Source organism: Heterocephalus glaber, unplaced genomic scaffold (assembly GCF_053883595.1).
Source record: "Heterocephalus glaber isolate CG9 unplaced genomic scaffold, H.glaber_assembly_v1.0 deba00001447, whole genome shotgun sequence".
NCBI lineage: Eukaryota > Metazoa > Chordata > Mammalia > Rodentia > Bathyergidae > Heterocephalus > Heterocephalus glaber.
Genome location: NW_028258299.1, coordinates 2,936 through 269,598, shown reverse-complemented (window position 1 = coordinate 269,598; position 266,663 = coordinate 2,936). Strand labels below are relative to the sequence as shown.

General features: G+C 53.5%; 9 protein-coding genes, 2 long non-coding RNA genes and 2 pseudogenes across 67 annotated transcripts; 6 read left to right on the top strand and 7 right to left on the bottom strand.

Moving 5' to 3' along the window:
* The first annotated feature begins 44,565 nt into the window (after nt 1-44,565).
* CUNH1orf159 (chromosome unknown C1orf159 homolog) lies at nt 44,566-63,254 on the top strand. 19 transcript variants are annotated; one of them, XM_087214526.1, is made up of 11 exons: nt 44,623-45,411; nt 52,956-53,063; nt 53,559-53,795; nt 54,078-54,175; nt 56,350-56,425; nt 58,030-58,125; nt 58,443-58,508; nt 59,838-59,972; nt 60,628-60,653; nt 60,732-60,762; nt 62,223-63,254. In XM_087214526.1, the coding sequence occupies exons 4-11, from the start codon at nt 54,104-54,106 to the stop codon at nt 62,306-62,308; spliced, it is 588 nt and encodes a 195-aa protein (XP_087070652.1). In that variant the 5' UTR covers nt 44,623-45,411; nt 52,956-53,063; nt 53,559-53,795; nt 54,078-54,103; the 3' UTR covers nt 62,309-63,254. The 19 variants fall into 19 exon arrangements, 18 of the variants coding, with proteins under 18 accessions (XP_021099170.1, XP_087070651.1, XP_021099169.1 ...); XM_021243508.2 differs by lacking the exon at nt 58,443-58,508 and adding an exon at nt 60,099-60,198 and having other exon boundaries at nt 44,575-45,411; nt 52,956-53,795; XM_021243505.2 differs by lacking the exon at nt 58,443-58,508 and adding an exon at nt 60,099-60,198 and having other exon boundaries at nt 44,577-45,411; nt 60,628-60,762.
* A 172-nt stretch (nt 63,255-63,426) lies between these two features.
* On the top strand, nt 63,427-68,809 carry Rnf223 (ring finger protein 223). 4 transcript variants are annotated; one of them, XM_013065169.2, is made up of 2 exons: nt 63,427-66,480; nt 67,590-68,809. In XM_013065169.2, the coding sequence occupies exon 2, from the start codon at nt 67,599-67,601 to the stop codon at nt 68,373-68,375; it is 777 nt and encodes a 258-aa protein (XP_012920623.1). In that variant the 5' UTR covers nt 63,427-66,480; nt 67,590-67,598; the 3' UTR covers nt 68,376-68,809. The 4 variants fall into 4 exon arrangements, with proteins under 4 accessions (XP_012920623.1, XP_087070642.1, XP_087070641.1 ...); XM_087214516.1 differs by having other exon boundaries at nt 67,222-68,809; XM_087214515.1 differs by having other exon boundaries at nt 67,027-68,809.
* An 8,410-nt stretch (nt 68,810-77,219) lies between these two features.
* Nucleotides 77,220-110,659, bottom strand: Agrn (agrin). Of its 11 annotated transcripts, none has more exons than XM_087214499.1 (38): nt 110,349-110,659; nt 108,171-108,492; nt 96,851-96,898; nt 92,944-93,093; nt 92,548-92,772; nt 92,238-92,462; nt 91,887-92,093; nt 90,323-90,517; nt 90,036-90,236; nt 89,805-89,953; nt 89,620-89,725; nt 86,868-86,984; nt 86,621-86,785; nt 86,377-86,520; nt 86,169-86,293; nt 85,991-86,096; nt 85,584-85,916; nt 85,251-85,388; nt 84,708-84,835; nt 84,489-84,603; nt 84,283-84,402; nt 83,861-84,202; nt 83,565-83,757; nt 83,119-83,334; nt 82,521-82,750; nt 82,294-82,428; nt 81,988-82,087; nt 81,748-81,912; nt 81,514-81,625; nt 81,322-81,333; nt 81,004-81,120; nt 80,694-80,886; nt 80,529-80,616; nt 80,309-80,332; nt 79,575-79,607; nt 79,100-79,324; nt 78,705-78,808; nt 77,220-78,484 (listed from the first exon to the last, which is right to left on the bottom strand). In XM_087214499.1, exons 1-38 carry the CDS (start codon nt 110,550-110,552, stop codon nt 78,327-78,329), a joined length of 5,970 nt encoding a protein of 1,989 aa, XP_087070625.1. In that variant the 5' UTR covers nt 110,553-110,659; the 3' UTR covers nt 77,220-78,326. The 11 variants fall into 11 exon arrangements, with proteins under 11 accessions (XP_087070625.1, XP_087070620.1, XP_012920570.2 ...); XM_087214494.1 differs by having other exon boundaries at nt 92,878-93,093; nt 110,349-110,657; XM_013065116.3 differs by having other exon boundaries at nt 92,878-93,093; nt 108,231-108,492; nt 110,349-110,654.
* Nucleotides 110,660-112,390: 1,731 nt separating this feature from the next.
* Nucleotides 112,391-128,134, bottom strand: Isg15 (ISG15 ubiquitin like modifier). 2 transcript variants are annotated; one of them, XM_087214528.1, is made up of 4 exons: nt 127,369-128,134; nt 120,830-121,312; nt 113,262-113,463; nt 112,391-112,936 (listed from the first exon to the last, which is right to left on the bottom strand). In XM_087214528.1, exons 3-4 carry the CDS (start codon nt 113,262-113,264, stop codon nt 112,454-112,456), a joined length of 486 nt encoding a protein of 161 aa, XP_087070654.1. In that variant the 5' UTR covers nt 113,265-113,463; nt 120,830-121,312; nt 127,369-128,134; the 3' UTR covers nt 112,391-112,453. The 2 variants fall into 2 exon arrangements, with proteins under 2 accessions (XP_087070654.1, XP_004863953.1); XM_004863896.4 differs by lacking the exons at nt 120,830-121,312; nt 127,369-128,134 and having other exon boundaries at nt 113,262-113,472.
* LOC147827351 (U2 spliceosomal RNA) lies at nt 116,906-116,975 on the bottom strand (annotated as a pseudogene).
* On the bottom strand, nt 121,319-126,310 carry LOC110345595 (low molecular weight phosphotyrosine protein phosphatase pseudogene; annotated as a pseudogene).
* A 5,424-nt stretch (nt 128,135-133,558) lies between the features above and the next one.
* Nucleotides 133,559-138,804, top strand: Perm1 (PPARGC1 and ESRR induced regulator, muscle 1). Of its 2 annotated transcripts, XM_004863899.4 has the most exons (4): nt 133,559-133,685; nt 134,613-136,715; nt 137,279-137,404; nt 137,660-138,804. In XM_004863899.4, exons 2-4 carry the CDS (start codon nt 134,759-134,761, stop codon nt 137,776-137,778), a joined length of 2,202 nt encoding a protein of 733 aa, XP_004863956.2. In that variant the 5' UTR covers nt 133,559-133,685; nt 134,613-134,758; the 3' UTR covers nt 137,779-138,804. The 2 variants fall into 2 exon arrangements, with proteins under 2 accessions (XP_004863956.2, XP_087070628.1); XM_087214502.1 differs by having other exon boundaries at nt 137,279-138,804.
* Plekhn1 (pleckstrin homology domain containing N1) lies at nt 138,779-146,822 on the bottom strand. 8 transcript variants are annotated; one of them, XM_087214513.1, is made up of 15 exons: nt 146,326-146,591; nt 146,141-146,240; nt 143,450-143,596; nt 143,267-143,347; nt 143,111-143,183; nt 142,868-142,995; nt 142,660-142,794; nt 142,116-142,196; nt 141,430-141,505; nt 141,162-141,310; nt 140,603-140,749; nt 140,224-140,364; nt 139,846-140,073; nt 139,555-139,603; nt 138,779-139,467 (listed from the first exon to the last, which is right to left on the bottom strand). In XM_087214513.1, the coding sequence occupies exons 1-15, from the start codon at nt 146,406-146,408 to the stop codon at nt 139,364-139,366; spliced, it is 1,722 nt and encodes a 573-aa protein (XP_087070639.1). In that variant the 5' UTR covers nt 146,409-146,591; the 3' UTR covers nt 138,779-139,363. The 8 variants fall into 8 exon arrangements, with proteins under 8 accessions (XP_087070639.1, XP_012920650.1, XP_021099241.1 ...); XM_013065196.3 differs by lacking the exon at nt 139,555-139,603 and having other exon boundaries at nt 146,326-146,822; XM_021243582.2 differs by lacking the exon at nt 139,555-139,603 and having other exon boundaries at nt 142,660-142,755.
* A 474-nt stretch (nt 146,823-147,296) lies between these two features.
* Nucleotides 147,297-152,582, bottom strand: Klhl17 (kelch like family member 17). 3 transcript variants are annotated; one of them, XM_021243580.2, is made up of 12 exons: nt 152,235-152,582; nt 151,473-151,732; nt 151,268-151,389; nt 150,909-151,130; nt 150,382-150,567; nt 149,935-150,148; nt 149,523-149,667; nt 149,272-149,439; nt 148,768-148,856; nt 148,600-148,673; nt 148,285-148,466; nt 147,297-148,100 (listed from the first exon to the last, which is right to left on the bottom strand). In XM_021243580.2, exons 1-12 carry the CDS (start codon nt 152,336-152,338, stop codon nt 147,872-147,874), a joined length of 1,995 nt encoding a protein of 664 aa, XP_021099239.2. In that variant the 5' UTR covers nt 152,339-152,582; the 3' UTR covers nt 147,297-147,871. The 3 variants fall into 3 exon arrangements, 2 of the variants coding, with proteins under 2 accessions (XP_021099239.2, XP_012920669.2); XM_013065215.3 differs by having other exon boundaries at nt 150,382-150,498; XR_015452505.1 differs by lacking the exons at nt 147,297-148,100; nt 148,285-148,466 and adding an exon at nt 148,984-149,169.
* Nucleotides 152,583-152,623: 41 nt separating this feature from the next.
* Nucleotides 152,624-165,516, top strand: Noc2l (NOC2 like nucleolar associated transcriptional repressor). Of its 9 annotated transcripts, none has more exons than XM_087214510.1 (19): nt 152,624-152,808; nt 153,347-153,505; nt 154,371-154,542; nt 154,624-154,749; nt 155,900-156,020; nt 156,101-156,191; nt 157,296-157,374; nt 157,516-157,626; nt 158,027-158,140; nt 158,785-158,973; nt 159,077-159,216; nt 159,976-160,087; nt 161,679-161,792; nt 162,064-162,165; nt 163,189-163,332; nt 163,462-163,575; nt 164,332-164,470; nt 164,821-164,913; nt 165,159-165,516. In XM_087214510.1, exons 4-19 carry the CDS (start codon nt 154,720-154,722, stop codon nt 165,263-165,265), a joined length of 1,800 nt encoding a protein of 599 aa, XP_087070636.1. In that variant the 5' UTR covers nt 152,624-152,808; nt 153,347-153,505; nt 154,371-154,542; nt 154,624-154,719; the 3' UTR covers nt 165,266-165,516. The 9 variants fall into 9 exon arrangements, with proteins under 9 accessions (XP_087070636.1, XP_087070635.1, XP_087070632.1 ...); XM_087214509.1 differs by having other exon boundaries at nt 154,368-154,542; XM_087214506.1 differs by lacking the exon at nt 152,624-152,808 and adding an exon at nt 153,080-153,219 and having other exon boundaries at nt 163,237-163,332.
* Nucleotides 162,992-182,817, bottom strand: Samd11 (sterile alpha motif domain containing 11). Of its 3 annotated transcripts, none has more exons than XM_004863904.4 (14): nt 181,979-182,817; nt 180,921-181,012; nt 177,257-177,438; nt 176,803-176,853; nt 173,281-173,372; nt 170,107-170,196; nt 169,804-169,938; nt 168,237-168,399; nt 167,383-167,498; nt 167,168-167,246; nt 166,582-167,093; nt 166,274-166,395; nt 165,966-166,076; nt 162,992-165,854 (listed from the first exon to the last, which is right to left on the bottom strand). In XM_004863904.4, the coding sequence occupies exons 1-14, from the start codon at nt 182,466-182,468 to the stop codon at nt 165,615-165,617; spliced, it is 2,475 nt and encodes an 824-aa protein (XP_004863961.2). In that variant the 5' UTR covers nt 182,469-182,817; the 3' UTR covers nt 162,992-165,614. The 3 variants fall into 3 exon arrangements, with proteins under 3 accessions (XP_004863961.2, XP_004863960.2, XP_021099226.1); XM_004863903.4 differs by having other exon boundaries at nt 173,281-173,405; nt 181,979-182,816; XM_021243567.2 differs by lacking the exon at nt 167,383-167,498 and having other exon boundaries at nt 166,582-167,246; nt 173,281-173,405.
* Nucleotides 182,818-203,181: 20,364 nt separating this feature from the next.
* Nucleotides 203,182-214,137, top strand: LOC110345611 (uncharacterized). The gene is made up of 3 exons (XR_002389045.2): nt 203,182-203,373; nt 211,061-211,711; nt 212,424-214,137. It is a non-coding gene; the product is annotated as an uncharacterized LOC110345611 (long non-coding RNA).
* A 12,853-nt stretch (nt 214,138-226,990) lies between these two features.
* On the top strand, nt 226,991-245,719 carry LOC147827350 (uncharacterized). 5 transcript variants are annotated; one of them, XR_015452500.1, is made up of 9 exons: nt 226,991-227,089; nt 235,159-235,259; nt 236,367-236,442; nt 236,659-236,753; nt 237,960-238,022; nt 240,674-240,833; nt 241,140-241,199; nt 241,643-241,696; nt 241,880-242,500. It is a non-coding gene; the product is annotated as an uncharacterized LOC147827350 (long non-coding RNA). The 5 variants fall into 5 exon arrangements; XR_015452501.1 differs by lacking the exons at nt 226,991-227,089; nt 241,880-242,500 and adding an exon at nt 242,512-245,719 and having other exon boundaries at nt 235,098-235,259; XR_015452502.1 differs by lacking the exon at nt 226,991-227,089 and having other exon boundaries at nt 235,098-235,259; nt 242,265-242,500.
* The last annotated feature ends 20,944 nt before the right edge of the window (nt 245,720-266,663 follow it).

The window sequence follows — 266,663 nt, the reverse complement described above, 5'->3', positions numbered from 1 at the left end:
TCAGACCCTGCTCTGCTCCTTTCTCTCCTACCTCATGGCAGCCTGGGCTTGGAGAGGGGCTGGGTAGGGTCCAAGCATCTTCCTCCTGCAGTGTCTACTAAGGGGTGCAGGCTGCGCTGATTCCACCAGCTGCCAGCCGACCACAGGAAGGGCCAGGGCGGCCTGGTCTTTCCCCACTCCCCACGGCCAGCATTTTGCACACCTGCCCTTGCCTGGCTCAGCCCGGCAGGTGTGGCCGGACATATTTCAGGCACATGGACCTCCACAGGCTGTCCTGGCTCAGAGTCCCTGCCACCCCTGGGTCCCTGCCCTGTAGCCCTGTACCCGCAGACACCACAGGATGTGCCCCCTTCCTTCCAAGTTACACACCTGTCCCTCTGACCCTGTCAAATCTGTGCTTTGAGGTTGCAATTTCACTTGTTTTCTGAGCTAAGGCTTCCCTTTCAGAGCTGAGTGAAATTTCAGCTCCTCTGCCTGGTGGCCAGGCCACAGGGGAGGCTGCAGGGCTGAGTGGGGCGTGGGCAGAGCCCAGCATCCAACCCTCCAGGCTGGGTCAAGCACATTCCCCAGCATGCTTGGCCGACAGGCCACCTCCCACCGCTCGGGGGGGCCTAGTGTCTCCAATGCCCTTGGCCACTCAGGAGCAGGACGTCTTGGGGAGCCCTGAGGGCTGGGGGACCCTATAGGGCCCAAAGCTGGTCTGGCTACAGCCAAGGGACAGGCCAGGGTGATGCACTGCCCACTGGGCAGTCAGGAGCCTCGCCTGGGCGGTAGGCTGAGAGAAGTATAGATGAGCACAGGCCTGGCGCAGAGGGCAGGAGTGTCAGTCCTCCACACTCCAAGGCAGGGATGGGAGATGCATCTCTGCCCAGAGCACAGCTCAGCAGGGGACCCTGGCTTCTCCTGGCACGGGGGCAGGGGAGGGATGACAACAGTGTGAGCCTCAGCCACAGTGGGGAAATGAAAACTGAAAACAGGCTCCTCTCTGGAGCAGCAGGCTCCTCTCCTGGGCGAGGCACCTCTGGTCCCCAACGGCCTGTCTTCCCCAATGGTGCTGGTTAATCATCACCTTCCACCAGGCTCGCTTGGGAAAATCGAGGAAAGGCTCGAAGCGGCCCAGAGGCCCCAGGCTGCCCAGTAGAGCAAACACCCCCCAGGGCGCCTAGCTCAGCCCCGTCTGGGAGGAGGTTGGGGGCCTGGCCAGGAATGCAATCCCGGTGCGAAAAAGTGGGTGGCTGGTTAACCTGCCCAACGGGCCTTAATCAATGGCCAGGCCGCCCAGAGAACAAAGCGCTGAAACCCAACCTTTCCTGCCTGCTCGGATCAGCCAGACCCAGACGCCAGAGGCCGCAGGGGGCGGGGGGTGGTGGTGGCGGCAGGCTTGGCTCGGTGCTCAAGCCTCTTAGCTTCCGCTGCAGCTACGTGTCTTCGAGGCACAGCCGCCATTTCGCCCAAGGGCCACAGCGTCCCTCCTTGGCCGTGCGCAGGGCACAGCCCAGGTCCACCCGCCTGATGGAGGGGCCAGGAGCCTCCTCAGAACGGCTCACCCAGCCCTGAGGACTCTAAAGCTCCCGAAAAACCAATTTTGCAAATAAGGTACTTGCAAATTATGAAAATGTCTGAAAATTAACAGTGGACTGTGTCCATGTTTTATGGTTGAGTTTCATTTTCATAAATGCAAAACTTACTTTGCCTAATTCAGGAAGCTGCCAACTGTGCTAACATTTTATCTGAGTTACTGGAAAAACAAAACAGAACAAAACCTATTTATTTTTCCAGATGCTCATCCTGAAAAAAAGCCTGTAATGCTCACAGTGGATTACTCAAAATACTGTATTCTTACATCTTAAAAGTTTTGTTCATCAGGAATAAGGGAAACAATGAACTTTATATACTGCCTCAAAGAAAATGAAGCTGGCTGCCACCACCAGTATCAGCTCCTGAACTTGAAACTGTCCAAGCAAGCCAGGTGCAGGCTGAGGCCGGGTGTGCCTGGCCCAGAGTGTAGGCCAAACGTGACCAGACTGGGTTGTCTGTGTGGCTGGACATTGCCACCCTGCTGCTCGGCATTTAAGAACCCTTCAGAATCAACTTTGGGCCTCACCCCAAGTACCAGCGCCCCCCAGCTCCAAGGTGGCGCCCCAGAAATGGGCAGCTGAGAAATAGCTCACTTTCCTGCTCCTGCCACACACTGACTGTCACCAGCCTGCGGGCTTTGGGCAATCTCTGACCACAGGGTCGATCCAGGCCACAGCTGCTGACAAAACCAAGCCCTTCCATGAGCAAACTAGAAATCCTTGAGCAGAGACAGAGGCAGCCCCACTCTGGGTTTTCCACACCTACCTCTGAGACCACAGCTCCCATCTTGGAACAAAGTAGGGCAGGAATGTCAGTTCCCCTTTGAGAAAGAACTTTCTAGAAGGTCCTTTTGCCAGGTGGACAACGGATGGGACCCCTCTGGGAGCCTGAATCTGCCTGGCTTGAAGATGCAGCCTGTGGACCCGGCAGCTCCCAGGCCAGGCCCAAGATGGCTCCGCGCTGAGACCCAGCCACGTCGTGGCCGAGGGACCCACCTTCTCCTAGGAAAGGAAGGCCTGCACACTCTGCACCTGCCAACACCAGACCTCACTGGACGCAGGCTGTGCTGGCTGCTGAGTGGCTGGTTGGTCATTGCGGCCCCCGCTGCTCCAGCTTCAGCCAAGCTGAGCTTCCCTGTACAGCGGCCTCCCTCCCGCCCGCCCGCCCTTACCTGCCCCGACAGGTTCCTGACAGGTTCCTCGGCAGCTGAGGAGCAGGGTGGAAGCTGCTCCCGCCCCCAGCCCTGCAGCCAGCACTGTCCCTGGCCCACAACCCCGGGGGTGTGGGCCAGGCCTCAGGGCAACATGGCGAAGCCTGGGCACCAGCACCCATACCTGCCAGGCTGTGATCGGCAGCCTGGTGCCCACGTTCGCTCTGGCCCAACCTTGCCCCACCCCAGATCCAGGCCTTAGCATGGAGCCAGCAGGCCTGACTGTCCCCCTTCGCTGAGGCTCAGACACAAAGAGAAAGACAGGCTGAGCGTGGACAGGTGGACAGCTCAGGGACAATGACGAGGTCGGCACAGCGGGTGGCTGGGAGAGGGAAGAGCCGGCGTGGCTGGGCTCTCCTTACATGTAGCTGCTCACTCCGCCCCACGCAGGTGCCTGCTCTTAGCCGGCCAATCTCTGCTCCTAACCGCCGACAGGTGTGTCCCCTGGGCTCCCATAGGGCGGGAGGGAGGCAGCGCCTGTGACGCAGCAGGGGGCGGGCGGCAGGCCCCGCACATTCTGTCCCCCACCTGGCCCCACCAACCTGAGGTTGAACAAAAACCCAGGCATGGAGGCTTCTGTGGGACCTGGGCAGACGAGGTGTGCGGGCAGTGGCTCACCCAGGTTCCAGGCTCCAGGGTGGCTGCCTGGGAACCCAAGGCTGAACCTGCCCTCAGCCCCATGGCTGAGCCATGGGGCAGTGGGAGGGGGTCTTGGAACCATTCCCAAGCCCCTAGCCCTGCTGGGGAGGAGGCCCTGAGCCCACAGACCCACACTAGGAGTGGGTGGGGGCCTGGTACCGAGGCTGACTTCCTTCTGGGGTTTACTGTGGATCCCCTGATGGGGGTGCAAGAGCCCTTGTTGGGAACTTGGCAGGGTCTGGGTAGGGGGGCTTGGACCAGTCTGGGGAGAGACCCCAGCCCCTTTCCCAGAGACCCTCTGCTTCCCCAGGTGTGTTTGTTTCTTGGGCTCCCACTGGAAAGCCCTTAACGAAGGACAGACGATCATCTGTGCAATTAGCCTGAGCGGCAGAGGGATCCCCGAGGGCCCACTGTTTCCCATAACAAGCTCAGTGGCATTGGTGGAAACTCCTGGTTGCCAAGGGGCCTGTCTCCCAGCTGGTGCCGAGGAGGGCAGCGTCGTGAGGCCCAGTGTTCTGTCTGCCCGGGCCTTCGGGTCCCAGACTGTCCTCTGGGGACAGACCTGGCCAGAGGGCCGAGCCGACCAGGACAGCAATCGGCACCACCAATGGCTCAGCCTGGGTGCCATCCGCACACCACCCAGGCCTCTGTAGCCACCGGGAGTTCTCAGCCCGCCGCCTACCGAGACATCCCATACTGGTCCACTGCTTCACTGAGCGCAGCCTGGCCTCCCCAAGGGGCCGAGCTGAGGTGGGGGTGCTTGGGGGTGGCATGGCTCCCTGCCCCCAGGAGCTGGCCTGGTCCTTGGTCCTAGCTCGGGCCCAGTGACCTCTGGCCCCTGACCCTGCTCCCACAGGCATTCAGGGCCTGGCCGCCATCAACATCACCAGGACACCACTCTCCGTGGTACCCACAGAGTGTCTGTTTCGAGGTGGTTGTGGGGGGATCAGCACACGAGAGACTGAGGCACTGCCCACTGACCGGACACTCGGGCGGATACCACAGGCATCAGAGCAGGAGGCTGCTCACCACTGACCTCTTTATGTGGGGGCACCTTGGCCAGAAACTGGCCACTGTGGGGCCAGGGACAGACACAGAGCCCCTAGGGATGACGAGGGGCAGCCCGTAGAGCCATGCCCAGGACATGGGGGAGCCCACACAGGGCCCAAGAAGGATCAGAGAGCTGGGGCCAGGGGAGGGCACCGCTCAAGAGTGCAGGCTGGGGGTGGATCGAGGGCCCTGATCCTCCTCCCTGTTGGCCAGGGCAGACTGTGGGGGCTGGCACAATGGTGCCAGGAAGGATGGCTATGCAAGGTAGCCAGAGGACACTGGCCACTGGCTGCAGGTGTCCTGAGGTGCAGAGGGCCAGACTCATGTGCTAGAGAGGTCTCAGGATTGGGGTGGAGGACAGAGAATGTGCAGGGTGGGGCTTGAGGCTGTCTGGCCAGGCTGAGGCAGGGCTTTCCCGTGGCATCGGCACAGGTCCTGTCTCTCCAGGCAGGTGAACCTGAGGGCCCAGACACTTCCTGGGAGGTGGGACACCTGAGTAGGAGCTTGTACCCAGCAAGGGGCCAGCTTCCTTTCCATCTGCGATACACACCCGTGTCTGTTCGTCCATCTGCCTGCACACACTGCCACATATGATGCATGAAGGAAAGCACACAGTGGCCCTGAGCCTGGCCTAAGACAGCAGGCCTGGCTCTGAAGGCTCCGATGCCCAGCCCGCAGCTCCCACCCACTGCTAAAAGGCACCCTGGCCGAGCCCAGAACACGGGCAGCCTGTGCCGTGCCCCTGCCCTGCTTTGCTCCTGGCCTCAGGCCTGCGCAGTAGCAGGTGCCCGTTGTGCTGTGGAGGCGGGGCTGGTGGGCTGGAGCAGGTAGCCCTGTGCGCTGGGGCAGCGTGGCTGTCTGCGGCATGCGGAGGAAGCTGCTCGAGAGTCTCCGAGTTTAGACCGCACCAGAGGCGGACAGCTCCCGAGCTGTGGACTTGGCTGTGGTGCAGCCATGGCAGCCATGTGTGAGTGCATCTCATGTGGAGACCCAGAAACTTGGCTCCTCGTCCACCCTCTTTTTTTTGTTTGTTGTGTTTTATTTCAGTTTTGTTTTTTGAGTTTTGAGACAAGGCCTCACTGTGTAGTTCAGGCTGGCCTTGAACTCACTATGTATTCCAGACTGGCCTCAAACTCACGATGACCCTCCTGCCTCAGCCTCTCAAGTGCTGGGATTACAGGCACGTGCCACCGCACCCAGCTCCACCCTCTTGACCTCAAAGTTAAGAGACCATCCAGTTTTCCAAGGGAGGTTTAATAAAGAAGGCCTAACTGGGTGCAAAGCCCCTGTCATCCTGTTACTGGGAGGCTAAGGCAGGAAGATCACAAGTTTGACACTGTCCCAGTGACTTAGCAAGACTCTGTCTCAAAATGCTTCAAAGAGAGGGGCAGTAGCTCAGTGATAGATCTTTTGCCTAGCATGCATGAGGCCCTCCGTTCAATCTGCAGCACCAAAAATCACAAAGAGAAATAAATAATAAAGTGGCTCCCAGGGAGCTTTCAAAGTAAGGAGAGGAGCTCAAGACACAACCCCAGACAAGGACCCTCCATGAGCTCCTCCACCCCAAGGGGAAGGGCCCAGACAGAGCCGAGTTTTGCTCCTCAGAGTCCCAGGCCTTCCACACAACTCCGCAGGTCTCCCCGGACCCTCTGCTCTTGAGGAAGACTGCTCTGTCTGTGCTGGCTCGTGGGTGCAGGGACCACTGCTCTGCCTGGTTCTAGTCCAGAGAAGACAGGGTTCCCATGCTTGTCTTCACTTGGTTGAGAGCAAAACAGTCACACTGCCGCTTCCCTCCCTGGCAAATCAGCCCAAGTCTGCACCGGGTTCTGCCAGCCCCAGCCTGGTCCCCGGCATCAACCCCACACTCCCTCCGTTGCTGTGCTGGTCCCTACCTGGGCCTGGAGACCCTCAACTCCAAGCCCTCGAGGGCCAGCAGGTACCAGGAGAGAGGCCCGGGACCCTTGCTGGCACAGGTCTCTCAGGGCAGCCTCGAGCCTCAGGAGGCCCCTTCCTGCACCCCTGCTGGTCAGGAGTGTGCATGCACGTAGGCGAGATGGGTGGGCCAAGGCGAGAGCACCGTGGCTTAGGGGTCAGCTATCCCCTCAACACACCAGGTCAACCAGCCTAGTGGGAGCAGCTACACTGGGTGCCTGATGCTCTGGGAAACCAGGGGTGGCCAGGCAGACGTGCAGCCTGGCCCGCCTGCCGGGTGCAACACGGCTACGACAGCAAGAAGGGTCAGGGAGGCCTGCTGCCTCCTGGTGTGGTCTCCCTCAGGACGGTCTGGTCTGGAAGCACAGCCTCAGTCTGCAGCAGGCTGGTGGCAGGACTGGCCTGAGGGGACCCAGCCCCCAGCCCTGGCCAGGCCCAAGGGCTCCCTGGGTGGGGCAGACAGGACAAAGGGCCATTGTGCTAGCAGCCAGGCTACTTCCTGCATGGCTGGCAGCCACAGCTTGCCCCCAAAATGGACCGTGAGGGTCCCCTTCTTCAAGACAGTTGGAGAAAGAGGAGGATCCTAGAGAGAGACCCCCAGCCTCAACTCAAGGCTAGGCTTCTCTCGGGGCAGGGCCAGCTCCACCTCCCTCAGCTCCTTTCCCAGCTTCTCTTCCTCAGCATTAGGAATCTCCCTGCAGGTCCGGGTCCGCTGACTCCCCACACCTGGTCCGGCAGGCGGGGTGGACATGGGAGCCAGCACCCAGCACTAGGGGCCCCGATTCTAGCGATTTCAACACAGTCACCCACCATTCCTAGGATTCTGCTGAGTCCCCTAGTTTGGGTTCCTTCACCTCTGCAAGCTCTAGTCCGAACTCCTCTGGGCATAGGCAGATTTCTTTCGAGAAACCTGGGAGAAAACCCCAGGCTCAGACTGGGGCCCCCGGGCCCACAGAAGTGACCTGGTGTCAGGGTTCAGGCAGGATCAGAGGCTGTGCCTAGGGACAGGGCCCAGCCTCCCCGCCCCAGCGGAGTTGCCTGCAGCAGGACCTGCCCCGTCTGGCAGGAAGGCATGGCTGGGGCCCTGGACCTGCTTCCTGCCCTTGTCCCTCGCAGGTGCCTCTTGCCAGGCCTCGCCCTCCCACAGAGCTGCCGGGTGAGCCCCGCCTGTCAGAGAGGGCAGACTGTCACAGGTAGACAACACTTTGAAACCCATTCCCCAACTCCTGCCCCGACCCAGGGGCCCAGGGACCCTCTGGTTGTGGCAAGCTCAGAATGGGAGGGGTCAGGGCAGGAAGCTCAGCCTGCTGACCTGAGGTTCCTCCACAGCCCTGCCGGGTAGTCCAGTGCCCGAATATCCTGTGGCACCTCAGACCCGTCACATAGAGAAGCCACCGAGCAGACCAGCCCAGGGTCCAATTCCAATTCCACCCACTCACCCTTCCCACATCTCTGGGGTCTGCCTGAGTGTCCAGCCAGGGCCTAGGGGCACCCATAGGCTTTGCCAATGTTCACCAGTTCTTGCAACCCTCCACCTGAGCCCCCTAGGAGTGTGACACCCAGCTCTGGCATCTTCCCAATCCTCAGGAGAAGGCAAGAAGCGAACTGCCGGAGACCCCCAGTCAGGTTCCAGTCCCCTGCCCAGCGTACAACTCAGGCATGAGGAAAAAAACTACACTAAGAGACAGAACTAAGAGAAAGTAGGCCCAGGACGACCGATGCCGGTACAACCGACAAAGGCCCTGGCCGGTCCCAGGCGCGGACTTTTATTGACAATCAATTGGGTTAAAGGCGAGCTAGGAATGGTTTCTATGGAAATTAATGTAAACAAGGCTCCTAAAGGATAAGATAAAGCATTATTGAATTAGGTACAGAATAGACAAAATATATGGTTGTAATTAGAACACTGTCCTTCTAGTCTGAAGGTTGAGTTGTGGGAACAGATTTTGGGTGTGAGTTACTCTGACCTCGGCAAGTAGGCTTTGGCCAGACTCACTTCTCAAAGCAAGCCGATTGTGGGGTTACCAGCCTGCCTGGGCATAATCAGTATTATGGTCCTCTGCAGTGAACACAGTCTTAACTCTGAAAACCCACGTCTGCTGTCTTAGCCTTCTGCCAGGTGGCTGTTTGCCAGTGCCTTGGCTGTCCACATATTCCCAGTTTCTCATCGAGTTCTACCCTGCTCCTCCACTGCCGGCCCTGAGATCCCCAGACACTCCAGGTGCCCTGTGGCCTCCTCAGCCCAGCCTGCTCTGCTCAGCCCTGATCCTCCGCTCTGGGGACCAGTGAGCTGGGGAGCTGTTGCCATAGGAAGCTGAGGGTCCAAGGATGGAGCCCTGGGCACCTCAACACCTGGGATCTGGGGAGAACCAGAATGCTCTTCCCTGGCACGTGGAGGTCTCCGCACAGACTTCCTGCAGGTGCTCAGGTGGTAGGGGGAGTGTGGGGCTCCACCTGGGGATTCTCGGGTGGCGGTGGGCAGGAGGCATGTTTGAAGTCCCTTGCTGGCAGTGGGAACCGAGGCCACAGTTGGGGTCTACTGTGCGTGAGGGATCTCACCATTCCCAGGTGGGAAGCCTGTGGTGGTTCCACAGTGGAGACAGAGGACAGCGTGGGGTTCAGAAACCCAAAGGAACAGAGGGCTCTTAGGAGGGGACTATGGCAGGGACCACTGATTTCCAGGGACCCTGGGGAGATTCTCAGATTGACCCACTCACTGATAACAGCCAAAATGTTCAACCACCAGTGAAAGCTTGGACATGCCAAGGAGCAGATAGGAACTAATAGGGAGGCAAAGAAGCACCTGGCCACTTCCCTAGGGGTCAGCAGACACGGACTTTTGTTCACATGCCCTTGAGAGCTGGGAAGAGAGATCAAAACTCAGGGCTCCAGCTGCATGTGAAGGAAACAGAGGCCCCACTCACAGTGGGCGTGAAGTGAAAGTGGGCCTACTCTTCAGGCCCCAGAAACCTGGTGGTTTCAGGAGTCTGGCAGAGAAAAACTCGATGGGGGTGGTACCTTCACCCACAGCATCACCGTACTCCTGCAAGGAGTTGTTCAAGTGTGGCTGGTGGACAAAGCTCACCAGCCACACAAGGATGTAAGACCTCACAACACGATCCAGCAGAAAACAGGCATCAGAAAGCCTAACACAGTCATAGGTATTGGGATTATCCAACAGGCCAAAAACCAATTGAAGGTACTATGTTAAAACAAACCTAATTTGTTCAATATTAGTTTTGAAAATCTTTCTAAAACAAATCACATCTTCTGATGTCTTGTTAATGCTTGAGATTTTTTAAAAAATTATATGGAAAGGGGCCGGGGATTTAGCTCAGTGGTTCCACCGCCCGCCTTGCAAGCCAAGGACCTGAGTTCGATGCCCGGTACCAAAAAAAAAAAATTATATGGAAAAATGTTTAAGTACTTTTCAGTTTTGCTTTGGTTGAGTTCTATTATATTCAAATATTATTATAGTTCTTTTCCCTTGCATTGCTGTTCTTTGAATAATTTTAAGTTTTGTATATGTGTGTGTTTAGTGAATGATAATAAAGTTACACATTATTTAAAAAAAAAAAAACCTAAGGAGGCAAGTTTAATATTTGCAGGGAGCCAGATAGAGTTTATGACATTATGTAGTAGATTTCAAAAAGACAGAATGAAATTTCCAAAATGAAAACATAGTAACCACCATTTAAAACTCAACATATAGATTTTAATGTGGCGCGCGCACACACACACACACACACACACACCTGTTATCCCAGCACCCTGGAAGGCTGAGGCAGGAGGATCACAAGTTTCAGCCCAGCCTGAGCAATTTAGGGAGACCCTGTCTCAAAAAATAAAGGCGTGAGAGAGGATGGAGCCCAGTGCAAAGGCCCTAAATTCAATCCCATTACTGCAAACAAAAAGAAAAACAAAACAAAACAAACAAACACAAAATGTTCAGAAATTAGAAGATAGATAAGAATAAATTGTCCAGAATAGAAGTTAAAAAAAGATAATAAGGCGGGGATTTAGCTCAGTGGTTCTGGTGCCTGCCTCACAAGCGCAAGGTCCTGAGTTTGATCCCTGGTGCAAAAAAAAAAAAAAAGATAATAAGATAATAAAAGGAGAGTAAAATACACGTATAAAACAGAGAGAATTGGACAAAATGAGAATGGGGAGAATAATTTTTTAGAAAGGAATCTTTCTGTGTTGTCCAGGCTGGCTTCAAACTCCCAGGTCCAAGTGCTTTTCCTGCCTCAGCCTCCCCAGTGGTAGGGTGACAGGTGCATGACACCATTCCTGCCTGAGAGGTTGATATTTGAAGAGATACTTATCTGATAACTTTCCAGAGCTGCTGGAAGAATCCAAACACAGACTCAGGAAGCCCAGGCATCTGAAACAGGATAAAATCAGAATAAATAAGAGAAATCCACACTCTGCCATCAGGGTGGTGGGAGGCTGAGGGTGGAGCCGTGGTCTCTGGATTATCTTGGAAACTACTCGGTAGAGCTAAAGCTATAGAAAGAGGAAGCTTATCTGAGTATTAAATATATGTATGTATTTTTGGTGGTACTGGAAATTGAACTCAGAAACACTCTACTATTGAGCTGCAACTCCAGCCCTTTTAATTTTGTTTTGAGACAAGATCTCACTAAATTGCCTAGGCTGCCCTTGAACTTGTGATCCTCCTGCCTTAGCCTCCCGAGAAGCTGGGATTGCAGGTGTGCGCCACTGTGCCCAGCTGCTTACATATATATATTTATTTATATATATTTAGGGTTAGGGTTAGGGTTAGGGGTATATATATATATATATATATATACACTGGGGATCGAACTCGGATCCTTGTGCTTGCAAGGAAGGCAGTGGAACCACTGAGGTAAATTCCAGCCCACTTACATATATATATATATATATATATATATATGGTTTTTTTGTTTTTTGGTACCGGGGATCATACTCAGGTCCTAGTGCCTGCGCAGCAGGCTGCGAAACCACTGAGCTAAATCCCCGGCCCACCTGGCCCTATTTTTAAAAGTCCCCCCAGGGACCTTTGAAGTCCTGGCAGTGGTAGAGGAACCAGAGCAGCTGAGGAACAGGAGTATAGACTGCTGACCTGGTCTTGGGTGGAAATAGGGAAGGGCTCTGTGTCCTAAGCCACTCAGACTCCAGAAGAAACTGAGGCACAAAACAGAGCTGGCTGCCCTCCCATGCTCTGCACCTGATACGCCAGCCTGAGCTCGGTGCTCGGAACTCAGGCATCCCTGAGGCACTGGCCAGGTTTACCTGGAAGTTGCTGGGAACCCGACCAGCTCCGCCACTGTGACCTCTGGCGTGGTCTTTGGGGGCTTTGTCTTTGACAGCTGGAAGGAGTGCGGGCTGCATGGGGAAGGGCAGCTGCCTCTCCTGCCCCTGACAGCCTGAGTCCTGGGGACACTGCCTTGGGCAGCAGAGCCACCGTGCAGGCAGCACCGTGCTGCAGGCAGACACCTAATGTCAGCCCGGCCCTGGGCTTCTCAGGCTTCCTTGGTAGAGGCGTGGCTCAGATGGGGTCTGAATGTGGACCACGTCCCCTGACCCATGGCGTGGACGATCACTCTCAAACACCGGACCAGGAACGCACCTGGATCACAGCCCCTTCAAAGGTGTTCCAGGGACTCTGGGGTCCTGGGCTGCTCTGACCTGAGGCTGTTGCCAGAAACAGACCTCAAGGGCTTTGGGCTCTGTGCAGGGCAGTGGTGGGGAAACCTCAGGGAGGGTGAAGCTGCTGTGGAAACGCCTCAGCAAACCCCAGGGCGCGATCCCCGAGGCTCCAGACGCGGCCCCTGTTCCTGGCCTCACCCATCCTGGCCTGCTCTCACCCTCCCTCGGCCTCCTCCAGGCCCCCACAGGGACCACGGCCCCGGGCCCCAGGCTGCACCAACCTCCCCCGAGTTGGACATCTAGAGGAGCAACACTTGCTGTCACACCTGCAGGGACCCAGGCAGGCACCAGCTCCACAGGTCCATCCCCTTGCCCAGTCCTGGCCAGGGTGGGCCCCTCAGAGGTGGCCACCTGCTTTGTCCCCCAGGGATGTCCCACAGGGCTGGAACAGCAGGGTGACCAGGCAGTTGAACCTGGGGCTCAGGGGCCCTGGGCCCACTTGGGGACCCTAAATCCACAGAGGAAGATGGGCCATCCCCCCCAGTGGCTACAAGGTACGGAGCCCAGCAGGAATTCTGCTGCTGCCTGAGGTCATGTGGTGGGGTCGCCGGTGCACCAGGGCCCCAGGCCATGTCCAGAAGCTGCGGGGCTCAGAGGGCCCCAAGTAGAGTTGTTGGTGCTTGAGCGGGTAACATCAGGGCCTGAGGGCAGGAGGGAGTGGACCGGTCAGGTCCTGGTTTCTCCCTGAACAGGGCCCTGGGAAGATGTGGTGACCACAGGGTCAGCCCGCTCTGCTGGGCTGCACCACACTCCTGCCTGAAGGACTGAGAACTGTTGGGTCTGAGCACTGGGGACAGGTGGGCCCCTGCCCTGCTGGAAGGCCCTGCCGAGCCCGGTGGGGACAGGGCCAATGACTCACAGGAAGAAACACAAAGGGCAGCCAGTGAGGCCCTACTGCAGGTGCCATGGAGAACCTGCAGCCTCCGTGGCATCTGCATTTACCCTGCAAACAGAGCAGCCAGGAGCCCGGGGTCACACAGCTGCGTGGGGCATACGAAGCCGCCCAGCCACACACACCGTGAGGTTCAGCCCCAAACCCAGCACTAGCTCAGAGTGAGCCCCACAGCATGGCCGACCTCAGCTCACTCCTCTACCTGCATAGTCAGTTCCCCCGCTGAGCATCCCCCGGGGCCCACGTGGCCCTGCTTCTCCTTCAGGGAGGCCTGACCACCTGGGAAGCTCAGAGCCGGGCCTCCCATCCACTCCTGGCGTCTCATCCTGATGTAAGCTCAGCTTAGCGGTCAGTCCTGTGCGCTGTGGGGCTTTGTGCTAGGCGAGGCTGAGAAGAGTCCAGGCTGAGGCACAGGGTGGGCGCTGGGGCACCTGTGAGTGAATGACCCCTGGGTTGCAACATGGGGCTCCCCACAAGCAGCCCCTATCCTGCTTCCCTGGTGCCTGAGGGTCAGCTGTGTGACAGGTTTGTCCAGGTAGAGGTGGAAAATCCAAACACTCAAGGTCAACTTTTAAAGGGCTCTGGTTTTATTTAAAAGTGGCCCTGTCACCTGGGCTGCTCGGGAGGCTGAGGCAGGAGGGTCCTTTGAACCCAGGAGTTCAAGACCAGCCTGGGCCACATGCAAGACCCTGTTTCAGAAAATGAAAATGCTGAGCCCTCCTCTGAGGGGTGGAGCCTGCCCAGGCTCCAGCCAGAGCCCAAGCAGGAGGCCTGGCCTCAGCCCAGCACCCCTGTGGGTGAGTCTAGACAGAGGTCAGCGTACCAGAAAGCTGATCTGTGTGCCTACAGGCAGTGCTGGACGTGGTGTCCTCTCCTGGTGCCCACACCCCGGGCACCACCTGGCTGGGTGATGCAGGAGCCTGAGCCTGGCCACAGACCCTGCCCTGGCTCACTCGGCAGGCAGACCTGGCTCTGGTTCTGCCCAGACCCTGCTGCAATGATGCAGCGTCAGCACAGGTGGCAGATTTGCTTCCCAAAGCAGCAGATGGAGGTGATATTAGCATCTAATTTGAGTGAACATGTTCAGATTGGTGGGGGCTCCAGCCAAGGCCAGGCACAAAGGAGGCAGAGAACCCCCAGGGACAGGACAGATCCCATCCCACCCCAGATGGAACCAAGAGGCGCCCCTCCAACCTTGCTGCTCCAAGGGGGTCCTGTGGGTGGGCAGGGCCCCCGTGGTCCCCAGAACTTCCAGCCTCCATGCTAGTCCTTGTCTGGCTTCCTGCAGCTGCACCCTGCCTTTGACCTCTGCCCCTCTCTTCCACATGCTGCTCCTTTCTGGATGTTCCTGCCTCCTCAATCCCTGGTTACCCCCACCCCCTCTCTGTTACCCTGGGGTGCCCCACCCCTCTGTATACTGCCTGGAACAACCACTGTCTGACACCTTGCAGGCTTTGGGTAGAGAGAGCAATCAGAACACATTCCCAAGGACCAAGGCAGCTGGGGGTCAGCCATGAAGTCAGCGGGTCATGGAAGAGGTCACTGGGTTGTGCTGGCCACCTTGTCTTCCTGCAGTGGGGCAGATGCCTTCATTCTTAGGCTGCCTGGCTATTTCCTCTCTCTCTGCAAGGCCCAAATTAGGGGCAACTGTGACAGTGGCTGGGGAGGTCCAGATGCAAGCAGCCAGGGGCAGGGGCCTAGAGGGCTGCAGGTCAGGATGGTGCTGACCTCTGAGGAAGAGGAAGGCCTAGATGTGTTGTGGTGCGGCCTCCCTCACCCCAGGCCCTGGGGTCAGGAGTCAGGAGGGGTCCTGGGGTGAAGGAGCTTGGGGCCCAGTCCTCCCCGTGAGAGCAGTAGGCAGGCGGGGTGGGTGGACTTGGCTCCTGCCTCAGCAGCCTGGGAAGCCGGAGAGCGGCTGCTCCAGAACCAGTAGCTGGGCTGGGGCGGGCATCTGCTCCATCTGCACTATGGAGAGAGGCGGCCAGGCAGGGACCCCACAGGAGCAGGGCTGCTTGGAACCCAGGTGGCACCCTGTTTTCTATGTTTCTTCCAGGCCCCAGGTGCTGCAGCTGGGCCCCTGGGCAGCATCTGATGCAACCAGGTGCAGGCGAGCGGTCACTGTGGATGGTGGCCACAGCAGAGGAACGGTCTGCATTGCAGCACTGGCACTGGCACCCACCAGGGCCTCAGCTCCTCGAAAAGCCTGATTCAGGCAGCCAGGACGGCCCCTCGGCCCCTGGGTGAGAGCTGCCTGCTGCCCGGGCTGCACCTTGCTCGCCAGCCTTCGCTGTTCCCCTCCCCCCAGCAAAATTTAATGAGGCCTCTGGGCTTCTACCTTGGTAATTGGTCTCCAGAGGCAGGAACATGTAACCAAGACTCAGGGACCTCCGGGACAGGGAGGGAGAAAAATCACTCCCTTTTCCACTGGCTGCATCTAATTGAGCTCAGCCCACTCCCCCAGCACCGAGCAGGCTTGTTATTCTGCAGCTCTGGAGGGAGGGGAAGGCCCAGCTGCTGGGCCCGGTGCTCACACAGTCCTGAGCCTAGGCCTAGGCCCATTGGGTGATGGATGGGGGCTGAGGGGGCTGAGGGGGCTGGGGTCCAGGGTCCCAGCCACTGAGCCAGCAGGGGCCACCAGGGCAGGGTCCCGAGGCAGGTGTGCTGTGCTCCCAGGAGGTTGGCAGCCAGCACCAGCACCTGGGTCCCGGCCTTCAGGGAGGGGGTGGGGCAGCTGGGTGTTTTCCAGTGAAGTTTGTTTTTGTTTTGCTTTGCTTTGTTTTTTTTGGTACGGGGGATGGAACTCAGGACCTTGTGCTTGCAAGGCAGGTGCCGGAACCACTGAGCTAAATCCCTGGCCCCTGGAATTTGTTTTTTAATTGAGGTGACATTCACATAACATTCATATAAATTTAACTGTTTTAAAGGGAACAATCTGGGGTGCTTCCTACAATCACAATGCCATGCAGCCACCTCCGCATCCGGGCCCAGACTGCATTCTCCGCCCTAGGCAACCCGCAGCCCATGACCCTACCATGCTCTGCCTCCAGCCTGTTCCTGCACTTCCTAGAAATGAGCACAAGGTGCACACATTGGTGACCTTTTGTGATCAGCGTGGGGACCCCAAGAACATCCCTCTCCTCCCTGCCGAGAGTGCTGGTGGCTCTGCCTCACCATCTGTTCAGACATGTACCTGCTTGTGGTCCAAGCCTTGGGCCGGGTCAGCGGCACCAGGAACACGTATGCTACCGGCAAGACTGGTCCCCAAGCAGAGGATGATGGCGGGAATCTGGGAGTTGGTTCTCTTTGGGTTTTTGCAGTGCTGGGACGGAGCCCAGGACCTCCCACATGCTAGGCCACTGCTCTCCCACTGAGTGTATCCCAGCCCTTGGGAGTCCATATTCTACTTTGACATCAGGTGTCTGGTGGCGAGGACTTTGCTGAACGCCCACTGTGTGCAGGGTCAGGGGCTGGGCAGCTGGGGCTGTGCCAGCCCTGCCTCTGGGCCGAACAGGGCTTCTGTCCCACTGTGGGGGACCCCAACTGCCCCCTGTCTAGGCAGCTGTGTTCCTGTAGGAGAAGGAGCCATGGGGTGGAGCCTGGGCCTGAGGCCTTCAGAGCAGGGTGGGAAGAGATGGACAAGTGGGGAGCCAGGGGTCCTGGCCGTCTGTGAGGGGCTGAGGGAGGCAGGCTGGTGGGAGAAGGGCCCAGCCTGGAGGCCGTTGTGACCTTGCCAGGTGACTGAGGTGCCGCAGGAGGAGGGGAGGAGAGGCAGCCCTGGGGGCAGAAACAGGCAGTGGCTAGAGGTCAGTGGGGGCGGCCCACCCCAGGGATGGGAGGGAAGACCAGCAAGGAGGGCCACCTGGATGTCCTCTGTGGGAGAAGGCCACCGGCTAGTGTTTCCTCCTGCTGTGGTCAGTGGTGGGAGCAGAGGGTCAGTGAGGGAAAAAGCAGCCAGGACAATGATGCTCCCCACTGAGGAGCATGGCTGGGACAGGCCACGGGGTACAGGCTGCCCCAAGGCTGTGATCGGAGCAGCCTTCTTCCCAGACCTTTACCTCCTTCCTACTTGAGCCTGATCAGGACCCTCCATCCATGTGAGCTTACAGCAGCGATGGAGCCCTTATGGGTCCCCCACCACACACTGCCAAGACAAGGCCAAGCTCTCCTGCCTCCTGGCTCAGGAGGGCTGGAGCTAAACTAACGCTGTAGTGGGCGACGTTGCTGGGAACAGTGGGGTGGGCAGCCTATGCCAGGGTCTGTGGACTTGGGAACTGGGGACACTCGGTTTCTGGAAGCGTCTACACCCATCAGACGCAGACATCAGGCCTGGGATACATGTGAAGTCAGTTTCAGTCAACAGAGGGACAGGAGGGGTTGCAGGAACATAGGGTGGGGGAGTGGTGCCACCCCAGGCGAACACTGTCCCCTCGGGGTGACACATGTTTCTGCTGCTAATAACACCAGGGAGAAGCCCACTGAAACCCTGCCCTCTGTTGCCTTCTGCTGGACTGAGAGCCCACAGTGGGAACCAAGTAGCCTCGGAGGACAGGATTCGGCTCTGGCCTGTGGGTTGTCCCCTGGGCTTCAGGTATCTTAGGAAGACGTCCAAGCGAGAGAGCAACAGCGGTGGGATGCCATATCCACCAGAAAGGCAGCAGAGAGGAGCACACCCTGGCTGAGCCCCACGGCCCACACCCATGTGGTCACTTGGGAGGAGTCACAGTGGCCAGTGGCCGTGCCCACTGCCCCTTCATACCTCGGCTGCCCCAGGGCAGTTACCTGAGCCTGGAGTCACTCTGACTCCACACAAGGTCTCACTGGCTCCTGGGACCCTCAGATAAATTTTGGCTCCACCATGCTGGATATTACCACTGGGCATTGTCTCTGGGGGTCCTCACCCTCATGGTGTGCAAGGCCAAGCCACAGGCTGGGTCAGGAAGCTGTAGAGGGCCTCCGAGTCTGTGCAATGGGCCCATCCTAGAGTTCATTGGTCATGCACCCCAGCCCCAGAACTTTGCATCCCTGCTCTGGACCCTTCCAGGGGCTCCTCCTCAAATTCCCACCCTGAAGGTCCAGGCCTCCTCCAGGGCAGCCCACAGAGCCCTGGGCCTGGGCTCCCCACAGTCAGGGAGACGAGGGGACCTCGCCCCAGTCACTCCAACAGCAGTGCAAAGCAGGAGTGTGGAGGCTGCACCTGGGGTGTGGAGCAAGGCAGGCAGACGGTGTGGGGCTGGTCCACCATGCGCTGTGTACACACGGGCACACACCTGAGGTCAGCAGCACCCTCCGCCCCTCTGCAGTGCCAAGGAAAAGCCGGCTTTGGAAGGTGGGAGAGGTGGGTCCACAAGCCAGAGCCTCCAGGGTTCATTACATGTGCACAGTGGCACTTTCCGTCTCCTTGAGGGCTCTGGAGGGAAGCGAACCTCAGATCCAGAATCAGGGGGATCTGTCTGTCACCCGAGAGCAAGGCCGCTGCTGGGGGTGGTGACAGGACTGTGGGAGACCAGGGGCACAGGGTTGGAAGGATCCACTCTGAGGTAAGAGGGGCCCCGGGGAGCAAGGCATGGGGTTAGCGCCCCGCCCCGGCAGGCCGTGGGCAGGGGCCTGTGCTGGAGGATGGGTGCTCTCCGAAGCTGAGCCCCCCGGCTCCTCCCCAGCAGCTGCACTGCAGCACCACAGAGAAGGGAGGCCTGAGGCCCTGCTGGGACACAGGGAGGGACACGGCCTGCCCAGCGGCACTGCAAGGCCGGAGATGGGCTGCGCTGAGAAGACAGCGTGGACCTAAACGGGGCCACTGCTGTGGGGTTTCTGGGGGCAAAGAGGGGGCACCATGGCATGAGGCAGGCCACACATGCATTCAGGACAAAACAGGAAGAGGGGAGCAAGGCCTGGGCCACCCACCATCAAGGCCTCAGCGCACAGGGGAGGAACAGGGCACAGAGCCCGAGAGCTGCATGGCACCCAGCACGGTGGCCACGCTGGCCAACCCAGCCACCAGAGGCTGAGGTAGAGGGATCGAAAGTTCCAGACCAGCTTGGGTGACTCAGTGAGGCCTCTTCTCAAAATAAAATTTAAAGGAGAGATGTGGGTATAGCTCAGTGGTAGTGTTCTTGACTAATATGTGAGAGGCCCTGGTTTTAGTCCCCAGTACTGGAAAAACAAAAACATAAAAAACCCCACATGGTATATTTATACCTCAAGGTCAAAAAGACTTCTTGAAACCCAAACAAAAATGCACAAAGAGAAAAAACTGGAAATTGACAACATCCTTCCAACACATTTTACGAGGAAAGATACTGTAGGCACAATTAAATTCAAGTAACAGGGGTTTTTTTGGTACTGGGGATCGAACTCGGGTCCTTGAGCTTGTGTAGCAGGAGGCGAAACCACTGAGCTAAATCCCCAGCCCTCAAGTAACAGTTTGATAGATAAGAGCCAAAACAGCTTTGGGGTTCAGGATTAACATCCAGGTACATGGGTGCGTCCCCAGGCAACTCTGCACTGCCCTTCTCCTTAGGCCCTGACCTAGGGGGCTGACACCACGTTGAGGCAGGCAGGGCACGCACACCTCAACCCTGGAGACAAGGATGTGTAGTTTACGCCGAGGACCTGGAAGCCTCCGGTCAGGGGAGGTGGACCCCTTGCCCTTCCCAGACTCTCCTGACCAAGCCTCAGTTCCCCCTTTGTACCACACGGATAGCCCGCAGCAAGGAAGCGCCCCTCCTCCTCCTCCCTGCCTTTGTCTTTCCTGAGACAAATCCCCAGGTAAGGGGGGAGCAGGAAGCCAAAGCAGCCCAACCAGGTCGAACGCCCTTCAGCAGCTTCTCGGTGTGGCTTTGGTGAATCTTGTTTCACTTCTGAGAGATGGCTCAGGCCAAAGGTGTTCTCTGACTGCACTAGGTGGGGACAGAAATGGCGCACACCTCACACAAAGCATCTGGTTTCTAAGAGGTGATACCTGCTGTCTTACATCCATTCCCTTCTCCAGGGCACCACCCTCAGACCTGGCCCGACCACAGCCAGTGGCCCCTGCATTGGGCACAGGGACCTGGGGTGCAGGAGCCACCCCAGGTCCAAGGTGCCCTCTCCACAAGCACGCCCCTCAGCGGCCACCCTACTCAGGACAGCTCTTTCAAAGCCAGAGAGACACGGGCAATGGGTGGGTCTCCTGCCCTGCCCCACACAGGCTGCCCTTTGTCCCTTCAGGGTCCTGAAGGTCACACATCACACCCAAGCAGTCTCAGCCTCTGTCTGTCCCTGTGTCAATACACACCTATAGGGCTAGGGGTTTAGCTCAGTGGGCTCTGCTGCCTGCTCCACAAGTGGAAAGACCAGAGTTGGATCCCCAGTACAAAAAAAAAAAAAAAAAAAAGGATAAAATTTACACGCCTGTGATCCTGGCACTCAGGAGGCTGAGGCAGGATAGTCATGAGTTCAAGGCCAGCCTGGGCTACACAGTGAGTTCAAAAACAGCGTAAACTACATAGCAAGACCCTGTCTGAAAAACAAAACAAAAGAATAAATAAACAAACAAACAAATAAATAAATAAAATGTAAAAGGCTGAGGAAGCAACTCAGTGATAGAGCTCTTGCCTAGCATGTGTAAGACACTGGGCTCAATCCTCAGTGCTGCAAACAAAACAAAACCAAAAACCTCTGGGTTTGATCCCCGCTACTGAGAAAAATAAAACAAAAATCCACCAAGACCTGGGTAAGCCACCATTCCTGGACTTTTGGAGATTAGCATGTATTTATTTGTCAAAAAGTGCATTAAGAATGCAGAGCCGGGGATTTAGCTCAGTGGTTCCACCGCCTGCCTCACAAGCAGAAGTATCTGAGTTCGATCCCTGGTACCAAAAAAAAAGAATGCCACCATCTGCTAACAGAGGCCAGGGTAAGTGCTCTAGAGCTGACCCGAGCTTTTGGCAATGACAACTTAACACTGCAGCTGGGAGATGCTCTCAGGATCAGAGATACTTCCTTTAGACTGCTTCAGCTGAGACCCAGGTTCTGGACGATTTATCAAATTCCGGAGCCCTGAAAGCCTTAGCCTGCCCAGTGCGACCCCCCAGGAGCAGGTGGGGCGGGGGCTCTCTGGCTGGGCCAGGCCATCCTGCCTGCTGTCCCTAACCTGCCCTGCCTCTGCGTTGCACCTGCCAAGCTGCCCTCTAACAAGGCCGCTGGGACACAGGACATCTGGGAGTGGAGGGGTCTCCCAGCCCCCTGGAGAAGGCAGGGCCTGTGCCGATGGCCCCAGCCCCGGCCCTGGCTCTGGCTGGAGGAGGTCAAGAACCCCCCAAACCCTCTGGGACCTGGGAAATGCGAGTTCCTGAGTCTTTGCCACTGTGACTGTCCTGCTTTCCCTGGCCTTGTGGACTTTGTCCCAGGCCAGCAGGAGGCTGGAAGCCCACGGAGATAGACACAGCAGGCCAGGCCAGGAGACAGGACAGAACGAGGTGACGAGGTGGCACAGGGCTCTCGCTTGGCCCGGTCCACCTGTGTGTGCATGTGGCTGTGCTGGAGGAACGCGGGGCGTGCAGGGTGTCAGTGTCTGAGCGTGCACAAGCCCGTGTGTGCATGCGTGCGTGTGTAGCCACGTGTGAGCTGAGCACTGCGTGAGGAGCTGGAGGAGGAAGAAGAGGAGGAGGAGGACGTGCAGAGCCCCAGGAGGGGCTGGGGAACCCCCCGATGAGGAGGGCGAGGCTCCTGGCCCTCGGCTGGGCCACGCACCAACCCCTCCTTTCCACAGGTGGCAGCTACCGGACGACTCCACTGTCCCCAGGGCCCTGACTCTCGGCCCATGAACCTCCCCAGGGGAACCCGGACTGTGCCACCCTTGTTCCCAGCGGTGGGGGGTTTTCTCCCACAGCCTAGGGGTCCCCATCGCAGGTGGCTGCCACCCCAGAAGGGCCCACAGGCAGCCGAGTGACAAACCCACGGCTATGGGGAAGGAGGGGATGCTCCCACCCGCCGAACCTCCTTGAAACTGCTGGGGCGCACACAGTGACCTCAGGAGCCGCAGCCTGTGCGCTCAGGAGGGACCCGCGGCAAGGGCGCCCCAAGCTCCCTGCTGCAGAGCTGGGCCCACCCCTGCGGGACCCGCCCCGCCCCGCCCCGCCCCGCCCCGCCCCGCCCCGCCCCGCCCCCAAAGGCTCGGCCGAGCCACGCGGTGCCGCCTTTGTCTCGCGCACCTGGCGGGGCTCTGGTTTCCTCCCGCCCGGCCCGCGCCCCAACCTCGGAGGAGCAGAAAGCCCGCGCGGCGGCGGCGGGAAAGCAGGGGCGGGCCGGAGCGGGGCGGGGTGGCGCACACACGCGGCCGCCTCGCGTGTTCTCCCGAGGGGCACAGCGGCAGGGGTCCCCGCCGCACCTCACTGGGCCGGCGGCCGCGTCCTCCCGGATCTGCCCGGTCCAGACCGACCGCCTTTGTTTGCCTTGTACCTGAGGGCAGTGTGGGGACAGGGAGCGGATCCCGGGAGCCCCAGGGCCTCGGGCCTCCTACTGCTCTGCCTGTCCACCCTCTTCCCCGAAGGTTTTCGAGAGCGTCACCCAGGGCATAGACCTCTGTTCCCAGGCCGCCTGGAGAGGGACAGGACGGGCTGAATTGGACCACTTGACTGCTCCGGGGCTCAGAGGCTGGAGGGCTGACCGTCAGGCCCAGCCTCGGCCCCAGGCACCCACCCCAAGGCCCTCTGGCTTCCCATCCCCTCTGACCTCGCCTTCTGCCCACCACTGACCAGCCCCGCCCAGCCCCCCAGAGTGGACCTGAGCCCCCTCCCTAGGGAAGGGCGCCTGCTCAGCCCTCATCCTGCAGCGCCGACCCTGTGTCTCAGCTCTGTCCACCCCGAACCTAACCCTAGCGCCACCTCGCCCACAGCACAGGCCCCCCTGTCCCTCAGGGTGCCCAGAGACCACCGGACCACTGACTCCTTCCAGCCTTGCTGTCCCTGCCTGCACCCCACCGGCCCCCTCTGTGGATGGGGGCACTCTCTGCCCAGGCCCAGCCACAGCCGAGAACCCTGCTTCTTGGCCTGGGCTTTGGCTCCGGACAGAGGGACCCTTTCTGATTTTAAAATCCAGAAGCCCTACTTCCGGAAGTCCGGCTGTGAGTGGCAGGTCCCTGTGAGCGTGTGTTGTGCTCCCTACAGTTCGGGCGGGAGAGCTCCAGAAGCCCCAGGCCCACAGGAGGCCCGGAAGTGCCCTCTCTCCTGGCTCCCAGATCACTGACTACAGCGTGGCAGCTTTAGAGGAATCTGGCAGAACCCCCTACAGCCCAGAAATAGGGCAAATGCCGCTGATCCCCTCCCTGGGGAGGGCAATGGGAGACCCGGAGTCCCCTGGCAGCTTGCAGCCTGGCGGCAGAGTGGTCAGAGGCTGAGTTGGGACCCTGGTCTTGGGTTGTCACCCTTGGAGCCTGTGGTGGGACCTTGGAGATGAAAGCCCTTGGAAGCCATGGGTGAGGCCTGCAGGGCACCCATTGGGGGAGGGAAGTCAGTGGCCAGGAGTGGCTCCAGGAAGCCCATCTCCCAGGGTGTCCTCTCATGCGCGAGCTGTAGTCTCCCATGCTGCCAGGATGGACAGATTCACAGGGAGGTGAGGGCAGGCCAGGGTTCTGCCAGGGCAGGAGGGAACACAGAGGTCGCCCAAGCCCAGGGGAAGTAAAGACCTGGCCAGCCCAGAGCCCTAAACACAAGCAGCATAGACAGGCCTGGGGTCCCTGACTGGTGGCAAGGGTGCCCAGGAGGGCTCGCCATGGCAGGGAGGGGAGGTCTGGGCTTCACAGGCTGGGGCTGAGGTGCACAGAAGCAGGCCGTGGGCCCAGCGGGGAGAGCAGCCCTGGCTCCCAGCCTCCAGTCTGCCTCCTTTCAGGCCGCCGTGGTTAGCAGACCTTCTCCTGGCCTCCCTCAGCAGGGCCAGTGCTCCCTGGAGCTCCACCGCTGCACCAAGCTCCCACCCACCTAAAAGGGCCCTTCCTCAGGGCCAGCTCTGCCAGGACAAGCCTGAACACCTTGGCCCAGCTCTGGGCCCCTGCAGCGGGCTCTCCTGGACCACTTCAGAGCGAGGGGCTGCTATGCCCAGAGCTCACTGGCTGGTGACCATCTGAACATCCTGCTGGTGGGGGCTGGCACGTGTCACAAGAGGAGAAGCAAGGAGTGGTCACGGGAGTGCAGCCGAGGTCAGTTTAGAGGTGCAGGTAGGACGGGGCCGATGCAAGGAGCAGTTTCGGCAGGGACCCCAGCTCCTACAGCCAAGTTTTGATCCCACCGTTCACACCGAGCCACTGTTTCTCGGGAGAAAACTTACTTCACCTACCCAGTAAGGAAGACAACTTAATCACACCATTTTTTTCAAGAAACTATAACAGACTCTGCCTCAAGGCAGCTCCCTCCGCCATCTTGGGAGCAAACCCAGAACACTGCCGCTTCCAGGCTGCCCAGAGCGCGGGTGCCGCCTGTGTGGAGGACATTTGTCAAGGCTTGCTGAACGTTCTCAGCACGTCAGAACCTCAGGCTCCCTTCTTGGGAGGCAGTGGGGGCTCAAGGCCGCCGCTGGGGTCAGTCACACAGGGGAGCAAGTGAACCAGTCGCAGGCACAGTGGCGCTGGCTGCCTTTCCACGCTGCACCCAGGGGCCCAAGCTGGCTGAGGCCAGGGGCACCGTGTGCTGCTCAGCTGGCAGCTGCACATCGAGGCAGGTGATGCCCATCCCTGTGAGTGCCCACGGGGAAGGACACACCAGGAATGCCAGGCTGGCTGGCCCTGCCTGAGCTCCAAGATGGCAGGATGCAGGAGAATTTGGAGAGGCGACCGACTCGGCGAGGGCTCACAGTGACTCCTGTCCAGTCTGACTGGTGTCTTAGAAGAGGACACCCAGAGACGCAGCAGGGCTGGGCACAGAGGAAAAGGACACGCGCGGGCTAGGTTCAGTCTCCCTGCCAAGAAGAGGCGCCTGAGAAACATCTCTGCCACGCTGCACCTTGACCTCGCCTTTCCCCAGGACTGTGAGGACATGAACTGCTACTGTTTAAGTCCCCAGGCTGGGTATTTTGTTATGGCAGCGTGAGCTGGACACACCCTGGACTTGCCCAGATCAGGCACTTCGAATCTTTGCTGCTGCAACTAACGTCAGCCCCTCCAGCAACAGCTGCAGTTGCTTCCCCTTTTTAGCTATCAGACACCTCTCGGGGGACCTCAGCTGCACCCACCTATCCCCTAACCCTAACCCTGACACTCAGGACTTAGCTCTGGCCTTGCCAGCTGCTTCCCTCTTGCCCGAGACCCCACAGGACCCCGTCTGTGGCCCTGCCCCCAGGAGCTGCTTCCCTGCTGGCCGGAGAGCCTGGCCCACATCAAGCCCTGACTCTGTAGCAGGCTCACTGGATCCTGACCAGGTCTCACCTGTTTCCCCCAGTTTTCAAGCTTTCTTGATAACTTGTAAGCACTCTGAGCACAGTATTGATTTTAACCATGTGTCAATGCCATTACAAGATTTTCTCACATCTGTGGAATGTTTTGCTCTGTCCAAGTTTATCTTGGGTACAGTAATGTGGTTTTGGAGAGATGTGTGTGTGTGTGTGTGTGTGTGTGTGTGTGTGTGTGTGTGTGTGTTTTATATATATATAGCAGAGTCTGTGCAAACAAGAAGAAAACTAAAAACAAAACATTTAAAACCCACAAACTAGCTAGGGATAGTGGTAAATGCCTATGGTCCCAGCTACTTGGTAAACTGAGGTAGGAGGACCACAAGTTCAACCCCAGCCTAGGCGATTTAGTGACTCAGCAAGACCTTGTCTCAAATTTTTAAAAAAGGGCTGGGGTTGTAGCTCAGTGTGAAGGCCCTGGGTTCAATTCTCAATACTGAAAAATAAACAGGCCCAGAAACTTTTGGCAAAAAAACAAGTCCCAGTTGTTACCCCAAGGAGCAGAAATTAAAATTTGTCACAGGGGCCTGCAGCAGTGCTAGAGGACACTGGTAGGCCAGTCAGCTTCAGAGGAAGTAGAGCGAATGCCAGGGTCCTGTTCTCAACCCCACTGCCAGCCCAGTGTGAGCATGCAACAGCACATTTTGAAGCCAACTTCCCCATTTGCCTTTCTCAAGGCGCTCCCAAAAGACACACTCCACCAGGACACCAAGCAACCCAAGAGAGGAAGCGTGAGACTCAAGGACGTCTGGCCTGGGACATCACACCAGGCACTGCTGCCCAGGACCCAGGAGGAACTGGCCAGGGAGTCTCCTCAGAAAGCCCAGCGGGGGTCTGGGGGTGAATTGGTAATGAGTCCAGGACAAACTAAGCAAGCTAGGAAGAAGAAGGCAATGATTAACTCCACAGAAAGCAGCACAATCCTTTGGGTTAGAACACCAGCCACGTGCTATGCTGTGGGCCCTGCATGAGTACAGGGCTCATCAGCAAGCAGGGTGGGGATGGGTAAAGGTGGGAGGAGGATCCACACCTGCTTAGGGATCCGGTGGGTGGATAATCTCTACACCCGGACTACCAGGATGCCATCTTCCTCTGTCACCAAGTGGGAGTAAGTCCCACGGAAGCTGGGCAGTCGGGAAGCCCTGGGCTTGGGGCTGGCCTGGTGGGTGACAGGAGGCTGTGTCTGTCCAGGTCATGATGGAAATGTTCATCTCCTAATATGAGAGTACACCTCTGAGGGAAAGTGGAATTAAAGGTTCAGTCAATGCATTCTCTTGGAGGCCTGGCAGTTGCTGTGATTGCAGAGACCTGTAATTTTTTTTTTTTGGTACTGGGGATCGAACTCAGGACCTTGCGCTTTCGAGGCAGGCGCCGGAACCACTGAGCTAAATCCCCAGCCTGAGACCTGTAATTAAAGGGGAGCTGAGACTTGGCATGAAGACCTCTGGCCTCTGTTCTCCTTCCCCTTCCCCAGCACTGGTGCTGCAGAAGTCCCCACGTCCTCCACTGCTTGTCTCGGCTCTGTCGGCAGGGTTTTCCCATTATAGGGTCTCATGCTTCCTCTCACCAGGAGGTCTCTGCTGCCTTCTGTCCATGGCTGAATGCCGGGGAGCCTCTCTGTGTCTGAGCCCTGGCACCCTGGCTGCAGGGAATCCCCATGGGGCCTGAATTTTGGCTCTTTTAACAGGGGATCAAACACAGGGCCTCGTGCATGCTAGGCAAGTGCTCTACCACTTACCTACATTCTCAGTCCTTTTTATTTTTAGCCAACATCTCACTAAGTTCCTCGGGCTGGTTTCAAACTTGCGATTCTCCCACCTCAGCCTCCCCAGTAGCTGGGATTACCAGCATGCACCACCCTGCCCTGGCCTGCATTTCAGCTTTAATAAAGCTAGCTGGGGAGGTCTGACCCTACTCCTGATTCCAGGGGTGACTCCCGCACACACACTCGCTGGATGGAATAGGTGTGGCTCCTCAGTATTCCCTGGGCACTGGCTGGACAGGCTTGTCATAAGCAGGCCCAGGGACAGTGTAGGACTTTCACCACCATCTTCTGCACAGAAAGCTTAAGACACCCATAAAATGTCCCAGAAGTCTGGGACCCCAGCTTCTTCTGAGCAGCCATGTGGGTTGCCCATAGCCTTTCTGCAGTTCCCCAGCGGCCACAGCCCCAGGCTCAACTCTCCAGGCTACTTTTCAACACGGCAGCCCACCACGCGGCTCCCGCTGCACCCCCGACACACAAAGACTGAGCACGAGACCCTGCCGCCTCCCCGAAGGGCTGGGCCTGACTGTTGGGAACACCTTGTGGGAGGCTGCAGAGCCAGGAAGAAAAGCGCTCCAGGGTGGGGGCTTTAGGACCGTTCAGAAGTAAAGTGGTCACCCCAGCCCTCACACAGCTTCTGGCACTTCCCGTGGGACCCCTGAAGACAGTCCTACCTGGTCCCCGAGGGCAGGCGGCTGCTGAGCGGGGCCCCCAGTCTTATCACAGCCTGGCTAGGCGGAATGCGGTGGAAACCTTTGCCTGGTACAACTGGCTGCTGCTTTACAGCCCAGGAATTTTGTGTTGAATAATTTTTAACTTCTCCTCTGAGAAAAAACCAGGGTCTGTGTATAGTGTCCATCTACATAGGAATGCTGAATGGGTTTTCACTTTAAATAAAAGACCTCATAATGGCGAGGAAAACAGAAGGAAAAGAATGACAAAAAGAAGAAAAAGAAAGTCCTAAGGCTTACAGCCCTGCCGCCTCCGCCTTAAGGATGACACCTCTGCTGTGTGTGTGTGTGTGTGTGTGTGTGTGTGTGTGTGTGCCTGTGTGTGTGCCTGTGCGTCTGTGCCTGTGTGTGCCTTGTGTGCCTGTGTGTGCCTGTGTCTGTCTGTGTGTGCCTTGTGTGCCTGTGCCTGTGTGTGCCTGTGTGTGTGCCTGTGTGTGCCTTGTGTGCCTGTGCCTGTGTGTGCCTGTGTCTGTCTGTGTGTATGCCTGTGTGTGTGTGCCTGTGTGTGTGCCTGTGCGTCTGTGCCTGTGTGTGCCTTGTGTGCCTGTGTGTGCCTGTGTCTGTCTGTGTGTGCCTTGTGTGCCTGTGCCTGTGTGTGCCTGTGTGTGTGCCTGTGTGTGCCTTGTGTGCCTGTGCCTGTGTGTGCCTGTGTCTGTCTGTGTGTATGCCTGTGTGTGTGTGCCTGTGTGTGTGTCTGTGTGTGTGTGCCTGTGTGTGCCTTGTGTGCCTGTGCCTGTGTGTGCCTGTGTGCACCTGTGTGTGTGTGCCTGTGTGTGTGCGCCTGTGTGTGCACCTGTGTGTGTGCCTGTGTGTGCCTGTGTGTGTGCCTGTTTGTGTGTGTGCCTGTGTATGCCTGTGTGCGCCTGTGTGTGTGTGCCTGTGTGTGCCTGTGTGTGTGTGCCTGTTTGTGTGTGCGCCTGTGTGCGCCTGTGTGTGTGCCTGTGTGCACCTGTGTGTGTGTGTGCCTGTGTGTGCCTGTGTGTGTGTGCCTGTGTGCCCACCCTACCCGTCCTCTGCCTCCCTGCAACTTCTCAGGAGCCTTGATCCTCAGAAACTGCAGCCAGCTTTCACAGCCAGTGTCCAAGGGCCCACCCTGGGCTTCACTGCAGGCAGAGGCCGCCCAGGGCTCCATGGCCTTGTGGCCACCAGGATGGGGTGACCATCTGATTAGCCCTGTGCCCAAGAAACCAGGACGTGGCCTAAAACTAGACTTTTCCTCCAGAGAGAGCCCCGCCTTGTGGCAGGTGGGACCAGGGACTTCCTGGGGCACCTGCCCTTCAGGTCACCAGAGCCCCCCACAAGGGCTGTAGGGGTGGATGGTGGAGCTGGCTCTGACAGCCACACAGGCCATGGCTCAGCCTGTCTGTGTGTTGGAGGGCAGGAGGCAGAAGGTCATGACAGCGCTGCTTGGAGGACCCTTCACTAGCATCAAGACTCCAGAGTCTACATAGCCCCAGGCCCACTCGCCCTGTGCTGACCTGACATTGCTGCCACTCTAGGCCCGCCCAGGGAATAGGCCATCGTGCACCTGCCGGGGAGGAGCCGGCAGCTGATGGTGGGTGAGGGCTGAGCAGGCTGCAGATTAGGGGGAAGTGGGGGCCCCACTTCCTGTGGACTGGGGGTGAGGGTTGTTGGGACGGAGTCTGTCAGCCCCACACCACACCCTGGTTTCTGCCATCTGTTCTCATTTGCCCATGCTCGTGCCAGGATGGGACACTGCCCCCACCTGGCTCACCTGACCTGCTGCAGACTCCCTGGTCCACACACCCCCAGGCCTGGCAGCCTCAGAGCACCACAGCTTGGCTGTAAGTCCCTGCCTCCTCCCACTGATAACAGCTGGATGGGTCTTGGCCTGAAGCCTCCAGCCATCCACATCCCCTGCTGGCTTCTCAGTCTCCGGTGGGATCACAGAGCCTCTGGGTTCCAGAAGGCGTCCCTGTTCCTGTTTCCACATCCTCTTTATTCAGCACCGCTGGCCTGAAAGTCTGGACTTTGACAACCGAACGTACCTGTGTTTTTCTGTGGTTTGTGGATGTGGAGCTTGGGTGCAGCCCCTTTCCCGCCCACCCCAAGCTGTGTGGCCCTCCCTGCCACTCTGCAGATGTCACAGAAGATCCAGGCTCACTGGTTCCAGGTCACGAGCCCAGTTCTGACTTGATCTGGTGCAGTTTCGGGGCTCTGACTCTCTCGAGGGCCTCTCCAGACTTGGTTCCTCGGCCCAGATGCTGTTTGTGTCCATTGCTTTGGTTTGGGCCCCTGACATCTGCAGAGGAAGCTCCCTTCTTTTCTCTCTTAAGGTTCAGTCAGTTGTGCCTTTTTGTTCCGTAAAACTTAGGACAAATCTATCTGGTTCTTGAAAACAAAATCCAGCTGTGATTGTGCCTAGGGTTGGGTGGAGGTTAAGGTGGGTTGGGAAGAGCAGATAACGTGACTGACAGGATAAGGTGACCTCCCAGCCACCCGGACCAAGGATGCTGCGGCGCGGTTCATGTGCCTTGGGTCCTACGCTCCTCGCCTGTTGATTCCTAGACACTTTACTGCTTTTCTTGATATTGTGAATTCAATTTTCTTCCTAATTGGTTGCTGCTGGTATAGAGCAATACTCTCAATCTTGTTTGTTTTGTTCTGTTTTTTGAGATAGGGTCTCAGTCTGTAATTCAGGTTGCCCTTAAACTCATGGCAATCTTTCCCACCTCAGCCTCCTATCAAAAAAATTTTTTTTCATTAAAAAAATTGAGGTGAAATTCACATAACATACACCTAACCATTATGGTTTTTTGGGGGGTATTTTTGGTATGGGGATCTGGACCTTGCGCTTGCACAGCAGGCACCGGAACCACTGAGTAAATCCCCGGCCCTAACTAACCATTATGAAGTACACGTTCCAGTGGCAGTCCTAGGATTCACAATACTGCACTATCACCAGTCCCCTGAGACCCCACCGCCCAGCCCTGGCACACCAGTCTGTAGTCTTGCCGGCTCTGCAGTTTCTGTGAATGGAATCACTCACTCTGTGACCTCTCATATCTGGCTTCTTTAATACTATTGCTTTTGTATTGCGGTAATGTAAATGTAACAAAATTCACCATCCAAACCATGTTGATGTAGTTCTGTGGCTTCAGGGCATCCACAGTCCTTTGTAGCTTCATTGAACATGGACACCTCTAGCCCTTGGCACTGCCCCACCTGTCTCTGTAAACTCGAGAGTTCTAGGGACCACACACCAGAGGTCTGAACAGGATGTGCCCTTCTGTACTGACTCATTTCCCTGAGCACGATGCCTTCAAGGTAATACTATTGATGTTTGGAGAGTGGTCTTTTATCCAGCAACGTTGCTGGACCCTTTTCTTTTCTTTTTTTGGTACCGGGGATTGAACTCAGGACTTTGTGCTTGTGAGGCAGGCACTGGACTCTTTTCTAATAGTCTTTCTATTCTATTAGACACACACACACACACACATACACACACACACACGCAAAATACCTGACATATACAACTTAAAGGAGCAGAGGTTTAATCTGGGTGTGGTAGGGCATGCTTGTAATCCCAGTACTCTGGGAGGCTGAGGCAGGAGGACTACAAATTCAAGCTTAGCCTGGGGAATTTAGTGACTTGCTGAAACCCTGTGTCAAAAGAAAAGAAAGAAAAGAATAGGGCTGGGGATGTAGCTCAGTGTGCAGGCCTGGGTTAAGTTCCTAGTATTGCTAATAGAAAGAGAGAAAGAAAGGAAGGAAGGAGGGGGGGGGAGATTTAATTTGGCTCACAATTGCTGAGAACTGGGTCCGCGGTCGACTGGCTCCAGTGCAGAAACGGCATGGTGGAAGGGGATGGCAGAGGAAAGCCGCCCACCTCATGGCAGCTGGAAGCAGAGCAGAAAGACAGTGCCAGAGAGGGAGGGCAGGGGCCAGACAGAGACCCCAGGTCGAGGCTCTGTGACCTGCCCAGACGCAGCCAGCAGTGTGCTGCATTAATCCCCCGCCACTATTAAGCCAGTCTGACATCCAGTTTATTCATTTTTAAAATGTTTATCTTATCCATTCCCCCTTCCCTCTCTGGCATCCAGTTTAACTGTCACATCCAGATCCCTCAGGCTCTCTGGGTCGAGGGCCACACCCTGCGCTTTCACCTGGGCTGGTGCTCCCACACCTCCTGCACTCACCGGTCCTGGGGGCAGATTTTAGGGTTATGTTGAACAGCAGCTATGGCTGGGAGCAGCTGGGCCTCACCCAGACCTTCAGGAGAATACACTGGCTGGGGTTGCAGCTCAGGAAAAGGCCCTGAATTTAATCCCCAGTACCCCGACACACACACACACACACACACACACACACACACACACTATTTAATCTCAGAGCAGCGGCACACACCTATAATCCTAGCTACTGAGGAGGCTGAGGCAAGAGGGTTGCAACTGTGAACCCAGCCTAGGCAATTTAGTGAGACCCTGGAACAAAATAAAAATAAAAAGGACTAAGATGTAGATCAGTGGTAGAGCACTTGCCTAGCATGCACGAGGCCCTGGTTCAATCCCCACTCCTGCAAAATAAAACAAAATGAAACAAGACAACACTTCTTAGCAAACTAGGGGTAGAAAGAGTATGAGCTAACATGACAAAGTTTACAAGCCACAACCTCATAGCAAGCTCTGAGTGGGGACTTCTGGGATGGGTGACCAAGGCTCAGACAGTCCTGGGCTTCGGTGGATGTAGCTCGCCCCAGAGTGTGGTTATCTGCAGTGCGGGGAAGCTGGGTTGACCAAAGGTCCTGATGCAGACTTCCAAGTCCAGCCTCTGGGGTCCCTCTCCAGCAGGCGCAGAGCAACAGCTGACTCAGGATGGAAAAAGCTCCCCAGCCCGCAGTGGACCCCAAATATCTGTGCCTTGGAAGACTGCTGGGCACATATGAAAGTCACTTTTCTTTCTGCCTAAAATGGAAGGGTCTCTGTTTTTGGTGCTGGGGTTTATTCCCCCCACCCTTTTTTTTTTGGTGTGGTACTAGGGATCAAACTCAAGACCTTATGCTTTTGAGGTGGGTGTCGGCACCACTGAGCTAAATCCCCGGCCCTATTTTTCCCTTTAAGACAGAGTCTAAGTTGTCCATGCTGGCCTCAAACTTGCGATCCTCTTGGCTCAGCATCCTGAATTCTGAGATTATGGGTGTGTGCCACTGTACTCAGCTTTCTCGCAGACTTTTTCTATGCACTGATTAAAGAAAAAAGCCTCAGCGCTAAACAATGTGCTGTAGCCCTGCACTGGAGGCCATGTGGGGAGGAGAATGCTTTGTTACATGCTCACCCGATGGCCTCACTGCGTGGTGGCTTTATGTGGCCAGCATGGGGCCTGCCTACACTGCCTTCTAGGGCAAGGATGGGGAGCACCCTGTCCCAGTTCTACTTTAGAAATCCAGGCACCAGGGGATGGCCACTGTGACCAGATGTTGCTCTGTGGCCACACTGCCTCGAACAGGTGTCTGCGCTTGACCCATGTCCAGCCAGGGGCAGGTCCTGAGGCCCAGCCGCCAGTCCTGGGGTCCCAGCCAGAGGGCGATGCAGACCACTTGCCACTGCTCCCTTGTAACACAGGGCCCTGAAGGGCTGGACCAGCCAGAGCCACACACATTCCAGTCTGGCCCGGTCACCCCCCAGCTTCCTACCCACTTCCTGTCTTCCCATGCGCCCTGAACTGCCAGTGGGTGTCTCAGGGCCTCCTGTGCTTGGAGAGGGTCTAAGTGTGTGCCTGTGCCCCCGCCTAGCTGAATGCCACCAGGTGCTTCTGGTTCGTGTGGTGAACTTGGTGGACTCAGGGACCTGCTCCAGCGGGGAGGTCCTGGCCTGGAGATCACTCCTGGTGTCTGTGCTGCTCTACTTGGCTCTGGGAAGAATGTGGGAGGAACACGTTGCTGGGTCTTCCCAACTAAGGTGCCTCCCCACAGGCTGGGTTGTCTCTTCACAGAGATGGCTCTGCCCATATCCAGTACAGGTCTGTGCCAGTGCTACCCAGCCCCGTGGCCCTAAGGGCCTCCATCCTGCACAGTGAGACCCTGCTCCACCACCAGCCACCTACCACTGAAGTCAGGAATGGGGACTTCACCAGCCTCAGAGTCCAGGGCTGCATCCCTGCAGTCCCTCACTTGTGGATTGAGGCATGAGGGGTACCGGGGGGCTCTGAGGGGACAGGGTCGGGGCACACTGGTAACCAGGTTGTTTGCCCAACCTGCAGGAGGCCTCACTGTTTGCCACCCTAGTCTCGAGATCTGAAGTTGCTCGGGGCCTAAGCTCCTTAACAGCAGCACCTCCCTTATCACCTTGTCAGAACACAGAGACCCAAGACCTGGTGGGTTGGCAGCAGGGACATCAGGTTCCTCCTGTGCTGGCATGGGCCATTGCATGGCTCCAGGCAGCTGGTATTCCCCATGCCCCTCTGCCTAGGGGCCTCTTGCTAAGCAGATATCCCTGCTGCTCGGCAGTGGCCCAGCAGCTGGGGGCCTTGGGTACCTATGACACATGGCCATCTCCTTCCCCCTTGTCTACAACCTTCCTAGGGCATCCACTGCAGCTACTTGCTCCTGTGCCGCCCACGGTGAGAAGCCTTCCATGGCCTTCATCCTGGCAAGCCCTTATTTGCCAAATAAATATTTGCCCAGGGTGGGGTTGGTGCTCAGTGCTAACTAAGCACTAAATGGCCCTAAAGCTGGATCTATGGCAGTGCCACAGGGGCCCAGGCTGCCGAGCAAGGGCTGAGGAGAGGCAGACCTGAGTTTCCCCAGTGAGGTGCACCTGTGACCTACATGGGGCAGGAAATTCGACATCAGGGTCAAAGACCCCAGAAAGCAGAGCCAACCTGCTCTGGGCCTCAGCCAGAACATGCAGACTATGAACTCCTGGGGAGCACCAGGCGGAGGGATGCACAGGGAGACAGCACACCAGGAAGCAGAAGCCAGGATGAGGCTCTGCACAGTGGCCACTTGGTCACCCTACCCTGAACTAGCACCCTGACAAGCACGCCCACACCTAGTGGTGGGCAACAGACTTTTGCTGTCTCTGTGCCTGGCTCAGGAACCCAGAGTGGCCAGTGTAGCCAGAGGCCCAATGTGGACAGGTCCACTGCAACCCTAGGGCTTGGCACATGTATGGCAGGGGCTCTGGGCTGGGTTCCTGGGAGCTGTCTGGAGAGACCACCCAAGACAAGCCCACAGGCCTCCTGATCCCTCTGTGGGCAGGACCTGCCCATTCTGCTCTGCTCCACTTTCCTCCTGGAAGCTGCTAACCCACATGTGGATGGTTCCAGTTTTGCTGAAGGACTGTGGAGCTGCCTGCAGTTCAGTACTCATCCAGTCTGTTCCAAGGGCTCCACGTGATTTCCATGAAAATGCCTCAACTCCTCATCTGCCTGTGGCTCATATGATTAAATCTATCCTTAGCACCTGAGCTCAAGATGCTGCTGATTTTCCAGGGTCCCCGAAGCAGGCCCAGGCACTTCAGAGCAAATGATGACCTTCGGGTATACACAGTGGCCCCGAGTGGGGGTCTGGGTGCGATCACAGGAGATGGGAGAGCCACTATGGATGTTGGGGGCTCCTGCGGGGGGCGTCCCGTATTAAGGGAATGAGTCCTATTGGCCTAGTGTGTTGTCCACCTTAGAAAGAGCCCTGGACACAAGGCCGCCTGTGCAGCAGAGTAGAAGCCTGGGTATTGGGAGGAGTCACAGGGCCAGCACTCTGGGTGCTGTTGAGGCTTTGGGGTCCCCAGGAAGCTGTGGCCTGCGGCTGGAGGAGCTGGGGTTGTAGGTTTACCTTGGGTGGGGCTTTCAGGTGGGGCTGATGGCAGGTTCAAGGTGGGGTCCCCTTCTCCACCTCCCAGAGCCCAGCGTGGCCAAGCTTGGCATGATGCATTGGCAGTGACCTCAGGGCCCTGGCTCAAAGGCAGGCTTCCTCCTTTGGCCCATTTCTCGCCTGCTCCTGCTGGAGAAGGGCGCCACCTACAGGCTCAACTAGGAAGTCCTCATAAGGCACTGAGCACTGCTGTCCCGTCCAGCCCCCACCTCACAAGCCCCCCTTGGGCCTGAGGCCCACAAAGAGGAGGGCAGGCCCTGCCACAGCCACTGGTGAGGAAGGAGGCAGCTGGGCCGCATCTGTCCTCCCCGGCGGGGTGGCTGAGCCCCAGAGCAGGGGGAGGGGTCCCCTCAGCCCACTGTGGGGTGGGCATCTGCTGTCTTTCAGGCTCACTGGCAACAGGCCCACCTTGTGCCCCACACGGCCTCCTCCTCACAAGCCAGGAGCCTGAGCGGAACACCCGCCATCCCTGGCAGCCCGCAGCTCCGGAGCCCAAGTCCCTCTCGCAGACCAGTGCCATGGGGGCTGGCCTCACACCAGGGCCGCTGGAGGGCACCACAGGACTTGTGGTGTTGTAGCCCACCTCCTTCAGAGGACAGAGACTGGCCTGCTCCACACAGGATGCTGGACTGCAGCTGAGAGGTGGGAAGTGGGCCTGGTTGGAGAGGAGGCGAAGTGAACACAACCATTAAGGCCTCCTCCTAATTACCAGTTAATTGTGCTGGTGATTGAGCCTGTTTGGGAGGTGCTGACAACTTTCACCTGCTCCTGGGGTGGGTGGAAGCCACTGGGCCCTTCTGGTGAAGGGCAGACAGGTGGGCGACTCACACCTGGGTGGCACAAGGAGCAAGGGTGAAGGGTGACCAGGGCTCCTGCACCCTGGGGGACTCCCAGAGCTGCCTGAGCCTCCCACCCAGCTGGCTGACCCTGAGGCCCCTTCCAGGAAGCTTCGGAGCCCTGGTCTGGGAGACAAGGGAGCTGGGGAGGCCTGGAAGACTGACCCTCTGGGAGCAAACTGCAGATAATTGCGTCCCTGGAGGCCGGGAAACCAGTGTGCCTGGGCTCGCCTGCCCCAGGGACCCAGCTTCCTGAGGTGACGCAATGGAATCAGCTCTACAGCTGTCCCCAGGGGCCTTCAGAGGGACTGGCTGCAATGCTGGCCACTGGTAGGAGCTCTGCCTCTTTTTTTCTTTTGGTACCGGGGATCTAAGTCCGGTCCTTGCGCTTTCGAGGCAGGCATCAGAACCACTGAGATAAATCCCCGGCCCTGTTTCTTCTCTTTGATGCAACAGATCTTCCAGGGGCTGTAAATTCTGTTCAAACATTGTTACTGCAGGGAAAGGACAGAAGTCTAAACTGAAGGCCTAGCAGTCTAGGGGAACTGGTGGAGCCTGTGGGCCCCGCTCCCCCACGCAGCATGGTGTGTGTCAGGGTCCCGTCACTGTGTCCCTCCTGTCCCCGCTCCACACAACCCTCCTGTCCCCCTGACCTGCGGTCTCCTCCCTCTGCATTGTCTGCGGCTCCACAGGAGTCAGATGCATGGAGTCACCCAGGCTGTGACACTCCTTTTCTTTTTTTCCCCCATTAACTTTATTGGTCCATTTTAGGTATACAATAGTTACATTCATCATTGGGATCTTGTACCGTTACAAGAGTCTCTTGGTTATTTTCTTCCCCTTCACCCCCTCCACCCTTCCCTATTTGCAAAGACCTTGTTTCCATTTTTTTCCTCTTCTCATATTTTTTCCTTTCCCTTTTTTCCCTTCCCCTACCCCTCCCACTTCCCCTGCTCTTTTAGACCTTTTCTTCCTGTTACACAATATCAGTTATACATTTTTAAAATTCCAATGTTAAGATCTAGGAGACATTACCACAGATTTTACAGAATTTAAAAGGATATAGAAAGCATATTACAAAAATCTTTTTTGAAATAAATTTGACAACTTCTAAGAAGTAACTTAGAAGACAAATTAATGAAACTAACTCTGGAGGAAATATAAAATTTGAATAGCACCTATTAAAGAAAGTGTATTCCTAGCCTGAAAACCTACGTATATGACAAAAGCAGCCTCATAAACATTTTAACTGATAAATTATATCAAACAATTAAAGCAGAAAAAAGAAGGAACACTTCTCCCTTCATTTTAGGAAATCAACATTGTGCTAATCCTAAAATTGGATAAAGATAATAGAAGAAAAAAGTATGAACATAGATAGAAATTTGTTTAACAAAACAAACTATTAGAAGTCAGATCTGGCAGGATGTAGAAAGTGGTTTTGTTATAGGGATGGCAGTGTTGGTTCAGCATTGGAAGATCCACCCCTAAAAGTCATCGTTTTAACAGAGGAAAGGAAAAAGCCATAAGATCCTGTCACTAGTTGGAGAAAGAGTACTGGACTCAATTCTACAACTGTTCATGGTAAAAGCTATCAGGAGACTAGAAGTAGAACAGAAACTTCTCAACAGATTAAAGACATGTACTCCATACTTCCAGTGAGAACACCTTATATAAATGGAGAAGATACAATGCTTTCTTCTTAAGGTGGGGAACAAGGGCAGATATGCTTACTCTTTATCTGTCCATTAAACTTTGAAACCTAGGCCCCACCAAAATAGTCTGGCAAAAAAATGACACAACTAGGATAGGATTGGCACAGCAGAAGCAAAATCTTTATATGTAGATGAAATGATCATCTACAGAGAAAATACTAAGAAATCTCTAGGAGCCCCTAGAACTTGTACTTGAATTTAGCAGGATTAGAAAACACAAGGTATATACAAAAATTCAGGTCTGTGTATACTTGCTATAAATGAAGGACTGGATATTGAAATTTAAAAGTTATGTAGGAGTACAAAGGACCTAGAGAAGTTAAAAACAAAAACAGTGTTGGAAGACGTTTAGTACCTAATTTTAAGACTTCTTCTAAAGCCGCAGTAAACAAGGCAGTGTTGGTGTAAGGAAAGACATATAGATCACTGGAATAAAACAGAGAATCTAGAAATAGAACCACTCATATATGGTCCACTGAGTTTTGAAAGATTATTTAACATTAGCATTTTTTAGAATATAAACTCGATTCAAGAGTGTGGCACTCCCTTTCATGCTGTGCACTGGTCCCAAGGTGGCTGCACCCACTGAAAGAAACTGCCTGCCTCTGGTTTGGGGCTGTTACCAACAAAGCTGCCGTGCGGGGTGTCACCCCTGTGGGGCAAGCGCCCAGGAGCGAGGCCCCTAGTGAGCACATTCCCGGAAGGACTGCTGGGAAGAACTGCTGCGGATAGCGAGAGCGGCCCTGAGAGGTCAGACCCCACCCACCAGGACGGACGGTCGGTCGACTGCTCCTCGCCTCTGCCAGCAGATGCAGCCGTCCCTGTGCAATGTCGCCCACTCGCACGGGTGTGATGACGTCACTCTGCTCCACGCCCCAATGGCCGCTGAGGCCGAGTACTTTTCACGAGCTTATTCGCCTTATTTGTCTTTTTCAGGGAAGGGTCCTTACGCCATTTGGCCATTTCCAAATATTTCCAACTATTACCCGTATTTACAAATGTTCTAATCCCTTTTCACATATTTTGAATTAACAAAATCTTCCCAACGAGGCCAGGGATTTAGCTCAGTGGCTCCGCTGCCTGCCTCGCAATTGCAAGGACCCGAGTTTGATCCCCAGTACCAAAAAAACAAAACAAAACAAAAAACCCCACCAAAATCTTCCCAACTAAATGACTAACATACACCTAATTAAATACATACATAGCTTATTGCTAAATTTCCTTCAGTTTTCCAGCAGTGTGCATAATTTAGTTAACATTCCACTTTAAAATACCAAATCTAAGCAACATCCTCATTTGAACAATTATTCAGGGGCAAATCTAGCCCTCTCATGGGATGAGTTCCCTTAAGTGAGTACAATTCCATTTTAACACAAAACATCAGTGGAGGATATTCTAATTCCCTTAGCTTGCCACACACTGAATTCGAGATCCCCCTGGGTGGAAAGTGCCCACCCTTTGAGACCTGAACACGGGCTGCCCTGGAGACGTCTACGGGTCCCTGGTGAGACTCACTGGTCCCAGCCCACCACCTACATGGCTCCCCCTGGCATCAGACCTAGCATCCTCACCTAGGCTCTGCATTTCCACGACCCTTAAGGCAGTAAACACATCTTCTCTTTTAATGTAGAGATTTTTCTTTCACTCAGTAAGACCCTAAGAGAAGTCCTTGTTTGTTACCTAAACTGTGGAGTCAGCTGTCATATTCTGGACCCGTGGGGTCCCTCAGAACACTAGTCTGACAGGCCTCTGTCCAACTCTAATTTTCCCTGACAGTGACAGCAGCTGCTCAGGGCTCATCTATACCCCAGCCCCCATCACACAGAGAAGGGTGCTCAGCCAGCCAAGTATACAGCACCAGCCTGGGCCTGAGGGCCAGAGGCTTAGTGATGGAGGGTGTGTGTGGGGACCCCAATCCGGCCTCTCACCTCCCACAGACCCATCCAGGGGCTCTGGGCCTGGGGTCCTTCACCAACCAGCTGGAGATGAGCCAGGAGCTGGCCCTGTATACCTGTGAGTCCATGTACCTCCCCGTGGCAGCCCAGTGCCAGGTGGCACTGCCCACTCCACCTGCTGGCCAGGATTTACCCTGCACACTCACCATCACCCCCTTGGATGTGGGGGGCATGATCCTAAGGATTCATGAGTGGCCATGACACTGCTGGGCCAGACACAAAGCTCCCAAACCCGTCCCTCACAGCCATCAGCAGGAGTGGTGGCCAGGAGGAGCAGGCTGCTCATTCAGCAATGCTCATAGGATCACAGGTCACACAAATCATGCAACTCAAAAACAGAGTTACAGCCATTTTCATTCTTAATGAAAATTTATCGGTGTCCTGCCTTATTCCAGAAAGAGCAAAGTGACTTGCCAAATACATGGAATACAGGAAGACAAAATAAAAGATAAAAAAAATTAAGGCATGATATTGGGCATGGTGCCACACAGCTGTAATCTCAGTTCTCAAGAGACTAGAGCAGGAGGGTCACTGGGCAACTTTGAGACTCTGTTTCAAAATAAAGTAAAAAGGGCTGCGATGTAGCTCAGTGGTAGAGCACTTGCCTAGTGTGCTGGAGGCCTTGGCTTCAATCCTCAGTACAACTCCTACTCCCAAAAAAACCAAATGGGAGTGTATAAGTATACTTCCACTTGGGTCCCCAAAGCATTCCACTGGGATTCCAGAGTCCCCCCCAGGGACATTCAGACTGTGGCTTTGAGCCTGGGTCCTGCCCTATTCCTGGACCAGCCACTTGGCCCTCTGGTCTGCAGGTGGTTCTTCTGCTCAGTGACATTGCCTCAGCCCTGACTGAGGATACATAGACAGGGTAGGGGTGTGCCACACTCACTGAAGGCAAAGGGACTCAGACTCCAAGAATGCTGAACACTGAGCATGATCATCAGAAGACAAAGGAAAAGAGTCAGAAAAGTCCTAGATAACAGAAGACGCCCAACATCTGAGCTGCAGCAAGAGGGGAAGAATTGATGGGAGGAAACCCACAGGCCCAGAGCAGCAGCTCACATGTTCCCCAAACAGAGAAACAGAAAACAGGCCCAAACCAAGTGCATGGCCAGAGAACTCAGACGGGAGGGCAATCCTACAGGCTGGGCTAGGGGTGCAGCTCAGTGGCAGAGCCCTTGCCTGGCACGCAGGAGGCACTGAGTTCAATCTCCAGTACTGAAAAAAGAAAGAAGGAAAGGAAAAGAAAAAAGAGATCTTGAAGGCCCCAGGAGGGAAGCAGGAGCCGTGGACAGGCCGGGTGAGGGTAGAACTGGAGCGTTGACAGCTGTGCTGGGTCTGGAGCTGGATGTCTGTCTGCCTGCCGCCTTAGGAGGGGGTGCAAGCAGACTCTTCCAAAACGCAGCACCCTAGGTCAGCCCATGCATCCCTTTCTCAAGATGCTCCTGGGAGCTGCACTCCCTCCAGACAAGGGAGTAAAACATGAGGCCTCAGGCTCAGGGGATACTCCCGGTACCCCCAGGGAGAAGTGTGAAGATGCATGGTGCAGAGACGCGCGCGCACACACACACAAAGGACAACACAGCACATGAAGGTGTGTGTGTGTGTGGCACTGGGGACAGAACCCAGGGCTTCATGCTTGCTAGGCAGGTGCTCTACCCTGCCCCCTTTTGGTGTTTTGAGACAAGGTTTCACTAAGCAGCCTAGGTTGGCCTTGAATTCAAGATCCTCTTTTCACTTCCACCTCCTGAGTAGGTGAGATCATAGGTGTGTGCCACCGAACCTGGCCAGCACATTGAGTAGAAACACAGCAAATCCCCCTTAGTACCATGACATCTCACCCTCCTGATAACATGCATCTGGTACTGATGACCCAAAGACTGGGGTGTCCTAGTACAGGGAGGAGGCTGGAAACAAGCAGTAAACTACAGCATTGTGGTTTACACAGCAGTAAACCATTATTTATTAATTAAAATTGGAGGTTTTTAAAAAGCCAGTATAAAAAACAGCATGGTACTGGCAAAAAAACCAGACCCAAGGATCAGTGGAATAGATTAGAATATGCAGGGCAGGGGATTTAGCTCAGTGGTTCCGCCGCCTGCTTTGCAAGGGCAAGATCCCAAGTTCGATCCCTGGTACCAAAAAAAAAAAAAAAAAAAATAGAAGAAGAAGATGAACAAACAAGTCCAGACATACTCAGCCACCTCATCTTTGACAAAGGAGCCAACCACCCTCACCAGAGGAAAGATAGACTATTTAATAAATGGTGTTGGAAAAACTGGATTTCAACCTGGCAAAGATTAAAACTAGACCCATACCTATCACCATGCACTAAACTAAGATTGAAGTGGATTAAAGATCTAAATATTAAGACAGAAACACTGATCTTGCTGGTAGATAAGTTAGATAGAACTCTTGAAGACATTGACATAGGAAAAGACTTTATAAACAAAACCTCAGGACCACGGGAACTTGCACAAAGAATCAACAACTGGGATCTCATCTTATTAAAAAGCTTCTGCAGGCTGGGGATTTAGTTCAGTGGTTTTGCCTGCTGCCTGCTGCGCAAGTTCAAGGACCAGAGTTCAATCCCCAGTACCAAAAATAAAGCTTCTGCACTGCAAGAGAAACCACCAGCAGAGCTAAGAGACAACCTACAATGTGGGAAAAAACGTTTAGCAGCTGTTCCTCAGACAAAGGACTACTACCTAGAATATATAAAGAATTGAAGGGCCTGGGATTTAGCTCAGTGGTTTCGCTGCCTGCTGCCCAAGCACAAGGACCTGAGTTGGATCCCCAGTACCAAAAAAACCAAAAAACAAAAAAAAGAATTGAAAAAAATCAGACCCTCCAAATTTAAAGACCCAATTCAAAAATGGGCATCTGAAATGAACAGACATTTCTCAGATAAAGAAGTAAAAGCAGCAAATAAACATATGAAAAAATGTTCAACATCACTGGTCATTCGAGAGATGCAGATGAAAACAACACTGAGATTCCATCTCACCCCAGAAAGAATGGCTGCTATCAAGAAATCAGCCAATAACAAATGCTGGCAGGGGTGTGGGGAGAAAGGAACCCTTCTCCATTGCTGGTGGGAGTGCAGACTCATGCAACCACTGTGGAAGTCAGTGTGGAGATACCTCAAACAACTAGGATTGGAAGTCCCATTTGACCCAGCTATTCCCCTGCTGGGTATCTTCCCAAAAGAATTAAAAGAATCATACCACAGTGATATATGTACACCCATGTTTATAGCGACACAGTTTGTAATAGCTAAAGCTTGGAAGCAGCCCAAATGCCCATCAACTGGAGACTGGATAAAGATGTGGTTTTTCTATAAAATGGAGTACTACTCAGCCATAAACAATGAGAAACTAGAGACATTTATAGCTAAGTGGATGCATATTGAGGCCATCCTCTTAAGTGAAATAAATAGGACACACGTGTATATACTGAATAGTTTCTCTAGTGTAAGAAACTGAAAGTGTAAATAAGGATCAAAATGATTAAAATGAATAATTGATAATTTGAAATAGGTTGAAAGGGGAAGGGGAAGTGGGAGCAGAAGGGGAAAGGAAAGAAGGTAAGGAAAAATTATGAGAAAAGGAAAAAATGGAAACAAAGTCTTTATAAATAGGGAAGGGCACACAGGTAATGGGGAAAAAAGAACCAAGATACATCATGTTCAGGTACAAGCACCTGATGATAAATGTAAACGTAGTGTATACCTAAAATGTACCAATAAAAGAATTTAATAAATAAATAAATAAAAATTAAAAAGCCAGTATAATTTTTAGAGGCAATCACTACTCACATTTGAAGGGTTTTTTTCCCCCTCTGGGAAGCTGGAATTGGGTGTTGGAAGGGTGAGGTGAGAGAAGTTTCTAGCCTGTGAAGATGGAGCAGCTAGAGGAAAGTGTGGCAGTGAGGCCCTGGAGAACTTGTGGCCCGGAGATCGGTACGTGCCTGTGCAAACTCCACCGGACTAAGAGTGGGAAAGAATTACAGGGAATGAGTGGGAGTTGGGCTCACATCTGGATGGGAGTAACCTGTCCCCTAGGCAGACAGGAAAACCCCAAATTCATGGGAACTGGTAGAGAACTCAGAAGGGCTTTGCCAGGCAGCAGGGAATAATTAGCCCTAGAAAGACTGATGTTTCGTGACTCTTAACAAAGCTAAAGGGGCAAAGGCTGGGCAACCCTGACGGGTTGGTCATTGAGGCTGGAGCACCCACAGACCCTCCCCATCCCGAGTCCTAGGAAGAGTGACTAAAGGCTCTGAGACTCCGAACCCATCGGGCCGGCTCTACCGGCTCAGAGCCGAGATCTTGGCTGCTGTTCAGCTACTCCTGCTGCTGGAAGTGCACCCCGGTGGCTAGGCCCTGCAGGGTCTTGCGCCGCCGCCCTTCTTGGGTCACCGACCCCACTGGCCGGGACTCTGCTTGAAGCAGCTCCAAGCCAAGGTGGAGCCTTGTTCTGCTCCTCCTCGGGCACCCTGGGGGGTCCGGTCTATCCCAGGGTTGCCCTGGTCCGCAGCGGGCTGTAACTTGCGAGTGACGAGGGCCACCGCGGCCTGGAGGCCCACGCCGCTCTCCATTCCACCCAGAGCCAGCGAGGTCCCCAGGGATGTCAGGACTTCGGCAGGCCTGACTCACGGCCTTAATTTTCCAGGGGGCGTCTGCTCCGCTAAAGGCTTGAAACCCGAAGATGCCTGGGACCTGGGCGCGGGACCCCAGGCCATGCCCTGGGAATCTGGACCGAGTCCTGCAGCCCGGACCCTGCACCCCACACCGGAGGCCCACACTTTTCTCGGAGCCCCATCCGCAACAGCTTACGTCTCCTAGCAACGGCCAAGACAAACTCCGCGCACGGTATCCTGGGGAACGTAGTCTTCATTGTTCCCCGGCCTGAACCAAGTAGCTAAAGCGCAGCTATACTTCTAGCGTGCTCCATACGTGCCTTCCTTAGCTCGCGACCACTCGAGGACCGGATGCACCTGGCGGGCCCTCGCGAGGGACGCCGTGAGTTGTAGTTTCTGGCCAGAGGCCGCTCCCACCGGCGCCTCCCGGGGGCGGAGCAGAGACTACAAGTCCCAGGGGTCGTAGCGCGGCCGCTGGCAGGGCGGGGGGTACGAAAGAGGAACCTTCCGGGCAGGGGTTGAGTGGTGAGTGAGCGGCCTGGCAGGGTGGGGCCCTGCGGGCGGGGCGGGGGCAACCGGCGGGACAAAGGTCGCTGGGCGGAGGTCGCCCGGCTCGCGGGTGCACCCGAAGCCGGGCGGGATGGCCGCCCGCCTCAGCCTTTTCATCGCGTTCTCACCCGGGACGCGCGGCGGCGGGCGGGGCGGGGAGCGCAGTGCCCACGGACGGAGAAGGGACAGGGATGGAGGGACAGAGGGTTGGAGGGCGGCGCCAGGTGCCCGGAGCCGGGGTGCTCTGTGAGGGGTGGGACTTTCTTTGGTCCGTTCTTGCCGCTGAGCGATGCAGCCAGCATGATGTTCCACGGCACCTGAGTGGGTGTTCGGTCTGCAGTTCTTGCCGCGTTTTGGCAAATGGGAAGCATCACTCAAAGTCTTTTGTGACTGAATTTTTAACTGCCCAGTCCTATGAGATTTGAAGGTGTCAGAGTTGTTCCCCTCCCAGTTGCCGTTTTTCTTAGTGGTACTGTAGTGTACACAGAAGGCTAAACCGAGGCCCCTTCTTTCTCCAGGGTTTGTTTTTTTTGTTTTTTTTTTTTGCAATGCTAGTGATCAAATCCAGCTTCTCATGCATTCTAAGCACCCACTCTACCACGCAGCTGCACTCCGAGTTCCGTCGCTTCTCCACAGCGTTAACCTGCAAACAATGCTGTTGGTCAAGGCTGTAGAGGGAGTTTAATAGTCCACCTGATTATTCTGGTTCCTACTCCTAGTTAGGAGCCACTGAACAGTAGTTTATATTCAACCCAAATCATTAATAAGCACTTTATTTTTAGAAGCGCATAGAAGAAAATAAAACCGGACTTTGCAGTTTCTTTTTCTGACACACATCTTGCTGCCAATATTTTCCCGAAAGTGTACAGAACAGGCAGATGTTGTGACACCCAAGTCACCTGAGCCGTTTGGTTCATAGGTAGCATCCGAGGGACCCCAAGACACCCCCTAAGCCCCTCCATGCATTGCCTTGGTTCTCCAGGTTAACTCTGGTTTGCTAGGTAACTGACTTAAAGAAAACCTCTGGTTGCCGGAGATTTAGCTCATTGGTCCCTCGAAAGCTCAAGGTCCCAAGTTCGATACCCGGTACCAAAAAAGAAAACCTCTGATCTCTACTGCACTGAGGATTCCACATCCTCCAGGTGGGGTCAGCTGGGTAGGCTCCAGGTGGTCTGGTCCCACTTGGGTAGCACTGAGCCCAGATTTATCTTGGCATCTCCCAGGCACCTCTACAGACTGGAATGTTATCTTTATATCCAGTCAAATAGTTTTCAGCAAAAGTGAGAATTTAGATTGAAAGGTATGGGTTCATAAGTCCTGGGCAGTTCTTTTACACCACTGACTCCTTTGCTTGCTGTGAAGATGACTGCAGTGCCTGGGGTGCTTCACCAAGACTGGCCACCACCTCCTGTCTCTCCTTTCCTACAGCTGTTCAGGAGCTGCAGTTACTCAGTGTTGTGTGGGTGGTTGCAGTAGTAGGGTTGTCCTGCCAGCACCCAACCCCCCTGTGACTGACTGAGGCTAATTTGTTACTTAACATTACAGCATCCTGAATGCCTTATATCTTCACTGAAACCAGTTTTTCTGGGTTTTTTTGGTACCGGGGATTGAATTTAGGCAGCGGAACCAGTGAGCTAAATCCCCAGCCCTGAAACCAGTTTTTCTAAGGAAAAAGAAAAATTGTGAAACAGCATGTAGGACAGCTTAAATTGTCACCGAATTTTTCATTACACTGTAGAATTTATTTTATCCTATTATTTGGCTTTTTGGCTCCAATAAAATTTTCAGAATAGAAAATGATTTGCAACCAAAATATATCATGCACAGGTACACATTCCCAATGATGAATGTGATCATAGTGTATACCTAAAATATACCGATAAACTTAATGAATTAGAAAAAACTGAATTGCATGTCCAGGGAGATACACCGATCTTGGGATGTTGGTTCTGATGAACCCATTCATTCACCCATGCCACCCACACTCCTATGAGATGTCCCTTTGTCCCTCGGGGTTGCTCATAAACCTTTCCAGTCCCTTTCCCAGCAAGAGGCAAGCCCTGCAGTGTCCTGGCCACCACCCACAAGTGTAGTGGTGCCACCCCACGATATGCCTCTGTCCTGCTCTCTGCCTTCTGTGCTTGAGGTGCCAAAGTAGGCTTCCCTCTGGTGGGTTTCCAGTGTTTATGACTAAAGATGATATGCCCACTTTTGGACATGTCTTTTGTAAGCATATGCTTTGATTTCTCCTGGGAAAATACCTGGAGAGAAACGGCCACAGCCAGGTAGTCCTGCTGTGGTGAGCCCCCACCATGAAGAGGGAGGGCAGTGACCTGGAGCGAACAGTGCTTAGTTCGCCTCCTTTGTGTTATCTGTTCAGATGTCTGTTCTGGTGTCTGATCAAGTCTTTGATCCATTTTTTTAGTTGCTTGGTTGTAAAAGTCCCTTATATACTCTGAATACAGGGGTTTTTTTTGTTTTTTTTTGTACTGGGGATCAAAATCGGGACCTTGCGCTTGTGAAGCAGGCAGCGGCACCACTGAGCTAAATCCCTGATGAATACAGGTTTTTGTCAGGCACCACTGAGCTACAGCCCCAGCCCCTACTTCCATTCTTTGAATGCCTATTCATGTCATTAATGGTGTGTTTAATTTTTTTTTAACTTTGGAATACTTTTACATTAACAGAAATGTTACCTACTTTTTCTGGTAGCGGTACTGTACCCAGCCTCATATACTCATCAGCTAAGGCACAGCTGGGCAGCCACTGTAGGCAAGCCCCAGGTTTTGATTCCTCCTGCAGGACCTCACACTACATTTGGTTGCCACGTCTCCTCAGGCTCCCTTGGGATGTGGCAGCATCTCAGACTTCCTTCCCTGTTCCAAGGAAGACTGGTCAGGTTTTGTAGGATGTCCCTCAGTTTGATATGTCTGGTGTGTTTTCTCATGGTTGTATTGGGCTTTGGGTTCCTGGAAGAGCTACCACAGGTGATTTTGTCAGGTGCCAACCCATTACATCCCATCAGGGCATCCCTGGTGGCCATGCAATACCCCAGGCCCCTGATCACACCCTGGGGATGGTGACTGGACACCTAGCTAAGGTGATGTCTGCACGTGTGCACTCCACAGTTGTTCCTTTCCCTTGTCCCTACTCTCTGGAGGCAAGTCACTGTCCAGCCCACCCTGGGGCCAGATGTGTACCTGTGCTATCTGGGATTCTTTGGTAAGGCGTGTTTCTCCTCCTCATGTACCTGCCTTTTGGCCACTTACCAATGTCACTGTGGACACTGGCTGTGTGCTGCGCTGTGATTCAGAGCTATGCTGTGTATTCTGTTTCTTTTTTTTTTTTTTTTTGGTACCGGGGATTGAACTCAGGACCTTGTGCTTGTGTGGCAGGAGCCGGAACCACTGAGCTAAATCCCCAGCCCCTCCCCGTGTTCCTTTCTCTCTCTCTCTCTCTTTCTTTCTTTCTTCTTTCTTTCCTTCCTTCCTTCTTTCTCTCTCTCTCTCTCTCTCTCTGTCTTTCTTTCTTCCTTCCTTCCTTCCTTCTTTTTTTCCAGTATTTCTTTGACCTGCCTCCATCCCTTTGTTTTTTGAGGCTTTCCTTTCTTCCTAGCATCATCATTTTCTGCCCCAGCCCTGGGCTCAGCCACTTCTCCAAGAAGCCCTAATTCCTATGATTGACTGAAGGATGACCTTGGAAACCAGGATCTGGACCTGAGTGTTCTTGTTGCCATGGGAGTGTTATTCCTTCTAGGACCTCTCAGTGGACAGAGCTTGCCGATGTGCCTATCTGGTTGTGTGTGTGTGGTCTGTCATCCGAATGTGCTTATCTGGACCTTTCACTGTGGTGGTGAGAACCTGCTCCCACCATCTGCTGTTCACCTGTGTGTTAGGCCCAGTGCACATGGAACACAGTTTCAGAAGCAGATTTGCCAACTAGAATACAGAGTCCCTCCCTCTCTCCCTCCCTCCCTCTCACTGAGGATTGAACTCAGAGCCTCATGCATGCTGGGCAAGCATTCTAACCCTGAGCTACATTGCCAGGCCTTTCATCTTGAGACAGGATCTCAGTAAATGGCCCAGGTTGGCCTCAAAATTGTGATCCTCCTGTTTCAGCTGGGATTCCCAGTAGGTGGGATTCCAAGCATGTGTCACCATGCCCAGCTGAGCAGATTTTTAAAATTTAAATGAATGTAAGTTTATCAATTGTTTCTCTTCCTCCAATGGGCTTTTTGTGTCCTGTCCAAGAATCTTTGTCCAGATGGGCATGGTGGTGCACTCCTATGATCCCAGCACTGGGGAGGCAGAGGCAGGAGGATTGTCAGGAGTTCAAGGCCAGCCTGGGCTTCATAGTGAGTTCAAAGCCAGCTTTCACTACAAAGTGAGAACCTGTCTCAACAAAACAACAACAACAACAAAAGTTTTTGTCCAACTCAAAGTCGTGAAAATATTCTCCTATGTTTCCTTTTACAAACTTTCTAGATTTGGTGTTTCCATTTAGCCACATGATCTAGCTTATTTAATTTTTCCTGCAATGTGAGGTGAGAGTGTCTAGTTGTTCCAAAGGCTTTCTCTCCCCACTGAGTCCCTTGAGCATCTTGTTGAAAACCACTCAGCTGGTTATGCGAAGGTCTCTTTCTGGTTCTCTGTTTTGTCCCACTGACCTGTTGCTTATCTCTTCATCTGTCTAGACTGAATTGTAACCTTGAAGTCAGGGAGTGTGTCCTCTGTCTTTTAAAAAACCACCTCTATTTGAGGTTCTTTGCATTTTTGTGTAACTTTTAGAATTAGTTCCTGCCGGGGATTTAGCTCAGTGGTTCTGCCGCCTGCCTTGCAAGCTCAAGGACCCAAGTTCGATCCCCGGTACCCCCCCCAAAAAAAAATAGAATTGGTTCCTTAAGAAGAAAAGTCTGCTGAAACTTTCACTGGGATTAATTTGAGGGGAATTTGTACCTTAACAATATTGAATACTCCATTAATATGGTATGGTTTTACATTATTTGAATATTTCATTTCTCTCAAAAATATTTTTTATATACATATATATATATTTTGGTACCGGGATGGCTCGGGACCTTGCATTTGCGAGGCAGGCAGTGGAAACACTGGAGCTAAACCCCCGGCCCTGGTTTATAATTTAAATGAGCAGGTCTTGCACACGTTTTATGGAATTTATCTGTAACTATTGCTTGCTTGCTTGCTTGCTTGATTGAGATGGGGTCTTTTGGCCTTGAACTCACCATGAAGCACAGGTTGGCCTCTAACATGGGTGATCTTCCTGCCTCTGCCTCCCCAGTGCTGGGGTTACAGACCTGTGCTGCCGCACCTGGTTAAAAATACGATTTCTTATACTGACTTTATTCTTGAAACATTGCCAGCTTTGCTTATAAGGTATTTTGGGGATTTCTTGTTTGTTTGTTATTTTGTTTTTGGTAGATTTCCTAGGATTTACCATGAAAATAATCATATCATCTGCATGGAGACTGTTTGACTTCTTCGTTTCTTATTTCTTTTTTTTGGTACCTGGGATTGAACTGGGGTCCTTACGCTTTTGAGGCAGGCAGTGGAATCACTGAGCTAAATCCCTGGCCCTTCCTTTCTTATTTTTAGGGCTTTTCTTTTCGTTATTGCACTGGCTAGAATCTATGACAGTGGTAATTGCCACATTAATAAAGGAGAAAATCCATATGATCATTCCAATATATGTAGAAAAGGAAGAAAAGGCATTTGAGAACATTTAAAATCCTTTTATGATTAAAAAACTCTCTGGCAAAGTAGGAATAGAAGGAAACTGTGAACCTGATAAAAAGTATCTGTGAAAAACCTATGCCATAGGGCTGGGGATATAGCTCAGTGGCGCTGCGCCTGCCTGGCAGGTGCAAGGTCCTGAGTTCAATTCCCAGTATGGGATGTGGGGGAACCCAAGCCATACTTTGTGCTCAGTGGTAAAGCTTGAGCACTTTATCCCTGAAGTGAAGAATGGGGAGGACAGCTGCTTTTAGCACTTCTACTCAAGTGTGCTGCTGAGTGCTCACACTGCCAAAGGAGAGAAGCAGATTACATCATAAAGATTGGGGAAGAAAAAGTAAAACTGCACTTATTTGCAGATGGCAAGATTATGTAGAAGATCCTAAGAAATCTGAAAAAAAGAAAAAAAAATCTGGAGCTATTAAGAGACTTTAGCAAGAAATTAATCTGTAAAAACTAACTTTTGTTACTTATAGCAGCAAGCTACTGGAAAATGAAATCAGAAATTACTTTTTGTTTACAATGATACCCAAAAATTAATTAGTTTAACAAAAGATATACCAGTGGCTAATGACTGGGAAATGCAGATAACAAGAACAAAGAGATACCACTGCACACCCACGGACTAACACCAAGCCTTAGAAGGGATGCAAACAGCTGACGTCTCCTGCCGGGCCAGTGGGAGGGTGAAGTGGACCACCACTGCGGAACAGTTCGCAACATCAGAAAGCTAAACATACATACCACTCCTAGATTCCAGCCATTCCACTCCTGGGTATCTGCCTAAGAGAAATGAAAACATATCCACACAAATAAGTGTGCAAGGGTGTCTGCGGCGCCTTTATTCATAGTCACCAAAACCAGAATCAGCCCAGGTATCTGTCAACAGGTGATGAGCAGAGAAGATCAAGTATATCCACACAGTGGAGTGCCGTTTAGTTGGAAAAGAGAGTGCAGATAAACTACACAGTGCATCCAAAGATTGTGAGGCTGATGGAAGGAGCCAGACACAAAGGTGTGCAAAGTGTATGATCACTTAGATGAAATTCTGCAAGGCGGAGATTTGCGGTGATATGGTCAGCTCAGTGGATGCTTGGGCCAGGGGCTGAGGGTTGAGCGACCACAGAGGGCTGTTTGGTTTTGGTGGCTGGCGGCTTCACAGATGAGTCATTTGCCAGAACTTCCCGAGTTATGTACTGTAAATGGATGTGGTTTATGGTGTGTAACTCTTGCCTCAGTAAAGTTGACCAAGTAGCAGACTGAAGCGTTGACTGAAATCTTGGAGTTCAGATTCTTTTTGTGACTTGACCTGGCCCTGGGATGCCCCTTCCTAGAAAGTGAGCAGGACATCAGGTGTTTTCTCCAGGCAGGGGAAAGTATCTGTGCTAAGCAAATAACAAATAGACAGAAAGAAGGAATTTGCGCATATCCTGTGGGTGAGGAGTGTGTCCCTGCATGGGGCAAGGGGGAGCATGCATTTTTCGTGGCTGGATAGCTGAAACTCCTCCAGAAAGGCCCGTTCCCTTCAGGGCAGATTTCCTGCAGGCCTGGGAGGCACCTCCCAGTTCTGGGTGTTGTCACTACCCACAGCCCTGGGCTGAGTCTCCGTAAGGCGAATGACAGGATGGTCCCCATCACTCCCTGCTGAGGGGCAAGATCCCAAGTCCCCCAAACCTTCACCTCAGAGCATGTGGATCTCACGTCCTCTCCAAGAGCCTAGTTCCTGTTCCCCACCCCAGCCTGAAACATCTCTGTTCTTCCTGAGACCAGCCTGGAGCAGGCAGGACGCTGCGGCTGAAGTCTGTGCTCAGAGCTGAGACACTTGGCACAACTGCTTCCGCCCTGCAGCCGCCTTCGCCCAGGAAAAGTCACTTAGAGGTAATTTTTACATTGAAGTATTGACCCAGCTGTGTTGGGACAGACAACGAGTTCTGCCTTGTGAGTTAGCAGTTGTTAAAAGTTGTGCAAATGATACTACTTCAAGCCTGTGTGGTGGGTGCAGGCTTATCCTCCATTGTGTTAGAAATGTGGCAGGCATGAAGCCCTATGGGCTTCGAGCACGAAGTGTCTGAGCCTTAAGAAGTCTGCTCTCCGTGTGTATTCCAGTCGCCCCGCCCTCTGGATCTTCTTCCTATGATTAGAAGTTTTTAAGCTCTGTATCACTGGGGCCATGGTTCTCGATATTTAACTCTTGTGGCCCAGAGCTATGAAGGCAGAACACTAGCACTGAAAGTCCTTGTCCACCCTGAGGCCCTGGCCACCCAACGGGAGACTGACTCTGGGAGACCATGCTCAAGATGTGAGCAGAGTCTGACCAGAACACATCAGCATCTGCGAACTGGAGATCAGGGGAACAAATGGGCTTGCTTCCAGGACCTGACCTGTTGGAGTTGTTGGAGGGCGCTCCAGGCTGTCCTTTGCTGGGCTCTGGACCCTCCCTGCCAGGAAGTTGTTCTCCCAGTGATTCACAGGCTCAGTCACTCGGCTGGCCTACTGGGCACAAGGGTCAGGTCCATGAGCTCCGTGTGACCCAGCAGCCCCAGCTGTGCTGACCAGTGACTGCCCTGGTAGCCCGAGCCGATGTCTGCAGCTCTCATCCTGGAGGGGCAGGTAAGAGCGCCTCAGACTGACCTGCACCCACTGCTCCACGAGTCCTGGGCGGCAGCTGACCTGCAAACCCACCCTGCCCTCTACCCGATAGGCTCTGCCTTCTCCCTGCTTCACTGCCACCCTCCTGAGCAACCCCATTCCTAATAAAGCCCCACCCTTTTCATGCTGAGGCTGCATCCCTCCATTGCAGGCCCCCCATGAGGCCCCTTCTAGACTGCGCCCTCCCACTTTGCCCCCTCCCACTCCACCCTTTGCTGCCCTCTCCCCTCCTTTCTCGAACAGACCCTGCTGTCCTTTAGCTCCCTGGCATGGCCCTGCAGTGCCTCGCGCTCCTGGCTGGCCTTCTGGTGGGAGTCGCCAGCAAGTCCACAGAAAGCAAGGTTGGTGTCCCTGTTGCATAAGCATATGGCCAGCAGCGGGAAGTTAAACTGGAGTTTCACCCTTGGCCCAGGAGGCCCCTGATGCTCATCCCCAGGGGTCCAGATGAAGCTACTGAGTGGAGGGGCTGTGCCTCACTCTGCACCTGTTCTGCTCTGCCTCCCAGAAGTTTCTCTGTCAAGCTCTCTGTTGATGTAGCTGACTGAAGGTTCCTGCAGAACCACCCTGTGGGAGCTGTTTGCTGCTTGAAGGACAGCAGTGCTGGCTAGTGGTGTCCTCACAGCAGGGCCTCCTGGCTCCCCCGGGAGTGATACTGCAGTGTGCTGTGGTGTCTGGAAGGGCTGATGCCAGCAGCTCTGGACCTGGAGCCAGGATCAGGTGGGGGCCACACAGACTGGGGTGGCTGGAGGGTTAGGGTGCCCCTCCCTGAGTTGGCCACAGCTAGTTTGAGGGGTTGCCATGCAATGGGTATAGCCCCTCTTGTGGTGATGTGGGCCCTCCCCACATCCCTCGGTCTCCCTTTACATGCCCCTCACTAGCCACCAAGCCCATGTCACAGGAAACAGAACCCCATAAGCGCAAGGACCTGAGTTCGATCCCCGGTACCAAAAAACCCCCACAAAACCCCACCTGTGTTGACTCCACAGCCAGAGTCACTCTGGGGACATCCCGCCCCACCAAGCCTATGCAGCCCTCCCGTGGTTGGTGAACAGCCCTTCATATTTGCAAATGCTGTGTAGCACTTGGCACATGTGCACTGTGTGAGGAGGTGGGGCAGGGCTGTAACTCCACCTCCCTGAGACTCTGGCCTGGCCCAGGAACTTCTTTGGGGCCAAGCTGCAAGCCCTGCACACTTGCCGAGAACCATAGGGAAGCCTCCAGCACCTGTGGGTATTTTAGGGGGCACTGAACTTTTGGCAAGAATGCAGGGAAGGAAGGACCCAGGGATTTGATTTAGCTCAGTGGTTCTGCCGCCTGCCTCGCAAGTGCAAGGTCCCAAGTTCAATCCCCGGTACCAAAAAAAATGCAAGGAAGGTGCCAGGTCCCCTCTTGCCAATGTGTTTGCCTTTCTACAAAAGTGTGTGTCCTTTGCCCATGAAGGAGTTTCTAGAGTTGATCCTGCAGTGGAGCTAAACAGCAAAATGTGTTAGTAGGTGACTAATAAAATGATTTCACTGATTGATAATTTCACCAACTAGAATGCTCCACCCTGTCATTGCCTGTGGCCCAGAGAGGCAGAGGCTGGAGAGCTCTACGCAGAACAGGGAGACTATGTAGAGAGAGACCTCAGCTGCTGCCACCTCCCCATCAAGGCCTTGAGGGGCAAAGAGAGGAGACCCTGCCAACCACAGGATACCTATAGCCCAGGAGCGCTTGACAGTCCCCTCGCCCCACGAGGGCAAGGAGAAATCTGTTTTCTTTTCTTTTTTTTTTTTTTTTTGGTAATGGGGATTGAACTCAGGACCTTGAGCTTACCAGGCAGATGCTGTGCTGCTGAGCTAAATCCATGGCCCTAAGAAATTGTTTTCTCCAGCTACCACAAGGTTCATGGCTGAGGCTTCTAAAGTAAGAGGCCGATTAATAAGAGAAAAGCACATTTATGTGACATGGGAGCCTCCATATCGAATGGAGATCCATAGAAATGGACCTGTGTGATGGCCAGGCTTGAGGAAGAGGGATGGTCCTGGCCATGAAAGGGGCCCTGGCCAGTGGTTAGTTGAGGCGCTTTCCTGTGTTCCTGTCTTCTGCAACAGGGCCTTCGTGTCCTCAGGCTGGGGAAGCCGTGTCTTCCACGAGAGCCTTATGGCTGGTTGAGAGCTGAGGATATGAGTTGAGAGAGACCTGCTTCTGTGTTCTCAAGTGCCGAAGTGGTATATTTTGGGGTCCTGTGTTCAGAGCCCCATTTCCTCCCAACAGCCTGAGGCCCAGGCTGTAGTTTAGAGTCCTGTGGCTGTTTCTGAATGTACCAGCCAGGTCCTGGCTGCACACCATTCCTCCAGCATTGGTTCTTTCTGTCCAGGGCTGAGCTTTTGCCTGGAATGCCACACAGGGGACCGTCAGGGCCCAGAGGTCACCTGGTGCTGACTCTGGGGGAGGTGGGCCACAGGTATTGAGTCGTATGCAGGGAGCCACCTTGCCATGGCTGTCCTCAGTCTCACCACTGTCTCCTCTCCAGGCCCAGCAGCCAGAGTGTTGTGTGGATGTGGTGGACATCAATGCTACCTGCCCTGGAACAAACCTGTGCGGCCCAGGTAAGCCACTGTGCCATGGGCAGACAGCAGACCAGCGACCAAGCCACCAGTGCCTACAGGTGGCACGTGTGACCCTGCCTGCCTGCCCCTGCTTGGTGAGCAGCACAGAAACCGCTGGGCAAAGCAGCCCGGCTGAACCTCCTTCCTGCAGGCAGCCTGGAGAAGCCAACTAGGGCAGTGTGGGGAAGGGAGGGCCCAAAGGAAATGGCGCCAGGGCCATCTCCTCTCTCTGCTGCCCAGTGATGGGAAGTCCCTGCTGGGGGCAAGGCCATCCACTGGGGAGGGGATGGCTCTGGGCTGTGGTGGACTCGGGCTAGAATGGCTCAGCACTGTCATCTCAGCAAGGGAGGACGGGGCACTCCCACCCTGGGCTCCATCTCCCCCTCAGGAAAGCGGCATGAACTCAGAGCGGTTGCTCGGGCAGCTGTGCCCCGAGGACGCTGGCCGGCGTGTGACTAAGACCTGGAGGCCATGGCGGGGCCTGCACAGGGAGAGGCTGGGTCCAGAGGGCCAGGGCTGGGCATCTGGCCCTTGGTTGGCAGGAAGGCGGCAGCGAGGACTGAGAGGAGCAGGAGTCCTGGGAGGGTGTGAGGTCGAGCAGCTCTGGGCACGGGGATTGGATGAAAGACACAGGACCCCCACGGGCTGCGGGGCCACTGCCAGCTCTCTGGCCTACCTTCTCCCTGCCGACAACCCAGTGGCTTTTCAGCACAGGAGCAGTGGGGGCCAAGGGAGGGTACACGTGCTCATGGCAGCGGTGTGCACACCCTGGAGGTAGTGGTCTTGGGGAGAGGTAGCGGCTGAGGCAGAGGTAAAGGCCAGGCCTCCAGTCTCCCACCACGAGGCCACGACACAGCCCTGTAGCTGGACGCCCGTCACCGGTCTCTCTGAATCGCCTCCTGCAGTGACCAGGAGGGCATGGGCTCCTCCAAAGCAGGAGCCTGGGTGAAGGCAACATGCACCTCTGTTGAGCTTTCTTTTTGGAATCTGAGCCAGTTCTACCCAGACTTCCAACATATTGGTATTTTTTTCTTTTTTCTTGAATTCTTTTACCGGTCCGTTTTAGGTGGACAGTACGTTTACCTTTATCATCGGGTGCTTGCGCCTGAACATGATGCATCTTGGTTCTTATTTTTCCCCCTCCCCTGCCCTCCCTTTATCCCCTCCACCCTTCCCTGTTTCCAAAGACTTTGTTTCCATTTTTTCCTTCTCTCGTAATCTTTCCTTTCCCCTATCCCTCCCACTTCCCCTTCCCCTTTCAACTTTTTCTTCCTATTTCAAATTATCAATTATTCATTTTAATCCTTATTTACACTTTCAGTTTCTCACACCAGAGAAACTATTTGGTATTTACACACATGTGTCCTATTTATTTCACTTAAGAGTACGGCCTCACATATTGGGTTTTTTTTTTTTTTGTACTGGGGATCGAACTTGGGACCTTGCACTTGCAAGGCAGGCGCCGGAACCACCGAGCTACATCCCCGGCCCTGCATATTGGTATTCTTGAAGGAAGGCCGTATGACAAACTGAGGTACTGAAAAACTGGGACACTGAGCTGGCCTGGATTGCTTTCCTGAGAGACACTGTCCCCCCCCCCGCAGGCTGCTACAGGCATGGGAACACAGATGGGAGCATCACCTGTGTGTGGTGCCAGAATGAGACCTTCCCGGCCTACAACGCCTCCGCGTGCAGAACCCGTAGGTCTCCATCCTGATGCCCTACTGCCCCTCCCTCTTCTCCTGCTTCTCACAGGGGCCCATACCTCCAGTTTGGGGAGACCGGGGCCCCACTGTCCTTGTCCCCCAGCAGTGGGGCCCACCTTGCCCAGGAGCACTGTCCATTGGTGGACAGCCCCTGGGACTCCTTCCTGAGTCCTGCATCCACTGGGGCAGCTGTGGGCTGAGGGCTGCTCCGCCCATGGGCACCTTGGTCATGCTTCCAGACCAAGTTTCCCCTTAGGTGAGGTTGGGTGGTCCATGCAGGGTCCACCTCCCCTCAGCTCTGCTCTCCACAGTCACTGGCCAGGGTGCACAGTTTCCCATGAACAGGAGCACAGGGACTTCTGGCCGGCCACATTTTGGTGAGTCTCAATGTCCCAGACCTGAGCCAGGCCTCTGCCTGGTTCCTGGGGGGTGGAGGGGAATGTCAGAGCTCTTGCCTGGGCAGGTCTAGGTCAGCCTCAGGCCCATCTGTGAGCTGTGTGGCAGGAACCCTGGTCACAATGTGGCCAGCAGAGTCCTGCAATCCAGGGCTGGAGTCCGGTGGCTTAGGTAGGGGCCCTTGTTGGGGATGGCATTGATGGAGAGGTGCCACACCCCTCTGACAGCCTCAGAGGCTGCAGCTTGTGATTCACTGTTGCATGTTCACACTTGCCCCTTGCCTCAATCCTAGTTGGCTCCAGCTCCCAGAAGGTCTTCGGGGAGTGGAGGCCACCCTGAGTGCCCCACTGCCCCAAGTGGCTCTTCTAAGATGTAGGCCTCAGGGAGATGTGCACCTTGCAGAAATATCCACCACACTGCCTGCCCTGCCTGGAGGGAGATGAGTTTCCTGGCCTTACAGTCCTACCAGAGATGAAGGCTGAGCAGGCAGGAAGGAGGGCATGGCCTGATAAAGATGTGGCTGGAGGGCGTGCTCTGGGAGGCAGGGTGCAGCCTGGTGGGTGGATGAGGCTGGGCCAGGAGTGCAAGTGGCAGAGGAGGCTGGCACTGGGACTGGGATTGGTGCTAGGAGAGGGCTGGGCTCCCAGGCAGAGGGGCATTACAGTCTGGGAGCAGCACCCAGGTCCAATGCAAAGCTGCTTCCTCTGCAGAGGTGACTCAGTTGCAATAGGAGACCCTTACCCTCCAGCACAGTACTGAACTGGATCCTGGGCTTGGCATTCTGATCTGAGGGGCTCAGCCTGCCCCTCACTTCACCAGAAGGTACACTTGAGCTCCAAGAGGGCACCAGGCCTAGTACTGACCAGGCCTGAAGCCTGCTACACGCGGCAGAGGCTGTTCCCTGGGCCCCCGGCACAGTGCCAGCCAGATGGAGCAAGGCACAAGTCTGCTGGGTGCACCTGTGTCTCAGAGTAGAAAAGCACCTCCCCAGCTGGCAGTGACCAGCGGTGCTCCAGCCTGTCCTGGCTCTATGCAAGTAAAGATCGGGGGTGTGGCTGAGAGGTGCGGGTGCCAAGGGCCATGGAGAGCCTAGGACTGGGTGTGCCTGGAGTTAGCAAAGGGGCTCCTTTCCCCCAGCCTCCTACCTCCTCAAGAAGTCTGGGCCAGGAGGGCAGGGCAGCATCCCCAGGCCCTGTGGTCAGGTGTGCTGGGCCTTCAGAGGTGACCAAAAGGGAACAGCAGCTCCCAGGATGTTAGCAGGGGTCCTGGATTCCCCAGACTCCTCACGGCTGGCTGTTGGTTTGCCACAGAGGCTCCTCGAGTGGCAGTCTCCCTCTTCCTGGGGACATTCTTCATCAGCACGGGCCTCATCCTCTCTGTGGCGGGGTTCTTTTACCTCAAGCGCTCCAGTAAGCTCCCCAGGATCTTCTACAGGAGTGATAAAGGTACTGCCCAGCCATCTGGCCAGCAGTGTGGCCAGCAGTGTGGGTGTGGGTGTGGGGTGGAGGACACTAGGGCGGGGCACAGATCAGGTGCAGATGCCCCTCTCTGTCCACCCCCGCCTGCACTAGGTGCCTTACGGTCCTGAGAACCTGAGGTGGCCTTGGGCCAGTGCCAGTCAAGACAAGTACTTCAGGAACAGCTCTGGGGGACTCTGCACAGCTGGCCGTGGCAAGTCCCGCACCTGTGCCCACCCAGCATCTCTGCCTCCCCAGTAACCTTGCAGCAGGGCAGGCACTGGGTGTGGCTGGCCCTGGTAGTGACAGGACAGAGGGAAATGAGATGGCTCAGAGCACCCCAGTGAACCCCCAGGGCAGGCACTCCAAGGGCCTTGGGTGCCACCTGGGGCAAAGACCACCGGAGGGGATTCCCTCCTTAGGGTCCTGTTGAGGCAGCTAGAGGAGTGACCTTCCCTGCTCATCCGCCCTGCTGGGGAGCAGGAGGAGGGGTCTGGGGCAAGTGGCTGTCCCTGGGGCACTGGGAGCTGCATTGAGCAGCAGCCAGGCTGCTGGAGCAGGGCCAGGTGGGTCTGCTGGGGCCCAGGCCTGGAAGAGCCACTGCCCACCCTGGCCAGGACTGACAAGCGTTTCCTTCCCACAGCCCCAGCCCTGCAGCCCAGCGAAGCCGTAAGTCCCCCACTGCCTGGGGAGCATCCTGGGCCACACGCTGCCTGCCCCTCACACTGCCTTTCTCTCCTTTTCAAGGCTGCGATGATCCCTGCACCCCAGTCCTCAGGTAAATACAGCACCGCACCAATATCCACCTGCCAGACACGGTCACTTCAGGGGTTTGGACCTCTGGGCTTGCAGCTGCCCCCGTGGGTCCCTAGGAATCTGCATCCAACACAGGAACAGGGACAAATGCTCATCGGGCACCCTACCACCTGCCACCTGGCCCCGTGGCTTGCATGCTGTCTACACTTGTCCTTGGGCTGGGCCAGAGAAAAGGGAATCCAGCACGGGCCAGACCCTCCCGGCCACCCTCTAGCCCCATTCAGGACAAACTCCGCCTGCCAGGTGCAGAGTGTAGGTCAGCCCCTGGACCTTGTCCCACCAGGTACCCTTGCGAGGGTGTGACCCACTGTGGAAGAGGCCATGCATGCAGATTAGGTGATTGGCCTGTTGCCACAGGACCGTAAGCCCCAGAGTTGAATTGCCAGCCCCCTTCCCCACTGTGGTCTTCCCACCGTACAGAGGCCTGGCATGGGGACCAGGGCAGGGGATAGTGTCCCTCTCCACTGGGGCCAGAGCAATTCCTTGATCAAGACTAGACCTGTAGGGCTGGGGATGTAGCTCAGTGGTTCCGCCATTTGCCTCACAAGTGCAAGGACCCGAGTTCGATCCCTGGTACCAAAAATTTTTTTAAAAACCCCAAAAAACCAAAGACTAGACCTGCCCTTGGGCCAGAGATGTAGCTCAATGGCACCGCGCCTGCCTGGCAAGTGCAAGGTCCTGAGTTTGATCCCCAGTACCAGAAAAACCAAAAAACCTAAGACTAGACCTGCCCTGTTCCAAACAGCACTTGTCCGAGTTCTCTGACCCTCAGCCCCAGGCGCCTCTGATGGCACAGAGGGCCACCACAGCCTGAGGCCAGGTGGCTAGACAGGCAGATGTCACAAGTTGATTCTCTGACATTTCTGAGCCCAGGGGTTAGAAATCAAGGTGCTGAGGGGAACCTGGCTCTGAGTCTCTGGGGTCCCTCCCCTCCCTCCAGCTTCTGCTCCTCATCGTGGTCTTTCTGCTCTCTCTTCCTTCTGCCCCTCCCTGAGGATACTGGCCACTGGATTTAGGGTGATCTTTCTTATCTGACAGCCTGACTTAGTCACAACTTTCTTCTAAATGAGGCCACATTCATAGGCTCTAGGGCTCGAGACATGGCCATATCTTTAGTGGGAGCCTCCGCCCAGCCCCTGCTGTGCACTTGATGTGGCTGTGCCTCTGTCTTAAGGGACAGCAGGGCCGACCCAGGCCTAGGTCATTGTGTGCAGAGCCCGCGTGTGTGGGAGGAGCCTTCCTGAGCACAGGTGGGGGCGGTGGGAACTCTAGCGGGGGCTCCCACTTCTCCCTGGTTGGAGGAAACAGACACATGCCAACCCTGCACCTGCAGTGGCCTTCCCTCCTCCCCAGAGCCCTGGAGCTGACCCAGCCCTGGGTTGTTCCTGGTGGTGACCCAACTTGTTTTTGACCCTGTTCCAGTGCGGAAGCCTAGATACGTGAGGCGCGAGAGGCCCCCAGACACCTCTGCCTTCCCTGCAGTGGATGCCCGCATCAGCAATGTCTGACTTGGAGGCCAGCTGAGACCCCACCACCCTGGACCCTGGACCCTGGGGCTGCCTGGATGAGCTAGCAGAGGACCACGTCACCTAGGGCCTGGGACAGGCCAGGCGTGGCTCCCAGTGACAAGCTGAGCAGGAGCCCTTTCGTCCCCTCCCTTGTGTCCCTCCCGTGCTGCTCAGTTAACGAACCAGGCTCTTGGAAGCAAAGGAGTAGGGTACAAGCCCTCAGGAGAGAGCCAAAATTCAGGACCAGCTTGGCCTGCAGGTGCCTCAGGCTGCTTGGCCCCTCAGAAGGGTGGGGAGGCCCCACCCTTGAGCCTCTGTCAGGCAGGACCCTTGCACCCCCATCCAAGGGGCCTCCCACACCCCTCTAAGGGGAGTGAAGCCAAGGCTCAGCATCAGGGAAGACACGGCCCCCTGGGCTGAGGCCCCTCAGAGAGAACTGAAAGCCACAGCTGCTCGGCTCCAGGCGTCCCTGGCTTCCTGTTGGCATCTCGGTGCTAAACAGAGGAGGGCCCAAGGTGCTGCTGAATGCGGAGCCCCAGTCCTCAGCCCAGGCTGAGTCGACCCTCGTTCCCAAGGGAAGGTCACCGCCAGTGGACACTCACGGCGGGCAGCCACAGTGACATGTCCACCTAGGCCACCCCTGAAGCTGTCGGTCACTGGGCTCACTGGGCTGCCAAGGGCATGCCAGCCAGTGGCCCTGGGTGTGGGTTGGTGTGCAGGACGCTCCTTGGTGGCCACCTCCTGTGTGCTGGGCCCAGGACTTGAGGTATCCAGTGCCGACTCCTTCAGGGTCTGGCTCACGCTGGAGGGGCCTGACCCCTGGCTCCATGATGCACATTTGCAGTGTGCTTTTCATCGACACAGACAGGAGCTGACAGCTTCTTCTGCAGTGGGGTGAGGGCCACCATGTCAAGTCAGATCAGATAAACTCTGGAGCTCTCTTGGACCTGTTCTTGGTCCTCTTACCGTCTCGAGGGTCATCCGTTCTCTTCATGTGAGAGGTGCCACCCTATCCAGGCCCAGGCCACCCTCACGCCACCCTGTGCAGGGGACCAGGGACAGGGAGGGTGGGAAAACCCTCTGCAGGGTGTGGGACAACCCCCGCACGCACACACACACCCCGTGCCTGGCCAGGGCCTGGAAGCAGAAAGCTCAGCCCAACCTCTAGTGCATGCTGTGCTGTGACCTGTTCCCCAGGGACAGCCCCTCACCTTTCAGGATGTCCCTGAGTGAGGGGCTTACCTTGCTGCTCTTGCAGGCTGAGCCCAGCCCACAGTGAAAGAAGGGAAGAATGTGGTTGCCTCCTCCAGGCTCCTCCGACCGCTCAGACCTGGTGGGGTGCAGACAGGACTGCAGGGCACCTCACACCCCAGAGCCCCCGGGAGGAGGCTGTGAGTGGGCAGTGTGTGGGCTGCAGTCGCCCTTGGAAGAGCAGGGCCACCGTCCTGGCCGCCCAAGCCTAACAGCACGTCCATCCTGTGGGAGGATGGCTCTTTGGAGGGGCCTGGGGGCATGAGCACATCTGCCTGAGGAGGGCAGAGCCTGGGATGCTGAGTCCTGTCCCTGTTTGTCACTGCTCTGGGCCTCTGTCCCAGTACCTCCGACTCCTACTACTATCTGACTTGTGCTTCTAGCCCTGGCCTAGGCTCCAGAGAAGCACTGGGGAGCAGGACCCCTGCCAGAGCATGGGGCGAAGCTTCAGACCTGGTCCTTCTATCCTGGGGACTGAGGACACTGCCCTGGAGACAACACGAGAGGCAGCGTGGGCCTGGGAAGGCGTCAGCCCCGTGTGCCTCTTTGCACTTAGGTCGCCCTTGGCCCGCACCATCCTGAGCCATCTTGGCTGTTCTGGCCAGGCCAGATGAAGAATCTTGAGGTGGGGCAGGGGTCCCCAGACATTTCTGATAGGGTGGAGGCAGAAAAGGCAGCATGGGGCCAGCCGGTCGGCCTTGGGGCGTGGCCAGGGGCTCCTCCTCCTTCTCCCTGAGAGGCCGCCCCGCACAGGCCCTTCTGCCCATGCTTTGCTGTGCTGGGGCCTCTCCCCTTCTACCCTGTGGCTTAAACTGGAGACCAGGGTTCCCTCTAGCCCCTCCAGGTCCCTCCACAGCGGCTTTACTGGCATTGGCAGAGGCACCTAGAGCTGACAGGGTAGGGGCAGCAAGGAAGGACCTGCAGCAGCACTCAGTGGTCTCGGTGGCCTCGGGCAACTGCCACAGGGCAGGCCCAGCAGCTGGGTTAGGGCCTGTGGCGACCTCATGCTCACTGCTGGGTGCAAGAGGGACTCAAAGGGTAGAAGTCAGGCCAGGGCCAGCCCCATGGGCATCTTCAACCCCAGAGGTCTGCAGGGGGGAACCCCAGGCCCAAGCCATGGGGTGAGATGCACCTTCCATGTCGACAACTGGAACGCAGCGTGTCCAGCACAGAGCTGATGGGGTTGGGCCTTGGAGAGCCTGGCTCTGGGGGGCCTCACTGCCTGGCTGTACCCAGGCAGGGCATCACCAGGGACTTTACAAGGTCCTGGTGCCAGGAGGGTTATGCCCAGGGTAGGCTCGGGTGAGAGCTGATCCCTCCTGGGTTCTGCTGCCCAGGACAGCTCAGTGTCCAGGCCATGTTGGGTGCACATCTGTTCGGGCTTTGTCCAGGGCGCCCCATGCCTGGGGTGGTAGGGCCCTGTGCACACGCTGGCACCCACTCGCCTCCCACGGGCACACTGCTCACTGCCACACTAGGGGGGGTCATGCACACAGTGTCACTCACCTGCTGCTGCTTCTCTGCCCCGTTGGCCAGGGTGGGGACCAGGTGGGCCCAGCTACTGCCCTAGACACCTGTGCCGCTGCCCTGAGCTTCCCAGGGCCGGCCCCACCTCTTCAGGGAGGCCCCACATTCTCAGGGCTTGCTGTCACTGCCTCCGGGCACTACCTGTCCTCTGAGGAGCCCCAGTGACCTCAGAGACTCAGGGCGGGTCCTGGGCAGCATGTGACAGTCATGAACCCCACAGACTCACTCCTGCGGATGTCCTCACAGCAAGTCTCCAGATCCCCTGTGCCCTCAGCAATCCTGGACCCCCTCCCTCCCTGGACTCCTCCCCGGGCTTCCTCTGTCATGGAGTAGCTGGGGAGCCTTCCCTTCTGAGCTCAGGCCCGCTCTGACGGGACCTTCATCCTCTCAGCCCCCACACCTAGCCCTCTGGGGCTTGGCCTTGGGCACCAGGATGCAGAGCACCTTGCTGTGGGGGCTTCTGGGGCCCAGACCACTGCGGTGACAGTGGCCCAGATGGGTGGACGATGACAGCTGGGGTCCAGGGCACCAGGTCCTGCTCACTGCTCTGCTGAGGTCCACTGTGCTGGGCCAGAGTAAAGCAGCCCAACCCTAACTGGGCCCGAGCCCTGCCGGAAAAGTGTCCCTGCAGCCCAGGGACCTCGCCCTGACCTCACCCTTGAGGCCACTGCTTAGGCCCGGCCCTGACCTCACACCCACTTCCTGGACCCCAGAGCAGGAAGTTCCACAAAGGCTGTGGAACTGGAGCACGCGTGTGAGCATGTGGGAGGTAGGAGAGGAGGTGCAGGATGGGCTGCTGGGAAGGACATGGGTGGTACAAGTGGACAGGGCAGCCAGCTGGGCTAGGACCCGCTCCAGAGTCAGGGGCGCGGGATCCGGCATGGGGCCAGATCCTCTTCCCAGGGACAGGGGCTTTGATCATCCACTGTCCACCCTCCAAACTCCATGCTGCAGGGGCCTGTCATGCCCCAGGCCACCCCAGTTCTGACCCTCACCTGCTCCCCTCCCACCCATGCCTAGCCTGCCAGGGAGGACAGGAGGCCAGCCAATCCCTGCGCCCTGGCCACACCCTGGACTGGCATGACCTAGAGGGTATAAATATACCTTCCTGGAGCTGACAGCCAGAGAACCCGCAGCAGCCTGCAACAGAGCTCGGGACTGGACCTAGTACATCCCCACACCCCACCCCACTGGGGGCGTGCCTGCCAGGCCGGCAACACAAGACAGCTGCTGGACACTGGCCTGTGGAGGGACACCCGCCAGGTGAAGAGGACAGGCTGGGCTGGGAGGACAGGGAAAGGACGCTGCTGGAGCCGCGGAGCCCAGAGGCTCAGAGCCCTGCCGTGGCCGGCAGAGAAGACCATGCCCAGGAGCTACTGACCCTCAGCTGCCAGGTAAGCCCAGCCCAGCATGTCTTACCTTTCACCTGCATGGCTCAGGGTGGGGCACCTCAAGAGGGTGAGGCCTGATGCCAGGGAACCAGTTCTGAGAGGGGCGGGTAGGAGAGGACAATCCTGAGGTTCCCCCAACCCTGCTAAGGCCACTGCTGCCCCAAGAGGTGGTGACATCACGCACCAGGAACCTGAGACCCCATGACATCACCGTGATGTCACATGACTCACTGGTCACAGGGACGGTTTAGTAACCTGAGCCATTTCAGCCACCCGCTTGGGACCAACCAGCAGGTGAGGATCAGGCCAGGCACAGCCCAGGTCATGGATGCTGGGGCCTGGGCTCCAGGGGGCCCTGTGGCCAGGACCTCTGAGGTGAAGGATGAGGCAGGATGTCTGTGGCTCCTGGGGTAGAGACCTGGCCCAGAGAGGAGCAGCAGACAAGTCCAGGTGGGCCCTGGTCAGCAGGGTCTTCCAGGACGGTCAGGGGCATGGAGCAGACTCTGGAAGAGGAAGGCCCTGGAGCCAGACATCCCCTTTCCTTCTCAGTGGCCAGCTGTGTGATCTCAACACTCAGGGACCAGGACGAGTGGCTGAAGCCTGCACCCCACTTTTCTGGCTATGGCTGGGGGTCATTTCCAATCCCTGCCAGACCAGGAGTCCACTGGTATCCAAGTTCAAGTCTCCCTAACTTGGCTGAAAGACCCTAGCTACCCCTCCCTCAGAGCTGCCTTCTCCACACAGGGCTATGGGTCAACCACACAGCCCAAGGGAAGCAAGGACTGTCATGGGCACTGTCGACCGAGGCATCCACTGAGCCATTGGCAAGAGCCCTAGGCCCATGGCTTTCATTCCTACAGCCCTGCTGGGCTGTCCAGTCTGGGTCACCAGGGTGCTCGGTCCTGTGGCACGCAAGGGAAGGTGGGTTACAGGTGGGCAGAAGACCTCAGCACAGGCAGAGGGAAGTCTGGAGGTGTCCATAGAGGGATGGTGTCTTCCCTGATCTGTGGGGCTGATGCTGGGAAAAAGAGCGGAAGAAAGACAGCTACAGGGTGACTTCACGGGAAAGGGGCTCCTAGAGTCGCTCATGGTAACCTCCACTTGTCCTGCAGCTCAGACCCATGTCATCAGGCCAGGAAATATGGCACACAGCTGTGCCGCCCCCCCGCCGGAGCAGCTCCACAGCCTCCTCAGTGCCTGGGTCCTCCAGCTCGGCCAGCAGCCCCAGGTCCCCCTGCACCCCGAGCTCGGAGCGGGTAGCCTCACCGTTGGAGTGCTCCATCTGCTTCTCAGGCTATGACAACATCTTCAAGACACCCAAGGAGCTCTCCTGCACCCACGTCTTCTGCCTAGAATGCCTAGCTCGGCTGGCAGCTGCCCAGCCCACAGGCCGCCCTGGCGCAGAAGCTGTGCCCTGTCCATTCTGCCGGCAGCCCACGGCTGTACCAGCTGCTGGGGCCCCTGGCCTTCGCACCAGCCGCCAGTTGCAGGCCAAGCTGCCAGTGCACCTGCGGCGGGAAGAGCTGGTGTGGCTGGAGGGCACTAAACTGTGCTGCCGCCCACTGCCCACCACGCCTGGCCAGGAGGCACCCGGCTCCGTGTGTGTGGACGTAGGCCTAAGCAAGCCCGCCGAGCCCACGCCTCCAGTGCCCATCCTGGACCCTGCCCCACGCCGGGGCCGCCTGGCCTGCCTGGCCCGCTGCTGGGAGCGATGTGCAGATTGGCGGCGCCTGGCGCTGGTCTCAGTGCTGCTACTGGTGCTGTTCTGCGTGGTTCTGTGGCCCGTGCAGTGTGCCCTCAAGACTGGGAATCTGCGCTGCCTGCCGCAGCAGCATGTAGCCACTGCCACCACTGCTGCCACCGCCCTCTCCCTCCAGCCTCTAGCTCACAGCAACTAGGATCACCAGCCAGTGGCCAGGCCTACACTCCCACCCCATCCCTTGGAGCTCAAGGCCGTGGACACCACGGGATGTCAGCCCAGGACGCCAATGAGGACTGGATTCTGGTAGGGTAGACAAAAGGTCCCCCAGAGGGTCCCAGAACCACAGGCTCCTGCAGGCCAGAGACATCCCTGACCCTAGCAAGCTGTTGGGGAAGGGGTCCAGGAGACACCTGGCCCTCCCCAGACACACTGTGAATTGCTCAGAAAAGGGGCCAGCTGTCCCCTCCCTCCATGCTGACATTTCACCAGGGTCTTCCCTGGACCCTCTCTGGACAAGGCTGGCCCCTTCCATTGGCTGGGGACGCCGAGCTGGTCCTCTGGCCCAGGGTCACACTGAGCTAAATCCCCAGCCCCTGAAGAACATTTTTAAATAAACTATTTTGTACCCATGTTTGGTGGATGTCCTCACCCTGCACGCTCCCTTCCCTGGGGGCCTCAGTCCCTCCCTTCCAAAGCCACCCCCAGCCTCTTTCCAAGGTACCCCACTGGATCACTGCAGGGACAGAGGGTCTGGGGGGCCACCCCACCCGGTGGCTCTGGACAGGCAGGGCACTTCTGGGCTCGGCTGGCAGCCAGCACAGTGACGCTCCCCCAGGAGGCAGACAAGCCTCAGCCCGGAGTCAGGGCAGAGAGGACAAAGGTGGAGCCCGAGACGGGGCCAGAGCCCAGTGCCTCTGACAGGCCCCTCTCTTCCTCCTTCTACCATGGCCATCCTGGACACACCCCCAAGAAATCATTGCCCCACGACCCACCAGGACCTGGTTACAGAGCCACAAACTCGTGAGCGCCATGAGAACTGCGGCCTGAGGGTTCTCAAGGCAGGGGTGGCAAGACCAGGGCCTCCGTCCCCTGGGCCAGCCTGATGCTGCAGTGGCACGGCAGCGTCACAAGGTCACGAGGGCTGGGTACCTCGCCCACACACTTCGCCCCACCCCGGTGTGCATCAGCCCCAGGAATCCTGCACCACCAGGCAGGCGTGGCCAAGAGGGCCGGGCTGTTCCAGCTCAGGCAGGTCCTGGCCTCCTCACCTCTGACTCCAGGGTTCTTCCTGTTCCAACCAGGGGGGCCTCTGGCAGGCAGGGAGGCAGCTCAGGGAAACACTGGCACGGTGGGGTCCCCCTGTGGGGACAGGGACCCTGGACCCTGGCCCAGGCCACAGTGAAGACAGAACTGAGAACACAGCCCTTTCCTGGAGATGTCACCTGTGATGGGCACAGGCTAATGACATCATACCCTGTCACCAGTCACGCACACATGAGCTGCATCCTTGTCACCGGGAGGGCCAGGCCTAGGGTCACACAGGCCTGCCCTAGCACACACCCTTATTCCGCAGCCCTGTCCACATGACGGTGACAGGGCCCTCACAGCCTGGGGACCTCAGGCCACACGGCCGGTCAGGTCAGGTGCTGAGCCTGTGATGTCACACACAAGCCCGCTCGGGGCAGCTGGGTCTGTGGCACACAGGTTCACCGGTGTCCCCCGCCAGCTCTCAGACCTCGGGGTGGAGGCCTAGACCCCGAGAGTGGGCCTGCTCGGGAGTCTGAGGGGTGCCCGGAGGCCCACAAACCACCTGCTACCGCCGAGTCCTAAAGCTGTGTCTGCGCCTGTCTGCCCTACGCCTGGAGCACCAGCTCAGCCGGGGGTTCAAATACACAGGCTCCTGGCGGGGAAGCCCGCGTTGGGGAAAGGGCCGGAGGTCACCACGGTGCCTCCTGCTCACGCAGGCGGGCTGAATTGGTACCGCGCCTCGTCCGCACCTTCCTGAAGGACAGCCTCCGGACGTGGATGTCCTCGTCTAGCCCCTAGGGACTGGAAGCTCAGGGCTGCCATGGGCAGGGGCGGGGCCAAGGGCGGAGCCAGACCGGGCGGGGCTAGGCAGGGGGCGTGGCTGGCCGGGAGGCCCGGAGGGTGGGGTTGGTGGGCGAGGACAAGCGTGGGCGTGGTCTCCGGGCCGGGCCGGAGCGGTCACCCGGCCTGCCGCTGAGATCCAGGCGAATCGCGGATGGCCACACTGAGAGGTCAAACCCGGTGGACCGCTGGCGAGTTCACCGGTGAGACCCAGGCCCTGCCCTTACCCGGTCCGGAGGTCCCGCCTCGGCTTGTGTCCCTCCCTCCCGTGCCTAGCCTGCACGTGCAATGAGCCACCGAGGGCCTGCAGGTCGGGCAGCTCCCTGGAGGGTTAAAGGGCGCTGCTGCCCCCGCCCTGGGAGAAGCTAGGAGGATTGCCCAGGTCATAAGGAGGTGGGGACGAAGGGAAGAGGGAGCTGGGGATCGGGCTCTATCGGGGCAGAGCGGCCCTGAAGGGTTCGAGGTGCCCACAGAATCCTCCCACGCACAGAGGCCGACAGGTGGGGAGGGGGAGATCCGCCCGAGACAGAAATAGGCACCCCTGGCATACAGAGGAGATCAGGCTGCTGCCCTGGACCAGGGAGATGTGTGGGACACGCCCTGCAGAGCAGGCAGTCTGAGGCCGCCCTGGGGCTGCCATGGCCTAGGGGCTGGGTGTTGGCTTGAGAACCTGGCTGGCCTCCACGAACACTGCCCAGAGGCCAGGCTTGCACTTTGTCCCCTGGATTAAGGGACACGGAAGCCACCAAAGGCTGGAGAAGCCAGGTTTGGGGGTTTCTGCTCAGGGCCCCACACTGGGGACTCTGATCACACGGACCCTTTGCCCACAACTCTCCCGTGCACAGTAGGACTGTGCCTGTGCTCAGCTGCTTTGCTGTCCTACAGCTCTGGCCAGGTCCATGAACACTTGTTCTGGGGGTCAGTGGTTTTTGTCAGCCCGTCTGGCAGACCAGCAACACCCTTGCCCTGTGCTCCTCAGGGACACACAGCTTCTGTCCCAGTCGGGAAAGGCTGTTTTCAGCTGGGCCAGCTGCAGCACAGGGGACTCAGAGGGCTCCAGTCCAGCGTCTCTCCACCTCTCTGGTGCTTGTGACCATAAATGTGCTCCACCCAGAAGGTGGCCACTGTGGTCTGCAGACGTGGTGGGAATGGACACTTTGCCTACTCCACAGCCTGGCTTCTCCTCTGGGCCGCTCTGAAAGAGGCGAGCCTTGACCACCTGCTGTGTACAGGACTAAAGGTCCAGAGGACAGGCCTGTGTGAAGTGGCATGGTGACTGGTGGCTCCCACACAGTTCCTGGAGGCTGGGGAGGGGCTCACGACCAGTGCTCAGGCAGGTCACTTCGGGGACCCCTCAGCACCACTGCTACCTCAGCAGCCTTCAGTCCTGCCAAGGTCCACACTTCCTTGCATCCCTTAGGACCTACTGGTGGAGCTCCGGGCTCTTATTAGGGGCACAAGGTGTCCTGTGTGATCCAGGCCAGCCACACGGGGTATGTGCCACGCACGCCTGCCTCCCTGACACACCAACCCCCTCCTGTGCTTGGCTTCATGCACGCTGTCTTCCATGCTGTGCAGTCTCGAGTCTCAAAAGAGGCAGGAGGCTCAAGGGCCACCCTCCCTCCTTGCCCCTAACCCTGCAGTGAGCAGAGGTGGGGGAAGGCCTGAGGAGCCTGGGCATCTGAGAGGGATCTCATCACACCTCTAGTGGCAGGTGCACTCCCTGCTCTGCCCAGAACCCCTGCGGGATGGCATGTGAGGGAGCCCTGAGCCTTGCTTCCCAGGGGAGGCTATTCTTACAGCTATCCTTTTTTTTTTTTGGTACCGGGGATCGAACTCGGGTCCTTGAGCTTGCAAGGCAGGCGGCGAAACCACTGATCTTGTAGCTATTCTTGAGCTTGTTCTCCAGCTGTTATGCCTCTTGGGGGTGGGTACAGGAACTGGCATTCCTGGGGAAACAGTTTTGACAGGGGCACTGCTCCTCTCCAGAGTTCTCAATGCCCAGCTCTCTTCCCCTGACCCAGCCCAGAGGACAAGCCTGGGTGATGACCAGGGCATCCCTCAAACCCTCCCTGGAGGCCTGCTTAACCTCCCTGCTGGTACCTGTGGCCAGGAGAGCTCCGACACGCAGCTCTCCGTGCTGGAGGCCTCATGGCCATGAGGGACTGGCAGGAACAGCCCACAGCTCAGGGTGGCTGCCTCGCCCTCTTCCACTCAGGCTTTTGCTCTAAACCCGGTGCCCTCGCCTCTGGCCATCCAGCTCCCCTCTCCCAGAGGGACTGTGCAGCACCCTCATGAACTCCTGTGGGGAGAAGCTGCTTGGGACTCGCTTGGGACCTGCTGGGAGGGGACAGGGTCCCAGACCCCTGCACCCTGGGACTCTTCCAGAGTGACTCTGCCCCACCTCCCACATCTTACTTCCTGTCTGGCTGTGGGGTGGCAGTGGGGCCTGGCTTGGCAGCCTGCCCTTCCCAGAGTCACAGCCCGCCCATGCCACCTCTTGGATGGCAGAGATCATGAAGTGTCTGTGCCTTGGGCTCCTGGGTTAACGCTGGGAGAACAGAACCCCAGGGCTGCTTGCTCTCTCCACACCAGAAAGCTGTTGAGTTGCCCTGTTCAGCTTGTTTTCCAGACCTGGCCTGACACACAGAAAGTGGACAAAGACCCACAGCAAGCAGACACCTGACGAACACACACAGACCTTGGCAGGGGCCAAGTCCCTCCCCCTGGCCACCCAAGGAACCTGCGGGAGTGGGACAGGCACTTTGTGTGTGGCCCACAGTGGCCACCAGGTGGCAGCATGATTCTCAGCAAGGAGGAGCAGAGCGGCCTCCCAGACTAGGATGCCCCCTTCCCAGGCAGACGCAGCTCCCTGGAGTAGGGAAACCGACGTTGGAGGAGCCAGCTCAGCTCAGGTCACCGGCAAGGAGGGCAGAGGTGGAACCAGGGCAGGACCTGCCTTTTGCACTCTCAGCCCCTGCCAGTGGGGCTTCAGGCCTGGAGGGAACAAGGCGAGGGTCAGGGGAGGGAGCTGCAGACATCCCTGAGCTAGGGACAGTGGTTTGCCTAGGTTTTGCCCTGCAGACACCACGCTTGTCCTCAGAGACAGACAGACAGACACACGCACACACGTGTGCACATACACACATAAGCCCACCCCAGGTTCCAACATAGGATCCCAGAAACCCAGAGAGGGTGCTGGAGCTGCCTGGCCCACCGCGGTGGGTCTCAGAGCAGCCTGTGTAATGCTGTGCTGTTCCTCAGCACAGGTGGTGGTGGACACTGGTGCCCTGGGTCTCATGGCACCTGGAAAGGCAGGGGTGCCAGCTGCCTCTCGGGGTACCGGGCTCCATGGTCTCCCTTCACGTGGCATCTTCAGCTTCCAGAACATTCTGGGTTTTTCCTGTGCAGCGGGCCCGGGCCTGCCCTTTCCCTGTCAGGAAGCCTGGGGACTAGGCCAAGCCCTTCCCAGACCAGGACGGGCCTTGGGAGCACAGGCCAACTCTCCCTGATTCTGCCTCCCCCAGACCCCTGTCCAGCAATCCACTCCCAGGGTCAGGCCTGGCCCACCCACCGGTGTGCCCTAAGACAGCATGGCTGGATAGTTCTGGGAAGGAACTTTGGTCTTTCCAGGACAAGGGGTGTCCATCCCATGCGCAGCCTTAGCCCTGCCTGCCACCGTGGGCTCAGGAGATGACCAGGCAGATCAGATCTAGGCCCTGCTGGAGCCTTTTCCTGGCTGCCCTGGTGCTTACAGATTACCTTCCATGTCCAGGGCAGACATGGGGTCACTGTCCACTCTACTGGTTTCCTCTCCCTTTCTTGCCACATCCTCCCTTCCAAGGGCTCCAGCCAGACCCCCAGTGGACAGCATCCCCAGGAGCTGAGGCACACTGCCCCTCCACCAGGTCCCTCAGGGCAGGTGGTGGGTCCATAGCTGCCCTCATCCTGCTGAGCCCTCCCCAAGGCCTCATGAGTTGTTCCCAGGGGCCACTGCGCCCCCCACAGGACCAGGTCCTCTGGCACCCAGTCCTCCACCGGGGCTTCCCACACAGGCTGCCACCTGCCACCCCTGGGGAGCCTGAAGACCCCCAGACAGATGTTGGGTTGAGGTCACCAGGAAGGACAGCCCTGCCCCGCACCCACCTTGCCCCTGTGGTAGCAGCAATGACCAGGACTCTGAGCCCATGGGAAGGAGGCAGGGGCTGTGCAGTCCTGGGCAGGGGGTGGCCCTAGTACACCCACCGAAGCTACAAAGAGTGTCCCCTGCAAGGTGCCAGCTTTTCACTTCAGGCCCAGACACTGCCTGGTGCCAGCCAGCCCGGTGCAGACCCTACTCAGAACAAGTGTGCAGCCCCCCAACCCGACCTCAGCCTCAGCTTCCACCTTTGTGGGAATAAGCATTCTTCCAGTGGTCCTGGTAGTTCATTAGACTGGCCTGCTGACCAAAGCAGGGCCTGGCTTGTCACCACCTTTTTCCGGGGTATTTATCTCCTCATTGACATATACTTCACTTATCAGTTTTCTACCTCCCACACCCCAGGATATAAGCTTCTTGACAGCAGAGACTGTTCTGTGTGCTGCTGTATCCCAGGGCCAAAAACAGTGCCTGGGGAACAATAAATAAATATATTTAAAGGTTTGGCTCTGTGGTGCCCACACCTGCCTTGAAAGCACAAAGTCCTGAGTTCTACCCCCAGTACCAAAAAAAAAAATAATATAATTAATAAATGTGTTTGAATTCATTAATTCAGTTTGAATTAGTGAATAACGAGGGCGGGGCATACCTGTAATCCTAGCTACTCAGGAGTCTGAGACAAGATGATTACAAATTTGAGGCCAGCCCAGCCAACTTAGCAAGACCCTGTCTCAAAATAGAAAATCAAAAGGGGATGCAGCTCAGTGGTAGGGCCTGCTGGTAGTGGTAGGGCACTCCTCAGTGTTACAGCAGTCTCTAGTACTGTTAAAAAAGTGAATGGTTCAGGAGTGGATGTGGGTGACTGGTGGATGGGTATAGGCAGGCAGATCGCTGCTTTGCTGATGGCAGGTGAGGGAGGCGAGCTGCGCCCACAGGCCTCCCCTAGCCTATCCCCCTGGGACAGACCTATCTGCACCTGCCCAGGACAAAGCCCAGGCTCCCAGGAGGGACCAGGCTGCACAACAGCCCACCTCTGAGCTCCTACCTGCTCTTTAAGTGACTTTGTCCCAGCCTGTTTTCCCTTCAGGGTGGGGATTTCTGGGCTCAAGAATTAATTGCAGTCATGTGGCTGACCCAGAGCCTCTGTGAATGTCGGCAAAAAGAGCAGCACCAAGCCAGGTGTGGAGGCACATGCCTATAATTCCAGAAAGCCGAGGCAGGAGGCTCTCAAATTTGAGTCCAGTCTGGGCAACTTAGTAAGACCAAGGGCTGGGGATGTAGCTTAGCACAAAGGCCCCGGGGTGGGTCCTAGTACTGGAGAAGGACAGGGAGGAGAGAAGGAGGGAAGAGGGAGACAGAACGGAGGGAAGGAAGGCAAGGCGGCGTAGGGAAGAGCAGGCAGGACGGCGGAAGGGCTGAGCAGTGGGTGCCCTCCCAACCCTTCAGCAGTGACGCCAGTGCCGATGGCCTGACCGCCCTGCCACAGCAACTCCGTCCTCGCGGGAGGCTCTGACGTCTTGTCTTGAGTCGCCTCCCACAGGCAGCATGAGCAGTTGTGCCCAGGCCCCATAGAGGAGTAAACAGGGCACTAATGCTGAGGCCCGCGGGAGGGCTGCGGGCCATCCAGGTGGGTTCTGTCCCGGCCCAGGTGGACTCCTCAGTCGGAGCCCCCAGCCCCTCCCCAGGGAAGCTGCTGAAGTTTCTCTGGAAGGGAAATCAGGTCATCCTGTTAAAGAGCTCATGGCTTCTGGAGCCAGACCCCCGCCTGCACCCTGCCAGGCCCGCTGCTCCCCCTGGGCCAGACCCCTCCAAGGACCCACACCAGCACCTAGGCTGAGCTGTCAAGTGCAAATGAGCGCAAAAGTAATAAAAACAACACGTCAGGGCCTTCACTGTCCACTGAGCAGCTGGGTGAGGCGAGGGTGACACAGGGCAGGTGCGGACACCTTGGCACAGACCTCTGGCTGCGCTGTGCTGCCCCAGCTCTGCTGAAACCCACAGCCCCTACCGTGGTCTGGCCTGGGGCCTGGGGCTGCACCCTGCCCCGGCACCTCCTGTGCTGGCCCTGGCACACGTGGCTCCTGGTGGAGGGTCCTTACACCCACTGTGCCCGCACGGGCTGCCATCTCCAGCTGGTTAGCTGCTTCCAGCCTTTCCTGAAGCCAAGGGTACTCTGGCCTCTGCCTGAGTTCCAAGTTCCTGCCCTGAGGGACTCAACTGTGTGCAGCCTTATGGGCCTCTCATCCCATCCCAAGTTCCACCCCCTGCCTGAGCAGGCGCCCAGCACCTGCAGGAGCAAGGAAACAAAGAAGGAATAATACAGTGAATGCCACAGCAGCACATGGTCTCTGGGTCCGGGATTTCAAGGTTTTCTTTGGAGAGGATTCTTTCATTAACATCAAGTCAAAACAACACACCTTTTGTCTTTAGCTCCATAAGGCTCTTTCTTTCCCAGCGCCTCCTGAGATGCTTGGCCTGCGCCAGGGGTCACCCATAATCCCACCAGGGCTCCCTGGTCAGCTCTCCCGGAAGCGCCAATGGCTGGCCTCTCTCGCCCAATGTCCCTAGCTTGTCCCCATGCTGTGCTCAGACACAGGGGGCTGCTCCATGGCAAACACCCACCACAGCCTTGCTGTCCCCAACGAGGGCCCTTGGAGTAAACTGTGCACCCTACCACAGCCCCTTGGTGCAGGCCATGTCCTCTAACCAGAGCCTCTAGGGAATCTTGAGGCCCGTGTCCCCACTATGAAGCTGGGCAGAAAGCCCCCAAGCTCAGAGCTGGCAGGTGGTGAGCAAGGACACACATAGCCCCTCTTTGTTTACAGTCTTTATTTCACGGTGTTTGATGGACTTATACTGGAGTTAGTAACAAGACCCCAGACGCTCCCTCCTGCCTCCCCCTCCCCTGCAGGGGGGCCAGGCTGCCACCCTAGCAGCCTTGGATGGCCCTTGAACAGTTTGCACAGAGGGCGGGGAGTGGTGAGGATGGACGCTATGGTTTAAGGCGTTTCCAGCTCCACTGCCATCTCTGCCACACCGGCCCCTGGCCTTCGGCTTTGGTCAGGCACCAGGCTGTCCGCTCTCAGATGAGCACAGCCTCCCTCATGTGGACCTGGTCTGCAACCTGTACTGCTCTGGGGTCAGGGCAGGACAAAAGGTGTGACCTTCGGGCATCAAACGAGACCAATGTTTGAAAACGCGGTGGGTGTCAGGCCCGGACACCCACCCCTGAGGGAAGGAGCCCACGCCACACAGCGGACCCCTCCTTGAGGAGCTCCTCACTGGGCCTGAGTGTAGGAAGGGGGCTACATCCAGGGTGGGTGGGCCAGGCCGAGTGAGGGTGCCCTAGGGGAGCCTGGCCATGGACTCTGTTCCCCGGCACCCTGGGGCTAGCAGACACACTGGGGGCGTGGGGCCTGGGCCCAAAAGGAACATTGTTTCTAAGTCACAGTACTGGCACGGAGGGCCCCGGGCTCCAGGCTAGCCCAGATGAGGCTCTCCCACAGGACACACAGGCAAGAGCAGTGTAAGTGGGAACCAGAAGGCCCCAGGGGCTTGCTCGGAGGAAGGCCCCATCCAATCCAGCTGCTCCCCTGCTCTGGGACATGGACCTCATCTGACAAAACATGGTAACATGGGGAGTGGAGTCTGCCAACGGGGTCAGGAATGCCAGGGACCGACAGGTGAACACGCTGGGGACACAGTGCACAGGGCTGTGGCAGAGGGGCAAGTCCTGAGGCTGCCATACAGCACTGTGGGGCCTGGACACCAGGCCTCTGCAGCACAGCTGCCTGGACAGAAAAGAGGCCAGGTCAGCAGTCCCTCTGGCCAACACACAGGCAAGAAAATCATATTGAAAAGCAACAAGTTTACAAAAATAAAAAATAATTACAGCAGGGTGGGCTGGGGCTTGGGTGCCGGTCAGGGGGTGGGGCAGGGCCGCAGCTCCGGCCTGGCGACTGCATCTTCCAGCAGGTGCAGCGGGCGCCCACTCACCACCACGTCCCGCAGGCAGCCCACGAAGCCTGTGCTATAGGCCTTGGGTAGGGCCTGGCCCACGGGCAGCTTCCGAAGCCCCCCTGCAGGACAGACAGAGGGAAATCACTCAGCTGCTGTGATGGGCAGAGGGCCATCGGCGCCTGGGAACAGCGCCCAGCTGCTGTGTCCACGCACGCACTCCTCCTCCTGGCCCTGAGGCTGCAGGCCTGTCGCGGCTGCCCACTGCTGCCCCAGGACAGGAGCTGTCTCAGACATTCTGACAGCGCCGATGTCCTCCCTGGCCTCCCCCGAAAAACTCACCGAGCCACAAGGCTCCATCTGTGTCCAGCTGTGTGGCGCCCAGCGGGGAGGAGCCAGTCACAGGGGCTTCGTTGCCCACCTGCAGGGACCCTTCCCGCTGCTCCCTGAGGGTGCGGGTGGGCAAGATGATCAGTGCCCTGTCTGCCCGACACTGAGCCCCGTATCCCTGTCCCATACCACACAGGTGCCATACCCTGGAGGCCACCCCAGGAGTCGTGCCTGGGGCCAGGATGGCAGCAACAAGTCCCTGGCCACGAGGGCTTCCCTCACTCCTTCTTGTTCCCCTCCCTCCCTCCCTTTCACAGCTAGTAAGCCTGTCAGGCATCTGGTGACCTCCAGAGCCCAGATATGAGCTGGCTGGGTGTTGCCCACTGTATTCATGGGGAGCCACTGACCTGTGAGCCCTGACCCGCAGCCAGCGATTGGTGTTGACCTTCACAGTGGAGCGCAGCACCACAGGCTGGGAGCCCAAGTCATAGCTCAGCTGCAGGCACCCATCCACAATGGCCAGAGCCACATAGTCAGTGCGCTCTGTGGCTTTGCCACTCCACAGCACCAGCCCCTGAGTGGCCTCAGTGCGCAAGCTCAGTTCAAAGTGGTTGCTCTGCAGCGCCTTCTCGCTGTGGGGGAAGGGCAGGGCAGGTCAGGCCTTCGGGAAGGCAGCAGGGCACGGGGTGGGGAGGCAGGAGGGCTGGAGCTGGTGATGCGACCCAGGGCAGCTGCACAGGCAAGGGCAGCAATAGCAGGGTCGGGGAGAGGCAGACAGATGGAGGGACGGAGCGGCAGAGAAACAAAGAGAGACCGAGACAGTGGGCAGGCACACAGCAGGGCAGGGCCCGGCCAGGGTCTCAGGCACTGCCATGTGCTCACCTGTGAAGGGCCCCGGAATCTGCAGTTTCCGGGCTTAGAAGCAGGGAGAGAGGGAAGCAGTGAGGGGGGGCAGATAGGCTGAAGTCCCCTTTTCCACACTGGCAATCATCCACTAAGGCATGCACAACCCCAGTTCTACCGGCCCAGCCCCTAGAGAGCCTTGGCAGGGATATGTGTGCCACATGTGTGTGCAGACACAGCGGGGCATCGCCCGGCAGGGTGCAGAGGAGATGGGGTGAGGCAGAGAGCTCACCTGCCAGGGGGTGGCAACCGTCCTGTACCAGTACGTGTGCGCGCACACACACACAAGAACACACACGCGCACGCACACAGGCTCATTCTTCATCTCACACACACCTATGTTTCACATGAACACGGGAACACGTGGGCTGTGCACACGCGTGCACATATATTCACAGCAGATATGCACACTGCATGTGTACACATGGAAACCTGCACATAAATACATGGCCCGTGTGCACACTCGCCCTGCTGCTGTGTATGGGGTGATCATGGGGGGTGATGCAGCCAGCCCTCGGCATGGGTCCTGGGAGGGAGAGATCCCCACTTCTAAGGTTGGGGTTGAGCCTTGTGTAGCGCAAATGAGCCCTGACACCCATCCTCCACCCAGGATGGGAAGCTCTGCTCTCAGTGGGGCTAGGACTGTGCTGCCAGGCAGGGGGCACATGATGGACATAACAGCATGGGGTAGATGGAGACCAGAGGCTACTTACACTGGGATCTCATTGGCCAGTTCGCTTGGAAACAAAGAGACAGACACAGTGAGAAGGAAGGAGGGCAGTGGTGGGGCAGACACTGGCCCTGCCCCCCTCCTGGTACAGAGCCAGTGGGCTTGTGGGGTTCTGGTGTCCTGCTCTGCTCTGCTGGCATGCACAGACAGGAACAGACAGACAGTGGTGGCGGGGGGGTGCCTGGCTCCTGGAGGCACATTACCTCTCCCTCACAGCGTTGAGGTACTCGATGTAGGTCTGCCCGTCAAAAGCCAGCGTCTCCAGGTCCCTCGCTGACTTTTCAACCAACCCTGAGAGACAGGCCATCACACGGGCCCCAGGCAACCCGAGCCTCACCCAGCCCTAGCCATGTGCTGCCAGAGCTCACCTTTCTCACAGTGCAGCCCTGAGAAGCCCGGAGGACACAGGCACTCGTAGGCGGCCTCCCGTGGGAGACACGAGGCTCCGTTGAGACAGGGGTGGCCCTGGGCTTGGGTGCAAGGGTGGTCAGCAAAGGGCGAGACGCCCACTGCCTGCAGGACATGCTCCTGGGCCAGCAGCTGGCGGCCTCCCAGGGAGATCTGCAGGGCACAGGGGCAAGGCCCTTAGTCCCCTAGTAAGTAGCCTCACCAAAGGTCTTTCCTGTACCCGATCCCCACACACAGCCCTGGAGGTGGGCTCCACCCTATCCCTCGTACCAGCTGGATGGCACCGTCAAAGCCGGAGGACACCGCAGCTGCCCGGGCCAGCTTGCTGAAGTCAGGGGCACCCCCCACATACAGCGGCTCCTTCAGGTTGAGCACGGTGTGTGGCACCTGCAGGAGGCACCGGGTGAGGGGCTCCGCGGGGCCCAGCAGGGAGGGAAAGGCCAAGTGCACCCAAGTGCCCTGAGCTCGGCGCCGCTCCCTAGGAGGCAGCGTCAGCCAGAGAAACAGAGACGCAGGGGTTAGTGGGAAGGGGCTACTCTAGGCGGGCCGGAGGTGATGGTGATGGCAAGGCTAAGAGGCGGACAGTACCTTGTGGGATTTCTGACATCCGGAGAGCGGGTGGGGGTGCAGAGCAAGAGCCAGAGAGCAGTGAGGGCAGAGAGGACAGACGAAAGGAAACAGTCCTGTGAGAGCCAGCCAGGGGCTGCCCAGGCCCTGGGCGCGGAAGGGGTGGGAGGCAGGGCGGGTGGAGGCCGCGGCCCCTCTCCTCCCAGCACTCACCGGGGACTCCCCCAGCACCCGAGGCCCATCGCCCACGCGCAGCACACCCTTGCGGCCATTTCGCTCCAGGGAGACTCTTGTCCAGACGCCCGGGGCCACAGGCTCCTTGCTCCTGTGGGTACAGCACTGTGAGCAGGCTCCGAGGCCTGCTGGGCAGGACGGCGACCCACCATGCCCCAGGCACATCTCCACCAGGGACGGCTCAGCACCGGCCGCCCACCCTCACTTGCCCACCTGATGACCGCAGCCCCCTTGCCCAGGTCATAGCGGAATTCTAGGTGCCAGTCACGCAGGGCCAGGGACACAAAGTCGCCCCTGCCATCCGTCTTCTGCCCATTGTAGAGTAGCAAGCCACTGGGACCACGGGTGAAGAACACAAGCTCCAGCGCCATCTTCTCCCTGGGGTCACACAGCGTTGTGGGGGGGCCCACAGTTCCCTCCCCACCAGCTGTCCCAGCCCCCGGTCCTGCTGACCCCAGGTCTCGTTCAAAGGTGTGCAAGCCTCTCAGTTCCAGGTAGGAGAAGCCGCTGAAATCAGCCAGGAAGGGCTGGGAGCCAGGGTCCTTCTCTGAGACTGTGGAGAACCAGATGGGGGGGGTCTCTCAGGGCTGCAGGTGCTGACCCCTGGGGTCTCCTGCACCCCCACTGCCTCAAAACCCTGTGCCCGATTCAAGCCTGGCACCTGTCCAAGTCCTAAGCCCCATGGGACTGAAAAGCTGCACCACAACTCAACCCTGACACTTGAGTATAACACCTCCCACTGCCCACCGTGGCCCCTACCTGTCTGGCACAGAGTGCCCTCACGCCCAAGGGGGCATCTGCACTTGGCAGCCCCCTCAGGCAGCACGTGGCACGGGGCTGCTCCATGGCAGGGGTTTGGCTGGCAGGGGTTCTTCTTGGTGGCACAGGTCAGACCTGAAGGGACAATGATGGCGGTCCCAAGAGACAAAGACCCTGCCTGAGACGCCGGGTTTCACCCTCCGCACCTGGCCCGAGCCCACGCTCACCAAAGTGGCCTGGTGGGCACTGACAGCGGAACAGGCCAGCCTCAAGCGCTCGGCACGGCGCTCCGCCGCTGCAGGGGTTTGGCTGGCAGGGGTCATCCCCACACTCGCCCACACCAGAGCTCTGGGCTGCAGCTCCCTGCCAGCTGCCCAGCTCCAGTCGCTGGTTGTTAATGTCCAGCAGGCGGATGCAGCCCTTCAGGCCAACCCCAACGGAGGTCCGCTCGAGCACCCTGGCATTAGGACAGGGTCAGGGGTCAGAGGCAGAGGCAAGAGGTGTTCTCTCTCACAGCCCACTGTAACCCCCGGTACCCCACAAGATGGGGTCAGGGCCTCCCCCATTTCCAGATGCCCGCAAGGTGGCCAGTCCCATAAACCACAAAGTCAGAAGGTAGGGTTGAGGGTTAAACATCAAGACTGAAGGTCAGGGCCAACAGAACCAGGGTGGCATCACAAAGAGGCCAGGGGCAGGACAGGTCACGGGCTGGGGTCGAGGCTAGATCCACAGCCACCCCACCCTGTTAGCATGCACAGGAATCTCGGCCCAGAGTCAGCGCTGGGGCCTGAGCCCTCAGAGACACTCCAACCTACTCCTACTCACACAGCAGCTTGGTCCTCTGGGATGCCACCCACGAAAAGGTCCGTGTCCAGGTTAAGGCCATCCGTGCCGCTGGGGCTCTGGCCCACAACAGGGCTCTCACCATCCACAGAGAGTGTGCCCTGGCGCCAGTGCCTTGAGAGTTCTAGGCGATGCCACCGGCCCAGTTCCACAGGCACGGAGCTCGTCAGCACTGCTGGCCCAGAACCCGTGTCAAACCTGGGACAGGAGAAGGGACTCAGGGAAATGACCCGGCTCAGGCTACCAGTGTCCCCCAGCTTGGCCCCACCCACCCAGGCTGCAGGTGACAGGGCTCCAACCACACTCTGGCCCCGCCCCTGCAAGCCCCAGAAGACCCCGCCCATTCCACCAGCCCACACGCATCCCTTTGAGCGGCCAGGCCCCGCGCCTGCCATCACCCCGCCCCCACCCCACCCCACCCCGCCCACCTGAGCTGCACCCGGCTGCTCTGCAGAGCCAGTGCCAGGAAGTCTTTGCCGCGGTTGTTCCCATTGTACAGCAGCAGCCCCTGCGGCTCCAGAGTCCGGAATTCCAGTGCCAGGCGCAGGGTATGGTAGGCGCGGAGGGTGGGGAAAGCCAGGAAGGAGTGGCCCCAGAAGGCAGGCACAGGGGGGCGCAGCGCTGCAGGGAGCAGGGAGGCTGGCTACAGGAGGGCACCCCTGTGGCTGCACAGCCCGGTGCCGCCGCCGAGCCTGGACGCTTGTCGCCCGCGCTGCCCACTCACCCTCCTCGCAGACGGTGCCGCCCCGGCCCACTGGGCAGCTGCAGCTGAAGCCTTGGCCAGAGTCTTGGTCTTGGCAGGTGCCCCCGTGGAGGCAGGGCTGGGAGGCACAGGGCCTCGGGGGCTGCTGGAGGCCGGGGGGCAGGGGCCGGTGTCCTGCCGTGCGGCTGGGGGCTGTGGTAGGCGGCCGGTGCGTGGTGGGAGGTGCTGTGGTCCTGCCAGTAGGTCGGCTGGTGTGACTAGGGTGGGCCCGAGGGGTCACAGCAGACAAGGGCAGCTGGCCCGTGGTGGTGGCTCTGGCCGTGGCTTCAGTGGTGGCTCCTGTGAAGGAGGCTGGAAACCAGTCTGTGGGGCAGGCTGCTGTCAGGCCCTGCAGGGGCAGGGCACAGGGGAAGGGGACCCAGACTTGCTCACAGAGTGCTTACCAAAGTCCATGAATTGCACATGTTCCTGTAGAGGCCTCCGCACCATCAAAGCCTGACGCCGGGATGCCTGGATCTGCCGGAGGAGTGCCCGGCCCACGTCCGGAGCCCTGAAGGCTGTGGCTGAGGAGGAGGAAACACTGAGCATGGCCTAGCCCTCTGCAGCTCAGCCATCGTCTCCTGGGAGGGACCTGGGCTGGGGAACTCACTGGGCTCAAAGTGCACATCCACAATCGCTCGCAGCAATCTGCCAGGCCCGAGGTCCCTCAGGTGGACACTCCGGAAGTCCTTTTTGACATCCGAGTTTCGGAACAGGTCATCCAGCTGCCAGTAGGGAAAGGGTGAGAACATGGGGTGCCGGCCACACCAGCTGCAAGTGGTCCTGGGCATCAGGGCCTGGGCTGGCACTCAGGCTGCATCCCACTCACTGAACTCTCGATGCTCCGGGCAGTCTCCCCAAACAGCTCTGACTTGGGGTCAGCCATCTCGGGCGTGTAGAACAGCTCCTGTCCCTCGACTCCCTCCAGCTCAAGCACTCCCTGGAAGGCCTTGGTGTCTGTGGGGGAAGGGTGGTGAGGCTCTGCCTGGCACCTCCCTGGCCTCCTGGGCCGGCCATGGGCACCGGCACCCACGGTGAGCTGCGTGGGGCACAGGGGCAGGTGGGTGTTAGTCAGATGGTCATGAGGTTAGTGAGGACCCCGGGCAGGGCTGGCGTCAGTTACCAGGTGGACTCCTCGGAGCAGGTGCCCCAGGTTGGCTTGCAAGGAGAGAGACGGTTAGGCAAGGGTCTCGGCATGCACGTGTGTTTGGGGGCTTAGACCACACGTGTGCTTGTGTGCTGAATCCTCACACGCATGTGCTAATGCCACCAGACCACAAACCCAGTACCGACCTGCTGCAGAGGGTGGGCACAGCACCGGGTGTGTCCAGGCTGCTCTCCAAGCTTCATCCTACTCCCACCACCCACTTACCAGGGCAGTTGGAGCCCTCGGTGTCCAGCGAGGGTGTCTTGCCATCTGAACAGCAGCCCAAAGGGGAGTTGTAGCAGGAAGCCCTCTCAATGGGTGGCCCAGGGGTCACCATGCTGATCCCCGTGGGGAGTTCAAGTCCTGAGGAGGTATCATCTGAATTCAGCCCCAGGGGGCAGCTTCTTCGGACTCTGCCCCCATGTTCCTGAACTCAGCCCTGCTCACCCCTGCCCTGTCCCTGCAACCCCAAACTCCTGCCCACTCCAGACCTGCGCCCAGGACCCCGAACTCCTGCCCACTCTGAACCTGCTGACAGGCTCCTGAGCCCCTGCTTACCCCCAGAGCCTCCCCCACTGGCCTCCTGGTCTCCACTGAGCTCCTCGTCACCGCTCCCAGCAGTGCTGCCAGATTCGCCGGAGGCCGGCAGGGCAAGGCTGGTGCCAGTGGAGGCTGCGGTGAGGGCCGTGGTTGGCACAGGCCATACGGTGGGCCTGGGCATGCTGGCTGTGGTCCGAGGTCGTGATGTGGGTGAAGGGGTGGGCTGGCTGCTGGGGATGCCGCTGGGTACCAGGGGCGGTGCGCTGGGGGTGGGCAGCAGCGCCTCACTCCGGACAGGCTCCAGGGTGGTCGCAGATGCAGACGTGGGGTGTGTGCCAAGAGCATCGGCATCTGCAAGGAGAGAGCTTTCAGTCAGGGCAGGCAGAGGCTCCCGGTCATTCTGGGCAGAGGCTCCCAGGCTGTACCTTGGCACGGGCCGAAACTCTGCGTAGAGATGTCCAAGCCCTGGCGGCAGGCAATGGTCTTCAGCTGGCACTCGTTGCCGTATGTGATGCCATCGGACCCACAGACCTGGGTCACAGGACGGGAATGCTCAGGCAAGTCCTCCCCACCCAACTGCCCTCCACATGCTCTTACCCTCACCTTGGTGGCATTGGCCTCTGGGCACGTGAGGGCTGGGCAGACACAGTGGGCAGAACCAGCTTCCTCCACACAGGAGGCTCCAAACTCACAGTGCACCTCCGCGCAGGTCCTGGGCACCGAGGAGCCTGAGGCAGACCCGGGACAGCCCCGGCTCAGGCGATCTCTCCCGCACGGGGAGCCCCACATCCCCACCGGTCCTCGCCCTCACCTGCGCCACAGCCAGCAGGGCCCAGGGCTTGGCCATCTGGACACTGTCCACACTTGGGCCCGGCCACGCCTGGCCTACAGGAGCACAGTCCAGTCATCTGCTCACAGTCATCCCGCATGGCACCCCGGGGGTCACAGCTGCAGGCTGGGGGAGAGGGAGAAGCCTGATGTCTGCACCTGTGCGGGCCTCCCACCTGCTTCAGAGCCCTGCTGGGTAGAGGCCAGGCCGGCAGGGCGCCACTCACGAGTGCAGCCACTCAGGTTGTCGGTGACAATACCACGGAAGTTCCAGAAGCCAGGCTCACAGCGGGCGCACTTGAGGCCCCCCACGCCAGGCCGGCAGGAGCACTGGCCTGTGACGGGGTCACAGGTGCCGCCGTAGGAGCCGTGCGGGTTGCACTGGCAGAGGCCTGTGGCAGAGGAGAGGGAGCAGAGGTCACAGTGGCTGCAGAGCTCCGCCAGGCCAGGGCTCAGGGCTGGCTCGGTACTCACCGGGGCAGCCAGCCAGGCCCACACCCCGGGCAGCGGTCACATTGTCCTGGCAGCAACCATAGGGGGTCTGGGCACAGTGCGGGAGAACCACGGGTGGCAGCGGGACCAACGTGGGAGCTGTGGGAAGGCACAAGGTTGAGACTTCATGCCGTGCTGGACACACATGCTTGGCGGCCACTCTGCCTCCCCCTCCCCATACCAGCACCACTGAGCCCTCTTGGCCCCAACCCCACTGGGGCCTGAGGGTCTGAGCTGGGTTTACTACATCAAACACAAGGACACATTTGTGAGTGCAGGACCCAGAACACACAAAAAACAGGGGCCATTTACACACAGAATACTCCAAAATCACAGCCCCACAGCCCCACACATACACAGCTAAAGCCACACACACACAGATAAGTGTGTCTCTGCAAACTGGCACACGTATACATGGAGATGTGCATAAGAGGTGTGACAGAAAAATAAGCTGAATGTTTTATAAAAAACTTATTACGAAAAACACACTGCTGTTAATTTCCCTCCAAATACTCTCCCTCACTTAGAATAATCTTATCCCACTGTTCTTGCCACTTTCTGAAGCAGTTGTAGTCTTCTTCTGTAAATTATCTTTAGCAGTGTTGTCCTGGCTGCCTTGATGTCATGAATTGATTCAAAACCTTTCATAGTCATTTGACTTTGGGGAAGAGCCAGAAGTCACATGGTGCCAGATCTAAGGTGAATAAGGTGGATGAGGATGCACTGTCATGTTTTTACAAGCCTGGCTTTCCAGTAGACAGCACTTAGTAGAAGAGGTCATTGTATTTTTTTTTTTTTTTTTGGTACCGGGGATTGAACTTGGGTCCTTGCGCTTGCAGGGCAGGCAGCAGAACCACTGAGCTAAATCCCTGGCCCTGGTCATTGTATTTTTAATCAGACCTTATAAAGTCTGTTCACAAAAGAAGATTTCCAAAACTGCTTCAAAAAGTGCCAAAAACATGAGATAAGTGTGTTCCAAGCAAAGGGGAGTATCTTGAGGGGAATTCATGGCAATGTGTCTTCTACTGTAATAAATTTTTTTTTTTTTGGTACCTGGGATTGAACTCGGGACCTTGTGCTTGCAAGACAGGCGCCGGAACCATTGAGCTAAATCCCCGGCCCTGTAATACATTCATTCATTCTTTCTTTTTCTTTCTCTCTCTCTCTCTCTCTCTCTCATTTATTTATTTATTTATTTATTTATTTATTTATTTATTTTGGTACCGGGGATTGAACTTGGGTCCTTGCACTTGTGCAGCAGGCAGCGAAACCACTGAGCTAAATCCCCGGCCCTGTAATACAGTCATTCATTCTTTCTTTTTTTTCTCTCTCTCTCTCTCTCTCTCTCTCTCATTTATTTATTTATTTATTTATTTATTTATTTTGGTACCGGGGATTGAACTTGGGTCCTTGCACTTGTGCAGCAGGCAGCGAAACCACTGAGCTAAATCCCCGGCCCATACATTTTTTAAATGTAAGTATTTACTATATACTTTGACCACATATTATACATGCGCATTTTTTTTCCTGGTACGGGGGATCGAACTCAGGACCTTGCGCTCATGAGGCAGGCGTGATGCCACCGAGCTAAATCCCAGGCCCCATATGTGCTTTTTTGAGACAGTCTCACTCTGTAATTCAGGCTGGCCTTGAACTCACTATGTAGCCCAGGCTGGCCTCAAACTCTTGGCGATCTTTCTGCCTCAGTCTCCCTAGTGCTGGGATTACAGGCCTGTGCCACCATGCCTGGCTGTAAATGCACATTAATGCCCGGAACTGCCGGGAGCACTGTGCTGTAGATCACTATGGCCAGGCCTAGCTTGCCTCTTCCCAAGGATGAGGCAGGGCCCTGAGTGAAACAAAAAACACATCTTGTTCGCTTCTTCCCATGGATAAGGCAGGGCCCTGTGGGAGGAGAACAGGTGACAAGAGGGCCTGGTAGAGCAAGGCCTGGCCAAAAAGATGTGTCAGCGGGCCAGGATGTAGCTCAGTGGCACCACGCCTGCCTGGCAAGTGCCAAGGTCCTGAGTTCGATCTCCAGTACTGCAAAAAAAAATAAAAGGCACCATCTACCAAGAAGTGCCTTCCTCCCCGCCCATTTGCCATAAAACCTTCAAAGCATGATACTCTGCAGACCTTAGCTGCTCTCCCGATTCTGATTCCGGTTACAGACCAGCCCCTTCACCTCCTCCCGCATTCCCTTATCTCTACCACTATGAATAAATGGCTGCAGTTACCAGGCAGCCCTTTTCTCCCATCAGGAGGGAGGCTCCACCTGGCCTCAGCTTTGGCCTCAGTATCTCTGTCTGTGTTTTCTTCATCCCCCACTGTTCTCCCTCTGTGGACCCTTCAGGCATGCAGGCCGTAGCAAAACTCCTAAACCATACACATTTCCATACACCTGTGCAAGCATGCATCCGTGTGTGTGCACAAGCTTGTGACAGATGTGACACCTACACTTGATCACTGTCATTCTCCGCCCACAAGTGCCTGAAGGTACTCCACCTGCCCATGTTCCTGGTTGCCTCCACTGAGGGCTGTCCCAGCTGGCGGAACACTTCCTCCACACTTGCTAACAGACACACTCCAACTGCACAGCAGTGCATACCTACCGTAACATTGGTACACAAGCCCAGGAGAGCACACACGCGTACTCACGCACACACAGGCACTCCAAAAAGGTACAAGCTCGTGTCCCCACGTGCCCAGGCCCTCCCTGCACAGGCCCACTCACTGCGGCAGGCTCCCGGCGCCGCGACGTACAGCCCTCTCTGTGACTCGCACCTGGCCTTCTTCAGGTCACACTCGGTGTCATAGGTCACCCCATCTGAGCCGCACACCTGCAGGGGTGCGGGTCAGTGTGGCAGCCTCAGCCCTTTACTCACTGCCCACTTGGAGTGCGGGTGCGGAAGTGCTTACTGGGCTCCTCAGGACACTCTGGCAGCTGAAGTCACAGACACACAGCCCATCCTCTGAGTCCTCGTCCCAGAGGCCACCGCGCTGCTGGCACAGGTCCCGCTCACACTCGCCATCCTCCCCAGAGCCAGAGCCTCCTGAGCCGCATTCGGCTACAGAAAGAGAACCGAGTCACCCGGGGGCACCTTCTGGAGGCGGGTGCCCAGCAGCTAACACCAGCGGCCCCAAGCCGACCTTGCTCGCAGGGCCCGGCCCGGGCCTCCTCAATCTGCACCTGCTGCTGGCAGGCAGCTTCCCGCAGGTCACACGCACTGGGGTAGGTGACTCCGTTGCTGCCACAGACAGGGCCGGGCGGGGGGTCCTCACACCGAGGACATACACACTGCCCTGCCGAGCACACGGCCCCAAAGGCACACACTGCATCCCCACACGTCTCTACAGGAGACAGAGCCGGGCAGGGGTCAGCAGAGCTTGGCCAGAGTCTGGGGACCCTGGCCCACCTGGCCTGTCGCCCCACTCACGGCAGGGTCCGGCCGAGACCACGTGCAGGCTGATCTGCTGTGTACAGGCGTGGACGTGCAGCTCACACTCACTGGCATAGGTGTGCCCGTCAGAACCACACACAGGCTGGGCTGAGGCCACGCACTCAGAGGGGCATATGCAGCGCCCAGTCTCAGCCTCACACAGAGCTCCAAAACGGCACTGGCCACACTGGTCTGGGGAAGGAGCTCAATCACCATGCCGGCCAGAAGGGCTATCCTACCCACCAGACCCACTGCCCACCACCGACCACAGGACCCTCGGCAGGCCACCCAGATCTCCTGCCCCAGGGCACAGCCAGGGCCCGCAGCTCGCACACGCTGCCGTACATATGTGGCACCGTGACTGCCGCACACAGGGACGCAGGTGCCTGTGCACACCTGCTGGCATGCACATGCAGCCTCCCCAGTTTTTACTGCACACGCCCCCCCCCCCCGAATGCACACTGAACTTCACAGCACGGGGATGGGGCCTGGGCTGGGGAGGACACAGCACCCAGCCCACCTCAGCCTCCTCACTTGCTGTGGGCAAAGCCCCCAGCCCCACGCAGCATCCCCCTCCCAGGGTGGGGATGGCAGAGGACGAGCCAGATGTGCAGGACACAGCAGGGAAAGGGACAGACACACCACAGAGGCAGATGGGGACAGAAGCCTCCTAACTGCCCACAGCAGAGCACTGACCGACCCCTGACCACCAGCAGACCCAGGCCACCCATGGACACGAGGGATTCTCTCGCCACGGGTGGAAGGAGTCTGCACCCGAGTCACCCCCAGGGCTGCATGGGGGAGGAGGTGTCTGTCCACTTGCTCTGAGGACCACAAGGCCAGGCAGCAGCGAGCCACCCCCCCAGCCATGCCGGGGGCAGACCTCGGGCTGTGGGCTCCTGGCGGGCAGGCGCGGCACCTCATCCTGCCAGCAGGTCAGGCTGGAAGACACAAGAGGCGGAGCCGAGAGGGAAGGACCGGAGGAGACAGACGCAGAAAAAGAGACCAGGAGGGCCGGGGATTTAGCTCAGTGGTTCCGGCGCCTGCCTCGAAAGCGCAAGGTCCCGAGTTCGATCCCCAGTACCAAAAAAAAAAAAAGTGAAAGAGAGACCAGAAAGATGGACAGTGCACTGACAGAGTCGGACAGAGGCAGGCAGGGCTACAGCAGCCCTGGCCCCCATGGGACACACCTACCACTGCCCGGCTGCCTCCACCCTCCCCTGGCCCCTTGGATCCCAATGGAGATGCTGCCTAAGGAGGCTGGTGGCCATGTCCCAGGAGTGTGGGAAGCCTGGTGTCATGTCCACTCCTGCCAACCCAGGCTGTCTGTGCCCTCCTGCAGGACAAGACTGATGGAGAGGTGGGGCAGAGGGCTGGCAGTGACCAGCGTGGGCAAGGGTGGGCCTGCGTCTGTCCCACTCGCCAGAGGTCCCGGACACCCACGCCAGAGCCTCCCATCACCCGGAGCGACTCCCCTGGCCCAGAGTCCAGGAGGTGTAAGATGAGCGATGAAGATGGCATGTGAAGTCAGACAAGGACCGACGCGGGAGCAGGGGCTCACCACACAGGCCCTGGTGCTTGGTGGGTATGGCACGCTGCTGCCGACACTCTGCCTGCTGGCGCCAACAGTCATTGTCATATGTGCGGCCATCCTGGGCACACACGGGCCTGTAGGCCCCGTCACAGGTGACGCGGTCACAGGAGCAGTGGGGACGGCCACGGCGAGACAGGCACACAGCATTGAACTGGCAAGGCTCAGGGCACTGGTCTGCGGGCAGGCAAGGAGATTGGAGAGGCCAGAGCATCAGTCCCACGCCCGCACCAGCAGGAACCTGTAGGCTCACAGGTAGTGGCGGCGACATGGTGTGCCAGGGATGGCAGTCACATGGGAGAGGAACTGGGAGCCACGCACCTCGAGGCTGGCACTGGCCAGAACGCACTTTCTGGAGGAGCAGGCCCCGGAGCACCCCAGTGCGGCCCATGATGCAGTCGTTTTCATAAGTGACCCCGTTGTCCCCGCACACAGGTGAGTGCCGGGGAGGGCAGCTGCCCGGCCGCAGAAGCATCTCCGGGCGCCGTGTGCGGGGGTTCACACGACAGATGCGGCTCCGGTCAGCGAGGGCTCCCTGGCAGGGGTCTGCAATGGGAGGCCAAGTCAGGCTGGTCGTCGCATTCATGCATGGCCGGGGCAGCACATGCAGGGGGCAGCGGGCTGCACTCACCACAGGGGCCGTCGAACTTCTTAGAGATGTTTTCCTGGCGTGCACAGGCGTGGCGCAGCAGCTGGCACTCACTAGGGTAGTCGGTACCGTCAGTGCCACACACCGTGCCCTCTGGGGCCCCGTGGCAGGTCACCGGGCACAGGCACGTGGCAGTCTGCCCATCAGCCAGGAGTGCACACGTGCTGCCAAAGCTGCAGGTCACGTTGGCGCAGGGGTCCCTGGACCCTGTGGGCAACAGCATGGGGTCGCATGCCACCCTCCTGCCCCATGCAAGACCACATACACATGCAGGAGCACACATGCACGTATGACAAGCATGCACACACTCACCACAGGGCCCGCGGCGGAGCAAGCGGATGCGCCGTTGCAGGACACACTGTGCACGCTGCAACTCACACTCGTTGCTGTAGGTGGAAGCGTCCGAACCGCACACGGGTGCCACCACAGCTGGGCAGGGGCTCTTCTTGCACACGCAGGAGGCCCGGCCCGGATCTTCTGTGCTGGGCTCGCACACGGCACCAAAGCCACACAGCATTCCCTTGCATACTGGAGTGGGCCAGCAGAAGAGGTGCTCAGAGCAGGGCCTGAGTGAATTCCCAAACCCCGAGGACACAGCCCCCGAATGGCTTGCATGCACGCTCACAGGGCCCCCTGCCGGATCCATGGCCTTTCCTCTAGGAGTCCATGATCCCATCACCCACCTCATACCCAACAGCTGCAGACAGGGCGTCTGTGTCCTCACAACAGGGTAGGCTCCTCAGAGGATGCCCAATACAGCAAGAGAGAGCTGTCCTGCTCAGGAGTGCTCTCTTGTATCAGCGTCAGGGCCCTCATCTGACTGGCACCCTCCACCCCAAGCCCACGTCACCGGCTTCCGGGGTCCCTGCTCAGAAGCTACTGGGTCCAACACACCTGTCCCCGACACCTCTGCTGAGGACCAGCTCCGTCGCCTTCTGAAGCCAGGCTGCACCTCTGCCCTCTCACCCTGAGCCTAACCCTCCTCCATCCTCTGCCAGGTTTGCCAGCCCCCACAGGGGCCCAGTTCCTCCTGAATTGCTCCCTTTCCCCCTTGCCCTTGTGGATGGGTCAGGCTGGCTCTTCAGGCCCTCCCCAGGTTGATTTGCACCCCTGGGTCAGGTAACGGCTGTCTGGATCTAATGAATGTTTAATGGATCCGATTATCATTAATCAGGCACGAGGGGCAGGCTCCCCATCACCTGCCAGCAAGTTCAGGAAATGAAGCAGAAGGAAGAGCCCTTTCTGTCCCCTAGAAGACTGGGGGTGCACTGGAGGCTGGAGCCAGCTACTGCCATGACAGCAGCCCACCCCAGGCTCCTGCTTGCCTGGCTGGGCATCCTGGCCTCCACCCCAGAAGGCTGAGAGAGGAGGGACCTGGCCTGCCTTTTCTAGCCAACCTTGCTCCTATCCCCCGCTATTGTGCCCCCTCAGACCCTGTGGCTATGCTGTCCTTCACTGTGCCCTGGCATCGCCTTCTGTGAATGGAGGCAACAGAACTGGCTCCTGGGGCTGTGGGGTTAAATGGTAAAGCGTAGGGAACCCGGCCCAAGCACCACGTGGAGTGTGTGCTACAACACACACAGTGGCAGAACTGCCACCACCATGGGCCTCTGCTCTGCTCTTGGCTCAAACCAAACCCAGACCATGTCTGCCCGTCTTTGTGCCTGGCCGTCACCTCCCTCCCACCTCCCCTCTCTCCTAGGGAACCCCTCTTTGACTCAGCCCTCTCCCCCAGGCCAAATCCTCTGGGCACTTGTCGATGCTCTTGGGCTTCAAGAAGTCTCCCCCAGATCCAAGCCCAGGGTCACGGACTCAGTTACCCGCCTGCACTCAGACTCCTCTGCCTGCTGTTACGCCTGGGCTCTAGGCTCAGCCTTTCAACCCATCTGGTCACCTCGGTCCAGCAAGACCTCTCCCACGGTCCTGACCCTGAACCCAAGGACAGCTGCTCCTGAGTGGGCATTGTTAACCACCCCAAGGGCCTCTCTCTCCTTCCCACGCTCATGTCATTAGGCTGGGTGGGGGGCTGTTCCATGCACCTGACATCTTCACCATGGCTGGGAACTGCCTCCCTTCCCATAGTACTAGGCGGTCACAGAAGCTCAAGATAAGTTTCTCAGTTGAACATAAGGGCAGGCACAGGCAGAAACCACCTGCAGGCTGGTGCACACGGGAACGGCACACAGGCAGGACAGGGCCTGTGACGGCAACCACACCCTGCATGAGTCCTTATAATGCCTTCCTCATGGGTACTTGGCAGAACAGGAAGGTGAGGCATAGGAAGGCCTCCTGACAACCACACTGCTAGTAAACAGCAGGGCTCCCATTAGGTCCCCCATGCTCTGGTCTTGGCCCACACCCCATCTCTCATAAATGCAAGTGGTACAAGAGGCACCCATGAGCCCCGGCCTCCAGTGGGTTGCCTCTGGGGGCCCTCCCATGCCTGCCTGCTCAGCTCTGCTTGACAGCTTCTGCTGGGCCTGAGGACTCTTTAGCATTGGAGGCGGCATCAGCTTTTTATAGCCACCGTTTTCGGTGGGTATATTTAACTTCCCTCCTGGTCTCGGGAGGTTGGGAGATGGAGCAGATGCCCCAAGTCCTACTCGTGTCCAGGTGTAAGGGGCTCTGTGTGCACTGATGGCCATGGCCAATGTCCACGAGCACTCAAGAGACAGCCAGGGTGTGGGCAAGGGAGCCATGTGAAGCGGGGGGGCAGTGTATGTCAGGGACAGGGAGTACTTGTCAGCCTTCTGGGCTCCAGAGAGAGAGGCTGAGGATGGGGGTGGGGGTTGTCCTCCCACCTGAGCCAAAGTGACACCATGCACTTTGCCCATGGGCTATGGACACTCAGTACCCAGCCCCAGGCCTTAGCCAAGGCCTGGTCCAGCACAGACTGGCCTCCTCCTCACAGTCCATACCACTGAGAGGGCTTGGGCCCCTTCCTGTAAGATGTGAGGACTGCCGAGTATGGTGGCCCAAGCCTGTAATCCTAGCACTTGGGAGGCTGAGGCCAGAGGATAGCTGCAAATTCAGGGCCAGCCTGGATTGCATAGTGAGCTCGAGCACAGCCTGCACTACATAGTGTGACCCTGTGTCAAAAAAAAAAAGTGAGGGCTGTTCCAGGCCACACCCTCCTGGGCCCAAGTCCAGAAGAGAGACAGCACTCTAAGGCAGGCTGGCTGCTCACCTAGTCACATACTCTGCTAGGCACCGGTTCCTGGAGGTCTTGCAAATTCCTGAAGTCACACACCACACGGTGGAGACATGCTCCCCTGACACAAAGGGCTCTGGGTCTCACAGGCTCCCCTCCCTACACTGCAGGTGGGGGTTAGCATGCTGAGGCCTCACAGTCTCATGGGAGCAGCCTGAAGAGAGGCCAGGCCACATCCTCTAGCCACCCCGCCACATGCTGCTAAGAACCCAAGAAGTGACCCAGGCTACGCAAGCTGGGAGTGCATTCTGGGAGAACCCAGAGCCCTACCCCCAGAGGGAGACCCACAGCCCCTCCCAGGATTCTTTCAAGTTGTTCTCCTCACCTATGTCTTGGTCAGGACAAAGCCACAGCCCTACCCTACATGTAGACAGCTCTGGACTTGTGGTGTCTGTGGATGTGGACAGTAGCCTCCCTGCAGAGGACCCAGGGATGGGGTGGGAACTGAGAATGAACCTGGAGCTCCTGCCCCTGCTGAAGGCCAGGCTGGGTGAGAGGCTGCAGAGCATCCCTTGTCCTCAGAGCCTGCACCAGCTTCCTCTCCCTGGCATGAACGTAATTAGAGGCCCACACACCAGCAGCCCCCTGGGAGGCCCAGTCAGAAAGGTCAGCCCGCCCTCCATCACTTGCACCCTCCCTAGTGGAGCCTGCACAGACCCAGGCCCCCTAGGGCCCTCCTCAGACAGCTGTCCTGGTCCATCTGAGCCCTGCCCTGCCCCCACCAGTCTTCTCTCTGTGCTTCTGTTTCTAGCTGCTGTCCAGCCCCACTCCTTCCTGAACCAAGAAAAGGGGGACACGAGAGACGAAGCCCCACTATGGCCAAACTCTGACCTCACTTCCCAGCACCCCATGGCTGCTGTCTGACATCACCTCACCACGACGGGCTTCAGGACTTCTCCCCGTGTTGAGGCTGTGGCCCACAGAAGTTAGCGCCCTGCTCATGTGTACCGGCCAGCAGCCGAGACAGAGCTCCTGGCACTGCCCACCCTGTGGACTCTCCAGACACCCCTAGAGTACCACACTGTAGCACAGCCCCAATCCCGAGGGGCCCTCCCACCAGGCACCCCTACTCACGGTTAGGAGGCATCAGAGGGGCTGATGTGAAGTGGGTCCCAAGTTTGTCTGCAAAAGATAAATCTCGAAGTTAGACCGTTTGCAGCCTCCTCATTCTACCCTTCCCTCAGAGATCCAGGCCAGGAAGCTGAGGGACCCAGCCCTGAGCCCCACAGGCTAGCTGAGGCTTTGGAGGAAGAAGATAGAAGCCCCTGCCTGTCTCTGCCCCACCAGTGGCATGGCCCTGGCCTGGCATCTGTCTGGGTACAGCAAGAATCAAACAGCCACCTGCTTCCCCAGAGGAATCCAGCCCCAAGCCCTGTCCCTGCACCACCCCATTTCCCATGCAGACACCCCTGCCCAACACTGCAAAGTTGTTTCTGCCCCACAGGATGAGGCTGAGCCCTGCAAGGGGCCCAAGAAGCCCCCAAAGGCACAGATGGCCCATTCTATACAAGCCACGTCATGACCCCTGGCTTCGCTGTGACTCTGCCTGCCTTGGAACCCTTGGGAGCTGAGAAGCAGGCTTGGTTGGCAAATCCAGGGCCCTTGCGCCAAACCCGCGCAGCCACACCCAGCGGCCACGTACAGTTGCTGAGGAAGAGCAGCACAGCAAAGCCCAGCGTGGAGGTGGCCAGCAGGATGAGGCAGGCATTGCAGGGGACCATGAAGTACCGCACCAGCAGGGAGACACCGGGCTGCAGCCCGGGACGGCGCTCCAGTGGCAGGGGTGGCATGGCTCCGCTCCGCCCGCTCTGCTGTGCGCTGGGTTCTCATGGAGCACCCTTAGGCCTCTCAGGGGCTGCTCCACCCATCCTGGGGCCCCAGAGGGGCACACAGCAGCACCACTCTCAAACTTCCGCCCCAGCCCCAGCGTGGGGGGCTCCAGGCCCCTTCCAGCCCTCCAGACGCATCCGAGGAGGTGCTCAGAATTGTCCGCGAGTAGAAATCCCCAAGGATTTTCAAGCTCGGAGACAGCCGGAGGACCGGCCCACCCCTGCCAGCCGCCACCAGCCGGCTCTGTCCTCCGTCCCCGGACAGAGCTCAGCACGCTGGAGCAGCAACGACAAGAGCCCGACGAGAGCCGGGCGCAGGGCCTGGCCGCGCGCGCCTGGCAAGCGCGAGCGCGGTGGAGCGCGGGAGGCGCGGCGCGCAGAGAAGAAAGAGCAGCGGCGGTGGAACCCCCGCCCCGCAGCGGCTCTCTCGGCCTTCCAGGCCTGCGGTGAGTGAGCGTCCGGGGCGCGGAGGCAGCGCAGGGAGCACAGACAAAGGAAGGCGCCTCGGGGGACCCCGGCGCCCGCTGGGAGTGGAGTTCAGAGCGCAAAGGATGGGCGGGAGAGGGAGAGACCCGGGCCGAGGCCCAGTGACACAAAAGGGACAGCGCTAGGAGGGGCGAGGGCCGCGTAGGTACTGGAGTCTGGGTCTAGAGCCACGCTGGGCTGGAGGGCGGCAGGTACTGGCTGGTGGTGAGGCTGCCCACGGTCCGGGCCGGGGCCAGGGGTCCTCAACTCGTCCTCCAGCTGGGCTAGCACTGGGCGGCCTGAGGCTTCTGTGTCACCAGGGGTGCTTGGGCTTGCCTGAAGGACCGGGTTTTGGGGTCCTGGGTTGGGCCTGAACGTCTGCCATTTGTCATCGTGTGGGGCCGTCAGTTATTTCTGCTGCTGCTGGCTCCACCCTGGTGTCTGGGATCCCCAGGTGGGGTCCGAGGGCCCAGGTGCAGTACAGGCTCCCGAGTGGAGGCGAGCTGATGGGTTCAGAAATCTCACCCACTTTCCCCAACACTCGAAACAACCCGTGCCCCCTCTACTGCCTTCCAGAGGAGAGAAAACAAGCAGAGAGGCGCGAGCAAATAAGCCGTATGCAAATATCCGCCGGAACTCCCCGCGAGTCCTGGGGCTGGCGCGCCCCCCGGAGGCCACCTGGGAACTCAGCCCGGATCCCGCTCCGTGCAACCTTGGCGATTCTGTTCCACCTCCACTGTCCCCAGTCACGACCTCCGAGGCCGGCCGGGGTCACCCCCGTGGTTATCTCTACATCCAACATCTCCAGCCCCCCACCCCGTACTGATGACTGACCCTAGGGCTTTCACACTGACCTACCTCCTCAAATCCCCAACCCATCTAATTTGAGACAGGGTCTAGCTAAATCACTAAGCTGCACAGGCTGGCCTGGACCTTGCGATCCTCCTGCCTCAGCCTCTCAGAGTGCTGGGATTACAGGATTGTGCCACCACCACACCTCCCACGGGCCTGCTCACACCCTACTCCGTGCCTCTCCTACCCAGGAACGGCATGTCTGCCCTCCGCACGGGTTCTCTCCTCTAGGGGCAGCCAAACCCTTCCGGGACTCCTCCCGACAGCAGTCCTTACCCCAGCTGAAGTCAAGCTCACAGCCCCCACAGCAGGTACATTCATTCCACAGTCACTCTCTGGCCTCCTCCCAGTCTGTGTTCTTGTTTTTTTTTTTGTTTTTTTTTTTTGGTATCGGGGATCAAACTCAGGACCTTGTGCTTGCCCGGCAGGTGCAGTGCCACTGAGCTATGTCCCTGGCCCTTCTCAGTCCGTTTTGGGAAGGAAGCACTGGCCACATCCCTGACCCATAATCACTAGCTAAGTCTGTGGGGCTCCAGGACTCTACGCATTGGCCACAGGTACCCTCCGTGGCCACCAGCTGGCCCTCCCAAGGTTCCGCTGTCCCACCTCACCCAGGCAACTCCTCCAGCTCACCTGCCCCTAAACCTCACCAGTCCCACCTCAGCCAGGAAAGCCGGGCAAGGTGTGCTACTCCCACACGGGAGTCGGCCCTGTCCCACCACAGGCCAAGGGCAGAAATCCCCAAGGCGGGCTCACATTACTGGGTTAGGGGTCTTCCCCTCTCTTGTGGCCCCCAAACCCACTGTTGGTACACTTTTTTTTTGGTACCGGGGATTGAACTCGGGTCCTTGAGCTTGTGCAGCAGGTGGCGAAACCACTGAGCTAAATCCCCGGCCCCTAAAACCCACTGTTTTAGTGAAACCTTGCAGGAAAATCCAAACCGATTTTGAGCCCCCCACTAGCCACTTGGAGACCTCAACCCAGGCTGGCCTCACCCTCTCAGGGAGCCCCTGTCCCCCAACCAACCCCAGTGGACCTTGGCACTGCCTGCAGCACATTGATAGAGTCCTGGCATGTGGTACCCAGGGCAGGGTCTGAGTTTTTATCTCTCAGGGCGGAGGTCAGCCTAGAGTGGAGAAAGGAAGGACCTGGTATGTGAAGCCCAGCACAGCACAAGCACATTTTTCCATCTGTCTCCGACTGCCGGATAAAGTGCCAGGGACCAGGCCCAGGCAATGCCCAGCAGCCCACACACCCACACAATGCTATGTACTGCTGCCACATGCAGCCCTGGGCGTCCTGGGTGAGCTCCATAGGAGTCCAGGAAACAGTGTGGGAGAGCTGAGTTTGAGTGGCAGTGGGAGCCCTTGGGAAAGGCTGATGGGCAGAGAAGGCATGGGGGGGTACTGGACGCTGCCTGGGATATTTGGCCCCCTAAGCAGAGACTCTGAGATCTGCCACTGAAGGGGTCCCAACAGAGCCTTCTGGATGTTCACATGTGGGTGTGAGCCTGGCCCAGACTAACACTGGAAATGGGCTCTGGGCAGGGTGGGGGGTAACCAGACAGGCAGCCTGACCCTAGCAGGCCTCTGCTGTGGCGGGATGCCTTCCACAGACAAAGAGCCATTGAAGCCCTGGCCCAGTGGGGAGGGGAGCTCAGGCTACTGCAGCTATTTTAGGATCTTCAGGCAGAATCATTCGGCCTTGACCAGCCCACGCATGCTTATGCCCCAGAACGAACGGGATACTCCAGGCCAGGAGCCAGCCCCTTGGACTCAGGGCTCACACCCCAGCAACATGCGATGGCTAACTGCCATACACTGGGCATCCCAGCTCTAAGTGTGCACATAGGCACACTTGCTGAATGTCTATGCCACTGGGTGTCACACGCACCCTAACCCAATCCCACCTCCAGGCGCACAGCGAGGTGTGTGTGACCCCATCCATCCCTCAGTGTGAACATCCGGCTGTGCGCGGGAACCTGGGGGTGGGCCCGGAGGGAAGGGAGAGTCTAGCCCACTGGAGGCCAGTCCCTCATTCACATGTAGATTACTCCTCCCTCCACTCGCTCTCTAGAAAGGAGGGTGTGGTGATGATGTGTAGGCACCGCCCTCCAAGGCAGGGGCCTTGCCCGACCATCACTTGCAGACAGGCAGTGACATCTGACCTGTGGTGACCCCTCTGTCCACAGAGATCTTGGGGTGTGCTGCTCAGCAGGGAAAGGTGCTGCCCTGGCATCAAGCAAGCACGCACAAGGCCCTGTCCTGGCCCAGTGCGCAGGTGTGCAGCTGCCCCTGTGGAGACGTGACAGTGGCCTCCATCCTATGGCCTCTTGGGGTTGGGCCTCAGCCTGTACCCTCCCCTCCCCTTCAGTCTTGGCAGACAATGAGCGTTTCAGGACAGGACGTCACTGCTGGGTGGCAGCCAGCCACTGGGAAAGAGGCCACACTGGGTGGCTCACTAACCAGTCTCAGCTGTGGGGCCTCAGATCACCCTCCTGCCTCAGGTGGAGCCTGAGGTGCTTAGGTCAGACCTGTACCCACCAACAACCTGGCCCCTGTCTATGACAGCCTGCCATTAAATGGAAATCTGGGGCAGGGGCACAGCAGGGCTGACTGAGCCTTCCAACGCAGACTCCTCTTCATCACCAACCAGCCTGTCTGCACCTCCCTGGGCAGGGCTCAGTGTCCCCAGTAGGCCCTGGGAAGGATACACTGTGGCATTTCAAATGAAGTCCAGCCAGGTTGGCAGGAGGCAGGTGGTGTGGCCTCCTGAGGTGACACTGGCATACAGACCAGTGAGGATGGGGGCTTGCACAGATCAGGAGGCAACTACCAAAACCAAGCTGGGAACAAGCTCAGAAAGCTTCCAGTAAGCAGCAGGCCAGCACAGAGATCTGGGGGGAATGGAACAAGAGGGCCACAGCCTGCAGCGCAGATTCTCAGGCGTTAGGGTCTGCAGCCCCACCTTGGCCTGGCCATCTGCCATGACCACCAGGGGGTGCAGGGATAGCAGCATGGAGCCACCCATACCCTCTGTCCCTGCCCTCTCGGCTCAGCCAGGAGAACCCATCTCCAGGAAAAAAGGCAATGCTGGTGGAGCCAGGGCAGTGCCAGGTTATGTCAATGCCTGGTGAATCAGGACAGCCCAGTGTCCCTGCTGAGAGTCCAGCTATGCTGGGCAAAGGGAGCACCAGACATGGGAGAGGGATGGCCACAACACAGCCCCCCAGCATCAAAAGGCTGAGCTAGGGCCGGGGATTTAGCCCAGTGGTTTCGCCGCCTGCTGCGCAAGTGCAAGGACCCGAGTTCGATCCCTGGTACCAAAAAAAAGCGCTGAGCTCTAGGGGGCGCTTTATAGAGGTGCTGGCCAGGTAAGTGCCAGGATGAACAGGAAGGGCAGAGAGGAAAGAAGGACCAGAGGTGCAAGAAAGAAGGGCGGAGGCAAAGCCTCAGGGGAGTCAGGATGCTGGGGAGCTGGGCTCAAAGGAGACCCAGGGGCTCCCTCCCATGCCCACAGCACCTGGGAAGCCTCCTGAGTCCAGCAGGGCTCTCTAGTTGAGGTGGCAAGAATGCCTCACACCTGGGGCCAGGGATTTAGCTCAGTGGCACCATGCCTGCCTTGCAAGCGCAAGGTCCTGATTCAATCCCTGGTACTGGAAAAAAAAAAATTCCACACACCTGTGCCTCACTGCCCTGCCAATGGCACACATCTCCTCCCCTCCCCAGCCCAGTGTATGCTCACTCCCTGCCTGGTACCTAGCTACCCTGTCTGCCTCTGCACAGGGCAGAGGCATCTGCACCAGCTTTAGGTCTGAATGGCATGTAAGGGATAAGAGACCTGACTAGGCTGGGCGTGGTGGCACACACCTGTAATCCCAGCACTCAGGAGGCTGAGGCAGGAGACTGCCAGGAGTTCAAGGCCAGCCCAGACTACCTAGTGAGACCCTGTCTCAAAAAAAAGGACCCGACTCCATTGCTGGTGGGAGTGCAGACTGGTGCAACCACTGTGGAAGTCAGTATGGAAATACCTCAAAGAACTAGGACTGGAGGTCCCATTTGACTCAGCTATTCCCCTGCTGGGTACCTTCCCCAAAGAATTAAAAGAATCATACCACAGCGATATGTGTGCACCCATGTTTATAGCGGCACAGTTTGTAATAGCTAAAGCTTGGAAGCAACCCAAGTGCCCATCAACTGGAGACTGGATGAAGAAGACGTGGTTTTTTATAAAATGGAGTACTACTCAGCCATAAAGAGCGAGAAACTAGAGACATTTATAGCTAAGTGGATGCACATTGAGGCCAAACTCTTAAGTGAAATAAACAGGACACACATGTGTAAATACCAATAGTTTCTCTAGTGTGAGAAACTGAAAGTGTAAATAAGGATCAAAATGATTAAAACGAATAATTGATAATTTGAAATAGGAAGAAAAGGTCCAAAGAGGTAGGGGTGGTGGGAGGGGAAGGGGGAAGGAAAGAAGGGAAAGGAAAAATTATGAGAAAAGAAAAAAAATGGAAACGAAATCTATGTAAATAGGGAGGGGTGGAGGGGGTGAAGGGCGCACAGGTAATGGGGAAAAAATAAGAACCAAGGTTCATCATGTACAGGTACAAGCACCTGATGACAAATGTAAACGTACTGGGCCGGGGATTTAGCTCAGTGGTTCCGGCGCCTGCCTCAAAACTGGAAGGTCTCGAGTTCGATCCCCGGTACCAAAAAAAAGAAAAGCATACCCTGTAAACATACTGTTCACCTAAAATGGACCAGTAAAAGAATTTAAGGAAAAAAACTCAAAAAACCCGAGGGCCAGGGATTTAGCTCAGTGGCACCGTGCCCGCCTTGTAAGTGCAAGGTCCTGAGTTTGATCCCTAGTCCAAAAAAAAAAGACCCCCACAGCCCCAGAACCCTCCTGAGCTCACCACAGCCTCACCAAGCACTCCCTCACGGTCACTGCCAGGACCCACAGAAGGCATCAGCCCTGTAGCAGGCACAGGGCCAGCTGGACACAGCAGGCAGGGCAGACTGGACAACCCATAGCAAAGCGGCTGGGACTCACACGTGCACGAGGACAGAGGTTGCCTCCTCCCACTCCCTGGCCTGACCCAAGCAAGCACCCTCCAGGGAAAGGAAGGTGCAGGAACTTGGCACATCAGACCAGTGAGGACCCTGACAGAACCTTGGAGAGCACAGATTAATACAGTAGGGGCTGCAGCTACATGCACAGTCACATCAAGCACATGTGAAGTCACAGCTGGAAACAAGCAGCCCTGCCTGTGAGGACAGAGTACTCCCCCCTCCCACGGCTCCACTCCCGGGGGACGGTGCTGGGTAAGATCTGGAAGAGGCTAGCTCTTTTCCCAGGTCCTGCTGTGAGCAGTCCCTGCAGGGGGCCTTCCTCAGAAGAAATTCTCAGGATGGGAGGGGGTCGGGGGTCCCTCTTCCCAGGAGGCTCCACCAAAGACCTTCAGCAGCTCCCAGGCACAGTCCTGCCAAGCCAGGGCTCCCACGTGACCACTCTTAAGCCCTGGGGCAGCCCCGGGGCCTTGTGGGGATCCCTGTAGCTGGTTAGTGTGGGAAGGAGGATGTGGCTCCCCAGCAGGGCCCCAGTGGAGCCCCAGGGCGGAAGAGGCTGCTAGGATTAGGGTAGGTCAGGGTGGGGGCTCAGAACTTGCCGGGCCTCAGCCTGAGCTCTGAAGTGAGCCACTGGCCTGGATCCCAGGGGTGGAGGTCCACAGTGGGGAGGGGCAAGTTTCTACAGCTGTTTTCCACCCTCCTGTGGTGAGGCGGGCAGGCTTTGATCCTGTGGGTTGGGGGCATTAACCCTTCAGGAAGGAAACAGCACAGCCTGGCCTGCAGTAGTAGAGAACCAGGAACACAGCTGGAATAAGCTGGCTCCGGCCAGGACCCTCCTCTGGAACAGCCTCACATCCAGGCTGTGTCCTGTCCCACAGCACAGGCCCTACACCCACAAGGCGTTAAGAGGGCCATCCTGCACCTACCAGGGAAGGCCTGGCAAACAAGGGGGGAATGGTTTCAAAACAACTCTTCCACTTCCTTTTCAAGATTTTTTTTTTTTTTTTTTTTTTTGGTACCAGGGATCGAACTCGGGTCCTTGAGCTTGCTAGGCAGGCGGCAAAACCACTGAGCTAAATCCCTGGCAACTCTTCCACTTCCAATCTGCTGGGAAGAATGGAAGCTGGGACTCTTCTCTGATGGAGATCCAGGGATTGGGGTGGTTCTGGAAAAAGCCAAAAGCTGTTTCCATCCACCAGCTCAGTCCTGCTCTCTTCCTCTGCCTAAAGGGAGATCACCCTGCAAAAATTTTTTTTTTGGTACCAGGGATCGAACTCAGGTCCTTGTGCTTGCAACGCAAGTGGCAGAACCACTGAGCTAAATCCCTGGCCCCTACCCTACAAAATTTCATGGCCACCATCACCTGTCCAGCAAAGCTCACCCACAAGGCCGCCAGGAGAGCCCAGGTGAAGCCAGAGGGACAAACCCAGTCCTTCAGGTTTCTGATCAGCACCCTCGGTGGGCAGAGAAGAGGCAGCCCCTCCAGTAGCTACAGAGACAGATCACCATGGCAGACAGCCTCGAGGCTGGACCTCCCTAGGGGAGGGGCTCTCAGGGGAGCTGAAGCTGGGAAAAGCCACTGCCTACCTCAGCAGGAGGGATGTGGGGGGACACAAGGTGACTACCCAACAGCAGAGGAAGCCAGCCCGCCCAGCAAGCACTCTGCCCATAGCCTAGGTACCCTGGACCGGGGGATCAGGCCACCGCCACCCACAGCCCTGGCACCCAATGTATCTCCAGCCAGCCCCAGGACTGCCCTCCTCATGGCGCTGGGCAGCTCGTCTGGCAGAGGAAGGGCCCAGCAGGAACCTAGCTGGCTAGACAGGGCCAGGGAGCGTGGCCATCAGGACCCTCAACTTCAGGACTGAGCAGGCGCCAGACTCACTCTGACCCTGGCCCCCTGCCCTGTCCCTGTGCCAGGCCCTGGCAGGAGCAAACAACACTTCCTTTTTCTGCTCCTGGCAAAGAGAAAGCCCTTATCCAGGCCTGTGTCCCTCCTGGGGGCTTCAGGGAGGTGCCAGAACTGGCTCCTGAAGTGGGTGGAGGATGGCAGGTGGGGAAGTGCCCAAATGGAAGGTGGCTAAGGGCTGCCTAGAGCAGGCTCCTTCGTGAGAAGCAGCCCACACAAAGCAAGGGATGGAGGGCTCCTTCCTGGAGAAGCAGCCCCCCCCTGCCCAAAGGTGGTGAAGAGGGAGGGGCACATACCTGTCTCAGCTATGCCAGGAATGTGGCTCCCCAGGCGAGGGAGGACCAAGGGAGGAGCCTTTCTGGGGCTGGGGGCGGAGCTGGTTGCACGGGGCCATGAACACCACCCCCACCCTCCAAAGCAGTGCTGGCGGGAGAAACTGAGGAATAGGCTCTAGAAGGGGGTCAGGTGTGTGTCCCAGCAGCAGGTGCCTCTCAAGCCAGTTTCTGGGTGGGGTAGACAAGGGTGGAGAGGGCCTGGATGGAGTCCCACACAAGCAGGGCCCTGGGGGTGACATGCACTTTACCCTGAGGGCACATGGGTTCACAGGAAAGGGGCTGGCTTGGGTCCACTGAAGTGAAGGAAGGAGGAGCCCTAGGTCCTTAACCCTCACCTCTCAGCCCACCCAGACCGAGGATGTTCCTTCTCCAGCCTGGGGCCCTGGTCTGCTTCTAAACAGAGGTCCCCGCAACCCCCAGCACCCTCCGTCGCAGCCCAGGCTCCCAGCTCTCCCTAGACCCACTCCTTAGCCAGCTACCTGTGGGTGCGGGTTCCCACCTGGACCTCAGTCACACTGGGGGTGGGGGGCTGTCCCACAGTTCAGCCTTGGCCTTCCCAGCACCAGTACCAGGGCCTGGCATGGGCAGAGCAGGTGTGGAGAGATGCCCCACCTTGCTCTGCCCAGGGTGACCCTCCTATGTGACCTCTGACCCCACAGCAGGACCTCAGTTACTGAGTCATGGACCCTCAGGCTGGACCCACCCAGCTACAGGGTTAATGATTGATTGTGTTCTGGGGCTGGCAGGGACAAGGGACCGCTGGGCTCTGAGTGTCCTCCTCCAGCCTCCCCCAGCCCCAAAGCTGGACATCACTGACCCCATCCTCCCCTGCCTCCATGCCACAGCACCCATCTTTCCCCAAGCCACAAGCTTCCAGGGCAGGGCCAGGTCTCTGGTCCTTGCAGTAGGACAGCCAGGCTCAGGTCCCCACAGCTGAGTTTGTCTCGGCAGGGCTGGACCCAGGGGACCTGGAGACAGCCCAGAAGCAGCTAACTGCAGCTGGGGGGAACACCAAAGGGCTGCCCGCTTGGGCCCTGCTCTTCTTCCTGGACAGAGGTCCTCTGGCCACTGTGAATACCTCTGAGGAGCCAAGCCAGCAGCAAAGCCGCAAGGCAGACGGAAGAAAGGACTTCCCTGCTGGCTAACAGACCATCAGAGCACCAGAAGGCACAATCCTTGCCACTGCCCTGGACAGGAAGTTTCTCTCCATCCCCCACCCTACATCCTTTCCAACAGCAGGCACAGCAAGAAGGAATAGATAGGACGTAGGGATGGCAAGGCCCTACTGCACTCTCCTGCACAGTCCCTGAGCAAGGGTCTTGGCCCTCAACTGGGGTCATCCTAAGGCAGGGGGAGCCCTGGTCCATCATGATTCTGGTCACCTCCCAGAGGTTGGTTGGCCAGGGACTTGGGGATTCTACACCCACCCAGCGAAGCACTCACCCTGCAAAGCAAGTCTTCCCAGAAACCACAAATCGCAGGCTTCTGGGACACACAGGTAGCCCCCACCCGGCAATCTCTGTGCCCGACCGCCAAGGTTTTGCTCAAACACGTGGGCCCAGTGTAGACAGATGTTTGGGCTTCTGAAGGAACATGACAACTGGTGTCCATTCACCTGGTCCAGTTTCTCCCTAGGAAAGGGCCCTCTGAGGGAGAGAGTGGAATGCCGGGGAGGAGGAATGGGAGAGGAAGCAGAGGAGACCAGGCTCTTTGCAAGGATGGGGCTCTCTTCAGCTTAAGACGGAAGCTGTCTGAATGCTTGGGGCTGTGGACTTCTGGATGCCTGGGGGCAGCAGGGAGCCCAGGGAGCCAGGAAGCAGGGCCTGCTTAGCCTTCAGCAAACTCTTCTGTGCCTCCCCCAACCCAGTCCTCCCAGAGGCCAACTGGACATTTCATCATCTCCAAGCCTGCTCCCTGCACCCATACCTGCTGCCCTCTCCGCCTGTGCCTTGACCACCAGCCCGGACATGGTCGCCCCCAACGAACCTTCCACGCAGAACTCCACCTCTTCCAGGTTCCGCAGAGTAATGCGCATGAGGCTGGAGTTGAGCATGAGCTCGTTCTTGTGGGCCGGCCACAGGTAGCGGGGAGCTGGGTTCACAAAGAAGATCCTGGTGTCCCCAGTGGACACCTGGTTGTCACAGATGAGGGGGTCTCCAAAGCCACTGATCACCACCTTGTTGCCGCCATCCATCAGGTTCTCCTGGGTCACCACCTCTTTGCCCTTCAAGTACCGCCAGACTCGAACCTGGGGTGGAAACAGGGCCAAGTGTCACCAGTCCTCCTTCCACTCAGGGAAGGGTACCAGCCTGGGGCCCTGAGCCCTTCCCCACTCTGGCCTCAGCGGCTCCGGCCAAACATCCACAGCGGACCCTAGTCCTGGACAGAGATATATGGAGGTATTTGGGTCAGCCCTGTGCGCAGGCTACAGGGACCCATACTCGTGCCGAATATCACTGGCCCCTTAGTGCCATACACGAGGCCAGCAGCTCCCCAGCCCAGGTCTACTCAACCCCAGCCACATGAGGTGCAAGAGGTCCAAACAGGCGCAGGCTAGATCTGGAATTGGGCTCCCCCAGGCCTGGAGCACCACCTTGCACCCCACCCACCCACCTCTACTCAAGCCACTCTGGGGAAGGCCAGGACCAGCAACCTGGAAAGGGGCTTCAGGACAAGGGGCCAGCTTGGGTCCACGCAGCCCTGTAGGTGGGCTGAGACACCTCCCCCAGGAAAGGCCCCTCCGAAGACCGTGGGCCCATGCAGTCAAGGCAGCTGGGAACCACAAAGTCAAGTTGGGGCAGCTCAAGGCAGCCTCACCCTCCACCTTCTCCTCCTGGTGCCCTCAGGGCACCTGCTCTGACTAAGCCCGAGACACATGGCAGCCTCAGGCAGCCCCCCATGGCAGCAGGCCTGTGGGCCCCTGCATTTCCTGGGAAGGTGCCCTGGGAAGAGGCCCCTTCCCCAGGGGCCTGGGGCCCGGGCTTCTGGAAAGGTGGGGTGAAAGACAATGGGCACCTGTCCTCCTAGCCAGCCGCTGGGAACCTCAGGACTGTGGCTTATGCGGGGACCCCTCCAACCAACGCAAAGCATCCTGTGTCCCACCCCAGACATAGTAGGACCATGAGCCAGGCAGGGGGAGGGTCTTTGGGTTTTCACAGACCCCCTCCCCACGCCAACCACGCCCAGGAGCAGCCAACGGAAGTCGGGAAAATCCTGCAGGGACTTGGCAAAGTGCCCTGGCGGCAGGGGAGGGGGCCCAGCTGGGGGAGCCCAGCCGTATCCCACACAGGCCACTCTGACAAGGAGCCGCCACCCTCCTCATCTCCACAGAGCAGGAACGATCCGATTGCGGGCCCAGGGAGGTGGTTTTGGGGGTCAGAGGAAGGACCATCCCATCCCAGAAGCCCTCCCTAGCAGATCATGGACAGAACCCCCCATACCTATTCCAAGTGCTCCAGATCCAGCCGAAGGAGAAGCAAGGCAAGGCCTCCCTGGCCGGCTCCAGTGCCCTAGGGAGCAGAGCCCAGCACCGGCCCCCACCCGGCCCCACACACTCGGGCCTCCGCCGCGGCCCCGCCCCCGTCTCGCTCGGCCCACACCCAGTCACTGCGGCGGCTCCGCGGCCAGGTCACTGGGCTTTGCGCCCTTTCTCTCTCCCGACCACCCCTTTCGCGCTGGTGCAGGCCTCTGGGACGTGGAGTGGAGGGGCAAGGACAGCACTGATTACATCGGCCGAGTCCTTGACTCCAGCTCTATTCCTTCTCTTGGCCGGTGGGGAGAAGTGCCGCAGCCCTAGTCCTTCCAGGCGGGGGCGCGGGGGGAGGCGCACTTGTTCTGACTAGGGGTGGCTCGGGCGGAAGGGCAGCCTCCCGGGTCTCGGGCCTGGGCCCGCGGGCGGGACCGCAGAAACTTTCCCCCGGCTCTCCAGACTTTTCCGCGACCTGGCGCCCCACCCGGAGGCTTGGCCGTCGCCAAGGGAGCGCGAGCGGGGGCTGCGGAGCGTACGGGGCGCGTTCCCACGCCCGGGCCGGGGTCCCGCTAGGCAGCAGGCGCGAGGGGAAGGGGCCCGGCCCGCGATGCGGGGGCGCGGTGTGGGCGGCCCACCTTGCACGAGTACGTGAGCTGCACCGGGTCCACGTTGAGAATCTCCTCCACCGTGCCGGTGAGCACCACGTTCGCCTCCTCCTCTCGCCGCTCCAGCGCGCGCTCCGGGCACGTCCCGTGGGCGCCGGGCAGGGCGCGCGCTGCCACCAGCAGGAGCAGCAGCAGCGGTGCCGGTGCCGGGCTGCACGGCCGCGGTCGGGCCATGGTGCCACGGGGATGGGGACAGCGCGGAGCCGCGGGCCGGGCCGCGCCGGGGACAGGACTGGACGGACGGGAGGCAGCTCGGGGCGGAGGCGGCGCGCCGGCGGGCGGTGCGGGGGCGTGGCGGGGGCGGGACCACCCCTCCCCCGCGGCGCCCCGCCCGTCCCGCGGCCTGCGACCCGCGCCCGCAGCGAACAAAGCGCGGGACCGCGGTGCCGGGTGGAGATGGGGGGCGGGGGCGGGGGCGGGCGGGGTGGGGGAGGGGCGGGCGCTGTCCGCTCGGCCCCCTAGTGGACGCCCCTCCCCCCAGGAAGTGCGGCTGAAGCCGGGTTAATGCATGATCGGGAAGCGACGTGACGCGACTTCCAAGGGGCTCTCGGCGGCGCCCTGGCCACGGGGGTAGGTGGGGAGCCGGAGCCCGCGCCACGCGCCCCCCACCCCGAGGCAGCCGACCCAGCTCGCGGCCCGGCACCGCAGCCGCCGGCGCGGAGTTGGCCTCAGCCGGTGCGGGCCGTGACTGGCCTGAGCGGAGCGCCGGCCCGCCCACCTCCCGCTGGGCCGGCCGGACCAGTGAGGCAGCAGAGCGCCCCCTGCTGTCCTGCGGCGCTGGCTCGGGCCAGCCCGCAGCTAGCCACGCCCCCTCCCGCTTCGGGGCTGCTTTAGCTCGGGAGACTCGGCACATCCAGTGGGCACCCTGAGGCCCGCGGGGTCCAAGCTAGAGCCTGGCCTGTGGGAAGATGGAGGCAGAAGGAAAGGCACCACTCTGTCTTCACTAGGACTGCATCTGCCGTGCACCAGTTACAGGTCTCAGTCAGAAGCAATGAGGAGTGGGCGGCCGAAGCTCGCTGGAGGGCTTCTCCCCAATTTGGCCCGGGCTTCGAGGGAGGGACACCGAGGGTCTGCGCTCATCCTGGCTGTGCTACAGCATGGGGGGCGGGGCAGCCACCTTCACGCCCAGTGTCGACGCAGCGGCCACTCGCACAGCTGGACCTAGGAGTGCCCCGGGCCAGACAGGCACCCACACACACTGGAAAGGGCTTGTGGGTCCCCAGCCAAATTCTGCCGAGGGCGAGGTCTCGGGAAGAGATTTGCATATTCTGTGGGATCCGCCGGTGCTGTCCGGGGTCCGGCTGTCAGCCTGGCTCCTGCCAGACGACCTGGGTGGCTACATATAGAAAGAAAAGAGAGAAGGAACTATCTCAAGGGGAAGGAGATGAAGCATGTTCCAAATTGGGTACCCCCATCTGGGACTTGGTGTCCTTCGTGAACTGACAAGCTCCCAGTTCCAAGTGCCCCCTACCGGCTGACTACGGCCTCTCCATTAGGCAGAGCCCTGAGGGGGGCCCTTCCGCTATTGGCCACCCATCCTCTGTTCAGGAGCTCAGCCCGAGCCCCTGTGCCCCTCTCTGGACAGCACAGGCAGAGAGCGAGCCGGCAGGCCCCAGCCCCGGCGGTGTGGGAAAGACCTACCCACCACCGGGTCCAGGGGCTCCGGGGAGGGGCTCCCCTCGCTGGAGCCTCACCTGTGTCCCTAAGTATGCTGAGCCTCGGATGGGGAGTGGGCAGCTGTGGAGGGACTGCCTGTGGCTCAGCCTGCCCACGAGGGGCCCCAGCAGATGTGTCCTTTTCTTTTTGTAGAAGTGAATTCCCCCGAGCATGGAAGCAGGTCTTGCTTCAGTTTCTGGGAGGAAAAGATGTCACTGGTCTCTGACTGGGATGCCCTTGTCACTGAACTTGGCCACTGAAGCCTGGTCACCTGGGTGGACCTGGGTTCCCTCCCCAACCTCCTCAGCAGGAGTATGGAGATGAGGTGGTGGTGGAATGGAGCAGACCAGACAGTGTTTTCTCTGCATCCATCTTTATTTCCAAAGCTTGATTCCAGCAGGGGGCCCTCTGCACTGCTCTCAGGGCCTTGCCCTGCCCCCTCGAAGGCGCAGATTCATGAACACAGTACACTGGGACTTGAGGCCATAGTCGCCCAGCATGTGCTCGTCCTCCATAGACCTCCCCTGGAAGCTCAGGTAGAACATGTCTTCCCGTGCCCCCTCTTGCTGGCACACCTGCTTCTTCAGCGCTGCCACCGTCTGTGTCAGCTGGACCTCATACAAACGGCTGCGCCCCTTGTCGTTCCTCACCAGGATGCTGAAGGGGTTTTCACAGTCCTCCACCAACAGCCAGACCGTGCTGCCAGGGGCCAAGCCCTGTTGGGTGAGGGTGAACCTGTCCTCCAGCACCTTGTTACTCGGCTGGACAGCTAGGCGCTGCTGGAAGGCAGGCACCCCGGCCTTCTTGGCGATCTCCCTCTTCAGTTCCTGCACTGTCATGGAGGAGTTCAGGGACACCAGGAACTCCTGGCCCCCCAACATCTTCACTGTCAGGTCCCAGCCCTGTGGGTGTCACATGGGCTTAGAGACTCATTCAGCACAAGCCGAGAGTGAGCTCCTAAGCCCTGGGATGCAGCTGCCTGCCATCTGCCTTCTCCACCCATCAGGAGGAAAGGGCATAGAAGTGGTCCTTTCTAGAAGAAGGGCCAGCCTCCCTTCACCCAGATACCCCCAGCCCTACCCCGGGGGATCCAGGGATGCCCACAGAGCAGGATTGGAGCCACATCCTTCCCCTCACAATGGGGATCCGGCCAAACTCTGCACAGCTCTACCTCTGGGAAATCCCAAGGGGAGGGCTTCCTCCTCCCACCTGTCAAGTCTGCCTTACCATGGTTGTGGGCGCTAATGCCAGGTACTTCGCAGGCACTGACAAGTGAGTTCTTTACTCAGCTCCCAGCTGCTCTTTGCTGCTGGATCAGGCTCAGCCCCTTTATGAGCCCTGGCTGTGCACGTCATGGGGCGGTGTCTCCAGCAGCCTGCACCAGTGGCCAGTTGCCTTCGGTTTCAGTTTCCTTTTCCCAAGGCATGGCCTCAAGTGAATGCAAGAAACAAAACAGAACCACACATTGGTAAGGAAGCACAGAGTGGGAGAGCCCAGGCTATCAGGGTGTGTATTTGGAAAGCCCCTAAATTATCCAGTACTGCAGGTTCTTTACAAGTTGCTCAAGAGCCGTAATAACATGAACTGATTATTGAAAACTTCCATTTTCCACTTACCAGTTTCCAAGTTAGTTAAGTTTGGGGTTGGGGATATAGCTCAGAGGTAGAGCTCTTGACCAGTAAACTAATTAACTTGGGAAATGTACCATGATTAACTCAGAAACAATATAAAATAGTGACAGACAAAACCACCCAGAGGTGACTACCATTACTTTAGGATAATATCTGTTTAGATTTTTTTTAAATGAAAGAAATGTACCTTTTTTTCTATAAAAAAAAATGTATGGACACCATCAAGACAGTGAAAATGGGCTGGGGATTTAGCTCAGTGGTTTTGCTGCCTGCTACACAAGTGCAAGGACCCGAGTTCGATCCCTGGTACCAAAAAAAAAGACAGTGAAAAGGTCAAGTCACAGAACAGGAGAAAATATTTCTGAATTCTCTATCTCATAAGGGTCTAATATTCAGCATAAAGAACTGTCACTACCCAACAACAGGAAGATAAACAGTTTAATCTACAATGAGCAAAAAGGACTGGGGATGTAACTCAGTGGTAGAGACCTAGCCTAGCATAGCATGCTTGAGGTCTCTGGGTCAAATTCCCATCACCTACGAAAAAGGCAAAAGTTTGAATAGGTGTTCTTCTAAGTAGATATACAAACGGCCAACAAACGTGAAAAGATGCACAACATCATTAGTCATTAGGAAAATGCAAATCGAATCACAGGATGAGATACTGTTTCACACTAGCATGACAATGATAATAGTAATAAATAACAAATATTGATGAGGATGTGGAGAAACTGATATTCTAGTACTTTGCTGTTGAGATGGAAAATAGTATAGCCACTATGGGAAACAGTCTAGTTATTCTTCAAAAAGTTAAACATAGAATTATCATATGATCCAGCTATTTCACTCCTGGGTATATACCCCAAAGAACTGAAAAACAGCATTCAAATACTTGTATATAAATGTTCATAGGAGCAGGACTTACACTAGACAAAAAGTCGAAACTACCCAAATATCAGCAGATGAGTAAGTAAACAAAATGTGGTTGATCATATGATGGAATATCCAGACACAAAAAGGAATGAAGTAGTGACATGCATTACACCTTGAATGAACTTTGAAATCATTATGCTGCAGGAAGAAACTCAAACTCCAAAGGCCAAATGTTGTAAGACAGTCTATATAAGGTGTCCAGAACAGAGTTGTGCTGGTTCTGTCCTGAGTGTCCACCAGACATCCCTGTGGTGCTACTGGGAGGTGCTGGAGCCTTTAGGACGTGGGGGCTAGTGGGAAGAAGTTAGGTTCCTGGGGTGCCCTTGTGGGTGATACTGGGAGGAGAGCAGTCTCCTCCACCATGGCTCCCCCAGGCAACAGAGCCAAGCGACCATGGACTGGTCTGAAGTTCTGAGCTGAAGTAAACCTTTCCTCCGTGAGTGTGTGTGTGTGTGTGTGTGTGTGTGTGTGTTACAGGAGATTGAACCTTCGTATTGAGCTACATTCCCAGCTCTTTTTCATTTTTTGTTTTAGGACAAGGTCTTGCTAAGTCAGTAAGTTGCCCAGGCTAAGCTAGAACTTTCAATCCTCCTGCCTCAGCTCAACTTTCTGGAGTGCTGGCATGACAGGTGTGTACCACCATGCCTGATTCTTTCCTCCTTTTCAGTGGATTCTCTCAAGTATTTTGTCACAGTAAAGCTGACTTAATACAAGGGAGATCCATAAAAACCACAGATGCCAGAGGCTAGGAGAAGGGGGAATGAGAAATAACTGTCAAATGAATTTAAGGCCTCCTTTGAAAGTGATGATGTTTGGAAACTAGATAGAGGTGATGACTGGAGAACACTGCAGTATACTAAGTGGCCAGGTATGGTAGCACACGCCTGCAATGTCAGCTACTTAGGAGGCTGAGGGAAAGTTTGGGGCCAGTCCGGGCAACTTAGTGAGAGGCCTTGTCTCAAAATGAAAATTAAGGGCTGAGGATTTAGCTCAGTGGTGCTGATGCCTGCCTCACAAGCACAAGATCCTGAGTTCGATCCATGGTACCAAATTTTAAAAAAAAGGAAATTTAAAAAGGGTTGGGAATGTAGCTTAATGTTTATTTTATTTTATTTTTTTTTGGTACTGGGGATCGAACTCGTGACCTTGTGCTTGCAAGGCAGGCATGGTGCCACTGAGCAAAATCCCTGGCCCAAATGTAGCTTAATGTAAAGTGCTTGCCTAGGATATATCAGGCCCTGGGTTCCATCCCCAGCACACACACATATGTTATACTAGGAGTGACTGGAAAGTACTGTGTATCTTAAAATTTTATTACAGTAAAAGACACATTGTCATTAATTTCCCTCAGAATACTCCCTCTCCTTTGAGCGCTGCTCCCATCATTCTTGCCACATTCTGAAGCAGTTCTGGAAGTCCTCTTTCATTACAAGTGCTATTGAAAAGTACAGTGAACGCTGCTGCCAGGTGCCATCCAGTGCAAAGCCTGATGCATCTTTTATTGCAATAAATGTTTTAAAGTGTAAACTTCGGACTGGGGATTTAGCTCAGTGGTTCCGGCCCCTGCCTTGAAAGCACAAGGTCCCGAGTTCGATCCCTGATACCAAAAACAAAACAAAACTGTACAGTGTAAACTTCACCATATTTTTAGATCACACCTCATGCATATATATACTATACTATAGTTAGTATATTTATATTTGTAAATTTAGTATATATATCATATAGTATATGTACATTTAGTATTTATTTATATATTCTTTCTTGTTTGTTTTGAAACAGGGTCTGTCTATGTAGTCCAAGGCTGGCCTTGAACTCACTATGTAGCCCAGACTGGCCTCAAACTTGAGGCAATCTTCCTGCCTCAGCTTCCCAAGTGCTGGGATTACAGGTGTGCCCCATCATGCCCATCAAGTATTTATTTATATATTCTATATACAGTATATATATTTATATATCTATTTAGTGTATATATGTATATATACTAAGTACCACTGCGTTACATACTTTAAAATGGTTACTTTTATTTTATATGAATTCCACCTCAAAAAAACAACTTCATGCTTCTCACCATCTTGTAACATGGTTCATTCCCATAACAGTGTACCATAAACATCTGTGCTGATAGAAACATGCAAGCTGCTTTGATAGCTGCACATGTTGCCCATGGAATTATAAGTCTATTATAGTAAAGTGTGATTTAGGTAACTGATCCCATACTGTTGAATATTTAGATTATTGGTAAAGTTCTGCTATTACAAACAGCATAAAGTAGGTGAAGTTAGCTAAAAAAACCAAATAATAAATAAATGTTTAAGTAAAAGTTTAAAAAGTTAATATTTTACACTTGATCTTAGCCAAAAGGCCAAGAAGCGATAAAAAAGTAAGTATTTTAAATAAAAAGCAAAAAAGTAGAGAAACAAAATTTTGTAAATATGAATTCTGACCGTACTTCCTTAAAAAAAAATCTCATAAGGCACCAAAAAATTAATATGTAAAAAACAAGAGAGTTAAAATTTCTTTCTTTTTGTTATTTTAAGTTTGTACCATGACTTCTTGCATAAGTAATATTAGTATTGTAAAAAGAAAAACGCAAACAAATATTAAAAAAAAGAATAGGGCCAGGGATGTGGCTGAGTTGTAGAACGCTTGCCTACCATGCACAATGCCCTGGGCATGTTCCCAAGCACTGCAAAAGGGAAAAATAGGGGGACAAGGAGGAGGGAGGGAATGGAAAAGGGATTTAAAAAAAGAACAGAAGGAAACAATGGAAACAAAACTTTTGTGAATGGGAAGGGGGAGAAGGGTTGAAGGGAGGGGAGAGGAATGAGGGAAAAAAAAAGAATTAAGATATATTATATACAAAAGCCAGGTATTTAGCTCCATGGTGCCACTGCCTGCCTCATAAGTATAAGGTCCTGAGTTCAATCCCCAGTACCAAGAAAAAAGATATATTATGTACAGGTGCAAATTCCCCATGATGAATGTGATCATTATATGCAGCAAACATGTACCAATAAACTATGAAAAATAATAAATAAAATACAAATTTAAAAAATGTAGAATGTGAATAGCTTCCATGCTCCCCGCTATGACAGCAATCAGCATGGTACACGTCTTCCGATTCCTCCTTGTTCACATGTGGTACTGAAGTCATTTTCTTTTAGGAACTTCATCCCAACTCTAGCAGACCAAAAAATGCAAATCCATCAAGGCAGCAAACTGGTCACCTGTCTTAATTTCCTGCGGTGCTAGAGTGGAGTACCACAGATGGTATGGCTTCTAAGGGCAGGAATTTGAGGGCCAGGGATGTAGCTCAGCAGTACAGTGCTTGCCTGGCAATGCCCAGTTAGATTTCTGGTACAAAAAACCACAATGGGGCCAGGGATATAGCTCAGTGGTGCATGCAGCACAAGGCCCTGAGTTTGATTCCCGGTACCAAAAAAAAGAGATCAGGAATTTGATTTGCTCTCTCACCATTCTTCAGTTTGAAAGTCTAATATCCAGGTGGACTGAATGACTAGGACTGCGAAGCTGGTTATAAAAAAATAGAGAGAGAGAGAGCGAGCAGGTGTGAGCTCCGCAAGGTGACACACACTTGTAATCCCAGCACTTAGGAAGCTGAGTCAGGAGGGTCACTAGCAGTTCGAGGCCAGCCTGGACTAGAGTGAGGCCCTGTCTCCAAAAATAAATAAAAAAGAAAGAAAGTAAACAAATAGAAAGAAATATACTACTCAGATATTCAGTAGAAGTAAGCAATTGTGGCCATATTGACAATTTTGTTAAATAAACAGGGCTGAGGATATAGCTCAGCAATAGAGCACTTACCTAGTGCCCTCAAGGCCCTGGGTTCAATTCCTAGCCACACACATACATACATACACAGACCACCCTAGATATTAACAGTGAAGTCTGAGACAAGCATTACTAGAAGTACAGAAGGTCACATAGCAATAAAAGGTTTTCATCTGGGTGTGGTGGCACACAGCTGTGACTCCAGCACTCTGGGAGGCTGAGGCAGGAAAGTCAAAAGTTTGAGCCCAGCCTGAGCAACTTAGCAACCCTGTCTTAAAATAGAAAAAAGGGGTGAGGTGGGCTGAGGGTGTAGCTCAGTGAGAATGCTCTGGGTTCATTCCCTAGTACCAAGAAAAAAAAGTTTACATTTACTAGTAAAATAAATGTGAATTTGGGCACTCAGGGTGGGGCTCAGTGACAGCACTTGCCTACCACATAGGAGGCTCTGGGTTTCATCCCAATACCACACACACACAAAATTAAATTTCTTTGTGTTTAATAACATGCCACAAAATACATACGTTCTAGTCACAAGCCTTAATGTTGTATTTAAGAACATAGTGAATTGTACCCCCCAAAAAGAACATAGTGAATTATAACAGCCACTTCCAAAGGGGTCTTTGGTTAATCCTTGGTCTCATGTATAAACCAACTTAAACTTTCTCAAACCTTTAAAAAAGCATCTATAATATTATAGACTTCCCTTGATTTTGTTTTGGTGCAGGGGATGAACCCAGCGCTTTACTCATGCTAGGCAAGAGCTCTACCACTTAGCTACGCTCCCACCAATGGGATTATGTTGTGGCAAAGCAAAATAGCTGTGTTACAGCCAAGTGTTACAGCTCTGTGTTGTAGCTCAAGCACAGGCTCCAGAAATTTGAAGACTGACTTGAGAATCTGCAAGTCAGATTGTCGGCTGGCTCAGAGGAGCTTGTTGGCTCCAAATTCTGAGTGCTGAAGCAGAAATGGGAGCATCCTTATACAGGGAGCTAGGGATAGGTGAGTGTGGAGGGCAGAGTTATACAACATTCCTAAAGGGTCTCACAGTTCAAACAGTTACAAAATATTTTGATACACTGGGCAGGAGCACCCTGTAGCACAGTTACATTTTTGGAACAAAACATTTCACAGAAAAAACATGTGGCAGGGAGGCTGGCCCTATGTATTATTGCTCCATCGATTATGCTGAAGCCTCCAACTGCTGCCAAAGCAGCCTTTCCCAGGGCCAGGCCTCCCTGCTCCTGCTTGTGCTCCTGGACTGGTCACCCCCCGCACCACTGCCCATTTCCCTCCAGCGGTCTCCTGGCTCTCCTGGGCTCACCTGTCTCTACCCCTGGCCCTCACCAGCACTTGGCCCCAACCCTCCAGCGCACTCCTGGCCAGGCCCTGTGCCCAAGCCCTCTGCACCCCTGCAAGTCTCTCCCCTGGGATGAAGCCTTCCCTGTCTGTCCCCACTGCTGTGTCTCTCCCTACGGACCACCTTCTAGGAATCATGTGACTTACTTCTTTGTCACTGTTATGGTCTTTCTCCTTCACTACAGTGTCTATGACTAAACCTGCGGGGAACACTTATGTAGTTAAATGAATCCTTGTATATTTAATTTCATTAACTGTAAAAATGTGCCGGATCTTACATTCTCATTCTGACATCAATAAATTCAATAACATCCTCCCATATTTGTCTAAAATCATGTACCTAAATATCTTACAAATAAAAAAAATTTTTTGAGACACAGTCTTGCTGTGTAGCCCAGGCTGGCCTTGAACTCTCAGCAGTTCTCCTGCCTCAGCCTCCTGAGTGCTGGGATTACAGGAATGCGAACAATACCTGGCGTTCTTTTCACAACTTTAAGGAGGCAGGATGACACACAGAGAATGTCACTAGCATGTGATTCAGTGCCCGATATGGTGCCTGCTGGGATGTTGTCCTACCACCAAGGAAGTCTGCTTTGTCTCCATCATCTCTGCCTAATTCTAGCTGAAGTTTCTTGCCTGCTGGAGAACTGTCCTGGTCCTTGAGGGGTTGGGGTGCTCCTTGGGTGGGTGAAGCATGGCCCTGATGAAGACTGGACACATGGGGTCCTTAGTGGCGCCCTCGGAGAGTAAGGAAGTGGCGCTGTGGAAAACACCACCTGCCACCCGGGGGTCAGCACCATTACACTGCTGGAGCCCGGGACCCTTCTTTCCCACTCAGTAAAGGAGCCCTTTGGCCCGGAGGAGCCTTAAGTATCCTGAGAGAGACCAAGGCTAGATCTGAGAGGCAGGAAAGAAACTGAGGGATGAGGGTGGAGTTTGGGAGACAGGCCATGCAGAGAGCAGGGCTTGCCTGACTCGGAGAGTTGCTTGTTGGGCTGGGCACAGGCCTCGGGCTCTGGGTGGCTCTCAGGGACAGGCAGGCCGCTCTCCCCTCGGCTCAGTCCCAAAGCCAGCACTCACCTGTGGAGCACGTCAATGTGCAGTGAAGGTAAAGTGGCACCACCGGAGGGTGGCAGACCAAGGGAGAGACCGGCACTCAGAGAAGTGAAGGGAAGGCAGGTTTATTCGCTAGCTAGCGAGCCCAGCAGAAGTTACCTTCCAGAGTCTGAGCCCTGTTTCTCCATTTGTTCTCATATTTATCTGTTCTTCAGCCAGGGTGGGAGAGCGAGCAGAATTTCACAGAAGCAGAACTTAGCAAAGGGTAGGGAGGTGGAGGTAATGTTGTTTTCACAGTTTATCTTTAAGACATAGGGAGGTGGGCAGCTGTGTTTCAGCAGTTCATCTTCTGGGCATGGTGACCTTTGTGAATTTAGCAGGAGGGACAAGCCTTAGACGGTCAGCCTTGAGACCATCAGTCTCTGGCAAGCTTTGAGAAGGTCAGTCTGCTCTGTCTTTTGTTTTTTCCATTTCAAAGGTAGGATCCCATTTGTCTTCCTGATGCCCCTAGGATTGAGGTAGGATAAAAGATAGCAAGATAGGTAGAAAGGAGACAAGGAATATCATAATTTTAAAATCAAGCTTTTAAGAAAACTGCAGGATACAAAGTTACCCAAGGTTACAAAGCCTTTTTTTTCTTTCCAGGAAACTCACTCCAAAATCTGTAAGTTTTAAGAGATACAGTAAATCTGCAAATTAGGGCCATGCCTTTCCCTGTAAATTGGGCCCACTTTTCACCAATTTCAGACTTGTATCCCCAAGGAAATAGTACTATTAAGTGGGCGGCATCTGTCTAAATTTCAAATGCAAATGGTTTGCATTCTGACCTAGCAAACACTAGGACTGGCAAAGCCCAACCGAACTCCAATGCTGCTTGACAAAGTTCCAGCTGGGGGAAAGAAAGGGTGGAACACATCGTACCCTCATGTTTTATTTTTTCTTGCCATAATGTTTATAATTGTTACTCTGATCGCAGGAGTCATTGTCTTTGTGACTAACAACAAACTCTCCATGAGGCAAACTGGTAATGATATATTGAAATCTGATCTGGCTCACAAGTCCCAAATTCCAGTTTCTCTTAGTTCTATTGCCACATCCACTTCTAAAGAAACCTCTCCTAAAACCCCCTCTGTTTCCCCACTACTATAACTCCCCCTCTTATTGTTGACATTCTATTTACTAAAGGGGTCTTACAAAAGGATTGGAAGGACAGACTTTAGATGTAAGAAATAGTAGAAAATGGGAAATAGAAAGAACGTTAAGACAGGTAAATGCATTAAGGAGACAAGTTACTCAATATTTCTCAAAGTGCTGTAAATATCTCCTGCTCATGGACTATGAACCCAAATGACATTTAGTTAAGATGAATAGAGGTATAGAAAAATAGAGAGCTAATAGAAAACTATATTAACCATTGTGCAGTTTCTCAAGGGCCAGCTGGCGACCACAAGTTTGACACTTAGTTGATTAAATCTTGCTTGTACCCCCGCTGATATAAAGATTTTGATTAAGTTACCTTCTGTTCTGCTTAGGTGTGGGTAAATAAGGGGACAGTTGTAATTTTTAAATATGTATTCGTGATGTTCAATGAAATGAAACAGCTTAGAGGAATTGTACTTTGTTTAACAAAAAATAACCTTTACTTCAATAGAAATTGCTAAGGCAACTTAAAATGTAAACATGTTCCGTCCAGTGCCTCCCAGCTATTGCTTAAAGATATAAAAATAAATCAGACCCTGAGATTTATCAGAGGGAACCTGGACATTGCTCATGGAGGTTCTTTCTCATCGCCGGCCCAGGACATCTCCCCTTCCTACCCTACATCGACTGCACGTCGACTGCAGCTGGTCTGCGGCAAGGACTACACATCCTAGACCATCCTCTGTCTTGAGGACACCCCAAGACCACAGGAAAACCCAGGCCCCAGCCACAATGCCTCTCGACTGTATGTGCTGCACTTCCTTCTCAGCGTGGATCTCTTTCTGCTTAGTAAACCTGCATAAGCCTCTCACCAACAATTCTTTTTTGTTGTTGTTGTTCTCAAATGCTTCTTTGACAATAAAAAAAGGAGGAAGACGCTGGATTTATCTCAGTTGTACTTTGTAACTTCTCAGTTTATCTTGAAAGCAATCTTTTCTGATACCCATATGAATTTGAGAATGAAATGAAATTACTTATATTTGCCTATAACTTTCTTATTAACATATCAATATTTACACATACAAACGTAATAAACTTTTCCAACTTTTTAACTTACTTTTTTAAACCTAAGCCAATTTGTATTGACATCTAATTACACATGCATATAAAACAGACACACTCCTCAACTGTTCATAAGATACACTGCTTACAAGCGTTCTCGTTGGACAGAATTAAATTTTTAGAGGAAAGTACTTTAAATGGGAACAAATAAGCAGACCTCCTCATGAAATAAACTAGACAAAACCAACAACTATTAAACCAACAATTCTACCAATCTCTCTTTTCATCTTAAATACAGGAGGTGTGATCAAAATGTAGTGAATGTTTAAATTAAAATTATTACAGCAAAACACACTTCCATGAATCCCCCTCAAAATATTCTCCATAGGTTCAAACACTCTCATCCCAAAGTTCCTGCCCCTTTCTGAAGCAGTTCTGTATATCCTCTCTCATGCCTTTACAAAGTGTGATCAGAACTACAGTGAAGGCTGCTGTCAAGTGCCATCTGATGGAAAGGCAGCTCCTAAAAACATGAGTGTGTCCTCATCCACTTCAGTCACCAGATCTGGCACTGTGTGACATCTGGCTCTTCCCCAAGTCAAAATGACCGTGAGAGGGAAATGTTTTCAATCCATTCAGGACACGGAGGCCAGGACAGCGCAGCTAAAGACCCTCAGGAAAGACTTCCAGAAGTGCTTCAGAAAATGGCAAGGAAGATGGGATGAGTGTGTCCAAAGCAAAGGGGAGGACTTTGAGGGGATTCATGGCAATGTGTCTTTTACTGTAAATTTTTAAAAGAAGTTAAACATTCACTATATTTTTTGAACACATGCATACAAATGTGCATAATGAGTGTGCATGAGCTACAACACTGATATGTTGGTGAAAGGCTGCTCTGGATGGGCTGCTGTGACTGGTAGAGGCCAGGTGGAGAGTGCACAGGTGAGCTGAGGCACTGTCCACACTCCCTCGAGGTAGCACAGGTATCCAGGTCTTCCTGGGCTAAGAGGATGATCTGGGCCTTTGGGTCTTTCTTGCTCCATTGTGCTCTGTTTGTCTGCTCTGTACTTTTTTTTTTTTTTTTGGTACCGGGGATCGAACTCAGGTCCTTGTGTTTGCGCAGCAGGCAGCGAAACCCCTGAGCTAAATCCCCAGCCCTGTTTGTCTGTTCTATTTTGTTTCAGTTTTATAAATAGGGCAAAGTGGAACATTCAACTAGTCTAAGAACACTTACTGTACCCCATAAATGCCGAATCAAGCATGTTTATTTATTCTTCTGCAAATGCAGCAGATCTGCACCTACAGTTATTTTTAAGAGAAGAACCGTTAAGTCATCTGGAGAAACAGGTGGGGCTGGGGCTTGAGCACAGGAGTGAGAGGGCAGAGCTGGCTGGGGTGAGTGTGGGCCAGCGGAGGGGCCTGGCCAGCCCTAGCAGGCCTTCTCCAGGAGGGCTTTGCAACACTGGACGCACTGCTGGTACACCAGCTCGAAGTCAGACTCATTCCCATAATAGGGGTCTTCAATGATGAGCTGTTTCTGTGGATCATAGCTTCCAAGCAGTTCAATTTTAGCTTTGCAGCCTTTAACTTGATTGCTTTTTCTATTCAAATCTCTGATTGCTTTCGTCCATACACAGTATGTAGTCAAATGTTGCAAAGTCCTCCTTGGTGACCTGCCGGGGAACGTGACTTATGGGGATGCCATGCTTCTTCATGCAACTTTGCCCTCGATAGTCGGGGAGGGGGGGGTTTCCCACTTCATATGTAGTTGTGGCTGCACTGTCTATCCTCCAGTTATCTGAAATGTTTTGATCAGTTACAAGTTTTCTGAAAACTGCTTCTGCAGTGGGTGACCGGCGAATGTTACCCAGACAGTGAACAGCACAGACTTCAGCCTGGACTCAGCCATGTTCCCACGTGGTCACTTCACCAACAATTCTTTTCCTCAATGAATCAGAACCCGGGAGAGGATGAGTTGAAGCCTCCACCTCCTCTTTGCAGCAACCTCCACAAACCAATGTGGTGACAGGATAAATGAAGACTACCCATTTTGAAGAGCAAGAGGGAGGGAAGGCTACTCCTTCAGCTCTGCATCCCCACCTGTCTCACTGGACCCACCCAGACCTGTTCCCAAGCTGGAGCCCAGGGAACTGAGAGAGTTCAGTAGGTAGTTGCCCTGACAAGAGCCCCAGCAGGGGCACTCAGCTCTCCCTCAGCTCAGCCCAGGGAGGAAGGGAAGTAGAAGGGGGTGACAGCCTGGCAATGGTAAGGTACCAGACAGCAGGACAGGTCCTGGCCACCTGCCCAAGCTGAGGCAGAGACAGGAGAGCCAGGTCCCAACTATGAGGGGCTTTCTGGGCTGGCAGGGTCACCTGGCTCCTCACATTTATCTGAGGCCAAAGGGGAATTGGCAGCTCAAGAGTGACAGCCAGCCTTGTTGTCAATCCTGAGACCCTCACCCCACTTCAGTGCCCTGGAGGGGCCAGGAATGGGCTCAGAGGCTCCTTAAAGCCAGGGATAGGGAACAAGTATTGGGGCAGAGATGCAGACATTTGGTAGATGAGGTGACCCTTCAGCACATCAGCTGTTTCACTCAGAACTGGGCATGGTGGTGCATGCCCGTAATCCCAGCACTCAGGAGGCTGTGAGTTCAAGCACAGCCTGGGCTACACAGCCAGTTCAAGGCCAGCCTAAACTACATAGCAAGACTCTGACTCAGAAGAAGAAGAAAAAGAGGAAGAGGAAGAGGAGGAGGAGAAAAAAAGAAAAGCTGCAAAGCTTGGGAAGCCTTGGGCTGTCCCCACAAACCCCAGGTCCCTACTGGTCCTGCCTGACCCCCCTTTCCTCCCCTTCTGGATTCTGGGAATGTGGCTGTTTCCATGGAGCCGTGCAGAGCTGCCCTCCCCTGAAGTCCCCACCCCACAGGCTTGCTGGTGATTCTGTTGCTTGCTTGAGGCAGGCCCCCACCTGGATCAGGAGCACCAGGGGGGTCTGCAGCCCAAGGCTCAGGGGCCCCAGCAAGCCCTTCTTTGAGTGGATGCAGCAGAAAGCCTGGATCTGAGCCCTCCAAAGTCAGGGGTATCCTGCTGTAAACCAAAGTGGAACAACAGCAAACTCGAAAACAATCAGCCTGTTTTTCCACTCTGTTCTCTGAAGCAATAGAAAAGTTTTAACTTTTGGCCCTCACTTTTTTGTCAGCTCTGCTTGGCTAGGGCTCAAGTCACTGTTGGGTAACCCAGAAGAATGTGACATCACTAACCCCATGACATCATTCTATCTGGCTTGTCATTACCCTGTGACATCACCCACCTGCGCAGTGGCATCCTCACATCCTGTTCCATGTCTTGACCCCGTGGAGTCACTTTATGTGACCTCCTCGCCTGCCCACTGGCCTGGGACATCTGCCTCTCTGCAGCCCAGTGCCCACCAGGTGGGGAGCTCGTCCGGCCCTGCTCCGCAGGCCCACGCTAGACGCTGCTCCGAGCTCGTGGACGGGCGATTTCCAGCGCGAAGGCGCTGGTAGGAGGGGTGCGGGTCGCCTGGCGGAGCTCCGCGGTCCGAGGAGGGGGGTCGTAACTGATGCTGGGCGGGGCGAGCTGGGAGAAGAGGGGAGTCGCGCCCATTGGCAGGCGCAGGCGTGGGAAAGGACGCCCGCCCGGGTTCACACACCCTGTGGCGGATGGGCCTTAAATAGCGGGCGCCGCGCGGGTTGGGCTGGGACCCTGCAGAGGGCGCGGAGCGCTCGGTACTGGGCCGAGGAGCAGCACACCCTGCAAAGAAACCGAGCGCCGTGGGCCTGGGATTTAACTCAGCGGCGCTGTGTCTGCCTCGCAAGCGCAAGGTCCTGAGTTCGATCCCCGGTACCAAAAAAAGAAAGAAAGAAGGAAAAAAAGCCGAGCGCCTTGCTGCACACCCCAGACAAGTGCTGCTGCGCGGCGGAGCCCTGCAAGGTGGGTCTGGGGCGCGCGCAGAGGGCCCGGGATGGGAGGGACAGCAGCGCGTGGGATTCAGCTGCTCCCCGACCCGCACCCCCCAAGCCGGCCGTGGAGAAACGGCGCCTTCATCCTAGACTCCCTCAGCAAAGACATAAGCGGGGCGGAAGGGAGAGTCGAAGGCCTGAGCTCGAGGAAGGTCGAGCAGGAAGGGGCGCCCATGACGCAGTTCCACCCCCAGCGCTCCCGCCGCTCGGAACTGGCGAAGACTGACGCCCTGGAGGTGACCGTAGGACGCCTGCGCGACCTGCGCCCCCGCAGGTGACCGGCGAGGCGCGGCCGGGCGTGCTGGGAGGCAGGAGGGGCGAGGGTCTCCGCCGGGGCGTCCCCTCCAGTCCCCGCCGCTCTGCAGCCAGACTCCGCACTGACCTCGCCTTCCTGGGCAAGCGTCGCGCCGCTCCACCGGCCCTGGCCAAGCCGCTTCCTGACCGGCTGCGAGGGCGTCTGCCGTGCCACTTGGCTGCCAGCCTCCCGGCTCTGCGCGAGGCTCCCGCGGTGCCCAAGCTGGGGCTGCAGGCCGGGGCGGGCCCGGGGGGCCGTGGATGAGCTGCGCCCGGTCCTAGAGTGCGGGCTTGGCCGACTGTACTGAGCCGGAAAACGATTTCCGAGCAAAAAAGGTTTTTCCTGCGGCTAGCTGACCTAACTGACAAAGAGCCACCCTCAGTTCCCCAAGTGTCTGTATCCAGTGTACTTGTCTATCAAATCATGTAAAAGAAATGTAACGTCCTCCACCAATGAACTGATGATAAATGCCTTGCTTCTGTATCCCCACTCCCCTTCCTTAACCCATATAAACCCTGTTCACTGCCGGCTCCGGGCGGATCGCTTCGTGGAGAAATCCTGCTCAGTCCGCCGCGTAATAAATTTGGCCCCAGCCTCCGGTGCGTTCTCCATTCTTCTTGGCCTGGTCTTGCTATACACTAAGAGCTGCCACACTGTGGACTGTAAGCCTACCGTTATAGTACCACAGTGTATTTAACTCCAGAGGCCCGCCTTGTCTTTTTGGGGGTTTTCTTTGTGAATAGTCTTGTTCCTAAGAGCCTGCACACTCAGTCCCAGGAAGGCTGCGAGTCTCACGCTGGCCCTACGAAACCCTTACCCTAGGCCCCGCCCCTTCCCTAGGCCCCGCCCCTCTGGGCTTTGTCCCGCCCAGCTGGGTCCGCCCTTCCCTGGCACCGCCCCTAGCCCGGGCCTGTTGAAGCTCCGCCTCGGTCCGGGAGATCTAGATTTCCAGGTTCACCGATGGAACCCAGGGCCCACCTTGGGGTGGCCCTAGGGTGTGATGTTCCAGGAGGCAGGCAGGAAGGTGACAGCCACCAAGCTTTCCAGGATGTATCTCAGTGGTGGAAGGTGCTTAAAGGTTCAACTCCAAATACCAGCCCCCCAATAAATACCACCCCTTTCAAATGTCCATCACCTGATGAATGGATAGATTGTGACGTATCCTTACAACAGGATATTATTTGACAATAAAAAGGAATGAGAAACTGGTACATACTGTTGTGAGACTCTAAAAGACGAGAGACTGGGCCGGGGATTTAGCGCAGTGGTTCCGCCGCCAGATTCACAGGCACAAGGTCCCGAGTTCGATCCCCGATACCAAAAAATAAATGGGGGGGCTGGGGATTCAGCTCAGTGGTTTCACTTCCTGCTGCTCAAGCGCAAGGACCCGAGCTCGATCCCCGGTACCAAAAAAAAAAAAAAAAAGACAAGAGACTCACGGACTGGAACAGGAGGACTTTATTTCAGGTTTAAGGTGTACACGGGCTCAACGGACTCCTCCCAAAGGAAGAGCCTTCAACAAAGAGAAGCTCCAGCTTGTGTATATTTTGTCGAAGGAGGTGGTGTTTCTAGTGACGTAGCAAGTGAGTTTACTGGAACAAGACAAGGGCAGTTTCGTAACTTTGCCTCGAAAGAAGACACTGTCTTACGAGTCATGTGAGATCAGTGTCATGAACTGTATTTACAGGACATAGTTGTTAATTTTATCTGTACCAGAACAAGGAGTGACAGCTACGGGGGAGAGGGGTTGATGGGGGGCTGCCCGAGGCTGGGAAGGACTTGCTGTTCTCTAAGTCCTGCTTCATCACTATAATTTGGAGCACCCTTGAAATTATTATGCTTTGAAAAAAGCAGTCACAGATGGTCACGTAATGATGATTCCATTTACATGCACTGTCCAGAGTATGCTAATCAGTAGAAAACAGACCAGTGGTTCCCTGGAGCTGATAGAGGAGTGTGGAAAGAGCTTGTGGGCATGGGGTTTCTGTGGGAGGTGATGAAAATACTAAAATTGATTATGATGATAATTGTACAACTCTTTAACCACATTAGAAACCACTGAATTTAAGTGGGTGAATTGTATGATGTAGTTAATTCCCCCCCCGCAAAGCAACTAGAGAAAAAAAGACATGTTACACACAGAACATGAAAGATAGAGTAGAAACAGATTTATCATGGGGACAATGCAAGAGAGAAGACAGTGAAATAACATCTTTAAAGTACTAAAAGTGGTCAGGTGTGGCGCATACACCTGTAATCTCAACACTCTGGGAGGCTGAGGCAGGAGGATGACAAATACAAGTCCTGCCTGGGCAAGGTAGCAAGACCTTGTCTCAAAATGAAACAAAAGTTGGGCACGGTAGCACATGCCTGTAATCCCAGCACTTGAGAGACTTGGGCAGGAGGATCTCCGTGAGTGGAGGTCAGCCTGGGCTACACAGTGAGTTCAAGGCCAACCTGGAATATTAAACATAAAAAAAGTTGACTTAGTCCTCCAGAAATAGACCCACTGTACATATATGGCCAATTGATATTTGACAAAGTTGCAAAGACAGTTCAGTGGAGAAAGGAGAGTCTTTGAGCCAGAGGTTCAGGAACAATTGGGCATCCGTGGAAAAATGAATTAACCTGGATCTTTACCTCATACAAAGTTAGGCAAAAATATCTTAGAAGACCAAAAGAATAACGCATGAAAGGAAAGTGGACAAATTTGGCTTCATCAAAAGTAAGAACTACTGCTGGTGGCACATGCCTGTAGTCCCAGCTACACACGAGGACAAGACAGAGGGATCTCATCGCTTCTCAGCCTTTTGGCTAAGATCAAGTGAAGACAGAGGGATCACAAGTTCAAGTCCAGCCTGGGCAATCTTAGTGTGACACTCTTTCAAAGTAAAAATTATAAAAGGGCTTGAAGTAGTTCAGTGATAGAGTGATTCTAGGTTCAATTCCCAGTACTGACAAAAATAGATACAATAAATAAAAAGGGTTGGAGCTGTAGCTTAATGGTAGAGGGCTTGCCTAACATGCATGAGACCCTGGGTTCAGTCCCCAGTATCTGCCCCCACCCCAAACAAAAGTCTAATGTATTGTATGCTTTAAATATTTGTAGTTTATTCTGTGTTAATTCCATAAGACTATTTAAAAATAACAAGACAAAGCTAATGTGTGCACAGAACATTTAAGACTGCTTGGCTTGTAGTAACTGCTCCTTCAAAGGTAATTATCAATGAGAACTGACTGTCTCAAGGTCAAGTGCTTGCAAGGGGCTGCATGGCTTCAGGAAAGGGGGTGTGGTAGCACCCCAAGAAATCTTCACCCCAACCCTCTCTTGGGCAGAAGGGGCAGGACCGATCCCCCACCACCACCCTGAGGGGGGCTGGGCCCAGTGTGCCCTTGCGCCCTCTTGTGGCCCCAGGGACACAGCAGGCTGAGCTCCCCAGAGCCAAGGGGGTCGCTGTCCTGCACTCCTTCCATCCCCCTGCTCACCTACCGGCCTCTGCAGAGAGCTAAAGTGTCTGCCTACTTGCATTACCAAGGTGGCAGTTCCTCCTCCCTGGGTTGAGATGTGCCAGAGCCCTGCCCAGATCCCTGGCCCTACACCCCAGACTCATGAATGGAAGAGGCTTCCCTCTGAAGGCTCTTCAACTGCAGTGACAGCTTGCCTCAGGAGCCTTGTTCAATCCTAGTCATGCCTGTGGTCAGACCCTGCTCTCCCTCAATCCTGCTGCCCCCAGCTCCCCTGCCCACTGCTGGGAGCCACCTGGTATCCCCACAGGTTAGCCAGAGCAATTGTCCAAACGCCTGCATCAGGTCTCATCACCCCCAAGCCCAGTTCAAAGCCTTTTCCTCTCAGGACAGTCTGCGGGGTGCTCGCCTCTGGGCCCTTGTGTACAGCCCTGCATGTGTGTGCTCTCAAGCCGTGACTGGCCGACACTGTCTGCTGGGGTCCCTGAGGCCCATGTGAACAAAACTGGGCTGTGATCCTATCTGCCACCACCCCTGAAAACCGATACAGGTGGGTGCTGATCCAGTGTGAAAACCAAAACAATGAAGTTTTTTTTTTTTAAAGCAAGAATATCTGGCCAGTCCCGGCATGGTCGTGCACGCCTGCAATGCCAGCACTCGGGAGGCTGAGGCAGGAGGATTGCCATGAGTTCGAGGCTACCTTGGGCTACATAGTGAGTTCAACACTAGCCTGAACTACACAGAGAGACCTTGTCTCAAAAAAAGGGGGGGGCCGGGGATTTAGCTCAGAGGTTCTGCTGCCTGCCTTGCAAGCACAAGGTCCCGAGTTCGATCCCCAGTACCAAAAAAAAAAAAAAAAAATTGCAAAAAGAACCCCAAACCAAACCAAAAAAAATTAAAAAGACCATCTTCCCAGGTATGGTGGCATGTGTCTGTAATCTCAGCTACTTGGGGGCCAGAAGAGCACAAGCTGGAGACCAGCCTGGGCAAGACCCTGTCTAAAACTCTTAAAATTTTTGTTGAAAAACCTAAAGGGCTGGGAATGTACTTTGAAGAGGCTGTTTTTCTTCCAGTGAAGGTGTTTGCTGCCTTTGTCAAAGATAAGGTGTGCTTGGAGCTGTTTTTTGCATCTTCTGTTCTGTTCCATTGATTCTCTCTGGGCTCCACCTGTGGGCATTACTGCACTTGGAATCAAGCCCTTAATATATGGGTCTTTGGGAGATGCTTCATATTGAAGCCATACAATGGAATTGTCCAGCTCTATGCAGGGTGTTGTCTAACATCACTGCTCCCCTCCACCTCTTCTCCCTCCTCCCTTGGGAATGTACTTTGGACACACACACACACACACACACACACACACACACACGCTCCCACAAAGCAAGGTTTCTTCATGGCTTGAGGGCAGGCAAAGAGTTCTTTAAAAGGTCAGCAAAAAGTGCTAAGCATAAAGGAAATTGTTGATAAACCAGGTTAAAATGTGAAATTTCGGATCATCAAAAGGCATTGTTAATTCTGGCTGTGTAGCTCAGTGATGAGCGCTTGCAGAGCACCGCTGATGCCTGAGTTTAAACCCTCAATATCACACACACACACACACACACACACACACACACACACACAGAAAAAAGAAAGGAAGGAGCAGAATATATAACAAACTGCGAATCAACCAAACATCTGTGATGATTAAGCTTGTGAACTTGATTGGCTTGGGAGGTGCCTAGGGGTTTAGGGTGTGTCTCAGTGGATCACAGAGCCATGACCTTGGGGGTCTATGTCTGACCCCTGGCCTCTGGCCCCTGGCACCTTCCCCTCTGGCACTGGTTCCCTGCTCTGTTTCCCAGCTGCCACTAAGTTAGCATCTTCCTCCACCACGCCCCTATGCCATGTCTTTTCTGCTTGGAGCTGGCTGACCAGAGACTGAATCCTCTGAAACTGGGAGGATCCAAACAAACCATTTCCTCCTTTAAATTGTGAGTGTCAGGTATTTGGTCCCAGGAATGGGAAAGCTGACTAACATGGGGTAGAATGGTGGCAAAAATGCTGAAGAGACATCACAGGTGATGCATGTCCTGCTGGTACAGTGGCACATACCTATAATCCCAGCTACTGAAAAGGCTGAGACAAGAGGATCAAAAAGTTTAAGTTTGGGCCGGGGATTTAGCTCAGTGGTTTCGCCGCTTGCTGCGCAAGCGCAAGGACCTGAGTTCGATCCCCGGTACCAAAAAAAAAAGTTTAAGTTTAAGGCCAGCAACTTAGACCCTGTCCCCAAACAAAAAATAAAATAGGGATAGAGACAAAGCTCAATGAGAAGGCCCTGAGTTCAACACCCTCCTCCCAAAGGAAGGGTCCTCCTGGTTACCCGCTTAGATGGAAAAGTTTACAGAAACAGGGTGGGAGGTCCATCACAGATGTGCCGCCCACCAGCCTCTTCTGGAGGTGCCTGCTCAGAACCCCAGGCCTTTCCTGCCCTCTCTCTGGCCTGGGTCCAAACCCAGTGAGTGCCCCCACCTGGCCCCAGACCCCACTGACAGGGTCAGCAAGACCTGGGGGAGGCTCTGTAGCCCTGGCGTTCAGGCCAGGGAGGCAAGGCCCCAGTGGGTGGGGTGAGTGGAGGCTTCTTGCTGCTGGGGACAGCAGGGCTTGTGCAGTGCTAACCACTGGTTGCCATTCTCTGGTTGGAAGCTGATGTGACCTTGGCTAGTGCCAGCCTGGGCCAGGCTCCGTCCGCCCTGGGAAGGAGTCCCTCAAGTAGCTGGAGGCCCCTCAAATGCTATCTATTTGTGGCCTGGGCCCTGACGCTGGATCACATGTGAGCACAGGGGCTGGGTATTTTTGGCAGTGGGGGTGGAGCTTCCAGGGCCAGCCCAGCAGCATGCCGCTCTGGGACAGGCACTCAGATGCACTGCTCCACTGCTCTGCTGGGTGCCGAGACTCAGGTAGGACATGGTCAGCTTCTCTGTCCTGGCTAAGGGTCCGAAGGGCAGGCCACCCCCACAGAGGCCTCACTAGGGCAGAAAGGAGGGCGTGGGTCCGTGGGTAGGAAGCCATGGTGCTTTGGTCTCTGGGTATCTCCAGCTCAGGACTGTCCCAGCTAGAGTGACCTCCACCCCCTGGGTCTAGCAGTAGCTGACCAAGGGCCAGTGAGCAGCACCCATGGGGCAGAAGCTGAAGGCCCCCTCCAGCTCTGTCCACTTTGGTTCTCTGAGCTGGGGCAGAATGGGTCCTTGGGCAGCCAGGCAGGACTGGGATGGGTATGCAGACCTTGGGGATCACCAGGAGGGGCAGCTGGGGGTTCTGGGTCTGATCTCTGCTCCACAGCCTCAGACCCAGTCCCTTCCTGCTGAACCCTGAGCTGGCTCAGCCAGCACCAGTGTGACCTTGGTGAGCTCAGAGGAAAACTGTCCCAGCCAAGGCTGGTGAAAGGTCATCACCCTGAAGGCTGGGCACCTACTGGATACTGCAGCCACATTCTGTGGCCAGCTGTCTCCTAGGGCGCCCTGGGACAGGCCAGGTTGACCATCACCAAGGAACTGACCCCTGGTGGGTTGTCCTTGGTACAGACTATGCTGAGGGAGGTGGAGGAAGAGAGCCTTACCCACCTGACAGAAAATCTCAGGAGAGGTGAAGGAATGGCATTTCTGGGAACAAAAATTCAAACATGACAGATGTCATGTTTTTAGTGTACTTCACTAATGTAAAATGCTATTTGATTTTAGGACTGTGACAATGTGTATTGTAAAGTTGCCATTTGGAGCCGATTTGGAAATAGGGAAAGAGAGAGTTGGGGATTTTCTAATTCAGAAGAAAGTAGATTTGACAGAAGCACAGCCTGTCCTCTGGGACGCTGCTCTGCTTTCTTGCAGGTGGAGATGGAGAGCCAGGCGGGGGGTCCCCGCTAGTGCACACAGGACAGTGGCAGCATGCGCAGGCTTGTGCCTGGAGCCTGGACACCTGAAGATCCCATCCGGCCCCAAGTCCTGTCACCACTCCAGAGCCTCTGCTGGCTGTGATGGACAACTTCCAGTACAGTGTCCAGCTCAGTGACCAGGACTGGGCCGAGTTCTCGGCCACTGCTGATGAGTGTGGTCTCTTGCAGGCGGGCCTGGCTTCTGGGGACGAGCTCTTCTCCAGTGACATTGACCAAGGGGACAGCAGTGGTAGCAGCCCACCTGGGCCCCAACCTCTCCTCACTGGGCAGCTGGCTGCCCAGGGGAAGGGCTGGAAGGCCTGTGAGGAGGAGCACAGTGTGGCCACCTGGCAGCCGGCCAGCGGGTCTCAGTGGCAGCCTGTCCTGGCTCTGGGGGCCAGTCAGCAGGGGGCCGGCACGTCCGCACGGCCTGAAGCTCTGCTGTCCGTCAGCTCAGGCACCGCCCTTCCTGACCAGTGCTCCTCCTTTCCAGGGTCAGTAGATTCCAGTGGCGAGATGCAGAGGCTTCTGCAGGGCCCTTCCTCCAGCCCCTCTGGTGAGCCCCCCCCGAGTTCTAATCCCCCCAGCCACACTGCCATCCCTCAAAAGTCCCCCAACAGTTCTGACACCCCTCTGCGGAGCACTGACCGCAAGAAGAGGCGTCCAGCGGGGGCCAAGGGGGGCAGACACTCAGACACGCCAGGGCCTGCTGCGGCCCCAACAGGATCTCCAAAGCTCCCTGAGGCCAGGGCTGAGGAAAGCCTTGGTCTGGCTGGGGCCAGGGGCAAGGGGTTTGGGGCTGGGACAGCAAAGGCCATGGCAGGAGCCCAGCAGAACAAGCCTCAGCCAAACTCTGCAGGTGCTCTCTCCACATCTGTCCCCATAACTGAGCAAGGTACAGATCAGATCAGAATGACCCCCAGAGCTGAGTTACACAGGGCTTCTCGACCTGTCCAGGAGGCTCATCCAGATGCTTCCATGGCCGAGCCAGATGAAGCTCTGTCTATGCCCTCTTCCAAGCCCCAACCTGATGTGGCCCTGTCTACACCTGACTCCACACCTGGACTGCATGTGGACCTGCTTAAAGCAGGCCCAATGGCCAAGCCAAAGGTAGATTCACCTCTGCCTGTCTCAGTGGCTGTGCCCAGTAGGGCTTTGCCTCATTCTGCTTCCAAGACTGAGCCTGCTGTAGCAGCATCTACACCTGTCCCTGGGACTGAGGCTGCAGCGCCCTCCCAGCATCCTGTTCTCCAGACTAGGGCTGGTCTGATAGAGACACAAACGACCGTGCCTCCAAGAGGGCATCAAGAGAAGCCTGGAGGGGCTCCTGGACATGCTTTGGGGGAGCCTCCCCTGGGCCCTGCCCAAGCCCCCAAGAAGAAGAAAGTACGATTCTCCATGGCTGTGCCCAGCCCTGAAGAACCAGGATCGAAAGAGGCTACAGGTCCACCTTCATCAGCCTCTGCCTGGCCCTCAACCCCAGGGATGGCAGTGAGGGGCCGCGAGGGGTCTGCAACCTGGGACGCAGTGGTGGTCGGACCCCGGCCCCCCCAGCCTCGGATCCTCAAGCACCTGCCACCCCCTGCTCCCTCTGCTTCCGCAGGTACTGGGCCTGGGAGCTGCTTTGCAGTGACGCTCCCTGAGGCCTATGAGTTCTTCTTTTGTGATACCATTGAGGAGGAGGAAGAGGAGGAGGAAGATGCCAGTGAGGAGGCAGTAGCGAGCCAGGCACTGGGTGATGTCCAGTGGCCGGACATATGTGAATTCTTCTTCCAGGACTGCCACACCCAGAGGCTGGGGCACCAGGGGAGCTGCTCCCCCACTCCGCCTCCAGGAGCTGACGCTGCAGCAGCTGTGCCCCCTGGAAACCCAGTGCCCTTCTCTATCCCTGAGGCCTACGAACACTTCCTCGGGGAGGACAGGTGTGGGGGTGAGGTTCTCCCCACTCCCCTTCTCCAGCTGCAGACTTCAGAGCCCCCCAGGAACATAGGGACAAGGACTCCGCCTGAGCCTGGCCCAGCCAGAGCAGAGCAGCTCAGCCTGGCAGCCAAGCAGGCAGGTATGTGGTGCTCAGGCTCTCGGCCCATCCAGGCTCGGAGAACACACTGTTCAGGGAGCTAGGCCAGGAGGGATGTGGGGAGCGCAGGGAAGATCCTAGGGCCCTGGCCAGTGGGGGGGCGCTCGGGGACCTCCTGAGAGAGAAAGGTAAGCTCCAGTTGTCCCAGGACACAGCTCACACATGGTAGCCCAGGCCAGACCCGGGAACCAGCGGGGCCCTGCTGCCTTCAGGGCTGGGGGTGGGAGCAGGCACCTGACTTCTTCTCTGGGAGGTATGTTGCAGACCAGGAAATGGCAACACTGCAAACCATCCTGATTCAAGTCTGAGACATGCTACCCAGGGCCTCTAGGAAGACATCACAAGGGTCACAGGACAGGCCTGTCCTGGGTGGGTGTGTCCTAGGGCAGACGTGTTTAGGGCAGGTATGTCCAGGAAGGCATGGCCAGGGCAGATGTGTCCCAGGACAGATGTGTCCTAAGGCAAACGTGTCCAGGTCGGCATGTCTCAGGACAGAGGTGCTTCACAGTGAACAGCTGACTTAAGGGTGACCTTCTTTTTCCAAGGAGAGCTCCGGCGTCCCCGTGCCTCACTTACTTTTAGTCAGAATGACATGTGCCTGGTGTTTGTAGCCCTTGCCACATGGGCTGTAAGAACCTCAGATCTACAAACCCCGGATGCTTGGAAAACAGGTTTGGAGGCCACAGGGCAGAGGGGGCTGGTGCCCACAAGCCAGGCCACGGGGCCACAATGCCCAGCCTTACCTGCTGGGCGGGTAGGGAGGGGGTGCATGGGGAGGCACAGGTTTCTCCCAAACTCTTACCTCCCCCGTTGCTGGCCCACATCCAGCCCACTGCCCTTGCCCGCTGGCTGTCCTGCCCTTTGAGGACTAGATCAGTCATGTGGGCTGGAGCTGGCGCCCAGGAGACCTTGTGCTTCCCTTGCAGTCTTGCTGGCCAATATTGGCACCATTTCCGCTATCCGCTACTTCCGCCGGGAGGTGAGGCGAGGGCGAAGCTCCAGCCCCAGCCCCAGCCCCAGCCCCAGCCCCAGCTACAGCTCCTAGGTCCAGGCCTGGTCTAGGAAGACTCAAGATAAGGAGATGGACAGAGATGTCCAGGATGAGCTGTTGCCTCCTCCGCAGCCTGAGACCCAGGACATCTACAGCACGCAGGAGGGAACCAGTGTCCTTGGTGCTGTGGACCCCACATGAGGGGCCAGCCAGGGGCCAAGGTCAAGGCCACTACCCACACCTGAAGGGAGAGGAGACTTTAATTCTGGGTGGGTAGAGGATGAGCAGGGAGCTAGTTAATAGGTAGCGAATAAACACAGGGCACCCAGTTAAATTTGGACTTCAGATGTAATACTCGAGACATACTTTACTAAGTAACTCCTTGTTTATCTGAAATCTAACTTAACTGGGGATCCTCCGTTTCATCTGGTCATATAGGTCAGTGGAGTGTGTTGCAGGAAAGGACCCTGGAATTAGGAGTGTCAGAGAGCGGCAGCTGCACAGGTCTGGTGGGGCTGGGATGGGCATGCTAGGTGGCATCCAAGGTGGTGGGAGTGGTTTTCCAGGGATTACGCCTTGTGCATAACAGGCTGGGCTGGCAGGGGCCTCACAGGCCCCTCTGCACCCCGAGGCCCAAGGTCTGTGGCCAGCTGGAGTGGATGAGCAGGTGCCTGGAGGAGATCCTGCAGTCTCTACAGGGTGGGGCAGTGGCCAGGGTCTGGGCTCTTCTAGGGAGCCCTACTCAAGGGTACAGAGAACTTGGTGGCCTCAGATGAAAGGACTGGGCTCTTACAATGGTTCCAGGAGTCAGAGATGGGTGGAGAGGTAGGTGAAAGACCCAAGGTGGAAGAGCAGTGAGAGGAGGGGCTGGGCATTCAGCTCAGTGGTTTGGCTGCCTGCCTCGCAAGGGCAAAGTCCCGAGTTCGATCCCCGCTACCAAAAAGAAAAGAAGAAAGAAAGAGCGGTGGGCAGATGCCGGAGGCAGAACACAGGGTCCCCAGGATGGTGGGAACCCCCTGCTACTCAGCAAGAACATAAAGACACAGAACCAATAAAAACTCCCCTTTCTTGTTTATGGCACCAGTGTCTCTAACCAGCCCTTCCCTACACATCCAGCAGTGCAGGGCTCTCTCACCATCCTTGCCATATACTCATACTCTCAAACCTCTGCACGTAACAGCTCATACCTGGCTGGCCTCTGACCCGTCTGCCCTCACATACTCTGACCCCGACAGGTTTGCTCAGCCCTCTGCCCTTCATAACCGCACTGCTCCCACTCCAGCCATCATTCTCATCAGGTCCCCTCCTCCATTTGGGGAGGCTACTGTGGCTCTCCAGGACCTCCCCGGTGTCCTTCCCTGGGCCGTGGCCAGCCACATTGACCAGGGTGTCCCCAGGGATGAGGCACCTCCTCCTGGCTGCCACAGCTGCTGGTGAAGCTGGGGAGCCAGGGCCGGCGGCGGGGCGGGGTGGGGGGCTTCTCTGCCATCAGGGTTTGGAGGCACCCGTGGCCTGCTCGGGTTAGACCCTGACTGCAGAGCTGATGTGGGGCAGCAGGGTACTGGGGGCACTGCGGATCCCCTGGCAGGGCTGGCACTGGCAGGCTGGGGTTCTGAGAGGCAGCCCTGCTAAGGGGCCATCAGATCCACTGGATGAACCCTGCCTCTGCCTCAGGCCTCCTAAACGGTGGCCACTTCTGGTTGGAGGGAGATGAAGTCTTGTTCCAGGTGGGGGATTCGCCATCTGGTGGGGGGTGGGGAGAGAAGTGTTGGCTTGCAGAGAGCCAACTCCCTGTCGCTCATCCCAGAAGGAAGCCGGACCCTCACTCACCTGGGGGAGGTGGCAAGGGGCTGGATGAACCTTCTCTGGTAAGGGAGACCTGCGAACCCCAAACCACAAGTCTGGCAACTGGGGAGTTCAGATGGCAAACCTGCCAGACCCTCCTGCTTTGCCCCGGGCCTGCTTTCTTTCCTCCCGAGGCCCTGCCTGTCCTGCAGACCTCAGTCCCTGTCCCTGATCTCTGCCTGTCCCGTACTCTCCTGCTCTTCTCCTTCCCCTTCAGACTCCTAGGAGCCCCACACTCCCACAGTGCACCCCTTCATCCAAGGGACTGGAACTCACCAGCGGAGGGGAGTCTGAGGGCTGAGGCCCCCGGCCCTTGACGGAGCCTTGGTACCTCCGAGAGGCTCGGGATGGCAAGGCTGCCTTCTTGGAGAACAAGTGGGGATCTGCAGGGCCAGGGCAGCTGGAGAGTCTGGAGCTGGGGTCGGAGACAGGCACGGACACAGGAACCGGGGGGAACGGGCTTGAAAGCTCAGGTCCAGGCGAGCTCTGCATTGCACTGAGGAACTGTCGGGAAAGCGGTTAATCTGAGGCCCTGGGCTGGGCCCATGGTGGAGCCCAGGGACCCCTGGCCCAGAAACTCCTTGGTCTCCAATCAGTCTGAGAAGAACTCAGGCCGTCGGCACCTACAGCCCTGTGGCCCAGCACAGGACTGACCTCATCCCAGCCGCGGACATCAGTGATCTTGTGGTGGGAGGTGGCGGGTGGGGTATAGGGATCAGCATAGAGCGGGGAGTGTGGAGCTGCTAGAGAGTGTTCTGGGGCTTCTGGGCCACCCTCCAGCTTTGGCCTGCCCACCTGGAGGGGAGAGAAGGAAGAGAGAGTCTTCAAGGCAGAAGAAGCTGGAGTCTCCCGTCCTCTAAGCAGAGGCCCATGGGGGCTCCAGGACCACCTAAGCAAGTGATGGTGAACCCTTTAGAGCTTTCAATGATGCAAAAGGCCCTCTGTGGGATGCGCGCCATGGGTTCACCACCACTGACCTGGGATGAGGGACAGAGCCAGGGAGGTGGAGGGGGGTAGAGCGGCCGGAGCCTACCTGGGCCAAGTCCAGGTGCAGGGGCGGTGGTGCTGATGCGCCAGGTGCCTCCCTTTGGGCCTTGCCCCTGGGTGACCGGCTGCTGCCACCACGTCTCAGCTCTGCCCTCCGTTGCCCAACGCTGGCACAGTCAGGGTTGGCCCGATCCTGAGGAGACCAAGAACCTTCCAGAGAATTCCCTGCCTTCCCCATTCTCTGAGGCTGCCCAGAGTTGCCTCCAGGATGAGCCCCCTTTTTGAGGAGTCAGGGCCCAGCCTTGGGATGGGGAACAATGGGACCCAGGCCCCAGTACACGGGGCCTCCTCGGCCACTCACAGGTGCAGGCCAGTCCACAGTGGATGGCACGCGGGACTCAGGGGGGAGTGGCTGGTGCGGGCAGAGCATAGTGCCGGGCACCCTGAGTCCCAGCTGGTCCATCCATCTGAGGAGAGTGAACCTTGGCTGCCACCCACAAGCTGGGCAGCCAGAGGTGAGTGGGTAACTGATCCATCTCCTCAACCCATGCCCGGCCCCAGCCTCTGATCCCAGGACTTGAGTTGTGGGGCCCTCAGACCCTCACCCGTGTGGGCTCCTGCAGCCCTGGGGGGCTCTCGAGGCTGGGCAGCAAGGGCACCCCATCTCTGCGGGAGACAGTCCGAAGGCATAGCAGCCAGTGGCTGTAGTCTTCGTAGCTGGCACATACCACGCGGATGGTGTTGATGAGGCGGCCTGGCACACAGAGACACGAGGTAGGGGCCTGGCAGGATGGGGTGTAACCCACAGAGCCCCAGTAAGGTGCTGAGGCATCCACTAGGCCCAGCCAGGCAAAGGGGCAGAGCCCAGGGCACCTTCTATCAGGAAGGAGCGGATCTGTTTCTCCTCCTCCTCCAGGTTGATGTGGATGGCACTGAGTGGTAGCTCCCCCTGTGGGTACAACAAGTGAGGACAGTCCCAGCGTGGGGCAACCCCAGCTCCAGCCTGGCCCTGCCCCTTTGTCTTCTCTGGCCATCAGGAGGCCAGGCAGTCCCCTCTGTCCCGGGAACAGCCTTACTTGGTCTCTGGGTGGCTGGCACCAGCCCATGGCAGATGCAGGAAGACACTTGTGGGCCCGGCCCTGGTGGCAAAGCCCATGTGTGCTTTTCAGAGGCTGTGATTGCACACAGGACACTCTTGGCCCAGAGAACACAGGTTCATGCATGTGCATGCACATGCCCCTGGGCATGGGAGAGCTGCTCAGAGGCACGGGGCACACGTACCCAGGAGGCAAGGAGGGCTCCCAGAGCAGCTGTACCCACAGCACCCAGCCAGGGTGATGGTCTGGTTGGTGGCTGAGGGCCCTCTAGGGTGAGATGGTAGGTCGGGCCAGGGACCCCTCCAGGTCAGAGCTGAGACCAGACTGACCAGGGCAAGGGGGACGGGTGGGTGGGGCCGTGGGCTCTGTCCCAACAGGTCCTGAAACACAGGTTCCTCCTGAGCTGCTGCCCCCCCACCCCACTGCTTCCCTGGGCGGCCAGGGTGGAGGAGGCCCAGCCACCTTAAAGCTGAGCCCACTTGGCTCCTCAGAGAAGATGGCCAGGGACTCCGGGTACAGCACCAAGAGCCGATCCCACTGCTCCTGTGAAAGTCAGAGGACAGAGTGGGCTGGGGCACCCGGGCCCGGCCCTACCCCACTCCCGCACGCCACCTTCTCTTCTCTACATGTTTACTGGGCCATTTTAGGTACCCAATACGGGTACATTCCTCACTGGGATCCTGCACCTGTACGTGACGTCTCTTGGCTCTTATTTCCCCTTCCCCGGCTCTCCCTTCACCCCTCCACCCCTCCTTATTTACGGAGACTTTGTTTCCGTTGTTCCCTTTTCTCATATTTTTTCTTTTCCCTTCTTTCCTTTCCCTGGCTCTCCCACTTCCCTAGTCCTTTAGAGCTTTTCTTCCTATTTCCCAATATCAGGTATGCATTTTGATCCTCATTTACAGTTTTAGTTTTTCACACCAGAGGAACTGTTCAGCATTTACACACGTCTGTCCTACCCATTTCCCTTAGGAGTACGGCCGCAACGTGCATTCCTCACACCCACCTTGGAGGGCAGGTGCTGCAGTTTGACCCTTGAGGCACAGATGGCACCACCCAGTGGTTCTCGCCCTGATGCCCTCTGCAGTCGGCTCAGGCGGCCCTGGGGAGCCATCCAGGGAAGCTCGTTGCCCAGGGGTCCCTGAGGAACAAGAGGTCAGGGCAGCCAGGGAGGACCAGGATGGGGCAGGGATCTGGAGGCTCTTGGCACTGACCTGCGGGGGTGCTGTGTGGCAGTGCTGCAGTCCCCCCACCAGGGCCATCTGCTTCTCCAGGTGGTAGAGCCAGCTGCTGAGCTCAGCCTCGGTGGGGCAGAGAACGAGGATGGGGGCAGGCAGTGGGCCTGGGGCAAAAGAGAGAGCAGGCTGGGGGTGAGTCCAAGGAAGCCAACAGGGAGGCCCCTCTCAGAGGGCTGCGTGCAGACCTGGGGCCTGGATACGGAAGCACCTGCTGCACACCTGTGATCTGGAAGCCATGCTCTCTGGACCCCTCCAGTGGGCAGATGCTCAGGTCTGACAGTGGCAACAGCCCCTGCCAAAGCACAAGACAGGAAGGGCTGTGGAGTCCCAGGGACACAGCCAGCCTTCCCTCTGTGGACACTCCCCAACACACACCTGGAATGTGAGGCCGTCGGAGCCATGGGCCTGGAAGTAGAGGTGGGAGGGGAACAACTCCAGGAAACAGTCACTGACATCCTGTGGAAAAAGGGCTGCAGTCTGGGGTTCTGGGGTGCAGCCTGGGATGGCAGGAGGCTGGTCCTCCAAGCCTGTCACCTGGCCTGGATCCCCGGCTCCCACCTGGCTGTGCTGGAACCGCAGCTGCACCTTGGCGTAGTGCATGACCTTGCCCAGGTTCCTCACTGGTACCCGCCGACGCCCTTTCTTGAAGACACTCAGGAATGGCTGCTCTAGGCCTTCTGGCCGTCTCTCCGGGCCGGGGATGTCCTGGGGGAGTGGGACTCAGGGGAGGGGCCGATGGGGCCAGCAGCCTCAGTCAACACACACACAGGGCTGGTCTCTCCATGCACAGCCACAGGATGCAAGCATCAAGAGCACACACAGGCACAGGCCCTAGCACACCTACAGCCTTTTTCCCAGGGGAACACCTGTGGGCACATGTAGCTCCCCCACATTAGAGCTGCCCGGTCTAGTGGCAGACAGTGAGGCTGGGACTCAGTGGAGGCCACCCTTAGCTCCATCACCTCCTATGCTCTGCAGCCTTTTAGTTACTAACCTCACCAGATCTGGAGGAGCCTGGGGTGCTAGGCGGGGATAATGCTCAATACCTGGTTCTACAACAAACCAAAATGATGCAGAAATCAGAAAAGCAAAGGCCCTGATCTGTAACCTCTGCCAGCTTCTTTGGTGTACGTATTCTCATCACACTGAGCTACCAACATGTCATCCACGAACCCGGGGCCAGAAAAGCTGTCAGCCAGCTCTCCACAGCCCGTGCCAGCCACTCTGCTCCAGGCGGGCACTGCACCTGCCTTCACCCTGTTCACAGCAGAAGCCAAGGTCCTGCCGGGGCCGGGGAGGTCTCCAGGACCAGCCTTTCACCCACTTCTCTCCCCTTCTCTTCCCTCTGAATCAGGGACATGCTTGTCTCAGGACCTTCGCTCTTGCTCTTCCTTCTGCTGGGACCCTCAGTCTTAACTCCACTCCGCCCCTCGGGGCCTAGCCCAGATCTCCCCCATCTCTTCAGCACAGGCTCACTTGCTGTCTCTCTCAGTTGTTTGTCTCTCCCATGGGAATGGGGACAAATTGTTTGCTTCTTTGTTTCTTGCTCTGTCCCAGAGCCTAGGACAGGGCCTGGGATGTTCTGGGGATGGTGGGTAGCGCATGTTTGCTGAGGAGGGAAGGAGGGGCACCCTCCACGCATTTAGCCAACTCGGGCTCAGAGTCCTCCGTAAATGAGGGGTTTGAGGTCAGATTAGGGGACAGATAGGGGATGGGTGATAATGGGCTACACAAGGCTAAGTGGGGCAGGGTCACAGTGCCTCTGGGGGATGCCAAGGGCCACCTGCATGGGCTGTGTCCTGGCCAAGCTGAGCCACCTCTTGGGTAAGTCCAGGAATGTGAACAGACAAACACACAGCTGCCTGGCCTCCCTGCCTCCGGGTGAGGCCTCCTGCATCCACACCCAGTGTGGGAACTGACTCTGGGATGGCAGCTGTGAAAAATAGGCCACGAGGGCTGGGGATTTAGCTCAGTGGAGCCGCCACCTGCATCGCAAGCACAAGGTCCAGAGTTCGATCCCCGGTACCAAAAAAAAAAATGCCATGAATCAGGAAGGGCTATGCAGTTGGTCCTGCAGCCCAGGCTCAGCCCTGGGGCCCTGGTGAGGACTCAACTTGGAGATGTGCCAAGGCCAAGTCATTGCAGAGGTCCACAATCCACTACAGAGCTCAGGTGAAGGGCCCAGGGGAATGGCTCTACGCCTGGCCTCAGCAACCCCCCACCCACCCCGACCCCTGTGCCTCACTGAGCCCTGTCCCTTCTCCAGCTACTGTGTCTGGATGTCTGGGGAAAGGAGGAGCACTCGGGCCACCATGCCTCCGGGGACTTCCCCAGGGTCCTATTGCAGGAATGGGGCCCAAGCAGTCAGCGGCAGCATCTGAGATGGGGCCACCGGGAGGGACCCAACTGGGCCAGGCCAGCTACCCTCTTCCACCCACTTCTCTGAGGCAGCATGGTTTATGCGGCTGCCACTTGCCTATGGGGAGCCCTGGGACCTCAGAGAATGGAGGAGGGGATAGCACAGGTGTCCCAGCCTGGAGGAAACAGGCAGGAGAGGTGGGCTTTGAAGTCCATGCCAGCTGCCCCCAGGAGTGCAGGGTGAGAGCTCTGCCTGAGCTCCTGGCCCAGAGTCACATATGTTCTCCCTGTGTTCCTGGAGCCTGGGGTGCAGCAGAGCCCACCCGCCCTGGCCAGTATGGTTCCTCAGGAGAGGGCTGCAGTGGTCAGGGGGCTCCTGTCAGACCTCTCAGCCCAATGCCAGCATGTTGGGAAAAGGGCTGGGTCTCTCCCCCAGCTGGCCCTCAGTCCCAGGGGGGCTGGAGGTGGACAGGGCCTTGGGGCTGCTTCCTTGTTGTGTGGGGGACATGGTGGTGGCCACTGTAGAGGGCTGCTTTTTCTGATACCGACAGCAGCCGCCTGCAGGATACCCCAGGAAGACACTGAGGCTTGGCGTGGCTAACAGCCTGGCTCCCAACTGGGAGGCCCCACCCTGCCACCTGTGGAGCTGCTCGTGGCTGACTCAGTGCCTCTCAGTTTCGATCTCACCCAGACTTTCGGTAGATGAGCTCCGGGGTGTGGCAGTGTCCACTTCCTCACCTCACTTTGGATCTGAGTCCCGTCACCCCCGCCCAGGAGGACATGATGCACACACTGTCACACACACAGTCAGCCTAAGAGCCACAGCCACTCAGACCCCAAGCTCAGCCACACCGAGGCCGACACTCCAGAGGGCCACGCCCCTCTGCTCACCGTGCCAGGGATGTAGTAGAAGATCCTGTCAGCCGCTGCGTCCCCATCGGAGCCAGCCTCCACATCAAACAAGCCAGCCAGCTTCCTGGAGTTGTCTCCTCTGAGGACAAGGGAAAGGGGCTCATGGCACGGCGCTGAAACAGGTTGAGCCCCTGTGTCCGGATGGCTGAGGCCACGCCTCTCACCTCTTTCCCTTTAGTGAGGGCTTTCTGGAGAAGGACGCCCGGAGCCTCCTGGGGGCCTGGGGGACACACTGGCTGTTCCCCATGGGTGGCTGTGGCTGGCCCAGGCTGAGCTGCTTGCCGGTTTTGGGTCCTGCAGGACGCTCTTGCTCCCGCCTCCCCACGGCAGGCGGGGCTGTGGATGTTCTGCCCCAACCAGGGGCTGGGCAGGGAGGGGCCTTTTGGGGGAGGATTGGCCTGCTGGAGCCCAGACTTCCAGGGATGGCCTCTTTCCACACAGGGGCTGGCAGAGGTTGGGGCAGGAGGGAGAGGACATCTTCTCTGATGGGGACAACAGCCTCCACCTCAGCCTCGGGCCTAGACAGGAGGGGCCACTGGGCTCGGTCTGTGAGCCTGCTGCCTGTATCCAGGCCAGGAGTACCTGGGCACTGGAACTTGGTGAACCCAGGAACCCCTCCCCCTGAGTACACATCCTGTTTCCATAATTCCAGTTGGTCTCTGAGTCACCAGTGGTAGGGATGTGTCTACGACGCTCAGCTGCCATGGCATGGGGAAGGGGAAGCCAAGACCTTCCCCTAGCTCCTCTTAGCTGGGGTCAGTCCTCACCCAAGGATGAAGTCAGGGTCCCTAAGGCTTCACCAAATACAGGAAGGTGGCCACAGGCTTCCCAGGTGCCTAGCGTAGTGTTGGTGAGGTGGGGAGCTTGTATCCACTTGCACTCCCAACTCCAGAAGCTGGAGTGTGACAGGAGCCTCTGAGGACCAGGACAGCAGCCAACTGTGGCGGTCACAGGGAACACCACAGCCCGCCCCCCCCCCCCCCCCCCCGGTGCTACATGCAGCCTTGCAGCTCTGACACTAACGCAGTAACTCAGCCCATGGGCCCTCTCCCTAGGCTGACAGGACCCTAGCTGTGCTGTGGCCCCACAAGGCAGCAGAAGGGGCCAGAGATGGACAGAGCCTCTGACCCATGCAGCCCGAGAAGCATGTTTATTGTTCAAGTTGGCTCATATTGCTGTGTGGGGTCTGAGTGCATATGTGTGCCCAGCCCCATGCAAGATCCAGAAAAGACACCAGCTGCAGACAAGACACACAAGAAGCCTGCTTTGTGCCCTTCCCAGGGACGGCCCTTGGCTGGGCCAGATAAGGGCACTGTGCAAAGCATGGGCTAGGGGTCTGCACCTGCTTGTGAAAGCCTCCAACCCCTTCCTGCTCCTAACCCTCCTGCAGGGAGTGTCCCTCATCACTCCTACTGGCCCGGGCAGGAAGTGGGAGGAAACTCTGGAGAGCAGCCATGCTTGGAGAGTAAACATACAAACTGGTAGCTACAGTGCTGCTTGTCCATCAATAAATAATCAGTTGATCAATAAATAAACGGCACACATACAAACAAACACGGAGGAATGAATGCAGACATGGACAGACGGTGCAGGACGTCCCTGGTGGGAGCTGTGGACCCTGTCTCCGGCATGCAGCCGGGGGACAAGGAGGTACAGGGGCACCCTGTGGGGCTTAAGGCATGTGGGGCCTCTTGCGGTCCGTACCGCAGGTCAGAGGCTGGTGGAGGACACGGAGAGCGTCGGTGAGGACGGCGGTGGGAAGTTGAGCAGCTCCAGCACTGCCACACCCACGCTGCTGCGCCGTGTGAACATGCAGGAGGCGGCCACCCATTTGTTGGTCCTCGGGTTGTACTTCTCAATGGAGTTGAGGCTGGAGCTGCCGTCGTTGCCCCCCACGGCATATAGCCATCCATCCATGGCCACCAAGTCGTGCGTGCTCCTGGGGGTGGGAGGACCACAGTGAGCCTGGGCAAGGACCAGGAGGGGAGCTGCCGGAGGGATGGGGCTCAAGCTGGGAGCCTGGGGTGGGGCCGGGCTGGGAGAACAGCTCCCCCCAGTGGCACACGCCCAGCACTGCCCTCTGTGGTGGCGGGAGCTGCCCACCGACCGCCCTGACTTCAGACCTGCGGATGTTCATGGGCGCCACGCTCTCCCAGGCCCCAGCCTTGGGGCTGTATCTCTCCACTGAGTTGAGACAGCTGGTGCCATCATTTCCCCCTGCCACGTACAGGGCGCCTTCTAGCACTGCCACGCCAGCAGAGCTTCGCCTGCTCAGCATGGAGGCCACGGGGGTCCATGAGTTCACCTGCAGTGGTGAGAGTGCAGGTTGGAGGCTGAGCCCACAAGGGCATCCCTCCCACTAAGAGCACCCACTTTGGGGCGGGACCACCCCCGGGAGCACTGGGGAGGGGTGGTCATCACTGGAGTGCGCTCTGCACCTGGGGCTCATACTTCTCCACAGTGGCCAGGTGTGAGGAGCTGTCATAGCCACCCACGGCATACAGGTTCCCATCTGCAGGAAGACAACACACCCTGGTGCTCCTGCTGGCTGTGGGGTGAGGGCAGGAAGAAGGGTGGACGCATAGAAAGCAGGCCCTGTTACCCACCGAGTGTGGCCACACGCACATAGCGCCTCCTGGTGCTCATGGCAGCAATGGATGTCCACGTTCCCGTCAGGGGGTCATAGCGTTCAGCACTGTGGGGACCAGATGGCTGCTGACCATCAGCCAGGAGAGAGAAGTCACCCTGCCCTGGGTCTGTCCTCCCAGGGAGTGGCTGAAACCCCCTGCTGGCACCACAAAACTCTGCCATCAGAGTCTTACCACAGCAGACAGCAAGGCTTGCGGGTTGGCACAGATCACATGGGCCTGCATGATCCTGCGCAAATGCCACCCTGAGGCCAGCCCCTGGACTGGAAGAGAGGGCTCCAGAGAAAAAAAGGGGCAGCAAAGAGCCTTGGCTTTGGTGCTGCTGTGGCCTGAGTGAAGAAGCCTTGGGGACCCTGTGGCCTGGGATAGGTGGAACTTATTCCTCCAGGCGGATGCGATAGCCTCGCTTCCTGCAGCTGAGCCACCCTGTGAGGCCACTGAGGCCTCAACCCCAGCTATTACCTGTTGAGGCAGGAGGCCCCGTCATAGCCGCCAGCCGCGTACAGAAGCCCGTGCAGGGCAGCTACACCCAGACAGCTTCGCCTTGTGCCCATGGACACCTCGGGCTGCCATGTATTGGTCACAGGGTCATATGACTCCGCAGTAGCCAGGTCTGAGGTCCCATCGTAGCTGGGAAAGGGTTCCATTACTGGTCACAGCTGGCCTAGCACCCATGTGCAGAGCCCCCACCCAAGAGTGACCTCTAGGCTTACCCGCCCACAGCGTACAGCCTGTTTCCAACAGCAGCCACTCCCACCCTGGCTCGACGTGTAGACATGGAAGCCACCACATGCCAGCGGTCAGTTCGGGTGTCATATGCTTCACAGTCCCCATGGATGGCAAATAGGCTCCCACCACCTGGTGAGGAGTCAAAGGGCAGGAGGGCCCCAGGTAGGCAACGAGTGGAAGAGACTCTAGAACAGCTGGAGGGCAAGGGCATGGGTGTCCACGATGAGAAGACACAGGGACTGGGTTACACTGGTGGCTCAGCCCTCACAGACCCTCGAGAGGCCCCTGGATGGAGGAGGAGGGCAGAGCAGAGCAGTACGAGCTGGGCTTGTGCTGGGTGCGGGGATGGAAAGCTCAGGGCAGCAACATGAAGGAGAAGGGGCCAGGTGGGCATACCCACGGCAAAGAGCACAGGGCCGGCACCCTCACAGCGCCGGGGCCGAGTGCGGCTGGTGCCTAGAACGCCCCTCTGCTCGGGCAGCAGGTGGAACTTGAGGGCCTCAATGAGCAGGTCTTTGCAGTCAGGATGATGGCGCACAAGGCTCTCAGCATCCACGTGGCCCAGCAGAAAGTCACGGCTCAGAAGGGGCAGCCGCACACACTTCATCAGCTGGCGCAGGGAGAGCCAAGGTCAGGGAGACCCCGAGGCACACTCCCTCCAGGGTGAGAGCCCCAGCTTGCAAGCCCACGTCATCTGCATGATGGGTTCTCCAAGTGGCTGCTCTTGCCCCCGCCTGCCGTGGGGTCCCTGACGGGAGAGGCCAGGGGCTCCATGAGGCACACCCAGGTCTCAGTCACCCGTGTCCCTCCCGACACCATGGGAACCTCAGGGCCTGGCCTCACCCGGGGGACGTGTTGCCTCCGAGTGTCCACATCGTGTTTAACCCAGCTCAGGACTGCGCGGTAAACGTCTTCCTCTGAAGGCACATTCAGGCTGTCGCTAGAGACCAATTCCAGCACCTGGAGGTGGGGGCCCTCAGACCTGAGACCTGGGGAGGGTCCTGTGTGCCCAGGGAGCCCTGAAAGTGCCTGGGAAGGAAGTTCCAGCCAGGGGCTCAGTGTTTCTACAGGGAGGGGCCGAGCCGGTCAGGAGGCACAGATTTGGTTTCCAGGGGAGCCTAAATCCAGTGGTCACAGTGGTGAAACACCAGGAAGTGGGGATTACTGGCAGGGACGTGTTGAGGACAGAACGGGGCAAAGGTCTGGTGGAATCAGGAAAGTTGGGGACAGGATCTCAGAGCCCTGGTAACGACATGGTGCGGATGGGGGCCCGGAGGTGGGCACAAGGGACATGAGGCTGGTTACCAGGGCTCTGTTGTCTGGGTTGGGGCTGGGGCATGGTTTGAGCTGCACCCCAGCTGGCACGTTACCTGCTTCAGTGGCAAGAGCATGAATTCCTCGGTCTTGGCCACGTCCACGAAGTGCTGCAGCACGTACCTGTGTGCTGCTTTGAGTAGGTCACTGCACGAGTGTGTGTCGGCAAAGCCCCGGATTCCCAGGCAGTTGGAGGGGTCCAGCTGACTCAGCAGAAACTTGCAGCACGCATCTCTGACACCGTTCAGCTGCAGAAGGCTGGCGGCAGGGAGCAGTGTCTGCAGCCATGGAAGTGAGGGTGAGGCAGAAGGGTGCAGGGGAAGCACAGAGGACCTGAGAGAGGTGGGGATGGCCTCTAGGGACAGGGCCCTGGGAAGACTAAGGAGACTGCCTTAGAGGGTGGCAGCAGCCTCACCTGCACATTGCCCTCGCCCACCACAATCTCAGCTGTGTATGCAAACTGCACCAGTTGATCCAAGGCCTGAGGGTCGATGTCATGCAGTGTCACATGTGTTTGGCGGCTCTCACTCATCTCATCTGCGGGGACAAGAGAACGGGTCAGGTCGGTATCCGCCTGCAGGCTGTAGGAAGCCCTGTGTGCCGCCCGAACAAGTACTTGCTTGTGAACATGGCGTGGAAGTAGGGGCTGCAGGAGGCCAGCACCACCTTGTGTGCACGGATCTCCTTGGCGGCCACGTGCAGGACGATGTCACACAGGAGGCCGCGCTGCCGCATGCGGCTCATGGCTACGAAGGCGTCGTGGTAGTGCCGCTTGGAGTTGTGGGCCACACTGTGGCCCTCCCGGCTCAGCAGCTGCATGGCTCCCTCCATGGGGGCTGGGGGCCGGGCCTGCCTGGGCCTGGCACGCTCTGCCTCGGGGCTGCAGGCAGGCAGGGCCAGGTCAAGTGTGCTCTCCAGAGCAGCTCACCTCACCCTTTCGACCTCTGGATGTAGCCAAGGCGGCCAGGGGGCAGCCATCGCTCCAGCCGTCCCAGCGCACGGCCAGCAGCCCATGCCCTTCTCCATCGCGGACACCTTGTCGCTGACCCCACCCTCTCATTCAGGACTTCCTCTTCTTCAAACCCTCTCCCAACTGGTGGAGCCGGGACCTGGCGCCCTGAGCCCTGGTGACCTGTCCAGCCTCTCTGCCCACTGCAGGCCCCATTCGACGCGTGCTCCCACCCCGCTGTCCCCAGCGCGTAGCGGGCCTCGGACCCCACTCCGCCCGCACCGCCCAGCGCCTCATTCTGAGGGTGGACACCAGGCGGCGGGAGGGGCCGGCCCTCCCGGACCGCAGGCTCGGGCTGCGTGGCGCCCGCGGCGGCAGCTGGGCACCCTCGCCAGTCCCTCCGCTCATCCGCCCGCTTCTCGGCCCCACTCACGCGGGCGGCGGCGGTGGCGGCGGCGGCGCCTCGGGCCCGGGCCCCGGGCTGCCGTGCTCCGGGCTCTGCGTCCTGCCGGCCGGGCGCTCGCCGCGCGGCTGCATTACCTCGGGAGTCCGACCCTCCGCCAAGCCGCGGGGCGCAGGAGGAGCGATGCACCGCCGGGCGGAGGGGTGCTCCGCGGCCAGTCCGCGTCGCGCTCCCGCCTCTCTCAGCCGCTGTTTCTCGGCGCCGCCCGCTCCGCCTCCGGGACCCGCGTCCCTCCCCCGCCTACCCCAGACGGCTCGCACCGCTCAGTCTGCCGCTCCAGACCTCGCGCTGGGCACTGCTGGCCGTAGGATCGGCGGTCCAGACCCGAGGGCCTTCAGGGTCTCTCTCGAACGGGCTCGGAACCTGGCTCTTTGGGCGGCAGGGGAGCGCGGGGCTCTACACTCACGGTGTGGCCCTGCCCAGGAGATATCAGAGGAGGCCAGCCTGGCTACCAGGCGTTGGATCTTTGGCGAACTTCCTGCGTAACGTCATGGGCTGCGTTTCTGTCTTCCCCACGAGACCCTGATCTTGTCCTTATTGATTTGTGAGCAATCTTTGTATAGCACTTCCTGTTGTTGAACGTTTGGTTTGTTTCTTGTCACTGCTATGCATCAGGGCTGGGCGGGACGCCCTGGCCTCGTTTCCCCAGGTGGGAACCGTTATTACGGCGTCTTACAGAGCCGCGAGCGGCCGTCTGGCCCACGTAGGGCGAATGAGTGCTGGGGCTGTAAGGATCTCGCCAACCAAACTGAGGGTGCGAACTTGCCCTCCCGCCTGGACACTGCCGGCCCGCGGTCGGAGATCCCTAGAGCCATCTGGTGTGGGCGGGGAGGGGCGGGGAAAGGGGCGGGAGGGGGCCGGCCCGGAGGAGGTGCTGCGAGCGCTTGGCATTCTGGGGCCGGAAGTGTGGCGCACATTGCGCTCTCGACGTCATGGCGGCGCGTGGCCGAAAGAGGTTTGTGTGCCCCATGGCCCTGCGGTCCTCCCGGTGGGCTCCTGTATTCTGGGGCTTTTCCTCGCCCCCCTACCGGGGCGGGGGCTAGCGGGCTGATGGGTAGCTGTGACTCCACTGTGACCCGCAGGCGCCTGGCGGAGTTGACGGTGGACGAGTTTCTTGCTTCGGGTTTTGATTCCGAGTCGGAGTCGGAGCCTGAAGGAGCTCCGGAGGCGGCGATACCCGGAACCCACGAACGCGGAACTGCCTGGAACTCGTGTGGGCCGGACCGGGGCGCCACGGCTAGGTGAGCGGGCGTCTCTTCCTCAGGCTCTTGGCCCGGGTCGATCGCGGGTGGCCGCTCGCGGCCCCTCCGCTCAAGGGTAGGCCTTTTCTGGAGGTGGATAATGGAGAAGACCGCTTCTGACCCAGGAGACCTCACTCAGCCTTGTGTAAATCAGTGTGTACCATGTTAGGAGGTGAGTGTCATGGTCGGCGTGATAAAACGGAAGAGACTGGAGTGAGAGTTGCTCGTCACGTTAAAGGGGGCAGAAGAGGTGTGGGAGGGCGACGCTGGATGAGGATGCGAGGGATCCAGCAGTGCAGGCAGCAGAGCAGGAGCAGTAAGGTCCTTGAGGTAAACAAGGAGGCGGGTCGTGAAGGAGATGTACCAGGAGAGGGGGCTAGAGGCCAGGTCCACAGACGATCTTCTGGTAGGGTGGCAAGTCACCTTGGAGCTTGAGCAGGTAAAAAGAGTCACTTCGGTTGCTGTGCCGAGAAGGGTTGTAAGTGGACCAGAGGCAGTTAAAGAATTGAGAGACGTGGTGGTATGAGAAGAGGCATGTGTAGCTTTGAAGGTGTTGCTGATGTGCACTAATGGCAAGTTCCTGCAGCTGGGATAGAGCATGGTTTGGGTACAGCAGGACTGGAGAGAGCAAAGGTGGAGAGCGTGTGTTGAGTTGAGATGCATTTGTTTAAGCATTGTCTAGAGGCTAGTCTTGAAGAGATGAGCCTGCTGAAAACTTAATCACCTGTGAATCTCCTTGTCTAGTTGTTGGCTGAGGGAGTGGACTAACCATGTCTGAGGACACCAGCATGTTGGAGCTGTCTCCTCGTGTCCTGTTTTCCTGGGGCGTTTACTGACCACCCCCCCCCCCCGCCCCCCTTAGCAGGCATAAAGGCCGTGCCTCTGAGCACAAAGACCAGCTCTCTCGGCTGAAGGACAAAGACCCTGAGTTCTACAAGTTCCTGCAGGAGAATGACCAGAGCCTACTGAATTTCAGTGACTCAGATAGCTCTGAGGAGGGAGACGAGCAGTTCCACTCTCTGCCGGATGCACTGGAGGTGAGGCCTGGGAAGACCTGGGCAATGGGCATTGTGCCTGTTACACCCTGGCCCAGCTTGGCCCTTCTGTGTCTGGTGCAGGAAGCAAGTGAAGAGGATGATGGAGGGGAGGATGGAGACAGAGTGCCCAGAGGACTGCAGGGGAAGAAGAATGAATCTACTCCTGTGACCCTTGGCATGGTTGAGCAGTGGAAGCAGGCAGCAAAGGTGAGAGAAAATCTCCTTCCCCCAGAATCTCTGCCTTTGCCCCATTTGTGGTATCCATAGCTCTCCAGGTAAGAAGATCTTTCTCTGAGCAGCAGCAAATAATCCTGTGTATTCTTTTTTTTTTTTCTTTTTCTTTTAAAGGTGGAAAGGTTTATTTGACTTACAGTTCATAGAGGTTTCAGTCCATAATCAGCTGCCTCCAAGGCAGGATGACAGAGGGACAACAGTTGATGGCAGACAGACAATAACAAAGCAACAAGCTCATGTGTATACTTTTTGAGTACTAGACTACCCAGAAAGCATCCTCTCCTTTAGTCAAGAGTTCAGGGGCTCTGCCTGCTCCTTTGAAGTCAGGCCACTGTGTTGGGCATAGTGTTTGTGTCTTAATGTTCTCTATTTCTGTGTTGGAATGCTATAGGCAAAGTAATTTGCAAAGAAAATATATTTATTTGACTTGTAGTTGTTGAGCCTGGTAAATCCAGGAGCATGGTGCTTCACCTGGTGAAGGTTCTGTGCTGTGTATCAATACAGCAAGAGTACTGTCTCTCTCTCTCTCTTTTTTTTTTCTGCTGGTGCTGGGAACCAAACCCAAGGTCCCACATATGCTAGGCAAGCAGTCTACCAGTGAGGTTCACACCTAGACCTAACTTTTCCACTTATGTAGCCACTGATGCCATCATAGGTATTCCATACTTACGATCTTATCTAGTCCTAATTATTTCTCAAGAACTTCACTGCTAACTGCCATCAATATATAATTTGGGGAGCTGGGGATTTAGCTCAGTGGTTTCACCGCCTGCTGCCCAAGGGTAAGGACCTGGGTTCGATCCCCAGTTCCAAAAATGTGTATATATATATATGGAGAGATCTCCAGATACCATTTAGAATTGGCCATGGTCCTTGATCCAGACTCTTAGTCCTTTCCCCTGGGGCTCCTGAGGCAGACTTCATGTGCTTCCAGAGTGATTAGAACTTGTCTCCATTTTTGTTGCTGATGCATGCCTCAGTGACTGTGCCCCCACCTCTGCACTGTATTTGAGATTGTGGGTAAGAGGCTCCTCATTGAGTAGGGTCTTGGCCCTAACCAGTTCTTGTGCTTCCCTTTGTGGCCGGCTGCACCCTCAGCGTTCTTGGTCTCTTGCCCTTTTAGCAGCATCTCACTGCCAAGCTGTTTCATGAAGTTGTGCAGGCGTTCCGAGCTGCTGTGGCCACCACCCAGGGAGACCAGGAAGGGGCTGAGGACTGCAGATTCCAGGTCTCAGACAGTGCTGGTGAGTAGAGACCAGGGACCTGGGTCAGGCTTGGCTGCATGTTCTGTCCCGTCAATGACATCTGTATCTTTTTCTTGCAGTGTTCAATGCACTGGTTACCTTCTGTGTCAGAGACCTCTTTGGCTACCTCCAGAAGCAGCTGTTTGGAAAGGCACCAATAGACAGCAACAGGTGAGAGGGTGGATAGGATCAGGCTTGCTCTGCAGGAGGGGCACAGGCTTGCAGGCCTCTGAGAGGTCAGGGGCATGAAGGGCTCTTTGTGGGGGTAGCACTCAGGCCAGTTGGAGTGGGCCTAATTTCTCCCTTCTAGGAAAGAAATTCTCTGGGTAGGATTTCTTGGGAGCTTGGTATGGGCTTGTTATTGGTCTTGACTTTCCTAAGCCCAGGCTTATGCTCTCCTTCCACTGTGGACATGAGTCCTGTCCATGCTCCTTGACATCTGTTTGGCCTGTTTGTGAGAAGTGTGTGTGCATATAGGCAGGAGCCTGGTTGGTTCTGGGACAGAGGATGTGGAAGGTCTTGAGCAAAGCACAGCAAAGTGACTGTACAGTGAGGGGCATGGTGAGGCTGGGAGACTGAGCCGCCTTGTGATCTTGAAGCAGTAAGGGTCTGGAGAGTTGAACTTGCCTCAGGGATACCTTTCAAAGGAAGCGGAGGTGATGTTAGCACTTGGAGGTGAGGTGGGGAGATGGCAGCAGAAGGGCCCCTGCCCTTGTTTCTTGCAGCTTTTCAGCAGATTTCAGCGAGCAGCTAGTATGGGACTCAACCGCAGACACTCAGGCACAGTTGCCAGGTGTTCAGTGTTTGGCATGGCTAAAGGTCTGGGGTTCTAAGTGAAACTGAGTTTATAGATGCGCATGGCTGGGTATATGGTACATGTGAACCAAAGACACCAGCCAGCAGTAATGAGTGGGACATGGTTTGGCCCCAGAGGCTGGCTGCAGAGTTCAGGTGCAACGCTTAACGGGGCCCAGAAGAAGGTCACGTCTGAGAGAGGTGACTGGGCCTGGGAGTCCTTCAGGGAGGCTGGGAGTCAGGACAGTGGGGCAGTAGCCCTGTGGTTCAGCCACAGGCATGGCTGTGATGGGGCCACTGCTGTTTCCTGTAGGCCTGGGTCTGTAGCACCATCGAGAAGTTTTTATGAGCTCCTGTGTTTGCCAGCTGTGGAACTCTAAGCTTTTTGTGGAGAGAGTTGGGAATCTGCTCTGGTGTTTGAGGTGCTGGGCAGGGTGTGAATAGGCTGAGAATAGGCTGAGGCAGTCTCAGTTTCTGCAGGGTGCTGCAGCCGTCCAGCAGTGCGCTCTGGGGGAAGTTCCGTGTGGATGTCAAGGCATACCTGAGTGCGCTCATGCAGGTACTGTTCTGGCGGGAGTGGAGGGCAGGCATGAGAGCCTTTGTCACAGGCAAGGGGCTGCCATGTCCCATGGTCCAGTGTTTCTTTGTGCCTGACTCAGGAGGTGAGTTTGGGGCCTCATTATTTCCCCTGCTTCCTTAGCTGGTGACCTGTCTGGCAGAAGCCGTGGTGTTGGCAGCAGTCCTGCGGCATGTCAACAGCCTGGTACCCTACTACCTGACCTTCCCCAAGCAGTGCCGTGTGCTGCTCAAGGTGGGCACTCCTCCCCTGTGTGTGCTGTGGTGAGTTCCCCACTGACTGCTCTCTTCCCGTGGATTGGTTCAGGGACTTGAGGAGAGGTCCCTTGGAGACAACATGTGTACTGGCATCTCAGGGTTAGAACATGTGATTCTCATTTTGACCTCAGTGTGTTGGTACATGTGCCTGACAGTCAAGGCAGGGTCTCACGGTTCTGTCTTCACGGAGTATAAGGTGCTTTGTTCTGCACTTTGATTTTTCTCTGTTATACTCACAACTTTTCTCTGAAGCAGAAACGGCTGTTGCCCAGCAGGTGATCATAGGAACTTTTGACCTGGCTTGAGAGGGTTGTGGTGGCCCTGGCAGGGTCCTGGGTAAGGGGGCTGGGAGAAGCAGTGATGTGTCCTCTCCTTAGAGGATGGTGATTCTGTGGAGCACTGGTGAGGAGTCCCTGCGGGTGTTGGCCTTCCTGGTCCTTGTTAGAGTTTGTCGACAGAAGAAGGACATTTTCCTGAGTCCTGTCCTGAAGGTACACATCTCTCTGTCAGTGTTAGTGCTGGGAATCATCCTGGGGGCCTAGCAGGTTGCCTTTGTGGCTGTGCCCTTGCTGGTCCCTGGCACTGTGGCTCTGGGCAGATCAGGGCCTTTAGGTCATGGTGTCCTCACCAGGAGGTTGGGGTTGGTAATGGGAATAGGAGCCCTGCAACTTCCTGGGCTCTATCTGGACTTTAGCTCTCCCTGATGGAGACTTCTCTTTCTGGACAAGGACATTGTAGATGGAGAATAGAAGCAAGTCTGAAGTCACAGCCGAGATCCAAACCTTCCTGCCTGGCTCCAGACCCAGGGTGGCCCAACCAATCACAGGGCTTCTGGAACCCCCTCCTAGGCCTTTGATAGTCTTCTTGCCTCTTTATCAGCTCACCCCTCCCTTACTATGTACCTTTCTTGTTAGACCCCCTCTGCACAGCTTAGGGTGTGTCCCTGGGGCTGGTGGGTACACTGGTTGGACACAGGCATGCAGACTGAGCAGCCTTGGAGGCCTGAGTTGGGGGATGTGAGGGTGTGGTCCCTGTGTGGGGCAGCAGGTCTGAGGGGAAGCCAGGGGTTGGCAGATGGCTTGGAGCATCTGGGCAGTGGGAGCTCAGATGGCCCTGACTGGGGTCTCTGCGGCAGCAAATGTACATCATGTATGTGAAGAATTGCAAGTTCACCTCTGCCAGCACCCTGCCCCTCATCAGCTTCATGCAGCGAACGCTGACCGAGCTGCTTGCCCTGGATCCCAGCATCTCCTACCAGCATGCCTTCCTCTACATCCGCCAGCTCGCCATCCACCTGCGCAACGCCATGACCACTGGCAAGAAGGTGCCCAGCCCGGCCTTGCACCTTGGTGGGGGCTGTGGGTGGGGTAGGCACACAGTGCTGCTGGCAGGGAGCTGGGCCTCAGTGTGGGATTCACTCTGACCAGGAGACACACCAGTCGGTATACAACTGGCAGTACATCCACTGCCTCTACCTGTGGTGCCGCGTCCTGAGTGTCCTCGGCTCCAGTGAGGCCCTGCAGCCCCTGCTTTATCCTCTTGCGCAGGTTGCCATTGGCTGTATCAAGTGAGTCCAGGGTGGGGCTGCACAGGCCTGGGAGGTGAGGACTGTGGGCAGTGCCCTGTCTGGCTATGTCGGCAGTCCTGGGGCAGGGCCTAGGGTCCTCAGGCATGGGATTGGAAGAGGGACCAGATTCATGGGCATTTTGTGTCCTGTGAAGTGGTTAGCTGCACATGACGCAGGACTCATACTCTGTCCATGGGTCCTGTCTGCCACTGAAAGGGCATTCTGGTCTATTAGCCTGGGATTCTAGTCCGGTGTAGGGTAAAGTGCTGTGTGCCTTTCTGGCCAGCAGGGGGTGTCTGTCTCCCTGAAAGGGCATTTGCTTGAACCTTGGATACTAGCCTGGGAAGTGAGGCTGGCGGTTCAAGGGAAGACTCCCCAAAATCAAGGATTGGGAAAAAAAGAGAGACAGAAATGAATCCTGCCCACATTAGAATGAAACTGAGTTAGAACCTGTATTGGGTTTGGTCCCTAGTATTGCCAAAAGAAAGTTGGGTGTCCCTCCAGCCCTGTAGTGGAGCAAGGAGGCCAGTCCTTAGGCCAGGACATGAGTTGAGGTGCTCTTCTGTGCCCTGTTCTCTTTGGGGAATGTGGTGCTGCCTGCTGTGGATAGGGTGGCTACTCCCCAGGAAGAGTGCCAGGCCTCCTGCAGCTGCAGCCCTGTGAGGGGTGAGGTTTGGAGGCAGCGGGGCAGCCAAGGCTGCGCTCAGTGGCAGGCTGCTCAAACCTGGCCTCTACCCCTTCTGGCCTTCCCTGCCACAGGCTGGTCCCCACTGCTCGCTTCTACCCACTGCGCATGCACTGTGTACGTGCCCTGACGCTGCTGTCACAGAGCACTGGCATCTTCATTCCCGTGCTGCCCTTCATTCTTGAGGTAAGTACGTTACACACTGTCTGGGGTGGGGGGTCGACTGGCTCCAAGTCTGCTGCAAGGTGTCCACGGGACAGCCCTGAATTTGTCATTTTTCCCGTCTGGGGTGTGAGTTTATGAGCATGTGCTACTTAGCACTGTCTCCTGTCTACGCTGATCGAGTGTCTGTCACTCATGTGTTCCCAGGGGTAGTCCGAGGCTGCAGGCTGTGCAGCCAGGGAGCTGACCAATCATGTAGGTGCCTGCTCAGGATCGGAGTGAGCAGTGAGCAGGAGAGCTGGGTCTGAAGTGTGCATGGGCTGCTGAGTGCTGCTGGGCTGGGGAAAGGGTGGAGTGCAAGTTACATCAGAACTCGCCACCTCCACGTGTGCCCTCCTCTGCCATGTCAGGGTGAAAAGAAAGCCCGGAAAGATCCCATTCCCCTTCCACTGAGCAGGTTGCCACGGATTTGTACCTGGCGAAAACCCTTTGGACATCACCTGTCTCAGAGAGTCAGTGCCAGCCCTTGCCCCCCTTCTGTGACAGCACTCCTCTACAGGTCTCCTGCCCTGCCGGCGGGTCTGGTCCTGCCTCCCCAGGTCTCACCCTCCTGTGGCGTCTTTCCCTTTGCGTGTGTGTGTGTGTGTCTGTCGTGTATATTGGGGGGTGTTTGTACTGGGGATCGAGTAAGGCGTCCACTGAGATGGGGACCCCACTAAAGTTGCCCAGGCTGCATTCAAACTCACAATCCCCCTGCCTCAGCCTCCCCCAAATGCTGGGATTACAAGGTTGCACCACCACACCCTGCACACCTTTCCCTTTTTTCCTTCACTTAGAATAGTTCTCTGCTGCCCTTGCCTTGGCTCACTGTGCCGTGTCTAGCAGGGTTTTCCTACACCCGGGTGCAGACGTCTCTGAGAAAGCAGGCCAAAGCTGAAGCAAAACTCCCTGCTGGGCGTTGCTGCTCTGCCTCGATGGGTGGACAAGAAGGAGACGTTGAGTCAGCCCCCACCCAGCTCTCTGCCCAGGCTAGAGACAGTGCATCCCTCCCTGCCCTTTAGGGGACCATTTCTTTGCTAGTCACTGCTGCCCAGCACCTGCCCTGCTGTATTAGTTCTCCCACCACTCTGCACATGTCTTGGACCTCTCTGCTTCACCAGTGCTGGTGTGGAGTTCACCAGGTCAAGAGGCCAGGTGCCCACTCCCTCCCCTTCTTGGGAAAGTTGAGATGCCCAGCCTGTGTTGTCTGGAGGGCATAGAAGCCTCCAGGCCCTTGTCTGAGACACCCTCTCTCATGTCCCTGCACACAGTGTTCATTTGTTACAGTGACGTCCTCCCAGCACCCAGCATGTAGTTGTGCTTGGCCTCAGTGTGGAGGGAGGAGTGAGCAGTGGGCCCTGTACAGAGGATCACTTCTTGGCCTCCCCGTGCCGGTCCTCATAGCCTCCCTGTCTTGGAGGGAGGCTCAGGAACACTGCTGTATCCACCAGGGTGGTACTCTAGGGTGAAGGAGCCAGAGCTCTGGGAGACAGGACCTGGAGGGGCCTCTCCTGCATCTTCCCACTCGCTTCTGGTGAGGTTTGAGGATAGGCTGGGTAACATACCCTGGGGACAGATTTTCCAGCAGGTGGACTTCAACAAGCGACCAGGCCGGATAAGCTCCAGGCCCATCAACTTCTCTGTGATCCTGAAGCTGTCCAGTGCCAACCTACAAGAGAAGGCCTACCGGGTGAGGTGGGCCTCCAGGCCCAGGAAGAGCCCATGGCTGTGTTCGGGTGGGGCTGAGATGGACAGGAGAGACCTGTGGGCTTCAGGCCAGGGACAGGGACTCCTTAATCCCAGCTCCTGGGAGTTTTGAGTGTGGCTTCTGGAGGAGCGGGTTTGGCACTTTCTTGGGGTCCCTTCCCTGGAGAGTGAGTGGACCCATCAGCCTGAAGTCAGAGGCCTTGAGCACCTGTGTCTGATCCCCTGATGAGCTTAGTTCTGTCCTGCTGCCTCAGGATGGCTTGGTAGAGCAGCTGTACGACCTCATCCTGGAATACCTGAATGGCCAGGCCCACAGCATTGCCTTCCCAGAGCTGGTGCTGCCCACTGTTCTGCAGGTATATTCCTGTTGCCTGGTTCTTCTTATACCACAAGCACAGGGCAAAGGGAGGTGTCCTGGTTGTCACACAGGGCCAACAGTAGAGCCCAAGCAGCTCCACACTGGATTCCCTAGGGCCACAGTGTAATGATGATGACCACAGGGATATGGGACCTTTGGGGGGCTTTTTCCTCAGGGCCATGGAGTTGGCTTTGGGGGAGGGAGTATCAGCCATGCAGGTTGGGTTGGATCTGGGTGACTCATTGGCTTTCCAGGCTGAGCCTGCTGTGGCTTAGAAGTCTATCCTGACAGGGCTGATCCCCTGCTGTTTTCCCAGGTGGTCCTGAGGGTGGGTTGGGGATTCTCTCTTGGAAGTTCCCTCTGTGCCCATGAGCATCTGCTTGCTCTCAGCTCCCAGGTAGGCCTGCACCTCTCACAGGAGGAGGCACAGCTGTTCCCATCTGGCCCTGGAAGGTGGATCAGCTCTGCTAGTCACAGGCAGGCTGGGCTACTGCTCACACCTGTGCTATACCTGGCTCAGGCCCATCCAGACAGGTGTGTGTGCAAGGCAGTGGTTGCACACCTATAACTGCACACATGCTGAGTCAGTCACACCTGGAGTGTGGCAGTTGCCTCTCCTTCCTGTGTTTTCTTGGGTGGTGATGCCTGGCAGTCAGGGTCCTGGGATTGCAGCCCTAGAGTAGGAATTGGGTTTTTTTTTTTTTTTTTTGGTAAAGTGCTAAACAGTAAACATGTACTTGAGGTTTTACAGGTTATGTGGTTTATCACAGCTGTTCTCTGCTTGTCTCTGCCCATAGTGCAAAAGCAGCTGAGAAGCAAATGGATACTGTGTGCGGTGGAGCTTTATTTACTAGACAGGCAGTGGATAGGGCAGGGCCTTTGGTGGGGGCTGATTTGCCCCCTCGGCCTGACCACCCATTTGTGCACCATTGGTTCTGAAATAGATTTCTGTTGTGGGTCCTGGGCTTTGGGTGTAAAGCAGTCCTGTTTGGGAGTTAGCTGAGCCCCCTTCCTTCTGCAGCTGAAGTCCTTCCTCCGGGAGTGCAAGGTGGCTAACTATTGCCGGCAGGTGCGCCAGCTACTGGAAAAAGTGCAGGAGAACGCAGAGTACATCCGAAGCCGCCGCCAGAAAGTGTCTTTTGGAGTGTCTGACCGGCATGCAGTGGTCAGTCGGGAGCTCATCTGGACAGGGATGGGGAGGGTGCGCCCTGAGAGCACCGGTTCAGGTGTGGCTGGGGTGGGTGTGATGCTGTGCCCAGCGTAGAGCGTGACCCTGGCCTGCCCAAACCCTCAGGATGCTTGGGAGAAACAGGCCCGGCAAGAGGGCACCACACTTAGCAGGTACTACAGCCACTGGCGGAAGCTGAGGGACCGAGAGATCCAGCTGGAGATCAGTGGCAAAGAGCGGGTATGGCGGGGATTGGGCGGGCTGGGCGGGCCATCTGCACTCAGATCTTGCACACTGGTGTGACTTAAGACCAGGCAGGGGAGATGGTGATTTTCCCCGTAGTTTGGGAGCCAAGGATGGCTTCAGCGGGGTGGGGCAGCGTTATGATTGGCTGACAGTGAACCCAGACTCAGCTTGGAGAGGCTGTCAGGTGTCATGAAGATCTGGCTAGAATTAGGGGGCTTCTCACTAAACCCCAGCTGCACTGGAGTGGAGGCCCCTCCCCCGGCTTATACCTGATAGGCTGAGGGTTTAAGGAGCAGTGTCACCCAGGCCATTCTATAGGCTCCAGGAAGGCGGGCGGACTTTTACCTTTGACTGGGCCTGGCCCTGGTGTAGAGTGACCTGAGGGACAGCTCCCTCCTCAGTACCATGTATAGGTGCACTGTTGGACCTGGCACAAGGCTGCCTAGTAGAAAAGCGGCCAAGCAGAGCCTTCATAGGGCTGGGGATGTAGCTCAGTAGTAAGCGCAAGGTCCTGAGTTTAACCCCCTGTACCGGAAAAACAAAAACAGCCCTCATGACGGGCTGGGCTGGAAGGTTTTAAGAGGGCCACTGGGGAAGGGAAGAATGGGATGTGGGGTTTGGGTAAAGCCTGGCGGCCGCTGTCCACCAACAAACCTGCTGTAGGACCTGGCTCATGGGGCTGTGGCTGAGCTGCGGTGGAAAGTACAGTAGCTCTACCCACCCTCTCTGCTGTACTGGTTTATTCTCCAGCTAGAAGAGCTGAATTTCCCGGAGATCCAGCGGCGGCGGAAGGTGGAGGACAGGAAGGAGGAGGACAGAAAGGAGTTCAGAGACCTATTTGACCTGGATAGTTCTGAGGATGAGGCAGCCACAGACTTCTCAGAAAGAGGTGGGCCTGTTCCACCTCAGCATGTACTCCTGCAGAGGGCCAGGCATGAGGGGGGCCCACATGTACCCTGGTGGGGCAGACCAGTTTGTGTGTCTTAGCCACTGGCTCCTCCTTTCCCTTTGAGGTGAGGGTCTCCCTGGGATTGAGCAGGCCCTTCCTTAACTATGTCTTATTCTCCACCTGTGTGTAGAGGTGTGGTCCTATTGCTCCAGCCCAGACCTGTGGCCCTGATGGGTGTCCAGGCAGGGCTTCCAGCCTGGCCCTCCCTCCTGCTTAGCCACACCCACCATGCCTTTGCTGGTGGGCCCAGGATGGGGGAGTCATGAACATGGACTCTTCTTGGTCCTCAGGGACAGCTGGGTCCCTGAGAGGTCAGCAGGAGGCAGAAGAAGAGGGAGATGACCAGAAAGACGAGGAGGAAGAGGACAGTGGCGCCTCTGAGGGTGAGTGGTTCCAGAGCTGGGCCTGGAGTCCATCTGGCAGCTGGTTGCAGTAGGGTGGCTCTAAGCCAGGCCCGTGCTCCTCCCTGGGGTGGCAAGCCAGCTGTTCTGTTCTCAGGGGCTCTAGCAGCTAGCTATAGCTGCACCAATAAATTAATTAGTGCTGTGATTAATTAGTGATGAGTAACCTCCAAGACTGGCTTCTTCCTGATAAAGCGGAATTTATGTAGCCTCATCTCTCTTTGCAGATGGAGGCCCAGATGCAGAGGCGGGGCTGGTCCCTGGCGAGCTGTGGCGGCTGGCTGAGGGGCCGCAGGATGAGCTGGAGGATCTGCAGCTCTCAGAGGAGGACTAGGGGCTCCTGCAGTGCCCCTGATTCCAGTGCCTGTGCAGCCTGAAGGGCAGTCAGCAGGTACAGCATGGCAGACCAGATAGTGAGAACTGTGCTGAGCTGCTGCCCAGATGAAGACCAGAGTTCCTCCCAGGCTGAGGGCAAGCTCCCTGGCCTGTCTCCTCCTTTGTCTTTGGTTTGTCTGCAGATCTCTGCAGTTACCCCAATCTTTGGAAACTTGTTCTTCTGCAGTCACACATTTTTCCTTTTAAAAATTCTTGGTATTTTTGCATCCAAAAACAAAAGGAACAAAATGCCTGAGGGAGGTAGGGCCACATGGAGCTGGGGAAGTGCTGGTGGCCCACCTGCCTGCTCAGCACAGAGGTTGGGAAGGGTCGGGGGCCCCAGGGGCCAGAGCCAGGGTCGAGGTTCCATTCTCCTGCTTGGGCGAGGCTCGGCCAGCAATGGGGTGGCTCTCCCCATAGGGGGAAGTGACTGTTGGTGACTGTTCTCCTGGGGTGAGCTCCGCAGGACCCCGAAGGGTTGGTGGCTGCAGCGGCAGAGCCACTGGGAAGCTGGCCATGTAGAAAACACGACCCAGGCGCTTGGCCACCTACAAAGAGACGAGCCTGGATCGGTGCCTGCTGGGAAGGGACTTGTGGGGCTGTCCTGCGGGCACAAAGCCTTTGTCCCCACCATCAACTGGAGCCCATGTCATGCTCACCTGGGCCCGGATCTTGAGGGCAGGCCCCAGCTTCAGTCCCATGGTGGTCAGCAGGTGCTCTTCAGTCAGCAGAGGCAGAGTCTCCCCATCGATTCCTTGTTCTCTGAACACCTGGGTGGGAAGGGTCTTGGTCAGCCCAGCAAGGGCCCCAGAACAGAGCCGGCTGCAGCTTTTAGGAGGGAGTCACAGGGAAGCAAAGCCCCTTCCGTGGGGCGTGAGTGAGCTGTGGGAAAGCAGGGCATGGGCTGGGGGCTTCGGGAGGGGACCCAGCAACCCCGCCTGGCCCCAGGGCCCAGCCACTCCCTCACCCGAGTATACTCGCTGCAGCCAGACAGGGCCCCCACGAAGTTGCAGACATCGTCCACTGTCCACTTGCTGATGTCCTCAGGAGCCGTGGCTGCCTCCCCGTCGAAGAGCCTCCCCGTGGCTCCTAGATAGGCAGGCAGGTGTCAGGAGAGCTTTGGCCCTGCCCTTCCCAGTCCCACCCCTCTGCCGACCCTCACTTGGCCGTATTAAGAGGAAACGGTTTTTCTTCCCAAATGAGCCGCCCATAGAACTCCCCTGGATAGCCAGGGTGAGCTCCGGAGCAAGAGACTCGATGCTTGTGGGTGCCCACCTGTGTGCAGGTAGGGGCTAACCGCATAGGGGAAGCCCAGGGGCAGGGGTGGAGGCAGGGTGGGCCCTGAGAGAGGCCTTTTCCCCTCCGTGCTGCTCCCTCCAGCTGGGGCTTGGGCTGGGGTGGAGCCCCGGTCCCCGGTAACTGCCGTCTCGGGGTCCTCTCCGTCTGAGTCTTTGGGCGCCTCCTCTGCGCCATCTTGAGCCCAGAGCGCAACCCCTGTTGGCTCCTTAGGTTCGCTGGGCCGGGCTACGGCAGAGGCAGTCCCCTCTTTCCGGGGAGCTCGGCAGGCAGACTCGTGGTGCGGAGTGGGGGGCCCAGGGCCCGGCGGGCCTTGGGGAGGCAGGGCTAGCAGCGGCGCCGAGCTGTGCTTGAGCACCAGCAAGGCCCCGCGCCGCTGCAGCTCCTCAGCGCTGTCCGGGGCGCGCAAGGCCGCCTCAGGCGCCAGCAGCTGCGGCCGGTGCGCGCTCTCCAACTCCTTCTGGCGAAGCAGTTCCGCCGACATCTCCAGCCTGGCTCGGGAGAGGAGACGGTGGATCAACCTGGGCACGCGCCTCCCACCTCCCTGCCCGCCTTCGGCACCTACCGAGCCAGGCTCTGCTTCCGCAGTAGCTCCTGCTGCCGGGCCAGCATCTCCGTCTGGGCGGGGGGCAGGAAGCCATAACCTGGGGGAAGAGACAGACCGGGGCCAGGGTGCCAGTGGTGCAGGCCGTCCAAACGCTCTGGGCATCAAACCTCGGCCCTCTCAGGAACAGCCTCACCGTCTCCCCCACGAGCCTGGTACACCTGCCTGCTCCTCACCTGGGGTCTGGCACAGAGCCGAGGGCACCCCCAAAAAGGGGGGCCTGAGATGGGAGCCCAGGGTGATGTGGGAGGCATTCTGGGGCGACAGCAAGGGGGGCGGCTGCGACAGCTCCCTGTGGACGGCAGGACGTGGGCGGCGCGCCGCGGGCCCAGCCCCCTCCGTACCCAGCCTTCCCGTAAGCCCTCGGCGCACCCCCCACCGGCTGCCGCTAATTGCTGGCCCGGCGGGCGGTCGATGCGCCAGCTCCTCCGGGCTCTGGGTCGCGCCGCCCCGGCCCCCCGCCAGCGGCGCCAATTAATCTCGGCGGCGGCGCGGAGGCGCTGACCCGGCGGGCGGCGGCGACTGCAGCGGTAATTACCGAGCCAGGCCGCCTCCCTCCTCTTCCCTGCCCGCACTCCCCCACCCCCTGCGGGCCCCGCGACCCGGGCGCGCGGTTTAATTAGCCGCGATCCGGTGTTCGGCGTCTGCAGCTGGCTAAACGCAGGGGCGGCCCGCGGCCCAGGCGTCCGCCCGGCTGCGGTACTCAGGCTCCCCTTACTCCCTCCCCGGAGTCCTTGGCCGACTTCCTTCGGGCAGAGTACCCCTCAGTCTTTTTCCCAACCTCCCCCGCGCCGGGAGCGGGGGCTCAGCTGTCCCAGAGGCACCTAGACTCCTCGGCTCCCCAGTTGCTCAAGGAAACCGGAGTGGCCTTTCGCGTTCCTGTCCAGGACGCTGGTCACCCGCACATTCTGCCCCCGAAACCGGGCCCCTGCCCAGCAGACTAAGCCCGAAGCTGAGCCCCGTGCGTGGGGCGCGCAGGACCCACTGCTGTGCGGCTGCGCTAAAGGGGTGAATCCCGCCACCCTAGTACCTCTCGGAGAAGGACGCGGCAGCTGTTGGCGTGGGCCCCTCGCGGTGCTGCGCCAGGCCCTGCTTCCGGCGCTGACCCGCTGCGGGTGAGGGCAGGTGGACGTCCAGGCTACTGGGGCCTCTCAAAGCTGCAGCTGCCACCTCCTGCCGGACCCGCATGAGATCTGCGGGCGGGGGTGGGGGGAGCAGTGACCCGGAGGCCGAGCTCGCCGGAGATTTTTCCCATCCCGGAAGCCTGCGAGCACCTGAGCCAGGCCCACTCCCGCCAGAGCCCTGCTCCCTCAGCCCGGAGGATAGCTGGGACCAGAGCAGGAGCAGCCACAGGGCAGGGGAGACGGATCGCCCGAGTGAAGTGCGGTGGGAGACTGCCACCTCCCTCGCAACCCCAGCTACAGGACTCCAGGTGCTGACTCCAGGGGTCCCTCGGGACAAGGCTTCTGGGCCAGCTTCCGAGGCGCTGTGTCAAGGTCCCAGGAGTGGGAATGGGTCTCGAACTGGGGTCTGCCTCGTGATCCCCTCCGAATGGGAGCCGGAAAATTTGAGATCTTGACACCCAGACACGGCTGGAAAGAACTTGTCACTCTCGGCCACGGAAGTAGACAGCACCGCCATCCAGCATTGCCACGAAAGGGCACGCGGGGCCCCGCGCTCCCCCTCGCAGGCCGCTCCACCGCCACAGCCTCTGTTTATAAATTAATTACCCGAAAAGCGGAGGTGGGCCTGCCCTGGGCCGCGCGCCAGCCCGCAGAGCGCCGAGCCTGGCCGGCAGCCCGCCCGCGTCGATCCCGATCCCCGCCCCCCCGCGGTATTTGGAGCCAGCTCCGCGGTGGGGGTGGCGCGCGCGGTGATTGACAGAGGGCTCCCGCCTCGGCCGAGACCCTCCCCCGCACAGGCCAGCATAGCCGGCCCCAGGCAGGGCACGGAAAGCAATTAAAAGGGAAGATTTTTAAATTATTAACATTTGGTGAATTATTCAGGCTCTCAGTGCCTGAGCTGCCCTGGGGGACCGTGCCTTGTGCAAGAGGAAGTCCTGCCCCCTGTCTGCCTCGGCCCCCGCCCGCCAAAAAAGCAGAGCTGGCCCCTGAGGCAGAGTACAGGGCAATCGGCCTCCCTGGGGCTGACCAGAGGGTCAAACAGGGCTACTGGGTGTCGAGGGCAGGGGCAGTGCTTCGACTGGGGCTGCTGAACAGCAGTGAGACCATCGTGGCCAAATCCTAGCTGCCCCTGTCCAGGAGGATCTGGCACAATCTCAGCGTGACTGCAGGTCAGTGTTCACTGGCTCACGCTTGTGCCTGGACTGGTGTGGGAGTGAGGAGGAACAGAAACAGGCCTCCGGGTCTCCTGAACAGGGCAGGAGACAGCTTGCTCAAGTTTCACATCCCCTTGCACCTGGGCTCAGCCACAAGTTAGGTGTGGGCCTGGTGGCCATGGCGGTGGGTGGCCCCCAGGGATGAGCAGCTAGGAACACATCCAGTCCTGCCCCCCATGGCAGTCGGATATCCAGGGTTTGTTAAAGGGGGTAACTGAAGGGCACATATGGGGGGCAGGGATCATGTAGGGGCACGCACCATGGGTGGGGAGGCCCAGAGGGTAGAGACGCTGAGGGTCCTCAAAGGTGCTGCCCTCACTGAGGGCTGACACGAGCCGCCGATAGTGGTCCTCAGGGGCCATGCTGGGCCCCAGTTCCGGCAGCAGCAGGGTATCTGGATTGAGGGAACACATGCTGAGGGTGCTTCTTAAGTTACTGCCAATGGGCAGAGGCAGGACCCCTCTTACAATCCCCTCCCCAGGACTGAGGGGTCTTCAGGAGTCAAGGACTAGACCCACTTCCTCCTCCAAGGACCTGTCCCCCACCCCAGGCAGGCTCCCACCTTGGGGGGACTTGCTTCGGGCCCGCTTTGCCGAAGAGCAGTCACTGCTGATGTGAGGAGAGCAGCCCAGCCTCCTGCCTAATGAGTCACCTGTGGAGGGGGGAGATCAGGGCTTGGAGAGGAGGAATTTAGGGAAGGCCAGATGGGGAGCAACTGACTCCTGCCCTAGCTCAGCTGGCAAACCCTACCAACCGCCACTCAGGGGACCCTTTGTCCTGGCCTTCACCTGATGGGCCAGCAGACCCAAGGATACCATGGCGAGGCTCTGCACAGAGGTAGAGGAAAACTGGGGACAGCCTCCCACGGGCACCCTGGGGGCCCAACCAACCAGTCTCATGTGCAGGTCAGGACTGTTCCCGGATCCCCTTGGAAAACAGAATCTACCTTCTCCTCCTAGGACACGGGTGTGAAGGGTGGGGTGGGGGCCGAGAAGCCCCACACACCTTTTCCTGGTCAGTGAAGCCCCTCCACTCCACTCCACTCCGGGACCTCCCTCACCCCGTTACCCGAAGTCAGGGTCCTTCCTCTCCATTGCACTCGGCCCTGGCTGTCACACACCTGCCCACCTGCCCAGCCAGGCCTGTGGTCCTGAGGGAGCCCAGAGTACCTTACTGCTGTGAACAGCCCCTGCGTGCCTGGCACCAGGCTAGGCCCAGGCTGCACCCCTGATGTCCCCTCTAGGCCCCACGGCTCACACCTCCATCGACATCCCAGCCCAAGCACCTCCTGTCAGTTCCTCCTGAGCTCCTTGACCCAAAAAGCCAGGAGTCTGCTGAACAGCCTAGGCCCTGCTGCCTCCGGCCCTCATTCTTACCGGTCCCTGGATGGGTGGGGCAGGGAGCTGACCTCTGTGTGATCCAAACATTCCACACTAAGCCTAACACCTCAGGAAATGGGGCTACCAAGCCTGTGAGCCCCAGAAGCCCTACCCTGCCATCAGGTCCAGCGCCTCATTCCTTTTTCTTATTCCCTTAATCTGTCATTTTTATCAGGCTGGGAAGTGTGGCGGTACCAAGAGCCCCAATCAATCTCCACATTACAGTTGACAGAATGGTGCTAATAACTTATCGATCTCAGCCACCTTACTGCCACTGGTCTGGATGGCCAGACCTAAACTCTGCCCCAGAGAGAGGGCCAGTTCTCATTGCCTGGACAGGGTCCCTACCCGGCTATGGACCAGTGGATGGTACCTGGCTACATCTGAGGTAGTGAGCAGAACATCAGAGACCAACAGACAGGAGGGGCTGCTGCCATGCCAGATGGAGAGGTGGGTCTTGCAGGGCTGGGCAGCTTGGTCCCACTCCATACTTGCTGCCCACTGAACACATGCACAGCACACCCTTTACATACTCTCCTTCTCCCCCCGCCCCCTCTCCTGGAATTGAACCCAGGGCCTTCACACTGAGCTATATCTTCAGCCCTTTTATTTTGGGACAGGATATTGTTAAGTCACTAAGTGGCCCAAGTTGGGCTCAGATTTGGGGTCTTCCTGCCTCAACCTCCCCAAGTGCTGGGATTACAGGCACGCACAGACACACCCAGCTCCTTAAAAGGTTTAGTAAGAGTTTGAAGTCCATCTGCTCCTCATTTCAACAATGAAAACTCCCTCTCAATCTGGGAGGCCGAGCAGGAGAATTGAAAGTTCAAGCCTAGCCCAGGCAATTTAAGAGACTTAATGAGACCCTGTTTCAAAATTAAAAGCAAAAGGGCCAAGGATTTAGCTCAGTGGTGCTGCCACCTGCCTCGAAAGCGCAAGGTCCTGAGTTTGATCCCCGGTACCAAAAAAAAAAAAAAAGCAAAAAAGACCTGAGGATGCAGCTCAGTGCAAAGGACCCCCCTGGGTTCAAATCCCAGTGCCACAACAACAAACCCCACTCTTCTCTTTTTTGCTGGGGCCTGGGGGGCTCTTCTTGCTCCTGAAAAGCCCAGGGGAGGTAACCCTGGGGTGGGGTCACCCCAAGATGAGACCTAGCCCTATAGCTGCCTCGATGAGGCCACATTTACTCATGGACACACATACTTAGGCACACAGAGTTGGCTCATGCATGGAGGTGGAAAAGGACAGGCATACTGGAAATGGGTGGTAGACCTCACCTCGGGGGCAGGGATATGAAGCTACAAGATTTGCTAGTCCTTCCTCCCCAGGAAGAAGCAGCTCAGTGAGGGTGTCTCCTGGACCACAGAAAGTGAGAAGCAGTAATGGGCTGAGAGGGCTCAGTCCTTAAGGAACAAAGGTGTGAGGCACACTGGACCCTTGCACACAAATAATCACACAAGGAAGACACCCGGCCATGGAGCGTGTCCTGGCCCTGGCCCTGGTTGAGGGCAAGGCCCACAGGGCTGTGTCAGAACGAGCTGGCCTGCCCATACCTGAGGACCCTCCATGCTCAGGCTGCAGGGAGGGCCTGCTGCTCAGAACATCTCAATCACTGCAGGGCTCCCTCAGCTCCACCTGATCGATGGGGCAATTAGATTTTATCAGCGGCCTGCTCAGCTGCCTCAGAGGCTCCAGAAGCAGTGACCCCCCACTCCTGCCGCCAAAGGCCTCTGAGCACATGGGGGCTCTGATGGGGTGGTGGGGGTGGGGTGGGGTGGGGTGGGGTGGAATACACCTAGCGGGAAACATCCTGGCTCTGGGCAGTGCCCCGGGCCCTAAGCTGCCCCCACCCCTAGGTCTCCCTGGCAGTCCAAGGGCTCCTGGGCCAGCACCCTCCTGCCTGCCTCGAGGAGGTCTGGGCTGCAGGAGGGCCATTCCCTCCGGGACCAGGGTGGGCATGGGCTGTGGGTTGGTGGGTGGATGAACATGCTTTTGCCCACAGGAGCTGTTCTCTGGTGGGGGCATTTCTGAGCCTCTGTGAGGCCCGTGCCTGCTCTGTGAGGAGGGGCTGGCATGACCTCCGCCACTCCAAGCCCACACCAGCAGCAGCCACAGTGGAGCCGATGCCTCTGCCGCCTGTCTGCCTGGCTGGCTGGGATTAACACAATTACCATCACAGGGAGGCCCGGGGGGACAGCTCGCCTCACACCTCCTGCCTTCTCTGCTGGCCTCCCTGGCTGCCCGCCAAGGTGCCCAGAGCTGCTGAGCAGAGACATGTGGAGGGCTGCTGTCCTTGGGCTGAGCCAGTGTGGCCCTGGCGGCCCTGTCCTCTCCCTCAGGACTCCAGTGCTCCTCACCTGTGGGTCCCAGGCCAATCTCCACGCTGCCTCTCTGGAATTCACAGCGACTCTGATGCTCGGGCATAACGAGGTGGTGGTTTCGATGTACACTGGATATGAGAGTAGGAAGGCTGCTGTCCTGGCTGCAGCAGAGCAAGACAGAAGGACAGGCCCATGAGCACCCACACAAGTGTGAGCCTGCTGAGTGTGAGCGTGGGGACAGTGAGTGCTGAGGGAGTGAGCCATGTGCACACCTCTGCATGGGGCTGACACCCACAGGGCAGACCCCAGGGAAGCAGGGACCTGGCCCTGGAACCCTCCACAGCTCCCAGCTGGTCTGTGCCAAGTTGGGGTGGCTCCCCCTGCCATCCTGTCTGCAGAGGGCATCGTGTTGCTCCTGATTCCTGCCTTGGGGGGCAGCCCTGTGTTCACCTCCTGATGGACAAGGCCAGAGAAGTCATGCTGTCATACATGTGTTGCCAGCTCTTGCAGCAACAAGGCATGTGCCCTTTTGATTAAAATGTGCAACCACCCCCCAGCCAAAATTTCATCCAGTAAGAACACTGAGGTTTGGGCCAGAGTGCTGCAACTGACAAGATGCATGCCAAGTGCACACAGCGCCAGCAGTCACAGGCAAGCTCTGCAAGCAGGCTGTTCAGGACACCCTGCTGTCCCCAGACTTACGTTTAATTCTCTCTAGAGAAAAGGAGGGCACCTCTTGGGATTCTGTGAGCAACCCCACCATCAGCACAGCATGGGAGCAAGACAGGAAGCCAAAGCCAGGACAGAGGGGTAGGGGTGCCTAGTGCCTCCAGTACATGCCCTGTACATGCCCTCCCAACCCACCTGTAACAAAGCAGCCACCTCCTCGGCACTGATGCTGGCGGAGACTCTGCTCGGTGACCAGGAGCCAACCCTGAACCTCATTAAATAGTCCCTAGCCCTCATCCCTAGCTGGCTGGAGCTGAGCTAATCCAGGGCTACCCCTAAGCAGATCTGTTTCAGCACCAGACCCCGGAGAGCGGTCCCAGAGCCCCAGGAGGTCCAGACAGAATTTGCTCCCTGCCCCCATGAAAGCAGGGCAGGTGGGGAGTAAGTGGTTTATAGGATTAATCAGCACAAGGCTCATCCCCATCATCCTCACTGATGTAGGGTGGGGACAGAACTGCTATCCTCAGCACTGGGAGAGGCCCAGGGCCAGCCTGGCACAGAGCCACAGCTGCCACAGGGCTGCTCCCTACAGCGACACCCTCCTGGATCCCAGCCTGGTCTGGCAGGCTGTGAGGCGCTCCTTCCTAACCTGCATCGGGACCAGCTGCCACGAGAGCTATCAGCTCCTTCATGCTCTCAAGGTTCATTGAGGCCCGAGGAGGGGAGAACCAGGACCTGCACCTGCCATCCACCCTCCCACTTTCTGCTTTGGGAGTTCACTTCTCAGGTCCCCAAATGGCCCAGTCCTAAAAACCTGTTCTGGTCACTCAGTTAACAAATTACGTTCTTTTGTGTGAAGAACTGTAGAGAAGTGTCATACGCTCCAGACTGAAGATGACGAATGCTGCGGGTGGCATCACAGCATGGGGTCTCCAGCACAGCCCGCAGGAGGCTGCCGGGGCACCAGGGAGAAGAACCCTGCCTCCCCTCCAAGGCCTCCCCACCTCAGCTACCTCATGACACTATGCAGTCCAGCCCTTCCCCATCGCTCTGGCAGCTCGGGGGCCCTAGGAGCCTAGAGGCCATGTTCCCAGCCTGCAGACCATGCTGGGGGAAAGCTTACAAGGAATAGGGGGAACCTCTGGGTCTCTGTTCCTCACGTAGGCAGCCCTACTGTCAACGGTAGGGCTGATCAAAGGGACAGAGATGGACGGACAGATGGATGGATGGATGGGTGTATGGATGGAAGAGGGCAGGCAGTTGAGTGGAGAGTAATAGAGATGGACGGATGGATAGAGACTGGAGACAGAAGGACAGATGGATGGGCTCACAGACAGAACTGGGCAGGGGCAGCATAAGGCGGTTGGGCCTAAATCATGCACAGCTCTCTGTCCAGGTACTGGGGGCTGTGTTGCAGGTGGGGGCAGAGTGGTGGTCAGTCCTTCAGGCATGCTGTGCCCTCTTCCCTGCAACTGCAGCTCCCTGGTGTTAAATCTAGAAAATCACACCAACCCTTTCTGGGGCTTCTGCAGGCCAGGGGGCCACATGGACACAGGCTGGGCTCTTTCAAGCAGCACCCAGGCTGCAGTGGTCCATGTTGTCCCTGGACTCTGCACAGACACTCGGCCCCCTCCTGACACCCCAAGGCCAGTGGGTGTGAGGCAGGCTGCAGGCAGGAGAGGCAGTTAATATTAGGGGTACAGTCACTGGGGTCCCTATAGGTCTCACTGACAAGTTCATCCGGTAGAGTCCCAGTAAAAAGCTCATAAAATGTCATCAGTGTTCATGAGGATTCATAAAAGTGATCAGTCGAGCTGGCACTCCAAAATGAGGTGGAAATAAGTTTAAAGATGTTTTTATGTAATTTGGCTTCAGAATGCAGACATTCTCAAAGACAAATGATAACACATCTGGCATAGAGCCAGGATGAGCCCCCTCCTGGCTGTGTGGCTGGGCCTCGGGGAGACCAGCTGCTGACAGCTCTGGACAGGATGGCCACCCTGGCCACTGGACACCCACTACTTCCCTGCTCCACCCCTTCTGCTGTGCTTCCCTGGAAGCCATGGAGTAGCCAAGTCTTAACTTGACTCCACTAGCCAGAAACCACAGACTGACCAGTTCTGGCCCTCAGGAGCCAGAAACCTGTGTCAACTCTAATGCCCCCGCTTTCTCATCATGGCCTGTCCTTTCTGCTTCCTTGCTACACCTTGGATTTACACCCCAACTGCCTTCACAGGATAAGTCTGTGTGGTCCCAGGCAAGCCCCCAGCCTGTCCAAGGGGCCTCCTGCCAGAAAGATCTTCATGAAACACACACCTGTCATTCCCCTCCCTGCTCAAGAACTTTCCATAACTCCCCCTGCCTAGAAGACAAAGCCCAACTGGCCCAGCATCCAAGGCCCAGACCTTCAGCATCTAATGGAACCAACCCTGCTGAGTTTACCTCCTCCTTTTCTCATCATGCCTTCCCTCATTTCTCCACAACTTTGCAGATCCCTCTTCCCTAGCAATCTCCTACACATCCTTCAAGACTCACTCAGATACCACCTGAGGCTCTGAGAGGGTAAGGTCACAGCATTGTCCTCAAGCAGTTGGCCTCAAATGGACAGTCCCGGAGGGGGTGTGGCTTGGCTCCAGGGCTGGGGTGCTCAGAACCCTTGTGAGGTTGGGCACAAGCCTATACTGGCTGAACTGTGTCCCCTGATCTCATCCAGACAACAGGCCACCTGCATCTTAGGCAGAGTAAGAAGCAGACACATCAAACCTGGCACTCTGGCCAGGACAGTGGACAAGAGACCACAGGCAGAGGGGGGCAGAGGAGCAGGGATCCTTCATTTCAGAAGCAGAAGCAGAAGGCGCAGAGCAACAGAAGCTAGCGGGAGACCCCTACCTGCAGGATGTCTCTCGGAAGGAGATGTTCACGTCCCAGTGGGTGTGGACTCTGCAGGGAGAGAAGCCAAGGGTCAATGCAGCTCCAGCACCAGCTCCGCACAGCAGAGCATGCGAGAAGCCAGAGGCAGTGAGCCAGGGGCAGCTTCCCATGCCTGGCTCCACCTGCCAGCAGCACCCCTGGACAGACCCAGAGGCCGGAGCCGAGCGGGAAAGAACTGCACTGACTCTGCCCTGAGCCATGCTGGGGGCTGAGGGTTCCTCAGACTCAACTTATTCCACTGAAATCCAATTCCCAGTTGGTAGGAGAGGGCCCCAGGATGGGACATCAGCGAGGTAACAGCTCCTGCCGGTGTCCCACCCTCTGCAGCTGCATCCCCGGAAGATCCTTAGTCTCGATGTCCCTGTTCCCACAGGACCTCCCCACCTCCTGGGCCTGGCCACAGAACAAGCACCTTCTCTTCATGATACGGACGTGTGGGGCATCCTCCTGCTTCAAGCCGGGCCGCCGCCCACAGGCCGGGCCACCCCCGTCACTGTCTCCGTCACTGGCAGAGAAGCTGGGAGTCCTCTCCTTCTTCAGGGCACGTGTCTGGGGCAGGGCGACTGTCCTCCTGTCTGCCAGCCGCCCCCGGTTCTGGGCAAGTGGGAGGAGGAAGGTGAGGCCAGCCTAGGCCTCCGGCTCCTGGGCCCGTGGGTGCAGAGCCATCCCGAGTGTGCAGGGCCCACATGGCGATGGTCCTAGGATGGGCTGTCACTCCCAGCAGCTCTGTGCCCAGATCTCCGGCCTGCTGCGGTCTGTGTCAAGCCCAGAGCAGGGCTCTTGGACTAGTGCTGGTGGATATGCAGCCAGCAGGCCGTGACCTGTGTGTGTCTGCCTGAAATCCCATCATACCCTATGTCGATCCCTCAAACTGGCTGTCACCAACATCAACAAACAAAGTTCTTTTTTCTTTTGTGTTTTTGCAGTGCTGGGGAAGAGGGGGCCGTTGCTCTGTGTCCTTTGGTTCTGCTTCTGGAACTCGGGCCCCCTGTACCTCTGCCCTCCTATAAGAGATCTACCCTTCAGCCACAACCCAGCACCCCTTTTCCATGTTGTGAGCGCCAGGCAGAGCCAGCTTGGGGCTGTCTGAAGAATGAGGCCTAGGGCAGAGCTTTCTGCAAGGTGAGTTTCTTTCTCTTCTGTACCCATCCATGGAGCAGGTGTGTGGAGCCACGTGTGCCTCAAGTGAGAGGCTCTGCATACACGCAGCACAGGTGTGGGCAGAGCTCACACGCATGTGCCAGAGCAGCATGAGTGTGTGCAGCCCATCTCAGCTTTCTCAGATCTCCCTGAGCCTGTAGGTCCTACTGCCCAGGGAGAAAAAGAAGTCACTGATTATTTCCAGTGTGTAGAAGGTTTTTGTTTATTTGCAAACAGGCTGCTGGCTCCAAGGAGGCACAGGCTTTGAGAGTATCTCATTCCCTCTTCTCTGTTCTGTCTTGGGGGCCTTCCTGAAGCCCCCATTACCATAAGGAAGGGTCCTCAGCACACCCATGAACTTGGGGAAGGGCTCAAGGGGGCCCTGCTCACTCCCCATCTTCCAGGACCCAAAGGTGGTCTGTGTGCCATGCCTGTCCGCCCAGGCAAAGGGCTTCTCTGTAGACACAGATACCCCGGAGGCTCAGTGCCACCCGGCTCAGTGTGGACAGGGCCCTCTTCTGGCTCTGGAAGCCACAGTCTCCCCCACACTGGTCCTCATACATCTGCTGTCCCCATGCCATTTTCCTCTGCAACACAGTAGTGTGTACTGGGGCAGGGTGGCAGGATGAGAGGGTCTACTTGGTGGCCCCTTCTGCATTTTTTTTTGGTACCAGGGATCCAACTCAGGACCTTGTGCTTGTGAGGCAGGCAGTGGAACCACTGAATTAAATCCCCAGCCCCTCTGGTGGCCCCTTCTGAGACCTGCCAGACAGCAGAGCCTGCAGGAGGCTGTAGGCAGGAGCTCTTGTTTATCCCCTAGGCCTCTGTCAGCTCACAGGCTCCAGACCATTTTCAACAGCCCTTGCCTGTCTAGGGTGTCCTCTTCCCTTTCCTAGACTGCTGGAGCCCAAGTGTGGGGACCTTGGGAGGCTCTGCAGTCCCCCAACATCCTGCCTTTCTGCTTTCAGTAAAATATTCTCTTCAGAAAAAAAGAAAATACATTTCCCTTTGCCTCTCATCTGTGGGATGGGGCGGGGGGGGCGGGTTGAAGGTTTGGAAGGAGGCCAGAAGCAGCTGGCTGGAAATAAACCCAGGCTGTATGGCACCCCTCAGCCCCATGATGTACAGACCTGGGCACAGGAAGCCTCTAGCCCCAGCCCCTGCCACACCTTGAGGGCACCTGGAATGGATAGGTCTGGGATTGCTCCTCAAGGAAGCCCCTGGGGGAGGGGCACTGAGGACTCAAGTGGTCTCCCTGACCTTGCCATGGGACAGGTAACACATGCTTCTCCTCACTCACTGGAGATCTCAGCCAGTTCCCTTTGTTCAACTGATTTGAGAACTTGGCCCCTAGCTAAGACCCAGCGCCTCCTGAAACAGTGAGAGTGGGTGCCTAGCATGCATGGGTCCTAAGCCTCATGCATATTAAAGTTCTGTCCCTGGAGTATCTGTGAGCATGAAGTATGCACACACCCATGGACCTCACCAAGGGCTTAGGGGAGCCAGCCTCAGTGTGAGAAATGTGGGTGGAAAGAAGGGGGCCCATGGAGCTCCTCAGGCCCAGGTTAGGTTGTCTGTCACACAGCGCAGTGATCGGGAGCCCAGATGGATGGGCAGCCCCATCCCTTTCTGACTGCAGATTTACCATTTAAGGTGAGGGGGTTACTGATGCTGTGCTCAGGCCCCCTGCTTCCCCACTCTTGTGCAGGCTGATAGCAGTAGAAACCCCCTTCCCCCAAACAGAAAACAAAACTCTGGGGAGATGAGCCTGGAGGGTGGGTACCCAGAGGACCCCTCTCCAGCACCAGCTGTTTGTAGGGTACAGCAATGAAGAGAGACTGGCCTCTTGCCCCGGCAGGCAGGAGGTGGCTGTCTGAACACACCTGTGGGAAGCTCTTGTGCAAGTGCACACCCGTGTGTACTGAGCACGAGTGCGAACTCACGTGGAAGCTGTTGGTCCATGTCAGACTGTGTGGGGTGAGTACATGACTCCCCTTCCCTTGCCCAACATGCACGCATCTGAGGCTTCCCAGCCTGTCCATGTTATGGCCCTGGGGGTCCAAGAGGAATCCAGGCCCTCCACACCCAGTCCAAAGGAAAAAAGCCCAGGTGGCAACCTAGGTTCTCTCAAAGCTCTCGGTGCTCTGCCTCTCCTGTGGGGGGTGCTGCTGGGCCCCCACCTCAGAACCATGGCCTTTTCCACCAGGGGCTTTACTTTGGTCCCTCTTCAGAGCCAGTTTCCCTTTTAGATCAATCACAGCCTGAGCATGCATGCTTCTGCAGACCAATCTCTCCTGCTCTAAAGGCCAGTAAGGACTTCAACAGACTGTCCATCCTGGGTGGAGGGGTTGCACCAAAGAATTGTCAACTCCAGCTCTCTGGTCAGCCTCGCTCCAAAGACCCTGCCCTGACTGGGCTCTGTAGCACCAGGACATTTGGAAATCCAGGCTTTGCAGAGTAAGACTCCAGCCCTCCACACCCAGAGCCTCAGCCCAGCGGATCCAGGCCAGCCAGCAGCACTGTCACATCCCACAGTGAGCCAGCCTCTAAGCAGCTGGGCCATATGACTTGGTGACCACCAGACCAGGGCCCATGATGAATGGCATTACCGGGGGGGGGGGGACCCTGGGTGTCTGTTCCCAGAACTTGAGGAGGTGCCAAGCCACGAAGAGGGAGAGGGGCTGCTGCAGAACTGCAAGACTCCTGAGTCCAGGCTTGGAGGGGCCCCTGTGCCTCCGGGTTCCCACTTCTTCTCAGGTACAGGCTGGAGAGCAGAGCAACCCCCCCCCCCCCCGCGCACTGCCTTCCCTGGGGAGGCTCCCTCTTGCACACCCAGGGTGAGGTTGGAACCCCCAGTCCTAGAAAACACCGGCACCAGCCAGCCCTGCAGGGGAAGACCACACTTCTCTGATCCCCACCCTAACTCCCAGTCTCACCACCGGCGAGGATATTCGACAGCCCGGACAATCGCAGATCGGAGGGTGCACCTGCAGGATCCCCTTGGACATAAGCGTCTTCAGACTTTTTCCTGCCCGGAGAGCCGAGAGAGTAAGTGAGGAGTGGCCCGGGCGCAGGTGGAGCGGCCCGGGAAGGCGGCGGTGGGGGCTCTCCGGCAGGTGCACAGAATCACACCGATCTCCCACACCCTCCGCCCTCCAGCGTCCGAGGCTGCCGCCCGCCCTACCCCCCCGGACGCGGCGGTGATCTGCTGGGCCCGAAACTCGTCCTGGCTAGCGCCCTCCCCTCCCCGGAGGAAGGACGGCCTCCTACCCGCCCCCGGCGCCCTCCGCTCCGCTCCGCCCTCTCCGGCCGTTCCCGCGGGAGGCCGCGGGCAGGCCGAGGAAGGCAAGCCCGGGAGAGGTGAGCGGCGCGGCGGAGCCGGGCCTGCGACTGCTCCTACAGCAGAAAGGGGGTGATCAGCGCGGAGTGTGAACCGAAGCTACCGCGTCCCCAACTTTTAAACTCCCCCGCCACGCTGGGCGCTCGCCATTCTGCTAGGTATCCCGGGCTCAGGACGCCTCACCTTCGGGGCTGCGCTCCTGACCGAATGCGTGAGTCCGGCCGCCTGGGCTCGGATTCCGCGCGCCCCCGCCCGCCTTTCCTTCTTCCGCGCGCACCCGAAGAGCACCTTCCACTCCCGCCGGAATGCACGGCTCGGCGCCCGGGGAGGGGTGGCCCCGGAGTTCCCATAAACTTCCTCTGGCCCTGTAGGCTCAGGATCCTCACCGCCCGCCTGTGGGTAACCCGGGGTCCTGGGGCGCCTGGCCCGGGCTGGGGAAGGAGGAGGCCGAGGGCGCTCGGCTTGGCGACCCAGGCGACCGGCCGTGCGGGCATCGGGGGTGTGCGGGAGGGTGTCCCTGAGTCGGCCCTGGAGCTGCAGCGCCCCCTCCAGGCCGAGACCCGGCCTCCCAGGTGGCAGAGCGAAGGGCGCCGCAGCCAGCGGAGGAGACTGACGGCAGCCCCCCCCCCCCCCCCCCCCCCCGTGCCCCAGCACCTTTGTGGCGAATGCTGCGCTTCCAGTCCTTGGCCGTCTCGCGGCCGCTGACGAACTGGAACTCGTTGGGCGTGAGCCACTCCCCGCGGTGGCGGATGGATGGGCCCTTGCTGCCCTGGCAGAGTTTGCGCACGTAGAGCAGTGCGTGGTTGGCGCCACACTCCACCTCGATGCAGGGCTCGCCGTTGTCCAGCAGCGGCTGGAAGTCTGGCGCTGAGGCCGCAGAGGCCGAGAAGCGCTCCAGGGCCAGCGGGTCTCGGGGCGGCGGAGGGAAGGCGCGCGGGGGCCGAAGCGGCGGGGCCAGCAGCGTCTCGTAGCCCGAGGCCGGGGCGGGTAGCGAGGCCGCTGGGGGCAGGGCGGCCGCGGCGGGCAGGGGAGCCAGGTAGCCCGGCAGCGGCGGCAGGGGCAGGGCCGCCAGGGCCGGGTGGAAGGCGGCCAGGGCGAGGGCCAGGTCCTCCCGGCCCGCAAGCTCCTTCTTGACCGCCGGCATGGCTCGCCGGCGCCCCTCAGTCGGCTCTCTGCGGGCGGCGCAACTTACTCCGGCCGCTCTGGAGTTGGGTCTCGGGGCCCAGGGCGCGCCCCGCCACTACTGGGTCCCCGCGCCTGCCGCCGCCACGCCGCCAGCCGGGCTGCCTCCGACAGCGGCCTGGACGGCCGGCGGGGCCTCGGAGGCGGGAGACATGCTGCTGCCGTCGCTGCCTCCGGCCCTGGCCCTGGGGCTCCCTCAGGTCGCCGGAGTCACTTGCGCCCACGCACCGGGGCGGTCCCGCGGCGCGCTCGCCAGCCGGCCAGCCGTGAGGAACCTCGGTGCAGCCAGCCCCGCTCCCCGCGCGGCCCGGGGGTCCCAAGCCCTCCCCCCCCCTCCGCCCCGCCCCGCCCCACTGCCGGGCCGCGCACTCGCGTCCACTGGCGCGCGCCTGCCCGGCGGGGACTTGGGAGAGTCCTGCTGCTGCCACCACCGCCGGGCTGCCGCCACAACTTGGCCCATTTAAACCGCCCCGGCGCGGCGGGCGGCGCGGGTTCCAGCGGGGGGTGCGTGACGGCCGACTGGGCGGGGGGGGGCGGGACTGGGCTGCCCCCCCCCCCCCGCCGCCGCCAAGTGGAGTGCAAAGCAGAAAGCCGCTTGGGAGGGGTGGATGAGAGCAAGGCGTGGCATGAGTGGGTGTCACCGGACAGAAGCTTGTGGCCAGGACCCCACGCGAGGCAGGGCGGAGTCCAGCCTGGTGGTAAGTGGGTTTCCCTTGGAGGCGCACTGGGGTACCCTCATCCTGAGAGTATGTGAGCCTGGAGCCTTGGTTAGGGGTGTTTGCAAGGTGTGGAGTTGTGCATTTGTGGAGGGTTTAAGGACAGTAATTCCCTGTTCTTGCTCCCTGACTGTCTGCTTCCTAAGTAGTGTACTTACTATGAGGTTTTTTCATTATCCCGATTTTACAGGTGAGGGACCAGTGACCAAGATGTCAGGCAAGTTCTTGATGACACAGCTATTGTACTCCTGGATGTCTGCCTCCAGCACAGTGTCAGAGCCATGATGTGGGGCAAAAAGGGGCAGTTAACCCCAGTAAGGGTCAGGGTTGTGGGACAGGGTCAGCTGATGAGGTGAGCACCAGCATATTTCAGCCAGTCTAGGGGAGGGGGACCTGCCCCATGCTCCCCCTTGCTGCTGTACCCAGGGGGCTGGGTACCTGGGCAGCTCGTCTACTGGTCAGCCTCCTGTACCCTCTGGCTCCCTGTAGGCCTGGTTCTGTATGGAGCTGGAGCATCAGGAAGAGGTACAGCACTGAGAAACCCCTGGCTTTGGAACAGCTGCTGAGACAGGCTTTTTTCCCTGGTGTGTTGTGTTAGATACACTAGAAACTAGCCTCATATCCCAGCCCAGCAGCTCAAGCCTGTCCCCTTGAGGTGCCTCTGGCAGGCATCCCTGTGGGCACCCCCTTGACCCGTCCCTGGGAGGTTGAGCAAGGTCACAGAAAGCACCTTCTTTGAGGGAGGGGACAGCCTATCACCACCTCCCCAGCAGACACCAGCCCTAGTTGGGCATAGAGCTGATCTCTGATGTCCACTCTGCTTTTCCTCACCCACTCTTCAGCAGCCAGGGTGCCAGCCAGTCTCACGCTGACCTGGGAGGTAGTCTGGGCAGGATGTGCAGGACTGTGGCTGGGAGTTGATGTCTGAACCCCTTTACCTCTTCAGTGGGGGCCCAGTACCTCAGCTGCTGGGGCCCAAGGGTCCCAGTGGGAAAGTGGGTGACCCCCTCCTTCACCAGTCCTGGCCCTACCACCTGTCCTGCAGCCTGACACCAGCACATCCCTGACCCAGCTGTGACACCCAGCCATCCTCCCCCTACCGTTGTGTCTTGCTCTGAGATTTGATTTTTCCATGGTTAAGGGATGCAGAATTCTGCTGGTGAGCCAGGGCCTCGGAGAGGCTACTGTACTAATAGGTGGCTGTGGCATACATGCAGAGACTATCAGGGCTAGGCGGAGGCCAAGTGTCGCCACATGTGCCACAGCCCTGACCAGGCTGCCAAAGACAGCTCCCACCCAGGCTTCTCATGTTCACCCGTCCTGTTCTCAGGCCTCCTAGCCTCACTGTGTAGCTCTAGAAGCACAGGCTCAGATCTGAGAACCCCTACCCCACCCTCCATGGCTCCTCTGGCTCCTCTGGCTTGCTTGGGAGACAGAAGGCCATTGCTGGGTTTCTGTCTGATCTGGGGGGCCCACCCAGCCCACCCTCTGTGCCACAGTCTCCCTACCCCATCTGGAGAATACCCCCTCTTCAAAGGGGTCACTGCAGCCCCTTCCCCCTCCTCTTGGGAGTAGACTCTTGTCTGGGACCAGGCTTTATGACCAGCAGGTTATAGTCAGAACACCTGCCCTGCTTGGCACCCGGATCCCACCTTCCTCTGCACTTTTCAGACTGGAGCAGAGACCAGAGAGAGAGCTATGCGAGTAGAGTTGTCCCAGCCTTGCATGCGCCCACGGAAAGCACAGGGTGCAAACACCACATCACTTCCCGAAGGCCCGTCTCGAAGGTGCCTCGCCGTCGCTGCTCTGGGTCCCCCTGCTCAGGGCCCTCCACTGCTGGGCTGAGGCGGCCACTGCCACTGGGAGGGGGAGGAGGGTGGGTCATAAATAACCTGAGGGCAGCAGCGGTGCAGACAGTGACCTGAGACTCCTGGGGGAGCTTGAGGGCAGCTGCAGGCCCCTTTCCCCCCAGTCTGACTGCTCCAGCCTTGACCCACCACCCTAGACTGCTTGCCTCTTCAGGCCCCTCTTATCCACCCCTTCATCAATCAGTCAACCATTTATTGAGCTCCAGATGTAGTATAAACCCAGAAGAGAGAGCCCTGAGGTGGGAAGACAGAGACGCAGAGGAAAGCAGTGTTTGTAGAGCACAGGTGTGGTGTCAGAGGAGGTGCAGGTGAGCAGAGTCCTGGCCTGCTCCTTCCCTGTCCGCCTGAGCTCACAGGTTTGGCAATGAGGGGCTGCATATATGGGGAACAAACCCAGGCCCACCCACACCAGGAGACAGGCAGTGTGTAGGGACAGAGCATATGGGTCACAGGTGTGGGCCCAGAAGACCCTGAGCCCTGAGAAAGCACACCTGTGTATCCATGTGCCAGCCACCAGTGAATGCCTACATATTCAACACATATAGATAGCAGCCACAGGCATATCACATTCATGCACCCCTGCGTGCAGGCAGGCACTGTGCCTCCTGAATTTGCATATGCAGGACAGGTGCAGGGTACACAGACATTACCTTTGAACTCCCACACAGCTTGGGCACCAACACAAGCACAGACAGGGTATATGCTAACTTACACAAGTAGACAAACCTCACAAACCCTGAGACCTGGACATGCAACACACTTAAAAGACCTTCAGACACCAGTACCAGATGGACCCAGGTTCAAAATGTTCATCTGCCAAAATAGCATGTTGGGCACAGTGTCTAGTTGGCAGCACTGTTGGACCAGGAAGGATAAAGCTAAAAGGTCAGGGGTTAGTGATAAGCCAGCTGGGACCCCTCAGACATTCCTGCAGAGTGGCCGGAACCTCCAGGAATGTTGTCCGGGCCCTGGTCAAACACAGGGAGCTGCCCTGCTGGGACATGCTGAGCCTTTGGCTGGCTCTGAGCTGGCTATAGGCCATGTACCATCTCTCAGGAGACAGGAAGGTGTTTCTGAGGCCAGGTTGTCCACTGACTTTAACCTCTGCCACTTGAGGGGAAGAAGGAGGGCCCGAGCTCAGCCTTACCCCGCTCCCAGGTTTGCGTTCATAGTCTTCCAGATGCGCACACACAGGGATTTCAGTAGACACCCCAGGAACACTTGCCTCTGGGCTGTTGCTAGCTGTACAGTGTCATGTTCAAGCGTGCCAACACATGAAGTGACCCCAACACCAGTGCAGTGATGCTCATGTGCTGAACACACCTATGGGTACCTTGCTGCAGCACTGAGGCCGCTCCCAGGTACAGAAGCTGCTGACCTGGCAGCACTGGCAGGAGCCCCCAGTCTCGGGTCTGCCCCTCCCCTCAAGAAGGGGCACAGACACTGTTCCTGGTCATGGTGGGGGGACAGGCACCCCCTGCCTTAGAGCAGCCTTCCAGGTACTGCAGTCCACCTGGACCTGGGCTATGGTGGAGGCTGAATCAAGTGGTGCCAAGGTGAATCTTGTAGTGACCTAAGGCTCAGATCCTCCTGGCCACACCCCATGAACCAGCCTTCTCTGTTTTTCTCAGGACCATGTTTCCCATCTGGCAGAAGATACTCAAAATCCATGGCTCCCCTTTGGCCTGGAGCAGAGCAGTCAGGGAAAAGGTGCCCAGCTTACACAGGGCAGGTGACTGCCAGGGGCCTGCACACCCTGGCCAGCTACTCCATGAAATTAACCTGGAGTGTAGGAGCTGAAGGGCCCCCAACTCCCTTGAGGCCAAGCGAAGGGAATGAGGAGAGTTTTCCAGGGCCCCTGGGAGCTTGAGAATCTGCACAGGGAATAGGCACGAAGGCTAGTTCCACCCTTCCTCCTTGCCCCATGAATAGAAATGGCTGCAGCCTGGGTAGTGGAGGGATAGCCCAAGGGAGCAGCTGCTGGGTTGGTGTGGGGCCGCAGCCCAGTGCAGCCACTTCTCTTGGCTCAAGCTAGCATAGATGGGTCACAGGCGTGGGCCTCTCCTTCAGGTGAGCTGAGCAGTATGGAGGCCTTGGGCCTAGGCTCACCTGCTCCTGTCCCAAGAGTGTGCAAGGGCCAAGAGATGGCTGAGAGACCCTGTGTGCTCACAACTATTGGTCCTGGATGTGAGGGACACCTGCCTGCTCACATGTGTCTGTACCTCCTTCCTGCCATGCACTTCAGCTCATGCTCAGCACAGATCCCATGGGAGGGCCTTGGGGGTTCATGTTCCTCATTCTGGGGTGTCTAGGTATTGGTTGGCCACAGCTGACTCTGCATGTTTACCTGGCCTGGCCTGGGAAGACCTCCAGCCCTTGGGCCACATAAAGGCAGCAGGTTGTGCTGTCTTCAGAGCTTTAGGACAGAGGTCAGTTGCCAAGGAGGAGTAGGAGTGGGCATGAAGGAGGAGTGGGCTCTGCCAGTCTGCCAGGTAGAACCAAGAAGAGGGCATCCTGCCAGTTGTGGTGTGCGTAACTGTAATCCCCACCACTCAAGAGCCTAAGGTAGGAGGATCACAAGTGTGAGGCCAGTCTGGACGACTTAGTAAGACTTTTGTTTCTCGGTACCAGGGATTGAACTCAGGACCTTGTGCTTGCCAGGTAGGCATGGTACCACTAAGCTGCATCCCTGGTCCTATTGCAAAATAAGATTTGAAAAGTTCTATGAGTGTAGCTCAGTGGCAGAGCACTTGGCTAGCATGTGCAAGGCCCTGGGTTCAATCGCCAGGCCTGCAAAAGGGGGCCATCCCAGCAGGTCCCTGCACACAGAAAGCCTGAAGGCCAAAGGAAATGGAGTGGGGGCTGCAGGGAAATGGTGAATGCTGGAAGGGGCAGGTGGCCAGATGCACTTCTGAGAGCCTCTCTGAAAGGCTTCAGATTGGACCCCAGTATGGCCAGGGCTGGGCTTAGCTCATAACCAGATAATGCAGCCCAGGCTGGGTTCTGGACTCTCTGAGCCACTTCCACCCCACTGTAGGCCCCCCACTTGCCTATTTCCTTCAGCTACCACCAGCCCCAGTGGGACTCTGCATACTTCTTGTCCCCAGAAGTTTAAAAGTTTGATCACAGATATTCTCTTCATCAGATGAAGATTTGGGGAGGACTGGTGTGGCCAGGGTGAACATCCCGGGTCTTCAGCAGGCACATCCCAGACTGGGGGGTGAGGTCTGAATATAAGGGTACCCCATGGGGTGTGGTGCTGAGATCCTGGCCTGCAACACATGGGTGATGCTATGGACCCCATGGACATGGCTCGGGGCAGGCAGGGCTCATACTGCTGCCTACTGGCCCATGGTCTCCTGACACCTGTACATGTTCCAGTGGCTTTGTTCTCTGGGGCCTGAGAAGACAGGACTCAGGCCTAGAGGAAGGAGACTATAGCCTCAAAATAGATAAATCAGCCCAAGTTGCCTGGTAAGGGTGTTGACCGTCTCCTGGGTAATGTCCAGTAAATGTGCAAGAAGCTGATGCCAGGAGGTAGGACTGGCCTCAGGCTAAATGCACCTTGGACCTGCCCGTGTCAGAGGTCCTTGCCCCTTCTGTGGGCTCTGTGCAGTGTGCACATGGGTGTATGGTTCGGAATAGCAGCGAGCAGTTGGGCACCTGCACATGGGAGCTGACACAGGCCCTGGCTGCTTGCTGAGGGAGCCTGATGACCAGTGAGCAGGTCCAGGGCTACTGATGGGCTGAGGAGACACACTAGTAAACCCAGTTGCTCTGGGATCCCATTTAGAGTTTCTTTATGCCATCAAACGTGCACCCAAGCAATGCACAACTCTGCCCTGGTGGGGTCACACCTTTGAACGGGCTACAGCAGGGAGAATCCTTGGGGCAGGATCACTGGACGGGCAGGTGCCATTTGCATCAGTTTCTAGGTGGACAATGAATTTATTATATTTCCCATCACAAGTCAGCCCCAGACCTGTGTCTTCCTGAGGCACAGACTGAGCCTGAACCAACCCAGGCCAAGTCCTGGATTCCTGTTGTCAATGAGCCTCTTCCCTAGTGGGTAAGTTGTCAGTGATAGCCTCTTAGGGAACTGATGCCTGTATGGGTGGGTGTCCTGTGAGGAGTATAGGCGAGAGTTTTCCATAATCCCCTGGAGCCCTCTCATTTCCATGCTCTGCTGAGGGTCACAATGGGGCGGTCCTGAGTGCTGTTCCATGGAAACAGGAAGTCTGTCCTGAACAATCCTGAGTCATGCACTCTCAGCCCAGGTGTAGCCCCAGAAGTGAGTGGGTTGAGTCCCTACACAGAGCCCAGGATAGAGGCTCCTGACCTGCTTCCTGCTGTTCCACTGTGGAAGGAAGGGCATGCACATGTTCATAGACATGTTCACAAACTTGCATGCACACAGGAGCTCTGTTGGCTGGGCCCCTTGGATGCCCAGCCTGCTGTCCAGCTGTGGCTGCTCATTCAAGGACCAGATGTGGGTGGGGTCTGCAGGCCGTTGCAGCCCAAGGGTTTGGGGCCTGGCTTGTGATGACAGGAGGCTCAGGGACCTGGGGACCATGAAGCCCCCAGAACAGTGCAGTATACCACAGTAGAGGCCCATTCCCCACCCGAGCCCTGCCTGCAGCACTGAGGCCAAGACCAATAAAACACCCACCTCACAGGAGACAGCTTTATCTTGTTGATCGGAAGTCTGCCAGCCCAATTTATGATGGAACATAAGATCTCCAAATCTGAATTTATGTGCCATAGTGTAATGAGAGGTCAGTGAGATTGAAAGTGGGCTCATGAAAGGACCACAGCAGCCTGCAGAAGACCTCAGTCCAAGTCCTAGGCTCCAGAGAGGGATGACCCACCCACAGCAGCAAGACAGAGGGGAGGGCAGGTGAGACCCTGCCTTTGAAGTGCACCGTGAGGGGAGACAGAGAGACTCAGGGTGCACGGAGCTGTCCAGGACCATCGTGCTGAGGATGACAAACCTCAGGGACCTGGTCGCTTTCTGCTGTTCTCACACCTCCAGCCCTGGGCAGGCCCCAGCTCTGAAACAGTCAGACAGATCTGACCCTGACCCAGTGTCCCTTCAGGGAACAGGATTGCTGTGGCTGCACAGAAACTCACCCCTGGCCCCCTCTCAACCCCTCTGTCCTCGTCACCCATCCAGTCCGGGGGGGAACGTGGGGGAGGGTCAGCTGTGTAGGGGCCCGGGCACTTGGCCAATAGAGGCTGGCCTTCTGAGCTCAGGACAGATCCTGACTTCAGGATTTATACAAATAAACGAAATGAAAAGTGCTGGCAGCCCTGATCTGATTACAGTCATTCATTCTCTGGTCGTTAATAATTTGTGCAATAAAGGATTGCAGCCCCTCCAGGGAGGGGGAGGCTGTGACTCAGCCCTCCCTCGGCGCCGGCCTCGGGAGCTGGATACATAAATTATTAGTTTCTTATCGCTTGGGCCACCATCACTCATGCTGCCAGGGTCTGGTGGGAGCTGGCGGAGGCCCTGCCGGCTGACCCTGCCGGCTCCGAGCTGCAGCTCTTGCCGAGATGCTGGGCGGGGCCCTTCAACACCAGGCCCCGCCCCTCAGGGAGCTTGACCCCTACAGCTGGAGGCTGCAGCTAGCATGAGGGGGAGGGATGTAGTGCTCGTCCTTTAACCCTTAGACACTGTAAGTAGAGCCAAGATCCTAGCTCCTGATGCAGGCTCGCATGCCTGGTCCCAGCACTTGCTTCATGAGGGCAGGTTCTTAGCATCGATGTGCTCACCAGCTGGAGACCCGAAGACCAGGCCTGATCCCTGTCCAGGAAAGCGAAGCTGGTGTGGGGGTGCCTGGGGCATTGGTGGACTCAGAGCCTGTCCCTGAGGGCACACACCTGCAGGAGTGGCCTGTCTTCCAGTGCCAGCCCTGGGCGGAGGCATGGAGCACACAGGGCTGGTGCTGCTGGAGAAGGGTACAGGTGCAGGTGGGGGTCACAGGAGCCTCCTGAGGCTGTGCACATACTGTGCTGGGCCCTGGGCTGTGGTCTGTCCTCCAGGTGGAGTTGCTGAGATTTGTGGGGCTGGAGGCTGAATGCCAGGGTCCCACCCCAGAGCTCCAGCCCAGCGGTGACAAAGGTGATTTCAGCATGACAAAGTTAGTGTCCTCCTTTAGGACTCCTGGCCTGCCTTGGGTGGTCTCCTGTCCTCGCCCCCAAACTGGGGAGGGGAAGCTGCGGTTGGGAGCCTGTTGAAGCAGAAGGGCTGACATCTGTCTCCTGCTGGTCAATGCTGCAGCATGCTTTCCGGTCTGAGCCTTCCCTTTCTGGGGCTGGGAGTTGCCCCAGACCTGCCTGGCAATTTTGACAGTGGACAGATCTGGTGGACACCAGAGAGCTAGAGGCTGCATGCCCAGGGATCTTTGCCTACCACTTTGTGGCTGTGTGGCCTTGGGAAGATTTTTTATCTCTCTGAACCTCAGTCTATAATATGAGAGTGAGAATTAAAGGAGACAAAGGTTAGTGTTTATTGAGTATCTGCTTTGTTCCAGGTATCCAGACCTCATAGGTAAAGTAGAGCCATGAGTTGGGCTGCCCCCGACTCTTCTCTGTAGTGTTGCTGCAGAACATCCCTACGTACCACATTCCCTCTGCCCTCTGGCTCTTTGGACATTGGGTGCAGTTGTGATGATGCCTCCAATGTCTTTGTCTATTCATCCTGTCATCTGTGTGGCTTCTGTTACCTTCAACTGATTTTTCTTCTCCTTTTGGGTTTATTCTTCTGTTTCCGCGCACACCTGGTGAGGGTTTCTTTCTTTTTTTTTTTTTTGAGACAAGGTCTCACTATGTAGTTCAGGCTGGCTTTGGACTCACTACGTAGCCCAGGCTGGCCCCGAACTCACAGCAATCCCCCTGCCCCAGCGTCCTGAGCGCTGGGATCACAGGCACACACCACCAGGCCCGGCCTATACCTGGTGAGTTCTAATCGGGTAACAGGGGTTGTGATTTTTTTTTGTACCGGGAATTGATTGAACTCAGGGCCTCGACCTTGCCAGGCAGGTGCTTGTGCTGCTGAGCTACATCCCTGGCCCACTGTGAATCCCACCCCACCCCCGCCCCCCGCCACCGTACTGGGGATTGAACTCAGAATCTTGCGCTTGCGAGGCAGGCACAGCACCACTGAGCTAAATCCTCAGCCCTGAATTTTTTTTTTTTTGGTGCTGATTATTTTTGTAAATTTTCACTTTGCCCTGGGGTTGGGAGCCATTTGATCCTTTCAGGTCTCACTCTTAGGCATTTATGGGAGGACCAGAGCAGCATTTCGTCTGAGGCTACCTCTGCCCCACTGCACCTCACAAGACCGCGCATGGGGTGAGAGAGAGAGAGAAAGCCACCAAACTCAATCTGGCCAGCACTAGGCAGAGAGCCCTGGGAACCCGAGTTGGAGGCCACATGGGTGCTGCCTGGAGTCCGGCATCACGCTGGGACCTCCTCCCTGCCAGCCACTGTCCTCAAAGGCAGAAGCAGCACAGTCCCCACAGCCCTGTGTCCAGTGTCCTCCTGTTAAAGGGGGCCCTCCTCAGGTCCCTACTCCCTGGGCTGCACTCTTTCCTACTGGCCTCAGCAGGAACTCCCCTTTCCTGTTAACTTGGTACCCACAGCCTGCAGGGTGCACACAGGGTCACGATTTCTCCCTGATTTGATTGTTGCTGAGCTGTCTTTCTGCCAGGCTGGGTGTGAGCCTAGGAAGACCAGGTAAGGAGCCCTTCCTCCGGAAGCTCCAGCCTTACACCCAGAGCGGTGCTATGGCTCCCTCTGTTGACACTGCTCATCCTCAGCACCAGGTCCAAACCCTCTTCCTCCTGGAAGCCTTCCTTGGCTCCCCTCATCAGAATGAGTCCTGTTCTTTGAGCTTCTGTATTTTCTGGAACTTGGCATTCTGGCTCTCATAGGAATCCTGACTTCCTAACTGGACCTGAGTCCCAAAGGGGCCCCTCTGGGCTTGGGGCCACTGGCACTCAGGCATCTTTGTCAGAGATTCCTCTGCTGGGAGAATGGACTAGAGGTTTGGTAGGACCCACTGGGGCCACTGGCACAGTGCTGCCACCTTGGGTGTGCCGGGTGCCTTGAGCCCCAGAGGCTCTGCCCCACTTACCTGCACATTCTTGCCACCAATGAACCTTCCCTCAGGGGCCCACTTGTTGCTTCTGTGCCAGCCCCTCTCCCTGTGATTCACCCTACATTTCTGGTCCTCTAGCCCCTTCCCCTGAGATCCAACCTCTCCATTTTGTGGCCCCCCTGGCCTGGTTACCACACCTACTCCCCACCTTCCATATGCCTCCCTCCCAGGCGTGGCCCCAAGGCCACCAGTTCATACATACGGAAGCCCATGCACCTTCGCTCATAGACCAGGGCACACAGCAGATGGGCCCTGGCCAGGCTGTGTACAGGCACAAAGACAATTCACTTGGGTTTTCCTCAGCCAGTCCTGGAATCCCTAATGGGAAGCCTCAACCCTTGTGTGGTTGCCTCTAGACTGATTTCATTTATCACTGGCTAAGGATGAGTAATTTTATAGTGAGCACAGGTCAGGGTGATAGATGAGGGAGCGGGTAGGCGATCACCTTGGTGCCTTCCCCCTTAGAGAGGAAGGCTGGGAGGAGACACTGCCTTCCTATAAAAGCAGGGTGGCCCCGGATGGGGGGGAGAAGGTGGTCAGCAAGACCAGTGGGCGTGGGTGAGGCAGAGGACACACACCAGCTCTCCTTGTCCAGGCCCCTGAGGGGAACAAGAGGCAGCCGTCCCCCAATCCTGCCCAGAGTTGAAGTCCAGAGGGCCCTACATGGTGGAAGGATGGGGGATAGGCAGTGTGGAGTTTTGGTGTCCAGCCAGAAAAATGTGGGGACACTTTCCTGTACAGCTGCCTGTTTTTTGCAGGAGTGACATTTGTCATCAGCTTCTCCCCATGTCAGTATTTTTAACGGGGTCCTTCTTACCAGCATGAGCACACCCACACTTCTCAAAGTAACAGCTTCCACATGGCACTGAGGCCTTGCTTCTGGGCTTTTTGTTTTGTTTTGGTACTGGGGATCGAACTCCGGTCCTTGCGCTTGTGAGGCAGGGGGCGGAACCACTGAGCTGAAATCCCTGGTCCTTTTCTGGGTTTTTTGGAGCTTCATCCTCGGACGGAGCTGCCTCCACTGGCCCAGCCACAGCAGGATGGTGGTCTAGGGCTTGGCAGGCTGGAGCCAGAAAGCATGGGTGCCCAAGGAGCAAGCCCACCCGTCCTTTCTGGTGTGGTAAGTGGGTTTCCTGGGGTTTAGGAGCGTGAAAGAGACCTAGCTCCTTCTGCCCATGGAGGGAGCAAGCGTGCTCAGCCAGCCTCAGCTCTCACTGCTGTCAAAGAAGGGGCCACATGACCAGGCAGATTATCCCCTGGCTGGACGTTGGGCAGATGGATTCAGCCTTGAAGGAGTGACCCTGCCCGGGAGGTGTGACAGCGGCTGTACCATGGCTGAGGAATCTGAGAGAGTGGATGGTGATGGGAGGAGGCACTGGTGCTGGAGTGAAGCTGTCTGCAGGCAGCCAGGCGGCATCCCTGGAGGCTGCTGGCGGCACGGCCGAGGCGCCAGGCACATCCAGGAAATCTGGGTGGCCACCCGCTGGCAGCTGCCCGGAGCAGGTCCCAGGTGGGGCCACTCATCCAGAGGCCCCACCCACTGCTGCAGCTTCACCCTGCCGTCTCAGTGGAGGCACCAAGGCTGGTGCGCGTGGGGACTGGCTGAGACCCTGTGGGTGGCCACACCCAGTGGCTGTTGGAGTTGGAAGCACAGGAGGAGGGGGCCCGGGCAGGTCCTCTGGCCTGTCGCAGCCACCAAGGACACCACCCCGCCTGCCTCTCCCCAGGGTCTCTGCAGCCAGTCACAGGGATTCAGTGAGGACACGTCAATAACCACAGCAGCTCCTGCTAGTTTTCAGTGTGCTGACACCCCAACAAGACCGATGCACCGCTGGCACCCTGTGCACAAACCATGAAGCTGACAGTTACTGCCCGCTGGAAACAGAGGCTCTGAGAGCCCAGGGGGCTGGCCACAGCCCTGGCGAGAAGCCCAGCAGATCTTGCCTCTGCCAGGGGCACCCTCCACCCACTGCCCCACCTGCCCTACCCTCTCTCCTGTCCTCTTCTCCGCTCCCACTGGTCCCCTCACGCTCTCCTCTCCCTCCCAAGCAGACTGTACAGGGAGGTGCCATGGCCATGGGGAGATTCAGGATTCCCAGGGCCAGTGAGGAGGGTCTGTGGCCCAAAGATCTTTGGGGGCAGGGGATGTCTGTGGGTCTCTGGGGGAAGAGTCAATTCCAAACACATACAGAGAAAATGGACTACAGCAGCCAACCCTAACCCTTACCTCTCCTTAACCCTTGAGGGGCTGAGTGAGAGACAGTGAACCAAGGCCCTCTTGCTCATTGTGAAGCTGCTCCGGCCGTCACACAGCACTGGCATTCTAACTGTAGAAAGGAGACTTTTTAGCACTGTTTAATGAAAAAGACTGTAAGCAACAGCAACATTTTTTTTTTTTTTTTGTACCAAGGGTCAAACTCAGGACCTTGTGCTTGCGAGGCAGGTACAGGCACCACTGTGCCAAATCCCTAGCCCAACAGCAACATTTTTGATAAGCTCAGAATGACAGGCAAACCTTAGAACCACTGTAGATTTCACCAGGGACAGGAAAAGCTAGGTAGGCTCCTGGGTACTTTTTGGGACCAGCCTGCCTATTGACTGTGACTGCTCCCCAGACGGACTGGTCACTTGGGACTGAAGCTTGGTTATTGGTCTCCAGGCCTGAGAACCTCTGCAACAAGGATGGCAGCCAACTGGGGCTCTGGGTTCTGTCTGTGGCTGGGTGGGATGGGGAAAGCTAGCTGAATTTCCAGCATCTTCCCAACGGTCTCTCCCTGTCATGACCCAGGAGCCATGCTAGGTGGAAGGAGCTGTGATTTGTGGACCTAGAGAACGCTCCCCCCACTTTGCTCAGCAAGAAAGAATTGAGGATAAGAAACAGGCTACTGAAGCAGGTGGGAATGCTGGCCTCTGCCTGCACACAGCCACTTTCTGCAGCGGGAGGGTACTCCGGCTGAGCTTAGGTGGGGGGGCATGGTCCAAGAGACTGACCACCAAGATGGCCGAGACCCAGCTGAGGCAGCCTCTTACGCTTCAGTCAGGGCCTAGGGGAGAGCCTGAGAACCAACACACTCAGTGAAGACGTCTGGGCACATTCCCTTGAAGACCCCTCTGAAATTTCACCTGAAGAGAGGCTACCCCTTCCCTCCCAAGCAGGCTGGGTGGGCCTTGGTGAATGGACCATGCCAGAACAGTGGTACCTCTGTCTCCACCCAACCTGCTCCCTCTGGCCACTAGGCCTATAGAGGGGTTAGGTACCTGGGGATGGGCTGCATGGTGAAGGACACCCTTGACACTGGCCAGAGTTAGCAAGTTGGGGGAACCCTCTACTCAGAGGGCAGTGAGACACCTGCAAGCTGCTCTTCCTAGAGGTCTGACCAGGAGGCTAGAGAGCGCCAAGAAAGGGAAGAGAGAGTCAGGGAAAGCCAAGGTCCGGAATAGCTGGGGAGAAACTGACTATATTCAAGAGCCTGGGGTCTGCTTTGGAGGTGGCGCCAAGGTGCAGTAGGGCCCCCCCACAAGCTCAGGCTTAGGCAAGAGAAACCCCAGCATCAGGCAGAGAGGAGAGCCTGATGGGCAGGGGCTGGGGTGCCAGGCAAGGAGGAAGAAAGGCAGGGTCCCAACCATGCTTCGGAGAGACAGAAGGGCAGGCACAGAAGTCCCTGCTGCATGGCTGGAGCCACAGTAGGTCTTCAGGGTCCCCTCTGCAGGTGCTGCCATGCAAGGGCCAGAAAGGGCTGCTGTAGTGTGGGGTGGGGCCTGGTGAGGGAGACGGGGTGAAGAGGAAGGTGTGCACAGAGTGGAAGGCAGCTGCGGGTGGAGGGGGGCCGTGTGCCTCTCTGTGAGGGTGGCTGGACCGGTGGGCTGCTGAGTTGGCTTGCCACGCAGGCCAGAGCGGACTGACCGAGCATCTGAGCGTTGGACGATACAGATGACTTGGTTTAAAAAGAATTTGTTTTGGCACCAGTAATTGAACTCAGGGTCTCGAGCTTGCCAGGCAGGCACTGTGCCACTGAGCTACATCCCAGCCCTAACAAAAGTGTATTGAGATGAAGTTCATATAAAGTTAACCCTGTTAAAATGAACAATTCATTGGTGTCTTGGACTCGCAATGTTGTACGACCTTAAGCTGTTCCTAAGTCCAACACATTTTCATCACCTCGAGTGGAAACCTACATCCATTGAGTTACCCACTGTAATCCCTCTCCCTTGAGCCCTGGTAACCACTAATCTATTTTCTGTTTCTGTGGAGTGGTTTTCCTGGACATTTTTTCTAAATGGAACTGTGTACCATGTGCCCTTTTGTGTCTGGCTTCTTCCATTGATCACAATGTTTCCTGGGTCTCCGCTGCACAGAAGTGTGTGTCAAAGCCTTGTTCCCTGAGTGGCTGAACCACACTCCATCAGGTGCATGGCCACGCCTTGCTCATCGTCCATTGGTTCCTGGGCCTTTTGGTCACTTCTGTGCTGGCTGTTGTAACTCCACAGTTGTTGCCTAAGCATGAATTTTCAGTTCTTCTGGGTATAGGCCTAAGAGTGACACTGTTGGGTCATCTGGGTCAATGTAATTCTGTGCTTAAGTGTTTTCTTTTTTTGTGGTACTGGGATGGAATCCAGGACATTGTGCATGTTAGGCAAGTGGTCTACCTCTGACTTACATTCCCAGCTCTTTTTACTTTGAAACAGGTTCTAAGTTGCCCAGGCTGGGCTTGAACTTGTGAACTGAGTAGCTGGGATTACAGTTGTGTGCTACCATGCCTGACTGTGCTTTTTTTTCCCCTTGGTACTGGGGTTTGAACTCAGGACCTTGCACTTGCAAGGCAGGCGTGGTGCCACTGAGCTAAATCCTCCACCCTGTGCTTAACTTTGTGAAAAGACTCTTCCTTACACTTTACATTCCCACCAGCAATGCAGGGAGCCTCTAATGTCTCCATACTTGTTAACACCTGTTATTTTTTTAATAAAGATTGTTACATTCTGGTGAACATGGAGTGGCACCTGGCTTGTTTATTTTGTATTTACTTTCTCTGGTCAGAGGCTTCAGAATTCAGGGGAGGGGATAGGCAACAGTTTGGGGAGACACCACCGTCCCCCTGGAGGGGCTTGTGAGGCTCGGCCACTTGTGCAGGGATACGAGTGCCGATGTTCATCATGCTCCTCTGGGCCTGCTGTCCCTTCCTAGCTGGGTCTTGGAAACTAGGCTGGTTCCCAGATAAGCACAACAGCCAGGTCTGCAAATCTGCACCCTGCAGCCACAGTCCATGCTGCCTCTCACAGAGTGGGCAAGGGGTCTGGAGCAGATGTCAAGACCCAATTTCGACATATCCTTCCTTCCTGGAACATGCATATCTTTACAAGAATTTGGGGTTCCAGAAAATAACCCAGTACTCTGGGAGCTTGGCCACTGTTACAGTGAAGCTTGTCACTCTTCCTTAATATCCACAGACTCCCTGGAACTGCTGTGCAGGGAGCCCAGTCCTATACTACAGGACTCCCAGAGGGTGGAACGGTGCTTTGAGAAGCAGCAATGACCCTTGGAGGCAGTGTGCGAGCCAGGCCCTGGGAGCTGGTGACTGTGAGCCACAGCCTACACATCTGGGGGAAGCTGGGGATGAGGCATCACTGCAGGCAGCACCCTGGGGGCCAGGAGCCAAGCCTTGGGCTGTTGCTCAGGGCCTTTAGGGGTGAGCAGAAAGGCAGGAGGTGGGGACATTTCCTCCACAGCAGGCTGGTGGGAGGGTTGTTAGGCTGATAGAGGGCAGGAAGGGGCCAACTCTGGTGGGGAGACATCTGCACGCATCTGGTGGCTCCAAATGCTGTCTCCTACCTTTCCCCCTTCATGTGGCTGCATTCAGCTCTCCACAGGGCTCCAGAAAAGGGCCTGAACATAGCTGGGACAAGAACCTGAGACTAGGACTCAGGGACGCTCACCTCTTGTCCTGAGCCTCCCCAGCTTGGCTTGGTTGTTATTCTCACTGCTCTGACTGGTCTCGGTCAGGTGATACATTAACAGGAGACACAGGCTGCAGAAAGTGGCTGTGTGCAGGAAGAGGTGCTCGCAGAATTCCCACCTGCTTTAGTAACCTGTTTCTCATCTTCAATTCTGTCTTGCCCACAGCCACATCTGCCTTGGTGAGAGAGCCCTCATTTGCACCCAGTCACTGGCTTGGCTAGTCTTTCCTCTGCTGGCCAGATCTGTATTTGCAGGCCGAAGAAAAGACTGGCTGACCGCCTCTCCTTGGACCAAGCCTCTAACTTCTGCTCAGCCCTATTTCCACTTTCCAGCCCAGCATTCAACCTTGTCTTTGACATTAAGAAACATTATGGCCACACCCTCACCCTGAGGGAACCCTGCTCCAAGGCAGCCCCAAGAGGCCCACATGACCAGGCCTGTCAACACTACAGGACAGCTCCGTGGAGGTGGACCTCCCTGGTGCTACCTCAGGTGGGACTGGGACCCTAGCCAAGAGATCTTGTCAGAGCCCTAGGATGGCCCCTGAGCCTGGGGCAGCCGGTCAAGCTACACTTTGATTTCTGATCCACAGCAACTGATGATGAATGGTTGTTACTCTAAGTTTTAGGGTATGAGACTCCAAAGTATGCCATGTATCATTGGTGTATTTCAAGATGGCTAGACAAACTGCAGATCTCTGCAGCTTCAGGGAGGGCTTTGAAAGGGTGTGGCAGAGATTGACACTCACCTGAACTGGTCAACAGTGGATGCAGGTAGCATTCCTGTCTGACGTCTACCCCCCTTCTGCCTGCCTGTGAAAGATCTGGCCCAGACAGATGAACACAGGGGTCTGTTGCTGGGAGACTGTTGGGGAAACAGGACAACCCTTGTCCCTCTGCGCCTGTCTTCTGCATCCTGTGCCACTGCCCTTCCTACATCCCGAGCCTATCTCTTGGTTTGGCTGTTATCCTGCCCCATCTCATCCCACTTGTGTATGGCTCTTGTGCTTAGGGATGAAATAAATGTGCATAATCTTTTCTCTATTAATATGTTTTTTGTCAGTTTATTTCATAGACCAAAATTATCCAAGCTTCAGGGTGGTGAAAGAATATGCTTAAAATTCCCCTGCAGGGGTAATTGGTTACACGTCAATAGAAACTAATCAGGCAGGATGATGATATTTTGCCACTGGTGAGCAGTGAAGATTCCCATTATGAGCACAGAGCTGCAGGCTGTATAGGTGGTCATGGGTAGGAGAGTCTCAAGCAAGGAGACTGCTGCCAGTCCTCATTCCTGACCTAAGGCTTAGCCATCACTCGGGATGGAAAAAGAAGCAACATAGGCACCTTTCGGACCCCAAGGACTGTCTGCTCTAGAGTGAAAAAGAGAGAAACAAGAAAGCAAATAACTCAAGATAATTCAGGTAGTGATAATGCCGGGAAGAAAATACCCCAGTAGAAGTGAGAAAGGGCCTGGGAAGTGAGGGCTTGCTCAGGTTGGATAGTCAAGAAAGTCCTTGCAGAGGAAGTGAGCAGTAAATAGACTTGATGAGAAGACTCTGGACCTGGGGTCAACAGTGGAGTAATGTAAGGTTGAAGACCAGGCTTCAGGGCAAACATGGTGTACACCAGGGGCAGGCAGGAGGTCCATGTGGCAGCACAGGTCAGAGAACAAACACAGAAGACCCAGCTAAGCCCAGTCAGCCGGTCTGCTCATGGTTAGTTTATTACCAGCAGATACAGACTAAAGTTAGCAAAGGGAAGAGATGTGTAGGCAACACCAAGGCTCCAGGCCCCATGGAGTCCTGCCGAGCAACCTCACTGTTCCCTCCCACTTCTCTGTGGATGTGGAGGTGCTAGTGGCAGGTGAATATGCAATAGAGCTGAGAGAGCTGGTCTGGGACAAAGATGCACACGTGGGACATCAGTGAGCTGAAAGCATAGCTTGCCAAAGCCATGGGTGCATCCTTCAGTGGTGTGAGGTGAGAGGGAGAGAACCTTGGAGAAAGTGGGAGCTCTGGGGTGGAGGACAGCCATAGTCTCTGGAAAGGGGCACAGAACAGGCAGGAGGGCCCAAGTGTGCTGGAAGGTCCCACGGAGGCAAACACACTGGCTGGGACAGGAACGACAACACAGGCCTCCCCTCCCCACCACGGGCACAGGACTTTCTCCAAACCAGGTTTACCTTTCACAGAAGCTTTGAATTTTACTTCCCAGAACTCAAGCAAGTAGGCCTCATTATCATTGCTAACTGGCCCCCAAACTTCCTCCTGTCTGGAAGCTGTACGGCATGTGTCACAGAAGTATGGGCCGGGCTGAGGGCCAGTCAGTGTCCCCAGTCCTACCACCACCCTTCACCCAAGAAAGGACCCAGAAGGGAAAGAAGTTGCTCTACATGCTGCCAGGGCCTCAGGAGCTGCCTGCTCCTAGAGATGACCCTGAGTGCTCCTTTTAAGGGCCTGAACTCAGCCATCTGCTCCCCAAGGACTCCAGCTTGACAGCACTTTTCCAGGTGTAACAGCTGGCCTCAATGCACCATCTCTCCCTTACAGTGACATTTGGCACTTCCTCAAGTGTCAAAGACAGAGATTAGACTCAAGTCAAGGTATAGTCTTCTCCCAGCCAGAGGCCAATACTCCTAGAAACACCAATCTCTTGTCATTTCTTAGTTATGAGTTGCCTGCCTAGCCCCTGCCGCTCGTCACTCCCTTGACCCCTCTAAGCACCTTCAAACACAGCACCCTCCATGTAAGCTGTGATGGCTGCCTCGCAGACTCTCCCCTCATTAGACTAAGGAAAGGAAGGGCTTCTTGTGAGGGTCCTCTAAGATCCCCCCAGAGGCACTGTGGGCCTGGGAACCGAGGGTCCTGGGTGTCTTGGGGCATTTCTCTCAGAGAAGAGTCCTGGCCTCTCCCCATGGTGCCCAGGAGGGTGGGGATCTTGTCTGTCCTGGCTCCATAGGGCAGGGACACTCAGGTGACATCCAGGAACACTTGCTTGCCTCCCTCACTGATGACTACTTCTAGATGTGGCCTTGGAGGACCTGGGTCAGAGACTTGTCATGAAAGGACATACAGTCCTTGGTAGCACAGGAGAGAATGCCTTCAGAATACACCTTTTACTTAGATCATAAAACAAATGTTTTCTTTTTAACATGCAAATTTGGCACAGAGAAAATCCTGCCTGGCAGGCCTCACAGAAGTTAGATTTGAAGGAGACTTTCTGCCTGCTATGCCTTCTCGCCCCAAGACAACAGCAGGAAGACAGGACAGAAAGGGCAATCGTGGGGTGCGAACAACAGGGCCAGGCCCAAGTGTGCACCTAGCCCCTTAGGGCCAAGTCAAAGCCTTCTTCCCTGTTCTTGGCAGTGTTCTTGGGAACACCGCATGCCTTTCCTTTCTTTCTTTTTTTTGGTACCGGGGGATCAGACTCAGGACCTTGCACTTGCTTTTTCTTTTTCTTTTTTTTTTTTGGTAGCAGGTATTGGACCTTGTGCTTTCGAGGCAGGCAGCGGAACCACTGAGCTAAATCCCCCACATTCTTTCTAAGTTCTTTTTAATTCAGCTTTTTCTTATAAACTACTTTCTGCATGCACTATGTCTACATGCAAGAGTTCTGGACCCCTTTTTCCTAGCACACAATTCCTCATATATTAAAAATTCCCCACTAGCTGGGTGAATGTCTGTTGGCCAGGACCTCAGGAAGCTCAGGCAGGAGGATCACTTGAGCCCACGAGTTCAAGGCTAGTCTGGGCCACACAGTAACATCCTGTCTCCAAACAAGCAAACAAACTCCCCGTTAAATCTTTCACGTGTTTCTGTCTCCTGACCCATACAGTGAGAAATGGATCTGGGCTGTTAACTTGGTCTACAGCTGGTTCGCTGCTCACCAGGACCTAGGGAAAGCGGACGACACTAGAGCAGCTACTGGCACGGGGCGCCTCCTGCAGTCAGGTTCCTCTCTGCGGCTAGCTCGCTGAGAGGCCCTCAGAGCCCCACGTGTGGGTCTGGCTGCGCGGTTCCCGGGGCCTCCTCGCCTGGTCTTTCGCCTGGCCTGGCGGTGGCTTTGTCCGCTCCTCAAACTTGCGCCTCCTCTAGACCTTCACAAGCCTGCGAACCTGCGGCTCTGTTCTTGGCCTCTTCTCGTTTCCAGCGTCACCAATGCACAGTAAGCCGGCAGGTACCCATTCCCAGCTCTCTCGCTGACCTATCTACCGGGCCACCCCGGCTCCGCTAGGAGCCAGCAGCCCTTGCGTCAGGGACGGATTGGGTCAGGGATCCCAGCCCCGCCCCACTCGCCAGGGTGCCAATCAGAGGCGTGTGAGGGCAAGGTCTCCAGCAGGACCCATATTGGTCGCCCCCCACCCCGTGCCTCTGTGCAGGCGCGGAGCCTCCTGTGAAGTGTAGTTTTCTCTGTGGCTGCACAGGGCCTTCTGGGAGGTGTAGTCTTTGAGGCAGGGTCGACTCTCCTGGGAAATGTAGTCCTCCCTAAAGAGCAGGCAAGAACCTGGGCCTTTTCTCTGCGCTTTTTCTGTGCTCTTCCCATTTTGGAAGCGGACTTTCTCCCTTCTTTGCCTGGCTCAGTGAAAGCCTTTGGGGCCAGGGATTTAGCTCAGTGGCGCCGCTCCTGCCTCGCAAGCGAAAGGTCCTGAGTTCGATCCCCTGTACCGAAGGGGGTGGGGGGCGGACAAAAACCTTCTGACTCCCGTGGGGACAGGGGACGTCTGGAGGCTGCCAGGTAGAGTCATCTGTGTTCCAAGCCTGCTGTGGCCAAAGCGACTATTTCTCAGAACTTCCACTGGGGATCTAGGATGTCTGAAGCCTAGTGGTAAAAGCTCTTTGGGACTTCGGGAGAAATGGCTACTTGATCAACAGCTCTTATATTTCCACTGCCGCTGCCTTTGAGGAGTCTCTAGGAGGGCTGGCTGTGTTGATCATGGCCCATTGGGATTGGGAATTTCGGGGACTTTGGCAGTAGGTTCTGATCCTATATGCTCCCTGTTATGTGTGGCTTTCTGGCCGCTCCTCAGGGAGGTGCCAGCAGCACCAGAGCTGAGGAGGTGTGACTTGCTGTCCACCTGGCCTGGGCTAGGGTCATTGTGACCTAGAGGGTGGATGCTGAAAAAAACTGTAGAAGTGGAGAAAAAGACTGGGATAATTGCTCCAGGCCACTCTTGAGGCAAGAAGCATGGGGGAGGGGTCATGCCCTCTTCTGGATGTCAGAGGGAAAAGGGAAGGGTTGGGCTTCCTGTCTCCTGAGTGATGGAATACATTATCCATTTAGCTCAGTGGTTCCGGCGCCTGCCCTGAAAGCGTAAGGTCCCGAGTTCGATCCCCGGTACCAAAAAACCCCCACCCCAAAACAAAAAACATTATCCGTGTCAGACCAGAAACACACAACACTCGGATGTGAGCCCAGGGATGCTAATGGATCAGGAGAAAGGGAATCGAGATGCTGGAGAGCAAGGACATATCCTCAGTGTTGCTAATGTGCAAACCTTGAGGACCTGGAAGAATGGAGCTCTAGGGAGGTAGGAAGTGGTGGGGACAGCTAGAAGGATGGGGGTGCAGGTCGTGCAGGTTTTTTACTTTCCTGGGTGAATGGGGAGTCTCTGGAAATCATGAACAGGGAAAATATTACTGGATGTTTTAAACTCGATCCTTATGGTCTCTGTATTTAAAATAGGCTCTAGAAGTGCTTGGGCTGAAGAAGCTTGTGAAAAGCAGCCTGTTATGCTCTGAGTTACTTCATGTTGTATAGGACACTAACTTTAAGGCTGTACCTAGCCCTGGGTTACTTCATTTTATAAGTAATAGTTTGACCTTGGTCACTATATTTGCATACAAGTCATTTGAGAATGATTCTAAGCCTTGTTTAAGTGAACATCATTATGCTATAACCACTGGGAACAAACTGATAACTTATTCATGCCAATAGAAAATTAATTTATTGAGATTACTTAGGAGCACATGGATGTGTGAGCATGTCAGATCATATCAGAAAAACCATGGACATGAGTTTATCAAACACAGCAGATGCAGGGCCAGGGATTTAGCTCAGTGGTTCCAGCGCCTACCTCGAAAGTGCAGTGTCCTGAGTTCAATCCCCAGTACCAAAAAAAAAAAAAAGAAAACCCAAACCAAAACAAAAAAACCACACTAGATGCAGTTCTCTCACCTGGGACCCATAAAAGGAGGAGCACCCCCAAACTGGCATGATGGCACCACTGATTCTATCACCTGTTATTCTACTCCCCTGCATATTACCAGACCATAGTGCAATGAAATTGAACATAAATGGCAAAAGAAACCACATAGAAATCAAATAATACCCTCCTGAACAACCAATGGGTCACAGATAAAATTAATAAATTAGACAGTTTCTACAATTAAATGAAAATGCCAATACTTATGGGATGCAATGAAAGCAGTCCTATGAGAAAAATTTATAGCAGTGAATTCCCATATCAGAAAAACAGAGCGAGCTCAAATAAACAACTTAATAATGAACCTCAAGCTTCTAGAAAAAGAAGAGCAAGTCAAGCCCAAAGCTGATATGAGAGTCTGAGCAGAAATTAATGCAATGGAGACTAGGAAAACAACACAAAGAATCAATGAATCAGAGTTAGTTTTTTGAAACCCTTAGCCAACCTTATCAAAAAAACGAAAGAGAAGACTCAAATTCATGTAACTAGGAATGAAAAAGGTGGAATCACAATGGATCTTTCAGAAATCCAGGAGATCACCAGTGCCTACTTCCAGAGCCTGTGTTCTAATAAGATGGAAAACACAGAAGAAATGGACAGATTCCTAGATACATATGAATTACCAAATCTGAATTAAGAAGGTATAAAAATTTGAAATAACCCAATATCAGTCAATGAAATTGAAATGTAATTAAAAACCTACGGACAAAGAAAAGCCAGGTCCTGATGGATTCACCACTGAATTCTACAAGAAATTTACACAAGATCTAATGCCTGCTACTCCTCAAACTCTTTAATGAAATTGAAAGGGAAGCAATACTCATTCCTAGAAGCAAGCATTATCCTGATACCAAAACCAGAGAAGGATCCAACCAAAAAAGAGAACTACATCTCTCAGTGCATGGGTGTGGTTGATTAAATTCTTGGCCTTGGCGATCAATTTAACCTGCAGCCCCTTTCCCCTCCCTGAAGGCTTGTGGGGGAAGTAAAGTGAGAATAGCCCAGCCCTCTAGTCATGCTGGGTCTCCCTTGTGCCTAGTCCATCCTGAAGCTATCTAGGGACCACCAGCTGCCAGTGATAGCATTATCATGCAACAACAACAAACACTTATTCCAGAGATTACAAGGATTTTAGAATGTGGGTTCCAAGGAGGAAGAGCAAATGTACATTTCATGTTACCACATCCACAAACATCCCTGCTCTCCAGGCAGGCCAGGGTGGGCTCCAGAGCTGCTTCCCATCCACAGCATGCCCACTGGCTGCCTTTGAGTGTTTTCCTTCTGAATACTGAAAAAGAGCAGAAAAGGACTTTGCCTCCCATACCCAGATTTCACTACTTCACACTTCTAAGCTTTATGGCACAAGGGCGCCATCTACAATTATTTTATTTTGTTTGTAATGGGGATCAAACTCGGATCCTTGTGGTTGCGAGGCAGGCAATGGTACCACTGAACTAAATCCCTGGCTACAATTATTTTAAAGTGGCTTTTCCTTCCGTATACCACTCATCTTTTCCTTGAATAAGGAAGCACATTGTTCAAAGATATATTTTGTGCCTTGAGGCTAACAGTTATACAATAAATCCACCCAAAATGTGGTATTCTGCTTACTGTAGCTTTATTTATTTATTTATTGGTACGGGGGATGGAACTCAGGACCTTGTGCTTACAAGGCAGGTGCTAGAACCACTGAGCTAAATCCCTGGCCCTACTGTTGCTTTATTTAAAGAGTAACATAGTCTTCAAAGAAAATGGAGAAGGTGGAAACCTATTACTTCAAGAACATGTTCTGGGCTTGGGGGTTTAGCTCAGTTGTTCCAGCACCTGGCTCGCAAGCGCAAGGTCCCGAGTTTGATCCCTGGTACCAGAAAAAAAGAACATGTTCTGTGTTTCGAACCAACAGCATGGTCAAGTATGCCTTGCCGGTTTTCTGTATCCAGTAGGTCCTGACTTTGTAATAGTTGCTAGCTTTCGGGAAAGTAAGAATCAGTGCAGCTTGTGAGGTCTCTAAGTTTACCCCAAAATGCTCTGTTCTTTCTGTGGCATGTGGCTTCGGTGCTGAAAGCTAAATCCTCAAAACCAAAGAAGTGGACCAATGATTTATTAAAGTAGATTGGTGTTGCTACTAATGCTTATCCCATCCGTCTGATACAAAAGAACTGGTGATGAATGGATCAGTAACACTTGAGTGGATAGATGAATTCAACCTATTAGATAAGTGTGCTGCAGTTGCCTATGAATATGAGTTTCAAACATAAAGCCTTAACTTGGATTGTCATTGTTTTAGAATTGTCACTGCCTTAATGTTCAGACATCTATTTAAGTCATCCTGATAAAGGAGAAATGCATGTTTTTTTATGGCTTTTTGTAAATATGAATGCGGTGATCTATGGCTTTAGACATTTTTGTGTATGTGTCTGTGAAAATGTTTGTTAATCCAGCCAATAAGAGGTATTTACAGAAAGATGGAGCATGTAATTGTTCTTCATGTGCAAGAAATGTGTTCCCCTTAAACTTTAGTCAGCTGAATTGTCCTACAGAAGCTAGGAAAAAAGAGAGAGGGAGAGAGAGACAGAGAGAGAGAGAGAGAGAATGAACTACAGGCCAATCTCCCTAATGAACATAGATGCAAAAATCCTCAGTAAGATACTGGAAAACAGAATGCAGCAAATCATCAAGAAGATCATACACCCTGACCAAGTAGGATTCATCTCAGGGATGCAGGGATGGTTCAACATATCCAAATCAATAAATGTAATATACTATATTAACAGAACCAAGGACAAAAACTATATGATCATCTCAGGAGGTTCAGAAAAAGCATTTGACAAAGTCCAACACACATTCATGATTTAAAAAAAAAAAAAAACCCTACAGAAAATTGGAACAGATAAGGGCTGGCGATTTAGCTCAGCAGTACTGTGCCTGTCTTGTAAGCAAAAGGTCCTGAGTTCGATCCCCGGTATAAAAAAAAAAAAAAAGAAAGTAAAAAAAAACCAAATCAAAATTGAAATAGATCTTTACTTCAATCTGATAAAAGTCATCTATGACAAACCAACAGCCAACATCATATTAAATGGACAAAAACTGAAAGCTAAAAAACAACAACAACAACAAAATAAACCCCTGAAAGCTTTTACTCTAAAGACAGGAAAAAAACAAGGATGTGTCCACTGCCACCACTCTTGTTGAATATATTTCTGGAAACATTAGCCAGAGCAAGTAGACAAGAAAAAGAAATAAAAGGAATAATGATAGGAAGGGAAGAAGTTAATTTATCATTATTTGAGGATGACATGATACTCTATATAGAAGACACCAAAAACTCCACCAAAAGACTTGTAGACTTAGTTACCAATTTAGTAGCATAACTGGACACAAAGTCAACACTCAAAAATCAATAGCATTCCTGTATACAAATAACAAACACACTCAGAGAGAAATTAGAGAAACCATACCTTTCACAGTAGCATCCAAAAATTGGAATACCTAGGAATCAATCTAATGAAGGAAGTAAAAGACCTTAACATTGAAAACTACAGGATTCTGGAAAAGGATATTGAAGAAGATAACAGGAAATGGAAAGATATCTTTTGTTCTTGGGTAGGAAGAACCAATATAGTGAAAATGGCCATACTTCCAAATTTGTTATACACATTTAATGTAATCTCAATTAAAATACGAATAACATACTTTACAGAATTAGAGAAAATAATCCTAAAATTCATTTGGAACCAGATGAGACCTAGAATAGTAAAAGCAATTCTGGGCAACAAAGGCAAGGCAGGAGCATCACAATCCCTGACTTAAAATTATACTTCAAAGCTACCATGACAAAAACAGCATGGTGCTCACAGAAAAACAGACCTGAGGATCAGTGGAACAGATTAGAAGATCCAGAAACAGCTCCAAACACGTTCACCCACCTTACCTTTGCAAAAGGGGCCAAACATCTTCACTGGAAGAAAGATAGCCTCTTTAATAAATGATTCTGGAAAAACTGGCTTTCTATATGCCAAAGATTAAAACTAGACCCGTACCTCTCACCATGTACTAAAATAAAATGGATCAACAATCTAAATATCAAGATATAAATTATCTATTAATATCTGTTTAATATCATTAATATTATAATCTAATAATACTAGATAATCAATAATTAACAATATAATTACAATCTAATTAAAGATATTGATTATTAATAATTAATATAATCATCTAATAATATTATTATCTATTAATATTAACAATCTAAATATTTAGGTCAACAATCTAAATATTAAGAAAAAAAGAAACACTAAATCTACTGGAAGATAGAACAGGTAGAACTGTTTTTTTTTTTTTTGGTACTGGGGATTGAACTTGGGTCCTTGTGCTTGCGCAGCAGGCAGTGAAACCACTGAGCTAAATCCCCAGCCCTAGGTAGAACTCTTGAGGACATAGGTATGGGCAAAGACTTTATGAAGAAAACCCTGATTGCACAGGAAATATCACAAAGATTCAACAACAGGGATCTCATCTTATTAAAAAGGTTTTCCATGGCAAGAGAAACCACCAACAGAGTGAAGAGACAATGCACAGTGTGGGAAAAATAATTTTGCCAGCTATTCCTCAGACAAAAGACTACTACCTAGAATATATAAAGAACTAAAAAAATCAGATCCACCTAATTTAAAGGCCCAATCCAAAAATGGGTATCTGGAATGAATAGACACTTCTCAGATGAAGAAGTAGAAACAGCAAATAAATATATGAAAAGATGTTCAACATCACTCATCATTCGAGACATCCAAATTAAAACAACGCTGTGATTCCACCTCACTCCAGAAAGAATGGCTGTTATCAAGAAATCAACCAATAACAAATGCTGGAGGGGCTGTGGGGAAAAAGGAACGCTTCTCCACTGTTGGTGGGAGTGTAGTGGTGCAACCACTGTGGAAATCAGTTTGGAAAAAACTCAAAAAACTAAAACTAGAGATTCCATTTGACCCAGCTATGCCTCTTCTTGGTATCTCCTGGAAAGAATTAAAAGCATCATGCCCCAGTGATATGTACTTACCCATGTTTATAGCAGCAGTTTGTAATAGCTAAATCTTGGGAACAACCTAAATGCCCATCAACCAAAGAATGGATAAAGAAGATGTGGCTTTTGAATACAATGAAGTAATACTCTGTTGGTACTGGAGATCGAACTGGACAGGAGGTGGCACCACTGAGCTAAATCCCTGGCCCAAGACCACACTCTTGAGTGAAATAAGTTGGACACACAGGTTCTTCTGGTGTGAGAAACTGAAAGGGTAAATAAGGACCAAATGTGTAACAGATATTGTGAAATAGGAAGAAAATGTCCAGATGGGAACTAGGGAGGAAGGAGGGGAAAAGGAAGGAAGGGAAAAGAAAAGAATAGAAGGAAAAAATGGAAATAAGCCTTTGTAAATTAGGAGGGGAAGAGGTGCTGAAGAGAGGACAGATTCCACTGTCCTCCCATTAAGGGCGGCTGGACCCCCTGATGAGCATGGCAACCAGCCTCATCATTATTGGCCCTTTGCCACTAGTGACCTCTGTAACTGGCGAATTCAACACGCCAACTTCTCTAATAACCCTAGGGATTTAATTAACCTATTAGAAACTGTTTTGTTTACTCATCAGCCCACTTGAGATGATTGTCAGCAGCTCCTCCAGATCCTGTTTACAACAGAGGAGTGTGAAAGAATCCAGAACGAGGGAAAAGGAAAAAGGATAAATATATTCACTGATAGCCGTTATGCTTTTGCCACTGCCCACGTACACAGGGAGATTTATCAAAATAGAGGACTGTTGACCTCCGGAGGAAAGGAAATCAAAAATAAGACTGAGATATTAGCATTGCTACAAGCCATCTGGTTGCCTCGAGAGGTCGCCATCATCCATTTCCGGGGGCACCAGAAGGGGCTTAGCCCCGAGATGATTGGTAATAATGCTGCTGACCAGGCAGCAAAACAAGCCACCCCAAAATCAGTGGGGAAGCAAATGTTTCTGCTTCCCATGCCAGTACTCCCAGAAAAACTTGAATACACAGATAAAGAAGTAGCGGAAATGAACAGGAGATGCTGGACTCGAGGAAAACATGGATGGTGGATGACTAAGAATGGAAAGGTGGTGTTCCCAGCTGCTGTAGCAGATACGTTGCTGCTAGAACTGCATGAGTCCACCCACCTCGGCGAGAAAAGGATGATGGCTGCCCTGCGACCTCATTTCATCAGCGAGGGTTTAGCCCAAAAGGCCCAGAACATGGTGAGACGATGCCCCACCTGCCTCAAGGTAAATGCAAATCGGGTAATCGGGGGCCCGGGGTCTGACACAGAGGATTAACTCCAGGAGAACATTGGGAATTGGACTTTACTGAAATGAAGCCTGGCATGTATGGGTACAAATACCTGTTAGTTTTTGTGGATACATTTTCAGGATGGGTAGAAGCATACCCCACTAAGAGGGAGACAGCTGAAATAACAGTTAAAAAGCTCCTGACAGAAATAGTTCCCCATTTTGGTTTGCCCTTAGCTCTGGGGTCTGACAATGGTCCAGCCTTAATGGCCAAGATATCTAAATTAATTAGTAATATCCTTGGAATAAAGTGGAATCTACACTGTGCCTATAGGCCTCAAAGTTCAGGACAGGTAGAAAGAACAAATCAAACTATAAAGGAAATTCTGACTAAATTATGCTTGGAGACTGAACTAGGTTGGGTAGAGCTTCTCCCTTTTGCCCTCCTCCAAACAAGGTGCACTCCCAAACCTCCCCTCAATCTGTCCCCCTTCCAGATTGTTTATGGGCGATCTCCCCCAATCATTCCATTAATAGATATAGAATTAAAGGAAAAGTTTTCCCACCTTCAACTCCTTAAATCCTTAAAAGCAGTTCATCAGCTTCAGTCAGAGCTACATGAGACATTATGAAAGAAAATGACTAGTCCAAATGAAAAACCTTTACAACCTTTACCCTATAAGCCGGGAGATTTGGTTTTTATTCACAGGTTTGATTCCAAGACCCTGGAACCTCATTGGAAGGGACCAGTTCCTGTTGTCCTGTCAACTCCCTTGGCAGTGAAAGTGGCTGGACATTCTGCCTGGATACATCACAACCATCTGAAAGCAGGACCCCCCCGTGGATGTCAAAAAGGACAAATGGAAGGCTATCAGCCAACCAGGTGACCAAAAGCTAAGATTGGAGCGGGTTGGAGATGTTTTGCCTTCATGATAATATTCTCTGGGACACTGGCAGTATTGTCCCAAAGAGGACTAGATCACACAAAAAATGTATGGATTCAATTGGCAAACTTGCTTAACTTGTCTAATTCTGCTTAAATGTTGATGTAAATTTCCATTATGTGCTGGGAAGCTGTCTTATTCTGGTATGCACCTCTTTAGAATTAATACGACCCTATACCCTGTTTAAAGACCTCCCAGGATAAAGAAATCTCACTTACAGAGATAGTAATAATTGGGGACCTCTCTCATGTCATAAACCTAAAAATGCTGTCAAATTATATACACCCAAGGTAATTATGTCAAATAATACCGAATGTGCTATATATGAAAATTGTACAACCAAGTGTCTAAAAATAAAACGGTCAGAAGGGATGCCCTGCCATGTTAAACAGAAAATTGTATATGGCATTTGCCATGTCTCCCTACCAACAGGATGGTTTTATACCTGTGAGGGTATAACTTTCAATTATATTCCAGCCAATTTAACCAAGACCCATTGCTGCTTGAGTCGTTTGGCTGTAGTTTTACCAGATAGAACTGATTTGATTATGCCAGACAGAACTAAACGTTGGTCACCTTACACTGCACCAGGATGTGATGATGATGTAGGTCTGTTGACGGATGCTGAAGTAATAACTATGATAGCATCTTTTGTTGCATTGCCTTCCATAGGAGTCCATGCTGAAAAGGCAGTATGGAAACTAGCATGCAAGGTGGTCAAAGGATTAAATGCTACCTCAACAGCCTTAACATTAATTAACCAAGAGTTACAGGAACAGAGACAGGCAATCTTAGACAACAGAGCAGCAATAGACTATTTGTTGCTCTTCCACCACCAAGGTTGTGAAAGAATAAAAAATATGTGTTGTTTCAATCTTACCGATAATGGTCCAAAAATTAAAGAAAAGGTAAAACAATTAGAAGATCTGGCTCAGAGTACATGATGAAGATGGCAGGGACTTGTTCAAGTGGCTAACTAAATGGTTGCCCAACCTACAGTGGTTAAGACAACTTTTCCTTGTCATTATAGTTGTGTATATATGCTTATTACTGTCATGCTGTTGTATACAATGGATGCCTACATTTATATGTAAGATTACTTAGATTGTAAAATCAGTGGGGAATGTGGGACTGCATAACTTAGTAATCAATTGTTCCCCTAGCCTCAATTGTGATTGTGAGTTAATGGTTAAAATGTGCTTGTTAGTTCTGGGAAGCTAGATAAAATCTGTAACAAACATAGAGTTCCTAAGTGAATTACCCGACTCCTTGTTTGTCCAAAACCGATGTTCTGGACACAGCTATCCATAAGACAATCTGCAAACATCTTTTGACCATCAATATTTTTTTCTCTTGCTAATTTCCCCTGCAACCCCCTATAAAAACAGCCTTGGGCTCTGAGCCAGTTGCCTCTCCAAGCTACTTTGCTTTGGGAGTGACCTCTGGCCAGACTAATAAAGGTCTGTTTTACTTTCCAAATTGTCCGGTCTGTCCCTTCCTGGGTGTTCTTCGCTGCAGTCAGCTCCTCGGAGCATTTGGTAAGGCCCTGGGTCTTACACCTCGTAAGTCTGATCTTTATCATCTGCTGTCTATCTACATTCTGGTCTTCTGAGCTCTGACCAGAATCTTCCATCAAGCTCAGATTATAGCATTCTAGGGCTGCTTCTCCAGCTGGCATCTCCAAACCTTTCCAAACTGCTGTGGACCACTTCCACAGGCCTCTGAACCACCTGGTGAGGTACAGTCGCTGCAGTGACCAGACTTCTTGTACCAACATCTGTATCACTTTCTTGTCCCTGAACACAATACTCAACACTACACATTAAGGGAAGAGAGGTTTGTTTCAGCTCACATTTAAATTCATAGTTAGCCAGGTCCAGGATGGCAGGATGGGATGTCAGAGGTGCACATTGATAGAAATGCTGCTTGCCTGGTGGTGGCCAGGAGACACATGGTAAAGTGTGGGCCAGGGAGCAAGATACACCCTCCCAGGTCACACCCACACTGACCCACCTCTTCCAACCAGGCCCACATCCTGACACCAAGCCTGGTGTAGCACCCCCATCACCCAGTCACCCTCTGTAAGTCCTCACCTCTGGGTGCAAGGGGCTTGAGGGTGACATCCAGATAGAATCCATAACCTGTAGTTTCCATAAAAGGATGCAATTTCTGATAAGTGATCTAGAATTGTTATAAGAAATCTATGAAATATTTAGAGCATAAAACCTTACAATTTATTGAAGACAATTTTCTTTTCAGTAATGCACATTATGATGCACAGAATGGGAGTGTGAGGACTGATGATGAGTCTTTATTTTAATATTCTGCTCCAATACCCTGTTTTGCTGGCAGTATTAGTTTGGTCCTTGAAGCATTGATAACCACAGTATGAGTGCACAAATGGGTTTCTGAATTGAGTTTCTTTCCTCACTTCTTTTTTGGTCACTTATACCTGCATCACTGGTAGATATGAATTTCACATGAGTATTTAATAGTGATAATCAAGAATAGTGTGGATATCAGGGCTATTACAGCTTAGATGATCTCAGATTGAATCAGGAGTGGATGTCAAGGATGTGTATAAGTGACACCTACATGTTTGAATTAGAAATGCAACAAAAAATAGAAGCTGGGACTGTATTAGGTGAGGATTTAGGCAACATATTGTATTAGGAATAGGATGGGGTGTGTACATTATGCCCAGGGTCGGTTGGAACTCTGTAACAGACACTTTGTTTTCTGTCATTTCTTTTTATCATGCTTATTTGTAGGAAGATCCCAAGTTATTTGGGGAAAACACCTTCACCTTCAACCCAAGACCTCAAATATGTACTTTCAGGAGTGGATTTTGTTTGCATTAAACCAAATAAGGATAGTCATTTCCATGGTTACACAGGTTGGTTATGAATAAATCATTTAAAAAAGCCCAATCAGAATAAACATGAAAAATGTTATTTGAAATGATGGAAATGCGAGACTTCTCATCTTGGGAAACCATCTGAGAACTGCTATGGCCCAAGGGGATCCTGGAAGAGTTAAGAGAAAGGTATTCTTAAGAACCCAGAAGTGGAGCCAGGTCTGAAGAAGAAGAACAACATGGTGAATGCTGGAAGGTTTTTAATCCTTCCTGAAGTCAGATGTCAGATATGAACAAAGAAACCAGCTCTTTGTGTGTTACTTAAGGCTTTTATATTTATTTATTGTTTTTAACCTGAAATATTGTTAAATGATATGGGCCCCAAATTCAGCCATAAAAGAAGAATGAATTATGGGTGACATTATTAAAAAACCACTTTAAAATTTATTCCAGTTGAAGACATCTCAGTCCTGCTCATTCTGAGGTATTGTCTTCTTTCCAACCTCACCTGCCCTCTGCTCCTTTGCCCAGGTCAGTGGCACATTTCCTGGGACAGCTAGGACTGGGGGCCCTGTGTGGGTGTGTGCTGTAGAACCCATGAATCTCAAATGCCTACAAAGTGATAAGGCTGGCCAGGTCTCCTAGGATGATGGCAAGGTGACACATGCTCCTGCCTGCACCTCAGTGCACACTCTCCTCGGCCAGTTGGTCTGACTCCCCACCCTGTTTCCCAATTGTCCAGTCTCAGTTGACATCACAGTCACTGTGTGAAGTGGGCATGTGAGTGCCCTGTCTCTACTGTCGACCTCCACCCAAGGACAGGAGTGGCTTGGGGCTGAGAGACAAGTATAGGTGATGCGGTTGGTAGAAGAAGGAACTTTGATCTGGTAAACTGGGAATGTCAGGACTGAGGAGATCAGTGCGAGAAGGATGGGTGTCCCCCGCCCCACCCCACCCCAGAGAGCTCAGCTGCTCACCGCACCCATCAAGGTCAACTGCTCTGCCAGCAGCTTGGGAGAGAAGGCTAAGAGCACCTTCTGCAAGGACCTGTCCTTGTCACTGGCAGCAGAGAGGCAGGAGTGCTGTGGAGCTGGATTCTGCTTCTCTCCTGTCTCCAGAGGAGGCTCTTTCTCTGGTGCTGGCTCTGGCTGCAGAGCAGGCCCATAGTGTTCTGGACATGGAGCTGAAGCTAGGAGGAGGAAAGCTCAGCAGTGTCAGTCACTTGCCAGTTCCCTGCGGAGCATAGAAAAGACATCCTGGCCATTTGGGGGATTCCAATGCCTAACCAAAAGCCATGAAAGCCTTCCAGACTGCTGTGGCCCTCACCATCTGTTTCGGCCTTGTGGGGCTCTAGATATTCCACCTGAGCAAGGGGAAGGCACAAGGGAGGCTCCATGTCTGCTCCAGGTGAGTTCACTTGCAAGCCGGCCCTTTTGATCTTGATTTGGGGAATGTCCAGTGGATGGTGCCATTTGGACCAGGTTTCCAAAATGGGAGAGGTGGCGCTGGGGAGAGATGAGTGAGCAGCAGAGTCAGAGGCCCGGGCTTTTCTTCCACCCTGCCTCTCTGAGACAGCGTCGTGTCTTGTGTGGTCCTCTGTGCCTCGGTGTAGAGGAAAGCTGACCCCACCCCAAGCCCTCTGTGACTGTCCTAGCCTTGGCTGACTTTGTCCCACTAGGCTAATGCTAACATGGGTTTCCACTTCACACTGATGATCCTTTCTGAGCGAGGCTGGGCTCCAAGCAAAGTAGTCCAAAACAATCCATACCCTAGCAGGCCGCAATGTTTGCTGTACCTCCAGCCATGAAGTGCAGGCTGCGGGGGGGGGGGGCGGCGGCAGGACAGAGCTGACACCTCACAGCCTGCCCCTGTCCAAGCAGGCCCCTTACATACCCTGAGCCCTAGGGGAAGCACTGCCCATTAGAGGTCACGGCTGGCGCTGATGGCCAGGATGGGCACTGGGCTGCCTCTCTCACATGTGGGTTCCTCCTGAACATTAGCTGGAAACATCTGCGGCCAGAGCTGAGCCAATGTTGGAAAAGGCTCGGATTGTGGGCCTTTCTGTGGCTAGGCCTTCGGAAAGTGGGAAAATGGCAACAGCTCATCCTCCTGTCTTCTCTGTCTCCCTCCAAGGGGTCAGGATGGGAGGCAGCTTCAGAAGGGCACCCAGTTTCATTGGGTTCTGATACCAAGGAAGTGAGGTGGCATCCTCAAAGTTTCACTACAGTTAGGGTGAGGAAGTGGCTTAGGACCAAGGGGCAAGGTGCAGTTTGGGTTGCGGTTTTTGTTGGAATTTTGTTGAGATTTAGGAATACATTTAGGGTTCTATTATGGCTGAGGGTGGGAGATTCAGTGTTAGAAAGTAGGCCTGCGCTTTACATTGTTGTTTATTTTTATTGTGCAGTTCACAATCATTTGAGGAGTGTCTACATGTACATAACAGAGCTTGCAGGGCTGGGGATTTAGCTCACTGGCACCATGCCTGCCTCACCAGCACAAGGTCCTGAGTTCAATCCCTGGTACCAAAAGAAAGAAAAACCAAAAATACCAAAACAACAACAACTCATAGCACAGCTTATATATATTATGAGTTTTAGATTTATATACAATTAAGATGGCCACCCAGTTCTTCCATTTCCTGTTATTAATGTCATCCATTAGTCTAGTACATCCTGTACAAGGAGTGAGCAAATACTGATGTATAATTACTAACTAAGATCCACCTTCACCACTTGCTCTCCACCACAATCTGCAGTCCCGTCAGGGCTGCCACATTGCATTTCATTGTTGCATCCCTCAGATGCCTCTTGACTGATGTTTTCACAATTTTTCCTTTTTTTGTTTTGTATGAGCTGACAGTTTGGAGGATGACTGAGCTGATATCTTATAGAATGTCCCTAAATTTAAGTTTTCCTGATGTTTCCTTCCTGATTAGATGAGGGTTACATGTTTGGGTGCATGGCTTTCTGCAGGTGTTCCATGTTCCTGACTACACCCTCATCCTGGGTTCTCCAGTGCACCTTTGGCTTAACTCTCACAGCTGCATGCACTGCCCTCTCAGGGACACCCAGCCTGGCCTGCCAGGCCTTCTTTTGAAATTTGGGTGGAAGCCTTCCTGACTCAACTCTTGCATTCTGCATACCTGTGAAAACAGCACCCTGTAGATGACACAAAGTTCTACCACTGGCTCCAAGCAGTCCTTAGGCCTTTGTGCATCATGGCTGCAGAAGCAACCATGTGCCTGGATGGCTGAGCACTGTGAACTGAATGAAACTTCCAGCATTCACTGTGTTGTTCTCCTTCCTCAGACCTGGCTTCACTTCTGGGTTCTTTGGCATACCTTCTCTTATCTATTCCAGGCTTCCCTTGGGCCATAGCAGCTCTCAGATGATTTCCCAAGATGAGAAGACTTGCATTTCCATCATTTCATATAACATTCTTCACATTTGTTCTGATTGGCCTTTTGTAAATGATTTATTCATAACCAACCTGTATAACCATGGAAATGACTGTCCTTATTTAGTTTAATCTGAAAAAATCCACTCCTGAAAGTACAGGTTGGAGGTCTTGGGTTGAAGGTGGAGGTGTTCTCCCAAAATAAGCTGGGATGTTCCTACAACAATGCATGCAAAAAGTGTCTATTACAGGGTTCCAACTGTCCCTGGGCATAAATGTACACATCCCATCCTGTTCCTAAGACAATATGTTGCCTAAATCCTCACCCAATACAGTCCCTTAGCCTCTTAAATTATTAGAGTAGAAAAGGTGTCTGATTTGGGAGATGTTTCTGAGAATCACTAGGACCTCTTGGCTACATATAGATAAGGAGAAATTAAAGACCCCTGAGGTTTCTAGCTGGAGGTTCTGGGTGGGTAGTAAGACTGCCAACTGGGAGAGGGAATTTAATAAGAGCAAGGCAGTGGTAAAGTTGAAGAGATTGATATTTGACATGCTGTAATAAAAGACCCTATGGAGATTCCATGGGGAACAGGAACCAAAAAAAAAAAAGAGGCCCTTAACTGCAATGAGGGAAAAGGTATCTTTATAGTGGAGAAAGCTGGAAGACACCACCTCAACCAAAAGATTAGTCAACACCAAGTCCTATGACATGCCTTCTGGGACAACACAGCCACAGGAATACAAACCTCATCACGTATGAACTGCTACCACCAATTCATAACCTGATTCAGAGATAACAGGAGATAACACAGAATAGATGGACACATTATACAAAACAACCACCCTGTCTTCTTAAAAAATGTCAATGTCAGACCTGGGGATTTAGCTCAGTGGTAGAGCACTGGCCTAGCATGGAGGAAGCTCTGGGTTGGATCCCAAATGCTACAAAACAACCTCAAAATGTGTATGTCATTAAAGACAAACTGAAAAACTGATTATGGCAGCACAACTCATAAGAGAGAAATCTTCTAAGCAGGCTTTATGTCCATCAAGGCATGAATGGATATAGAAAATATGGTCTTTACACAAGTGGTGTATTATTACTATGTCATATAGAAGGATTATCTTGAAGGAAACTTGGTAGGAAATTTGTAGGAAAATAGATGCATCTTGAGACCATAATGTTAAGTGAAATAAATCAGACATACAAGCTTAAATATGACATGGTTTCTCTTATATAAGAAACCCAAAATATAAATAAAGAGGAAAATAAAATAAAAATCAGAGAGATAGATCTTTTGCAAAAAGGAAGGGGACAAAGAGATGAATGGAGGAGAAAAAGGATGAAGAGAAAGGAATGGAAAAAGAATGAAGATGTGTTATGTACATGTACCAACTCCCCACGAGGAATTCAATCATTATGTACTGCAATAATGTACTAATACTTAATGAAGAAAACTGAAAAATGACAGGATAGCAAATTGCAGTGTGTGGTCCTGGGTGGGGTCTTGAATCAGGCAGATAAACTGCCATAAAAAACCCCTCTATTGAAGTTCTCTTACAGCCTAGTTGAACTTGTAGGACTCTATGCGTTGATGTCAAGGCATTTATTTGCGCCTCCTTCAGTACTACTTCCTGCACATGCACACTCTTGGGTACCTGTGCCACAATGGGCGTGTGTCGTAAGAACATCCGGGCACTTCCCAACTTGCGCGCACTTTGCGACCGTTAGCAGTACCTTCCCGTGCGGCTGCGGCGCCGGACTGCGGACTGCGGCAGTGGAGTCTCAGTCCTGGGAGAGGTTTCTCAAACTGACGTATGTAAAAAATGTGATTGAGGCCCAGTCCTCCAGACCCCTCTGTACTGAACAAGCTTTGCGGGCTTTGCCTCCACACGTTTCCGTTCGTTCCTTTGGCTTGGCTGTAGGTTGGAAGGGAGGGAAGAGGCCTGGCCAGCATAGGGCGCCATATTCAAGTGCTGTCCGGGTTGTACAGCTTTCCGCAGAGATGGGGCCCTGGCTGTACTGGGACGGTTCAGACTCAGAGCAGGGGAGGTTTTCCCCAAGACTACGTCCTAGCAGGCTTAGAAAAAGCAGGTAGAGCCACAGAGTAGACATCCAGTGTATGGGTTATTGGCATGTTTAAAAGATTCCAGAACAAACGGAAGTTTTTTTGTAGCTGAGGGAAAACATTAAATGATCGGTTTGAAAAGACCTAGCCCTAGCCAAAGTAAAACTGACAAATCTATCCAGGACCAGGGTATAAGCAACCAATGTTTTAAATTTGGAAGGTAGGGGCCAGGGGTTAGCGCAACAGTGCCGCACCTGCCTGGCAAGTGCAAGGTCCTGAGTTCAATTCTTTGTACCAAAAAAAAAAAAAAAAAATCAATGGTTAAAAAAATGTCAAAGGTTCTCGGAAAGAATAAAAGAATTCAAAAGGAAAAATTATATAAGGCTTTGGTTGAGTGTCACAGGGTAGAGAACTCACAAGACTCTCACTGTGCATGTGTGTGTAATAGTGTGTAATATTTTTAAGGGGAAACCAATAATTATCAAGTCATGTATGAAAGCCTCAATTAATTATACAAGAGATAAGAAACTCCCTCCCTCTGATAAAATTAACTCATAGATGCACTACAAATATCTGAAAGATTAATAAAAAATTTTGAAGTAGCGGTGCATGGTAGAAGTCCTGATGGTGAGGATAACATTGAAATTAGGATGTAAGTCCAAAACGACTATTTTAAATGTTTTAAAAGCATTACAAACATTAAAACCCAGCAGTTTGCCATACTAATAAATGTCTGGAAGTGCACAGGCACCACTTTGAGCACCTCTTGTAATGGTAGAGGCCAAAGGTAACTTACATTAATCTCACAATGTCTCAATAAATTGAGTATTAAAATATTTATATGTTTTTTTTCTGAAGTATGTATACATTTTTTTGGTGGACTATAGGTGAAAACATCATGTTGTACACTTTAAATATGTATAAAACAAACATGAATGTTTCTAAGAACTTTTACTTGTGATTGAAACATTTTAACTATATGAAAGACATTTAAAAATACACACGTATATGCAATTCCAGTATCTCAGTGACATAATTTCTCATTTGTTTGAAATCTTTTAATATTTTTATCCATATGAACATATTGCTAAGTTGATAAAACTATATTTTATGCACTTATACATTTTACAGATTTTGTAACAATAATTTGGAACTATGCCTCCTTTTTCACTTTTTTGTAGAATTTTTAAGAGCTGTGTTACATCCACTGTATTTGTATATTACATGTTTTATTTAATCATTTTCTTATTACTAGATGCCAGTGCTATTTTTTGAAGTTATAAATAACTCTGCCCTATGCCACACAGAGAGGTGCATATAATCCTAGAATCAAGAGGCTGAGACAGGAGGATTTTGGAGAGTGCAGCGCCAGTCTGAGCAACATAGTAAGTATAAGGCCATTTTAGATTACATCACAAGATCCTATCTCAAAAAACAAAGCAAAGAGGGCCAGGGATTTAGCTCAGTGGTTTCGCCACCTGCTGTGCAAGCACAAGGACCCGAGATCAATCCCTGGAACCAAAACAAAACAAAACAAAACCAATCCAACTTCCCAGATTAATTTGGGCCAAGGATTTAGCTCAGTGGTTTTGCCACCTGCTATGCAAGCACAAGGACCAGAGTTCGATCACCGGTACCAAAAAAAAAAAAAAAAAAAAAAAAAAAAGCAAAGAAACAAAAGCTAAGTCTGCTTTAAGTATATTTTTGTATATGGATTTTTCTCCTTTAAAATTTTCATACTTCTTTTTTTCCAAGGCATACATATTCTTTTATTGTGTATCAAGTAATATTTTAGTATATTCGGTTTTTCCTTTTTAAAAATTATTTAACTGATTTTAAATTTTTAAGTTGAAACTTAGAATTGGTGATATAGAGCAATATTAAATATAAATTTGGAATAGGGGGATTACTAAATCAAACAAGTTTATGATACTTGATAAGTATATTCAAAATGTCTCCTCAAAATGTTTTGCCAGTAACATCAGCATGGGTGTGTGCTGTTTTCCTATAGCTTTTCCAGCATATGTATTTTCCTGATTTTTAATAGTTTTAATAGATGTCAATTATTTCCTTATTATTATTTGACTTAATTTAACTAGTCTACTCTGTATGCGAAAAAGCTATGGATGTAAAGAGAACAAAAGACAAAATTTGAGGTCATTTAAAAAATCAGATACAAACACTTTGATGTTTAGTTGGTAACTTTGTGGAGAAAAAGTCAGAGTTCTTGGCTCTTATCTTTCCATATGTTACATCTCTTCCTCTGCCACATACAAAACTGGAAGAATTCTGGACAACTGTTTTATAAAATCAAAGAAACTTTAGCTAGGTGAACCATTAAGAATCATCTGGTTAGGGACCGGGGATTTAGCTCATTGGTTCCACTGCCTGCCTTGCAAGCACAAGGTCCCAAGTTTGATCTCCAGTACCAAGAAAAAAAAAAAAAAAGAATCATCTGGTTAAACCCTTCATTTTAATAAGATTAAATAAAAACCCATTGAGATTCAAATTATTCAAGATTTTTCAATTAGTAGGTGCCAGGGTGCAATTTAAGGCCAAGGTTCCAGATCTTTCTATCAGGCATGCGGTCTTTCTGATGCAAATTCCACCTAGGTGCTAATCACATACCTACAGTTGTCCTTGACATTTAGGCTAAGAAATGTAAAATTTAGGCTTAGTGTACTAATTCTTACTAAATAAAATAAGAGAGTGAATTTCTGTGGTCTTGGACTTATGAGTATAAAGCCAAACCTATATCTGAATAGGTTGCACAAAATGAGAAGCACATTTCATGAACTGTCTTTAATAGGCTTATGCAAAGAATTCTGCAGAAGGTGTCTTAAGCATAGTAATTCCAATTGCAGGTGATTAAATCCTCTGGAAGACTGGATCATCATGATCTTGATTTTTTTCTTGCTGTTGATTGTCTTGTTACCTATTAAATATTAGTTTGTTCACCATTTCTAGACCAAATGAGGAACTGAATTTTACAACTGAAGAAAAGCACACTTTTATCCTATCACCTTTATCATTGCATTTTCAATCTTTCTTGTTTTACTGTTTTACTTGTTTTACCTGGCATTGTTTTACTGCCCTAGAATGTGTTCTTCCCATGATGACTGACAAAAGAAAGATCCATTCTCTTGGGGGTAGTGGAAATCCTGTATTTGCTTCACAGCTTACACAAGATAATTACAATAGTACGTTGTATATATTCTGAAGTTTGGGCTATACATTCTTAAATTTATGCCTTTACAGGAAGAGAAGTCCTGCTCCCTATTGGGTTATCTTGTTCTTTGGGAGCTGTTTTACAACTTTGTAAATGATTGATAATAGATAGAAAAGCAAAGCATTTGTTTGTAAACATCAAATTATTTCCTGTCTGGCAGAGGAGAGAAGCTCAGTCTCTCTCTCCTATGATGGAAAAGCCAATCTTGTCTCAATTTGCACATTCATCTCACTGTTCTTCCCCTATACATTGGACCCTCAAGATACGACTGGCCTGACATACGAACAACTTGGGTTAATTAGATTAATGGACCTAAGTCTGCCTTTTGTTATCTATAGTGTGTACCCAGGGAAAAATTCAGATCTCGGCTGTATTGACTTACAACCAACTTGAGTTACAACCAGTCCTTGGAAACCGATTGAGTTTGTAAGTCAAGAGTCCACTGTATTTGTGTCTATTCTTTGTTGTTGTTTTTTTTAGTACCAGGGACCGAACTTGAGTCCTTGCGCTTGTGCAGCAGGCAGCAAAACCACTGAGCTAAATCCCTGGTCCTTGTGTCTATTCTTTGGATTCTCTTTTAAACTGGTTAATACCTTAATGTTTTTCAAATTTTTAATGAGCAGAGTAAAATCTTTAACAACTGTTTACTTTTGTATAGGAGAATCATGATTTTATCATTTAAAAATTATCTTTTAACACCATGTATGAGATCCTAAAATATGGTTACTCTTTGCTACCTTAAATTTAGTTTAATTCTCATTATATTTTCCTATCAATATGAAGAATACAAAGGATCCAACTTGTGGGTATTCTCTCCTAGCATAATACACACACACACACAGTACACATGCCCATAAACACAACCCCCAAAATAAGCAATAATGGTTATCCATAAAACAGTTGAAAATCCATGTGTAAGAAGCAAACATTCTGTAGTGCATGGAAGACACAGTTCTGATGATCCATCAGGGAGAATGGGTACTATCTCAGCTTGAATGGTCTATTTGGGTTACTTCCCCATTTTCAGGAGTCCTTCAGGAATGTAGACTAGATGGTTTCTATTTATACCACAGATTTTTCTCGGCACTCTTAACATTTTGGACCAGATGCATCTTCGATGTGGGAGCAGTCCTGTGCACTGTGGGAAGCTTAGCAGCTTCGCTGGCCTCTACCCATTAGATGGTAGTGTCACATCCCCCAAATGGCTCCAGACACTGCCCTGGCCAAAATCGCTCCACTTGTGAATCCCTGATGTATTTTATTAAAGGACACACAAAATAACTTATCCAATAGAAGAGGGAGGATCTCTCCAGAGACATGTGTATACTCAATAAACGTATATCAGCATGGATGGGTCTCAGTGGTAATGTTGTGTGATCACAGCAAGTTACAGAATGATTTGAACAGCATGACCATATTTATGTAAATTTTAAAATGACAAAAGTTACAGTGTATATTGCTTATAGGGCCATGGATGTGGGGTGAAAATCATAAAACCATGAACATGAATAGACACCAATTTAATGAGTTTCACTGTGTTTGGGAAAAGAGGAAGGAAATCAGGATAGGTTATGTTTAAAAGAAAAGTCAACTCTTTCTATAATGTTTTTCTCACTTTCAAAATAGGTCAAAAACACTATTGCAAATGTTACCTTTTTTAGTCCGGCTAACTTATATAGAGACACTGTTATTCTACAAACTTTATTTGACAGAAAAATCTATAAAAAGCTATGAAACATGCAGCTTAAATTTTCTATAGTACTTTGATGCTGTTACTTTTCAATCATCTGTTTCATATTGTTCATATGACTGCTTGCCTTCCTAATTAAGAGTAGCTTTGAATTGGCAATGTTTTATACAGCAATTTTCTGGTTCAGACTCTAATGACAACCATAATATAAATGGTCTCACCTTATATGTGTGGAGTGCTTTATCTTTTCTCAGTACTCTTACATCTGTCTTCTCATTTTGTGTTCACAATTTCTTTCACCATCAATCTTAGTTTCAAATCTATTCACCATGTTAATGCATGTTTCATCTTTCTATTGCAGTTACTTTAAGTTTGGGTTACTGACCCTGAGATACCAGATCCCCGGGCAGTTTACATAGGAAGTGACCCACAAAACACTGGTAGGTAAAGTGAGATAGGGAGAGAAAGAAGTTCAGAGGCAGCACGTTTAGAGCAGCTTACTGTTTAGGGCTACTGAGGCTCAATTTGACTCCTTTGCGTGAACTCCTATGGATGGCTTTCACAATAGAAAGACACAGTGAGTCATTTGAGATAGAAGTTGGCAACACCACAAGTACTTATGATCAGGCCCTTTACAAGAAAAGTTGGCTAACCTGTGCTCTATACCATAAAACTGGGAGAAGCATCCATATTTTCAAGAGTTTTGAGAGTTTCCAGTGTGAAGAAATGTGCAAGAAGGAACATATCCATAAACATTTCATTTTGAAAGAAGTAGGTTAGGGACAAAATAGTACTTCTATAAGAACAAATATTGATCATTTGCCCTAAAAAATGATCAAGATCCAAGCAGACACTTGAGACAGTTATAACTCTACTATGGAATGAGTTGGAAACAGTTCAGGCTTGGGAAATAGTGATCATTCATTGTGCCAAACAACAACTAATTAAAGATTATGGTAGCAATTAGCCAAGACTATGTTCAGGCTGGGAACAGGAAGAGATAGTGGTTGCCAATAATAACTGCAGAAAACTAATGCAGGTTACCTGTCATTCCATGAGAGGAGAAAACAAAACAACAAAACAAATCTGTGAATGAAAGGGAACATGTAGTGTTCCCTTCCTGTGTCCTCAGGGTGATAAGGAAGACTGAAGAAGGAAAATCTACCTACTGCAGGTAGGTTTAGAAGGTATCTAAAAGTGATAGCTCTTTTTGTTAAATAGACTGGTTGCCTGGGGGCAAGCAAGGATGAATGACAAAGAGACATGAATCAGTTTAACTTTGGGCAGCCAGGGGTCTCTTGCCTCTTAGGAGCCCCAGCATCTGGCTCATCTTGCATTTATTCACCTAAACACTGGTACACGCAGTCAAAGTAGCACAATGTTCATCTGCTTTCCAATATCCACTAGTACATACTATGGTAAACAACTTAATCTTAGGTGTTCTGGCTTTTCCCTGGAACCCACAATATGGAGTCACCCTGAGTGCAGCCTTTCTCCTTTGTGCTCAGAGAGGCCAGTTAGGCCTTGCTTCTCTGGCCTCTGACAGCATGGAGTTGTTCATAATATTCTTGATTATCTTCTTCATTTCAATGAGCTCAGTATTGATGTCCTCTCTTGTTTGTGATATTAGTAATTGACCTCTTTCTCTCTTTGTCTTGATGAGCCTGGTTAGGATTTATCAATTTCATTCATCTTCAAAGAACCATATTCTGCTTTTAGCAATATTTAAAATTTTTTTTATTTTTCCATTGTATTGATTTATGCAATAATTTTTATTGTTTTTTTCTTTTGTTTGCATTCATTTTATTTATTCCTTTATTTTGGTACCAGGGATCAAACTTGGTACTTTGCACTTGTGAGGCAGGTGGCAGAACCACTGAGCTAAATCCCCAGCCCTTGCATTCATTTGATATTGCCCTCATTTGTGTAGCTTCCTAAAGTGGAAGCTTAATTTACTTTTCTTTTTTTCTAACACTATGCTTTCAATGTTATCAATTTTCCTCTATGCACTGGTTTTGCTGCCTTCAACATATTTTGATAATTTGTGTTCTCATCATTTACTTTAAAATATTTTAAAGTTTCTTGAGACGCTCCTGATAAATATTATTTGGAACTGTGTTACAGTCTAAATATTTTGGGAATTTTCTAGCTAGGTTTGTATTATTGATATCGAGCTTAATTTCCTTGTAGTACAAGAACAAACTATGATTTCTTAACATCTGTCCTGTGGCCTAGAATGTGGTCCATCTTAGTAAATGTTCCATGTGAGCTTCAAGAGAATTTCTTCTGCTTTGTTGGAGGAAGTATTTATTAAATGTCAGTTACATCCAATGAATTGATGGTGGCCTTTCATTCAACCATGCACTTCCATTTTTTCTTTCAGCTGCATCTATCAATTACTAATTGAAGAGTGTTGAAGTTTCCAACTATAATAATGTATGTGTCTATTTCTTCTTGTAGCTCTAATGATCTTTTTTCCCACATATTTTGATAATCAGTTGTTCAGGTGCATATATGTTAAGATTTACTATGCCTTCTTGGAGAGCTGACTCCATTTATCATTATCAATTACAATTCTTTATCCCTGATTCTTTCTTGAAGTCTGCTTTGTCTGAAATTGATATTGCTGGTTCAGATTTCATTGGGTTGTGTTGCCATGGTATATCATCTTTCTCTATCCTTCCACTTTTACTTATGTCAAATGGAATTATGTAGACTAGAAAAGCTATACTTGAATTTTTTTCAAAAGTATACTCTGACAGTCTTTACGTTTAAATTGATATATTTAGGTAATTCATATTAAAAATAATCATTGATATAGTTCAGTTAATCTCTACCATGCTTGTGTTTTCTAGTCATGACAGTTTTTCATTTCTTTAAAAATCTTCCCTCATTTTTCTTTTGTTTCTTTGTTAATTTTTAAATTTTAAGTTCTTTTATTGGTACATTTCAGGTATATGATTCATTTCCATTTATCATTGGGTGTTTGTACCTGTACATGATGTATCTTGGTTCCTATTTTATTTCCCCATTACCTGTGTGCCCTTCACCCCCTCCACCCTTCCCTATTTACATAGACATCATTTCCATTTATTTTTTCTTTTCTCATAGTTTTTCCTTTCCCTCTTTTCCTTTCCCCTTCCCCTCCCTTCACCCCTTCGTCTTTGGACCTTTTTTCCTCTTTTAAATTATCAACTATTCATTTTAATCATTTTAACCCTTGTTTACAATATCAGTTTCTCACACTAGTGAAACTATTTGGTATTTCCAAATGTGTGTCCTATTTATTTCACTTAAGAGTATGGCCTTGATATGCATCCATTTAGCTATAAATGACTCTAGTTTTTCATTCTTTATGGCTGAGTAGTACTCCATTTTATTAAAAACCCCCACATTTTCTTTATCCAGGTTCCAGTTGATGGCCACTTGGGCTGCCTCCAAGCTTTAGCTATTACAAACTGTGCCTTATGAACATGGGGACACATATATCACTGTGGTATGATTCTTTTATTCTTTGGGGAAGATACCCAGCAGGGGAATAGCTGGGTCAAATGGGACCTCTAGCCCTAGTTCTTTGAGGTATCTCCATACTGATTTCCACAGTGGTTGCACTAGCCTACACTCCCACCAGCAATGGTGAAGGGTTCCTTTCTCCCCGCAGCCCTGCCAGCATTTGTGATTGGATGATTTCTTGATAGCAGCCATTCTTTGTGGTGTGAGGTGGAATCTCAGTGTTGTTTTCTTCTGCATCTCTTGAATGATGAGTGATGTTGAACATTTTTTCATATATTTGTTTGCTGCTTTTACTTCTTTGAGAAATGTCTGTTCCCTTCAGGTGCCCATGTTTGAATTGGGTCTTTGAATCTGGGGGGTCAGATTTTTTTCAGTTCTTTATATATTCTAGAGAGTAGTCCTTCTGTAATTTTTCTTGCCTTGTTTCTTTAATGAATACATTTTCTCTCTTCACTTAGCATATCAATTATACCTTTTAAAAATGTTAGTGTGGGACAAGGATTTAGCTCAGTGGTTTTTCAGCCTGTTGCGCAAATGCAAGGATCAGAGTTCAATCCCCAGTACCAAAAAGAAATATTAAATAAATAAAAATTAAAAAAAAATGTTAGTGCTTGTCATAGAGTTTGCAATATATATTTACAGCTTATCTAAGACCACCAAGTCTAAGTTGTTAGTTTCAAATAACACTATACTGCTTCTCTGCTAACATAGGTACCTTAGAGCAGATCATTCTCAATTCCCCCATGCTACTACTCCCTATGCCAGTGGTGGCAATCCTATGGCACTTGTGCTGCAGCAGGCTGTTTGCATCATTGAAAGCTATAAAACTTTTACTATCCCTGCCACTGTTGCTGTCACTGATTCCACTCATTCAGAAATTATATGCACCCAATATATTGTTGCTACTGTTGTGCCCAGATCGCAAAGTCCCAAAGACCACCAGGAAGCCATTTCCGATGCAAGCACATGAGGGTCGTTTATTCAATCTCGAGCAGGGACTCTCAACTGTCAGGGAAGGAAGCAGAGGGTCAAGATTGAGAGCCCCGCATTTCAAATTAGTGGGGTTTTTACTAAAGTACAGCAAGGTTTGGGGATTTTCCATTTAGCAATCACATGATTGGTTGGCATTTAGCAAATACGAAGTGTATACTTCTGATTGGCTAGGCCCATTGGGGGTTGAGGGGTGATTAGGTATAGGTTTTAGGAGGGAAAAGAGGGACAAAGGTTAGTGGCCGACTGTCAAGTACTGGCAGTCAGTAGACACAGTGGCTAATGGCCACGACCATTATGTACTGATGGTCAGCACATTGACAGATTGTTTTACAAATGGGGGCCCAGAATGTTTATTTCCTGGGCAAACTGATGGTTGAGCAATTAACTTAAGAACTTTGCTTTGTTACAGAGTGTGTCTTTTGTCCCAGAGCAAGCACATTTCAACCATTAATAATAGAGGCTAGGGGAATAGTGGCTTTTAGCAAACTAGAGTCGCTTTGGTCTCACAGCTACTATTACTTTCAGCAGTTATCTAATAGATTAAGAATAAAATGTTCTATTTTACCTTTCTTTATTCCTCTCCAATGCCCTTTCTTTCTTCCTTCCCTTGTTACTCTCCTCCTCTCAGCACCTTTCTTCCTCCCTCTCTTACAGATACAGTTTTATTATGAAGGAAACAGAAGAAATTTCTGGAAGGGTCGGGATTCCGTGCTCTTGTATCCTTTCTATGGAATCTGCATGTAGCATTGTCTGTGCGCCACAGTGTGTTCATGATTTGGGATGCTCCACTTGGTGTCCAGAGTTTTCGTATGGGCTGTCATCACACAGGCATGACTGTGTAAACCACTGGGCATGTGACTGAGTTCAATCTTCAGTGCTTTCTCCTTCATGGAGGTCAGACTGGCCCAGAATTCCAGCCTTCTAATCATGAGTTTGGTCTCTCTAGTGAACAGCCCTGATCCTGAAGCTAATTAGGCATCTACCATGAGTCATTTCATTAAGACCAACATTAACACAAGCATGCCCATAACTGAGGAAGTTCCAAGGGATTTTGAAATTCTTTGCCAGGAATGGGATCAAAGACCAAATAAATTTTTTAGCATACCATAAAACCTTTAATATATCAATCACAGTTGTTGTAAGCTTCTTATCTGACAATTTCAAAATCTGTGTTATATCTGAATCCAGTACTGATGCTCATTCTGTTTCTTCAGATCGCATGTTCTTCTTGCCTTTAGTATATCCAAAATTTTATTGTTGGGCACTGAGTGAGTCAGGCTATCAGTATAAAGATGATGTTAGTCTGGCCAGGACCTGGGTGTTTCCTGTTTAAGGTTTATTATAACTGTGCACCAAAGATTCCATTTTTCTCTAATTTCCCATTGTTTGCCACTTCCATGCTGTCTCCAAGTCTCCTAAGAACCTCTTCTTAAATAGAATGTCTCTCTTAGGTGTCTCATTTGTAACCCACTGTTTTTATATAGGAGCTCTGTCAGTGTAGGGATAAGATTTTGAGGAAGGGAAGCATTCCATCTTAAAATTATATATCAGTTTTTTTAATGGACTTGAGTTCCCGAGTTGTAGCCATCAGTAACTTTTCTCAACTTTTTTTTTCCTATTACACAAGACAGAAAATCTAGAATGACTAACAATGTCTAGTTGCTCTTCCTCTTCATCAGATAAGGCTGTAGCAAAGTAGCTTCTCTTGAGCACAATCTCATTAGAGAAAGGAGAACTGTCTGGGCTTATTTCAAAGTGGTTACTTCTGTTCTTCACTGCTCACAGAAGAGAAGATTGCCTCTCATATTTTACTCACTGCTGGTGGGTCTTCTGAAGGCCAAACCCACACCAGTATAGGAGGCCCCCTAAAACTGGGTACAGTGGATTTTAACTCTGGAGTTAGTCTGAAGTCAGCTTTCAGCAGTTCATCAGTTGCTGTTTATTTGTTCCTACCAGTTTCTATCTCCATATGTCTCTGGTCCCGGTAAACTGTGATTCTCTATACTTGCATGCCTGTCTGGTTTTTGCTGTGGCAGTTTGTGATGTGACCTCAGTGCTCTTGCAGATCTAATTAAAGTTCCTGATTTTTAGTTTGTTCAGCTGTTTTCATATAGTCAGAACAGGAAAGATAATTTCAGAGCTCTTTGTGTGTCAGAGCTAATCAGGAGGCATGACCAGTATGCAACTAGAAGCAGGGGTCTGAAATCCATATGTACTTAGGCCATGGCCCATGGGGACAGGCATATTGATTACTTCCAGTGGTCACTGACTTCTTCATAAAACCAGCTTTTCAGCTAAACTGCATTCTACAAATGTACTACTTGCTAGGTTACTGGTCAATTAAATGCAGTCTTCAAAAGAAAGACCTTTTAGTGAGATTTGGCTTTGTGATTTGAACTGGCCTTTTTGTTTCCACTCTGTCCAATCTCAGAGGTCTTTTCAGCTGGTGAATGGGTTTCTCATATGTTCTGTGCATCGCCATTACTCTTAATGTATTCTAGAACATGATTTTTCTGGCTTGTAAGCATCTCCAACCCAACTTATGAGTTTTCAGCTCTTTGGATTTAAATCAGAAACATTTTAGTAAGTCTGAGTTCTAGAGACCCACTAGTAATAAGACTATCACTAGGATGAATAGATGAAGGGGTGTGTGTGTGTGTCTGTGTGTGTGTTCAAACCTGTATCAGTGATTTTATATATTTATACCTATGTTATAAATTTGTGTATCTGATTTCTATGCTAGATCTAGTAATATATATATACATATATATACTTATCTAAATCTTTTTGAACAATTATATAATAAGAATTATTTAATACCTATCTTTGTAAGCACATTTATAAACTTTTGACATGAGATTTGTAAGTTCCTAACCAGCATTAATATTATATTAAGAAATTTGTAATAAAAGTGTCTAAAATTTCTTTTCATAAAATATATAACAGTTTAGAAAAATAGTTATTTTAAGGCATATGTGGAGCAAACTGACATATTCTTTCATCTACAAAAGTCACAAGAAGTTCATGAGAAACAAAAAGATTGAGTTGTCAGTACTCATAGTGCTTCTCCCTGTTCATTTATTACTTTGTGCATCAGCATATTCTGGTAAATGCTTAATAACTGGTTCTCCCAAAAGAAATGCCCCAAGTGTGGAATTTATTAACTTCTTTAGTGCAAATACCCCCATAATGGTCAATTCCAGGGCCGCATAACACTGAGTAGCAGAGGCATCCACTAATCAGATCTCGTTAGGTCCTAAGGACTGACTGGAGCATTTGCTGCCTGTAAACAGGAGAGAAAGGATTGTTAGGGGCATCATAACTGTTTGAGAGTGTTGACATTTTACAAACATGAGGGGAAAGTCAGAGGTTGGGGTGGTGAGGCTTCTCAGTGATTTTTCATGGAGATTTTGCTGGTTTCTGAGTGACGATGTGGGCTTTCAAAACATAGGGACCACTTGATTTTCAGATACCTAGGCAATCAAGGTGACATTTGTGTTATGCTTTTAGTGTGTCAGGTAGGAAAAAAATTGTCAGTTGGGAAATAATGCTGTTTTTTATTCCTTAACATTTAGAGTTTAAATATAATGACATTAGTAATAATCCTACTAATAACTATATGTGTCTTGGTAAGATATACTATTTTTTCCACAGTATTGACCATTTAATCATTGAAGGTGTTATGTGAAGAGAATATGATGACTCTAAGAATGTTGCTGGTACTGAAGTTTTGATGGGATCCAAAGAGTGTTGACAGTTCCCTAATGATGAAAGTGGACCAAGGTTATTTGTTGGTATTTTGATAGAACAGACTGTGTCCTTAAATGCATTTATCACATGGATCTACTTAGGTTCCAGTCAAGACATCACTGTGTACATACATGTTTATTAATGGAGCTTTCCAGGTATCCAGGCAAGTGATAAGGAAGGATAGATAACACCCTTGACTAACACTGAGAAACCATGAAATTAGAACTGTGACACTGGAACTTGTGTTCTCAAGTCTTTTGCTCTCCCATCAAGCTCTTTCCAAGTGCACAGAGATGAGCTGTTTTTACATTTCTCATTAAAGATGTTTCCAGACATCAAGGTAATTAATGATACTGTTGAAATTCTTCTACTGAAATTGTTTTTGGTATGTGTGTGGATGAAATAATGGCCAGCTTAAGTGGGAATGCTCTGCTTAACTGAGGGTGATTCTGGGTGTGGGTGACCCACCTAAGGATTGTTGCCAGAACTGCATAAAAGGAGGATAGGAGGGGAGGAATGCTGGCTGCTGATTTCCCAGGAGAAGCTTTGTTGGAACTGGAACTCAGTGGCTTTTCTTGCTGTTGCTCCCTCAGTGGGTGGGTGGGTGGGGGCTGCTGGTCTTTGTCTTTGTCTTGAGCATCACTTCCTGGCTCCAGTGCAGATCCCTCAGTGTTCTGGCACAGATTGTTCACCCTGCCGGCATAGACTTTTGAGCTTCTACCACTGGCCCTTGGGCCTTTTGGTGCAGATTCTTGATATGAACTTGCATGAGACATTGCTGAGGGCCATAGGCCTCTGGCAGGACTCATGTGGAATATTATGTGGAAAGATCTATTGCACTTTGCTGCGTTTGACTTTTTGGGAGAATATTGTAAGACAGTCCTATAAATTTGTATATCCTGTGGTAAATCTGTTTCCTTGGAAACACTGACTAGAGCAGTATGTTTATAGGTAAAAAATAAATTTGTAACAGTAAACATGGATTTTTCTTTATTTGCAGGTATAGACATGCAATAAGATGTGCACCAAACACTGGGATTTTTAGATTTCTGTCAAGACCTTATAGTAACCCTTTCAACTGTTGGTCAGCACACCATGTAGGTAGGTGGTTTCATGTAGGTTCTGATGTAGGCCCAAACCACAGCACAGCTTAGCATCTTACTGGTTTTACCTTCTCAAATATTCTTAAAGATGTATTTTCTAAAGCCTTTGCAGATTTGTATCATGAGATCGCTGTTAATCTAACATCAGCCTTTAATGGCAGACATTGCTTTTATGCAAACAAGTGCTGATGTAGACCAAAACTAAAGCACAGACCACCTGATCTTCAGATCACATGAGGCAAGTGAAGTTATGGTTTCCCTACCACTTGCCATCATGATTTCTTTGCCAGTATTCAGGTGAGGAATAATAACATCCTTAGGAACACTTGAAACCATGCAGTTTCTTTTCTGTATTTCAGAGAGAATGTGTAACCCTGTGAGGAGGTTGCACATATCCAAGTATTTATCACATAGTCCCAACTATAGTAATCATAGGAACTAGGCAGATATTCCACGAAGAAATGTTGTCTTATCTGACATTATCCTTGACCTTGGAGAACCACAAGAATCCAGGTAGAGTCCTGTGATCATGGATGTAATAGAAGCTGTTCAACAGTTCCTGGTAGGTTGTGTCTTGATTCCTGTCAAGGGTTAACAGTGAACTTAAAAAGTTCATTATCAGGAGGTATTTCTGTATTAGAGTAAATATTTTCATGTAGAGCACATGCCAGACCAACCATTAGATCATCAAATATCTGGGTCAGTGATGTTTGTTTCCCTACAATTTTTATCATATGATTAAAAAAATGTAAGTATGTAGATAAGGAATGCAGTATTTCATATTCTAGAAACCATATTATTGGATTATCTTACATTTAGAGAGAATTTACCCTGGGAATTTCAAATGACTTTCATGTACTCAGGTTATTATTATGCATTTAAGCATCATGGTAGTTAACAAGTTAAATATTAGCAGTCATGAGATAATGAGGTTTGCAACAATGATGTTCATCATAAAATAATCAAGAATACAAGTAGACTTGATGAGTCCAGGTAGAAATGAAATCTTGCAATAATGACAATAAAGAAAGTTATTTGAAGGGTCCCAGTAGAAAAGTCTTACCATACATATACTTGTCACCCATGTTTTTACATTTCCATGCAGATACGGTGGTAAGTCTCATGATGACGAACAGTGGCAGTTTGTTGAACTCATGGCCATGATGATCAAGAGGGATATTGTAAGTGTGGGGTTCTTACATTTATTTTAGCATGTTTCCTGTACATATTTAGTAAAGGAATGATTCTGTTTACCACTGCTAGTAACAAGTAGCTTATTATGTAAAGTTTTGATAAACTCTGAATTTAATCCTAGGAGGTGTGGAGGCATATGCAGGGATCCATGTAAGTTATTCAACTGATCCACATTACAGTATTGACCATATTTTTTTCTACAGGTAGCCAGCCAAGAGAAAATGGTGTGAAGAACAACATCTCTGACCTTGAAGTTCTAAAGATCTAAGTACTTCAGTTGGTTTCCCTGATGATGGAGGTGACCAAAATTTTAAAGTTGTCCTTTTTTTCTCCCCTCAGGAGAAAGATGATGCATCCCAGACACACATCTCAAAGTGTTGTCTAAGATTCCAACAGTTATTAAATTATAGTGATTGAACTTAAGAATGGTAATTTATGAAATGTTATGACTAACCTGGTAATTAAGAAATTGTCCCTACCAAGATGCCAACAGATAACCTTCAGATTTCTTGGTAAAGTGGATGGGATATCTAACACAATGTTACCCTGGCTTTTTGGCAGGTATTCCATTAAGTTTTATCCTAGGTTTGTTGACTTGAAATCATTAGAAGCATTTCTTATTTTTTGGTATTTATAGCATGAATGATGCTTTTGAACTCCTGTGGTAACCTCTGCTTAGAACACAGTTCAAAATATGATTTGTCAGTAATGCTTTTTGTAAATATGAGATTGTACTATGGACTTATTTAGAGATTGTGACAGGTTATTGTATAGGGATGCAGGTCATTGACCATATTTCCTATCCCCTAGTATTGACCATGGGAATTTTGCTAGTGTTTCTTCCAAACAAGATGGTATTTCTTAGTAGGCTTTTACCTCAGTGTTCAGCTTTAGCCATGTAATTGTGATAAGAATATGATTTGTCATGTTGAACGCCATGACCAAGGGAATGTGTCAATGTCTTCCTTGAATGACATAGGTTCCAAAATCATTTTTCATGATTTGATTTTCAAGTTCCTCTGAAGACATTGTGATTATCCTACCCATGGGAGTGAGTAAAGTCCATAGAGGGTTGAAGTGCTGAAGTACCCTAAACCAGATCTTCATCCATAGAGGAAAGGGATGAGGGTGTCCTGACTATTACTAGATTTAGTGGTCACTGCTCCTATAAGAAATAATTTTGTCCTTCACAGTTCTAGTAAATATGAGTTTATCCTTTATATGCCATAGGGAAAATTGGTGTTTTAGCAAGGACTGCTGAGGGAGTGATTATGAACTGGTTACTTGAAATTATTGTGGAACTCTAGGACTGCAGTAAGCATAGGTTAATTTCTGGGGTGTGGAGATGACAAAATATGGGCTCTCTGACAATACTGTTTTTGTTTGGTGAATCCAAGTATCCTGAGGAGTTCAGCCGTCCTTTAGCAATGGACATTAAAAAGGTAGTGGGCTCATGTTCTGACACAGCACCTTCTATGCCAAACTGGCTTTGTATTTTTTTCAGATGCCCTTCAAGAGAACACAGTGATCCAGAAAAGATGGTTGTTGCAGTCACCCTAGTAACAAGGTAAATGATAAAATGGTCATAGTCCAGTGAAGGCTGTTTGATCTTCTATAATCCTGGCAAGTTCCTAACTAGGTGCTCAGATGTTAAGGTCTTGGCTAGTGTATTGGTCTGGGATGATAGTCACTCACTAGTGACATCTCATTTTCAGCAATTCATTTTATGACTGTGTTAGGTTTTATTATATTCCCCACTTCTGGTGATACATGTTTTCAAAACATATTATCACCTTAATATTACAAGGATACATCAAATGTCATTGCATCTTTTCTGGAATGTAATAGATGTAATATGCTTGTATTGCTACTGGTGGAGAAGAGATTTATGTAATTTTCACTGAGTCCATCTCTGAAATATTGTCCTTGGAAGGTTTGCATGTATCACTGAAGACAGACAACACTCTCTTACAAGGCATTATCCATGGAAGCCTGCAAGTATCTAGATAACGTAAGTGGATGCTGAAACAATGAAGTGACATAGGGAATTTGGAGTTGTATAAGTGCAAATGAGACATATACCAAATCAGAAGTCTATGACAAGAGTCCATAGATGGGTGAATACATCACAGCAAGCAAAATGAGTTTGTAAAGTAGAACACTACTGGTCTCTCTATAAGTGCTAATGTGGGCATTCACCACATCACAGGAAACCAGATCTTCATATACAGGGATGAGTGATGGGGATGTCCTTGACACTTGTTACTGAGGTTTTGTTACAAGTACTAATGGATGAAATGAGAGACATGATGAAAATATCTAGTGAATGCAATACTGCATTTTGTATGAGACAGAAGTGAATAGTGAACCTGTACAATTTCAGGGATCCATCACATCATGGTTGGATGTAGACATGGTGGTGTTATAACACAACAGTAAACATTGAAAAATTTACAGATTGCTCTATTACACATTTGGACATGCCAGAGAATACAATTTACATAGAATTAAGGACTATATTGACACATAGCTGAAGGATGCCTTTCTGTTTCTGGGTGAGGGGCAGAAAGCATCAGTGACATGGAAGAGCAAGATGAGAGCTAAATGACAGTTTTCTGTAGGTGCTTTCAAGTTAATGGAAGTGATCACTTGAATGAGTGTGTTGAAAAACCTTGAACAAACCAAGGAAAAACAAAAGTATAAATTACAGCCCATTGGCACCCATCCAATCTTCAATATCCAGGTGGCTAGCATAAAGGTAATAGCCTAATGAGATGTTGTCATGTAGTGGATTCTTATGCTGGGAAGGTCACTGTGACTGTCGAGTTCTGAGCTGACCCCACATTCACACATCAGAGATCTTATTTTCAGATGTGATTTTCATTGTTGATAGTGAAACTCTGAGGTAGTCTCCTTTATTTGGCAAGTGTGAGGTTAAGGGGCTCATTCCTATCAGGGTGTAGAATCAGGTGCTACTGAATCCAGGTCGAAAGTGTGCCTTTAAACTGGCCATTGTAAAGGGTAACAAAAGAGGGAGGGGAGGGGGAGAGGAAAGAAGAAAGAAAGAAAAGAAAATAGAAGAAAAAATGGAAACAAAGCTTTTGTAAATAAAGGAGAAGGAGAGAGGTAGAGGGAGGGGAGGAGAATGGGAAAAAAAAGAAGAAGAAAGATACATCATGAATAGGTACAAATTCCCTGTGATGAATGCTATCATTATGTTTACCTGAAATGTACTAATAAATTTTTTGCTTCAAAAAAAAGAACAACAACAACAACAACAACAAACTAGGCATTGTAGAGAAAAAGCAAGGATTCAGATAATTATCCTAGAGTAGTTCCCTGAGATACAGACTGTAACAGTTTGTCCGGTGTCTGCTCAGGAGTGTCCATTTTCTCTTCTCTGGCTTTCAGTGTGCATAAATGAGGGTTCTTGTAGTGGTGATGGATACCTGAGTAATCCCATGATGTGCAGATTGTGCAGATGGAGAAAAAGAAGGGCATAGGATAAAGTACAGGATGTGTTCTTTTGGGTGTGTTTTCTAGTGATGGGTCCAGACCTCACAGTGAGCCAGGAAAGGCCAGCCCCTGGAACCTCACCAGGATCCAGATAGCAGCAAGTATGGCCTCCATCACAGCACAGGAAATGGATCTTCCTAGGCTTCAGTGGAGCATGTTGGGGCCCTGAGTGTAGCCGATACTATATTTTGTGTGAATAAATTCAAGTATAAAAGACTAAAAAATCAGAAATCTAGTCTGTGTGAGTTTTCTTTTTGTATAGGGTGGGGAAAGTACTGTTCAAGGTCCCTGTGTCCTGGGATTGCTTGCTTACTATATGTAGTGACATGCTTGGGTACCAGACTGCTGAGAAAGAAGCACAGGTAACTTGCAGGCACCCACTTGATGAGGATCAGAGCCTTGGGATGATATTCTTCCCTCAGTTTCAATCTGGTATGCGGTGGAGTGGAAGCCTCCCACAGCAGTGGTGGTTGTCAATGAATCGAGCATGTCGTGTGCTTGCAGAACATGCCGTATCCTTTTAGCATGGCCTTGTTCCTTTTCCCTTCATGGATACAGAGTGATCAAGAAGTTGGCTGATGTACACTTATGGAAGGCCAGGGAAATACCACCATGGGTACAAACTGATCACTAGGCCAGATGTCTGTATCCAGGTCAGAAGAAGCCTCTGGCTAACCTGGTATTACCATGTTTCATCACTAGGTATCCTGCCAAAAGGTCTTGGGAGATGCTGCTACCCTCAGCCATGCAACACCTTCTTCTTTACTGATGTACATTGTGGGAGGGCACTTGGGCACACTTTGCTTTTCCCCACTGATTCCCCTGTGTGCCAGTGAAGGTGAAATCTTCCCAGTGGCTGCTGGTAAGTGTCCCATTTTCATGTAGGGGAACTGAACCGTAATGTAGTTTTCATGTTGGCTAGGTGGATGGGGAGGCCAGGATTCTTGCTAAGATCCACTATGAATATTGAGCCTTAGAACTTCTGCAGGTTTCCCTTCAAGTGAGAAAGAATTCTCTTACCATATTTTTTCTAGGAAACACCCCTGAGACTGAGGTGTTAAAGCAAAGGGGCCACAGTCTAACACAGTGACCTCCACAATGCTCACATGTGCTGGTGGAAGGAGACTTGCATGGACTAAATCAGTATTCTCTGATGTCATTTTCACAGGGACAGTCATGTCACAGTGAGCAGCACAGTATAATCAGGTGGATGCATACAGACATCCAGGTAAGTGTGGGCTTGTGCCCAGGCCACCAATGAGGTCCTGCCACTTCCACATGCATGAGTAAGTGACAAAGGTGTGGCTTGGCATTTGTAGCCCGCTGCTTGATTTGAAGTTGCTCAAGTAAGGAAGGATGGAATCCACAGCAATGCCACTCTCTGGGAGGGAACACTTGGCACAGCTTAGGTGAAATGGATGGTAAAAGAGTGAGCACTGAAGAAGACATGGTGTCTAGGTTTGGGTGCTTGCTGTGTCCCAGCCCGGGGAGCTGTAGCGCAGGAGAGTCTGCAGGGGTCCACTTAGGAGAGGTTTGACTGTGGGGACAGGATTGTTTTCATGCAGTTATCCCAGCAGCCAGGTACATTTCCAGTGTGAGTCAGTGGTTTTTATGGGAATTGAAATGCTCATTGACTCAACACTGACTTTGTCTTCTCCATGTTTTCTGCAGGTTCCTTCAAGGGAAGATGAGCAGACTATGGCTGGAACTGCATGCAGGTGTCAGGTGAGAATCAGCATGCTGGTACCTCATTGGGCACCAAGTGATGGTCTGTATTCAGATGGATGTGAAGAGGGTGTGCATGAGGTATTCACATGTTTCCTAGACATGCACCCTCTAAGGTCTTGACTACTGAGTGGTTCAGAGTTTGTGCCACACTCAGCATCGTAGCCTTTTTTTCTGTGACAGGTTGGCTATTGATGGTGAACCTCTGATTCTGCCCTCTTCATCGACAAGTGTGGTGCTCTGTGCCTTCTTGCTGTCATGAGGAAGCATCAGATGCTATTGGTTCCCTTCCAGGAGAGATGACGTGTATTTCATACTTGTCCCACTAGGGGAGTAAGCAGGGCATGAGGTCACTGTGACAGAGTGGGTCCCTGAGATGGGGATTGGAGTGAATTGGGAGGTATCTCCTCAAAGGCATCCATTACCATTGCATGGCTAGTTTGTTGACAAGAAGGAGGGAGGAGCGTGGTGGTGGTGGTGGAACCTGAATGATAGGATGACATGGGAGTTGTACAGGCAGACACTGAGGAGACCACAAAGGGTAGAATCTCTTGTGCTTCTTTTCCAGTGAGGGAGTCCACAGCTCATGGTGAGCCCTGAACATCACCAGGATCTGTATAAGGACAGCCATGGACCTTCACTGCAGCATAGGCAGGGAATATCCATGGCCTTCACTAAGTGATATTGGGGTCCCTGAAGTGGAGTCTTGGGGTAGTGGGGTTGCTGTGACTTTGCTTTAGGTTCTGGAGCCCAGGAGAGCAATGAAGGAAGAACTGAGCCAATCCACTGATGCTGAATTTTTCCTTTGTGTATAGTGCAGTAAAATGAATGTTGATCTTCTCTACATCCTTGGAGTGCTTATTCTTTGGTCCAGTGGTGTTGTGATGGACCACCCTGCCCAGGAGAAAGCACAGAATTCTTTGGAGGTCAGTAGTTGATGATAATGAGTCTCAGGATGATATTTCTGCACTTGAATTGCTTCCAGTATCAGAGTGAAGAGAAAGCCTTTGTGCCAGTGGTGATGCCAGAGCACAGCCCAGTGTTCTTGCAGAGCAAAGGATAAGATTTTAGCAGGGTGTGGCTTGCCTTCCTTTCAGATATCTGCAGTGATGAAAAAGTGTTTGTTGTGGTGAGATTGCTGATGATAGATGAGACCTCTGTGCATGTAGCCTGGCTACAGGGTATGATATTCCTTAGGTAAAAAATGAGCCTGTACATAACCTGGCCATGTGATGTTTTTTTCACCATGAATGCTGCTAAGGGCCAGAGTCATGATCAGGTCTTGTGAGATCTTCAGCCATGGAATATCTTAGTTTTTTCTGATGAACTTTGGAGAAGAGACTTTTCTTTTCCCTGCCGTTTGACTTGTATGTCAGTGGAGGTAAAACAATAGAGACTTCTCAATGGCTATGAGGCTGCATCCCATTGTCATGTAGACTGGCTGGACCATTCTTCATGGCCAAATGTGCTTTTCATGCTCACAGTCAGAGGGAGGAAGGTAGAAATTATTGATGGTATTCAAATATTCATCCCTATAGTTATTGACCCTCAGAACTTCTTCATATTTTCATTTAAAGGAGAAAGAATTCTCTTAGCAGGCTTTATCCTTGGAGTTCTAGAAAGACCCATGTCTTTAAGCAAGTAAGTAGTTTTTTTTTTTTCAGTTCTTTTATTGGTACATTTTAGGTATACAATTCATTTACATTTATCACTGGGTGTTTGTACCTGTACATGATGTATCTTGGTTCTTATTTTTTCCCCATTACCTGTGCACCCTTCACACCCTCCACCCTTCCCTATTTACATAGATTTCATTTCCATTTTTTTTTCTTTTCTCATAGTTTTTCCTTTCCCTCTTTTCCTTTCCCCTTCCCCTCCTTTCACTCCTTCGTCTTTGGACATTTTTTCCTATTTCAAATTATCAACTATTCATTTTAATCATTTTAACCCTTGATTACAATATCAGTTTCTCACACTAGTGAAACTATTTGGTATTTACACATGTGTGTCCTATTCATTTCACTTAAGAGTATGGCCTTGATATGCATCCATTTAGCTATAAATAACTCTAGTTTTTCATTCTTTATGGCTGAGTAGTACTCCATTTTATAAATAAACCACATTTTCTTTATCCAGTTTCCAGTTGATTGGCAATTGGGCTGCTTCCAAGCTTTAGCTATTACAAACTGTGCCACAATAAACATGGGTGCACACATATCACTGTGGTATGATTCTTTTAATTCTTTGTGGAAGATACAAAGCAGGGGAATAGCTGGGTCAAATGGGACCTCTAGTCCTAGTTCTTTGAGGTATCTCCATACTGACTTACACAGTGGTTGCACCAGTCTGCACTCCAACCAACAATGGAGAAGGGTTCCTTTCTCCCCCCACCCCTGCCAACATTAGTTATTGGTTGATTTCTTGATAGCAGCCATTCTTTCTGGGATGAAGTGGAATCTCAGTGTTGTTTTCATCTGCACCTCTTGAATGATGAGTGATGCTGACCAGTTTTTCATATATTTGTTTGCTGCTTTTAGTTCCTTGTCTGAGAAATGTCTGTTCTTTTCAGATGCCCATTTTTGAATTGGGTCTTTTAATTTGGGAGTTCTGATCTTTTCAATTCTTTATATAATTCTTGATAGTAGTCCTTTGTCTGAGGTACAGCTGAAAATTTTTTTTTCCCATATTGTAGGTTGTCTGTTAGCTCCGTTGGTGGTTTCTTTTGCAGTGCAGATTTTTAATAAGATGAGATCCCAGTTGTTGATTTTTCTGCTAGTTCCCGTGCTACTGAGGTTTTGTTCATGAAGTCTTTTCCTATGCCAGTGTTTTCAAGAGTTCTACATAACTTATCTTCCAGCAAGTTTAGTGTTTCTGTCTTAATATTTAGATCTTTAATCCACTTCAATCTTAGTTTAGTGCATGGTGATAGGTGTGGGTCTAGTTTCAATCTTTGGCAGGTTGAAATCCAGTTTTTCCAACACCATTTATTGAACAGACTATCTTTCCTCCAATGATGGTGATTGGCTCCTTTGTCAAAGATGAGGTGGCTGAGCATGTCTGGAGTTGTTTCTGCATCTTCTAATCAATTCCACTGATCCTCGGGTCTGTTCCTTTGCCAGTACCATGCTGATTTTATCACAGTAGCTTTGTAGTAGAGTTTCAAGTTTGGGATTGTGATACCCCATGTCTCTGTTGCCTAGAATTGCTTTAGCTATTCTAGGTCTCTTATGGTTCCAAATGAATTTTTGGATTGTTTTCTCTAGTTCTGTGAAGTATATTGTTGGAATTTTGATTGGCATTGCATTGAATTTATATAGCAATTTTGGAAGTATGGCCATTTTCACTATATTGGTTCTTCCTACCCAGGAGCAAGGGATGTCTTTCCATTTTCTTGTACCCTCTTCAATCTCTTTTATCAGAGTGCTGTAATTTTCAGTGTAGAGGTGTTTTGCTTCATTTGTTAGATTGACTCCTAAATATTTCATTTTTTTGGATGCTATTGTAAAAGGAATTGTTTCCCTAATTTCTCTCTCAGTGAGTCTGTTATTTGTGTACATGAAGGCTATTGTTTTTTGAGTGTTGACCTTGTATCCAGCTACTCTACTGAATCTGTCAATTAAGTCTTGAAGTTTTTTGGTTGAGTTTTTTGGGTCTTCTTTTATTTATTTATTTATTTATTTATTTATTTATTAAATTCTTTTATTGGTACATTGTAGGTATACAACACAATTACATTTCTCATTGGGAATTGTACCTTTACATAATGCATCTTGGTTCTTATTTTTCCCCATTCCTAGCCCTCCCTTCACCCCCTCCACCCTTCCCTATTTACAAAGACTTTATTTCCATTTTTTCCATTTCTCATCATTTTCCCTTTCCCTTCTTTCCTTTCCCCTGCCCCTCCCACTACCCCTACCCCTTTGGACCTTTTCTTCCTATTTTGCATTATCAATTATTCATTCTAATCATTGGTACATTTTAGGTATACAATATAATGAAATTCATCATTGGAAATTTGCAACTTTACATAGTCTCTCTTGGTTCTTATTTTTCTCCCTTGCCCAGCCCTCCCTTCAACCCCTCCAGTCCTCCCTATTTATGAAGATTTTGTTCCTATTTTTCCATTTTCTCATATTAATCCCATTCTCTTCTATCCTTTCCCCAATCCCTCCCACTTCCTTCCCCTTTGCCCCTTTTCTTCCTATTTCACATTACCTATTATACATTTAGTCTTTATTTACACTTTCAGTTCCTCACACCAGAGAAACTATTCAGTATTTATTCATGTGTGTCCTATTTATTTCACTTAGGAGTATTGCCTCAATGTGCATCCATTTAGCTATAAATGTATCTAATTTCTCATTTTTTATGACTGAGTAGTACTCCATTTTATTAAAAAACCACATTTTCTTTATCCAGTCTTCAGTTGATGGGCATTTGCGCTGTTTCCAAGTTTTAGCTTTTACAAACTGTACTGCTATGAACATGGGTGCACATATTATCACTGTGGTATGATTCTTTTAATTCTTTGTGGAAGATCCCCAGCAGTGGAATAATGGGGTCAAATGGATCTTTCAGTCCTAGTTCTTTGAGGTATCTCCATACTGATTTCCACAGTGCTTGCACCAGTCTACACTCCCACCAGCAGTGGAGCAGGGTTCCTCTTTCCCCACAGCCCCACCAGCACTTGTTATTGGTTGATTTCATGATAGCAGCCATTCTTTCTGGAGTGAAGTGGAATCTCAGCATTGTTTTCATTTGCATCTCTCAAATGACCAGTGATGTTGAACATTTTTTCGTGTATTTATTTGCTATTTCTACTTCTTTGTCTGAGAAATGCCTGTCCATTTCAGATGCCCATTTTTGGATTGGGTCTTTAAATTTGCAAGGTCTGATCTTTTTAAGTTCTTTATAGATTTGAGATAGTAGACCTTTGTCTGAGGAAGAGCAGGTGAAGATTGTTTCCCACATTGTGGGTTGTCTCTTCACACTGCTAGTGGTTTCTCTTGCTGTGCAGAAGCCTTTTAATAAGAAGAGATCCCACTTGTTGATTGATTGTGCTTGTTCACAGGCAACTGAGGTTTTGTTCATAAAATCTTTTCCTACAGCGATGTCTTCAAGGGTTCTACCTAACCTCTGTTGCAACTGGTTCAGAGTTTCTATTTTAATATTTAGATCTTTAATCCATTTTGATTTTAGTTTAGTGCATGGCAAGAGATACTGGTCTAGTTTTAATCTTTGGCAAGTTGAAGCCCAATTTTTCCAGCACCATTTATTAAAGAGGGTATCTTTCCTCCAGTGAGGGTGTTTGGCTCCTTTATCGAAGATGAGATGGCTGAGTGTATCTGGCGTTCTTTCTGCATCTTCTAATCTGTTTCACTGGTCCTCATGTCTTTTTCTTTGCCTGTACCATGCTGTTTTATCACAGTAGCTTTGTAGTAGAGTTGCAGGTTGGGCATTGTGCTACCCCCTGCCATGTCTCTGTTACCTAGAATTGCTTTTGCTATTCTGGGTCTCTTCTTGTACCAAATGAATTTTTGGATTGTTTTCTCAAGGTCCATGAAGTATGCTGCTATGATCTCAATTGGAATTGCATTAAATCTATATGGCAGTTTTGGAAGTATGGCCGTTTTCTCAATATTAACCCTTCCTACCCAGGAGCAGGGGATGTCTGTCCATTTTCTGATAGCATCTTCAGTCTCTTTTTTCAGAGTGCCATAGTTTTCAGAGAAGAGGTCTTTGATTTCTTTCGTTGGGTTGATTCCTAGGTATTTCAGTTTTTTGGATGCTATTGTGAAAGGAATTATTTGCCCTATTTCTCTCTCAGTGAGTCTGTCATTCGTGTAGAGGAAAGCTACTGATTTTTGTGCATTGACCTTGTAACCAGCTACTTGACTGAATTTGGTTAAGTCTAGAAGACTTTTGGTGGAGTTCTTGGGGTCTTCTATATAGAATATCATGTCAACTGCAAATAACGACAATTTGACTTCTTCATTTACTATCTTTATTCCTTTTATTTCTTTCTCCTGTCTCATTGCTGTGGCTCTTTCCAGAGCTATATTGAGCAAGAGTGGTGATAGTGGACATCATTGTCTTGTTCCTGATTTTATTGTGAAGGATTTCAGTTTTTGACCATTTAGTATGATATTGGCTGTTGGTTTTTCATAGATGGCTTCCATCAGTTTGAGGTAGAGACCATCTATTCCAATTTTTTGTAGGGATTTTATCATAAATGCATGTTGGATTTTGTGAAATGCTTTTTCTGCATCTATGGAGATAATCATATGGTTTTTGTTCTTGGCTCTATTGATATAGTGTATTACATTGATTGATTTGCATATATTGAACCATCCCTGCATCCCTGGGATGAATCCCACTTGATTAGGGTGTATGATCTTCTTGGTGATCTTCTACATTCTGTTTGCCAGTATCTTATTAAGGATTTTTGCATCTATGTTCATTAGTGAGATTGGCCTATAGTTCTCCTTTTCAGTTGGGTCTTTCTCTGCTTTGGGGATCAAGGTGATGCTTGCTTCCAGGAATGAATTTGGGAGTATTGCTTCCCTTTCAATTTCCTTGAAGAGTTTAAACAGTAGTGGCAGTAGTTCCTCTCTAAATGTCTTGTAGAATTCAGCAGTGAAGCCATCAGGGCCCGGGCTTTTCTTAGTTAATAAGTTTTTAATTACATTTTCAATTTCATTCGTTGATATTGGGTTGTTCAGAATTTTTAGGTCTTTTTGTTCAACTTTGGTAATTCATATGTATCTAGGATTCTGTCCATTTCTTCTGTGTTGTCCATCTTATTGGCGTATAGGTTCTGGAAGTAGGTATTGATGATCCTCTGGATTTCTGCTGGGTCTGTTGTCATTTCACCCTTTTCATTCCTAATTGCATGGATTTGGGCCTTTTCTTTCCTTTTTCTGACAAGGTTGGCTAAGGGTTTGTCAATTTTGTTGATTCTTTCAAAGAACCAACTCTTGGCTTCATTGATTTTTTGTATTATTCTCTTAGTCTCCATTGCATTGATTTCTGCTCTGATCTTCATAATTTCCTCCCTTTTATGAGCCCTGGGGTTGTCCTGTTCTTCTTTTTCTGGAAGCTTGAGGTTCAGCATCAGGTTGTTTAATTGGGCTTGTTCTGTTTCCCTAATATGTGTATTCACTGCTATGTATGTCCCTCATAAGACTGCTTTCATTGTGTCCCATAGATTTCATTATGTTGTATTGTCATTGTCATTTAATTCAAGGAACTGTCTGATTTTTTCTTGAATTTCCTCTGTGACCCATTGGTTATTCGGAAGTGTGTTGTTCAATTTCCATGTGGATATGAATTTTTTGTTTCTTTTGCTATGGATCTCCAATTTCACTGCACTATGGTCTGATAATATACAGGGCATAACTTCAACTCCTTTGCACTTACTTAAACATGTTCTATGTGTGAGTATGTGGTCTTTTTTGGAGAATGACCCATGTGCAGCTGAGAAGAATGTGTATTCTGATTTTGTGGGGTGGAAGACTCTGTAAGCATCTGTTAAGTTCATTTGTTCAAGAGTTCGATTGAGTTCTAGTATTGCATTACTTATTTTTTTGTCTAGTTGATCTATCTGTTACAGTGGGGTGTTGAGCTCCCTCCACTTTGGGAGTGGCATGGTGCCATCCTGGAATCCTCTCCTGTGGCAGGAGATGTGGTAAGGTGAATGGAACACATTCTCTTTTTCTTGTGAGCGCTTGTGAGCCATTTCTGAAGCATCCTATTAGCTGGGAGTAGTCATACCGAGGTCCAGAAACTGTCTCCACTATGGCAGTGGCCTGGTGCCAGCCAGGAATCCTGCCTGGTTGCAGGATATGCGGTAAGGTAGACCAAACACATTCTCTTTTTTCCTGTGAGTGATTCTGTTCCATTTCTGAAGCATCTCACTAAGTAGAAGCAGCCATATGGCAGAACGGATGCCACATTGAGTATGGGAGCAGTGTGCTGCCATCCCAGAATCCTCCCCCGTGGCAGGAGATGTGGTAAGGTGGATCGAGCACATTCTCTTTTTTCCTGTGAGTGCTTGTGAACCATTTCCAAACCATCCCATTAGATAGGAGCTGCCATCAGTGGCCCCAAATCCACCTCCATTATTGGAGCAGTGTGGTGATAGGCCAGAATCCTCCCCCATGGCAGGAAATGTGGTAAGGTAGATCAAATGCATTCTCTTTTTTCCTCTGAGTGGTTCTGAGCCACTTTGGGAGCATCATATTTGCTGGGAGCAGCCATATGGTGGCCCAATGCCCCCTGCACTAACAGGAGCGGCGTGGTGCCATCCAGAAATGTAGCCCCATGGCAGGAGATGTGGCAAGGTGGACTGATCACATTCTCTTTTTTCTTGTGTGTGGTTCTGAGACATTTCAGAAGCATCCCATTAGCTGGGAGCATCCGTACAGTGGGCCAGAATTGGCCTCCACTATGGGAGCAGAGTGGTGTCAGGCCAAATTCCTCCCCCATGGCAGGAGATGTGTTAAGGTAGATTGAACACAATCTCTTTTTTCCTGTGAGCGGTTCTGAGTTACTTTGGAAGTATCCAATTAGCTGGTATCTGCCATACCCTTGCCTGGAAACTGCCTACAGTACAGGAATGGGGTGGTGCCATCCCAAAATATTCCCCTGTGCCTGGATATGTGGTAAGTTAGATCCAATGCAATATCTTTTTTTCTGTGAGCATTTCTGAGCCATTTCAGATGCATCCCACTAGCTGGGAGCGGCCCTACATTGGCTGGGCAGCCACCTCCACAAAGGGAACAGCATGGTGCCATCCCAAAATATTCCCCGTGGCAGGAGATGTGATAAGATGGATGGAACGAATTCTCTTTTTTTCTGTGAGTGTTTCTGAGCCATTTTGGAAGCATCCCATTAACTCTGATCATTGGTACATTGCCCCAAATGCTGCCTCCACTATAAGAGTGGCATGGTGCCATGCCAGAATCCTCCCTTGTCGCAGTAAATTTGGTAAGGTGGATCAATCACATTTTCTTTCTTCCTGTGAGCCATTCTGAGTCATTTTGGAAGCATCCCATTAGCTGGGCATGGTCGTACAGTGGCCCAGAATCACCCTCCCCTTCGGAAGCGGCATGGTGCCATCCAGAAATATTCCCCCATGCCAGGAGATGTGATAAGGTGGATCGAACGCATTCTCATTTTTCCTTTGAGTGGTTTGGAGACAGTTCGGAAGCATCCCATTACCTAGGAGTGCTGTATAGTGCCACGGAAGCTGCCTCAATTACAGGAGCAGAATGGGGCCAACCCAGAATTAACCACCGTGGCTTGAGATGTCATATGGTATACCAAAAGCATTCTCTTTTTTCCTGCGAGCAGTTCCAAGTCATTTCACAAGCATCCCATTAGCTGGGAGAGGCCATACTGCGGCCTGGAAGCCACCTCCAATATGGGAGCAGCTTGGTGCCATGCCAGAATCATCCCCCTTGGCAGGAGATGTGGTAATGTAGATCAAATGCATTGTCTTTTTTCCTGTGAGTGGTTCTGAGCCATTTTGGAAGCATCCAATTAGATGGGAGAGGCCTTATGTCAACCGGGAATGTGCCTCAATTACGGGCACACGGTGTTGCCAGGCCAGAATCTTCCCCCATGGCAGGAAATGTGGCAAGGCATATCAAATGCATTCCCTTTATTCCCATGAGCTGTTCTGAGCCATTTTGAAGCATCCCTTTAGCTGGGAGCAGCTGTATGGTGGCTCAGAATCCACCTCCACTATGGTAGCAGTAAGGTGCCTTGCCACAATCCTCCTCCATGGCAGGAGATGTAAGGTAGATTGAAAGCAATCTCTTTTTTCCTGTGACTGGTTTTAAGCCATTTTGGAAGCATTGTATTATATGGGGGTGGCCATTTGTTGGCACATAAGTGGCCTCCACATCTGGAGCAGGCTGGTGCCCTCCTGAAATATTCCCCTGGGGCAGATGTACTAAGGTGGATCTAATACATTATCTTTTATGCTGTGTATTGTTCTGAGCCATTTCAGAACCATCCTATTAGTTGTGAGCATTGGTACAATGGCCTGGAAGCCGCCTCCACTGTGGGACTGGCATGGTGCCAGGGCAGAATCCTCCCGTGTGGCAGAAGATGTGGTAAAGTGGATTGAACGGATTCTCTTTTTTAGTGTGAGTGGGTCTGAGACATTTTGGATGCATCCCATTAGCTGGGAGCGGCCATATGTTGGCCTGGAAGCCCCCTCCAGTATGGGAGCAGCATGGTGCCAACCCAAAATATTCCCACATGGCAGAAGATGTGTTAAGGTGCATGGAACACATTCTCTTTTTTCCTCTGAGCAGTTCTGATCCATTTTGGAAGCATCCCATTAGCTGTGAGCATAGGTACAGTGACCTGGAAGCCACTTCCACTATGGGAGCAGTGTGGTGCCAGTCCAGAATCCTCCCCGTGGCAGGAAATATGGTGTGGATCGAGTACATTCTTTTTTTTTCCTGTATGTGGTTTTGAGCTACTTCAGAAGCATCCCATTAGCTAGGAATGGCCGAATGATGGCCCAGAGGCCACATACATTATGGGAGTGGAGTGGCACCACCCCAGACTCAACCTCCATGGCAGGAGATATAGTACAGTGGACAGAAAGCATTCTCATTTCTGATGAGGGTTCTGGGCCATTTCCTGGGCATCATATTAGCTGTGAGCATTGGAATGGCAGGCCTGATCCACCTCCATTATGGGAGCAGCATAGTGCCAGCCCAGAATCCTCCCCCGTGGCAGGAGACATGGTAACGTGTATCAAATGCATTCTCTTTTATCCTTTGTGGGGTTCTGAGCCATTTTGGAAGCATCCTGTTAGCTGTGAGCAGCCCCTCAGTGGCACATAACCTGCCTCCAGTTTGGGAGCAGACTGGTGCCATCCCGAAATATCCTGTGGCAGGAGATGTGATAAGGTGGATCTAATGCATTATCATTTTTCCTGTGAGTGGTTCTGAGCCATTTCAGGAGCATCCCATTAGCTGTGAGCATCGGTAAGTTGGCCCAGAAGCCACCTCCACTATGGGACTGGGGTGGGGCCAGGGCAGAATCTGCCCCTGTGGGAGGAGGTGGGGTAAGCTAGATCGAATGCATTCTCTTTTTCCCTGTGAGTGGTTCTGAGTCTTTTTGGAAGTATCTAATTAGCTGGGAGCGGGCTTATGGCAAACTAGAATGTGCCTCCATTATGGGAGCAGGGTGGTGCCAGCCCAGGATCCTCCGCTATGGCAGGAAATGTGGCAAGGTAGATCGAACCCATTCTCTTATTTTCTGTGAGTGGTTCTGAGCCATTTCAGATGCAGATGCATCCCATTAGCTGGGAGTGGCTGTATGGTGGTCTGGAAGAGGACTGCATTACAGGAGAGGAATGATGCCATCCGGAAATATTCCCCCAAGGAAGGAGATGTGGGAAGGTGAATGGAACTCATTCTCTTTTTCCCTGTGAGTTATTTTGAGCCATTTCAGAAGCAACCAATTAGCTGTGATCAAAGGTACAGTGGCCCAGAAGCCGCCTCCACTATGGGAGCAGCATAGTGCCATGCCAGAATCCTCCTGCATGGCAGGAAATTTGGTAAGATAGATCGAATGCATTCTCTTTTTTCATGTGAGTGGTTCTGAGCCATTTTGGAAGCATCCCATTAGGTGGGAGCGGCTATACGGTGGCCCAGAATCCATCTCCACTACGGGAGCAGCGTTTTGCCATTCCGAAATATTCCCCTGTGCTAGATGTGGTAAGTTAGATTGAAAGCAATATTTTTTTTCCTGTTAGTGGTTCTGAGCCATTTCAGTTGCATCCATTTAGCTGGGAGTGGCCTTATGGCAACCTGGAATGTGCCTCCATTACTGGAGCATGGTTGTGGCAGCACAGAATCCTCCTCTGTTGCATTAAATGTGGTAAGGTACATGGAATGCATTCTCTTTTTTCCTGTGAGCATTTCTGAGACATTTTGGAAGAATCCAATTAGCTGTGAGCACCGATATGGTGGCCTGGAATCTGCCTCCACTATGGGACTGGCATGGTGCCATGCCAGAATCCTCCCCCATGGCAGGAAATGTGGTAAGGTAGATCTAACGCATTCTCTTTTTTCCTGTGAGTGGTTCTGATCCATTTTAGTAGCATCCAATTAGCTGAGAGCAGCCATATAGTGGCCCGGAAGCCCACTCCAATACGGGAGTGGCATTGTGCCAGCCCAAAATATACCCTCATGGCAGGAGATGTGGTAAGTTGGATTGAACGCATTCTCATTTTTCCTGTATGCAGTTCTGAGCCATTTCTGAAGCATCCCATTAGCTGGGAGGGGCAATAGCATGGCCAGGATTCAACCTCCACTACAGGAGGGGCACGGTGCCATCCAGAAATATTCCCCCATGGCAGGTGATGTGGTAAGGTGGATGTAACACATTCTCTTTTATCCTGTGAGTAGTTCTGAGCCACTTTGGAAGCATCCCATTAGCTGTGAGCATTGGTTCGGTGGCCCAGAAGATGCCTCCACTGTGGGAGCAGCATAGTGCCATGCCAAATCCTCCCCCATGTCAGGAAATTTGGTAAGGTATATAGAACACATTCTCATTTTTCCTGTGAGCTGTTCTGAGCCATTTTGGGAGCATCCCATTACCTGGGAGAGGCAGTGTGTTGGCCCAGAAGCCCCCTCCACTACGGGAGTGGTGTGGTGCCATTCCAAAATATTCACTCATGGAAAGAGCTGTGCTAAGGTGAATCGATTGCACTGTCTTTTCTCCTGTGAGTGGTTCTGAGCCATATCAGAAGCTTCCCATTAGCTGTGAGAATACATACGGTGGCCCAGAATCCGCCTCCACTAGGGGAGTGGCATGATGCCATGCTAGAATCTTCCCCCATGGCAGGAAATTTGGTAAGGTAGATCTAATGCATTCTCTTTTTTCCCTGTGAGGGGTTTTGAGACATTTTGGGAGCATCCCATTTTCTGGGAGTGTCCATATGGTCACCTGGATGCCCCCTGCGCTAAGGGAGCATCATGGTGCCATCCAGAAATATATCCCCATTGCAGGAGATGTGGAAAGGTGGACCAAACACATTCTCATTTTTCCTGTATGCAGTTCTGAGACATTTAGGAAGCATCCCATTAGCTGGGAGCTTCCGTACGGTGGGCCGGAAGCCACCTCCACTATGGGAGTGGTGTGGTGACAGGCCAGAATCCTCCCCTGTGGCAGGAGATGTCATAGATCAAATGCAATCTTTTTTTTCCTTTGAGTGGTTCTGAGCCATTTTGGAGGCATCCAATTACCTGGGAGTGGGCATACCCTGACCTGGAAGCCACCTCCAGTAGAGGAGCGGGGTGGTGCCATCACAAAATATTTCCCCATGTGAGGGGATGTGATAAGTTAGATCCAACACAATATCTTTTTTTCCTGTGAGCGGTTTTGAGCCATTACCCAAGCATTAAATTAGGTGGGAGTGGCCTTATGTTAACCCGGATAGCACCTCCATTACAGGAGCAGGGTGGTGCAAACCCAGAATCCTCCCCTCTGTCAGGAAATTTCCTAAGGTAGATCAATCACATTCTCTTTTTTCCTGTGAGTGGTTCTGCACCATTTTGGGTGCATCCCATTAGCTTGGAGCGGCTATACAGAGGCCCGGAATCCCCCTCCCCATGGGATCGGCATGGTGCCATCCTGAAATATTCCCCCTTGGCAGAAGATGTGGTAAGGTGGATAGAACACATTTCCTTTTTCATGTGAGTGGTTCTGAGTCATTTCGGAAGCATCCCATTAGATGGGAGTGGCCAAACTTCGGCACAGAAACCAACTCCAATATTAGACCAGCGTTGTGACATCCTGAAATATTTCCCTGTTGCAGAAGATGTGGTAAGGTGGATGGAACGAATTCTCTTTTTTCCTGTGAGTGTTTCTGAGCCATTTTGGAAGCATCTGATTAGCTGTGATCATTGGTATGGTGGCCCGGAAGCCACCTCAAATATTGGAGTGGCGTGGTGCCATGCCAAATGCTCCCTCATGGCAGGATATTTGGTAAGGTAGATGGAACACATTCCCTTTTTTCTTGTGAGCCATTCTGATCCATTTCGGAAGCATCACATTAGCTGGGAGCGGCCATACAGTGGCCTGAAATCCCCCTCCACTATGGGAGTGGCATGGTGCCATCCTGAAATATTCCCCCATGGCAAGAGATGTGGTAAGGTGAATCAAACACCTTCTCTTTATTCCTATGATATTTTCTGAGCCATTTTGGAAGCATCCCATTAGCTGTGAGCTGGTATACAGTGGCCAGGAAGCCGCCTCCACTCTGGGAGCAGCATTGTGCCATCCCCAAATATTTCCCCGTGGCAGGAGATGTGATAAGGTGGATGGAACACATTCTCTTTTTTCCTGTGAGTGGTTCTGAACCATTTTGGAAGCATTCCATTAGCTGCAAACGGTCATCCAGTGGCACAGAATCAGCCTCCACTACTGGAGCGAGGTAGTGTGAGGCCATAATCGTCCCCCATGGCATGAGATGTGGTATGACAGATTGAACACAATCTCTTCTTCTTGTGATAGGTTATAAAAAATTTTGGAAGCATCCTGTTAGCTGGGAGAGGCCATATGGTGGCCTGGAATCTACCTTCACTCCTGGTGTTGGGTAATGCCTGGCCAGAATCCTCTCCCTTGGCAGGAGATGTGGTATGGCAGATTGAACACAATCTTTTTTTTCCTGTGATATTTTTCTGAGCCATTTGTGAAGCATCCCATTAGCTGGGAGTGGCCATACAGTGGCCAGGAAGCCACCTCCACACTCTTACTGGCATTTTGCCATACCAAAATATTCCCCCGTGGCAGGAGATGTGTTATGTTCATTGGAATGCATTTTCTTTATTCCTCTGAGCTGTTCAGAGCCATTTCAGAATTCCATTAGCTTGGAGCAGACATACAGTGGACTGGAATTCGTCTCCACTATGGGAGCAGCGTGGTGCCCTGCTAGAATCCTCCCCGAGGGCAGGAGGTGTGGTATTACAGATTGAACAAAATCTCATTTTCCTGTAATTGGTTCTGAGCCATTTTGGGAGCATCCCATTACCTGGGAGCGATTGTACCATGGCCTGGAATCTGCCTCCACTAAGGGAGCAGCATGGTCCCAGGACAGAATCCTCCCCTGTGACAGGAGATGTGGTATGGTATATTGAACACAATCTCTTTTTACTGTGAGTGGTTCTGAGCCATTTCAGAAGAAATCCATTACCTGAAAGCAGCAGTATGGTTGCCAGGAAGCCACCTCCACTAAGGGAGCAGCATTGTGGCATCCCAAAATATTCCCAGGTGGCAGTAGATGTGGTAAGATGGATGGAAAACATTCTCTTTTTTCCTGTGAGTGGTTCTGAGCCATTTCAGAAGCATCCCATTAGCTGTGCTCATCAGTACCTTGGCCCAGAGTCTGCCTCAAGTATGGGAGCAGCATAGTGCCATGCCCGAATCTACCCTCATTGCAGCAATTTGGTAACATAGAATGAATGCATTTTCTTTTTTTCTGTGAGCTGTTCTGAGCCATTTTGGAAGCAACCTATTAGCTAGGAGTTGTGGTTCAGTGGCCAGGAAGATGTCTCCACTTCGGGAGCAGTATTGTGTCATTCCAAAATAATCCCCCGTGGCAGGAGATGTTTTAAGGTGGACTGTACACATTCTCTTTTCTCTTGTGAGTGGTTCTGGGCCACTTCAGAAGCATCACATTTAGAGCAAGCAGCCATATGGTGTCCCGGAATCCACCTCCACTACTGAAGTGGGGTAATGCCAGGCCAGAATCCTCCACTTTAGCAGGAGATGTGCTGTTGCAGATCGAATGCAATCTCTTTTTTCCTGTTATTGGTTCTGAGAAATTTCAGAAGCATCCCTTTAGCTGGGAGTGACTGTATTTTGGCCAGGAAGCTGCCTCCTCTATGGGAGCAGCATTCTGGGATCCCAAAATATTCCCCGTGGCAGGTGATGTGGTAATGTGGATGGAACACATCCTCTTTTTTTCTGTGAGTGGTTCTGAGCCATTACAGAAGCATCCTGTTAGCTCTGACCATCGGTACCTTGGCCCAGAGTCTGCCTCCACTATGGGAGCGGCATGGTGCCTTGCCAGAATCCTCCCCCATTGCAGGAAATTTGGTAAAGTAGAACTAGTGCATTCTCTTTTTTCCTGTGAGTAGTTCTGAGCCATTTCAGAAGCATCCCATTAGGTGGAAGTGATCAGATGGTGGACCAGAATCCACCTCCACTACTGAAGCAGGGTAGTGCCAGGACAGAATCCTCCCCTGTGGCAGAAGATATGGTATCACAGATCTAATGTTATATCTGTTTTCCTGTGATTCATTCTGAGAAACTTTGGAAGCATCCCTTTAGCTGATGGTGGCCATATTGTGGCCAGGAAGCCGCCTCTTCTATGGGAGCTGCATTGTGCCATCCCAAAATATTCCCCATCATAGGAGATGTGGTAAGGTGGATGGAATGCATTCTCTTTTCCTGTGAGTGGTTCTGAACCATTTCAGAAGCATCCCATTTGCTGAGAGTGGTCACACGGTGGCCTGGAAGCTGCCTCCACTATGGAAGTGGAGTGGTGAAATGCCAGAATCCTCCACTGTGGCAGGAGATGTGGCAAGGTAGGTTGAATGCAGTCTCTTTTTTACTGTGAACTGTTCTGAACCATTTCAAAAGCATCCAATTAGCTGGGATTGGATGTACTTGGGCCAGGAAGCCACTCCAATGCTGGAGCAGGGTAGTGCTAGGCCAGAATCCTCTGCCATGGCAGGAGATGTGGTATGGCAGATCAAAAGCTTTCTCCTTTTTCCTCTGAGAGGTTCTGAGTCATTTCAGAAGCATCACGCTAGCTATGATTATCAGTACCTTGGCCCAGAGTCTGCCTCCAGTATGGCAGCTTCATGGTGCCATGCCCGAATCCACCCCTATTGCAGGAAATTTGGTAACATAGATCGAATGCATTCTCTTTTTTTCCTGTGAGCAGTTCTGAGCCATTTCGGAAGCAACCTGTTATCTGGGAGTGGTGGTTCAGTGGCCAGGAAGATGCCTCCACTTTGGGTGCAGCATTGTGCCATCCCAAAATAATCCCCTGTGGCAGGAGATGTTTTAAGATGGACTGTATGCATTCTCTTTTCTCTTGTGAATGGTTCTGAGCCATTTTGAAAGCATCAAATTTTCTGGTTGTGGCCTTATGGTGTCCCGGAATCCGCCTCCACTACTGGAGCAGGGTAGTGCCAGGCCAGAATCCTCCCCTGCTGCAGGAGATGTTTTATCACAGATTGAATGCAATCTCTTTTTCCCTGTGAGCTGTTCTGAGCCATTTCAGAAGCATCCCAGTAGCTAGGATCATCCAAAGGATGGCCTGGTATCTGCCTCCACTACTGGAGTGGGATAGTACCAGGCCAGAATCCTCTCCCATGGCAGGAGATGTGGTATGGCAGAAAGAACGCTTTCTCTTTATTCCTGTGAGTGGTTCTGAGCCTTTTTGGAAGCATCCCCTTAGCTGTGATCATCGGTGCACTGGCCCAGAGTCTGCCTCCACTACTGGAGCAGTATGGTGCCATGCTGGAAAACCCCCATTGCAGGTAATTTGGTAAGGTAGATCGAACACATTCTCTTTTTTACTGTGAGTGGTTCTGAGCCATTTCAGAAGCAACCAATTAGCTGGGAGTGGGAGTAGGGTGGCCAGAAAGCCACCTCCACTATGGGAGAGGCATTGTGCCATCCCAAAATATTCCCCTGTGGCAGATGTGGTAATGTGGATGGAAAGCATTCTTGTTTTTCCTGTGAGCAGTTCTGAGCCATTTTGGAAGCATCCCATTAGCTGGGAGCGGCTGGGAGGTGGCCTGGAAGCCACCTCCACTAATGGAGCAGGGTAGGGCCAGGCCAGAATCCTGCCCCGTGGCTGGAGTTGTGGTATGGCAGATGGAACGCAGTCTCTCTTTTTTTATGATGGTTTCTGAGCCATTTTGGAAGCATCCCGTTAGCTGGGAGTGGCCAAACAGGTGGCCCGGAATCTGCCTCCTTTATGGGAGTAGTGTGGTACCTTGCCAGAATCCTCCTCCTTGGCAGGAATGTGGCAAGGTAGATGGAACTGAATCCGTTTCTTCCTGTGAGTGGTTCTGAGCCATTTTGGAAGCAACCTATTAGCTGTGTCCAGTGGTATGGGGGACAGGAAGCCACTTACACTAGGACATCAGCATTGTGCCATCCCAAAATATTCCCCCATGGCAGGACATGTGGTAAGGTGAATGGAACGCATTATCATTTTTTCTGTGAGCAGTTCTGAGCCTTTTCGGAAGCATCCCATTTCTGGGAGTGGCCATATGGTGGCCACGAAGCCACCTCCACTTTGGGAGTGGAGTGGTGCCATGCCAGAATCCTCCACTGTGGCCGGAGATGTGGTAAAGTAGATCGAATGCAATCTGCTTTTTACTGTGAGCTGTTCTGAGCCATTATGGAAGCATCCCATTAGCTGGCATCAGACATGCGGTGGCCAGGAAGCTGCCTTGACTACTGGAACAGGGTATTGCCAGGCCAGAATACTCTGCCGTAGCAGGAGATGTGGTATGGCAGGTCAAAAGCTTTCTCTTTTTTCCTATGAGTGTTTCTGAGCCCTTTCAGAAGCATCCCATAAGCTGTGATCATCAGTAGGGTGGCCTGGAGTCTGCCTCCACTCTGGGAGCAGCATGGTGCCATGTCAGAATCCTCCCCCATTGCAAGAAATTTGGTAACATTGATCGAACACATTCTGTTTTTTCCTGTGAGTGGTTCTGAGCCATTTTGGAAGCAACCCATTAGCTGGGAGTGGCAGTATGTTGGCCAGGAAGATGCCTCCACTGCAGTAGCACCATTTTGCCATCCCAAAATATTCCCCCTTGGCAGGAGATGTAGTAAGGTGGATGGAACACATTCTCTTTTTTCCTGTGAGCTGTTCTGAGCCATTTGAGAAGCATCCTGTTAGCTGTGATCATTGGTACTGTGGCCAGGTGTCTGCCTTCAATTTGGGAGTGGCATGGTGCCATGCCAGAATCCTCCCCCATTACAGGAAATGTGGTAAGGCAGATTGAACGCATTGTCTTTTTCCTGTGAGCAGTTCTGAGCCATGTGAGAAGCAACCCTTCAGCTGGGAGTGGCAGAACGGTGGCTGGGAAAATGCCTCCACTTGGAGAGCATCATTGTGCCATTCCAAAATACTCCCCTGTAGCAGGAGATGTGGTAAGATGGATGGAACACATTCTCTTTTTTACTGTGTGTGGTTCTGAACCATTTTGGAAGCATCCAATTAGCTGAGAGTGGCTGTAAAGTGGCCTGAAGTCGGCTCCACTATGGGCGTGGAGTGATGCCTTGCCAGAATCCTCCCCTGTGGCAGGAGATGTGTTAAGGTAGATCGAACGAAATCTCTTTTTTACTGTGAGAGGTTCCGAGCCATTTCAGAAGCATCCCATTAAATGGGAGTGTCCGTAATGTGGCCCAGAAACAGCCTCCAATAAGGTAGTGACATGGTGCCATCCCAAAATATTCCCCCTTGCAGGAGATGTGGTAAGTTAGATATAACACACTCTCTTTTTTCCTTTGAGATGTTCTGAGTCAATTTAGAAGCATCCCCTTAGCTCAGATCGGGCTTATGTCAAACTGGAAGGCAACTCCATTACAGGAGCAGTGTAGTGCCAGGACAGAAACCTCCTCTGTGGCAGGAGAAGTGGTATTACACATTGAAAACCAACTCATTATTCATGTGGCAGGTCCTGAGCAATTTTGGAAACAACCAGTTAGCTTGGAGTGGTGGTTCATTGGCCAGGATGACGCTTTCACTTTGAGAGTAGAATTGTGCCATCTCAAAATATTCCACGATGGTATGAGATGTGGTAAGGCAAAGGGAACGCATTTGGATTAGGGTAAGTTCATGGTGAGGGTTAAGGATACTGTAGAATTTCAAGTACCTGGGAACTGGAATTTGTTCCTGGTGCTTAGAGTTAGGGATAGGATTAGTTTTGGGTATAGGGTTCCATTTCATGTACCTCATGTTTGGAGTGTGGGCATGATGTTGGGGGTTAGGGTTCTTCTTTTGGTAAGTGTCATGGATAGGGCAGAAATTGAGGTACATGAAAATGACTTAGGGTTAGGGAAAGGTAAGAGTTAGGCTTAGGGTTAGGGTTAGGGTCATAGATAGCATTGAAATTGAAATGCCTGTGTCTTCCAGTGTGGGTTGGAAACTTAGTATTAGCATGATTTCGTGGGGATGGGGAGGGATAATGTCAAAAGTCAAGCACCTGGGGATTTTGATTTGGTCCTGAGGATTAGGGTTAGGGTTAGGGTCAGGAGCAGGTTGAGGTTGAGGGTTCCAACCTGATGTTGAGGGTTGAGGTTTCATGTACCTGACGTTTGGAGTGTGGGTATGATTGTTAGGGTTGGGGCTGTTCTTTTCGTGTGGGTCACGGATAGTGCAGAAATAGCGGTCCTTGAGGATGACTTTTTGTTCTGGCAGGGTTAGGGCTAGGGTTAGGGTTAGGGGCAGGGTGATAGATAGCATTGAAGTTGAAATGCCTGTGTCTTCCAGTTTGAGTAGGAAACTATTAGCCTAAGTTGTTGGCCATGTGGAGGGATAATGTCACATGTCAAGTACCTGGGTATTGTGATTTGGTCCTGCGCCTTAGAGTTAGGGTTAGTGTTAGGAGTAGGTTTGGTTTAGGGTTCCAATTCATGTACCTGACCTCTGGAGTGTGGGTATGATTGTTAGGGTTAGGGCTGCTCTTTTCATAAGGGTCACGGATAGTGCAGAAATAGCGGTCCTTGAGGATGACTTTTTGTTCTGGCAGGGTTAGGGCTAGGGTTAGGGTTAGGGGCAGGGTGATAGATAGCATTGAAGTTGAAATGCCTGTGTCTTCCATTTTGAGTAGGAGAGTATTAGCCTAAGTTGTTGGGGACATGGAGGGATAATGTCACATGTCAAGCACCTGGATATTGTGATTTGGTCCTGTGCCTTAGAGCTAAGGTTAAGGTTAGGAGTAGGTTTAGGTTTAGGGTTCCAATTCATGTACCTGACGTTTTGAGTGTGGGTATGATTGTTAGGGTTAGGGATGTTCTTTTTGTAAGGGTCATGGATAGTGCAGAAATAGCGGTCCTTGAGGATGACTTTTTGTTCTGTCAGGGTTAGTGCTAGGGTTAGGGTTAGGGTCAGGGTGATCGGTAGCATTGAAATTGAAACGCCTGTGTCTTCCAGTGTGGGTTGGAAACTTAGTATTAGCATGATTTCATAGGGACGGGGAGGGATAATGTCACATGTCAAGCACCTGGGGAGTTTGATTTGGTCCTGAGGCTTAGGGTTAGGGTTAGGGTTAGGAGCTGGTTGAGGTTTAGGGTTCCAATTCATGTACCTGACGTTTGGAGTGTGGGTATGATTGTTAGGGTTGGGGCTGTTCTTTTCCTGCGGGTCACGGATAGTGCAGAAATAGTGGTCCTTGAGGATGACTTTTTGTTCTGGCAGGGTTAGGGCTAGGGTTAAGGTTAGGCGCAGGGTGATAGATAGCATTGAAGTTGAAACGCCTGTGTGTTCCAGTGTGCTTTGGAAACTTAGTATTAGTGTAAGTTGGTGGGGATGGGGAGGGATAATGTACCATGTGAAGCACCTGGATATTGTGATTTGGTCCTGAGCCTTAGGGTTAGGGTTAGGGTCAGGAGCAGGTTGAGGTTGAGGGTTCCAATTCATGTACTTGACTTTTGGAGTGTGGGTATGATTGTTAGGGTTACGGTGCTTCTTTTCGTAAGGGTCAGGGATAGTGCAGAAATAGCGGTCCTTGAGGCTGACTTTTTGTTCTGGCAGGGTTAGGGCTAGGGTTAGGGTTAGGGGCAGGGTGATAGATAGCATTGAAATTGTAACGCCTGTGTCTTCCAGTGTGGGTTGGAAACTTAGTATTAGCATGATTTCCTGGGGACGGGGAGGGATAATGTCACATGTCAAGCACCTGGGGATTTTGATTTGCTCCTGACGCTTAGGGTTAGGGTTAGGGTCAGGAGCAGGTTGAGGTTGAGGGTTCCAACCTGACGTTGAGGGTTGAGGTTTCATGTACCTGACGTTTGGAGTGTGGGTATGATTGTTAGGGTTGGGGCTGTTCTTTTCGTACGGGTCACGGATAGTGCAGAAATAGCGGTCCTTGAGGATGACTTTTTGTTCTGGCAGGGTTAGGGCTATGGTTAGGGTTAGCGGCAGGGTGATAGATAGCATTGAAGTTGAAATGCCTGTGTCTTCCAGTGTGGCTTGGAAACTTAGAATTAGCATGATTTGGTGGGGACGGGGAGGGATAATGTCACATGTCAAGCACCTGGAGAGTTTGAATTGGTCCTGAGCCTTAGGGTTTGGGTTAGGGTTAGGAGCTGGTTGAAGTTTAGGGTTCCAATTCATGTACCTGAAGTTTGGAGTGTGGGTATGATTGTCAGGGTTTGGGCTGTTCTTTTCGTAAGGGTCACAGATAGTGCAGAAATAGCGGTCCTTGAGGCTGACTTATTGCTCTGCCAGGGTTAGGGCTAGGGTTAGGGTTAGGGGCAGGGTGATAGATAGCATTGAAGTTGAAATGCCTGTGTCTTCCAGATTGAGGAGGAAAGTATTAGCCTAAGTTGTTGGGGATGTGGAGGGATAATGTCACATGACAAGCACCTGGGTTTTGTGATTTGGTCCTGCGCCTTAGAGTTAGGGTTAGTGTTAGGAGTAGGTTTGGTTTAGGGTTCCAATTCATGTACCTGACCTCTGGAGTGTGGGTATGATTGTTAGGGTTAGGGCTGTTCTTTTCATGAGGGTCACGGATAGTGCAGAAAGAGCGGTCCTTGAGGGTGACTTTTTTTCTGGCCGTGTTAGGGCTAGGGTTAGGGTCAGGGGCAGGGTGATAGCTAGCATTGAAATTGAAACGCCTGTGTCTTCCAGTGTGGGTTGGAAACTTAGTATTAGCATGATTTCGTGGGGACGGGGAGGGATAATGTCACATGTTCAGTACCTGGTGAGTTTGATTTGTTCCTGAGCCTTAGGGTTAGGGTTAAGGTTAGGAGCTGGTTGAAGTTTAGGGTTCCAATTCATGTACCTGCCGTTTGGAGTGTGGGTATGATTGTTAGCGTTAGGGTTGTTCTTTTCGTAAGGGTCACGGATAGTGCAGAAATAGCGGTCCTAGAGGATGACTTTTTGTTCTGGCAGGGTTAGGGCTAGGGTTAGGATTAGGGGCAGGGTGATAGATAGCATTGAAGTTGAAATGCCTGTGTCTTCCACTTTGCGTAGGAAAGTATTAGCCTAAGTTGTTGGGGATGTGGAGGGATAATGTCACATGTCAAGCACCTGGGGATTTTGATTTGGTCCTGAGGCTTAGGGTTAGGGTTAGCGTCAGGAGCAGGTTGAGGTTGAGGGTTCCAACCTGACGTTGAGGGTTGAGGTTTCATGTACCTGACGTTTGAAGTGTGGGTATGATTGTTAGGGTTGGGGCTGTTCTTTTCGTATGGGTCACGGATAGTGCAGAAATAGCGGTCCTTGAGGATGACTTTTTGTTCTGGCAGGGTTAGGGCTAGGGTTAGGGTTAGGGGCAGGGTGATAGATAGCATTGAAGTTGAAATGCCTGTGTCTTCCAGTGTGCGTTGGAAACTTAGTATTAGTGTATTTGGTGGGGATGGGGAGGGATAATGTCCCATGTCAAGCACCTGGATATTGTGATTTGGTCCTGAGCCTTAGGGTTAGGGTTAGGGTTAGGAGCTGGTTGAGGTTTAGGGTTCCAATTCATGTACCTGACGTTTGGAGTGTGGGTATGATTGTTAGGGTTGGGGCTGTTCTTTTCGTACGGGTCACGGATAGTGCAGAAATAGCGGTCCTTGAGGATGACTTTTTGTTCTGGCAGGGTTAGGGCTAGGGTTAGGGTTAGGGTCAGGGTGATAGATAGCATTGAAATTGAAACGCCTGTGTCTTCCAGTGTGGGTTGGAAACTTAGTATTAGCATGATTTCGTGGGGACGGGGAGGGATAATGTCACATGTCAAGCACCTGGGGATTTTGATTTGGTCCTGAGGCTTAGGGTTAGGGTTAGGGTTAGGAGCAGGTTGAGGTTTAGGGTTCCAATTCATGTACCTGACGTTTGGAGTGTGGGTATGATTGTTAGGGTTGGGGCTGTTCTTTTCCTGGGTCACGGATAGTGCAGAAATAGCGGTCCTTGAGGATGACTTTTTGTTCTGGCAGGGTTAGGGCTAGGGTTAGGGTTAGGGGCAGGGTGATAGATAGCATTGAAGTTGAAATGCCTGTGTCTTCCATTTTGAGTAGGAGAGTATTAGCCTAAGTTGTTGGGGACATGGAGGGATAATGTCACATGTCAAGCACCTGGATATTGTGATTTGGTCCTGTGCCTTAGAGCTAAGGTTAAGGTTAGGAGTAGGTTTAGGTTTAGGGTTCCAATTCATGTACCTGACGTTTGGAGTGTGGGTATGATTGTTAGGGTTGGGGCTGTTCTTTTCGTATGGGTCACGGATAGTGCAGAAATAGCGGTCCTTGAGGATGACTTTTTGTTCTGGCAGGGTTAGGGCTAGGGTTAGGGTTAGGGGCAGCGTGATAGATAGCATTGAAGTTGAAATGCCTGTGTCTTCCAGTGTGCGTTGGAAACTTAGTATTAGTGCAAGTTGGTGGGGATGGGGAGGGATAATGTCCCATGTCAATCACCTGGATATTGTGATTAGGTCCTGAGCCTTAGGTTTAGGGTTAGCGTTAGGAGCTGGTTGAAGTTTAGGGTTCCAATTCATGTACCTGACGTTTGGAGTGTGGGTATGATTGTTAGGGTTGGGGCTGTGCTTTTCGTACGGGTCACGGATAGTGCAGAAATAGCGGTCCTTGAGGATGACTTTTTGTTCTGGCAGGGTTAGGGCTAGGGTTAGGGTTAGGGTCAGGGTGATAGATAGCATTGAAATTGAAACGCCTGTGTCTTCCAGTGTGGGTTGGAAACTTAGTATTA

Coding starts and splice junctions, on each gene's coding strand:
- Rnf223 (XM_013065169.2), top strand. CDS start 67,599: ATGTCATCAGGCCAGGAAATATGGCACACAGCTGTGCCGCCCCCCCGC.
- Samd11 (XM_004863903.4), bottom strand. CDS start 182,468: ATGCCGGCGGTCAAGAAGGAGCTTGCGGGCCGGGAGGACCTGGCCCTC. Junction 170,197..173,280: donor GATTGGCCTGGGACCCACAG/GTGAGGAGCACT, acceptor CCCCCTCCACAG/GTGACTCATTAGGCAGGAGG. Junction 168,400..169,803: donor TCTGGGCCTCCCCACCCATG/GTGCGTGCCCCT, acceptor CCCCGCCCGCAG/ATCTCATGCGGGTCCGGCAG.
- Plekhn1 (XM_013065195.3), bottom strand. CDS start 146,408: ATGGGGAACAGCCAGTGTGTCCCCCAGGCCCCCAGGAGGCTCCGGGCG. Junction 143,597..146,140: donor TCTACTACATCCCTGGCACG/GTGAGCAGAGGG, acceptor CCACTCCCCCAG/GACATCCCCGGCCCGGAGAG. Junction 142,197..142,659: donor TGCAGCACCTGCCCTCCAAG/GTGGGTGTGAGG, acceptor TGACTTTCACAG/GAGCAGTGGGATCGGCTCTT.
- Noc2l (XM_004863905.4), top strand. CDS start 153,197: ATGGCGGCGCGTGGCCGAAAGAG. Junction 154,543..154,623: donor CTCTGCCGGATGCACTGGAG/GTGAGGCCTGGG, acceptor TGTCTGGTGCAG/GAAGCAAGTGAAGAGGATGA. Junction 164,914..165,158: donor GGACAGTGGCGCCTCTGAGG/GTGAGTGGTTCC, acceptor CTCTCTTTGCAG/ATGGAGGCCCAGATGCAGAG.
- CUNH1orf159 (XM_021243505.2), top strand. CDS start 53,766: ATGTCTGCAGCTCTCATCCTGGAGGGGCAG. Junction 58,126..59,837: donor CGCCTCCGCGTGCAGAACCC/GTAGGTCTCCAT, acceptor GGTTTGCCACAG/AGGCTCCTCGAGTGGCAGTC. Junction 60,199..60,627: donor ACTCTGCACAGCTGGCCGTG/GCAAGTCCCGCA, acceptor TCCTTCCCACAG/CCCCAGCCCTGCAGCCCAGC.
- Klhl17 (XM_021243580.2), bottom strand. CDS start 152,338: ATGCAGCCGCGCGGCGAGCGCCCGGCCGGCAGGACGCAGAGCCCGGAG. Junction 151,733..152,234: donor CCGCCACCGCCGCCGCCCGC/GTGAGTGGGGCC, acceptor GCCTGCCTGCAG/CCCCGAGGCAGAGCGTGCCA. Junction 148,857..149,271: donor GGGGCCTCCTGCCTCAACAG/GTAATAGCTGGG, acceptor TGGTCCCCACAG/TGCTGAACGCTATGACCCCC.
- Agrn (XM_087214494.1), bottom strand. CDS start 110,552: ATGGCCCGACCGCGGCCGTGCAGCCCGGCACCGGCACCGCTGCTGCTG. Junction 96,899..108,170: donor ACAGGCGGAGAGGGCAGCAG/GTATGGGTGCAG, acceptor TATCTTTTGCAG/ACAAACTTGGGACCCACTTC. Junction 81,626..81,747: donor AAGGGGGCTGCGGTCATCAG/GTGGGCAAGTGA, acceptor CTGTACCCACAG/GAGCAAGGAGCCTGTGGCCC.
- Perm1 (XM_087214502.1), top strand. CDS start 134,759: ATGGACAACTTCCAGTACAGTGTCCAGCTCAGTGACCAGGACTGGGCC. Junction 136,716..137,278: donor CCTGGCAGCCAAGCAGGCAG/GTATGTGGTGCT, acceptor TCTTTTTCCAAG/GAGAGCTCCGGCGTCCCCGT.